The 288358-nt window shown below is 38.7% G+C and overlaps 2 protein-coding genes across 7 annotated transcripts; one reads left to right on the top strand and one right to left on the bottom strand.

Annotated features, from left to right (window-relative positions):
• The first annotated feature begins 56355 nt into the window (after positions 1 to 56355).
• Positions 56356 to 122837, top strand: ZNF236 (zinc finger protein 236). 5 transcript variants are annotated; one of them, XM_081950124.1, is made up of 34 exons: positions 56407 to 56460; positions 57636 to 57822; positions 60054 to 60190; positions 60973 to 61137; positions 62352 to 62530; positions 64026 to 64150; positions 65617 to 65789; positions 67331 to 67477; positions 68412 to 68483; positions 70317 to 70481; positions 71691 to 71916; positions 73401 to 73673; positions 74609 to 74812; positions 75390 to 75534; positions 76110 to 76370; positions 77073 to 77323; positions 78115 to 78216; positions 83483 to 83634; positions 85889 to 85989; positions 86135 to 86286; positions 88583 to 88795; positions 89628 to 89898; positions 91053 to 91156; positions 91612 to 91977; positions 92917 to 93062; positions 93945 to 94191; positions 95177 to 95356; positions 96014 to 96172; positions 98300 to 98478; positions 104240 to 104371; positions 108744 to 108941; positions 116667 to 116796; positions 117689 to 117865; positions 121113 to 122837. In XM_081950124.1, exons 3-34 carry the CDS (start codon positions 60164 to 60166, stop codon positions 121235 to 121237), a joined length of 5547 nt encoding a protein of 1848 aa, XP_081806250.1. In that variant the 5' UTR covers positions 56407 to 56460; positions 57636 to 57822; positions 60054 to 60163; the 3' UTR covers positions 121238 to 122837. The 5 variants fall into 5 exon arrangements, with proteins under 5 accessions (XP_081806251.1, XP_081806250.1, XP_081806253.1 ...); XM_081950125.1 differs by lacking the exon at positions 57636 to 57822 and having other exon boundaries at positions 56356 to 56460; XM_081950126.1 differs by lacking the exon at positions 56407 to 56460 and having other exon boundaries at positions 57466 to 57822; positions 92947 to 93062.
• Positions 122838 to 130870: 8033 nt separating this feature from the next.
• MBP (myelin basic protein) lies at positions 130871 to 282440 on the bottom strand. 2 transcript variants are annotated; one of them, XM_081951704.1, is made up of 9 exons: positions 282264 to 282440; positions 236218 to 236290; positions 217897 to 217990; positions 166429 to 166862; positions 144846 to 144956; positions 140589 to 140624; positions 138982 to 139014; positions 135269 to 135391; positions 130871 to 131855 (listed from the first exon to the last, which is right to left on the bottom strand). In XM_081951704.1, the coding sequence occupies exons 2-9, from the start codon at positions 236263 to 236265 to the stop codon at positions 131799 to 131801; spliced, it is 936 nt and encodes a 311-aa protein (XP_081807830.1). In that variant the 5' UTR covers positions 236266 to 236290; positions 282264 to 282440; the 3' UTR covers positions 130871 to 131798. The 2 variants fall into 2 exon arrangements, with proteins under 2 accessions (XP_081807830.1, XP_081807829.1); XM_081951703.1 differs by lacking the exon at positions 282264 to 282440 and adding an exon at positions 281954 to 282055.
• Between the last annotated feature and the right edge of the window lie 5918 nt (positions 282441 to 288358).

Here is a 288358-nt window from a genome sequence, read left to right as displayed (position 1 = left end):
TGCCTACAGAATGCTGTGAAATCTATCATCCACTTCAAAAAAAAAAAAAAAAGGATTGCCATTTGCTCCTACAATGCCTTAAGTGAAAAAAAGAGACTCCTTATTCATTGGTAACATTCGAGGAAAATTCTTCGGTAGCTTTTACCTTTTGAACATGGGGAACAGTTTGGAGGAAAGCCAAGAACTTTTCCCCTTGGGATTTCCTAAGCATCCACTTGGGATGGCTGGTTTAGGAACAACAACTTTCCCAAAATTGAAGCTGATTCCTTGTTAAGTTTAGTGGACCAGAGGAAAAAAAGCTTGGGTTAAAGGAGTGGATTGCTAGGATTACAAATGCTCAAAAAAGGAGAAAGAAAGCTTGTATAATGGCACTTCTTCCGTGTGGGAGCTATAAGGAAAATAAATGTGAAGAGCAACCTAGCAGATAAACAAATGATTCAAATGACCAAAAGATTTTTAAAAATAGCAAGGAATTACAGTTGTTTTATTATGCCAGGACACGAGGTATTATTGTGAAATAATCAGATGTGCCTGGACTTGTTAACAACAACCCCCCCCCCCCTCTTGAAATGATCTTATTGTGCTCATCTAACTTTCATGCAGGCACATGATTGGCTTAGTGATGAATCTGAGCACTTTGATGACTCAGCATTCTCAATCTTTCTGCAACCTCTGTAATATATAATATGTGGCTGCTCGTGTCATCAGACCTGCCAGTGGTCAACGATAAGCAGAAAATGCTACGGTTGCCGCAAGCTCCACACGGTTTGCAACAGGTGAACAGCTCTTCAAGGGTTAACGGAGAAGCTAGATAGGCTGAAACCCAGGTCACTTCCTCGCAAGTGATTTACAGCTTCAATCAACCATCGTCATGGAGATATAAAGTCTGTCTTCATTACTGATATAGTGCCACTGTGACGGTTGAATGATACTCTCGGATGCTAGAAATTCCTGGCAAGGAAATGGCCTCCAACTGTAAAATGCCAGCATCCTGGAGCCACGGGGTAACCTGACTGTTAGAGCCACCCAGCTCAAACTGATGTTTACAAAAGCAAAAACTGAAACATTGAAAATTGAAATTGCACAACCTGAGTATTGCAACATTAATGCAACTCACTGGGCTACCAGTTCTAGCACCAGGAGGGCAGAGCCCCACTTTTTTTTCTTGGCCCATTACCAGAATAGTTCACTCACCACTTCCTATGTGCAGAAACAGATGAGCCTGCCCTCCTCCCACTCTCAGCTGCTTGCAAATACACCCGAGGATGGTGTTTTCCAGCTCCGATTCAAAGCTGCTGTTTTCCAACCTGAGCCTCTTAAGCCCTTCAGAACAGATGGTCTCTCCAGCATCAGGCTGTTTTAGGAACAGCCCCAGATCGGATTGGCCGTGCAGCCTAGTATGCTTCTTCCCTCTAGCTGCCAGTTGCTGCCCTGGTCGGCCATTTCTTCCTGCCTTCTGGGCTGCTATGCTCTCTGCAGTTTTGAAAACCGTACAGCTCATTATGCTTAACCCAGAAGCTAGTGCGCCATTCAAAGTTTACATCGGCTGATGGGTACCTTCAGTGGTGGGTTCTGGCAGCCGCTGCTGTCGGTTCGCTCAGGGATGCGCCACATGTGCTTGATGCATGCTGTACGTGCATGCACAGTACAACAAAAATCGATCTGCGCATGCGCACAAGCCAAAAACAAGATGGCAGCGCCTACGGCACTGCCGGGAGAACCAGTTCGGGGGCATGGCAGACCTGGGTTGCTGTCGGTTCCAGCGACCCATGCCGCCAAGCTACTACCAGTTCAGCCGAACCGATCTGAACCAGTAGGAGCCCATCACTGAGTACCCTTTTGGTTTCTGCCCAGGCTGAATGAACCATGATCCCCTACCCATAATACTGCAAAGGTTCACTTCATCTTTTTAAAAAATCTTTTATTTATGAAACTTCTATGCCATCCATCTTGTTGAGGTGACCCTAGTCATCTGAGAGTTGGCGTGTAGGAATGTTACAACTAGGTCTCCATATTTATGGGATTTGTGTTTTCACAGTGATGGACAGACAATTTATCATACAGGTAGTCCTCGAAGTTATAATGGCAGTGAAAAAGGTGGTTTATGGCCAGCATCCCCATGGTCATGTGATCAAAATTCAGATGCTTGCCAACTGATTCACATTTATGACAGTTGCTGCATCCCATGGTCATGTGATCATCTTTTGTGACCTTCTGACAAGCAAAGTCAATGGGAAAGCCAGATTCACTTAACAACCATCTTACTAACAGAACAAGTGCAGCGGTTCACTTAGCAACTGTGGCAAGAAAGGTCATAAAATGGGGCAAATTACACTTAACTGTCTCACTTAACAACAGAAATGTTGAGCTCAATTGTACCATCTTCCCCTGAAAATATGACATGTCCTGAAAATAAGGCCATGCCTGATTTTTGGAGTGGGTAAAAATATAAGCCCTCCCCTGAAAATAAGTCCCTTGGACAACCGCCCCCCTGGCCAGCCAGATCGCCACTCACTGACCCTGCGGTATCCCAAAGGCACCACGCCGCACAAGTGTCTGCTTCCCCCGGCTCCCGCAGCTTGGCACCTTCAGTATATGCTGGGTCAGTGAGTGGCGCTCTGCCTGGCTGGAGAGGGGGGCTGCTGGGCGGCTGCTCATGAGCATGGTCACCTCATGGCTGCTGTGTTGCGCTGCTGTGACAGTGCAACACAGCCATTTGCCCCTGAGGCTGTGCCCGCACCCTCCTGTTTCTGCGCCAGGCTCTTTGGGAGTCCTCTCACAAGAGAGCAGCCGACCGCCAACCCCAAAACAATAAGCCTCTCCCCTGATAATATTTTGGGGGTCAAAGAAAATAAGACCCTGTCTAATTTTTGGGAAAACATGGTAGTCATACACTGAGGACTTTCTGTTTTAACCTTCTTTTGTGTAGGGGCCATTGCTGCTGTTTCCTCTCTTTTCTCTCTATCTCATAGCTTCCTCTTGTTTTCTCCAGCACTCCCCAGAGGGTTTGTTGCTCATCCATATAAACCCAGCTAGTGAAGTTGACACCACCTGAAATGGCCACCTGAGAAGACAGCAAGCACTCTCTTTCTCTCTCAGAGGACAGATGAACATATTTATTTTTGGGACCACAGGCTGGATAATCTACTGGTATGTGGGAAAGACCTTGGGAGACAAGGCAAAGAAACATTGCCAAAGTAATGGTCAGATAAGAGACACCATAGCCGTCAACTGGATAGTGGATGGGGCAAGAATCTTGATGTTACAATTCAGGCTTTATTGAACTATCCTCAAGCCAGTTATGAGTTTGAACTACTTGGCAACTAGACTAAAATGTTTTACTATCCTAAGCAATGATTTGAAAATTCAGTTGAGTTTCTTTAGGCCTGTGTTCTGAAAGTAGCCAAAATAGTCCTCAAAGAAAAGGTATACAATTCTGCACTTTTTGGAAGAGGATAGAATTTATGTAATCAGTTCTTCTGGTTGTAAAGAAAAAAAAAACCCTCCTCTACAGAAACTACTTGAGATTATTGAGACATGGTTGGGCCCTGCTAGTCGTAGGAAATAAAACATGTTTTTGTGAACTTATTTGGAAACAGATCCAGATTTGTGCCACTTCCATTCAGTTTGCCTACAAGCAATTTGCTAAAAGGCAAAAGTGCTTGTGATCCGTACTCCAATTTATCTGAGCCATGGTTAGCTAATTGATATGTATTTACTAGTTGTAACCTCAATCTGTTTCTTCCATGCTTATACGATGGTATCCATGTACAAGTGAGCTGCATTCATTATCAACTCTATTAGATATCCACTAAAGGTAAAAATTTCCCCTCATCTCCATTTCCTAGCCAAGGGAGCCAGTCACTTCCATGGTAATGTGACCAGTATGTATGTATGCCGAGGCACACAGAATGCTGGTACCTTCCCATCGAAATGGTACCTATTTGTCTACTCGCATTTGTATGCTTTTGAACTGTTATGTTGGCAGAAGCAGCGACAAGTAATGGGAGCTCACCCCATTGTGCAGCACTCAGGTCTTGAACCCAAGCTGTTAGCTTTCCAGTTGGCATGCTCAGCATCTTTAACTGCTGAGCCATCACATGCCCCATGGATACCCACTAATCCCATGCATATGTACTAGTGGTGGGATTCAATTTTTTTTACTACCAGTTCTGTGGGAGTGGCTTTGTGGGTGTGGTGTGGCTTTGTGGGCTTGGCTTTCTGGACAAGGCAGGGGAAGGATACTTCAAAATCCCCATTCCCTCCCCACCCAACTAACCTGCTTTCTAGCTCCGTTCTCCTGTTCAGGGCAACTAGAGAAGATCAGCTGGGAGGCAGCCAGGGTGGGGCCAGCCTATTTGCCGGTTCTTCAAACTATTCAAATTTCCACTACCGGTTCTAAAGAACCTAATAGAAATGGCTGAATACCACCTTTGATATGTACTGCTTAAAGTACCCTTACAAGAAAACATTCACAGCAAGCTGAATTGACCCTGAGTGACAATAGCAGGAGGAACTGAAGAGGAAGACCAGTGAAGGACAAGTATTATGAACCTTTCAGTTAATAAAGGGAACAAACTATTTTTTCAATAAAATGGGAAATGAAATTAAAACATAATTAATATAGAAGCATGATTTTCATCAGATTCATCAGTGTACATATTATCCCTAGAATCTTTTACTCTAAAGTCTCTTTAAAATGTATGCATATCCCTCATGCAAGACTCTGATCAGCTAAAACATGGTCCCTTCAAATGCAGTAGAACAATGAATGGAAACACAAGAGACATTCTGTTTTGAAGACACAGCAAGACCCTCAAAATGTAAAGCTCATATTTTTATTCATTCCCCGTGCTTCTCATAAATGTTCAGAATTAAGCACTAAACATCCAGGAAAGCCACCCTGATTTATTTTCAAGAAGTAGCTCTTCTTCTATTATGCTGTTCTTCTGATATTGATCATACCAGAATGTCATGTGTACAGTGGAATTCTTGATATTCTTTATTAAAGCCCTTCTATAGTAATCATCTTTAGTCATTCATTTCCAAAATAACTTGAAAAGAACTGCAATCTGTACTGTGATATACATTATTTGAAAGCTACTGTGAAGGATTGATTTCTGAAAAATAGTTGTTCCCTCTGCCCCTGATCCTAATCCAAAGTAGCATCCCTTTTTATTCTTCTGAGCTTCAAAATTCAGATATTATTCAGAAATTTCAATATAGCACAGATCTCTTCACTGTTTTTCTATATGAACCACAGCCCAGTTTATAATTCTGGACATTTAGGTACCCTGACCCACAACTCTGGAATCAGCTGTCGTCCTCCTTTTATCTGATGATCTTTAAAAGAGGTTTAAGAAGTTTTTATTTGAATAGTAGTTGGGTCTATTTCAGGGGTCTCCAAACTTGGCAACTTTAAGACTTGTGGACTTCAACTCCCATTCCTCAGCCAGCCACGTACTGTTTGAAAGGTATTGTTGTTGAGTTCCGAGTTGATTTTATGGATTTGAAATTATTTTGTTGTTGGTTTATCCTCTGTTACATAAAAGTTAAAGCAGTCCCTGCGGATTTTATTCTGCTATAGTTGACTTTAGGGGGTGGTGTTCATCTCCATTTCAAGGCCATTGAGCCTGCGCTGTCTGAAGACATTTTCATGGTCATGTAATCAGCAGGAAGTGCTGTTACCTTCCCACCAAAGTGATACCTATTTATTCACATGCTTTCGAACTGCTAGATTGGCAGGATCTGGGACAACGACAGTTCACCCGTTACGTGACACTCGGGTCTTGAACCTGGGCTGCCGGCTTTCCAGCCAACAAACACAGCATCTTAACCGCTGAGCCACCATACTGCTCCAACTTTGTTGTATACTAGCATAATTTTGTAGGAGCACAAAATAAATAATAGTACCAGTAGTAGTAGCATTAACTTCCCTGAATTGAAATCAGACATATATGACAAATCTTTATCCAATTAGTAGAGTTTGAAGGCATTAAACTATTTTTCAAAATGAATTAAATCACTTACCATGTTGTTATTGTTGTTGTTGTTGTTATTCTTATTATTTGGTTAATCTTTGGTGAGATTCACAGCCTTTGGGGCTAGTTGGTAGCTCAACAGCTCGAGTCCTAACCAAGGACCTAAGAACTGTTAAGGTAACGTCGGAGGATATACACTGTTCCAAGTAGGGTGTTTTTTTGTAGAATCAGAATGTTCAAGTCAGGTAAATTTAGAATTTCCAAATAGCGAGGTAGCCCTTTAGGTATTGCTCCAAGGGCTCCAATTACAATCGGGACAACATACAATTTCTTTTTCCACAGTTGCTCAACTTCAATTTGCAAGTCCCGGTAATTTGTGATTTTTTTCTTGCTTTTTATCTTCAATTCGTGCATCACCAGGTATTGCAATGTCAATGAACCATACTTTTTTCTTTTCAACTATTGTTGTTGTTGTTGTTGTTATTGTTGTTGTTGTTGCTGTTGTTGTTGTTGTTCTTATTATTATTATTATTATTATTATTATTATTATTAAAAGCTTCTTTAAAGAAAAAACTTTATACCCTGTTTTATTGAATGCAAATTATTTACTACTTATATCTGAGGCAAGGGAACAATTGTGATTATCTTGAAAAGCTACTGCCCAGTTTTTCCTGAAAAACAATCAGTGTGGGTTCTATGTTCTGGAAATGCTTTGTTGAAAAGTATTTCTAATACCATAGAGGAATCACCCAGAAGCTACAGAGAAAATGTGTTCAATTTTAATTGAAGTATCTTTTTGAATTCCCTATCAGCCCCCAAGGAACCCAATCTATCTACTGTAATTTTAAGAACAATAATACACTGGGAAAAAATGAACAAATATTTGAAAAAGGCAAGCAGTTTAAAAACACTTGTGAGGCAGATATAACAAAACAAAGAAGTGATGAAAACAATCCAATCTCCCTGAAGAGAGTTTTACAAATTGGGCAACATTATAGGCAAGATATTATCATTAGTATTTCTCTTGGCTGTGGTGTGTATTAAAATACATTATTTGTAAGCTCATCACTATAGGCAGTGATTGGTTCAGGATTTCTACAGCTTCCATGGAATCAGATGAAAAAGAAAAATTTAGCAGAATATCATCAATACTGAAGACTGTAAAATTCTTGAATCAATGGTGAGGATTTTTTTTAAAATATGGCTGGAAAATTACCTCAGAGAAATCAAAATATGATATGTATAGGTTTGGTTGATTGAATTCCTCCTAGGAATCAAGGCCACAGCTTTGGGCACCTCTAGGCAGGGGAGGCTTCAAAAATTTCAGCAACAGGTTCTTTACACAGTTGCTGGGTGGGCATGGCCATGGTGACTGTGGCCTAGTCAGCCTCCTGCACCATGGCAGGGGGTGCTGTTTTCGCCTTCCCCAGGCTCCAGAGGCCCTCCAGAGGCTCCAGGAACTTCCAGGAGGCCAATTCCCCCCACTCCAAGCCGCCGCATCCAAAACAGGCCGTGTTCAGAATCCTGGAAGAGGAGGGAAGGGGAGGGGTGGGCATGGCCAGCCAGATGTGGGACTTGGAGGTTCTCTGAACCGGCCATAACGTTAGCTACGGGTTCTCCCGAACCCAGGTGAGCCCATAGCAGCCCAACCCTGCCTCTGGGGGTTTCAGAGACATATTTTTTGGAGATTCAGATAATCCTTGACTTACAACAGTTTATTTAGTAACCGTTTAAAGTTACCACAGCACTGAAAAAAGTGACATGACCACTTTTCGCACTTAGGACCGTTGCAACATCCCCCATGGTCACGTGATTTGCATTTGGATGCTTGACAATTGACTCACATTTATGACAGTTGTGGTGTCCTGGAGTCATGTGATCCCCTTTGCAACCAAAATCAATGGGGAAGCCAGATTCACTTCACAACCATGTTACTAATCTAAGAACTGTGGTAGTTCACTTAACAAATGTGGAGAGAAAAGTCGTAAAATGAAGCAAACTCACTTAACAAATTTCTCACTTAACAACATACATTTTCGGCTCAACTGTGGTTGTCATTTGAGGACTAGCTGTACCATGGACTGAACCTAGGGTTTCTCTGTGCAAATTATATCTTCCGCCACTGAAGTATATCTCTTTACTTTTATATTGCCCGGATAATGGCTTATATGCTTATGATATTGTTTTGAGATGTACAATAGTATTTAGTAATAGCACTTAGATTATATACTGCTTCATAGTGCTTTACAGCCCTCTCTAAGCAGTTTACAGAGTCAGCATATTGCCCCCAACAATATTACCAACCTCGGAAGGATGGAAGGCTGAGTCAATCTTGAACCTGGTGAGATTCGAACTGCCAAACTGCTGGCAGCCTGTGATCAGCAGAAGTAGCCAGAAGTACTGCACTCTAACCACTGTGCCACCGCAGCTTTATTTCTTTAAACATGTATTTATTATTTTTAAATGTGCTAATATATTCACGACACAAAAATTAATTATCTTGAAACTGTTCTATAAGTATTTTAAATAAACATACATCAAATTTAAGTATGAATGATACAATGTTTGCTACATAAGACACTCATTTTGCAGCTAGGACTGAGTTAACTACTGCTGTCTTCATTAATTTACTGTATATCATTGAACAAACAAGCAAAAACATTGATGTAGAGTAATAAAGATTGAGTAGAGATCAAGCAAAGTCTTTGGGTACTACTAGGCAGAGGCTTCTAGTATTACTAATTAAAAGACACTTCACTGGATCCATAAACTTATTTACCATATTTTTAAGAATGTAAGATGCACTGGAGTATAAGACGCACCAAGATTTTGAAGAGGCAAATTTTAAAAAATTGTTTTGCATTCTGTGAACCTCCCAAAAATGGCTCGTTTTTTGTGACAATGGGCCCATTTCTTGTCAAAAAAGAGCATGCATAGCCTTTAGGAGGCTTATAGAGTGCTCCTTGGCCCGTTTTTCACTCATTTTTGCCCTCCCCGGCCCCCAGGAGCACTCTGGAAGCCTCCTAAAGGCTATGCACAGCCATTTTTGTAAAGGGGGTGGGGTTTGGGGAGTCCAAAAATGCTGTAGTCAGTGTATAAGAGGCACCCAGATTTTCACCCTCTTTTTTGAGGGGAAAAAGGTCCGTCTTATACTCCGAAAAATATGCTATATACATCAAGTGGGATCTTCACCTTGCAGATAAAAATGGCAGAAGTCTTGCAAGATTGGAAAACCTTACAATATTTCAAAGGTAACCTGCGAGGTCATGTAAGATATTGGAGAATGTGTGGCACTCTAGCACAATAGCTTATGCAAATGTTGGAATCAGATTACATAAAAAATGCAGATCAATTTTGATGGGGTTAAATGTGTGTTCTGGAAGTGGGTGATTAAACTAGGAATTAATTGTATTTAGTTACTAGATTTCTAAGGCATCCACTTGCTAAACGACTCTGGCTGGCTTAAACATTTGAGAGCAATAAAAATCAAATATTACATTAGAAACCTATACCAATATACCCAACAATTAGGAGAATCATATTCATTTCTTGCTGGGAATTTACAGAAAAAGTTGGGTATTAAGTTGGATCCTAAAAGCCAGCAGACTCAGAGCTACATAACTCTTTGGAGATCCTGTTCCAAAGAGTAAGACACACCTCCTGGGTTCCAGGAGAAAGCAGTTCTTGAGTAATCAACTGTACCTAGAGCATGATGACTTCATCGGATTTTATAAGATGGGTTGAAACAATTGAGAAAGCTGGTTCTTCAAATGCCCAAGCCACGTGCCATAAATGGAATTAAAAATTAAAGTAATCAAATGATTTAGGATGAAAGCAAACAAATGCTCAAAGGAGGGTTTTACAGATTAATACGGGCTAGTGATGTGTCAAACAGCGCAATGGAAGTGAATGCTACAAATGATGCTTTAAAAAAAAGATGAAAAGGAAATCATAAACAGAGAGAGTTGAAAAATGATGAGACGAGATATGGATGGCGGAGCCGAGTGAAAGTTAAAACATGGATGTAGTTTGCTTATGACTTCTTTTAACGTGTCATAAATGTCAATGAGCTGGAGAGATTGGGAACATCTAGTATAGCGAATGCTGTTGGTGTAACCTAGTTTAGCCTAATTTCCTTTTCTTTTGCTTACTATTTCTTATTCCTGTTTTCTGACTCTGCATTATGCTGCTACCTGCAAAAGGGAATAATGTGACGAGTATGTATATGTGCATTATTTAATATGGCCTGTATGCCACTTCTCTGCCTGCAACATTTTAAAGAGAAAAGTATTCCAAAGGGACATCATGAGATATAATGGCAATGAAAATAGTCAGCTTTAAGTACACTTACTGTTACAGTATTCCTCGGTTTTGGTTTTTCTTAAAAAGGAAAGACTTAACTTTCACGGAAGAACAAATATTAAGAGGAAGCCAGAGGACACAAAGAGGAAAATGTGAGTGTGGAGTCAGCTGCTTTTCCTCCTGTTGTTAAGCCCAATTTCCAGAGCTAATCTTCTTTGCTCTTCCTTTCACGAAACGTTGAACTGCAAGTTCTGCTTTGCCCTCTCTCTACTAGAGGGGAACATTTTCCTGGGGGGTTAGCTATCAGATTACTTGTGCATTTACGTCTCTACCTCCGACTTAAAGATCGTGCATTTGTTCTGCATTGCTAATACATCTGACTACGACTGGGGGTGGAGGCAGGTTGTAAAAGAAAGCGTTGCAGCAGAGCACCGAGTGGTGGGCAGGATAAAATCCAGGGAAACAGGATTAAACAGAGGGTCTGAAGCTGACCGATTTCCTCTCACGGGTCCCTTCCCTCCTACTGCCGCTACTTTCAGTTTAATGTCTGGCATTTCATTGATTCGGTAAACATAATACCCGTTTTTAAATGACGGCTTATTATGAAACGATGGCTATTTTATATTGCATTGATAGGTTGACTCTATTCACTTCCAAAATGACAATCCGGAGAATGGTCCCAGGTTATTTAATTGACGCCATGAAGAGCCAGCATGAAATTCCTTCTCATTCACCCTGCTCGCTTGATCTAATTGTGTGTCTTAAGCAGGGCTATTTCTGGAGAGTGAAAAAGATATCGTTTCATGAAATGTCAATGCACGAAATACTGTATGTCTAGCAAATCTGAAATAGAGCGATCTTTAATTTCAGGGTGTATAAATTTGAATCGTGGTCCTTTTTTCTTTAGGGATTTGAACAAATCATTTAGCCTCTCAGTCTCTTTCCAGGTTTTCAAAACATTCGGCATTCAGTTTGGTGGGAAATGAGGGTTATCTATTTGAAGCAATGTAAAAAACAAAAACTTCATTATAACTTATTGAAGGCATCATAGCATGAGCCCAGGCAAACAAAAAGCTTTATTATGCAGTTTGGTTCTGGGCAAAGGTAAAAAAAAAAAAAAAGCAACTGGGAAGGCAGCGAATTATAAAAAGCTTCTTTAGTCAATTCAATACTTTATTTATACCTTCTCAACTATGCAGGCTGAACAGCTATCGATATTTTGCAAAGCTTGGGTGCTCCAAAGTTGTTAAGAACTTATTTTCCTTGTCATTTACCGTCATATTTTTCTGTGTGCTATGGAAACACTGCAGCTATTTAGAAATATTTTTTAATTTGTGGACAGCGCTTTTTTTGCTTTCAGATATGTAAGTCCTCAATATCCAAAGATCATAGGTGGAAGGAAAGATTAACATTATCTAGAAGATGGCATGAGCTTCATTGAATGCATCATATTTGGAGCCAAAAGTGTGGTCCATAGTTCCTTAAAGAATTGCCACTGTCTGTGTTTTCAAGGACAATGTGGTGTCCATGGCAACAAAATAAATCACAAAAAATATTCCCTTAAAAAATAAAACGACCCAGACAGTACACCATGAAATCATAAATGCAAAACAGATGCTAGGCCATCTTCACTGAAGATTGTAATCTGCAAATGTACAGGAGTTTATGCCCTTGATTTAGTAGTTTAAATTTCAGCAAAGCTGTTTATATTCACTGTCAAAATATTTGTACTGCATATGCTCACAGTCCCTCTGTAGAAATGGCCTAGGTTTTTTTTTTTTCTGCCTCCACTAGAAGGGTAGAACGAGTATCAAATGAAGATGTACACCTCCTGTTAAGAACTGGCACAGGGCAGTTTCTGTCCTTATAAAACATTTGTTAAGGAATCATCCCACGTGGGTGCAGTTTATCCTCCTTATCCTAGATAAGTATCATGAGCAATTACATTGTATGTACACTTCCTAACTTTCTGCAGTCAGAAAACCAGATGCCTAGTCATTCAATAGTTGCTGATTTATGACATTTTAAAAATCTCTCTTAAGGTCTGGTAGCAAAGCACATTTAATCAATGTATTAATCAATATAGTAATGTTAAAATGTCTTTAGCAATCACAGCGTACAGGGTTTCTTGCTGAAAATACCAACTGTTTGGGGAGAATTAATTGAAAATAACAGTCCCAAATGTACTTTCTTATTCATAAATATTTTAAATCAGAGGTGAAAGTGAGGCTGCTGACTCTGTAGATAAATAATTACAAAGATTTCGAATTTGGAAAACTAACAGTCTTCCAAAGAACTTTTGGAACAATGGTGTATATGGTTTAAACAATGCACAATTTTGCAGGTGATTGAATTCTTTACATTATTTGGAATTTGGGTCTTAGCAGAAGCTTTTAAAATTCTTTTACTTTGTTAAAAAAGCACAAACACACAAACCCATTTATAGCTTCCAAAGTCCCTAATCATCGTTAAAAGATTTTTTAAAAAATTATAACACATAAATATATAAAGCAACTTGAAGAAATGATATTTTAAAGAACTGTTACACATTCACATTTGAGAACCTTTTGTGAACATCAAGCCAAATGATTTTCTTCAAACAGCCCTGTTGCTACCAGTGCCACCATCAGCAGAATTTCTATCTCTTCTCCTTTGACATTCAAACACCCCACAACAATTGGCTTTGGAACAGGGACAAATAGAACTTCCATTAGCTGTAAGGGCAGCTACAAAATGCAAAAAGGAAACCAAGAAAAATCAAAGCGCTGCTATCTCCATTCTTTGATTTTTTTGGTAGAAATCGACTTCCCACATATACATATGGACAAAACAAGGAAAGAGTTAAAAAAAAAACCTACCACCTTAAATTCATTACTGCAAGGTTCTCAAAGGATCTGTCCAAATTGATGGATGAACAACAAAATGGCAGATATGCTTCAGGTTTGCTTTTTCAACAGAGGTGTTTACTCCTTTTTAATTTCATCTATTTGTGAAGCTTGATTGGGGTTAAAAAACAAAAAAGCTGAGGTGACATTGCTTTATCTTTTGGAACACCCTGACAGACAGACAGACAGACAGACAGACAGACAGACAGACAGACACACACACACACACACACACACACACACAGAGGGGTCAGGAAATTAAGTAAGCCTGTTTTTCGGGAGCTTATGGATGAATGCTAAAGCAAGCATGGTATGTTTTTGGCTTTTTGTGGATGTTTTTGTTTCAATTGTTCACCTCCCAGAGTCATATGTCAAGGGATGACCATATAAGCTGAATTAAATATCAATCGATCAATTATTCAATTTTCTCCCTTTTTTGTCAAAAAGCCCCCATATTGCTTATTAACAGCAAATGAAAAGGCTTCTATTTTCCTACATTTTCTTGCAAAGAATAATCATATGACTTCTAATACTTCACATAATGCTGCATGAGCAGGTGTGGAGAATGGAAAGTGCTCTATCTCCATGACCAGGGGTCTCCAAACCGGCCACTTTAAGACTTGTGGACTTCAACTTCCAGAATTCCTCAGCCAGCCATGCTGGAAGACATATATGGTGTGTTTTGTGAGCAATTGGTAAATTGATAGGATCTAATATAGATAAACCCAAGCAATGCTATATATCCTGAATACAATGCAACATATCTCATTCTCTGCTGTTGGGGATGGACTGGAATAAATGTTAGAATGTAGTCCGTAAAGCCCACAAAAACAATAAATATAATATTATTTACAGTTACAATGTATACGTGTAACAAACACATACATCCCTCATAATAGTGCAAGAAGTGGGGTGTTCCATGGAAAAAGAACTGGGGGTGCCACATTTATGGAATATTTAGAAAGAAAATAGCGTTGAACAAGCGTGTTAACAAAGATTTAGCAAAGCAGCAGGAAATGAAGCTTGAAATGGATTTTTTAACACTGGGTTATTACAGTATGCTAGCAGGGGAAAAATACATATATAAGAACTACTGCAGTCAGAAATGAAAGAACAAGGAGCAGCTAGCCCGCTAAAGATGTACATTCTGTAATAGTAGGTGAAATATTCTGAGGAACAACTTGCACCCACCTGACTTGCTCGAGTGGAATGATGATATTGAACGTGCCACAAGGCTGAAAATGGGAATGGTAAAAACTTGCACAATGCTGCCTTCTATTCTTAGGCCAACTACTTGCAATCACACACACAAACCATTCATTTAGAAAGAAGTTTTACAGGAACATACAGCTTGTCTCCCCCCCACCCGCCCCCCCGTAGGCTGTTTCCTGGAAGACCTCATGGGGAACAATCATTATGAAATATTATTGTTTTATTTTCGTTTATTCCAGTTTAGAATACTTTTTAGTTCTGGTTTCTTACAATTAGCTAGGTGAAGGCTTTCGTTTAATTCAGTGGTAGTCAACCTGGTCCCTACCGCCCACTAGTGGGCGTTCCAGCTTTCATGGTGGGCGGTAAGAGTTTGCTGTAACTTTGCTTTATAAATTTTATAAAGTAAAGTTACTTCCCTACTTTATAAAACACCATTACTGTGGAACCGGTGGGCGGTTAGAAAATTTTACTACTAACAGAGATACAAAAGTGGGCGGTAGGCATAAAAAGATTGACTACCCGTGGTTTAATTAAATGCTGAGGATTTTTAAAAAGTTCTTGGATAGCATTTATATCCTATACCGGTCAGTTTTGCAAAACTGTTACCAGAAGTAATCTTATAAATCGAGACTATGGTACCAGGGAGCACTATTTAGAATGGATCAGAGCAAGAAAATATTGCTTCGATGGGGTCGAGACTCCAAATGAACAAACTTTATAGGAGTTCCATTTCTTCTTAGCTGGTCATTATAGCCCTAGATCAGAGCATCTAATGAGGAGCTGTCAAAAACATATGTTTTATTGCCATCTGCTATGTTGGTTCCTATGGTGATCCTTATGGGTATGAAGCAGTCAAGCTTGCTTCCATTGATCCAATGCTGTGACCTCCTTGAAGCGCATTCTCTTGGGCGATTGTCTCAGGTGGGCTATCAGCAACTTTTGGGGGATCTTGGGTCTATTAACACTAATAATGGAATCATCCTGTACTTCTGAGGTCTAAATAAGTTCTGAAATAGTGTTTTTGAGAAAATAATGGGACAATAAACATGTGAATTTATATAGCAAGCATTGTTCTGTGCTACCAATTAGACACTCAGAGCCAGCTACTGATTCAAACTCAAGGGATTTTTTGCACTTGAAAATCTTTAGCTGAAGCAACATAAACATGTTGACTTCTACAATCTTTCTATAGAGAAAATACAAAATAATATACCAGTTCAGAAATGATCTAAATGTCATTGGGTTGTAATCCAAAACTAAGCTGAGTCATCTAAGAATTCTGAAATTGTACACAGATCAGTTTGAAGTAGAGCATGAATGACTTACAAATAGAGGTCAAACTGGACATTTCTTTATAAATTTCTTCTTTATAGATTTCTTCCTAGGAGTTTGGCTACTTTGCCGAATCACCTTTTTTTTTTTTGAGTTGAAGGTAACTTCCTTTGCTCTTCTCTTCTTAATTTGCAATGTGTTGCTGATCTTGTGTTGTTGTCTAGATCAGGCCCTCAATTAGCTGACTCAGTTTGCACCTGGATTTCCTCGGGTATGCTGTCTCCTGCTGATTCTTGTGATGTAGGTTGAGCTCAGTGTGATTAAGGTCTTCAGTTTCTGAATCTGAAGACTCAAACTCACCCCTTGAAATTAAAAGCAACAAAGCTAATATAGGGGAATATGCAAACAAAGGGCCACATTTGCTATGAAAAAAGAAAAAGTGAACAGTTGTGTCTGGTCAAAAAGAGTTAAAGGAAAAAGTTTGTTTGTTTGTTTTGCGTGTTTTACTGGATTTATATGCCACCCTTCTCCCAAAGGACTCAGGGCGACGTACAACATTAAAAAACACACATCCTGAAAGTTAAAAAGAAATTAAATACATATCCAAAAAAACAAATCCAATTTATAGGATAATACATTTTAAAAATGAGTTAAAATTAACAGGCCAGGCCGGCTTGCTGGAAAAGCCAACTTTTTAGGGCACGTCGGAAGGACCAGAGGTCAGGGATTATGCGAAGCTCCGGGGGCAGCTCATTCCAGAGGGAAGGCGCTCCCACAGAGAAGGCTCTCCCCCTAAGGGTCACCAGCCGACAGTGTCTGGCCGACGGCACCCTGAGGAGGCCAACTCTGTGGGATCGTACTGGATGGTGGGAGGCTACTGGTGGCAGTAGGTGGTCTCGCAGGTACCCTGGGCCTAAGCCATGAAGCGCTTTAAATGTCATAATTAATACCTTGAATCGCACCCGGAAAACAACCGGCAAAGAGTGCAGGCCGCCTAAAAGGGGTGTAACATGGGAGCACCTAGGTACCCCCATGACAACCCGCACGGCTGTATTCTGGACCAGCTGAAGCCTCCGGGTGCTCTTCAAGGGCAGCCCCATGTAGAGAGCGTTGCAGTAGTCCAGGCGAGAAAGGACGAGGGCATGAGTGACTGCACAGAGCATCCCAATCCAGGAAGGGGCGCAACTGACGTACCAGGCAAACCTGGTAAAAGCCCCCCTGGTCACGGCCATCAGGTGTTCTTCTAAACTAAGCCGCGTATCCAGGAGGACTCCCAGATTGCAAGCCTTCTCTGAGAGGGCTAAAATTTCTCCCCCTATCATCAAAGATGGAACAAGATGTACAAATCGGGATGACGGAAACCACTGCCACTCAGTCTTGGAGAGATTGAGCTTGAGCCTGTTCCTCCCCATCCAGATCCGCACAGCCTCCAGGCACCGGAACATCATGTCGAGGGCATCGTTTGGGTGGTTTGGGGTAGAGATGAAAAGTTGGGTATCATCAGCATATTGACTACTGTAACGCTCTCTACATGGGGCTCCCCTTGAGATGCACCTGAAGGCTGCAGTTGGTTCAGAATGCAGCCGCACGGGCAGTTTCGGGAGTCGCTAGGTACTCCCACGTAACACCTCTCCTGCGTGGGCTGCACTGGCTACCTGTGGCTTTTCGGGTGCGTTTCAAGGTGTTGATTATCATCTTTAAAGCGCTCCATGGCACAGGACCTAGGTATTTGCGGGATTGTATCCTGCCCCATACATCCCTTCGGCCGATCCGCTCACACAGAGAGGGACTTCTCCGGGTGCCGTCCACTAGGCTGTGCCAGTGGGTGACGCCCAGGGGAAGGGCCTTCTCTGTGATGGGCCTGACCCTCTGGAATGACCTTCCTCCTGATATCAGAACAACTACAGATCTCCGCTCCTTCCGTAAGAAGCTTAAAACCCACCTGTTCAATTTAGCCGGCCTGGCCTAATCCCAGCTTACCCACCTCAAGTCTGCATTTTTAAAGTCTATGGGTTGGTTTTAGGCCGAGTTTTAATTTTTATCAATTTGTACAGAGTTTAAGGTTTAATTTGTTTTTAAGAGTATTTATTATGTATATGGTTTTTTAATGTGGTACCTGTACACCGCCCCGAGTCCCTTCGGGGAGAGGGGGCAGTCTAGAAATCAAATAAAATTGAAATTGAAATTGAAATTGATGATACCGTACCCCAAAACCACGGATGATCTCGCCCAGCGGTTTCATATATATGTTGAACAGGAGGGGTGAGAGAACCAACCCCTGGGGCACCCCACAAGTGACGTGCCTGGGAGTCGATCTCTGCCCTCCAGTCAACACAAACTGCGACCGATCCGACAGGTAGGAGGAGAAGCACCGTAAAACGGTGCCCCCCACTCCCAACCCCCCAAGTCATCGCAGTAGGGGGGGAGCAACCGGGATAACACCACGGCGTGGGGAGCGGCAGCTGTAGAGACCCCAGACCGGGTGTCCCGCCGCCACTACCGACCCACACCAGCTGCAGAGACCCCAGGCCGGGCGTCCCACCCCAGCTGCTGACCACACCCACGCCGGCAGCCGCCAACGCTCTCCATTCTCCTTTCACCGCTAACCGCCCCATTTCACTCACGATGTTCCGGCTATAAGGCAGGACATCGCAGCTCAAGGGTATCCCCGAGGTCCCAGGAAGTTCTCATAGCTGGACCTGGAACCAACGATGGAATAGGGTAACCCTGCAAGCCCCAAGAAGGACAATCATCTCCCCGAAGCTCTCCTCAAATGCGACAGGACACCATCTTGGGCATGCATAGTAGAAGAAGTAGAAGTAAGTTTTTGCCTCCAGTTTAAAATATTGTTAATTATTTAGATGAGTGTTTCTCAACTCTGGTCACTTTAAGAAATGTGGACTTCAACCCTCAGATTTCTCAGCTGGCTTGTTGTCAAGGGAGTTCTGGGGGCTGAAGTCCATACCGTAAAGTTGCAAAACACTGATTTAGATACTTCTTGATTTTTTTTCTTTAAAAAATCTTCTTGAAATAGAATTTGTTAGATGTCTTTTTGGAATAAAACTAGATCTACATAATGGATAAATTTATTTACTATGTATGTATGTATGTATGTATGTATGTATATGTATATATATATATATATATATATATATATATGTGTGTGTGTGTGTGTGTGTGTGTGTGTGTGTGTGTGTGTGTGTGTGTTGTATTTGTGCAAATACAACACAAACATAGCAAAGGCAACATTAAAAATAAAAAAATATGGTTTTCTGCCTGGATGGTCTTCTGTAATGAGCCAAAGGACAGAAAGGGGGAGTAGTGAGCTCCCTCCCATATTTGGGCATACCAGGGGTTGTAACACACACACATACATACATACATACATACATACATATATACATACATACATACATATGCACACTCATCTTACATGACACCTGAAGGCTAATTACAAAAACTATATTAAAATGCTTAGATGAAGAAAGCAGAAGACTCCATCTGAAAAAAAAAAGGATGAAAGGCATGTCAAGAGGACACTTTGCATAGTCAAATTGGCAGTACAACATTAATTTTGTTTTGTCCTCTACTGTGATGGGATACATCTTGGGATCTTAATAGAAGTTGTATTCAATTTTATGAAGGGACTATATAAATAATAAGCAAAAGGGGAACTCTAGGAATTTTGGTATTTTGGATTCTAAACCTGTTTGTATATGCACACTCAGAACAAATAACAGGGACTTTAGCAAACTAAAACAGTAAATCAAGAGAGTGTAAAATAGTATTCACTAAATATTGCCATAGGCATGCATACATGACCACATGAGCTTTGATCAGCCAGGTTTTGTTTAAAAATTACGTTTCACTTCAATTTTCTTTTTATATCTGGATTAGTGGTGGGTTGCAGGCAGTAAGCCCCGGTACGGGCATACTGGAGCCTGCCTGGAGCACCGGATACCGTTCCAGTATGGTGCTCCGAAGGGCACACCCACCCGCCCAAGCTTTTCTTTTAAGGCTTCTGCGCTTCCGCACATGTGCATGGCGCGTACAGCACCTGCGCGATGCTCCACGGAGCAGCTGGAGCGTCGCGGAAGCTCGCGGAAGCGCTAAAATGCATGCATGTGCTGCACGCATCCATGTGGATGCCAGAACGCACCACTGATTTGGATGATGAAATTAGCATATGGCTTCACAGTTATTGTTAGTTTTCCAAAAAAGATGCACATAAGCTTCCTATTTAGTGGATATATCCATTTCTCCTTGTTGAGACGATATAAAACATGGCTGAGATGTTTAAGTATCACAAGAATGGAAAATCCATTGGTGTGGAATGGAGAACCCATCAGTGGTATGGGTTTTCATCAGGGTGCCATTAATAAATGAAACATGCTCCCTCAAGTTCTTACATGTTTCATGATATTTACTATCAAGATCTTGGACTTTCATATTGATACAACTGTTCTTTCCAAAAGTAAGTTTTCATTAAGGAAGTGATTGACAATTAGCCTTAAACCACTGAAGCATACCACATATATTTCCTTGTTAGTTAAGCGAGCCTTGCTAATTGTGTCCTTTTCTTAGAGATCTCTTAATCATTTCCTCTCTGTGGGAAAATAGATGAACTTGTGAAAGATAGGCTGGGAAGCTGCCTATAAAGTCAAATTATATATACAAAGAAACTTGAAGCAAATTGCGTTTAGAAAGGATGAATTCAGTCCCTCTTATATCTTTTGGATCTGTTTCAATGGTTGGAAAATAATCATTTCCACTTGCAATGCAAATCTTGTGCTCTTCTAAGAAAAGGACACACAGAGAAGCTATTACAGTTAAGGTAAATGTTTATTGTTGCTCCTACTTGAGTGAAAGATTTTGCAAATGACAGCTGAGAGCTTTAGGATGGATTCATAGTTCTAATGGGACCTTCATTTATCTGAATAAGTTAAGACCTATGTTTATACAAGCCACTATAAAATCCACTTAACCAGGCTCATCAGATTTAACAAGTATGGCTATGGTCCAATGTTGCCATTTCAAAAATCTGTTAGTTTCACATCCATAGGACTTGGCCTGCTATGGCCATTTTGTATATGTATTTAGTAAAATACAAGCCAAATATTTTTCTGTGTAAATTCTAAACCATAGAGTCCATTTCTTCAATCTGTCATATACAACAACTGCTGACAACTGCATTTTGTAAAACTCTGAGCAAAAACTCATCCAAAAATGTCCACTTTTCATCACGCTTATTAGAGCCTGTCTTCTGTTTAGTAGGGCCCACTATCTGAGAGAGAGAGAAAAAAATACATAATGTATTTCTGTCTTAACTTTTAGTCAACCGCATACTGTTTGTTTCTTAATTCAAATGTGTTTCCAATGTTTTGAGGCTCAGTTTTGAAGAAAATCTGATGAATATTGCTGGACATTATCCAAGCTCACATACTACACTAAAACTAAAACTGAGTTTCCTTGAATTTGGCTGAGCGTCTTGTGTGAATCTGGCATTGCAGTTTATAAACCAGAATTTGTGAAGAAATGTTGGGGTAGTGGTAATTGGTGTTCCATCTTTTAGCTAGGAATTTTGCAGTAGCTTTCTTGACTTTTGCATTCAAGAAAAGTTTTTGATTATAACGATGATAGAGAAATGTAAATGGCCTCAGTAAAATCTACAAGTTCACTCTTTGATTCCTTCCAACAATAGCTGAATTGATCATTATAAAATATAAGATACTGGTGCCTATCTGGTCCATGTAATTAAACATTAGTTAAGGGATGTTTTCGAAAGATAGTTACAGAGGAAAAGCAAGGGGGTGCTATAGGTACAGTACAGGGGTAGGTTCTGGCTGGCACTACTGTCTATTCACTCATGTGCATGCTTTGTGCTTAATGCACGCATGTGCAGTGCAATTAAAATTGTTTGGCACATGTGCAGAACTGAAAAACAAGATGGTGGCACCGATGGTGCCGATTCGGGGGATTGGCAGGCCTGGGTCGCTGCTAGTTTCAGCAAGCCAGGCCACCAAGCCACTACTGGTTCGGCCAAACCGGTCCAAACCGGTAGGAATCCACCACTGGTACAGTATATTGTGACAATAAAGCACATTTTTAATATGTGTTCTGAAGGATAAGGAGCACTACAATCCCGGAGGAAATACTTTCATTTTATATGATTTACATGTCTGCCCATCTTGTGAGACACAATTCTCGGTAGCTAACAAAAATAATAAAAAGACAAACATTAAATAGTGCAACAAAGAAAAAACACCCAGCACCCGATTTAGAAATATCCATCCAAATAAAGAATAAAGCAATACAACAAAGAACAAAGAAAATTTTCAGATAAAGACAAGACAGGATCAATCTATAAGGTGGTCCTCAACTTCTGACTGGTAGTTTAATGGGCAATCAAAGTTAGGATGGACTTTTTAAAAGCTACTTACAATTTTTTCTTGAAGATTTAATTGTCGTCCTGCCCTCATGGTCACATGATCACATTTCAGGTGCTTGGCAACCCGTTCTCACTTACGACTGGTTTCTAAGTGCCCCACGATCATGTGGTCACCATTTGCAATCTTCTCTGCTGGCTTCCCCCCAAAAATCAATGGAGAAGCCTGCAGGAAAGATTGGTAGCTGTTGCGCCTGCTGAAGGATTTTCCCTCTCCTCTGTGCCTGGGGTGAGTGGGACTCCTGTGGCAAACTGGAGCTAGAAAGCTCGGTGCATGAAGATCCATGCTTCTTTACTCCAGCCCAGCAATGGATTTCTCTTCCTCACATGGAAGAGAAAGCAATTCCTGCAGAGACTGGAGAAATGAAGTGCCGATCCCAAAAAAACAAACTTCCTTTTTCCAGCTTGCCAGTGGAGTTCCCTTCTGCTCTGTCTGCTTAACGACCTGCATGATGGTTTAACAACTGCAACTGAGATAGCTGGGATTGTGATCATTGAGTGAAGCAGCCATGTGGATATCTTGCCTAATGACTGCTTTATTCGATGACTGAAATTCCAGTCACAATTATGGTAATAAGTTGAGGACCACCCATGAAGAGGGTATGCAACAGATAGCAAACCTGAGGCAGTCTCAGTTGTTCAAGCTAAATTTTAATTATTTCATATCCTCCTTGCATTTTGTTCAGGTAACTCTGAATGCCCCATGGTTAGAAAAAAGGAGTATACATTGAAATAATTAATAAAATATGAATAGGCAGTAAGAGAGGAAAGTTTTCTTTAATGAAAAATGCTAAATTGGGGGGGAAGGTCTACTGCTGTTAATCTGTCAAGAGGACAAATGTACTGTAAAGTTTGGCTAGAATATTTATCGTCAAACTGTCTAAACATAGTCTTAGCTATAGGGATCCTGGAAGTAAAGACAAGTATTGATTATTTTCTGACTAATGATATTCATGCTTAATAAGGCTGTCAATGCTATTCAACATAAACACGTGTTCTGTCATGTAACATTCATAAACCACACTTTTTAATTTAAATTTTTTTTTTTGCTTGAGAGATGAATGTCAAAATCTTTATTTCTGAAAACTGTAAAAGAGGTTTGGCGATCAATAACTTGGTCACTCACCCATCAAGCACAAGCTACCAAAAGCATTATATTTGAATTTCTCATTACTTACATGACAGTCATTACAAGCTTCATTCTCTGTCCATAATATTTCATTTGGGATTGTGTGGTCCATGATTTTTTTAAAAATATGTTCAAATATGAGTCTGTTATTCCTTAGAGACCTAAAAGAATTCATCAAGCTTCGTGAAGGAACTCATCAGGTTCTATTCTAAGCCCATCTCTTTAATGCCATAATATCAATCTGTCAATATCTACTATGCAATTTAAGAGACTTTGTGTATTATTTCCAGAGGTGGTATTCAGCAGGATCTGACCAGTTTATGGGTATACCTTTAGTTTCCAAAAACGTCACTTATTATTTATTATTCTCTCTATATATTTTCCACTGATTTTATTAGTCCTGCTATATTTTTGGTTATACCTCATGTTAGATATTAGCATATATCGCAGCAAGTCTCCTCTCTGGTCCGCCGCTACGGCGGCAAACAGGTATCGTTCTGATTGGTCGAGAGGTGTACCCGATCCCTATAAAAGGGGAACCCTCCGGCCACAGAACAAGCTGGATCACTACTACTACTACTAATAAAGAGCTGATAAGTCACTACGTGTCCGCAGTCTGTTCTCTCGTTGCCCGAATCTAACATTGGCGATGAAGGTGGGATCGAGAGACAGATAGGACGAAGAAAGCTACTTCAGAATCTCAGGATTCGATCCAGCCCAGGAATTCGGCAGAAATTCCGGCAGCCATCTCAGGACACCGCAGCGCGGCAAATTCAAACGAAGAGAAGATGGCGATGCACACTCCCCCCGCTCCATTCGACCCGACGAAAGACGAATGGGAGGCTTTCATGATTCGTTTCGAGTGTTTTCTCGAAGCGAACGAATACACGGGGGTAACCGATGCCCGAAAGAAAAACATCTTCCTCGGCTACTGTGGGCGAGAAGTTTTCAACACGGCCAGAGACCTCTCTGCGCCTACTCCGATACAAGCGGTATCATGGACGGCGCTGCAACAGACTCTACAGACTCATTCCGCGCCAAAACCTTCCCGCCATGTTTGCCCCCAGGAATTCAACACGCGGAACCAGAAGGCGGGAGAATCAATCAACCAATATGTTGCAGCCCTACGTAAAGCAGCAACTCACTGCGAGTTCAGGGATCTGGACGAGCATATCCTGGCAAGATTTGTTTGTGGGTTAAGGGACATTTCGCTACAAAAAAGGCTGTTGGCAAACCCAAATTTAACCCTACAAATAGCGCTAAACGAAGCAAGGGCATCCGAGTCAGCGGAAAAATCATCGGAAACCATACAACGCGGAATCAACGTAAGCCAGCCAGCACCCAGACACACCAGAGTCCACTACGAGGACACCAACCCCGACTACGAGGATCCCGAGTTCGAGGACAGTCACCTGATGTGGAGCAGTCACATGAGGCCTGGGGGGAGACCCGGATTCCGTTTGCCACCCTGCGCAAGCTGCGGAGGGAATCACCCCCGGTCTACCTGTCGGTTCAGGAACGTTGTTTGTTCACACTGCAACAAACTTGGGCACATCGCACGAGTGTGCCGCAGCGAAGTCCCTGCCTCACGGCAGCCGCCTACGTACCGCCAACAGAAGCCCAACCCAGGGGCCTGGCGAAATCAAAAAGGGCGCCCAGAGAGAAATCCACAAGTGTTTACCCAGAGAGACAATTCCCAAAGAGCTGAAAGGGCGTATTCCCAGAGAGATTATACACAAAGAGCTGAGAGAGCGTTCTACCAAGATGCTCAACGAGAGTATTTTCAGGATACAGATGCTGAGATAGAGTTGACCCAGAGAGAGGAATTGCGAACGTATCTCACCACAATAAGTCAGGTCCACACCAAGCGGCCTAAAAAGCTGAAAGTCACAGTCCTCTTGGAGGGCTCTCCTTGCGAGCTGGAAGTTGACACAGGATCGTCCTTGACGATCATTTCATGGGCCTCCATGAAAAAGGCTATCCCTAGCCTCAAAAAGAGCCAACTACGCGCACCAGACATCCTGCTACGAGACTACCAGGGGAACCGAGTCCCCATTGTGGGCCAAGGCACGTTCCAAATTCGTTTCAAGGACATCGTAGCCCAGCTGCCCGTGACCATCGCCAGCGCTCCGTTACAGAACCTTCTAGGACTAGATTGGTTTGAAGCCTTGGGTTTAGAAGTCACCGGGATCAACGCCATGGAGAACAGCAGCGCTGAACAGATTTTTAAGGAGTTCGAGGATGTGTTCAGCCCCGGTCTTGGTAAGTATGTGGGTAAACCAATCTCATTCAATTTAGACCCCAAAGTGGCGCCAATCCGACTTAAACCGAGACGAGTGCCTTTTGCACTCCGCCCAAAAATAGATCAAGAGATCGATAAGTTAGTAGAGCAAGGAATCCTTGAGCCGGTGGATCACGCGCGCTGGGAAACTCCCATTGTGACCCCAGTTAAACCAGACGGGTCAGTCCGCATCTGCGCAGACTATAAATGCACAATTAATGTCGCGCTACAACAAAGCGCATATCCTGTGCCAGTAGTACAACACTTATTGCACTCGTTGGGGCCAGGAAAGATATTTGCTAAATTAGACATGGCACAAGCTTACCAGCAGTTGCCCGTGGATAGTGCCACAGCGGAGGCCCAAACTATAGTGACGCATAGAGGAGCATTCAAATGCAACCGGCTACAATTCGGTGTGAGTATTGCTCCAGGTCTGTTCCAGAGCGTCATGGAACGGCTTTTGCAAGGGATACCGGGAGTCGGCCCCTATTTCGACGACATCTTGGTGTCCGCTGCAAACGAGGAGCAACTATTAAAAAGAGTCAGAACTGTTTTGGCCAGAATCAGAGAAAAGGGCCTCCGCCTCAAAAAGGAGAAATGCCAAATTAACGTGCCTAGCGTAGAATTCCTGGGATATAGAATCGATGGTCAGGGAATACACCCCACTTCAAAGAAAATTAAGGCAATCCAGGACGCCCCCACACCACGAAATCAGACCGAGTTGCAGGCCTTCCTCGGACTACTTAACTTCTACAGCGTTTTTCTGAGACAGAAGGCGACCGTTGCTGAACCATTACATTGACTACTCCAGAGGAACGCAACATGGAGACGGGGACTATCCGAAGCAGCAGCTTTTGCCGCAGTAAAGCGCCTGCTCACCACCGACTCGCTGCTAGTGCAATACAGCCAGACGCTACCGCTGGTATTGACCTGCGACGCATCCCCATTCGGAGTCGGCACAGTCCTTAGCCACAGGATGCCAAACGGGAACGAAGCACCCATCGCTTTCTACTCCAGGACTCTTTCATCGGCCGAGAGGAATTACAGCCAGATGGACAGGGAAGCGTTAGCTGCTGTAGCTGGAGTAAAACGTTTCCATGAATACCTCTACGGCTGCGATTTTGAACTCATTACAGATCATAAGCCGCTGTTGGGACTTTTGGCGGGAAACCGCCCCACCCCAGTCTCCCTTTCTCCTCGCATGACCAGGTGGACTTTTTTCCTGGCCGCGTACTCATACAAGTTAATCCATCGACCGGGCTCCACTCTAGGACATGCAGACGCACTCAGCCGTTGCCCACTTCCGGATCTCTTGCCAGACCCCACTCCCTAGGTACCGGTGTTGTTAATTGACTGTTTGGACTCAGGACCGGTTTCTTCCTGCGACATTGCCAGATTCTCTGCTAGGGACAACATAATAAAGCAAGTTCAAACATGGGTTTGGAGGGGGTGGCCGAAAGGAAACGTGGGCCCAGAATTCAAGCTATTTTGGGGGAAACGAGATGAGCTTTCAGTGTTGCAAGGTTGTTTATTGTGGGGGGATCGAGTTGTTATTCCTTATGCGTTACGTAGAAATGTATTAGAAGCGTTACATGTGGGGCATCCGGGGATCGTTAGAATGAAGGCGTTAGCAAGAAGTTATGTTTGGTGGCCCAACATGGACAAAGAAATAGAGGAATGGGTGGCCACTTGTGATCCATGCCAGGAATCGAGACCAGCACCCCAGGAAGCGCCCGCCACAGAATGGGAGAAGCCTAAAGCACCCTGGTCGCGAATACACATCGATTTCGCAGGGCCAGTCCAAGGTCAGACTTTCTTTATAGTTGTGGATGCATACTCCAAATGGCTAGAAGTAGTCCTAATGACTTCAACCACGGCAGAGGCAGTCATTAGGGTTCTACGGCGACTTTTCGCCACTCATGGCCTGCCCGACCTCCTGGTCTCCGATAAGGGGCCCCAGTTCACGGCCATGCAATTTGAAACGTATTTAGCAGGTCAGGGAATTCGGCATGCCCTCGTCGCGCCATTCCATCCGGCATCAAACGGACAGGCGGAGAGAATGGTGCGATCCGCAAAAGAGGCCCTCGCTAGGATGGGTCCAGGTGATTGGCAAACACGCATTGACCATTATCTCCTAATTCAGCATATCACCCCCAGTGCAACGACGGGTAGGAGCCCCACTGAACTACTCATGGGCCGCCGTCTACGGTCTTACCTGGACCGTCTTCACCCAAATTACTCTGCCACAGCACCCCCAGACTCTACAAGCAAAATTCGGAGTTTTAGCATAGGGGATTCAGTATACGCCCACAACTATGCAGGGGGAACATTGTGGATGCCGGCAAGGGTCATTGGCATCACGGGTCCAAGATCATATCTGCTAGAGCTTGAAGATGGACGAAATTGGAAAAGGCACATCGATCAACTACGAGGTCGCCTGGCACACTCAGACCTGCGGGCTGACGATGAAAACTATCTGCCAGCACAAAGTCAGCCACTCGAGAGCCCCAACACGGAGAACCACGACACCTACGAGCCTAGGGTAGAACAAGAGGTCGAAAGAGAAACCAAACAACGCCAAAGCAACGAAAGCCTGCAGACCCCCGAACGCGAAGCAGAAAAAGCAACCGATCCTGAAACCACTCCAGATCAACCAGAACTGCGACGTTCCACCCGTGTAAGGCAAACACCCACGTATCTTAAGGACTATGTAACTAACCGGAATGCTCCGTCTAAGAGGGGAGGGGTGTTAGATATTAGCATATATCGCAGCAAGTCTCCTCTCTGGTCCGCCGCTACGGCGGGAAACAGGTATCGTTCTGATTGGTCGAGAGGCGTACCCGATCCCTATAAAAGGGGAACCCTCCGGCCACAGAACAAGCTGGATCACTACTACTACTACTAATAAAGAGCTGATAAGTCACTACGTGTCCGCAGTCTGTTCTCTCGTTGCCCGAATCTAACACCTCATCCTATTTTCTGGTTGTTATACTCTCTTCACAAATTGTGTAGACCTATACTCCTGATATTAAGGTACAAATGTTATGTTTCCCTGAATAAAATACAAAGTGAAAGGGGGAAAATGCAATTTTAAAGCATGAGATGGCTGTATGTAAAGTATAGCAGCTGTCTTCTATGTTGTTAAATCATATACATTTTAGCTATAAATATTGGAGAAAAGCATTGCAAAGGCGCTATAATGTGACTGTCTGGTGCTACAGGGCTTAGTCAGATACAGAACAAAGCTTATTTGCTGCTTATTACAGCTTTTGATAATTTTTAGATTTTATATCTACTTTGAGCTACAAAGAAGATACATTTCCCCAAGAATATTATTGCATGACAGATGAGTAAATCAAACTTGGTCTATCAGCAGTCAGTTTATTATGGATTACCGATTGCTTCCTGTTCAGAGAAAGACAATTTAGCAAGCCCAAAATGACAAGCTAGAGCCTTCTGTTTATAAGGTGCTTTCAATTTGCTATAAAGAGGAAATAGAAATCAGAAATCAGTTTAGTGCTGTATAGCCTCAGTTATGGAATTTGTAATCAATTATATACAGAGAGTAACAGAAGATGACTGTCCTTGACATTCTTCAGTATCACTGACTCCAATGAATGGCCTGCACAAAGAAGAGACACAGAAATGAACTCTTCCATTGCATGCACTGCATTAGGATGAAACAAGCACACAAAAAAATAAAGACAGCTACTTACAGAGGGAAGATTACTGCCTTGCCGGTCTTCTGCACACCACCACCTCACCACCTTGCTCCAATAACCTGCACAAAGAAGAGGGCAGGGCGAGTGAGCGACAGGGCCAGGGCAGGCGTTCTGGAACTTACTTCCAGGTCCACCGGTGGAACCTCTTCTAACTGGTTCGGTAGATTTGACGAACCGGTTCTACTGAACTGGTGCAAACTGGTAGGAACCCACCTCTGATATATATATATATTCTGGAGAACTGGTAGCGGAAATTTTGAGCAGTTCGGAGAACCAATAAATACCACCTCTGACTGGCCCTGCCCCCATCTATTCTCTGCCTCCTGAGTTCCAGCAGATCGCCAGGGAATGGGGATTTTGCAGTAACCTTTCCCTGGAGTGGCGTGGAAATGCAGATTTTACAGTATCCTTCCCCTGCCACACCCACCAAACCATGCCCACAGAACCAGTAGTAAAATCTCTTGAATCCCACAACTGATTCTTTCCCAATTCCGACTTTTATACCACATATGTGGAGTCTTGTTTGTGCCAGGGCCTTATTCCACCTTGGAGGATATACTCCAAAACGTCCTCAAACTTGAACAAAAACATTTGAGTTAAGTTACATACAAATAAACTAATGTGAAATAAGATACATTAAGGAGTATAATCTGACAGTAATTTTTGGATACAATTGGTGGGGGGCACTCTAAAAACAGCCCCGAGACCAAAATTGTACATCATTATGTACGTAGAGTCAGGAAGTGGAAATTATTGTTTGAAATCCCCTGATTCAGAAAACATTTCCAAATTATTTTTTTAAGAATACACATTCTGGTGACTATGGAACCTCTAGAGCAGCCTTCCCATCTTTGTACCTTTATATATTTCTAGGAACTGTAGTTTTGAAATCAGGAAGATAACAAGTTTGAAAGTCTGGCTGGTTCAAACATAATGCTAAGTTTGAAATCATAGTCCAAATCATAATGGCTGGGTTTCCATATCCTGTTATATCAAATCCAGACGAAATTTATCACTGCCTAGCTAGCATAATCTATCATTATAGCCAATGTTTCACTATTCCTATTTGTCTTTCTACCAAAGAGAAACTCAAAAAGTATGGAAGCATCAACTACGTTTGTTCTTGGGTCACTCCATGTTTTAAAACCAACATTTCAATGACATCCAGTTTTACACCTTTAAGTTGCTCCCAAATGGAAGCTGCTAATGTTGCCTTTTTCCATTTCAATACAATCTTCTTTTTGTTTTCCAGGGGAAAAAAATAGGAAAGTAAAGAAAATGTATTAATGTATAAATGTATAAAAGGGCATTAATGTATAAAAGGACAGTGACTGAGACAGGGCTGTTCTGCAGGCATCCATTAAAATTTGTTTGTTGATTTGTTGAATCCTTTTAATCTTTTGCATTTGTCTTCACTTAGCCAAACAAGAAAACAAATAGCTGAATCGATTAATAGCTCTAATGATTAAAAACCTGTGATACTCTAGGTTTTTTTTTTTAAATCACACACTTAGTTTTAAAGGATTCCTTATCTTCTTATTAAGGGTGTACACATATTTTTCATAATCCTCCCCAATAAAGTCACATTTTTCCTTTAAGTCCATTCCTGGATTTACTCAAGTTAGTTAGTATTCTCTTGAACACTGGAATAAAATACCCCGTGGATACTTGATAAGATTTTAGAAAATCAGCTAGATCACATAAGATATATCCCAATACAGATGAATTAATTATTATTTCTTTTAATGAATAACCAAGAAGACATTGATCTCTCTAAAAGCCTGTGCAATTTTTAGACAGCATTTTGGAGCTAATACTAATATTAAGAAAAGGTTTTCAGTTTCTTTTCTGATAAGCATGTTAAATAATATTAATTTTGTTTTAATATAAAACCAAATTTTCTTATTCATATTTCCTGTCAAAATTTGTCTAAAATAGTTTGCTTTTAAAGTCATGATACTGGATTTTGTATTAGGTATCCCAATTTGAATGTCAACTTTATGTGAAGAAATATGGATTTATCAAGCAAGAAATACAATAAAAATATTTTTGTTTGATGGAAAGACAATGCTACCTCAGACTTACTATCTTGAATTGATATGTGTTCACTGTCTGTTTATTAAGTCACTACCGGTATCAACTTAGAGACTGATCAATATTACTGTGTGATCATGGTTTAATGATGAATTTTAAAACTGAGGCATTCTTTTTTCTGGTAATTTTCATGTTTTAAAATTTTTATATAACAAATGTCTATTATATACATTTTCAGCAACCCATATACTAATTCGTTTTAATGATGTGTTGAATTAGTTTAGATCAGATTTTAAAAAGAAGGATCTATGAGAAATATAATTTAATGAAACGTCTTCATTTTCTCTTCAAGTGGAACATTGGAACGTGTTATTGCAAACTCTAAAACAGATATCAGTGTGTTGAAAAACTTGTAACTACTGATATATGAAAGATTGGTTTATGTAAACATCCATCCAATAGTGTACCAGTGAGGAAAAAAAGAAGACATTTAACATTTGTATCTTGGGACTGATAAATGTTAAAGGTGGCTAGATGCTTAGAGTTAGCAGGAGCTAGTATTTTGCTCTTAGTACAATTTGTCTAGTATCTATAATAAAATTAGCTTATCAAAATACTGTGCTCCTGAATTTCTGCCTGTTATCTTTCTCAATCAAGTTTGAATAACAGTATGGGTGAGGTTTGACAGATTTTTTTATTTGAAAAAAACCCCTGTAACTATAAAAAAAATGAACATGTGGAATAGATTTTTTTATAAATAAATAATAGCATGATGGGATGAATATTTTATTATGATTTAAATAATTAATTAAAGTATCTCAGATTTTTTTTTCCAGTTGTTATCCAAAGAATTACTAAGAAATAAAAACTCCATTCAAGTTGGATCTGGAATAAGGAGGGTTTAGTAAGAAAGAATATCTATATTGTTACTTTTTTGTATCACTATTTATAATTCACAACAGGAAAAAAATAAATAAAAAATTTACTGTTGCATCTGAAATACCCTGAATACACATAGAAAAGAAAAATACCATTTTTGTGACGGGAGAAAATTATGGCAATATTTCAGATCCCTTATTTAAAAGATATAAAATGTTGGTTAGCACTTTACAACTGATTATGCTCCAAATTTTATCAGATGTTATCTTAGCAGAGGTTCATGCAGAAAGATACTTGAATAATTGATACATGGATGTCCTTTGATATGTGGCTTGTGGAAAAGACCAGCAAAAGAATTAGCATGGCCAGATATTTGGGCAGTTTTGGGAGATAAAAATTAAAATAAAGTCCATTTAGAATTCTGGTATGAGAAACTTGGATGATTTACCACACAAGATACCAATTTGGATAAAGCTGTTCAATCCAACAGTCTAATTCTATCTTCGACATGACACTTGAGTCCATAGTACAAACTGGTTTGTATATGTGTGGGATTTGGCTGACATTAAAAGGTGATGAAGTGACTGTGTGGTGTTTTTTGATCATGTTGTTTTGCTGATTATGATGTTTAGTCAACACTTTAAAAGACTTACTGAGTTGTACCAGGCTCTTTAAAAATGGGTTTTGTACCTTGGCAAACAGGGTAAAACAAGCCAGTGTAATCTTCAAACAATGTAATGGAAATGGAAATTTCATCTGCTCTGTGCAACATCTGTGAAATGGAAGAAAAGGTTGACTTTTGTGAATGTTGTATAAAAATGATGTCATTAGATAAAGCTGTTATTGCAATTATTTGAATTAGACAGTAATGCTCTTTTGTGAAAAAGGCTTTCTCATGTCAGGTTTGGAGAACTATTAAGGACATTATTTTAAGGCTCCCGAGGACCACTTTATAAAGTTGTGGGATTTATAATTTCTAATGATAAAGTTAACATTTTGGGTCAGGCAAAACAGCCTCTTCTATCCCACCTCCCGTTGTATATTTACTATATCCTTTGTTATATCTTGCATGCTTTCCCTACTTTGTAATCTCTCCAGGGTACATACACCCAAATAACAGCACTGTATAATAATAATAATAATAATAATAATAATAATAATAATAATAATAATAATAATAAAAAATAATAAATCGCGCAGACTGACTATAAAATGCGGCACAATTCAGTGGCACAAATGATCCACTGGAATTTGTGCAAAAATTATAATATTAAAATAGCAACAAACTGGTGGGAACATAAGCCTGAAAAAGTCGTCGAGGGTCAGATGGTCAAAATCTTGTGGGATTTTCGCATACAAACGGATAAAATACTGGCGCATAATACACCAGACATCACACTGGTTGAGAAAAATAAGGTTACAATCATAGACATCGCAATACCAGGTGATAGCAGGGTTGAGGAGAAGGAACATGAAAAAGTCGCGAAATACCAGGACTTAAAAATTGAAATCCAACGATTATGGCACAAACCAGCAGTGGTAATTCCAGTGGTAATCGGCACACTGGGTGCTATTCCAAAAGCACTGGAATTACATTTAAAACAGTTAAAACTTGACAAAATCACCATCAGTCAAATGCAAAAAGCTGCACTGCTTGGATCTGCACGTATATTACGAAAATACGTTACGACGTCCTAGGCCCCTGGGTGGGGCCCGACTAGTAATCAATGCCAAATCCGGCGAATCAACTGGCCGCTGTGATACAATCGTATAGTAGTAGTAGTAGTAGTAGTAGTAGTAGTAGTAATAATAATAATAATAATAATAATAATAATAATAATAATAATAATAATAATAATAATAATAATAATAATAATAATAATAATATCTTGAAACTCCTCTGATTATTCTTGCTCTCTTATTTTTTTTTTTTTTAAAAAACCGTTCTGTGTGGCGTGTCTGTCAATTTCCTGGGAGATTGAAATTCTAATTTTAAAAAAGAGGGAAGGAAAAATATGTTCTTATAGCCCTTAAAAAACTGGCATTCTCCCAGATGTTGGGATAGGATAAATCTGGAACCCAATGATTGTGTTTTTCTATATACTGAGGAGTGTTGATTCAGGATGCTAGGAGTTGTTCTTTATTTTTCCTTTCCCCCCCCCTTTTGGTTTTTATTGTTTTTAATTATTGCCATAAGCCACCCAGATTTATAGTTCATAAAACAGATGCCTTTATACATCTCTTAAATACATAAATAATACCCAAGCCATAATGGCCATATAGGCAGAGCCCAGCAAACAGATTGAAAGGATTATGCAGCTGCCTCAATTGGCCAAATGGAACTGGGCAGTTCCCAGTTCCTGACCAGATCTGACCATTACCACACTCTGTCTATAGTATATAGCAAATGTTGTGTTACATGAATAAGAAACATACCACTAACCACCAGAACAATTAAAGTTGACTATAGACTACATCAAGATGATGTAGTTGTCTTTCAAGACATCTTTGAACCACACTAAGGCCAAACATGAAGATAAGGCTAAGCCATTACATATTCACTTCAACCATTCTCAACAGGATTGGGGCTTGTACTGCATAATGTCTCCAAAGGCATTTAATGTGTTGCATTAGCAAAATATGGGAAGATCAAGGTTTAGATTATGTAGCAGCAGGCAAATGTAGTGTAGGAATGGGTGAAAATCTAGTATAGAAATATGTAAGATTTTTGGCAAGTAATAATTTAATATTAGAGCCTCAGTGGCACAGTGGTTAGAATGCAGTACTGTAGGCTACTTCTGCTGACTGCCGGCTACCTGTAATTTGGCAGATGGAATCTCATCAGGTTCAAAGTTGACTCAGCCTTTCATCCTTCCGAGGTGGGTAAAATGGGGACCCTGATTGTTGGGGGCAAGATGCTAACTCTGTAAACTGCTTAGAGAGAGGTGTAAATCACTGTGAAGTGGTATATAAGTCTAAGTGCTATTGCTATTCTTATGTTGATATTGTTACTTTGAGTCAAATAAGGGTCTCTTCACATGTGAGCTATAAGTGATGTCTAATCACTGCTCATTTGTCAGTCTGCATTGAGATTTATATTTCCAGATTTCCCAGTAGGATTTTATCATCAATAGCTACACAAATAGTGTCCTTCTATAGGGAAAAATATTTTAATATAGTGTGTGGTTTAAAAATCTGTTTTTAATACAAAAAATTCATACAGGGAGAAGGATTAATTCGATTCTGAATTGATGTAAACCACAATCTCCTTACCAATTAATTCAAAAATGGATAGCTCAAACATATATTAATAGTAATTCACAATCTGATGGGGGTCTAGAGGGATTCCACTGATTAACTAAATCTACTGTGGAAGAAGACAGATATGATTCAGAAAGTTACTTCTCAATATTAGTAATTAGAAACTGTAATGATAGCCTAGCACTTATTAACTACTATGGTTCAACTAAAGATCACTCAGATGTTTTGCATAGATGTTTTGCTCATCATTTTAGTCTGGCTGTTGATCAGATATTTACAGCTGGGGATTTTAATGAAGTTTTGATTTTTAGTTGATCATAGCACAGTTCTAAGTAAATTGAGCTCTCGTTGATTAAAAGTGGTACAATTTTACTTTTTGGACTTTAATTTGATAGATATATGGCATCTTCTGATTTGATCTATGAGTATTTTTATTCTATTCTTCATAAAATCATTTGTATTGGACATTAAAAATGTTTGTTGGACTGTATTTGATTCTCTTGCAAATTCTAATCAAGATCCAGAAATCTTCTCAATTCTTGTAAGGGAACAAATATATTTCAATATAGTAAGTAAATAAATTGTTATTAAATGATTCATATATTATATAATGAAATGAAAAATTAATGTTTTTTTAAAAATTAAATAGGGACTCCAAGAGGTTCATCTATAGGCAATTTTAAGGAATATAATGAAGATTAGATTATTATTTATGCTTCATTTAAAAGAATAGTGATGTGAAACAATTCACCTCAGGAGGTTGTTGTTGGTGTGAGGAAAATAGGAAGAGGAAAAAACATTAGATATGTTCACTGCTTTGAGTTGTTTTTAAAAATAATAAATATAAACTACATTAAATAAAAATTTCATTGGAATTATATACTGTAATGCTTTTCTTTGGTAAAACATTATTTCACAGTTCTATGAATAGTTGGATTTGGTGGTGAGTTATTTTGTTGGATGCTAAGACCTTTGATATGGTGTAATTTAAATTTTTAGAACCCGTCAGCTAAATATAATTTTCATTCCATGTTTACTTAGTGTTTAAATGATGTGTATATCTAATCTGTCAGTTAACTAGGGAAATGACAAATGGAATTATTTCTTCAATTATTAGTATATCACATTGAACTTGTGAAGGACACACCCTTTCTCCTCTTTATTTAATTTGACTTTGGAACCATTGGCCTGTTTTATTGGATAATTTAAAGACATTTTGTGTGAGTCTGAACTCACACACTGATAAGAAATATTGCAACTATTGTGTAAATATTGCTCAGATACAAGTTGGCTCACATTTCCTGGTGCGAGAGCCTGCTCCTTATATTCACTGAAAGTGTAACGGAGAATTGGATATTAAATGATTTGAATGTCATATGTATATGTCATTTGAAAGCAAAGGTACTTATTACAATTTTTATATTGTGATCATAATCTTTTCTTAATAAAGCTAAATCATCAGAACTCAGAATGTGGCTTTCTTAGTTGTTCATTTTCAATTTTCCTTGCTGCTCTGGAGATCTAATAAAATTGGCTACTAACCCAGGTAGAATGGAACACAAATTATTGTTATATGCCTTACTGATAATTGTCAATGTTATTTATCAACATTTATGGACATAATACGCTTTGTCAGGTTATTCAATTAATTTGAATGTCTAAATATATTATTTGTGGGATCTAAAATGCCTATGGAAGTTTATATTAAAAAAAACTAGTCCTCACATGTTGTTTGGATCCCTTAATATTGTGGAATAAATATTAAGGTATTTCATTGTTTGAAAGATTTGTTTCCAATTTACTACATCAGATTGATAATAATATACATACATGATTAAAAATATCTCTGATTTCATGGAGAAGAATAACAGATGATAGATAGATAGATAGATAGATAGATAGATAGAGTGAGTGAGTGAGTGAGTGAGTGAGTGAGTGAGTCTCTGTGTGCATAACACCTTATATTAATTCCTGTTAAATTAACAGCCCCGAGTCCTGCTTGGAAAGGGAGCGGCTAATAAATCCAAATTTATTATTATTATAAATTTATTAATATTATAAATATTATTATAAATATTTTTTAATAGACCTCGAAAACATTTTTATGGGATGATCAATTTCCTAGGTTTTCTCTGCCTAATTTATATCTTTCACATGAAAACAGAACTTTCAGTTTTCCAGATTTTCAATTACCGTTGGACTTATATTTTGATATAATTATTGGCCCTATTAAATAAATACAAATATACACAGGATTTAGACTTTTTATTATATTTAATCAAAGAATCTGTAGAATACATAAATGCATACATACATATATACATACACAAAACTAGTTCCAAACTAAATTAAATGCAAAACTTTTAAATATCTTAAATATATAATTATTCTTTTTCTCATGATTTTTAACCCAAAGATCCAGTTTTTAGGGTATAATTCTATGTTTCGCAAATTTCTGTCCTTGTGTAAGTCATAAGATTTTTTGGCAAGTAATTTTCTAGAAGTCAGACGCCATCTCCTGGGAATCAAGAAAATTGCAGATTCCGTACACAAGATGCTTCTTCTGAGTTCACTTTTATGAGGGTTTTGCAAATGTGAAACAATGACTTTATCTAAAAATAATATATTTTAATGATTGATTGTTTATTGTGCTTCTTTGTCTTTCCATCTCACACAATGATCAGGACAGCTCACAAAAATGCAAAAGAAAAATAGGTTAACGTAGATAAAGTAAACCCTAAACTTAATTTTAAAATCCCAATTTCTTTCCTTAAAACAGGGGAAATGGGGCACACAGTTCCTATGAGGATGTTTTCCGTTACATGTGAATGAAGTAGGTGAAATCCATGTCTCATACTGAGTCCTAATTAACAAATCTCAAACAGCAGGGGCTTTCCTAACAAGGTTGTGCAAAGGGTGAACTGTTTATGACTATGGAGCTAGAATACATTCCTGTCTCCTCAGATCATTAACACCATCTTAACAGAATACAGTCATGTACCTAAGTATTAATAGGGTAACTAACGTCCTCAGCATTTCATGATTCATGGTTGCTGGAAATTCCCAGAATAAGAAAAAGCCAGCATCACTCCTAGGAAACCTAGTCTAGCTTTCAGTGGCATCAATCATAAACATGGGTCTACTGATATCATCAAATCAGTACTGTTTGGAACAGTGATTATCATCAAATTTGTTCTAGTGGTTAAGATATCAGGCTAGACATCAGGAAATGGTGAGTTCTAACACCATCAGCCCAACTCACCTACAGGATTGTTGTAGGAAAAGTAGGAGGAGAAAGGAGCATTAGATATGTTGACTGCCTTAAGTTATTTATCAAAACAATAATGATGTGATAAAAAATAAAATAAAATAAAATTGAAAAAAACCTCATGACTTTGTGGCAATGGAGTGATGACATCATTGCATATGTTGTCATTCTTTTTTCTGGAAAATACCAGATTGGCTCAGGAACAGAGACTGTTACGATATATATATATACAAGTTTTATGTCAAAGCACCTGGTATGCCCAAATATGGGAGGGAGCATACTGCTTCCCTTTTTGCCTTTCAGCTCCACCCTAGGAGCCTTCCAGCACATACATACATACATACGTACGTACGTACGTACGTGTGTGTGTGTGTGTTTGTTGTATTTGTACTGATAAATAAATAAAGGGAGACTAGTATAGATCTATTTCGAGCTAATTAGCTCTCATCAGCTAGCCATACCCTTACTGGGATTTGAACCTGGGCTGTATTATATCTTAGGCAGAAGTCTTAGCCACTAAGCCACAGGCTCGCCTCCTTATCAGTTGAGCCAGGGAAATAGGTATGTATTTGTGTTACAACCCCTGGTATGCCTAAATATGGGAGGAAGGTCACTACTCCCTCTTTCTGTCCTTCGGCTCATCACAGAAGACCTTCCTCCCATATTGGGTTGTAACACAAATACATACCTATTTCCCTGGCTCAACTGATAAGGAGGCGAGCCTGTGGCTTAGTGGCTAAGACTTCTGCCTAAGATATAATACAGCCCAGGTTCAAATCCCAGTAAGGGTATGGCTAGCTGATGAGAGCTAATTAGCTCGAAATAGATCTATACTAGTCTCCCTTTATTTATTTATCAGTACAAATACAACACAAATATAAAAAAAGGCAACATTAAAAATAAAAATATGGTTTTCTGCCTGCATGGTCTTCTGTGATGAGCCGAAGGACAGAAAGAGGGAGTAGTGACCTTCCTCCCATATTTAGGCATACCAGGGGTTGTAACACAAATACATATACATATACATATACATATACATATACATATACATATACATATACATATACATATACATACATACATACATATATATATATATGCAGGTCTTGGCATATTCTGGTCTTTTCCCGTGTAAGATTGACAGTATCTTGGCAACCTATATTTATAGAAAAATGGCAGCTCCGATCACGCTTTGCTCGCACAAGCATGAAGCCAAAGGCACCAGCCTGAAGATGACGAGTGTGACCTCGTCGAAATGCCACCAAGATACCGTCAATCTTACACAGGAAAAGACCCGAATACGCCAAGACCTGCATACGTATACCCGTGAAAATCTACGAAAACACACACACACACACACACACACACACTATATATACAGTATATATATACACACATACATACATACTGCATGTGTGTGTGTGAGTGTGTGTGTGTGTGTATACTGTAGCAATCCTACACGGGATGTACAGAGTTGGGAGTTCTAGGATCCCAATACTACAGAAAGTATCATGCAGTCAGCCATTTAGGTCATGCACAATACAGATATCATTTTCAATATGTGTAATGCTCAGCGTAATAATCACTGACTGTATGAAGTAGGATGATAAGAATATGAATATGAAAGCCTATTCTTTTTTATTTATGCTCTAACACCATCCTGGAAACACTGGGCTATTTTTCTCTGGACATAATGGAATTAACACAAATTTAGAAGAAAAAGTTCTTTTTGTTTTAGAAACCCCCTGTAATGTAATTTTATACGTTATAGTTAACGATGCTTTTAGTTAGCCTCATAGGTATTCCCAACAACTGAAGTCTTCATCTAAGTGAAGAAAATTTGTGTTGTGACATCACAATGCAAGTCAAAAGGGGAAAGGTTTGCATCCAATGGACATTGTCCCATTTATCACCCTTGCATTTTCCCTCCCATGCCCACGGCTTGCTGCATTTTAAGCATTTAAACGTTGAAAAAGTGGGGGAATGAAGCAACAGTCATAAGTGTGAAAAACAGTCATAAGTCAGTTTTTTCTGTGTTGTTGTATCTTTGAATGGTTACAAAATGAGCTGTTGTAAGTCGAGGACTACCTATATTGATCTATCTTCATTTAACTCCATGGAACACTTTATTAACATGATTTTTTACATTTTAAAAATACTATTTTATCTCTTTCATGTTTAGAGAAATTATTCTTATGAGCCATTTAATATATGAAAGATAATCATTTTCACACTGCATTTCCGAAGGGTAATTCCTTTCCCAGCAAGAATGAAAACTGTCCTTAGAGTATGAATATAAACAAGATTCAAGGTACTAAAATGTGGATATTCTATCAATATTAATGATAGTTTCAAGTATGAGTGTTGCAAGCATCATAATTACTTCACTTTTCTTCAAAATTACATGTAATGAATACATGAATACAATGAAAAATAAAGAAAGAATATACATTGATATATTTGTTTTATATTCATAGTTTTAATATAAAACTATTTTTACGATAACAAATAAGTTACTTGTAATTAAAATCTCCATTGTGTTATTGCATGATGTATGTAGATGTATATGCGCATGCGCAATAGAACATTACGAATCTAATAATGATAGCATTTAGACTTATATATCACTTCACAGGGCTTCACAGCCCTGTCTTAAGTGGCTTGCAGAGTCAGCATATACATACGCATACCCATACATCATATGCATACACACACACACACACACACACACACACACACACCTACTCATACACACAGTTGGCCATCTACTTATAGCAATAGCAATAACATTTAGATTTATATACCACTTCACAGTTCTTTACAGCCCTTTCTTAAGTGGCTTGAAGAGTTAGCATATTTCCCCCAACAATCTGGTCCTCATTTTACTGACCTTGAAAGGATGGAAGGCTGAGTCAACCTTGAATCGGTAAGAATTGAACTGCCAAAATGCTGGTAGTCAGTAGTCAGCAGAACTAGCCTGCAATACTGCATTCTAACCACTGTGCTACTATGGCTCTTAATTGAAGCATATGATATAAATATTACTGTATCAAACAACATACTGCACTAAAACTGAGAAGATGGAACAATAAATGCTTTTACATGGTGATATTTAATGATATGAGCCTGTTCCATAATGTTTTATGGGTATACCTTTAGTTTCCACTTATTATGTATTATTCTCTCTATATATTTTCCACTGATTTTATTAGTCCTGCTATATTTTTGGTTATACCTCATCCTATTTTCTGGTTGTTATACCTCTCTTCACAAACTGTGTAGACCTATACTCCTGATATTAAGGTACAAATGTTATGTTTCCCTGAATAAAATACAAAGTGAAAGGGGGAAAATGCAATTTTAAAGCATCAGATGGCTGTATGTAAAGTATAGCAGCTGTCTTCTATGTTGTTAAATCATATACATTTTAGCTATAAATATTGGAGAAAAGCATTGCAAAGGAGCTATAATGTGATTGTCTGGTGCTACAGGGCTTAGTCAGATACAGAACAAAGCTTATTTGCTGCTTATTACAGCTTTTGATAATTTTTAGATTTTATATCTACTTTGAGCTACAAAGAAGATACATTTCCCCAAGAATATTATTGCATGACAGATGAGTAAATCAAACTTGGTCTATCAGCAGTCAGTTTATTATGGATTACCGATTGCTTCCTGTTCAGAGAAAGACAATTTAGCAAGCCCAAAATGACAAGCTAGAGTCTTCTGTTTATAAGGTGCTTTCAATTTGCTATAAAGAGGAAATAGAAATCAGAAATCAGTTTAGTGCTGTATAGCCTCAGTTATGGAATTTGTAATCAATTATATACAGAGAGTAACAGAAGATGACTGTCCTTGACATTCTTCAGTATCACTGACTCCAATGAATGGCCTGCACAAAGAAGAGACACAGAAATGAACTCTTCCATTGCATGCACTGCATTAGGATGAAACAAGCACACAAAAAAATAAAGACAGCTACTTACAGAGGGAAGATTACTGCCTTGCCGGTCTTCTGCACACCACCACCTCACCACCTTGCTCCAATAACCTGCACAAAGAAGAGGGCAGGGCGAGTGAGCGACAGGGTCGGGGCAGACGTTCTGGAACTTACTTCCAGGTCCACCGGTGGAACCTCTTCTAACTGGTTCGGTAGATTTGACGAACCGGTTCTACCGAACTGGTGCAAACCGGTAGGAACCCACCCCTGATATATATATATATATATATATATATATATATATATATATATATATATATATATATATCTATATCTATATCTATATCTATATCTATATCTATATCTATATCTATATCTATATCTGTATATGTAGGTGGGAGGTTGGTCAGCAACTCCGATCGCATTTTAAGCCCACGCTTGAAGATGGCAGCAACGTTTTGGCAACATCTCACTTGCCATCTTCAAGCTTAAGCCCAAACTTGAAGATGGCAAATGAGATCTTGCCGAAATGTTGCAAAGATAATCTCAATCTTACACGGGAAAAGACCCCAATACAACAAAACCAGCATACCTACACCCGTGAAAATCTACGAATGCACACACACACACACACACACACACACACACACACACACACATATTCGAATCCCAGTAAGGGTATGGCTAGCTGATGAGAGCTAATTAGCTCGAAATAGATCTATACTAGTCTCCCTTTATTTATTTATCAGTACAAATACAACACAAATATTAAAAGGCAACATTAAAAATAAAAAAAAAATATGGTTTTCTGCCTGCATGGTCTTCTGTGATAAGCCGAAGGACAGAAAGAGGGAGTAGTGACCTTCCTCCCATATTTAGGCACACCAGAGGTTGTAACACAAATACATACCTATTTCCCTGGCTCAACTGATAAGGAGGCGAGCCTGTGGCTTAGTGGCTAAGACTCCTGCCTAAGATATATATACAGCCCAGGTTCGAATCCCAGTAAGGGTATGGCTAGCTGATGAGAGCTAATTAGCTTGAAATAGATCTATACTAGTCTCCCTTTATTTATTTATCAGTACAAATACAACACACACACACACACACACACACACACACATATGGATTAAATGTTGGAATGTTGAGGGAGGTTTTAGAACAGAATGTTAGATGCGCATCGAAGAATAGAAGTTTCTCTAATAATAGCCTTGGGCTTTTTATTGTCATTGCACAAGAAAATAAACTATAAAAGCTCCAGAAATAGACATTGTGAAAAGAACCCTTCAGGGAATATATAAACGACACAATAGCACTTAATTAACATGAAGAAAGAAGGTAAACAGCTAGTATCTAAAATGGGATATATGAAAATGGGTAGCTGCATTGTTTATTCAGAGGTACAAAAAGAAATAGGTCAGTTAGTTGGTTTCCATGGTGACTGCTATTGAAATAAGACAAACTGACATCACAGCTGATATATTTGCCTATTGGCTATCTTCTCTGAAAATCTCTTCCATTGGAGATTACGAAAGTATACAAGTCAAAGTTTGTGGAAATGTTCACTAAAAATTGTGTTTATTTATTACTCTGTGTGTATGGGGCATAGGAGATGAGGGGACTGATGGAAAATATTGGTGGGAAATACTGTTATTTTTAGGAAGATTTTTAGCTTATCTCAAAATAATCAATAAATAATCCTCAGCGATAAGATTTTGGGCTTTTTAGCTTATCTCAAAATAATCAATAAATAATCCTCAGCGATAAGATTTTGGGCTTTCCTCTGTTTAGCTGCAAATTAAAGGCAATCACTAATGTTAATACCTATTTTATTTCTTTACAGTAGTTAACTGTAGAATTATTCATTCTGGTTATTAAATACTAGATTTCAGGAAAGAGAAAAAAAGTCTAACTAGTTCAGGTGCGTGGCAGGCCCGCTAAGGAGGCTAGATCTGGAAATCAACTCCACAGGAAGACTAAAACTACTTTTATTTAGATTGGCTGTAATAATAGAATTCTGCCAGTATTCCCCCCCCCCCCTTCTTTTACTTCAAGAAATTACGGAAGTTTCTTCCTGAGCTGCTTCCATTATTCTGGCCTCAAAAATATCCCATTCCCTTTTGTCTAAAGTACAAGTAGTCCTTGGCTTATAACAATTCATTTAGTGACCATTCAAAGTTACATCAGCACGAAAAAAGTGACTTTTGACCGTTTTTCAAACTTATCACCATTGCATCATCCCCATAGTCATGTGATCAAAACTCAGATGTTTGGCAACTGACCCTTCTTTATGACGGTTGCAGTGTCCTGGGTCATGTGATCACCTTTTGCAACCTTCTAAGAAGGAAAGTCAATGGGAAAATCAGATCCACTTAACAACAGTGTTACTAATTTAATAACTGCAGTGCTTCGCTTAACAACTGTGGCAAGATAGGTCATAAAATGGGGCAATATTCACTTAACAAATATCTCGCTTAGCAATAGAAATTGTGGGCTCAATTGTGGTCGTAAGTCGAGGACTATCTGTAATGGTTCCTGCATATGTCCAGCAGGGTCATTTCTCTTACTCTCCACAATAAGTTAGTTAGTGATCCAAATGTTAACTTTTGATGCACTTGTAGTAAACAATAGTTTAGAAAATCAGGAAAAAAAACTTTTCCCCAGTAAATATATGATCTGTATTAAGCACTGAATATGGTAAAAAGCCTACAGTAAACTTAGAATTAGGAATGTATTAGAATGTAAATCTATTAGAGCTATATATTATTTACAAAATTTTCCCCCCAATCAATTTCTCAGAAATAATACATTTTAAAGGTCCAGGAAATTCTCAGCTGTTGAAGGAATTTTTCTTCTTCTCTTTTTGCAAGGTACATATTTTCCTGTTAGATAGATAGATAGATAGATGGATGGATGGATGGATGGATAGATAGATAGATAGATAGATAGATAGATAGATGATAGATAGATAGATAGATAGATAGATAGATAGATAGATAGATGATAGAACGTTTTATAAGTGATTATTTTTATTTTCTATGAAATTTTCCACAGCGGGCAATTTTTTAAATTACTTTTGGCAAATATAAATATTGATTTTTGTATAGAGTGTTATGCTGATTTTCTATATCACTTTCTCATGCTATAATCTTTCTTTGCTGAGAACAATGGATGCCAGCAAATTCCATTTATTGCTCCCATCCATGTTATGGCCAAATTCATTTTGGCAGATCGTGACACGGTAAGGCAAAATAAATCTGTAACAGTTCTTTTGTGTCCTTACTTAAGCTACATCCAATATAGGCCTATAGGATTTGACAACTAGCAATGTTTCTAGGGCTGTTGGGGGTTGAATGGGATTTTTTGATTTTTATGTCATTTAGATATTTGGATTTGTATATTTTATTTTCATGACTTAGTAAATATAGAATAGGGCAGCTTCCACTACTGCAATCTGCTTTACCATCTTAATGGATTTAATTATAGTACATTTCATAGAGAAATAAATAATTAGTTGCTCTAACAAATTAATGTGATCTATTTAACTTAAGACACTAGATTTGCAAAGTAACTATAAATACTAGTTCAACTGACGTTGTATCTATTAAAGGAGCTATTTCAATATCTTGCAAATGTTATACCTAAACTGAAATAGTAGGCATTATGGTTTAATCAAGAACAAGTTTACTACAACAAACAATCTTGTATATGCTGTAATATGTATTACAGCATACAGTATAATTCCAGCTAGGGTGAATTCTAGCCCACATTAGACTGTAATAAATAGTATTCATGAACCACAAAACTCTGTTGTTCTTAAAAGTTATTTAGGAAATATGTGGAATGTAGAAATATTATCAACAGTGACCATAAAGCAGTTCCAGTTATGTTCTATGTTAAACAAAGGAATCCAAGTCCATTTTTCATCCATGTTCAATAGTTGCTTATCACAACAACCCAAGCAGGCCACCAGCTCAGTTTTTAGTACTATAGGATGGACTTCAACACAGATGAAAATAAATTCTGATTTTTACTTTCCATCTACTCAGAATTTGTATGGGTTTTTTTGTAACAACAATTCAGATATACTGAAAGAGAGTAAACTACATCAAAATAAATTTCTGGGCAGATTCTGATATAAAATAGTGACACCAATTTGGAAGCAAATGGGTTATTTTGTGTATTTCACCTGTGTAATAAACATTACAGTTGTTATTATTACAGAGAACCGAGTGGCGCAGTGGCCTAGAGGTGAAGATGCTGGCCTCCCATTCAGCAGGTTGAGTGTTCACTCCTAGACAGTGGCAGATGTTTTTCTATCAGGATGCAATGAGAAAATACCTGCTGCAAACTCTGCAAAGGCATCAGGAAGGACATCCGGCCAGTAAACGCTGAGTTCCATTCAGTCACCCTGACTCCACCCCAAATAAAGGGATTAAAGGGTCATAAAAAGAAAAATAATTATTATAGAGAACCAATTTGATGTTGTGAGTAAAACAAAGATTAATGGCTAGAAACTGGGAAACAGAGTACCCTAATGCCACCAAGCTTGAAATTTTGGGCTTAGAGAACCTAACTACGCCGCCTACGGTCTGACCTAAGTATAGTATACAGAATTATCTGCTACAACATCCTACCTGTCAATGACTACTTCAGCTTCAACCACAATAATATACAAGCAAACAATAGATACAAACTCAAGGAAAACCATCCAAACTCGATTGCAGAAAATATGACTTTAGCAACAGAGTGGTCAATGCCTGGAATGCACTACCTGACTCTGTTGTTACATCCCCAAACCCCCATAATTTTAACCTAAGACTGTCTACTGTTGACCTCACCCCATTCCTAAGAGGTCTGTAAGTCCACCAGTCGTCCCTGTCCTACTGTTTCCATTTATTGTACCCATTTATTGTGTTCACATTTATGTTTATACTTATACCTGTTATTTTTTTTTATATGTTTGACAAACTAAATAAATAAAATAATCAAATAAATAAAATTGAGTTCTAGACCCACCTCAGGTACCAAAACAGTTGCATCACCTTGGGCCACAATCATTTGCTATCAGCCCTGAGATGGAAGCACTGGCAAATGACGTCTGAAAATCTTGCCAAGAGAACAGAATGGAACAGAATAACAGAGTTGGAAGAATCCTTGGAGGTCTTCAACCCACTTCTCAGGCAAAAAACCCTATACCAGTGATGGCGAACCTTTTTTGGCTCGCGTGCCACAAGTGGGGGGAGCGCATGGGGGTCGAGTGCAGGCGTGCTGCACCCATAATGCAATGCGTGACCCCCCCAGTGCGCATGCACGCACAACGCTCGACTCCCCCCATTTTTACAATTTTTTTGCCCTCCCTAGGCTCCAGGGGCTTTATAGGAGCCTGGGGAGAGCGAAATGAGCCTCCCCCGACCCCCCGGAGGCCCTTCGGAGGCTTCAGGGACTGTCCGGAGGCTTCCCTGAAGCCTTCGGAGCGCTTAAAACCACCCTCTGAGCAAACCGGAAGTGACTTCCGGGTTGCTCGGAGGGTGGTTTTAAGCGCTCCGAAGGCATCAGGGAAGCCTCAGACGGTCCCTGAAGCCTTCGGAACGCTTAAAACGACCCTCCGAGCAACCCGGAAGTTTTAAGTGTTCCGAAGGCTTCAGGGACGGTCCCTGAAGCCTCCGGGGGGGCGGGGAGGCTCTTTTCACCCTCCCCAGGCTCCTATAAAGCCTCTGGAGCCTGGGGAAGGTGAAAAATAGCTTTTAAAAAGGTGAACTCAGCTGGCCAGTTCGCCATCACGGCCCTATACCATTTCAGACGAATGGCTGTCCAATCTCTTCTTAAAAACTTCCAATGTTGGAGACTGCAGGGACTAGTCCAGACAGTCATTAACGGTCAACATGCCTTAAAGGTTCCATCTACAGTGTATTCTTTTTCCCAAAGGTTGTGGACATGTACCCTGCCTGAGACTGTGCTCTGCTAGAATGTACACTATATTTCTTCTCCCAACACTTTCCTTTGGAGGAATTCTAATTGCATATTTGTTTTATTCTAAAAGAAAGCCAGTTTGGTCTAGTGGTTAAGGCACCAGACATAAAAAAAACCAGGAGACCGAGAATTCTAGCCCCACCTTAGGCATGAAAGCCAGCTGGGTGACTTTGGGTCAGTCACTCTCTCTCAACCTACAAAGTCAAACGCTGCATGGAACTGCCATTTCCCTATGCTGTAATTCACTTGTACATTCTTGTGGTATCAATGCTAATAAAAAAAGTATTTCTGTTTATAAACCAAGAATGTGCACACAAAGAGCACAGAAATGGCAACATTTAAAAATGATTAACTTCCATAATAGCTGCCGGACTTGCCTTACATTATTATTATTATTTAGGAAAAAAACCTGTTTACTGTGTGGCAGAACAGAAGTTGGCTAAGAATAGCTGTTTCCTCCTTTACTCTCTTGTTTATTATCTACTTTGTGTTTAACTACAGTGAAGAAAGCAGGGAGCTAGATATAAAGATGTTGACACTTATTTTAACATATTTGAAAGTTACAGCTCCAAGCATATTTGTTTTCCTAAAAATCCATGCACAACACTTGGTTGTATTTCCACTGAGATCCTTTTGCTCTACTGAGCTTTGAATATGTTTTCTGTTCCTCAGATACACAATATATTTGTGGTTGATGACATAAGCCCACTCCCATTAAGTGAATTACAGCCTTGTATTCTCTCCAGAGCCATCCCCATTCCTGAATTTCTTTCATTAAACAGACTAAAATAGAAAATTACTAGTTGCCCTATACTCCCTCTCAGTTCGTAGGAAAAGTGATTTCATTGCTTTTGGTGTGGTTTGACTCCTAGCTTTTTTCACATTTCTGTGCTTCAAATGCAAAAAAAAAACAAAAACCCTGACAAATGTATAATAAACATTATCTTGTGACATCATAGGTGTTCTTAAGAAATCCTATTATGCTATAATGAGGGCTATATTAATTTATATTCTCTATCATTTGTCTCATTTACTGTAGGAAAAGAAGTGGCAGAACTTGGGAATGAAGTTAAAAGGCGGATCAACCTAGAATATACATAGCTACGTGGACTAATTACAACACCCCCCGCCCCATGAATTCCATTGATTCTTATCTAACTCCTAGCAGAAACTAACCATTAGTTGAGAATATTCCTGTGCATAGGCATGAGTAGCAATACATCAGTTTAATTGGATTTGTGGATCTGATCTTTCATTCCTGATATTTACAAATCCAATGAAATTTAGCTTTTTCTTTTTTAAAATAAAAAAATGGGGTTTGTTGGCCTAAATGACCATGCAATGCTCTCGCATAGTCGATCAATAGGAATTTAGATCTGAGTCTTATGTACGTAAATATAACTTTGCATATACTTCGAACATGCCTTGCTGGCTGGAGGCTTGCAGATCAAACTCTATCATATAGCAATAGCAATAGCACCTAGACTTATACACCTCTTCACAGTAAATTTACAGCTCTCCCTAAGCAGTTTACAGAGTCAGCATATTGCCCCCAACAATCTGGGTCCTCATTTTACCTACCTCGGAAGGATGGAAGGCTGTCAACCGTAAGCCGGTGAGAATCGAACTGCCAAATTGCAGGCAGCCAGCAGCCAGCAGCCAGCAGAAGTAGCCTGCAGTACTGCATTCTAACCACTGCGCCACCATGGCTCTACACAAGTTAGTTGGAGGTTTGTATGTGTTTGCAAGAAAAAGACAACCTCTAGTCCGTGTTTGGAGAAGGATTCATACTTTTTCAGATTCAGGCTCCTTCAGCATATGGAGATCATATTGACCACATCCCTTCAATGTCACAATACAAGGGGCTCAAAGATGTTTAGCTTCAATCTTTGGTTAGACTACTGAAGAACAATGACAAGATACCTTTTCAACATTTCCTCTAAGCTTTGGAGGGGTGTGTGTGTTAATTTGTCACCGATGGAAATGCCCACTTCATTCAGCTTCCCAGAGATTTTGCCCTGCTATACTTCCTGCAATCAGTACGATGATGCCTTACCACAATTTTATCATCCCCTCCAGCCCACTCTGATCAGTAGCTTTTCTTTTCTTTCCTCTGTAATTGATTGCCATTTTACTACCTTTTTAGACACTGTGAAGTATTGTTCTGAGGGAAGAAAAAGGGAGAGCTCCTGATAACAGCCATTTTGACTGCTCCCCACTGGCTATCTAGAAGTATACAATTTGAATATTTGCAAATTGCCCAAATTCCATTCCAAGATAGATCAGTCAGATGCTATTGGTAGTCTAACCTACATTTAAACACATCTTTTAAAAAGATGTATGGAAAGCAAAAGATTGAAATAGCAGAAAATCAGATTCCAGATCTTTAAAAAACAACAACACCCCAAGCGTAAGACCAGTTTGAGGGTGGAACCAACTACCAGAGAAGCAACTGACTACTTTGAGTGGTTCAAGCATACGTTAGATTGTCATTTTTCTGGAACCCTTGAATTTATATTCCAGCATTGGACAAGGGGTTGTACTCATTCCTGAATGCCCCCTTTTATAATTTAGTGAACTTTTAAAGCTAATTACAGATTGTAGTTTAAGGTATTTGCATTCCAATCCAGGCAAATAAAATGTTATAATGAGTTGCAGCAAATACTTTTAGACAGACTTAATTTTCATATTAGTAATGAAAATTATTTTTCTTCTTTCACAGAATTTTTTTTAGGGGAATACTATATCTCTTCAGTCCAGTGGTAGGTTGCAGGTGGTACACCCCGGTACGGGCATACCGGTGCCTGCTGGGAGCACCGAGTACTATTCCGGTATGGTGCTCTGGAGGGCCCACACACCCACCCGAGCTCCTTACCTGTATTTGAGCTCTTCGGCACTTCTGCCTAAGGTGCATATGGCGCCTGCGCGATGCTCCGCCGAGCAGGTGGAGCGTCATGGAGGTGTCACGGAGGTAAGGACGCATGCATGTGCTGCGCTCGTGTGCTGTGTGTGTGTGTGTGCTGTGCGCATGCATGTGGGAGACGCCGGCCCCCGTTGCACCGTACTGGTTGCAACGTGATCCAGAACCCACCACTGCTTCAGTCCTACAGTTAATAGACAAGGTATTTGAATTTATGCATGACAGAAAGTTCATACTGTTGTTCATACATCTCTGGATGACAGAAACATTCTGAGTTATGAAATATGGATAGTGATGCGGTCCTTGTTGGATTCCATTTTCTTAACACCCAGGTACATAGTATATGGAGCATCTAACATTTGTTACAAAGGCACAAGTGGTAAGAGGAAACTTGTTACTCTAGCTGCAGATCCTGCTGGAGCAGCTTGACTTGTTCATTATCATGCATTAGTTAACTCAAAGTTTAAGCCTTAAATACGGTATTTTTTAAAAGACAACTTGAGATCTTTACTTGATACAAAATGTGCCAAGTTTTCCTCACAGGTTTTTGCACGAATTTCCAACCTAATTTAAAGTGCTTATATTAAACTTTAAAATGCTAAATGATTTGTGACCAGCTTACATCAGAATTGAAGTTCCATGGGGTGGGGGGAAATGGGGCAATAATAGGACTTTCTGTTGTTTATATTCAATCCTTTCAATGCAACCTTTTAACTGAACTATTTGCTATTCCTGTATCCTTCCTTCCTGTGTAAATAGTTTATGGTATAGTTCAGAACCTGGGATTTGATGTGCTGGGTTTACATCTGCTATAATGGATTTTCTATATTAAATATTTTTGTGACTGCTTGGTCATTAAAACTACATTTTGAATATATAAGTAGTAACAAAATGAGTGAGATAAATATATATATAAAAGCTCATGCCATTGCCATTTCAAGGTCATTTTATTTAAAACAGGGAAACAGTATGTGCTTACTAACTTCTCTCTTATACAGTATTTTCATTATTTCTTCACATCTGCCAATATTCTTCCTGCTTTTTGTTATTTGCTGGCAATTTATAGCTTTAGAGCCCATTGCATGTGCTTTTATTTTTGTAATGTTGATATGTTATTTCTATACAGGCTTTCCTTTCAATTCATTTCATCCTAATGGTATACTCATTCTTCTGTTTCTCAACAATTAATGAAATTGTACAAACATCACCACGCAAGAAAAAAATAAGAAAAGAAATGGCTACCTTCACAGATCCAAAGAAAATACCAAGCAGCTGCCAAATAATATAAGTAATAAGAAACTAGCTGGGTGAGGAAAAATATGATGAGATTGCTTTATATGTCACCTTGAGTTTCTGAATAAATAAAAAAGCCCCACAAACTTTTAAATTAAGCCAGGTATTTAATTTATGGTTTTATGTTACACAAACAATGGTATAAATCAAGGTTATCCATGAATGTGTAATGCAAACACAGCTAAAAAAGAATAATGTACATGCTCAGCAAAACCCAAATTAGAACATCTTTTAGGAAATAATTTGCACATTGCTAATACACAGTGAGAATGAAAGTACACATACAGTACACACATTAGTCTATTTGATAAGGAATATTGTACAAAGCACATAAATGGAGGAAGAAGTTCAAAGTCAAAAAAATTAAAGGCATGAGATTATGGAGGAAGAAATAATAATACAGGCAATCCTTGACTTACCACCACAATTGAGCCCAATATTTCCATTGTTAAACAATATAGTTGTTAAGTGAGTTCTGTCCAGTCGGACCTTTCTTGCCATAGTTGTTAAGTGAATCACTGCAGTTGTTAACACAATTGTTAAATGAATCCGGCTTCCCCATTGACTTTGCTTGTCAGAAGGTCACAAAATATGACCCTGGTACAATGCAATTGTCAGAAATACAAGCCAATTGCTAAGTGTCTAAATTGTGATTACATAATCATGGGGATGCTGCAACAGTCATCTGAAAAATAATCATAAATCACTTTTTTCAGTGCCATTGTAACTTCAGTCACTAAACAAATTGTTTTTAAATCAAGGACTACCTGTACTCACTAATCATTCTTATAAGCATTTTCTCACCAGTTAGCATATCTCTATTCATTTTATGTCACTGTTCAAAATAATGATTTTCACTATGATCTCAACAACATCCACACAATTCTTCAAGTCTAATTTTTTCATTGTTGGGAGATTATCTGATACTTCTTTTTTCATACGAAGCTCTTGCTTTTCTTTCCTTACAGTCATTTTACTATTACTCTCTTTTTTCCTTCTATGTCCTTTCTTTCATAATGAAAACAATTGTGATTTGGATATTATTTGTATAAATATCTGATGCTTAAATCATCTATTAAAAAGAGAGAGAGAGGGAGAGAGCTCTCTTCCAAAGCTGCTACACTACAGCCACAAGTGTAATTAATTTTTAGGTCTCCAGTTGGCCCAAATCACTTTTTCTACATTATCTCATCTTGCGCCCTCTTATCCATCCTGGAAACAGTACTGTAGAATAAATTACAAGGAAGTTGATATTAGCTGAACATAAGGGAAAAAAATACCTAGCATTACAAGCTATGCAACAATGGAAAACACTGCATTGGGAAAGGGAAGACTTTCCTTTGTTGGGGTGTTTAAACATTTGGCCATCTGTTGTGGATATTATAATAGTGAATTTATGCTCTGAACAAAGGGCTGGAGTAGCTATTTCCAACATTCTTCCAAGTCTTAATCTAGGGTTCTGTTCCACCTAATAGAATATTTTATACACACTAATTAGAGCAATAATAGAATATTGTAGTTTACCTCAAAACCCCTATGTGGTACTTCTATTATCACCATTTACTGCAAATTAATATGCAATAACACAGGGTATGGTATCCTACTTTTATATACACCCACAATAATCTAGATCAGGGTGTCAAATTCATGGGGTCACATTGTCGTCACATGATGTATCATGACTTTTTTCCCCCTTCGCTAAAATGGGTGTGGATGTGACCAGCATTGATGCATCCGCCCCATGGGCTGTGAGTTTGACACCTCTGATCTAAATTATATCAATATTTTCTGCCATATATTTTACTCCTTTTATTTACAAGTAAACCTACACCTAAACTTCCCTATATATTTTCAACAACCCCAGATCACTCAGCTCAATTAAACCCTTCCCCTTTTACTCAGTTTCAGACAGGCAATGTATCTATTTTTCTTTCATGTAATTTATTAGTTTATGCTCTTTACCAACAACTATAACATTCTATCACAATCTTCCTCCTCTCCTTCAAGCCTTTGATTAATCAAGTTTTTCCACGTTTGGGCTTTGAAAAATAAAATGCAGAGCAGTTTACCAGGCTTAGCCACACTCATGCCACTTTCTCTGCAATACTAAGAGAAATACAGGTAGTCCTCAATTTACGATCACAATTGAGCCCAAAATTTCTGTTGCTAAGTGAAACATTTGTTAAGTGAAGGTTCCCCATTTTACGACCTTTCTTGCCAAAGTTGTTAAATGAATCACTGCAGTTGTTAAATTAGTCAAGCTGTTGTTAAGTGAATCTGGCTTCCCCACTGAATTTGCTCATAAACCTGAGACAATTGCCAAGTGTCTGAATTTTGAACACAAGATCATGGGGATGCTACTACAATCGTAATTGTGAAAACTGCTCGTTTTATTTATGTATTTATTTGTTATTTATTTGATTTGTCAATCATTTACACGATAATAGGTATAAGAAAAAACATGAGTATGAATGAAATGGGTACGAATAAATGGGGACAGTAGGACCGGGATGGAAGGCACGAGGGGGCACTTATACACGCCCCTAATAAGTCACTTCTTTCAGTGTCGTTGTACCTTTGAACTGTCACTAAACAAACTGTTGTAAATCGAGGATTACCTGTACTATAAAGGTCAAAATTGGCACATTTTAGTTGGCACTCTGCACCCATCCTCACTCTATTCTGAAAACTTGAATGCGCACTCTAAAACCTCCTTGAAAGTCAACTTTCTGTTGATTGATCCTACCAACTTGGAAGTACTTGCAGTGTATTGACACATTGCTGTACTAACGGAAAGAAATAAGCGGAGTTGGGTGCCCTTCACTGGAGGTTTTCAAGAAAAGACTGAACAATCATTTGTCCTGGATGATATGAGGACTCCTACCCTGGGGAGACTAGAAGACCTCCAAGGTGCCTTGCAGACCTATGATTACATCCACAACTGAAAGAAACTATGAAAGAATTTTATCCCAAAGAGATAAGGATGTGTCTGTGTGTGTGTGGGGGATCCTCTTCATGCATCTTAGTAAGTCACAACACAACTAACGGCTAAATCTTTACATCCCACACTTTCTACTGAATCTGTTGAAGCAGCTTATTCACTGCCCTGCATAGAGTTGTAGCAGTATCCTTATAAGGCAGAATCTTTTTAGTCTTCGTGTGCAAATTGAAAATAAGAATGATGGAAGATTCGTCAGTTGGGCCACTTGGTGAGAGACACAGCGACCACCCCTAGTCAGTCAAAAACTTCGACTGTCAGGATGGGCGGAACCAGCCTGTCAGGTGAACTTGGAACTACAACTCCCAAAATTCCCCACGGCCGAGGGAGAGGGGCTGCAACAGCCATTCTCTCTCAGGAGAACAGCAGGCACAAGGCGACTCCTTCCTTCCGATTCGTCAGTTTGCGCTTTGACCGCCCCTCCCCCCGCCCCTCCTCCTCAACTCATTACCCTGCCTCTTCCTCCTCGGCTCGCGAGTCGCGCTCGCCTCGTGCCGGGTCACGTGGGCCCTCCGCCCTGAGAAACATCCCCGCCTCCTGCTCCACCTCTCCCTCCCCTTCCTCTTCTCTGGGTCCGTTCCCTCTTCTACCCTCCCAGCTACGCTTCCGGCGGTAGGTACCGTCCGTCCCTCTTCCTCCCTCCGCCGCCAGCTGCGCTTCCGGCGGTAGGTAGAAATGTATTTGACTCCTCTTTTCGGAACTGGCAAGGGGTGGTGGTGGGGGTGTCGTTCCCGTCCGCTTCTTCCTCGACGTGACGGGCGAGGGTGGCGGTTTCTGCCTTTCCTTACTCGAGCGGGGGAAGAGGAGGGAAGGAGGGAGGGAGAGAGGGAAGGCTGCCCGTTTCTTTCTCCTGGTTGACTGCGGCCAGTAACGGGGGCAGTGCAGTTAGGGGGGAGAGAGAGAGAGAGAGAGACCTTTGCAGAGCTGAGTTAGATCGGCGGCCGGATAGAGGGAAGAGTTGTTTTGCTGTGTGGAGGCAAAGAAATAAACAGCCTACTTCGGCTGCGGAGAAAGTGAACAAGGAACAACCTTCCTTACTCCCCCTTTGCCAAGAAGCTTCCTGGTTGGGCCTGGTTTTGGCCCGTTTGTGGAGCAGAAAGAGAAAGGGGGGAGGAGGGGGAGCAAACTCCCACCCCCTAAAATTTATCTCAGGCAGGACACTTCTGCTAGTTGCTAAACCCGGCTTCTTTCCAGCTGACACCTGATCCGTGGTGATTATGGAGCATGGCCCACATTTGATCTGACCATCAGAAGTTAGAATCCACAACCTCCTCCTTGCTTGTAAACTTCAAGATTCTCTGAAACTGTTTAACAATTTGTTTTGAAAACGGATTCATAGTCAATATAAGTAATAGAGTTAAATAAATTACAATGGGATTGTTATAATATTAGATAGGGCATTGGAAATTAAGCCAAGCTGAGATTAAATAATGAATATTTTAACGTTGGCACAAAATATTTGTACCCAGACGACCCCCTGGTTAATGGAAAATAGATTGTTTATATAAAAATAAAATAAAAAAATGCATTAAAAAACCAATTTGTTTTGCTAGATTCTCCCACTTTGTTCTCCCCCATTACACCCCCCTCCGAATAAGTATGGAAGACTTCTTTATTTCCTCAGCATCACCAGTCTGTGTCCTCCCACTGCCCCCCCTCCAATTTTTTTTAAATAGTTTGAAATCAGTTGCTGGGGGAACTGTATTTCTCTCTGCCCTAAACTCAGCCCTAACATCTGTTCCTTGAACTCTTTACAAACAGAACTAAGGTGAGCAATGTAAAATTGGATAGTTGTAATCTGGTCAGAACTTGGGTATGGATTTTATCCTCTCTGCAATAGCTTTCATCTTTTACTCCATTGTGCTGCCCCATTGCTTTTCCATGTTGCAGTTGATCTCTCAAAGAACGGGTCTGTAGATATATAGGAGCCTGGAGCCTCACTGAGACACATAGTGATATCTCTTACTCTGTTTTCTACTTGTTCGTATATTGGTCTGCCTTCCATCTGCCTCCATTTTCAATTGAAGGTATCTGCAAACTGTGTGTAATAAGTGGCCTTTCTCTAGATGTAACAATTTTCATAATACAGACTGGTGTTGATCATCTGAAATAAGTGCATATTGAGTAAATTCTGGATAGCCACTTGCTGGATGCATTATAATAGTGGGATATATTTTCTGCTGGATGCTCATTATATAGAGGATCACATTCAGACATCAGGTATATGACACGTCTAACAGACCCACATTGGAGCTGATGCTGATTCTAGTTCAAATTACAGGAAGAGCCCTAACTGACAATATTAAGATGCTAGAATAGTTCTTACCCTGATTTCTGTATGTATTTCCCAATTTATCATGAAATTATTTCCTTAAATCTAGTTTTCAGAGTTTACTCTTTTATCAGAATTGATAAAAAATGTATACCCAGTGGACATAATTCAGAATGAGTGAATCATGTTGCTATAGGTTTAACAGGGAAAAAGGTTTATTTTTGTACTTAATCAGCTCTGATTAAAATCAAGTGTTGTAAAAGATTGTTTCAAAAAACTTCCTTACAACATCTCATTGTCAATACTGTGACAAGTAGGCAAATTATTGTTCTGTATTAGTACTTAGGTTCAGTTTGAAAAGACTAAAAATCTCTGCCTTGAAAATTTGTAATCTCGCAATTGTATTTTGGAAACTTAATGTATTAAATTAGTTTATAGGTAGTCCTTGACTTAACAACAGTTCATTTAGTGACTGTTCAAAGTTACAACAGCACTGAAAAAAAGTGAGTTATGACTGTTTTTCACACTTACAAACGTTTAGCATCCCCATCGTCACCTGATCAAAGTTCAGATGCTTGGCAACTTGTTTATATTTATGATAGCTGCAGTGTCTCAGATTCCTTTGATCATGTTTTGCAACCTTCTAAAAGGAAAGTCAATGGGAAAATCAAATTCACTTAACATGTTACTAATTTAATAACTTCAGTGTTTCACTTAACAACTGTGATAAGATAGGTCGTAAAATGGAGCAAAATTCTCTCAAATGTTTTGCTTAGTAACAAAAATTTTGGGCTCAATTGTAGTCATAAGTCAAGGACTACCTGTATTATGATTTAGTCCAGAAATTGTGGCTAAACACATTATTGTTTACTTTGCAAATGAACCCACTAAGTATCAATGTAGAAATGAAGGAGCCTATATCTATGCCCATTACACAAGTGTTGGATTTGGAATTCAAAATTTGGGATTATTAATTTTGTGTGAATATTTTTCATCATTTGAATAATTAATATTGATAGTAGAACTATGTCATGTTATCTGTTGACTGAATCTTGATACCATATGTAATATAATTTTAATAAGCCTTTGCCTGATGTAGCATTGGATTTCATTTAAATAACAGATCAGAATGACAAACATTTAGATTGTTTTAAAATTTTAGCTTCTTTTTAGTGCAGTGGTTACATTATAAAATTTGGCAATATGAAAATAGTGGAAAGACATAAATTTATTATATGATCAAATTATACAATTTGATGTGGTTTATATTTGTATATATACCCACAGAGAAAGAAGTGTGGATGGTGTGAGAGAGAAAGATAAGCTCTTTAATACTATATTATGTATTATATCTCAAATCCATAAATTATAATTCTAATGATATATTCAGGCAACGTCCAATCTCATACTCAATGAGTAAATAAAAATGGTCTTTTGAAGCATATTTCATTCAGTATGGTAAAACATTTCAGTGTCATCTGAATTGTTAATTTTCATCTAAAAAAATAAATAAAAATTGGGAGATGTTCTTAATTTTTGTTCTTGGCCTTTAAAATTTTAGATCTTTTCATTGCAACACTTATTGAACTGACTATAAGAAGTTATTGTAATTATTTTATTATTAGTTTCTCTGATTTTTTAAACTTAGCATTTAAAATAGAATACAGTAAAATTTCTTGATCTTTTTAACAGTGTTGGGAGACTGAAGTTCAAGTCTACACTCATGCTGAAAAGCTTACTGATTGACTTTGAGATAGCCTCTACTTCTCAGATCTCAGGGTTCTTATGGTAAAATACAGAGTGAAGGCAGGATAGAAATCTAACAAAAAAATAAAAAATAAAGATGAATCAGTTTAGACCATTTCAGCCATATATATCTTCTTAAAAATATAGGAATAGAACCATCTAAATGGACATGAGTAATTTTTGCTAGGCACAATTAGTTAATGAAAAGTATAATTCCATTAAAATTCTTTGTCTTTGTAGATGGTGTTCTAGCACTGAATGCAGAATAATAATTATCTCTGGCAAATTTCAGACTTCTGTAAGTGTGAATCTTTTGGTCTTTTTCAAAAGACACACTGTTTTGGCGCCACATGAGGGATCATGAGCAAAATGACAAGGTATGTATCTCATTTAATTTGGGGGAAAATAATAAGAAAATTGATGTAGAAAAAAGTGTGCATATTTTGTTCATTTTTTTCATGAATCAAATTTCAAGATTCTTAATTTTGCAAAAGATTTGGTTTATGGAATTTTCTTTTTCCTTTCCCTTATATGTATTTAAGAAAAAAACCCACCTCATTTTATAAGAATATTTTATTCCAATTTTAGCAATGACAAGCTCTTAGCTATTGTACTATCCTTTGAGTGTTTTTCTGAGCTAAAAAACAATGCCACAAATGCCTAAACCTTGTTTAGATTTTTTCCCCCTACCTGTAGACCAAGGGTGTCAAACTCAGGCAGTGTCATGTGACGTATCGGGACTTTTTTCACCTTTGCTAAACTGAGCATGGGTGTGGCTAGCGTGTGATGCATCTGGCCAGGAGTTTGCTAGCCTTACTATAGGCAATTTATAAATATTATAAAACAATATATTAATTATATATTAATAGTAAAATTTATACTGGAAATTAGAAATCCGAGATTTATAGAAAGAAAATATTTTTAAAAGAAATATTTAAAGTTTAGTAGCATTATAAAAATAGTTTGATAATAGGAATTATTTCATGTAGACTTCAGGGTATCTACATACGGATGGTTTATAAAACATGCTTGTATATAAAGTTATATACACACTGTACTGTAAAGGATGACATAATCTCCTAGAGAGTTTGGAATAATTACTTTGTATTCCCTCTTTTATAGGCCTATTCAATTTACTTTTCATTTTTTTTATAAACAGCCTCATCAGTGTGACCAGTGTCCAATGTCATTTAATGTTGAGTTCAATCTTACATTGCACAAATGTACTCACAATGGGGAAGATCCTATGTGTCCTGTTTGCAACAAAAAATTCTCAAGAGTGGCCAGTCTTAAAGCTCATATTATGCTTCATGAAAAGGAAGAGGTAATTATATTTATTTTAAAATATTTGTACAATATGATTGTACATTTGAAGTTAACATGTCTATTTTGACATCGTCCTTAAATTGGTTCTTATTATATAAGAAAAAAAGAGAATATATTTTCCATCTTTAATAAGAACAAATAATGGCAAGATCATATTGACGATCTTATTTCATATTGAAATTTTTATTTCCTAAGCTACATAGCTAAAAGCATATTTATATATATATATAAACTGCAAAATGTCATGAAATTCAAGTGCGAAATCAATGTTTGATTTTTCATTTAGATACCAATTTCATACTTACCTGAACATTTTAAGTTAGTTTGAAAAGCACATTCGGGAATGGACTTCCGGTTTGCTCGTAGTGTGGTTTTTTGACCTCCAGAGCCTTTAGGGAAGCCTCCTAAGGGTTCCTGAATGCTCCGGAGGGCTAAAATCGGCCCTATAAGCAAACCAGAAGTCCGTTCCTGAACTTCCAGTTTGCCCGTAGGGCCGGTTTTTCGTGCTCCGGGGGCTTCAGGGAACCTCCTGAAGCCTCCGGAGGGCAAAAAATGGCCTCAGAAGAAGGCTGAAGTCAGCTGACAGGGCAAGCCTTGCGTGCCCTGACAAATGGCTTTGCGTGCCACCTGTGGCATGCATGCCATAGGTTTACCATCACAGCTTTCTAACCATCTGATAATGAACTCCTGCATTTGCTCAGCCTTTAGTTTGAAATTGATGAAGGGGTAAGAAAATATTTAATAAATCCATTTACACATAGTCCTACAAGCACAATTGGCACTGAAATTTTGGTCATAAGTTGTTGTAGTCATAACTTGAGGTATGTGATTAAACTCAATTTTATGGCCATTGTTATTATAGTTAAGGAAATAATTGTGGTTGTTAAGCAAGCCATATGATTATAAGTGCAAACCTGTTTTTTGCCCAAAATGGTTTTTTTTTTCTTTTGCCACAAAATGGCAACAAAGTATTCCAAAAGGCAATCACGTGACTGCGGGAGTGGTGCAGCACTCATAACTTTGAGGAGAGGTTGTAAATACCTTTTTCAGAGTCTGTGATAAGTTTGAATGGTCATTAAGTGACTAGTTGTAAAATGAGAACTATAAGTCTGCTGGGTTTTCTATTTTTTTTTTAATTGTTGACCTTTCTAAATGTCATAAAATATACTTACACATTTCCGGGAAGTAATCAAGCTGACTTTATCTTTACAGAATCTTATCTGTTCAGAATGCGGAGACGAGTTCACTTTGCAGAGCCAGTTGGCCCTTCATATGGAAGAACATCGCCAAGAGCTGTCTGGAAGCAAAACCCACATCTGTAAAACCTGTAAGAAAGAGGTTGAAACTGCTTCCCAACTAAAGGAACATATGAAAACTCACTACAAAATAAGGTGAAAATCATCGATTCTTTACATATGTTCACAAGTAGGTTAAATGATAATAAAGTGCTCTGGTTGACTTACCATACTGTGTCATTCTCAGATGCAGGACTGCATGATTTTTAATAGTTCTAGAAAAAAAAGATTTCATATCTTGTGATTTTTAATATCCTGGGGCAGGGGAAACAGATTATATCTTATAATGGCAGGGAATGGAATTGAGAGCTTCTTATCCCCAGATTTCTGAGTACATATTTTGTCCTCCCGATAATCAAAACAGAAAATGGAGGATATGTAAAGAATGCAGCAATTCATTTTATGTAAAGAATGCAGCAATGTGTCCTTTGTTATGGAAAGGTTTTCCTCAATCAGTAAAAACCTTTCCTTAACAAATGATAAAGAATTTGGAAGTGAAATAACCTCCTAGCATTTACTATTGGAGTGAGGAGCTGACAGGAATACATTTTTCAGTTTAAAAAATGAATTTATGTAACTGCGAAAGTTTCCTGTAAAGGTCAATTGCAATTTAGATACCTTACTTATACTCTTAGGCTTGATTCATGCATTCACTGGGACATGCAATCCAGCAGTGTCCATGTGGAGCCCAGATGCTCAGTGGTTTATTATGTGTGGTCTCCACTACCTATATTTCCTCCCTTTTTTGTGTGTGAGAAATTGGCTGAGAACTACTCTGATGTAGCAAATTCCCTACTCTTTATCTCAGATACTGTAGACCAGGGGTGTCAAACTCCCCGCCTGTAGGCTGGATGTGTCACGTGCTGGCCATGCCTATGTCCGGTTTAGCAAAGGGGAAAAAAGTCTTGATACGTCATGTGATGCTGCCGTGACGACATGAGTTTGACACCCCTGCTGTAGACAGCATTTCTTCTTTCTGTGAAGGACTGGCAGTGTCTCTCAATGCATGTATTTCAACAAGGATGGCAGCTTGGTTTGGAGACATTTTAATGTATTAGTCATGTAAACTTTGATTAATCAACTAATTGATTGGTTAATTATGCATTTGGGATTTTTATTTGCTAATGCACACGCGTCAGATGCATAACCTTAGTAAAAGGTGCTCCATATAAGAATTCCTATTTTAATATGGCGTTTGTTATCTATGCTTTCTTTTAATTTAATTAGAATATATTTTTGATCAAATAGAAATGTAATTGCAGTCCTAAATAGTCCAAGCTGTCTGGACATTGATAGAAAAAAATATGATAAGAATTAAGATGATCACTATTTTGGCATTAATAGTGTGGCATTTGTTTCTCTTTGTTATCGGTGTCATATATAATGCTTATTAGAAAAAAAATTGGTGCATAATCGTGATTATATGTTAATAACAAGATACCTATTTTACTGCATATCTGAACAAACTACTTTATTGTAATTCTGTCTATCTTAATAGTGGAAACAATAAGAAAACTAGTTTACCTTAAGATCTGTTGATGATTGTATGGTTAAAATAATGTTTGATGTTTCATTGTTTTTATGTTCATAGGGTATCAAATACCAGGTCATATAATAGAAATATTGACCGAAGTGGGTTTACATATTCATGTCCACATTGTGGAAAGACTTTCCAGAAACCAAGCCAGTTAACACGACATGTTCGAATACACACAGGTAAGATGAGCAAATGCATCAAGCATATATTTGAATTTATTGGTCGCCCTATGAAATCCATTTTTGTTTTTGTTTTTCTTTCTGTGTATGTGTAGGTAATTTGATTTTTTAAAATTCATGTAATGCCTTGCTAATTCTTCATAAAAAAGAAAGCTTAAAAATGATCTGGCACAAATTTTATTTAAAAAACATAAATATCCACATCTTACCACTGAGTAATCCTTAGAACAGATGAGGATTATATGAGTGTGGTACATTGACAATGCATGCCAATATTCATTTCCCCCTTCACTGAAGGTAAATCTTGATGTAATGAGCCTCATCTGTTTGTGAAAATCTTCTGTGGTCAAGATTATCCTATATGGAGAGCTCACATGAATATAAACGAGATTTCCACTGCAGATGTTAATTTTCATTATTGAGAGAATGGGGCAATTGGAATTTTGTCTACAGCAATATTTGGTTTTGCCTGCTTCAGACAAGAAATCTGGAGGAAATCAGCATTTCAATTTTCAAAATTGTAAATATATTGTACACTATGACAACTACCGTGTTTCCCAAAAAATAAGACAGGGACTTATTTTCTTTTGACCCCGAAATAAGCACTTGGCCTTATTTTCAGGGAGGTCTTATTATTTTTGAGGTGCAGGAGGCGGTGAGCATGGTCACCTCATGGCTGCTGCTGTGTTGCAATATTTTCGGGGATGACTTATTTTGGGGGGAGGGATTATTTTAGCACATGTGCTCAAAAACCCGATTGAGTTTATTATCTGGGGAGGTCTTATTTTGGGGAAAACAGGGTAGAACATAAATTGTGCAATCATTGTTAGGGTTTGTGGCGAATTTACTTTTCAAATTTATCATTAAAGATATTCTAAAACATTTCACTCCTACAAATCTTTGGCAATCGATTTTTTCCCCTTTCCTCCTAATATTTTATTGAAATTTGGTAACAGTTCAGTAAGACTTTTTAGATGAATATTAATGAAAGGGTAAGAAAAAAATGAAAAATGTTTCATTGCAAAAAAATCCTTGGAAAAAAATATCAGAAAATAATTTAATTAGCTTCTCAGATTGCTGAGTTTTTCCATGTATGTCCTTCCTAAACAGCTCTGTGCAAATCATATCTATCTGTTTGCATAGGGATTGCATTCAAAGGATTTTGGGGAATAAAACTCCACGCACCAGAAGGATGAATGGGTGCCTGATCCGTGTCTCTAACCCATATGTTCCCATTAAAGAAAAAAAAATGTCAGGCAGATTGTTGACATAAATCTGGATAATTTTGCATCTATCAATAGTCACTATAATGGCATAGGATAAAAATAACCTGTTGAGTCTGTAGCTTAAATCATTGTATATTCTTTTAACTACGCAGGCTTTTTAGAGATTTCATTTTTCCATTTCTCTAATGCTGCCTTTATTGATGAGAAAGTAATTCTTTGTTTGATGTGTGCATTGTTTAGGTGAAAGGCCATTTAAGTGTAGTGAATGTGGAAAGGCTTTTAATCAGAAAGGTGCATTGCAAACCCATATGATCAAACACACTGGTGAAAAACCGCATCCTTGTGCCTTTTGCCCTGCAGCCTTTTCTCAGAAAGGCAACCTTCAATCACACGTTCAAAGAGTACACTCAGAGGTAAATCACACCATCGATTTCAGTGATGTGGAAATGTATTACTTTTTTGTTTTAATTTTTTTCTTAACATTCTGGGTTTCCAGGATTTTTCAAGCAACTGCAATATGGTTTGCTACTAATTTGAATTTACACTGCGTTCTCTTATTTTCCGTGCATAAAAGGATGCTCCTGGGGAAAACAAATAAATAGGCCATAGTTAAATTAAGGTGAAAATAGGAAGACATGTTCTTCGTTACAATAAAACTTTCCTTGTTTGGGGTCGATTGCTGTCCATTAAATCCAAAATCCAAATGCTCTTGTTTGTACAATCTTTATATCATTACATAATTGATGTTTTATAGGTTTTATGTCAATTTGTATAATTTGCACTATGCAATATGTACTTGGACATTATTTTGAAAATGAAATCTGAACACAAGCGTTATATCCAAATTCTACTTAATGAGAGTCTATCAAGTCAAGGTGGCACTGTATAAATAGTCTTTGTTTAGCGATTGCCTTGTTCTGTGACCATTTGCAGTTACGATAGTACCGGAATTGTACCTGGTGCTCCCGGCAGGCACCGGTACGCCTGTACCAGGGCGTACCGGTCGTAACCCACCACTGCTGTGGACCCCAATCGTAGTCGCCAAATGAGGGTTACCTGTACATTATTTTTACTCCTGGAATTTCCCTGTATATTTCTTGCAATGTATCTTCCTTGGGGGCTCCTTCATATGGTCAGGTAAATGAAGAGTTTGCTTGATGGCAAGCCTACCGCATCCTTTTCCATTTATGGTAGTATATAACATGTATCCACAAGAGCAATAAAGTGCCTGGGAAATTTTTGGACCTTGAATGTTTCCATTCTCATGATAAGTCTTTTTTGTTGCTGGATGATGACTGCCATATCTCAAATGGGAATGGGACAACTTGCCACAGCCAACTCACTGTGGCCAACTTGCCATGGCCAACTTATCGCAGCCCTCTTACCACGGGCAACTTGGCGCAGGACAACTCGCCATGGCTAACTCACCAGGAGACAACTCGTTGTGGGACAATTTCACAATTCTATTTAATTATTTAAAATAAATAAAAATTATTTTAATTTTTGCCATTCACATTTCATTCTGTCACCCCTTTTCCATCCTTTCTTTAATGATTCTATTCCACCATTTATTTGATATTAGTATAACTCTTGTCCAGCAGTGAGTTGTGCTGTGGCAAGATGGCCGTGGCCAGTTGGCCATGGGAGGTTAGCCGTGGCGAATTGTCATAGACCTTCTCAGATAAATGTGAAGTAGATACTGCAATACTGAACTTAGCCACTTTTTCCATGCAGCATGCTTTTTCAAAGCCCCCTGTCTGTGATCATAGCCTGTTTGACAATCCTGGCAACTCAAGAATGAAAGAGATGTTCTATTACATAGGATTGATTTTATTTAAATTATCTTCAGAATAAAACCAATTACAATAAAATAGTGTATATTAAGTACACATGTAATACTTTTTGTACGTAAGTTTATATGTACTAATATATCTTCTTTCTTTTCTTTCTAAAGGTAAAGAATGGCCCTATGTATAATTGTACAGAATGTAGTTGTATTTTCAAAAGTTTAGGCAGCTTAAATACTCATATCAGCAAGATGCATGTGAGCTCCACACAAAACACAACAAACTCTACTACAGAAACAGCTCATATTACAACGGTAACTTTATATTCTAGTATCTTTGCCCACTTGCATTATATTGTGTGCTTTAATTTTGCTTAGATGATATGATACACTATATACTATTACATCAATGTAAATGTACAGATATAATAAATGTAATAAATAAATGTACAGAAATTTTATTATTACTTTACTTAAAAAAAACCCTTTCCACTGATCATTGAAGTGACGTATGCAAAGTGACCCTTCAAAGTGCTGGGAGGAGGGGGAGTCAGAAAATATTTCTGTGAACTTTTGTAGAATTTTAATGCAGTTTCAAAATGGTCTTCTAAATGTAACAAAAATGAGCATGCTAGGAAAATAGTTATCCTTCATGCCTACAATAGACTATTTTCACAATCTGGAAATTATTTGCTTGTCTTGGTATCACTCATAAATGTTTTTACACAGCAGAGTGGTTTAGAGCATTTTCTCTTACTTAAAACCATCTTCATGACCCAGGAAATATTTGCAAAATATATAAGATGTTCTAACTTTTTCTTCAAGGGATGTTTTTGATCTCAACTGAAAGCCTTACTCCACTTTTCTAGCAGTCTGATAATATTTTCATGTGTCGCTAGTGATTTTGATCATAACATAGAAAAAATCAAACGTAAATTTTCTTGGCATTCTTTGACCAGAAATACAGACACATGAAAAAATCATTTGAATTTTCAAAAAAAAAAAAGGCACTTATTAGTCATATCTTAAAGAAAAGCATGTTAATGTTTTTTTCATCCTTTAATAAATAAATATTCAATAATTTCAGTCAATAAATTCTCTAGAATTATATATTTTATATAAGGACATTAACAGGTTTATCCTAACATAGTCCTAAATGAAACTAATTCTGCAATTTATTACTCTACCATGTTTTGTTTTGAAAAGTAGATTTATTTATACATATATATATATATATTTCTTAAAATAGGATTCGGTAGCTCAGCCATTGACGTTAACAACAGTTAATTTACTGCAGACTGTGGACAATAAATGGAAAAATGTAAGTATTCAGCTTCTAACCTTAATGAGGTATTATTTCTGTTGTAAAATCTCATAAGGGACTCATTGCAGAACTTTTTATATATTTCATGTATTCCACATAATTGTCTCAGAGAGATACAGTTATCCTTGAGAGATTTTAAAGGACTTTAAGATATTATTTGTGAATTTGCTGTTACCAAATAAGGATAATCTTGTGCCACTTTCAGGAATACTGAGTGATCTACCAACTCTCATAACTGGAGTATATATTGAGCATTTTTGCGTTGCAATTTAGCAGCAAAGAGGAGATGGCTATTCCTGACATTATTGGATGCCTATTTAAAACAAAAGTCATATGTAACCCAATGGAAGACATACACTGCCAAAATCATGCCCCAAAAAGTATGTGGACTTCAGATGTAATAGCCAATATGAATACCAAAAATTCCAGAAAGGCCAGAAACAGATTATCCAGCAGACACCATTGGACTCAGCAAAGGAATAAAATGATCCTGGAAATAACCTAAAATTAGACATGAAATCAGTAGTATTTGTAGCCTACAAGAAGATTAAATGTATTATATATGAGATTTTTTTTACTGTTTGCTTTTCTGCTTTTACTTTTTCACAAAATGCCCTACGCAGTTAAAACAGCTAAAATGTGAAGCTGAATAAATTACAGGGTAGTTGTTAAACTAACACATTGGGGAACTTCTAATCAGCACACTTAGAATATATTTCTAAAGTAATAGGAAGGTGCTTGCAAATAATTAGCTGTTGGGGAATATTAACAAATCAGCAACAATGCACTCAGAGGTACTTCAGCAAAAGAACACTTATGGCAGTATTCTGTAGAACCAGAAATTTCTGAGTTATTTATAAAACCAGAAAGTATGCCGAGTACAGGAAATCTTAAAAATTAAGAATCTGCTGTTCCAAGGGAATTAAGCTCGTTCACTTATTAGTCAATTTGTATGCTCACAATTTCATTCCAGCTGATAGTACTTAACAGTTAGAACAGGTATTTTTAATACAGTACCAGAACAATAAGGACTAATTGTTCTATTGGCAGAGAATTATGCTTGTGATTGCTTGCTATTTATTTATAGATTTTACCAGGTTTCTATACCACTCAGCTCAAAAGATTCAGTGGCTTACACTCCTCATTACATTAAGGAGAATGTATAATAAGAGTTTAAAGGACTACAAAAAGAAAAACCCAAGAAAACAATAAACTTCATCTCTATAACTTTTTAAAATTTGGGATATGCATGTAGGTCATCACTGATTTTATTATCTTTTTAGACATGGATGACATTTTTTTATTGCTAGTAATTGTTCAGCTTCAACAGTATCCCCACAAACATTTATAATGGAGTTAGCCCAAAGTTACAAGGCATTAGAATTGTTACATTTTATAGAATATTTTCTCACATCAGAGCACTCATGCTATTATCAAGCCTCCTTCCATCATTTTAAAATTATTAGATTATATAGTTTATAAAACAGTACACATGCCTTTCTTGATTTTGTTATGCAATAAACCAGTTAATGAATTGGCCTTTTTTGGGGTAATTAATTCAGGCCTATATGCTTTTAAAAAAATAAAAAGTGTCTGAAAATTTTTGTGGTTGTGAAACACATTTGAATTCAACATTGCAGAAGCAGTGCCTCAGTAAGGTAAAATTAATTTTTTGTCCAACTTTGAAATAATGGTCCTTGCTTTTCGTTGGATTATTAAACAGTATGGTTCAATTTCATTTAAAAATACCAGTTTAATTCCAAATGTTCTTTGTAATACCTAACGTGTTTGCAAATCACATTTGTATGCTCACAAATGACTTATCCACAGGCAGAAAATCCAATAACTCCAACTGCAGGACATCAAGGTCAGCAATCAGTAACTGATGTCATTCAACAACTCCTTGAATTGTCAGAGCCAGTGGAAAATAATCCTTCCCAGCCATCTAGTCAGCAACTCAGTATGGCTGTGGGAATCAACAGAGATATTTTGCAGGTAGGATAATCTGTTTGGAATCCTCACCTTGTCTTTTAGCATATTACAGTCTCCTTACTTGGAAGAAAGGAATAATCAAACCACCCCAGACTAATTTCTCTCTTGTGTGGATTCAGGAAATGCTATGTCTATGGAGATTCTCAATCGTCCAGGTCATGGTTGTTCCGAAGGTGCTGTTCCAAAGGCAACTGGACTTCCTTGGGTTTTTTTCTGGTTCTGAAGAAGCTTCTTGGATGAGAAGTGAAATAATGTCAAGGAAAAAAACCCAAGAAAGTTGAGTTGCTCTTTGGAAAACCATCTTTGGGACTTTGGCAGAGGTGCTTGAAATTCAGACTGCTCCTGGTGGCTGAAAACAGGACTATGTTTTGATTGTGATTTGTTTAGGAAGAAAACGTGCTGAATGCCCATGAGAGCATTACCCTCACTCAAATATTGCTACTTGAGTGCTGTCTTCTTACAAGAATGCCATTGGCAGTTGTTGGTACTTCTTCCCGCTGTGGGTTCACGGTTTTCAAAATACCTGTGAAACTCCGGTGTTAATAGGACAATAAAACATAGGAAGAAATGTATCTTAGAAGTGATAGCAATAGCACTTAGACATAGATACTGCTTCACAATACTTTACAGTCCTCTCTAAGCGGTTTACAGAGTCAGCATATTACCCCCAACAATCTGGGTTCTCATTCTACCTACCTCGGAAGGATGGAAGCTGAGTCAACCTTGAGCTTGGTGAGATTCAAACTGCCAAATTGTAGGTAGCTGGCAGTCAGTAGAAGTAGCCTGCAGTACTGCATTCCAACCACTGCACCTCCTTGGCTCATCATCTTAGAAATGATGATATGTGACAAAATGCTGTTTAAAATGAGCAGCGGAACATGAATGAGGTATTCATTATTCTACGTTGTTGAAGAAGGAAACCTTTCGGCAAATTTCTAGTTGTTTCTGGGTTGAAAGTATTAGAAGTTGTGCTTTCCCTTTTTGGCCAATTGGGTTGTTACTTTTGTTCGAAGCTTTACATTTTTACTGTGCTTTTCTTACTCTAGGGAATAGAGCAAACAGAAAGCTGTGAAGTGTTCAAATTGAGCTAGAATCGGAAAGGGTGAAATGAATCAGACATCTCTGAAAAACAAACCAGTTTAAAATAATCTTGTCTATTTGAAAGTTCCACGTGAATCTTGCTCTCAGTTTAATTCATTATGTTTGTCTTAGCAAGCCTTGGAAAATAGTGGGCTATCCTCAATACCAGTTTCAGCAAACACAGACTGCGGTGAAACGAAGACTCCTCCAAGTCCAGAAGAAACTGCAGATTCTCAGAATCTCTCTGGCCATCAAGTCAACTCCAACAATACGGAACAAGTTAAAGAGCGAGACAACCCAGAGAAAGTAGACAAAAAAGAGAAAAGGGTTCTGAAGAAAAAATCCCCATTTTTACCTGGTAAGGGTGAAAGGTTAATTCTGTCCCCTACAGTATACATAAGCAATATTTATTAGTATTTATGTTACCATCAATGTGTGAAAAGCTGGCATTGTATAGAATGCCTAGGAAATCTATATAGAATGCATGGCATTTTTAGGCACAGTATGGAATGACTGTGTTATTTTAATATATGTATAATACCTAGGCATTATGCAAAATGACAAGAACTATTTAGGCAAAGTATGAAAAAAGAGTCATGAAAAGGGTTAGGGTCAGAGTTGGGTTAGGGTTATTGATCTACTTGTTGCAACAAGGAAGGCTAGAATGGCATTTTAGCGGGAGTATTTCATACTTTGCCGGTTTGCCTTTTGGCATTGCATGAAAAGCATAGGAAATGATGAAATATTAAACATTTCATACTTTGACGTCCCATTTGTTGGCATTCTATAAATTTCCTAGTGTTCTATAAAATGCCAAATTTCACACATGAATGGCAACATACACTGTATAACCATTATTTAGCAATATATAGCGTAGCATTATCACTGCTGGTTGCCTTTCTGTATAATACTACAAGCTGAATATATCCTTTCTGTTCACTATTTGACAGGTTTCTCAAGTAAAAAAAAGTCTCCATAGACATTGCATTGTGTAAATATTTTCTATTTAGAGCTAGCATATCTAGCAAATTGTAGGATCCAGGCATACTGTACTGTACTGTACTGTAAAGGGTCATTCCTATCTAGCTGACCTCTAAACAGGTAGGAAAAGATGAAAAAAATAAGGAGAAAGCCCTCCGTTCTGCCCCAGGTTCTATTCCAGACCAGTGGTGGGTTCCTACCGGTTTGGACTGGTTTGGCTGAACCGGTAGTGGTTTGGTGGCCTGGGTTGCTGGAACTGGCAGCGACCCATGCCTGCCACGCCCCCGAACCGGTTTTCCGGGTGGCACCGGAGGTGCCGCCATCTTGTTTTTCAGTTCTGCACATGCGCACATCAAGCATGCTCATCCACGCAGCATGCCCATGAGTGAACTGGCAGTAGTGCCTGCCGGAATCCACCCCTGTTCCAGACTTATGCATGCTGAGAGAAAGGGCAGTCTCCACTAGATACAAAGAGAGCCCTTAAAATCTGCATAATCATTTGGAGAATGTTGTCAAAAGGTGTCTCTCCAGAATGCATTGTGAAAGTCTAGAGAGATCTGGAAAAGTATAATTCAGGAAGAAATGCAGACATACCTTTACAGGAACTGCTGTCAGATCTCAAGTCAACTTACAGAACCCTTTACTTTTATTAATTCATAGTGTAGCTATAACAGACTGTTTCAGGGAAGCATTATTTCTCTAATAGTGAGCAATTCAGTCTACCAATTAATGTCACAGTTGCTAGATGACATTTGCCAAAATGTAACCTTCAGTGCATTTCAAATTCCAGTCTTTTTTTTTTTCCTTTCACAATTAGCATGTCAACCTTTTCAAATTGTTTACTCTAAAATTATATTTCAGGTTCCATACGTGAGGAGAATGGAATACGATGGCATATTTGCCCATACTGCTCTAAGGAATTTAAAAAACCCAGTGATCTCGTACGGCATATACGCATTCACACTCATGAAAAGCCATTCAAATGTCCACAGTGTTTCCGGGCCTTTGCTGTGAAGAGTACTCTCACGGCGCATATAAAAACGCACACGGGAATTAAGGCTTTTAAGTGTCAGTACTGTATGAAGTGCTTTTCTACCTCAGGAAGTTTGAAAGTACATATTCGCTTGCATACAGGTAAAGTCTTGCAACTGGACTTCTGATGTTTTGAAGCCCTGCTTATGTTTAATCTTAGCAAAAAAACAATATGAAAATGTTCTATGTCATAACCCTACTTGCTTGTCAGCTGTGTTCAGATCAAACATAGCACAGCAGAACCAACAGTGTCAGGTTTTCATTGTAAAATATAACTGTTGCTTACGTATGTTAAATTTAATATACATCAACCCAGAAAGAAAGGACCAATATAACTATAAATTGTGTACTGTTGACTTTCTCTGGGATCATATTACTGTGTTTGTGCAGACAAGTGGTGGAGACTTTGGATCTAATTTGGCTACTGTGGAGCCTTAAGCAACACCTTATTTAAAGTGTCTATGGAGATTCTCAATCGTCGTGATTGTCCCAAAGGTGTTTTTCCAAAAGAAACCTGGACTTTTTGGAAGAACGTCTGGTTGCCTTTTGGAAAAACACCTTTGGAGCCTTATCCGAAGCCTTATCCTTACCTCATACAGGCAGGCATCTTAGTTAAGGTGCTGGGTAAACTCTATTTTTAGCCTTTGATGAAGGCCTGGGCCAGTCAGGATTTTTGGGGTACTTTCTATGCTCAGAGGAAAGATTTTGAGCAGTTATCTTGCACATCTTTAACTTACATATACAGCTGTACTTTGTTTTCTCTGCATGTTGCACATTGGGGCAAGGAGTGGATAAGTGAAGCTTGTATTTTTGTGGAAAGCATTTGTTCTCTGTCGTAATTCTACAAGGCCATCTATGTTCACGTGCTGGGGAAAGCAGGCTTTGTCTTGGTAATATTATAAGTTTAATTATAAATAGTCGAATTTTTTTACGGCAAAGCTTTTGAATGAGTTAAGCATATTTGATTATTTACCTTATCATCTTTTTATCTATTTTTAGAAGTTGGAATAAAGACGTAATCTCTTTGTCTTTTGTAGGTATTAGACCCTTTGCTTGTCCACACTGTGACAAAAAGTTTCGAACTTCAGGTCACAGAAAGACACACATTGCTTCCCACTTTAAACATACTGAACTGAGAAAGATGCGGCATCAGCGGAAACCTGCAAAAATTCGAATAGGCAAGAGCAATGTGCCAGTACCTGATATTCCTTTACAAGAACCAATCCTCATCACAGATTTAGGTAAAGTGTATAACATAATTTTGCTGGAAGAAATCATGCATTATCTTTTAAAAGGGTTCTTAAAATTGATACATAGGAATATTTCTAATGGCCCAATTTGTAAATATTTTATTCACATAAATTAAAGGCTAGTGCTATGCTGCACCTTTGGAGACAAAATAACGCTGCGGAGTGGGTGTGCTTACAAATGTAAAACCAGCCTTCAATTTCTTAAATATGTCTGGTTCCTAGACCTGCATGGAAGAGGTAGAGGATAGCCATGTGCTCCTAGAAAAGGCATGGCTGATTTAAGAAGTTGTTGCATTCATAAGCACAGGTGTTTGAAAGTTCCATTATGTCTCTGAATCTGATACATTGAATAATGTTACTGCTAAAGTATTTAATTTTGAAAATGATCATTGGCCTAGCCCTAGTACAATGTATTGCTCTCCTGAGAATTTTATATACATTAAGGGGGGGAGGAGTAATTATGAAAAAAACATAATTTTGATTTCTGTTTAGGAACCAGAATATAGTCAACATTGGAAGGATTTTTTTTTTGCTTTAAAACAGCATTAATCTGCCATTCTCTCTGCAGGTCTTATTCAGCCAATCCCAAGGAATAGCCAATTTTTCCAAAATTATTTCAATAATAATTTTGTGAATGAAGCAGACCGGCCATACAAATGTTATTACTGTCACAGAGCTTATAAGAAGTCTTGTCATCTTAAACAACATATCCGGTAAATTAAACTGAAAAAATTATGTTTTGGAATGGACTTTATAATTACCAGACTTGAATGTTGTTAGACCTCTGGAAGAGATCTAAAACAGGCAGTGCATGCAAGGAGATCTAGGCAAATTTCTGAACTAGAGGAGTTTAAGAATGGAAAATATTTTAAAACAGAAAACTTCTTATCTCACTATAGAAAATGTGTTATCCCTGCCAAAGATGACGTTGCAAATTCTGCTGCACCTGTGAAATTCATTCTATTCAAAAACATGTCAGTGCAAAGAAGGGGAGTTCTCAATTAACTGAACTTCATTGAAATACAAAAAAATAGTCAAGGCAAAAGATAAACCATGGATGAGCACTTAAAATTTGCTGAGCATAATTAGTGATAAGTCCCGATTTGGGGTTAAGAGGAGAAGAAAATAAAAGGAAAAGGGAATAGAGTAGGAATTTGAATAAGAGATTGTTGCAGGTGCCATTTCTCATAATTTATTTGTCTCCTTTTCTCTTTTAATTGCTATTTATTTAGTATTTATTTCCCTTATCTATTCCTCTGACTTTGATTTTCTTTGATGTGTTTCAAAGATCACACACGGGTGAAAAACCATTCAAATGTTCTCAGTGTGGAAGAGGCTTTGTATCAGCAGGAGTGCTAAAAGCACATATTCGAACACACACTGGATTAAAAGCATTCAAGTGTCTTATATGCAATGGAGCGTTCACCACTGGCGGGAGCCTGCGGAGGCACATGGGCATCCATAATGACCTTCGACCCTATATGTGCCCATATTGTCAAAAAACATTCAAAACCTCATTAAACTGCAAAAAACATATGAAAACGCACAGGTTTGTATATCTTGAAATTCAATCCTGAACTATAATTAATTCCAGTTGTTATAAGGTGCTCTTTTGAAATTCTATGGGGCCTGCCAGTGAATTCAAGTTGTTGAAAGAACTTTTAGGGCATTTTTTTTTCCAGAGACTGGGAACCTAGTTTGAATTACAAACAACTATTTTAATGAGTAGATCAGTTTAAAAGTGAAAATAACAGGATGAGAAAAAGCAAAAAGTCTAATTATCACTTGATTTTTAAATATATTTATTGTGGGTATAATATTGCTAAATATATTTCTTTCTGCTAATTTGGTAACTTCTTATTAACTAATACCTTGTTATTTCTCTTAGCTTCATTAGTACTTTCAAGTTTATAGTATAGCAGAAGTACAAATGTGGGCAGATTGGGGAAATTCAGGAAGTGTCTCAATTTAGATATATTGAATGATTTGCTTATATTACATCAAGTTTGTTTCAGTTCAACCACATAAATAGATTTTCTCCATGATCTGTCCCTAACCTAATCCTTCAGGCCTTTCAATTATTTACCTCTTGCTGCTTTGACTGAGTCCATCCACCTTACTTTGGTTTTCCTTTTGTTCCACCTTTTCCAACATTAAGGAAGAGCCGCCTTTAGAGACATAACTTTGCATAATGCATCCCAAGTTCTAATGTGTTGACATTGCAAAAATGTTTTTTTTCCTTTTCTTCTAGGTATGAGCTCGCCCAGCAGCTTCAGCAACATCAGCAAGCTGCTTCCATTGATGACACAGCTGTAGATCAGCAGAATATACATGTTTCTACTCAAATGCAAGTGGAAATTGAAAGTGAAGAGCTGCAGCAAACTGAAGCTGTTGCAACAGATCAAGAAGCTATTTTAGATTTAGAACAGCAGCAGGTTGTTGACACTGAAGAAGCTGGACTCAGGCCTCAGTTGACTGATCAGTCATTAGGTCAAGAGGAAGGTAAACTACTGAGTATACTGATTACAGGATTAAAATCTATAGGGTTGTATCATTGGTGATAACAATGGGCTAAGGCATGGGTGTCAAACTCACGACATCACGTTGCTGTCATGTGACATTTTGTGATATTTTTCCCCTTCATGGAGCTGGGATGGGTGTGGCCTGTGTGTGATGCATCCGGCCCGTGGACTGCCAGTTTGACACCCCTGAGCTAAGATGTTAATTAAGTATTGTAGTGCCTGGATCAAGGTTTTTCCTAAGAAAAGAGGATAAGTGTATATTAAATGTCCAAATTCCAGATTTCGAATTTCTTTTCTTAGCAGCACTTTTACAGCATTTCAAAGATACTTTGGAGATAAATGAAATGTAAATAATAGTAAAGTGGCAAAGTCACTTAATATCAAAGTAGAAAATAATTAGACTTTTATAATTTCCTGTTTACTCAACATCTTTTTTCAGTTAAAGTAACCCTCAATTTAATGTATTTTATTTGTGAACTTTGGAAGCGAACAGACAGAATTTGTCCTATGTAGAGATAGATTTAGAGCGATGTAAAAATACTCATAACGTTTGTCTATACAGTGTATATCTCTATGAAATATTGTCTTCCAATCTATCCATGTATGTCACTATTTTATGCATGGGTAAAATCACTTGGAAATTTAACAGATATTTTGCTTTTCTCCATTAATCTGTTAAATCAAGGATTTTTTTTTTGTTAAACAGCTTCCGCAGCAACTACTGAACTACTTAATGTCATTTCCTTTTCAAATATATATATTTAATTTCAGATAGATTTGTAACATCCCAGCATGCACTGCAAGAAAATATAAACCAGTTTGAGCAGCAAACTATCGTACAGCAATCATTTGATCAGCAAGGATTATCACAAGGTTGGTAAAGATACAGCCATTTTAACGGTGTCAGACAGTATTTTTGTTGCACTTGCAAGCTTCATGAGCAATTTATTTCAATTCCAAAATGTCATATATAGAAGGCAGTAAGAATTTACATAGTTGCATTGATAGAGGCTAAAGTCCAGTTATTTATTTATTTTTAATTGCTAATCGGTGAACCTTAATGTTTATTTTCCCTGTTCCATCCAAAGGTGGTAATACTTTGTAGATGAAAATTCTCCTCAGACAGAGGTAGGATCATAATAGAAGCTTCCAACAAGAGAAAGGATGGCAATTTCCTACATCCCCCACCCCCAAGTAGTGTTCTAAAGGTGTTTAGTTTTTATGTACACTGGTTGTGCTGGGGTCTTGAGCTAGATTGATCTTCAGCAGTAATAAATTTGCATAAAATACAAAACTGCATCCATCCTTTTGCATTTAGAATTAGAATGCCTACTGAATCATTGGTGCAGTTTTTGCTTTAAAAAAATAATTATATTTGACCAAGGACCTTAAAATGAAAATACCTAAAAAATGCTAGAGAAGGAATAATTAAAGTGTATATTGTACACAATTCCTATTCAACTTGGAATACCCTCTACAGATTTTCCATACTTTGGAGTTTCCTTGAAGTTCCTGGAGCCCTTCAGAAATTTTGAATTTCAGGTAGGTGTGTATGGACACATGCGTTTAAAATGGTGGACCCTATCCCTTTGTCTGGATATGTGTTCCATTCTTTCCCATTTTCCTTTCTACTAGTCAGAGAGGAAAATTCAGTTCAGGTCATTGTTTCTTTACTTCTTTGTTCTGATAGACAACATTGTTTTTAGGTATCACTCGTTGATCCATAGGAAAAACATTACCTGATCTGTTATTAGATGACAGTTCAAGTTCAAACAGTTTCTCCTGCTGTTTCCACAGTTCTTTACATGTCATAGTTGGTCTTCCTGATGGATAGCTTTAAGATCCATAAGGAATAACACTCAGAAATAGCACATATGTGATGTGAGGAACTGTTCCTGGAAGAAAAAAGGAGCAGAATCATTAAAATGACTTCTGTTATAACTATGATTGTTACATTATAGCCTTTTGGTAGATTGTTTTTGCACTCTTCAGAGTATAGAATATATGATATTTTCTCACTGCAAGAGCCTTTGAGTACAGTTAATCAAATCTAAATGTGATACAATTCCATTAAAATAAAGGAAAAGTTTATAGAAATCTTAACAGCTTAAAGGTTTGACCCATATCTCATCTGTATGATGCATATATATAAACTAGCATCTCAGTTTCAATTTCTTTAAATATTATAAAGGCTCTTTCGTTAATATTTTCCATAACATAGTTTTGTTTGAAGAATTATTGTATTTTCTGTTTTATAAACAGGAGATTCGTTAGTTCTGGGACCTTTTTTTGTATGAATACAAGTGCTGAAATAGACATGTTATTTTAAAATAAAATCAGTGGCAGAGCACACAGGATTTGAATACTTTTGTCTCTTCCATGAATACTAAGAATTAAAATGCCGATCTTTTTTTCTCTTAAACAATTGATTTTTAGATGTGAACAAACTCAACTTCTCACTGTTTCCACTATTGTTCTCTGCATAGAACAATAATTAAATGACTCACACTAACTGTTGACCCTATTATTAATCATACTGTGATTAATAAATTTGGTCTATTGAACCATGGCTTAATAAACCAGGATATAAATATAAATTTCATGTGCTCAATTTTATTTTATTTTCTTTGCCATTTGATTCAGATAGGACAGTAATCCAGATTGTGGTTTGTCAGTTAATTCAATTTAGCAAACCCAACCATTATAGCTTAGTATCAACTTGAACACTATGACTTTTTCAATAATTTAAAAATTCTGATTTAATGTCATATGCAAGCATTAGTTGAACAGATAGCTCAGCCGACCTCCTGGGTAAGTTGACCTGCCACAGTTAATTTTACAGCATGGGCTTTCCATCAAATATTTACTCTCATTCACTTTCTAGGCAAAGGAAAATTTTAAACACAGTGTTAGATATCAGTGCCCAGACATTGACCCAAAAAAAAAAGTGCTATTTACATTGGCTGGCTAAAAACAAAACCAATTTCCAAATTGAGAAATAATGAGTTTCATGCAATTCCTAACAAAGTCTATCCTACAGCAAGAGTTGAGTTGCTGAATTCCATGGCTAAATATGGGTGCTTGTTTATCACTTGTTTCATCATGAAAGGATATCTATATGTGGTACCCCAGCCATCAAAGATACTACTCGGGCTTCGTTCAACTATCAGCTCTATACCCTCTTTAGGCTTAGATATTTTAAATCCCTATTTGAAACAATATCCCCTTGAGGCCTGGATCGTAGCTTGTTCTATTTGATTGTAATATATAAATTCTGAGCAGAACAGCTAACACTAGGCAGTTCAGCTAAAAATCCATTATATTGAACAGATTTGTTCTTTTATGTAAAGGCGAAGTATTTTATGTAAAGGCGAAGTATTTATCCAAAATTTCATTTTTTATTTAATATGTATGTATTTTATTATTTTCTCCTACCTATTTTATTTTTGAAATAGACCTTGTATTTCTCCTTTTTTTATTTTGTCTGACATGGTTATAATACTACTTTGGTAATAATACCACTTTGGTAGTACTACTAACAATTAACAGTTTGGGAGCCACTCATTGTGATTCTTAATCTAAATTGGCCATTCATTATTTCTAAATGTAGTTATTTTTAAATCTGCTTTAAAGATGGATTTCATATCCTGATATAAGAATTTATTAACCACAGTTTTCCCAGTTTGAACCAATGGAAGGCTTCCTGATTGGTTTTTCAATATATCTGAAGAGCAGAAAGGGATTAAAAAGTGGTTCATATAAACCTCATGCATATCCTGGTTTATGCAGCCAAGATTTCATTATTCAAATTTGCCTATTGTGAAGAATAAAAAGCCCTCAGATTCAGCTGCTATATAATAACACTTAGCAAAAAAATTTCCAATCTGCTTTAAAGACTTCCAGGTCAATGGTAGCCATGGATTTTGTAACAAGTAAATATGGAAGGTTTTTGCATCTTCCATTCACGGCATTTTCAACAGTTCTTTCTTTTTAATGGAACTCTGTTCTTTCTAAGAAAAGGAAGCAGTAGCAGAGAAACAGTGATTTCAAAGAGAGAGTGCTTTTCAGTGTGTAGTGTCACACTTGTAAATTGCATCATTTAAAAGGAGGAAACAATGCTCAAGGTCAGTGATGGTGAACCTTTTCGGCACCGAGTGCCAAAACCCAAATGCGCTTATATGCACAGGAAACTCAAAGACCAGCTAGCCGGAGTGTGCATGAGTGTTTTTTGGCTGTTTTTCAGACCGTTTTCAGGCCATTTTGGGGGCTGGTCTCAGGCTGTTTTCGGCCTGAAAAACAGCCCAAAAATGGCCTGGAAAACAGTCTATTTTTGGGGCCGTTTTTAGCCTATTTTCAGGCCATTTTCAGCTGTCCACAAAGACCAGCTGGCCGGCGTGCCACAATCCAGAAGAGCACCTGGTGATGGCACGCATGCCCACAGAGAGGGCTCTGCGTGCCAGCTCTGGCACACGTGCCATAGGTTCGCCATCACGGCTCTAGGTTGAAGATTCAGTTTGAGGAGAATTGTTGTCTGATTATTTTTTCCTTGGATTAGTGCACACACTTATGTCCATATTTATTCCTGCTTTATTTGGTGGGTAATAAGGAAGATAAAGGGTAACGGGTCAACCTCTTAGACACATGCATGTGTACATAAATTCAAAATTTGAATGGCTCTGAGTTAAAGGAAACTTCAATTTATGTTCTGTGGAGATTACTGTAAAAAAGAAGGAAAATGAAAGGTAAGTGGCCTTAACTTTGGCTATTTAGTAAATTTTTCCACATTTGTTCTTTTCTTCTAGGTTTGGCAAATATAGTTTCTATTTTTCCATAGCCCTTATTATAATAATGAGCTATTATTACATTGTTATTCATCTGATATTGCCGATTTTATGGATCCCTGTTTTTCTATAGCAAATACGTAGGGTTGATTAAATGACATTAAGTTAGCATGACCACACGTGTCCCCTATGTCACACTATCTCTAGCGATAATCCGTAGCTATTCCAAAAACATTCCAGTGATCTCTTGATTTCCATCCACAGAGCAACTTCCCCAAGGTTAGACATTTTTACCCAGTCCAAGTATATTCCTCATTGTTTTTCACCACTAGGTAGCCACTAATAGATGGCTACATTTATAGTATAGTATAGTCTTTGTTGTCATTGAACAAAATAAATACAACAAAATTGGTTTTTACATAACATTTACATAAAATTGATTTTCACCTGCTACATGTTAATTTCTGATTCGATCCTAATATGTATTGGGTTATATCAAATCATACATTTGACAGTGACCTTTTTAATATCATTGTCACTCCATATTTTCATGTAGTCTCATGGTTTGGATAATATAAGTATAATGTGGTTTAAAGATCCCTATCCCTTTCTATCTATGTTCTTTCTAAAGGTTCGAATTTAGAAATATTGATATCCTACTTCATAATTCCAGGTTTCTCTTATTTCATGCATCTCACATTCTATATTCCAGTTATATGTGTCCTTCTGAGTAAGGAATTCCTCTTTCAAGATATTTACTATGAAAGCCAGTTTGGTGTACCAATTGAGGCATCAAGCAGGAGACTGTGAGCTCTAGTCTTGCTTTTGGCACAAAGCCAGCTGAGTGACATTGGGTTAATCACTTTCTCTCAGCCCTAGAAAGGAGACAACGGCAAAAATCACTTCTAAAAAAGAAAGTTGCCGAAGAAACTGCAGAGAATTGTCCAGTCACTCTCTGAGAATTGAACATGATTGAATGGAAGGGGGGGAAAATAAGGAGTTTGTCTTTCAGGATTGATGCTATACGTAACCAATCTTCTTGCAGTTTTGATTTGCATCTCTATATTTAAAGAGAAGGCCAGTCTGTATTGGGGAAAATGTGTCATCATCTACCACACGAGCATATTGGAACAAGGTTTATATACTTTTCTTGTCAGCGGTAAATATTTTGTCATTTGTCAGAGATCTGGAAAGGGATTTTCCTTGCAATCCTGTTTGCTGATTTCAAGATGCCATTTTATATGAATCATGCTAAAGAGCTCAGTTAGTAAAACCTGAGTTGTGAAGGATATTTTTTTGAGGTGTGTTTGTGTTACAAAAAAATAGGGGGTTGTTTTGTTCATTTGTATTTGTACCAGGTTTTACAGTTAATGATGGCTACAGTCAACCAAGTCAGTTTCCAGCAGTACAACAGCTTCAGGATTCAAGCACTCTTGAATCTCAGGCTCTTTCAACAAGCTACCATCAACCAAGTCTGCTTCAGGTTCCTGCCCCCGAGACTATCAATGTAGTAAGTATTAATTAAAAGATTGAAGAAATTATTTATGCTGTTTCTGATTTGGGGCTCTGGATGAGATTTTCGATGAGATTTAGATCTGGTTTTTATGTGACTTCAAGGCTAATCATGGACTCCAATAGTTCTGATGGATGATCAGCATCAGGAACTGAAATAATTGTATGTCTCTCTCTTGTCAGTCTCTTGAACCCTGGTATTTAAAAACAAAGCCATAGTATGTCTACTTGGGAAAGGCCTCAGGGGCATCTTTTTGCCAAGTCTTAGAAATCCAGTTAGATCCTTGGATCCAATTTCAGAAGATTGTGCTGAATGTAATAGCTGATTTAGATGGATTGGCTTGGTAATGGAGAACTAATAGAAACTTAATGTGAATAAGATTGCAGTCAAAAGACTGATATAAGTTAGGAATTATTTGGGAGGATTTATTGTGCTTTTGAAGAATTAGATTTCTTATGTCAAAAACTGCCTTTTCATGATTAGAATAGAATAGGTATTATTGTCACTATCAATGTACACTGATCAGCATACATTAAAATGTAATTTCATTGCATACAGCTTTCAAAGGGTCACTACCTCCAATATACACTACATGAACATGGCAAAATAAATAAATAAATACAAAATTATGCATATACCCACATATATTATGTGACACAGAGAAACAGGACAGTCTAGTTTGGATGTATACATGTACATAGCAAGAAAAATGAATCTTGCGAGTTTGCCAGACAGATGGCATAGGGAAGAAAGCTGTTACAGAATCTGGTAGTCCTGCTAGAAATACTTCGAAGCCTCCTCCCAGATGGGAGCAACAGAAACAGACCGTAAAGTGGTTGTGTGGGGTCTCTAACAATGCTATGAGCTCTAAGCACATAACGCTTATAAACAGTATCCTCAATAACGGGAAGCGAGCTTTCTATAATTTTCTCAGCTATCCTTACCACTCTCTATATGGACTTTTTATCTGAGGCACTGATGCTACAAAACCAAACAGTGATGCATCATATTTCAACAGTGTCTATTATTTTATATAACTAAATGTACTAGTTGTATTCATTACTAGTTTTGTATCAAATCTCTGCTAAATTCATCTCATTTGGATGACTGCCTATATTATACTGCAGTGAAATTCTTCATCAGAGCCAGTTACAATTAAGGTTATGATTCCTTATTATTTATTGGTTACAAATCTGTGCCTAGGCCCAGTTATGACCATAGGTGAAAACCTGTACACAGGATATTTGAAAAAAACACTTCTGCCATAAAGAATGCTAAGAGCAAGTCTTTTCAGTTGCTTCTGACAAATGCTGGAAATCCACATTTGGAACAGATGTTAGAATTCTCTTTCTGTTATATCTTCATACTCTTTTTCAGATAAACCTTTACTTTTAGATTGACTTACCGGTTAAAGTAAAAGTGACCGTATAAGATGCACCTTTTTCCATGGAAATGTTGGTGCGTCTTATACACCGAATACAGCCATTTTTGGCTTCCTGAAGCTCCGTCCCCGCATCCCATTTTTTGTGAAAAATGGGTGAAAATCGGGCCGTTTTCCACCAAAATAGGGGTGTTTTTGCCTTCCCCCACCCCACAAAAGCACTCTGCAGGTTTCAGCACGGCTGGAGGAAGGGAAAAATGCCCCCGTTTTGGTGAAAAATGGGGGTGTTTTTGCCTTACCCCAGCCCTGCTGAAGCCTGCAGAGTGCCCCTGGGGGCGGGGGAAGACAAAAACTTTTTTTCTTACTTACTTACTCTTTGAAATCTTGGTGCGCCTTATACACCGGTGCGTCTTATAGCCCGAAAAATACGGTAATTGTTGGATGCCTTTTTTATGGATCTCTTTTATATGCTTTTATGTTTTGATCATATGTTCTGTATTGTATAGTTAGCTATCTTGAAAATGCATTTTGATAGAAAAGCAACCTATATGTGATTATTTTTTTCTCTCCAAAATTAACATTTATTTATTTATTAGAGAAATAATTTGTGCTGAGAATAGGATTATGCCATTTTGGAATCCCTTGGGTTTAAATCTTGTACCCTTATGGCATGGGTATCAAACTCGCCATGTTGCGTTGCCGTCACATCACGTATTGTGACATTTTTCCCCTTCACTGGGGTGGGCTTAGCCTGCGGGTGACACTTCCGGCCCACAGTCTGCCAGTTTGATACCCCTGCCTTATGGCCTAAATCGGAGGTTATTATCCATTATATATTTAAAAGATTTATTTCAATGTATTGATAACCAGGCTACCCGGTTAGTTCAAGATCAGTCATCAGACCTTGAGATGCCTGGCCAGCGTTCACAGTTTCTGGAAGATAATGATGATCAAAGCAAAAGATCTTACAGGTATGTCATGTTTCAAATGGTAGTTATATATAATATGTAAGTGTTTCTAGCATTCAGTCAGAAACTGTAATTAAAGTTTTCACATATTCCTAGGATTCATCAATGCCTTTGTTTCATTTTATTCAACAAACTTTCATTTTAATAGGTGTGAGTATTGCAATAAGGGCTTCAAGAAATCTAGCCACTTGAAGCAGCACGTACGTTCACACACTGGGGAGAAGCCTTATAAATGCCAACTGTGCGGCCGGGGATTTGTCTCTTCCGGAGTTCTTAAATCTCATGAGAAAACACATACAGGTGATGAAATTTTGATAATATTTGGTTCCCTTGCAAATCCTTTTAGCTTGCTTAAAATGGACAGTACAATGGGATCAAGCTTGGAGATATAGATAGTCCTCAACTTAGGACAATAATTGAGCCTAAAATTTCTGTTGCTAAGAGAGACAGTTGTTTAAAGTGAGTTTTGCCCCATTTTATGACCTTTCTTGCCATAGTTGTTAAGTGAATCACTGCAGCTGCTAAGTTAGTAACATGATTGTTAAGTGAATCTGGCTTCCCCATTGACTTTGCTTTTCAGAAGGATACAAGCGGTGATCACATGACACCAGGACACTGTGACAGTCATAAACATGAGTCAGTTACTAAGCATCTGAATTTTAATCACATAACCATGGAGATGCTGTAACGGTTGTAAGTGTGGAAAATGGTCATAGGTCACTTTTTTTCACTGTCATAAATTTGAATAGTCACTAAACAAACTGTTGCAAGTCGAGGATTATCTATATTTAATTCATCTTTCATTCGCCATTTCAATAATAATCTATTGAAAGCTGCTGTGCAATCCAAATAAAAGATATACGTAGCTGATTGTGACCATTTCCAGAAAGTGGAATGTATATCGCTTTTACCATTTAATTAACGGAATAGTTACAGTTCCAAAATGTTGTATAAATTCACAAAAAGCAGTATCAGCATAGTGACCTGTTGAAAACACTGAAGTAATAATGAGAGAATACATTTAAAATCCTCACTCAGCCTGAAGCTCATTTGGTGACAGAATGAGTCAGTCTTTATTACCCTAATTTTGTAGGATTGTTTTGAATACTTTTGTAGAGGAATAACCTTATATTGCAGCTGAATGTAAATTATGTAAGTAAATAATAAATACCATATTTTTCAGAGTATAAGACGCGGCGGAGTATAAGACCCAGGTTTTGAAGAGGCATTTTTTTTAAAAAGTAGGTAGGTAGATAGAGGATAGAGAGGGAGAGAAAGAGAGAGAAATACAGTACGTAAGTAGGGAGAGAGAAAGAGTAGTTAGGTAGGTAGATAGATAAAGGGGGAGATAGATAGATGATAGATAGATAGATAGATAGATAGATAGATAGATAGATAGATGATGATAGATAGATAGATAGATAGATAGATAGATAGATAGATAGATAGATAGATAGATAGATAGATGATAGATAGAAATACAGTAGGTAAGTAGGTAGGGAGAGAGAGTTTAGGTAGGTAGGTAGGTAGAGGAATAGAGAGTAATAGAGAGAGATAGAGAAATACAGTAGATAGGTAGGGAGAGAGAGAGAGTAGGTAGGTTGGCAGGTAGGGGGATAAAGAGAAAAATAGAGAGAGAGAGAAATACAGTAGATAGGTAGGGGGAGAGAGGGGGTAGGTAGGTAGGTATATAAGTAGATAGAGGGAAAGAGATAGAAATACAGTAGGTAGGTAGGGAGTAGAGTAGGTAGGTAGATAAAGGGATAGAGAGGGAGAGAGAAATAGAGAGAGAGAGAGATACAGTAGATAGGTAGGGAGAGAGAGAGAGTAGGTAGGTAGGTAGGTAGGTTAGGTAGGTAGGTAGGTAGGTAGGTAGGTGTTTCCAGATGTATTTATCCATGTGCTGGAGAAGGAAATCGCTGACAATCTGTAGCACCTAAAACTCATCAACCACTCTAATTAAACAGCTTTCCGAAAGGAAAAAAAAAAGGTTTTGCACTCAGCAAACTTCCCCAAAACGGCCCATTTTTCGTGAAAATGGGCCTGTTTTTTTTCAAATAAAAGGCATGAATAGCCGGGGGGGGGGGGCTTGCAGCATGCTCCTGGGGAGGTGGAGGGGCCAAAAAAGAGCAAAAAACAGTCCATTTTTTGCAAAAATTGGCCTTTTTTGGCAAAGAAATGCATGCATAGCCTTATGGAGGCTTATAAAGTGCTGCTGGGGAGGGGTGGGTGGGTGGCAAAAACGGCCCATTTTTTGCTCATTCCTGCCCTCCCCAGCCCCCAGGAGCTGTCTGAAAGCCTCCATAAGGCTATGCACAGCCGTTTTGGTGAAGGGGCGATTTTGGTGAAGGGGTGGGGCTTCAAGAGGCCAAAAAATGCTGTATTCGTTGTATAAGACGCACCCAGATTTTCAGCCTCTTTTTGCAGGAAAAAAAGGTGCGTCTTATAGTCCAAAAATACAGTACATCTGTGGAACAAACTGAAAGTCAGAATATGTTTTCACATTTGCCTTTGTTTTGTATCATTTTTGATGTGTAGACAAATTATATAACTACCACTTACTATCTCTATTTACTTTCCTCTCTTTCCTGCCCAGGAGTTAAAGCATTCAGTTGCAGTATTTGTAATACTTCCTTCACCACCAATGGAAGCCTTACTAGACATATGACAACTCATATGAGTATGAAGCCCTACAAGTGCCCATTTTGTGATGAAAGTTTCAGAACCACAGTTCACTGCAAAAAACACATGAAAAAGCATCAAACAGTGTCTTCAACAGCAGCAACAAGTGGAGAGGTAGCAGGAGGGGGTAAGCAACAGTCTCTGTGTGCCAGAAAAGCATATTACAGTTAGCCTCCACTTACGACTGGTTGTTTAACTAACATTCAAAGTTATGACAGCCTTGGAAAGAGTGGTCTACAGCTCATAAAGCACTTCTGGCCGTTGTAAAATATTGGATCTCCTCCTCCCTGTCACATGACTGTATTTTCAATACTTGGCAGTTTGTTCACCTTTATAACCAGTTATCAAGCTCCCTGTGATCATGTGATCCTAATTTGCAATTTTCTCTCCTGGCTTCCCCAGAAAGTCAGTGGGGAAGCCAGCAGAGACGATTGCAAGGGGGTGGGGGGGGGAGAGCGGAACTGAAATCCTTTGTGCACAAAGGGGAAGGAAAGCCCTTGGTGGGCTATCAGGAGGTTTTCAGTTGGCAGATCTTTTGTTCTGTCTCTTTTAACAACCTGGAAGATCACTTAACAATCACAATTGGGAGTGTCAGGATTGCAGTCATTGAGCAAAGCAGTGGTGGGCATCTCACTTAGCAACCACTTTGCTCAGAAACTTTGCTCAATTGTTGTAAATTGAGAATTAGCTGTAAATGTCCTTTAACATAAAAATTATAGGATTTTTTTTTTGCCAGGAATTGTATACATTTTGTAATCTGAAAGAGAACATGCACCACAGTATTGTAGTATTGATGTAGAACATATACCTTGTAGACACATCTCTGATGCCCTTTAACCTTGGAGCATCTGCACTTTTGTATAATTGCTATGAGTAACTGGCGTTTGCATTAACATCCAAGAAGTTTGTTTGATATTACTAGGTCTTTAAAAGTGTTGCTTCCCTGTTTAATTATGCAGAAGAGGAAGACGCAGCATCTGAAAAGGCAAGCTCTCGAAAATCTAGACCGGGTGTTATCACATTCACAGAGGAGGAAACAGCTGAACTTGCAAAAATTAGACCTCAGGAAAGTGCCACTGTCTCTGAAAAAGTTCTCGTCCAGTCTGCAGCAGAAAAGGACAGGATTAGTGAAATCAAAGACAAACAAGCGGAAATGGAGGCTGAACCAAAATATGCCAATTGTTGTACTTACTGCCCAAAAAGCTTTAAAAAACCTAGTGACTTAGTTAGGTAAGTGAAAATGTAGAATTTTTTTAAGTTTTGATATATGAATTATATTACTTAGCAGTTTACTTTATTTCATCCTTAATTTAAAGGAAGAAGCAGGCAACCTTCCAGTCATCATCTGCGTATAAGCATGAGCAAATGGGTACCACCTGCCACACCAACTAGTTTGTACTATCTCTGAATAACTCTTTACAAGACAGTTTAACTTCTCAATGTTGGCAGGGACTCGTCTATCAGTGCAGTACCAACTGCATGCTCAATATTTTGATGACATTATTTTCATTTAGAAGCTGGTCATACTGAAACCGAGTTTTGAAAGCATTTTGCAGTAAAGTGTAGATATACCTCTATTATCTCGGGTTCTTTGGATTTAAGCAGTGATAGTAAAAAGCCATAAGTTTTATTACTTTTGAAGAGTTTATATTCAATGATATGATTAAATGCACACAGATAGTTGACATTATAATGGTTTTCTCATAAAAGTTGCGATGATCTGTAGCGAAACACTAGTTTTGACTACTTCAATGACAACTGGTCTATGGACTTCTTGGCTAAATACTATTTTTATCATCCTCTTCTATTCAGATTATAATTTTTCCTCAAATAATTCTTTACTTTAAAAAGCTATGTTAACCACTGGGAGGCAGTATGTGATTTGCTTCATGCATATTGAGACTCATCAGGTGTACGTCTGATGAGTCCTAATAAGGGTAAAACTAGACATATATTACATCCAGGTGGTCAGTAAAACTGATAATATCATACAGGATTATAAGCATTTTATAAAAACACAGAAATTTCTCAGCCCGATAGAGGAAGTGAAAGTCATTTAATGCTGTATAGGATAACATGATGTGACATAACAACTGACTCAGAATTAAAGACAAGTGGATTGTATATAGCAATTTCTTCTCCCTTGTGAATTTAGTTATACTATGTATCTCCTAATCTGTATTCAGAATCAAATTTGGAAAGTACATTATATTGTAGGCGAATTAAAGAAAAAAAATGGTTTTTACTGTGTGCTTAAGCTACATTGAATGTAAAGTAATTCTATAGGAATATGATGCCTAACTCAAGATGAAGCCTAACTGAAACTTAGCTATTTTAATAAACATAAAATACCTTATAATGATTAGAATAAATATCTTTGGCAGGCATGTACGTATCCATACAGGAGAAAAACCTTACAAATGTGATGAATGTGGAAAAAGTTTTACTGTAAAGTCGACTTTGGACTGTCATGTAAAAACACACACAGGTATGTAAGATCATGAGCACTTCCAACTTAATTAGATAATAATATTAGATAATAATGAGTGAACATCAGATATATTATACTTCGTATATTAGGCTGTTAATCTGGGAAAGATACTTGACTTTCTAATGAATTAACAATTTAGCTTTTAATACTTAAGTATACAGTTTGGTTTCCCTCCTCACATTCACTTCTTCCTCCACTTATTTGTTTGGAAAGTGGTTAAGCCAATATAGCAGACTTTGTCTAGTTATGACCTAAAAAGTTTGCTTTTTTCCAAAGCTCATAAATTTAGGAGTAGATTATGATTTAGGAGGAAGTTTTCTTTAAACTTTTTTTTATCAAATACTATAAAACATTAATACAGGTTGTTTAATGTCCAAACAAAATCTAGCATAAATTTATATATGATCAGAAATAATGTATATTTCGCTGTACACTATTTCATTATTCTCCAGGTCAAAAACTTTTCAGCTGCCATGTATGTAGCAATTCATTTTCTACAAAAGGGAGTTTGAAAGTTCATATGCGTCTACATACCGGAGCAAAGCCTTTTAAGTGTCCTCATTGTGAATTAAGGTTTCGGACTTCTGGACGCAGGAAGACTCATATACAGTGCCATTTTAAATCCGAGGCCAAGAAAGCCAGGAAAGCTGGCTCTCGTGCTTCAGCCAAAGGTCTACAGCCAGTCAATCTTCTGAATTCAACCACAAATGATTCTAACGTTTTCATCATGAATAACTCTGTGCTGACAGGCCAGTTTGACCAAAATTTGCTCCAGCAAAGTATCGTTGGTCAGGCTATCCTTCCTGCTTCTATGTCAGGTAAACATGGAAGTGTTTCATTCTATTTTCCGGGGTGTACGTGTGTGTGTGTGTGTGTGTGTGTCAGTTTGAGAAAGGTGAAATCAAACTCTTCTGCGTCTCCTGTTAATGTTGATGGAAAGACTTTCACGACAGATCACATCTGCTTGGGCTCTCTGAACAGAGGCTTCCACAGATGTTTTAATTGAGTCTCTCCATCTTTGTGTAGTTTATAATTTATGATTTATAGGTGTGTTTCAAAGTCATTCATAGAGGACATTTGTGGGTTTTTTTTGCAGGGAAACGCTTGGGTTATATTAGAAAAATAATGCAATTTTATTCTTATGATTATAGGATTCCTATCTTTCCTTACATTAAGATATGATTATTGATATCTTGGAAATAAAATATAATAACTACTAAATTGAAGAGAATGATAAAATACTTTAAAAATCCAATCAGTTGCTTCATAAAATTAGCAGCAAATCACAGTGCTAAAATATCAGTAGCAAAATTATTGAAAACCATAAATTCTGGTAGATGTATTATATACAAATAGTTTGGTAGAAATAGTTTTAGCCATTTAGTATGTATGCATTTAGTTTGTGTCATTCCCACTCTATGTACATTCATTTACTTAAATTCATTTGTATATATCTGATTTCATTGCTATCAATCAATCAGGATTAATCAGTTTGGCCCTTTTTAAAATACACAGTACCAATGTTTTGGTTTTATTGGTATTACCACTATGCGCTGTTGCATATTTATTTAAAAGGAAGATTTCATTATTCAGTAAGGGGCATTCCTCAGTAAGCGTCTTTAGGTTTTCAGTTTTAATTATTGTAGTATAGCTTGCTTAATTCACTGATGTAGAATAAGGATTAATTCATGTTTAATCTTAATATTTGTATATAAAAACTGAAATATATATAAAAATATGGCTGTTTTCTTTGGTAGCTGGAGGTGATTTAACTCTATCCTTGACAGATGGTAGTTTGGCCACCCTTGAAGGAATACAGTTGCAACTTGCTGCCAACTTGGTTGGACAAAATGTTCAAATTTCTGGAATAGATCCTAGTAGCATTAACAACATTACTTTACAGGTGGGTTTATTCTATATTATTCTTCATAAGCTGTTAAATAAGTTATGCATAGACAAATGGTCATAATCCCTTGCTTTTAGTCTCCAGATCTTTCATATAATGGTTCAATAGTGTTTAAGGGCTGTTTTTCTCTCCTTCCTACAAGTAATTTTCTTTGCATAATTTTCTTTATTCTATTGCCCACTTATTTAGAATATGGATTCCTAATTCTACCTAATTACTCAAAAGTTTTGAATGCTAGGAGAATGTTATAGGCATCCATCTAAAAGGGGATTTAGAAAGCTGAATTGATAAATGTGAAAAATCAATCATATTTATCATGTCATTTTGCTGAGAATGTTTCTTGTTATCTTTCTGACCTAGTATCTCTCCTGTTTTATATTTGAAAGTTTTTATCAGGTGATGAGGCACTGTGAAAAGAAAGCCCTTGACCTGCAGCTGTCCAACATTTTGATTTTCTAAGGAAGTTAATCATGTAGAGTTTAGAAGCTTTCTTATAAATAACCCTTGACACTTTGACCCAACTTTAAAATAATAATTCTAAAAGGTCTTCAGATGGAATAAGAAGTCTGCTGAGTGCATATCTTTAGATATTTTAATGCTAAAAAGGAAAATGAAGTGGCTCAGATTCAAAAAATACAACTTCTGGCAGAATTTGTATTTTATTTAATACCTGCCAATTGTTGGCTGATGTTTGAAATAAACCAATATAACATTGCCATAAAACATTAAAACTATCCAGCTTTTGTAAGATTGAACAAATTATTATGAACAAGTTATATAGATGTGCCAACTTTTGTTGCTTAGGTATTATAGTTTTACTATCCTCGGATTTGGAAAATAAAAATGGAATATATTCCTATCGGACTTGTTTCTTTTCAGATTGATCCCAGTCTTTTGCAACAGACTCTTCAACAGGGTAATGTACTGACCCAGCAGCTAACAGGAGATCCCAGTTTGGCGTCTCAGAACTCCTCCCTACAGGCAGTAGAAAGTACAGTATCAGCAGCAAATGTGGTAATACAGCCTTTGTCCAGCTTGTCCTTACAGCCCAATGTTACTTCTTCAGCAAATATGACAATGGGGCCTATGGCTGAGCAAGAATCCGTATTGGCTACAACTACTTCAGGTAAATACAGTAGAAAAGCAGATTCATCTGAAAGCTCTTTGATTAAAATTATCTAAATTCCTCTTATTTTCCTATCTTATAGTCACACCACTATATATTTCTATTAATAAAAATTTCTAAAATAGATCAAGATAGGGCTATCTTATGCTCACAGCCAGAAATTCAACTCACTTCGCTCAGGGATATCACCCTGAAATCACTTGTGATCCTCCTGAGAAAAAGCTGGCCTATCTCTTGAGTTCTGAACTGAGGGATATTTTTCTATCTTTTATTTGCTTAAATAGTTTAAAATATGATTGCTTAGTTCATTTGAAAAACCAAAGATTTGATTCTGCATGAAGGATGGCTCTACAAACGGTCATCTGGAAGAAAATTCTCCAGATTAATCCCAAAAGTCACAAACAACCACCTTACTCCTTCAGATCTAACCCAGAGAGAGCACCTGCTTTTCTACTATTGTGATTTCAATTTTTGGATTATCTATACGGAACCATTATTATGTGATATGTATCAAAGCCAGCTCGAACTGGCTTTGATACATATCACATGCTAGAACTGCCAAGGAAAAGCTTGCAGTCATGAAAAGCATCCCATTTCACTGTGGTGGGGAAGGTATGTTGTTTTGCATTGTGTCTTCAGAATGATAGTTTGTACAGATTCTCATCACACCGAAGTAAACATTTGAATATCTGAACATCCTTGTCATCTAAATTCCTGTTCACCTTAACCTAAATTTCAGGGCACTTTGTGCTTTTTTGCTTGCTAGCTTTAATTCAGGCATTCAAGGCAATACACTTGTTTTTCCTCACAGCAATCTTCTTGAGATAGGTTGAGCTAAAAATCTATATGGAACTATTATTATGTGATATGTATCAAAGCCAGCTCCCTTGCGTTTTTCAGTTATGCGTCCAACACCGTTATAACATTAAATATGAATAATATAAAGCCCGAGTACTTTTATTTAGTTTATTTTACTCATGTTCAGGTTCACAGGATCTCTCTCAAGTTATGACTTCACAGGGAATGGTATCCACTGCCAATGGTCAACATGAGATTACACTGACAATAAATAGTTCTGGTCTGAGTCATGTTTTAACTCATGCTTCTAGTTCAACCACTACAAATTCATCCGGAACCCCTCAAGAGATCACCCTTACTATATCTGGCAAGTATCATTGTGAAATTATTCTGATCCTTCTCCATTGAAACTTTTTAATGAAACATACTCATTTGCAGTTTTACCTTAGGTGCAAGATTTGGGGTATTTTTGATGGGGGTTATATTTGGTGGGGTAAAAAATTTAATGTTATAGTAAGTTTTGTACAAATGTTCCTGATCTTTAACTGATTAGTACCGATTGAGTATACATTATAGAATGTTTTTCACTGCAGCTTCTGCTTCACATATTTCTTCCATATATTTGGCAATATTCAGTTTATATTGTGAAATAACTCATAATTATATACTTTGAACTTGACAAGATTTACCATACTTATTTCTCAATTTGCTATACAAGTGACAATAATTTCTATGCTTCATTTCATTAGAGGTATGCTCTCTGTATATACCGATCCTGTCAGTGTGCATTAAAATACTGTAGGATGCAGTGTTCCCTTTAAAGGTAGAGCTTAGCCATACTGGAACTTTCATTCTGAAGTTTTTATATAAACTGTTCTGTTTCAGAAATGAAAAATGGTTCATTATAAAGAATATTAAAATATATAAAGTTTCATGATGGCACTAATTGCTGAGGGCTTTGTAACTGTAAAAGGAAAGGGGAACTTAGATCTGAAGTGGCTAAACAATTCCATTTTCCATTTAGGCCAAGACCTTATTCAACACATTTCCTCTGGCAACAATGAACTGAATGGAAACCTACGATTGGCAACACCTAATATCACTAATCAATCACCTGCTACTACACTAACTATAAATAATGATCAGTTATTGTCACAGAACCCAACACTGAATAGTTCTTCAGGTAAATTTTCATTTATTTTCCTCAAATTTGCTAGTTTGCACAGTTACTTAGCACTATTTTACAGTGATCTCGATGGAATTTACATTTGAAAACATGTTATAAATTATTAGTTTGAACCACATGCAGGGTGGATTTGATTTAAATCAAGTCAATTTAAATCATGATTTAAATCACTGGTAAAAAGACTTGATTTAAATCAACTCGATTTAAATCAGAATTTTTAAAGAGCAACTGTCATTTCTGCTACTTCTCTGCTGTTGACTTACTGACAGTCCCAATGTTGCAGAATATATAGCCTCATGCTACTTAACTAATCTCCATTTCATGCTGAAGAAACTAAATTATTTATGTATCTTAAATAGAAAACTATATTTAGATATATTTTTACTCCAAAAGCATTTTATTAAAATAAATTTGATAAAAATAAAAAATCTGATTTAAATTAAAAAATCTGATTTAATTTTTTAAAAAAATCTGATTTAAATTTTTTAAAATCTGATGTAAATTTAAAAAATCAGTTTTTCTTTAAAAAAACAACATTGATTTTTATCCACATTGACCGCATGGTTATCTTTAGTAGAAAGTATGTGAGATAGCCACGGTTGAAGAAATAGGGTCATGGAGAGAATATGATTTACCTTGTTAAGGTGCAAAGATGGCACAATTTACCTTCCCATGGGGCTTAATTTCAGTCCAAAAATATGCAACCGCAGAAGTCATTTCCAATGCTAGAACTGCCAAGGAAAAGCTTGCAGTCATGAAAAGCATCCCATTTCACTGTGGTGGGGAAGGTATGTTGTTTTGCGTTGTGTCTTCAGAATGATAGTTTGCACAGATTCTCATCACACCGAAGTAAACATTTGAATATTTGAACATCCTTGTCATCTAAATTCCTGTTCACCTTAACCTAAATTTCAGGGCACTTTGTGCTTGTTTGCTTGCTAGCTTTAATTCAGGCATTCAAGGCAATACCCTTGTTTTTCCTCACAGCAATCTTCTTGAGATAGTTTGAGCTAAAATATGGTCCCTTTTTGAGGTAGACCAGTTTAGGAGGCAAATATCCAAGAAACTAGGTTGTGGTACAGGTAGTCCTCGGCTTACGATCACAGTTGAGGCCAGAGTTTATGTTGCTAAGCAAAACATTTAAGTGAGTTTTGCCCCATTGTACGATCTTTCTTGCCACAGTTGTTTAAGTGAATCATTGCAGTTGTTAAGTTAGTAACGTTGTTAAGTGAATCTGGCTTCCCCATTGGCTTTGCTTGTCAGAAGGTCACAAAGGCTAATCACATGACCTCCAGACACTGCAATCGTCATAAATATGAATCAGTTGCCAAGCATCCGAATTTTGATTATGTGACCTTGGGGATGCTGCAATGGTTGTAAGTGTGAAAACTATCGTGTCACTTTTTTCAGTGCCGTTGTAACTTTGAACAGTCACTAAATGAATTGTTGTAAGTCAAGAACTACCTGTATAAGCTATAATAACTGAATCTTGGAAACCTGACAGTTTATTTTTCCCTCTCTCTTATACCCAAGATAATCATGGTGAACCAGACTTGATATTTCCTCACTTTCTTCTGTCTTTTCAGACAAAATTGATATTTTGGTAATGGTTGCGATATATTTTCTTCACTGTCATTTTCAAACCCTCTACTGAGGGAATGAAACATGGTCTTCCACGAAACATGCTGACTTTCTCATTACAAATTACACTAGTACAACCTTTCTAATTCTGACATTCTAAATCGAACACATGTTAAGCATATTAGATCAGGAGAAGTAGTGCCAAGATATTACACAATCTAGAAGTTAATGTTATTTAAGCTCTTGTTAAAATCTCTGTGATCCTGGCCTATTCTGTTGAATTTGTTCGTTGCATGCAGAATCATAAGGGCAAGTAGACGTTAATGAGTGTTTATTTTAATGGTTAGGAATGCACTTTTCTCCCCAAGAGGTGAGTAGCACAGAACTATTTGGGAGTAAGGTATTTACAGTTGTAGCTGGAATTTAAATTTTGTATGGGTTACAAAATGGCTAAATAATGAAGACTCTTGGAATGTTGTACAGTACATCCCCAATGATGAATTGTGATTCTGATTTTGAATTCTTGTGGTATACTTTTTGTAGAACTTAACACTTCAAGCGGAAACCTTCCAACGACACCACCCTTGTCTCAGCCAGCTCAGAACCTAGTAATGTCATCCCCAGGTGTGGGAGGAGATGGTAGTGTCACGTTGACCCTGGCTGATACTCAGAGTATGTTATCTGCTGGTCTTGATGCAGTGACACTTAATATCACTTCACAGGTTTGTGTCATTTCTCTGATCTGCTCTACCCTGTTCTTAACATTTGCTAAATTCATTAAACTTGGAAAAAAATATTAAGATAATCGTAGGTTAATCCTGCTTGTATAGCAATGAATATTGAACATATTTTTAAAATTGTGCTGTATACCGCACTCTTTGTATGGTTTCAACTTTATGATATATCTGGTGCTGCATATTTCAGGGTCACTACGTAATTGAATTTTTGCTTATATTTCCTACAGGTAAGATGACATATTCAGGCTTTGCATCCAAACTTCTGTTGCTTGGATGCAAAGCCCCCCCCCCTTTTTTTTTTTTTTGCTATTCCCTTTGCTTCCTAAAACTTTCTCCAGATAATATGGAATTCTAAAGATGACATGAGAACTGCAGGGGGAAGCACAGATTAACAAATATAGCTCCCTTCTTTTCTCCTTAGGAAGAATTGAATCAGTGGGACTAGAAATTCTTTTGTAACTTGTTTGCAGAACAATAGTTCAAATCCAGCTGACCGTTAGCTCTCATCAATTACAAAGGACTTTTGTTTTCTCTTAATTTTCCCATTAATTTATCTACGTGTAACCATCCATAGATTAAATATAAACCATCCCTTGCAGTAAGAAGAAAATACAGAAGAAAGTTACATCTGTGGGAGATATTTTAAATGTAGAAGTTTCTTAAGGACGGATATAGAGTTATACTCTATATCCTTCCTTAACAAGCTTCTACATTTAAATATGAATATGGATAATACAAATTGGTGCTTTTTTTGGTCGTATGGTTTTAAAACAAAGTGTAGTATATAGGGATGATGGGCAGTAAACAAGTCTAATAATTATTATAAGAAGAATCTAAAGTGCTCTGGGACTTTAGAATTAAAACTTGACAGGTACCTGCCATGTAAAACCCCAGACTGAGCAATTATTTAAAAAAAGACAAAAAAATCTGCATAGTGGACATGGCAGTACCTGGAAACAGCAGAATAGAAGAGAAAGAACCAGAGAAGGTAACAATATACAAAGACCTGCAAATAGAAATAAAAGAAAGCAAAGGTAGTACCAATACTAATAGGAACTTTGGGTACAGTCCCAAAACAACTGGTGCATCACTTGAACATCGCTGGCATTGACAAAATCACCATCAGTTAGTTGCAAAAGGCAGCTTTACTCTGAACGGCTTACATCTGGGACAATGCCTTTAACACATTTACATTTACCTATCCCAAGCCTTTAGGGTCCTGATAAATTGATAAAAAATGCCCAATCCAGTCTGAACATCTGGCTGACTGTGCGACGAGCATACTTTTTAAGTGACAGACAGATCAGAGAAAGAAATGAAGTGAGTAATACAGAAACATGCACCAAGGATATACATCTCACCCCAAATCAATTAACTGCAAAAATCACAGTTAATCCCTCAAGGATTAAGGGGTTAATCATAGAGTAAGCCTTGGGGTTTTCATACAATGGCCTTGTGAACTATTACTTTACTTTTATTTAGATTTTTATACCGCCCCCTCTCCCCAAAGGGATTCGGGGCGGTGTACAGTCAAATAAAAACACATCAATAAATAAATACAAACACAAAGAGGAGGCAATAAGAAACTGTACATATCTGAAGTAAAGTAGTTAAAAGCAATATTTAAATACCCTAAAAATACCCGATTAAAATATCTGCCAGGAGGTAGAATAAAACTATAAATGGGCCAGGCCGGCTAAACGGAACAGGTGAGTCTTCAGTTTTTGTCGAAAGGAGCGGAAGTCGGTGGTGGTTCTGATATCGGGGGGGAGGTCATTCCAGAGGGTTGGGCCCATCACAGAGAAGGCTCTACTCCTAGGCGCCGCCCGTTGGCATTGCTTAGTGGACGGCACCCGGAGGAGTCCTTCCCTGTGAGAGCGAATCGGTCGCAGGGAAGTGTGTGGTAGGATGCGATCCCGCAAGTACCTAGGTCCTGAGCCATGGAGCGCTTTAAAGATAGTAATCAACACCTTGAAACGCACTCGAAAGACCACAGGTAGCCAGTGCAGCTCGCGCAGGAGCGGTGTTACATGGGAGTACCTAGTACTCCCCATAATAGCCCGCGCGGCTGCGTTCTGGACTAGCTGCAGTCTTCGAGCACGTCCCAAGGGAAGCCCCATGTAGAGGGCATTGCAGTAGTCCAGCCGAGACGTCACCAGTGCATGAGTGACCGTGCGTAGGGCATCCCGGTCCAGTAGGGGGCGCAATTGGCGCACCAGGGGAACCTGGTGGAACGCCCCCCTTGCCACGGCTGCCACATGGTCATCCATTGACAGCCGGGCATCTAGGAGGACGCCCAAATTGCGTGCCCGTTCCACGGGGGCAATTGCTCGCCCCCTATGTTCAGTGATGGAATCAACTGACTGAACCGGGGTGCCGGTAGCCACAGCCACTCAGTCTTGGAGGGGTTGAGCTTGAGTCTGTTGTCCCCCATCCAGACCCCGACGGCTTCCAAACACCGGGTCATCACCTCGACAGCCTCGTTGGGGTGGTCTGGGGTGGAAATGTACAGCTGCGTATCATCAGCGTACAGATGATACTCCACCCCAAAACCACGGATGATCTCCCCCAGCGGCTTCACATATGCATTGAACAGAAGGGGCGAGAGGACCGACCCCTGAGGCACCCCACAAGTGAGTGACCTCAGGGTCGACCTCTGCCCCCCTGCCAACACACATTGCGTCCGGTCAGAGAGGTAGGAGCCGAACCACCGCAGAACGGTGCCTCCAACTCCCATCCCCCCCAGCCGGCGCAATAGGATACCATGGTCGATGGTATCAAAAGCCGCCGAGAGATCTAATAGGACCAGGATAGAGGAACAACCCCTATCTCTGGCCCTCCAGAGATCATCGACCAACGCGACCAAGGCCGTCTCTGTGCTGTGTCCGGGCCGGAAGCCGGACTGGCGTGGGTCTAGATATTCGGATTCCTCAAGGTGGCGTGGAAACTGCTGTGCCACCACATTCTCTACAACCTTCGCCAAAAAGGGAAGGTTGGAGACTGGATGATAATTAGCTAGCTCCATCGGGTCAAGGAAAGGCCTCTTGAGTAAGGGCCTCACCACCGCCTCTTTCAAGGCGGCAGGCAAGGACCCCTCGCTCAAAGAGGCGTTCACCAAGCCCAGTAGCCAGCCTCGTGTCACTTCCCAGGATGCCAGTACCAACCAGGAGGGACACGGGTCCATTAAACATGTGGTCGGTCGCAGCCATCCACGCAACCTATCCAAATTCTCGGGGGCAACAGAATCAAACTCCTCCCAGAATGGTCTCACAAGACTCACTGTTGGCGGCTCCTCTGGTCCACTGAAGGGGGCCCATCCGCTCCGGATCTGAGCGATTTTGTCCTGCAGATATTCCCCAAACTCCTCTGCTCTGCCCTGTAGAGGGGCTTCCCGCGTCCTCTGTGATAAGAGAGAGCGGGTCACCTGAAACAGGGCGGCAGGGCGGTTATCGGCGGACGCAATAAGAGTGGCGTAATGTCTGCGTTTGGCCACTCTTAATGCCACAAGGTAAGTCCGTGAATAGGCTCTTACCTGTGTTCGGTCAGATTCGGAGCGTGAGGACCTCCACCTGCCCTCTAGGCGTCTCCTATGGCGCTTCATCACCCTCACGTCCTCGGTAAACCAAGGAGCCCGGGTAGGTCGTCGCCGTAGGAGAGGCCGCAAAGGCGCAACTCGGTCCAGGGCCCCAGTGGCCGCCCTATTCCAGGCGGCCACTAGGTTCTCGGAGCGAGAGCGGGTCAGGGCTACAGGGAATGGCCCAAGCTCCGTCTGGAACCTATCCGGTTCCATCAGGGGCCTGGGGCGGTACCAACTTGGACAGTTTGGTTCCGCCTCCTCGCGGTGGGGGGTAGCGCCAGGGAAGTCCAGCCGGAGACATGAGTGATCTGACCATGACAGGGGGGTAATGGTTACATCCCCTCTTCCCAGATCACTCGTCCACTGTTCAGATACGAAAACAAGGTCCAGAATGTGGCCACCTTCGTGTGTGGGGTCCTGAATTAACTGGGTCAGGTCCATGGCTGTCATGGAAGCCATGAACTCCCGAGCTACCTCGGATGCTTCCCCCGTCGACGGCAAGTTGAAATCCCCCATAACCACAAGCTTGGGGGTCTCAACTGCCGTCTCTGAGATCAGCTCAAGGAGCTCAGGCAGGGCTGCTGACGCATAGCGAGGAGCCAAGTATACAATCAGCAAGCCCCACTGCCTCCCTGGGCCCCATTTCACACCAAGGGACTCGCATCCGGGTATCTGAGGTACAGTGAACTCCCTCGGCTCTAGACATTCCCGTATAACTACCGCCACCCCACCACCCTTACCCAGGGCCCGAGGCTGATGGAATGCACGGAAACCCGGTAGGCACATTTCCACGAGGGGTAAACCACCCTCGTGGCCCAACCAGGTCTCCGTTATCCCTGCAAGGTCCAGCTCCCCCTCTGAGATCAGCTCATTAATGAGGGGGGCCTTGTTGGTCACGGACCTTGCATTGCAGAGCATCAGCCTCAGGCCCTGGCTCTGTAGTTCCTGACCACCTAGATTGCGGGGGTTGGTACAAACGACCGGGTGTAACCAACAACCACGGTCTCCCAACTGACATTGTGGTCTTCTCCTGTCCTCGCATCCCCTCCTCCCCGCGACCGATGTAATAAGACAACCCTCTATTGGAAAGTTCTTTCCCCTACCCCCCTCCACCACACTCACTTCCCTCCTAGACTCACCTGTTTGCCTGGCACTGGCCCCCCTCCTGGACAGATTCCCCCCCACCCTAAAACCCTCCCTTGAACCCCCTAAAAAGGATAAAAAACATTTATTTAAAAACCCCCTAAGCTTCCGTTTCTTCCACCTCTCGGGGTCTATAAACCCGTCATCAAGGCGGGCCCTTACAAGCGACAAGGGCCATGCCTGCGAGAGGGGGGACTCCTGCAGGCGGAGCAGGTCTAGCCTCGAATAAATAATCTTAAAAGATCTTAAAAACACGATGGGGTCAAGGTGCTGTGGATGATGAGTGGTCAGTCAAAAAAAAAAGGGGGGGGGAAAGAGTAATCAAACGTCCAAGTGGTGGTCTGGGTGGTGGAGAGATGGTCCAAAGGGTGGTAGCAGCCTAGATGATCCTAGGTGGGTGGGAGTTCATAGAGAGAGTTTGTAGATAGTAATCTAGAGTTCTATGAATATTTTTTCCCCAATCGTTTATCAGAATGTGTTATATAATGCTGCATCTTCATTGCTTTCCTCTTAGTACCCAAATCGAAGTATGTAACACTGAAATAAATGTTTGTTAGTCTTTTACATAGCCTTCTCAACTTTAGTTTTCTCCCCTATGTTTAGTTTTTTTTAACAATTAACGAGTGACAAATCCTCTTGAATTTTGTTAGTACTGCATGCTAAACAATTGATGGTGTCGTAAGTGTGATTTGTTGGACAGATTTCAGATTTTACTCAAAACTTTCATTAATGTGATCACAGGATATGTAGTCCATAGACTATCAGTAAATTAATTTCACATTACATATTACTGCTTTTAGGGTAACTCTTAACATTAGACAAATTAAATATTTTGGGGTTATTAATAAAATAATAGCTTAAACTTTTTATTTAGCCTAAGATCTCAGATTATGTAACATATAAGCTTACCTACTTTTAGTTACCTATGCGTGAAAAGTTTAAATAATAAATATGTTAATTGGCTCAGATTTTGATGATGTGACTTAGTTGCACATTTTTCTAAACATTTGGAAATTTCTTTGCCAGGGTCAGCAGTTCCCTGCTTTACTCACAGATTCTACCCTTTCTGGCCAGACCAATTCAAGCTCACAGCAGGTCATCCTGGTCAGCCACGCTCCACATTCGGTACCTGCAAACCATGATGAATTAACTTATCAGGTAAGTGGTCTTCATTAACCTTCCTTGAATGATAATGCAGTCGTTTTGTGTCCTGTATCTGAGGTTGTCATTTATCTTACTCATTTATTTCATTAGGGATAGCATCTATGAAAACTTTAATTTGACAGAAGTTTGCTCTTCCAAGGAGAATTTGAGATGGCACTATATTAAATGTAGTATTTGTCATTTTTATAAATGAGACCTGAATGCAGTCCTTTATATCGAGAGCCTGTTATTCATAGGAATTACTCCAGATAGTGTCTATTGCAATGTTCTCTAGCAAGGTACTCTCCCAATATATTAGATATTGCCAATTGCCATAATCCCCCTGTCAGTGTGGCCTCTAATTAATGGATTCTGAAACTTGGAAGTCCAAGATATCTTAAGTAATTTGTTTGAAGAAACTCGTATATGGAACTATTGCCTTAGGCTGATGATATTTTTGTTCACAGCTGTCCTAGTGAATTTGATATAGCATATTTTTGCACAGATATACTTTATTGGTGTCAGATGCAACTTTTTTTTAAAAAATTTGAAAGTCAAAATTTGATTCTCTCATGTGATTGTTTTATTCTTAATATTTATTTTATCTTCTTCTACGCTCTGGTTGCATCTCATCAGCACCTCATCATTGTTTAGTTCTTCTGATTTTCTCTTACATCACTTATCTGAAACCTACTATTATTATTATTATTCTGCTTTTTTGGATTTTTTAAGGATAGTTTTTCAAATTAATTATGATCATTAGTGTTAATGATTGTTGGCTGTGAATTAGATAGATTTAACAGCATCCTATAAGATTCCCTGATTGAGCAATGGTGATGATAACCATTTCCATGTTGTTTGTGTCCAGCTTCTGAAGAATCTTTGAGCAAGGAGGCTCCGTTTAGTTGTTGGATTGATAGATCCTACATACATTTTGCTTTTTTTCATTAAGTGAATTTAAATGTGATATCTATAAAGCAAGAGAATGTACAACCTCTCTGTTTTTTTCCGTTCTGGCATATGCATTGCTACCCTTGACAGATGCCCTATTAGTGTGCTAACATTGCATTTGAAATAATTTAAAGTATCCCTTTATAATGGGCTGTCTGATGAGTGCAGAATTCTTTAGGAAGGCCTGCTTGCCCACCTAGTTAACCTAAAATCCTGGCAAGCAAGATTTAGCAATGTGTACAAGACGCAAAGTAATACATGATTTGAGATATAACTACTTTTGATATTTTGAACATAATACACCAGTACTTTCTTTGGATGATTTTTGCATTGAGGCTTTAAAGGAGAGAATAAAGTGTTAAAAGTCAGTTCATATTTTTGCAATTTAATATTTATGACTTTGCTGTACTAAAATTTCCCATATCTCTGTTGATTGCCTTCACATCCTTTTAAGGAGAATATTATATTCAAATATGTAATTTATTATTGCTATTTGACATCGTTTTCCAGATGTACTGTGCAGGAAAAATGGCTTAAATATGACTAACTCTGCAGTAAAGAGTGGTACTATCAATTCATGTAACTTTTCAGCAAGTTCTGCTTTTTTTTTCTTTCAATATCAGTATCAGCCCCTTTGCCACTATAGCTGATTTCTTTCAGCTAATATGCTTTAATGTAGAATTTGGGTATCTCTATGCTCTACATATTTGTTGATTGTTTCTTACTATTCATGACATCTGTTTCTGAAGATCACATGTAAGGAGATACTCTTGAACTATCTATTCTCTTTCCTGAAAACACCATTCTTAATTTTTCTCTCCTTCCTTCATTCTTATTCTCAACTAATCCTATTTGGTTTGTGATTAATTTCTCTGACCACTCTAGTTTTTATGTCTTTCATGTCTTTCCTTGCATGTCTTTCTGTAAACCTAAGTTGCAGATAGTTGCCTCACCTGTCTGCTTTCCCTCTTCATTTTCATTGTCCACCACAAAGCTTCCTCTTTGCTGCCTTCCATAGAATTGCTTTTTACTGCTTCAACAGTAACTAATTATGACAAAGAATGGAAAGTCTTACCTGATGATTTTTTTTTGTTCATGGGTAATGTCTCTTTCAATCTTAACTCAAGCAACTGATGTCTAGATGTGTTTTTTTATGTGCTACTTGAAGAATACCACAGTAAACATTTATGTAGTATTAAGACATACAGACAGGCACATACACCGAGAGAGAGAAAGAGAGAGTACATGTATGTTATCATTCTATATGTAAACTATGTCAAAGGCTAAGGAAATGCTACTCTAGTAAACATCTGTTGCTGATAGGGCTTAAGCCTAGAGCTTTCAGCCACAGTGCTTGAATTGCCTCTGGTTTTGCTCACAGAGTGGGAGTACTCAGAAAGATGGATTGATGGAGACATAAATCTTAGGAAAATTAATCAGGTAAGAACATTTCTGCATTCAAAGGTTTACTTACATCTGGAAAGCATTTGTCTTTTTAACTTTTAGTCTTTTTAATCAATTGTGGACAGGGTGATAGGCTGATTCCTGACTAGTAGCAGGTGGGTATTGTTTGTTTTCTCAAATGACTAGTAGGGCAGGTTCAGTTTTAAATTATTTGAGTAGGTAGACTCTCCTAGCTTTCAGATCCCCAATGCCTTCAGAACATGTAGGCAAACTGATACTAAGCTATGGCTTTGTATCATGTATTTTCATAGTAATCTCATCAAATTTACCTCTAGCATGTTTTCCCTTCCTTTTCCTTGCCCTCACCCCAGCCATTTAACAGAATGGCACATGAAGTTGTCAATTATAGGAAATCTTATTTTGAGGAATTAGAAAAGACTACAGGTTTCAATGTTCATGATACTTACCCAAATTGTGGTCATAATCACTACAGTGCTGACTATGGGATTTACTTGGTAACTTGGGTCATGGCTAAGTCATCTGCAGCAACTCAAACTATCCAAGTCCATATAACAGATAACAGAATTCTGCATATAGAAACACATTGCCCAGAAATAATAGCTTAATGTAAGCAGAATTGTTCCTGTGTGCCTCTTTATAGTTGTAAGCACAACTATGATTTTAACTTTGGGTCTATGTATTCTTTTTGATCCATCCAACAAGTTGGCTGAGGTAGAAATCTTGCATCCTTGGTTTATTATTGTACCACAAGTCAGCAAGCACAGTTTGAAACAAAACCAAGTCTGTGGGATTTAAATAGACATTATCATAAGACTTATTGCGTATTAGGAATAGACGTTTCTAAGCTCCTGTAATGATATGTGGGAAAGATTTTGGGAGATGGATGAAAAGAGGCCACCTAGGGAATGGTCAGATAAGAGAGGGCATAGTCCACAGCTAGATAGTGAGTGGAGCAAAAGACTCAGAAGGAATCGTCCCTAGTTTCTTGGGCTGTAAAGGAGATGGCAGGAGATTTTACTTTCAGACTTAGAAGATTTGATTAATATAGCTTTACCATAAAGTAGAATTAGCTTATCCAGCTGTGTTTCCTGTCTGGTCTATCCCGTAAGGCTGACATCTCCTTTCCTCAAAAGGAAAAGAGGAAATTAAATGACATATACATGAATGTTGGACTATGAGGAGCCCTGGTGGCACAGTGGTTAAAGTGCAGTATTGCAGGCTAATTCTGCCCACAGCCTGGAATTTGATCCTGACGAGGCTCACGGTTGACTCAGCCTTCCATCCTTCCAAAGTCAATAAAATGACAATCCAGATTGTTGGGGGGCATTATGCAAATAATTCCGACATTGAAAACTGCTGAGAGCAGGGGTCCCCAACCCCTGGACCCAGGTCTGTTCAAAACCGGACTGTCCGAGTGTGGGCAAAGCTCCACTCGCGTGAGTGGAGGCCACTTGTGCTCGCGCACAAAGCTCCACTCCATATAATATAATAATATAATTTTATAATAATAATAATATCAGAAGTGTAGGCTTGATTGGGAAACTAGAAAAAGCACCCTAGAAAAAAGTTTATACAGATGAAGAGGCAGTGGCCTGTTATGGTTGACAAACTGATCCCACCTTCCTAGTCCATGTGAGAGGGGTAATATGACAGCAAAATAATCTCTTGTTACATATTGAAACAAATTCATGGGGAAATTGGTATCCCTAAGTTGGGTTGAAGTAATATTGAACACCCTCTTATTCTTTTACCAGATCACCTGTGGGTGTGATGTGTGGTCTGTATCCACATATGTATACACGCATCTTGCAGGAAGTTGCTAACAAGATTATTAATCACTTATTACATGGAAGAGTTGGGGTAATATGTGTGTCAAAGCTGTATAATAAAACTATGCTCTTCAGATGTAATTGTGTCCCATCTGAAAAGGCAATTCAATATTTTCACAAACGTTTTGAGGGTTGTATTTGCCATAATTATTTGTCTTATGTATTTTGTGTCCCTGTTACAGGTGAGTGAGGTTTCCCCACCTCTGTCAAAAAGTATTCAAGTTGAAAAAGAGGCCCGCGTGCACCATTGTTTTGAGTGTAGTCAAACATTTTCGTCAGTCACCGTGCTAATGCAGCACAGTAAGGAAGTTCATGGAAAAGAAAGGATCCACATCTGTCATATTTGCAATAAAGCTTTCAAACGAGCCACACATCTGAAGGTACGAGATGAAATTAAACTGTTTTAATAAAAATTTTAAAAGCCAAGTGGGTGGACTTTGGGACAATCACTGTCTCAGCCCACAATACCAGGCTTTGGTGAAGAGCTGGTTGGTCAATTCCTGTTGCAACCAATAGACGAATGCTGGATTGATCCAGGAGAGGAGGTGGAGAAGCGGACCCTGCACTTGCAGGAAGATGCTAGGAAGAAAAGGGGAGGGGGGAGAGAATAGGAACCTATGATCAATCTTGCCTTGCCTCTAAGGTTTAACCATTGAGCCTGGTTATTAGTTGGACAGGAGATTTCCAGGTTACATCAGGATATTTGGATAAATTAAGGGCTTGAAGTCCTAAAGGTGCTTTTGGGAGCACATTTGGGACAACCATGACCTGGATGACAAGAATCTCTACAGACTTTAAGGCAGGGGTGTCCAAACTTGGGAACTTTAAGACTTGTGGACTTCAACTCCCAGAATTCCCCAGCCAGCTGGCTGGAGAATTCTGGGAGTTGAAGTCCACAAGTCCTAAAGTTCCCAAGTTTGGACACCCCTGCTTTAAGGACTTGAAAACATCCCTCAGAAGAAGGAAAGAATAAAGGGCGACCTTATTTGCTGTCAAGAAAACAACATGGGCTTGTCAAAGGGATTTGTAGAGAACTTGGAGACTTTACTATTACCAAATCCTTGGTAGAACTGTGCAAAACCTTTTAAGGAGAGGTTTTGCAACATTTTCTGCCCAGCATAGCAAAATAATTCAACAATATCAGGGAGCAGCTTCCAAAGTAGCCATATGACTTTGCAACACCCCTGCATCTGTTTTAACAATTTAAAAATAAGTTCTTTGCATATCACCCCACCACCCCATTTCAAAAGTTTTGCACAACCCTTATATTCAATTGAATTTTGCACTGCCTTCAGGATTCCAGGTTGTTTGATTTTATTGCTGGAATACCCATGCTTCCATTTTTTGTGTTTATTCAAAGGCAGGGCTGTATTCTTTCATTCTTTCAGCTCTGTTCTTCCATGGTAACTATGAATAGAAAGAAAGCACTTTTTCTAGCAAATGAGCAAACTTCTTTCCAGGTACACATTTTTTACAGAAACAGACCGTTGTCTTACCTGAACGGTCGTTCTCTGGGCGCTGCGGGACAGTCCAAGCATGGGTTAACACAGTCTAACTGCCCTAGGACTGAGTGAGTTTTTTATTGTTGACCACGCCTCCCTTTGCCTCTGCAATTCAGTTTTAAAAACGAAGACCTTGAACGTAGACCTGTTGACTGTAGATCCTCAATGTCATAGTCTTCATCACAAACCCTGGGTGGGGTTGGACTGTCCCGCAGCGCCCAGAGAACGACCGTTCAGGTAAGACAACGGTCTTTCTCCTGTGCGCTGCTTGGACAGTCCAAGCATGGGACATACCTAAGCTATTGTGTCCCAGGGCGGGTAGATTCTAAAGAGTCTGAAGCCTCAACAACCTTCTGTAAAACCCTTCGTCCCAAAGAGGCTTCTGCCGAGGCAAAGGTGTCTATTTTATAGTTTTTGATAAATGCTGTAGGAGAAGCCCACGTAGCCGCTCTGCAGATATCATGGATGGAGGCCTGGGTCGCCCAAGCCGCTGAAGCTGCGGCGCTCCTTGTTGAGTGCGCTGTCACGCTGCGAGGAGTTGCCTTGCCTTGGTGTTCATAAGCAAGTTTGATGCAGGCCCTCAACCAGCGTCCGATCGTGTGTGAAGACACTTTACGACCGAGCGACCCAGGCAAGAAAGATACAAAGAACGATTCGGAATGGCGAAATTCCTTGGTCCTTTTAATGTAGATGTGCACTGCCCTTCGCACATCCAATTTATGCCAAAGCTTTTCTGTTGGATGAACTGCTTTAGGGCAGAAGTTGGGTAGGATCACTTCTTGTGATCTGTGGAAGTGTGTATTCATCTTAGGTATGAAAGTGGGATCAATTCTCAGAATGACTCTGTCAGTATGTACTATGCAAAGGTCCTCCCGCACAGATAGTGCAGCTAGTTCGGATATTCTGCGTGCGGACGTTATGGCAATAAGAAAAACCGTCTTGAGAGACAAATGACGGAGACTAGTCTTACGTAATGGTTCAAAGGGGGGCCTGGTGAGGGCCTTCAATACTAAGGGCAAACTCCAGGTGGGATAACGATGAACCACCTGGGGACAGATGTTCACCGCACCCTTCAGAAAACTTTTGACTTGAGGATGTTGGCTCAAGGACCGACGTGAATGACAGGATAGGATGGTGGACAGCGCCGCCACCTGTCGTTTGAGCGTGTTAGGCGCTAGTCCCCTGTCCAGCCCTTCCTGTAGAAAGTCAAGAAGGTTAGGAATTGAGGCCGAAGTGTCCTGGACACCATTCCTGCCGCACCAGGTCGAAAATGCGTTCCATGTGGCCTCATATATCCTATTGGTGGAAGGCCGTCTGGAGGCCTGGATAGTTTGGATGACCTTGTCAGAGAAGTCTTGTTTCCTCAGGAGATCCCCCTCAAGTGCCAGACGGCTAGTTGTAGCCACTGGGGGTCCGGATGACTGATGTGGCCCTGGCTGAGGGAGATTTGCTCCTGAGGTATTCTCCACGGGTTCCGAATGGAGAGACTGACAAGGTCGGCGTACCAGGACCTCCTGGGCCAGTGGGGTGCCACAAGAAGTAGTTCTGCCTTTTCTGATAACAGTTTTGACACTACGTGTGGAATGAGAGGCAACGGCGGAAAAGCATACAGAAGGCCTGGGGGCCAACGGCTCCTCAGGGCGTCCGTTCCCTCTGCCAGAGGAGTGTAATAACGGGAGAAGAATCGGGGTAGATGTGTGTTGTTGTGTGTGGCAAAGAGGTCTACTTGCGGTTCGCCGAATTTCTCCACGATCTGACTGAAGATGTCTGGATGCAGTCTCCATTCGGAGTGATCGATCGTCTGCCGACTCAGCCAGTCCGCTTCCCGATTGCTTGTTCCCGCTATGTGGTCCGATCTGATGGACGCCAGATGCCTCTCCGCCCATCTGCCCAGTGCCTCTGCCTCTCGCATGAGGCTTCTGGAGTGTATGCCGCCTTGCCTGTTGATGTGAGCCTTTGTAGCAACATTGTCTGTTAGTAACAGTACATGATGGCCCACAACATGAGGAGCAAATTGACGAAGTGCGAGGCGGGCCGCTCTCAGTTCCAGCCAGTTTATGCTGTGGCCCGCCTCCCTCAGTGTCCACGTGCCCTGAGCAAGTTGGCCCTGACAATGTGCTCCCCAGCCCAACAGGCTCGCATCGGTTGTCACTACTAGTCTTTCGGGCTCCTTGAAGGGAGACCCTTTTCGCACTGCTGCTGTTCTCCACCAGGCAAGGGAGCGGATCACCTTGGGTGGCAAGATTACCTTTTGCAGTGAGTTGCTGGTTTTGGCCCTCTGCATTGGCAGGAGGAACCACTGCAGTTCCCTGGCATGGAGTCTGGCCCAGGGAACCACTTGTATGCATGAAATCATGATTCCCAGAAGTTGGGATAGATGCAAGATCGGCACTGACCTGTTCCTTTTGCACAGCAAGAGTTTGTTTTGGAGACTTTTCATCCTGTCTCGCGACAGGAATACCTGACAGGTCTTGGAGTCTATGACGGCGCCGAGATGTTGGATGCGGGTCGTCGGCACCAGATGGCTTTTCTCCCTGTTCACCGAGAAGCCGTGTCTCTCCAGTGTCTGGATGGTTGTCTGAAGGTCTCTCCGCGCCTGAGCGTGGCTGGACGAGTGGATAATGATGTCGTCTAGATAGCATTCTAGACGAATTGGCCGGTTCCTGAGGTGGGCTGCCAGTACTGCCAGTATCTTTGTGAAGGTCCTGGGGCAGACGAGAGGCCGAAGGGCAGGGCCCTGTACTGATAATGCCTCCCGTCGTAGTGGAACCTCAGGAACCTTCTGTGTGCCAAATGAATTGGGACATGCAGGTAGGCCTCCCTCAAATCTATTGACGTGAGTAGATCCCCCTGCCTTGTGCATTCTAGGATGGATTGGAGGGACTGCATCTTGAACCTTCTGTATGCTAAGTGTTGATTTAGACACTTCAGATCCAAGATGGCCCTCCATCCCCCCGAGTTCTTTGGGACCAGAAAGAGGATGGAATAGAATCCCTGCCTCTCCTGATCCTTTGGAACGGGTTCTATGGCCTTTATTGTGAGCAGATGGTCGATTTCCATCTGCATGAGAATTCTTTTCTGGGGGTTTTGGGGAATTGGGCAACGGACGAACTTCTGTTGTGGAAATGATGGGAACTCTAGTACTAGGCCCTTCCTGATTGTATTCAGGACCCAGGAGTCCGAGGTGATCTCCTCCCACCTGTCGGCGTACATCTGGAGCCGACCCCCTATGGGAGGTGTCCCTTGGTGGTCATTTCCCTCTACGAAACTGGCGGGAGTTGGAGCCGCCACGAAATGGCTTCCGAAAGGGCTGCGACTGGTGTTGCCTGCCCCTGGTACTGTAGGAGTTCCTATCCTGACCCCTATCCCCCGTCTGAGTGTAGCTTCTCTGGTAGGTGCCTGAAGTGGAGGCTTGGTTATTTTCCTGGGATCTAAAGGTCTGTTTCCTGAAGGAACTAGGTCCCTTGCGATCATGTTTCTTAAGGGTGGCTGGTAGTATCTTTTGCTTGTCCTTGGTCTCAATGGTAAATTTATCTAGAGCCTCCCCAAACAGCTGCCCCCCTTTGAAGGGAGCGGAAGCGAGCTTCCACTTTGCCTTCATGTCCGCCTGCCAGTGGCGTAGCCATAGGAGGCGCCTGGAGGTAACATTGGACGCCAAGGCCCTGGACGCAAATTTTGCTGCGTTCAGGGAGGCATCCGCAGAGTACTCTACTGCCGTGATGATTTTATTAATGTCGTGTTTCCAGCGAGATCCCCCAGAAGGAGGTCTGGATCTCAGCTGGCGGAGCCAGAGAAGAGAAGATCTGATAAAAAAGGAGGCCGAGGTGGATGCTCTGATGGCCCAGGCAGTCGCCTGGTGAGTCTTATGACATGCCTTTTCAGAGCGCTTGTCCTCGGCTTTGAGACCTTCTAGCAGGTCAGCTGGTAGATTTTGGGATGAAGTCAGGGAGATAACCGGGGCATCTACCTCAGGTAACTTTAACGCCTCTTCCATTTTAGATTCTACAGCGTAAAGTGCTTTGTCACCTCCGCTGGGGTTAGTGAGGGTACCTGGCTGAATCCATTGCCTCTGGACCACGTCCAGAAATAGATCTGGCACAGGAATTTCATCTACAGTGGGAGCTGGCTCGTTAAATAGTCCCTCTTTATGGTCCTTAGAGGACAAAGAGGAAGTTGCAGTACCCTTGGGAACGGCACCCAATTCAGTGGCTGCCTTGGCTTTGTGTAAGATGGACTTAAATAATGAGGGTTTAAATAACCCCGTGAAGGCTGGCTTATCAGGAGGAAGGCCTTCATCTTCAGAGAGCTCAAAGTCATCAATCTCACCTTCTTCCCATCCTGATTCCTCAGTAGCCACTGAGGTGCCAGGAGATGGGGGATTAGTCTCCCTAGTCTGAGACGCTGAGGGCTTAGGTTTGGCTCCACTGGAAGTGGGAGCCTCCTTTTGCTTTAGGCCCTCAGCAATGCCTTGGGAAATAGCCTGAGAGATTATTTCTCTCATTTCTGCAGAGATATGGGATCCTCTGTCCTCCCTGGGACGGACTGGGGTAGGGGCAGGGCGTTTCCTGCCCCTCCTGTTATTATAACTGTCCTCCTCAGTGGTCAAGGTTTGGCATGGGCCCAATTCCTCTCTGATGGAGGAGCTGGGAGAATCGGGATATCCCCAGGAGGCATCTGGGGAGGAGTCCCTATAAATTTCCCCAGAAGAAGGGGAGTGATCTGTCCCCTGGGGGGGAAACAGGCCTTTCCTCCCTGTCTTGCCTTGGGGATCGGTCTGGAGAAGGCTCCACTTGGTTTGGAGACCTATCAGGTCTAGGAAGCTGAGGGGCCCTGCTTTTTCGACTGCTTTCTTTGCCCTTTTCCCCACAGCCCTGGGGATCTGGGGATGCCCTTTTTGCACCGTTCCTGCCCCCTTTTCCTCCACTGGGAGCCAAATCTAATTTGCTCCTCTTTGAGGAGGGCCCAGCCTGCATTTCCCCTGACCCTTTGTCTGCCATGGTTGAAGCGGCACAACAGGGTAAGATGGTTGGGATGGAGGTGGCAAAGGGCTCAAGGCGTGGCCAGCCGGCCTGATGATGCCTGTCGAGATACTGAGAGTTAGAAGGGAAGCCCAAGGGACAATACCCTCTAACCTGCCGGTGCCGCCTTAGGAGTAAGTGGAGACTTGTAGATAGTTGAGATGGGCCTAGCTGGAAACCCAGACGCGGCCCACGTGTCGATGTTAATCGTCGCTGAGGTGAAAACACGTCCTGCTCTGTGTCTGCTCTCCTCGGAGTGCTGTTTTTGTTAAGAAAATGGCCGCCGTGCACACGCAGCTCCCGGCTCTGAAAATGTATGGGTTGCGGCAAAAAGCGCGCGAAACCCTTAAAACGGCCAGTGCTGATCCAGGCAAGCGGCGAAAAGCGCGCGAAAGCCTTAAAATGGCCGGCAGTAGTTCAGGGAAGCGGCGAAAAGCGCGCGAACCCCATAAGGTGGCCACCGCAGCCACTGGACAAGGGGAAATCCCTTTGCTACTCTGGAGAGCCTCAGCGCTCCTCCCAGGCAGCCTAGAAACGTGAAGGGGGAAAGCTGATCGATGCGGATGCCTCCCGCCCTCAGCTCGAGCGCCGGCAGCCGCCGGACAGCTCACAGACCCCCGCGCTCCTTACTAATATTCTCCTGACGGTCACTTCGGCTGTTGATTTATTTTCCTATTCTCCTGGCGTGTCAACAGTTATAGAATATACTTAATTAATTTTGGGAAATCCAGTGTAACTGTCATAAGACTGAGGAGTTCCCCTGCTACAGTCCAAACGGGCGGACTGAGTTTTTAAAACTGAATTGCAGAGGCAAAGGGAGGCGTGGTCAACAATAAAAAACTCACTCAGTCCTAGGGCAGTTAGACTGTGTTAACCCATGCTTGGACTGTCCAAGCAGCGCACAGGAGAAAATTTTGTTTCTCCTTAGCAGGATAGGCAATGTAATTCCGTGGCACTTTAGTGACTGTCCCTAAGGAAACCTGAGCTTACTTCTTCCACTTCTGTCTTTCAGTATTTCATTAAAACCTGAAAAAAGAATTTATGAAGACAAAGTGTTCGAAAGTATTAGTCCAGTTGCTTGTGTTTTCTTGCTTTGCTGCTTTATTTAATGTTGCCATCATAAATACCATTATATTTTATTATGTCACCTTGAACATTGTTTCAAGTAGGAAGCAGTAGGAATTCCACTTGTTATCCAGACGACTAAATCTTAGTTTGAAGAGAAAAAGAAATATTTCATTCTGAATCATAGTTTGCTTCTTGTTCTGCCTTCAGGTGCTTTAGAGAGTAGGTTGACCCCTTCTTTGTGGCAGCCCCTTAGATACTGGAACTGTCATTATGTCATCCCTAGTCCTTCCTTTCATTAAACTAGACGTGCGTAGCAATAGTGTCTGTCTTTGAAGTGTTGCATTTCACATTCCATTGCACATTTCTTGTCCTTTTGCTCTGAGTTATGTAACACCCCTGGGCCAGATCTGCAAAATGAATATAGGGTTGTAGAAATTGGAACTAAATTAATGAGCCTACAAATATATTTCTATTTAAAAAAATGTGCCAAATGAAATGTATTTTGTCTTTGATTAAGGAGCATATGCAGACGCATCAGGCTGGACCATCACCGAGTTCCCAAAAGCCAAGAGTATTTAAATGTGATACCTGTGAAAAAGCCTTTGCTAAACCAAGTCAATTGGAAAGACATAGTCGCATCCATACAGGTAACTAAATAGTACTGAGTGATACCCATTGCAGTATTTGAGGTTAGATTCTAATCATTTTGCTAATTATGTGTGAATCACCAAGGGCAAAGAAGCCTCATTTGTTTTTAACCACCATGCATTTTTGAGGCTATTAATATTGAGAAAGCTCACCCTTATTACAATTCATGGATTGTAGACATGGCATATTAGACAAAGTGTCTAAGGTATCTACTTGGGCTACTGTCCTCTTCATGCAAGACAGTTCTCATCTGTAGGTGCTGCACTTCAGGACAGAAGGATCCAGAGGAGTGGAACCAATTCTGAACAGCTGCAGAGCCTCTCTTATTAATTGGATTTCCTTCATATTCTGTGTATCCTGCTTTGATAGCCTCCCATTCTCATTGCATGTATGGATATTTGTCTGTCTGAAATTAGCTGCAGCATGCTCAGATCAATTATTTGAAAACAATGGAGGGAATGCCAGGTTACCTGGGGAATATGTGTGGTGGAAGAGTCTACGACCACTTTGTGATCTTTGGGGAGGATCAAGTTTCTAGGCAAACATTCAAGTAGAATTGTTGCATCTCCAAAATGTGTTAATAGAGGTGACCCTTAAGGAATGTAATAAATTGACTTTTGTTTGGATAATATGATGGTTATTTTGCACGAAGACAGGCTAAGAAAACCAGCTTCCCATTTTATTCTCCCATAGCAATTCCCAGCATTCTGCCTTATGGCTGCTGAACATTTGTGACTATAACCCTATCAGCCCATGTGTTTTGCAATGGGCTAGACGATTGCTTAGCTCGGTTGAAATGAGAAAGATACTTTTCGGGTCACATTAGAAGAAATGGGAAATTTGCCATTGGGTCAATTCATCTGTTCTTGTTTCTTTGCTTCTTTACCAAAGGTGAGCGGCCCTTTCAGTGTACCTTGTGTGAGAAAGCTTTTAACCAGAAGAGTGCACTGCAAGTTCATATGAAAAAACATACAGGGGAAAGGCCGTACAAATGCAATTACTGTACAATGGGCTTCACCCAGAAAAGCAACATGAAGCTTCATATGAAACGGGCTCATGGCTATTCCGGTAATGTGATATTTGCTATAAGAAAGTTTGGCATACCTTTTTATTTTATAGCATCATACTGAAGAGACTCAACATTTCTAAGTTTCTTGGATTGTACCAAGCACTATAAGAATTGGGCTTTTTGCTCTGGCTCTTAATCTTTAAGATAATAGTAGGGGTATTAATGTAATTCAGTTGCTTATTGAACAGAAATGTTTTCAGTTGTGCTGTACAGTTATATTCCAGTCCAATTTTATAGGTGGCATAGTTGTTGAGAAGTATGGAGAAATCTTAACCTCACAGGGTGGGGTTTTTTTGAGGGAAAACTGGAAGGAGGTACCACCATGTATTCTACTTTCAGCTTCTGAATATGCATCTAATGAATACATAAATTAATTATTTCAGTTCTGTATTTGACTTTGAAGAAGCCTTTTGGAACTTGCTTAAGTTTTCCCATTTATTGTGACTGAAAAATAAAATGTATGGCAAACGTGTGAGCCATGAAAATGAAAATAGGATGTGATACACCTGCATAGCCAAGTTTCCCAGCCGCCTTGTCACCTCTTCAGACTTCTGCGTTGTTATGCAAATAAATATTTAGGTGCTAATTTCTGCTAGCTTTGCAGAAAACAGGCAGATAAATGTAGACATTTTGTTTATTTTAATAAGTGCGGTCTGGTAAATCTGAGTTGGATTGGACAATGCTAAAGACAGTTGTTAGGCATAGTCTGAAGACCAGAAGAGGATGAAGAGCATTGAGGGAAAATAACTAACTAGCCCATAAGGCAGAATATGGTTCCAGGAGATAATAGAAGATGAGAAGATCAAAGCCATCCAGATAAAAGCCACATGCAGAACATCTGAGAGAGACTGGGAGAAATGGGAATGGATACCAGATTATGGCAACCTCATGGAGATAAGTGGAACAAATCCAAACCAAGTCGATACACCAAGGCAGGAAGGTACATCATTAAACTCAAGATTTTATTCTAAAGAATAGAGAATATACAACAATTTAAAACCCATATTGTATGTGTAATTCTATTTTCAAGCCTACCTATATCTCCATTCAAGAGTTAAGCAAGGGTTTATAGAAACTGATGACAAAATTTCTCCCTATCACTCTCAGATGTTCTGCAAATGGCCATGGAAGGCTTTGATCTTCTCATTTTCTATTATCTCGTGGGAACCTATTCGCCTTCTGGATTAGTTAGTTATTATCGCTCAATGCTTTTTATCCTTGTTTGCTCTTCAGGCTATATATATATATATATATATAACAACTGTCTTTAGCATTGCAATCACCACCTAATCCAACTCAGATTTACCAGACCACATTGTATTTATTAAAATAAACAATATGATTTCAACAGCAGTTTAAAATGGAATTGACAAATAATGGCTTTCTGATCAATTCTTGTATTGGCTATTAGAGGTGAATATGTGAGGCAATCTATTTGCTTTGCTTATGTATGGTAGATTCTGGAGCAAGTAAAGGCTTGCTTGGCCGTTTATACAGGGACCTCTAGGAAGGTCAACATTTAATTATCAGAAAAGCATCACCGAGTCAATACAATGAAGTCACAAACTCCCAACCTGAATGCATCATCTTTATATAAGGTTTATATAAATATGATCCATGCATATTCATCTTCAAAGGGGAACAAGTCTGCTTTTCCTGTTTTACAAGTCCTATTATTGGTGTCCTTGGTTAACAACCGTTTATTGAAATTATGATGGCACTAAATGAGTGGTATTTACAACTGATTCTCCAAGTTGATCCAGCACCCCTGCTGTCAGGTGATCAGAATCTTGGTGCTTGGAAATTGGTTCATACTTTTAATAGGTATGGCATCCTGTGGTCATATGGTTACTATTTGGAACCTTCCTTGTAAGTTTACAAGCAAAGCCAGCTGGGAAGGTTGCTAGTTGCTCCCACCAATTTTCTCCTGAACATCTATACCCTTCCGATTGCAGGGATTTCATGTTAGCACCCTTCCCCTGCCATCCTGCCCATCCACATCTGAGCCTCGCCACAGCATCTCCTCCCTAACTTGCATGTACTTATGTCTCATCTCAGCACTCCCTCCCCAACCCACACAGACTCGCGCTTCGCCACTGCACCCTCTCCCCATTGGGGAATACTCACTGGAATACCCCACCCACCTTCCATAGAACTCGCCCTACTGCCTGCCTGCTTGTGAGCCATAGGGGACTTGAGATTTCTCACTGGCTCTCCATTGACTGTGGGAAGTCTGCAGGAAGTTGCAAGATACAATCATCATAGGTCGTTGCTAATACGCATGATACTCACTTAACATCTATAAGCATTTATGGGATTGCCAATGCTAAATGATATGATCGTGTGATATTGCACTTCATTAACAATGGGAATTCCAACCCCAATTTCAGTCAATAAATGAGCACTATCTATAATGAACAAGAAGGCTGTTTTCTTTTCTAGAGAGTATGTTGACATGAAATAAAACACTGTACATTTAATTGATGTCACCATAATGTAAAAACCCAGTGGATATATTGTAGAAACTTGATTATATTGTAAGAAGACCTATGATTTGCAATAAATCTGACTTACTAGAAGAAAAGCAGTCATTCTTTTCTGGTGTACCTCTAAGAGACATAACAAACAAAAAATACATTTGGTTCTTTTTCTTTATATTTGCAAAATTTCTTTTGATTTTTCTTCATCATGCAATTTTGATGGCTATGTCCTGAATAAATACAGCTGTGGAAACTGCATTAAATGATTAGGTTGGAAAGTAGAATTTAAGGATGACAACTTCTGCATGCTACTTTCTTAATCACAAAGAGTATTTATGCATATAGAGCTCCATTACTTTTGAGAACTGACACATAAATTTTAATAGACATAAATTAAATATTGATTTTTTTTGAACAAGCTACTCTGTTAAAAGAATTGGACAAAGCACAGACTACAACTGCATGTAGGGCTCTGTGTCCAAATGATAGCAATAAAGAAAAGTGATGAGTAGCCCTTTTAAAGATGAATATTCTTTAAATTAAAGTTGTGATAGGTATTTACTCAAAACAAGCCTCAGTAAGTTCCCCTACTCCCAAGCTCTTATTTCCTCTTTTTTCGGACTCTCCCGAAAGAGAGAGTGTAGTGTAGTCAATAAAACTACTGCTGTGTAGTCAATAAAATAATCTTTTGGATTTAATTTTCCGCTGTTTGCCTGAAGACTTTATGCTGTATATCTTACTCCTCTTTATCTTTTTATTATGATAGGTGCAATGCAAGAATCAACCAGTCATCAAGGACAGGAAGGCGAAGACATTAATCGTGCCCTGAATTTGGAAGAAGTTGTTCAAGAATCTTCAAACGAATGGCAGAGTATAACCAATATTTTTTGATGACTATAAGATGAAAGCTCCAAATGCTTTCAGGACTAGAATTTTTTTTTTCTTTTCTTTTTCTAAAAATAGTCATCTGTGGATTTTTACCATTAAAGCGTATTGCAAATAATAAGGATGATATAGCTTTTTAAATATTACGAAACACCGAATGAATGACCTGTCTTTTATAAGCATATAGAATATTTGAGGAACATCAGACAAACTTTGCTGCATTATCTACAATCAGTGATCTCAGGTAGATGGAACTTGTTTATCTTTTCATTCCGCCACAAGTGTATTCTCTAAAACAGAAATACACCCAGACCTTGAAATCAGTGAAGAGTGAATCTGAAAGAGGCTTTCTTGGATGTTCTGTCAATCATGAGGAATGTCTTGAGTATTTAAAACAAAATTGTATGGGTGCCGTAGATCAGGGGTCTCCAACCTTGGCAACGTTAAGCCTGGAGGACTTCAACTCTCAGAATTCCCCAGCCAGCAAAGTTGGCTGGGGAATTCTGGGAGTTGAAGTTCACCAGGCTTAAAGTTGCCAAGGTTGGAGACCCCTGCCATAGATGATGCCTGCTCCAGTGCAGAGAGTACATGATCTAAGGCTGTTTTAGACCATTAATTGGTGTTGGCAGATACATCAGGATGATAGCTCGTATTCATTTCGTTTGATGAGTGCTATTATTTCTCAGCTTTAAACTCAGCAATAATTCAAAGGAACACACTTAACAACTGCGATTCCCTGAAGTAAATGACAAACACGTATACTTTCATGTGGATCTTTCAGCAGAGAAACTTTTGCTGAATAACCATAAAAATATAAGCCATATATTCAAGATGGTAAGACTTTCAAGACTATATGTATTCCCTGAAGAAGATCAAATTAGCTGCAGGTTAAGTTACCACACAGTCATTCTGCAAGATAGCTGCAGATTGGAAGTCCTTATTACTATTGTCATCAATTTATCTTGGCAGTTATGAAATTTTTAAAGACTACCTAGGCTTTTTCAGTATTACTCTGAAAGGTCCCATTCATTCAAAAGAGGTATAATTATATAAAAAACACCCACATTGGAAATAAAGCATGTGTTCTGTTTTAGACATTCCAAAGACAGAAGGATCTTGCTTAATTTTACGTTGAGATTTTAAAATTTCTTTATATGTTATATATATGTATGTGTGTATATATACAGATATTTAAGCCTCTGTGTGGCTGATGAGTATATTTTGTAAATAATAATTCCAGTTTCAAGAAGTGTTTATAAAGTTTTCAACTTTAGATAAACATTTCAAAACCAGTATTGATTCATTTTAATGTAATGTAGACATGTTATATCTTTATGAAAATATTATTGCTTTTAATTTGTTTCTCAGTTCCAGAAAAAAAAAACTATCTGTACATATAATTTATATTTTGTGTATTATAAGACTAGTACTTTCTATTTCCAAAAAAAAGGAAAAATCACTGCTTTTGATAGGACATCTCATAATTCTTTTGTTAACTCTGGACATATGTATATAAGTATATATAGCTGGTGACTTGAAAATAACACTTTTGTTATGTGGAAATATTTAAGTCAAACATGTTGAATAATATTAATTTTTTTCCAAACTTGGTTTTCTGTCTGGTACATTATTCCTTTTCTGGGGTATTAAGTATGTCTTCTTTTTTTTTTTAATTGTCCAAATTTTATTGATTTTAGAAATTTTACAGGGAAAAAGGGTTAAAAGGTTATAAAACATTTTGACAGCTACATTGTACGGGGGGGAGAAGCCCCCCCAGGTCTCACAACTTTTACAAACAAAAATAGAAAAATATCAACATTTACATAGGTATTAGCAGTTTTGAGTTTAACACAAAATCATCAGTATGTTTCAATCATTTTGTTTTGTATCACTTCCATAAAGGTACATTGTAACAACAATTGCAATAATGTTTCAAATCACTTTTGTGATCTGAGTTTTCTGGTTGTCGCATCCTCCCCCCCCCCCATCCACTGGCCGAGCCTCAGCCCCTCCCTCCTTTGTTTCTTGTGTAACATCCCCCATTTCACCTAAGAGAGCACTGTGTTTTTTAGTGAAAGCCTCTGCTTCCACAACTGTGTTGATTCTAATTCTACTGCCCTCCCAGAAAATCAACATGCCTTCTGGTAACAGCCACCTAAACCAGACCCCTTTATTGTATAATTTTTTTGCTAAGAAGGAATATTTCCTTCTCTTATCTCTTACTTTTTTTGGGATCTGTTTAAGAATGGTTATTTCTTTAACCTTATATTTTAATGGTCCTCCCCTTTGAGCTCCTAGAACCTCATCTCTTGTGGTTTTTCTAAGAAATTTAACATGAACTTCCCTTGGAACATTGTGTGTTCTTGCATAGGCTGAATTAATCCTATAGATCAGGTCAATATCCCACCAAAGCTGTTGTTTATTTCTATTAATATATTCTGCTAGTATTGTGGTCATAATCTCCTTAAGATCTTCATTCTCAACTTCTGACAAGTTTTGGAACCTAAGGAAAAAAGACATCCTTTCAAATTCCATTTTTATCATATGATTTTCAAATTCTACATTCCCCCTTTGGATTGTCTTCACCTCGTCTCTCATCCCAACCGCACCCTCCTCCAGTACACCTATCCTCTGTTCATTCCGTATGGTTTGTTGTTTTGTCTCTCTGAGCTGTTCATTTAAGTCCTGCAGTTGTTTTTTCATTTCGTCCTGTCCCTTTAAGATAGATTGAAGCATCTGATGAATAGACAAATCGTTTGCACTCTCCTCAGGGGCTTTAGGTTGTAAAAAAGTTCCCAGTTGTGTCTGCTGAGCAATCGGGCTGCACGTAGAAGATGTCAGGGCCGATGAGGCCTTACCAGGCGGTAACTTCTTTGGACCCATCATGAAGCTCGGAGATAGTTATTGTTCTATACAAAGAAATGGTGTCTGTGGGAAAGCACAGCCGGTAGAGATCACCAGGCAAGCAAGTCCAAAGGAGAATAAATCGTCTGACACAAAACTAGAGCAGATAGGTGGGTCAAAATATTCCAAATCCAGGGGAAAAACATATTTGAAGAGGCTCCTGGAGGTCTCTGGGGTGGAAATTAGTTCAAAGCCATAAAGTTTTCTAAGGGAGGAGTCTCATTCATAAAGATAAAGAAGAAAGAGGAAGTTGGCCATATTGGCTCAGCCAGTACAGGTGGTCAGGAAACAACAAGATCAAAGTTCCCATGCATAGTTTAGAGAAGAATCAGTTCAAACATCCTTTCTCTCGCAGTTGTGGTCAAAAAAGAGAAATTTTTCCCCATTATTTAAGGGAAGTGAAAGTAGATTTTAAACTTTCTCTCTCTCCCATAAAAGGAAGAGATTTTCCAAGTTCCGCTTTTCCAAGGGGGGTGGAAATTCCCCCCCCTCCAATCTTAACTCCTCCAAAGGTTGAAACAGAGTCCCCCCCCCCAAAAAAAACTGCAGAACAGTCAATAGAGTAAAGACAGTAAAAGACCTGGGGAGATCCCTCACCTCACTGCACTTCAGCTGTTTCGTTCAAATTGATCATTTCCTTCCAGGTTGCGTTCGGCGAAGCATGCGGTGGCATTCCGCGCGCTCCCTACGCTTTCCGGCTCCTGGGGCAAAGCTGGAGACCCCACCCGCGGCCGCCGCCGTTCCAGGAGGTCCCAGCAAGCTGCCCCTACGGCAGGGTGCTCCCCCCAAGGCACCCTGTGCTCCCCCTAGACTTCAGGGGAGCCCACCGAAACAGTGAGAAGGCGGACGCACGCATCCGTCACCTTCGGCTGCCGGAAGTCGTCTCCAAGTATGTATTCTTATTGATGGGAATAATTATTATGCCTGAATAGATGCAAAACAATTATTGACCATGACTCTGTAGGTATTTTATATTATTCTGCTATCTTATTTCTTCGCTTTGAATATTTTTTTCATTTCAAGTTTTTTTTATTAGCGTTACTGAAAGTATTTTGCTTGTTTGCAAATAATTTTTGTGCTCATTGATATCCTTATGTGATTAGAAGAACACAACATCTTTAAGAAAAGAAGAAACAGTATTATACTGTGTAAAGTGAAACGACAACGTTTGTGCTTAGATCTGTTCCATATCAGCAGAGACATACAAATTAAATTCACATATTACCATATTTATTTTTTAAGTACAAACTTACGAAGTTAGTTATTTGCTAACTTTGCTATTCACCATCAATAATAATTATATATTAAATGCATATGCCACCAACTCCAAGTGTCTCAGGGCATATATTATAGATGGCAAACCAGGGACGAAATCTACCCTGTCTAGATCATGATAACTTGACTGAAAGACACTTACACAGTTGGGCTATCATTGTGGAAAATGAAGCTCAAAATTATACTTCGCCTAAAACTGTTGAGATTGTTATTTTGAACAGGAAGTAGTTTGAATCACCATTTTGTGCTGAATTACTAAATCAAAATCTTAATGAGAAATCTACCTCGCTCTTGACAAGAAGGCAAGAATGTATTCATTCAGGCAAACAATACCAAGAGTGACAAATAATTCAAAAGATCAGCTGTTGTCACAATTATGAATGCCTTATTGTAACTTGCTTTTCTTTGTTTTGCAAACCAAGAGTAACCAGCTGAAAACATTTAGTGATTAAGAACATAAACAGTATCCTGCTGGATTGAGCCCTCTGATCAATTTGTTGAGAAATCTGTTCTCACAATGGCCAACCAACCTACACAAGGAAGCCACAAGTCTCCCAGGAGATGGCCTTTAGAAGCTGTCACACTGCCATCAAAGCTAATGGCCCTTGATCCGCAAGTCTTCCATGAATTGTCCAACTCTTTTCTTGAAGCCAGCCCTGCTGGTAGCCAGGCCCAGTTCTTATTCAAGCAGATTCTAAAGTTTAATTATGCATAGGAAAGGCCATGTTGCACTATGACAGGGGTCTCCAAAGTTGGCAACTTCAAGATTTGTGAACTTCAACTCCCAGACTTCACGTTTGGAGACCCCTGCTCTATAAGGCTATTTCAAGGGGAGGTAGTGTCTGTTTATGTCATTCTTTCAAGTCTTCATGCAAGTACATGTCTTTTTAAAGTATTGCCCTATAAATCATACAGTATATTCTTTTTCTTATAAGCCGCCTTGAGTTGAGTTGTTTGGTTTGGACAGCCATATATACCCTTTAAATAGTCAGATGGAATTAGATACTGGAACTCTGGAAAGTGACAGAAAGTTGTAAAAGAAGCTACTGCATAGAGCTCTGGTATTTTTGTATCTAATTTTAAATGTATCTACCTCAGAATTATATGAATTTCACAGGAGAATATTTTACAATTTGAGAGAGGGTCCAGTGTCATGCTAGATTATATTTTCTCTCAAACACGATCAATAACTCATTAAATAAATATTAGATTTAGAGAATGTAAAAGTGAGCTTCTCTGAGAAACACTTTCAGGTAGTTGAAAAAGAGTATTCGTTTTCTCTTTATCCCACTATAGTTTAGGTCAATGAGGGAAGCGTTTCTAAACTTGCATACAGATATTGGTCTGTGATTTGATCACATATATATTATCCCCATGCTAGCCTAACTTTTCATATTCTTTTGTTAGCCTGATTAATTTGCAGCTAATTTATGTTTTAGGAAAAAGAAAGGAAAATATTATTTGCCTCAGGGAATGATTTAAGATGAATACCATGCATTTATGAACCTAGGAAACCAAGTCTCTCGGGAAATTTGATAGTATTCTACAAAAACTCTAAATACATCTAATCAGCCAGAGGCTTTGTTGCATTAAGATATTTGAATGTAAAATAATTGCTCTTCTCCATTATGTTCTATGCAGATTTCTTGTAAAGATAGGTTAGACTGAGCTCATTGTCAGTCAAAGTAACTTTTTCCATCTATAAATGTTTTGGGAATTGTTGAGGAAAATATCTGACATTTTCCCACAGTATAACGCTGCAGAATCTTGCAATATCTTTTTCATTTTCCCAATAATTAAAATTGCTAAAAGAAAAAAAAAACCCTTGTAAGTTAACATTTAGGACAACAGAATATGGATTTTCCCCCCATTTTTGAAATTTGCTATACCATATTGGACAGTTCCACATTATACCTCTGGTTAGAAATAATGTGTATGTTGAAGTCATACTTACTGGACATTAAATCAAATGTTTTTTATTTAATATTGAGCAGAATTTTTGAACGTTAATTATAGAATGATCAATTATAGAGCTATTTCCTTAGCTCCCAGAATTTGAAACACACTTGAAACTTAGTGTTATCAAATTTGCTTTTTAAATATTGCTAATTTTAATACAAGGGGAAGAAATTATTGCTGCTAGCACATATATTTTCATTATGTCCACCTCTTCCATGAATCTAATTGTTTTATCTTAAGACATCATATTATATATGATTGCAATTTCTAGCGGTACCTGCTTTGTTTAAATCGTATCTGAAGATGGAGGTTACTATGGATAAAAGCAATTTTGCTTGTATCGTGCAAGTTCCTTGTTTTGCTTTGCATTTTCATTTCAACAGCCCTGAAAGACAAGTACATTTATCTTTCTAATGTTCTGTCTCTGAAATGCTTCTTTCATTCTGTTCTATGCGAACCACATTTTCTCTGTGCTTCAAGCATCCCAGGCCAGAAATACAATGGATCACCTAATGGCTTTTCAAGTTATAATCCTGTGCTCAAAAATAAGATGGCATCATAATTCGACCAGATTTGGAGCATAAAGCAAGAATTGTCAAGAATCCCAAAAAGATTCTGTAAAAACACAAAATATTGTGTAGAGTGGCACTTGATCTCTACAGTCTTTGCCCACGCTTAGGATTAATTCTGTGCATTCTTCCTTTAGACAATAAAGTTATGTTTTTTTTTTCTGGGTCCACAAACAATGGGTTGGAGAATAGAGGCAAGGATACTTCACTGTTTGGGTGGAACTCAATTCAGTGTTCTTTGAACCCAACCAATCTACTTTCATCATCTTTTAGCAACATTTGCTTAAGTTTAGATTCATTTTCTGTCTAGAAGGTTATACCACATGTCATCTTTGTGGTATATTGGCTGGTTGGCTGAAATCATTCCCTAAATACTAGCTAGTTGGGAATATATTCTGATTTGCTTGCTCAATACTTTTGCTCACAAACTTTAGACACCATTTTATATTTCTGACTATGAAAACCCATCATGGTTCCATATTTGAATACCTTTTAAATTAACGTTGCATGGTGGACCAGTCCCTAGACTAATGTATGATTTAGTTAAAATTCATATAAAGAAAACATAATCCTACCAATATGGAAAAATTAATGGGTTGCAGAAAACAAAATGTTTCATGTACAAAATCGGACCCACAGAGAGAGAGGTAAAAAGTGGAAGCAAAGATGAATAATGCATTTACTTGAAAAGTACAGACTTTGTTTCAGTGTTTTCTTGCTCGTAGCAATACTGTGGAATTATTTGCATAGGATAGAAGACATGTTATTGAATTTATTCATTGAATAATTCATTCACTATGGTAACTCTTTCCTGTTTAAGAGTGATGATATTCAAATGAAGTTGCTGTTGCCACCATATAGTGTACTCATCCGAGTTGGTCTGTGTGGATTCAAAGTAATTGCTCCCTAAACAGGATCCATTGTATTGCAAATGTAGTGCATTTAGGTAGTGTATTAAGGATGTGCTTGGGTGGAATAATAGATAGTCTTTTATTTCTTCCTAAAAATGTGTCCCGTAGGGAAAAAAAAAAACAATTTGTCCTTATGGCATTTAATTTCTGTAAAGATTTTTTAAAACAACAACAATAATCAATGATGTGAGAATTGCCATCTGAAGTATTACACCCTCGTGTATTGCTTAAGAATAATCTTTCATTAAGCAGTGAAAGATTACTTAGGACTTAGAAACTGCGTGCTGCTTCTTGAAATTAACAATGGGAAGATAAACATTGATGAGTTTTTTTTCTTATAGCAGTTCTGTAATGAGCATTTTTTCCCCATCCATCAACATCCAACTTTTAAAAAAGAATAAATTCATTGTTTCTCCCAAGGGCACTTAGTTGCAAGGGGCACATTTGTGTGTGTGTGTGGGGGGGGGGTTAGCAGTGATAAGCGATGAGCTTAAGATTCAGTTCAAGGTGTCTCCGATGCAAGAAATGTCTGCAAATCTTCAATGTAACCCGACCATTCCCAAGAAGATCAGAGACGGTGTTAGGTTCACAAACCCTCATATTTAGCACCAGTTCTGAATATTGACTTTCAACCATTTGTTTAGTGACTGTAAAGAGTTACAATGGCACTGAAACAAATAACTTACATTGGTTTTTCACACTTTTGTAACTCTTGCAGCATCCCTATGGCTACAAGGTCAAAATTCAGATGCTTGACAACTGACTCATATTTATGATGGTTGCAAGCTCCTGGGATCATGTGATCTCCTTTCGTGACTTTCTGACGATGTCAGTGGGGAAGCCAGAGTCACTTAATAATTGCGATACTAACTCAACAACCGCAGTGATTCACTTAATAACTCTGGCAAGAAAAGTCATAAAATGGGACAAACCTGATTTAACAACTGTTTTGTTTAGCAGCAAATTTTTGGGCCCAGTGGTGGTTGTAAGTCAAGAACTAACTGTACAATGTACAATGTGCCTCCTTTATACATTCAACGAAATGAAACATCTGCTCTGACAAAGACAGATGAGAAGAAAACTGTGTTTAAACGTGCCCCTGTTGCTTAATTCACCAAGTACTGTATTTTAAAAGGGATATAATCTGCATCCAGACTTAGTTGTGAACTTGACATACTTTAGTTAGCTGCTTTGTAAGTTTGCATGAAATATCTTTAAAAAATTTCTCCAAATGTCATATTAAAAGTTGAGTATTTTATTTTTTTTCAGGAGTTGAACTCATACACTTTAAAACAATACACTTAAATGAAACTCACTATTACGTTGTGGATACACAACGGGACGAGGCTACACATAGAAAAATACACATAGCCAGTAACATTTTGAAAGAAGATGTAATAGAGGGGCGTATGTATTTGTGTGTTGGTGCATGCTCATGTTTGTTTATTGGTTTTTGGTATTTGGTTTTGTTTAGCTTCTGTATTTTTCTACTCTCTCATCTTTCATTGCTGCATATTAAGACTGTTATGTAAAATCTATGGTAGATTAAGGAGAACTATCAGCCATAGTAACTCTCTGCATCTCTGGCATTAAGTGTCAAGAAATTCTAATATTATGTTGTTGTTTTTTTAGCATAGCTTAAGGTAGATGCTGGCTTGGGCCTAAATGTATTCTATAACATATAAGCTCAAACAAAACTTTGTAAGAGTAAAAGAAGGCCTCAAGTAACAAAACAGGTTTTATATATTTAAAATAGTGCAATTCAGAAGAGCATTTTTCTTCATGTAGAGGGGCAAACCCATTCCCACATGCATATATCTTCATATATGACCTGTTAATATTTTTACCTCTAGTTGTTAGTGCTAATTTCCATTACCTGCAGTGACACAGTCTATCTTATTTTGGTTCACTGCTTGTTTAACTCTGCTGCAGTAACAAGACAACTACAACTACTAACTATGTGTGCAGTTACAATCTGGAACTTCATCACCAAAGGGCTTTAGACTTTAGACTTTTTTAAAAAAAAAAACTATTCGCCGCAAAAAAGTTTACTTTGCAGCGAGCCCACTCTTCACATATCTAAGTCTATGGTTTTTTTTGTTCTTTGGGATTATTCCTTATTGCTATCATTGTTATACTACTCTAATTCAAGTTTGATATCTTCATGTCTCTCTCCCAACCACTCTTATTTCCCAATATGTTGGCAGTGACAAGCAATTGGTTATGCACAAGAAGTTGCTAAGACGTTGTGTAATCCTTCTCCATAACCATTGCTTGGACCCATTGAAACATTCACAGCTGCCTTCTCCCACATCACAACATACCTTGCACTCCCAATGTAATATACCTTTCCATGACTGCCTAATCCAGTTAGGAAAAGAAAAACAAAAGGTGTGAAAGAAAAGGGATACAAAATAAGAGCAAATAAAAATAATAAATCAAAGCCAAATCAAAACATTGGATAAACAGCCCTTACAACATTCTGCACGTGTTTTTTTTATTATTGTTTGTTTACAGCAAAGATCTCAAAAGATTAGTTAATGACCGCATTAATTTAGGGTTATATTTTATGTGATTAAAGGTTAGTGAAAAAGAAATCGGAAAGGGAATTAATGTTGCGTGTTCCTGAAAAATTAAAGCTTTATATTTCTTGGGGAGCACCTTGAAGAAGAAGAAGGAATAAGATGGGGGATTTTGTTATTTTTTCCTAAATAATGCTGACCGAAAGCTACCTTGCAAGTTTGGGAAGCTTTTGTTGTTGATTTTTCAACTCTTGGTCAGCATTTGCCAATATAGTTTTGCATATTCCTACTGCATGCATAACTCAACTGACATTAACAAATAGATTGTTTTTTTTTTATCTAAGGAATTCGGCAATTTGTTATTAATCCTTGGAGTAGCTATGTTATGAAGCAGAGAATGTAGCCTTTTAGTGACATCTTAAGTGTTTCAGCGCCTAGCAACGGGGGAGCCAGACCTGGACCCAGGTCGGGAACCGGAGCCTCCCTTTGGAAAGAAGAAAGAAGAAAAAGCAGTATTAAAATCAACATATGCAACTGAAATATACTACAATATACATATTTTGTATATCCTATTCCATTCGGCCTGTCATTCAAAATAGCTCTCCAGCGCTCAAAGCAAGGTTCAAAACTGGTTAAACCTCCCTCAAGACTGGCACAATAGAATTAGGATTCAGTTCAATAAGGGGGCATCTTTATTGTACTTCAGAAACGGCAGCTGTCACAAATCGTGGACAGCCACTGAGAAGGATGAAGCAGAGTTTACATGGCTTCGATTTCAAATTCAACACACGCTTTCTCTCTTTCCCTCCCATGTAATGGAGTTCTTAGCCTTCCATTTTCCAAGCTCATTTGATAGCGGCCATTGTATGTTTGCAATTCTTTGCATTCCCGTTCTGCGTATTGGCTGCCTCTAATAGAACAATAGGGATGATGTATTGGATAAAGAATGGATAGAGAATAACAATTAAATTTTGATTCACAATTTGACAATTCTGATTACTGAAATAAGGTAGTAGGTAAACAAAGCATTTTGTAGCATCTTCAATTAGGTTCATATGGATACTCTCTGTCATACCTAGAAAAACACTTTTCTTTTGAAAAAGGAGAAATAGTATTAACTCATGTTTGCCTAGAATTTCAAGTTTTTAAGAAATGTTCACAACAGTGAATCAATAGTAATGTACTTTGCAAGAATAGCTCATATTCTCTGTATTTGTAATCCTGTTGTACGTTTTGCCTGTTCGCCGCAAAAAGAGAAAGAGAAATAAACCTGCAAATCTCATATTTTAACATATTTCCAGCACCAAATAATTTTGTGATTTAGCTTCCAACCCAAGTTAGATATTGCAGAAGCAAAACTTTTGTACTTCCTCACTTCCTCAAAATATAGGAAAAATCAAAGTGGTTCTCATAAACCCAGAATATTCCATGAAATCAGTTTCTACTTCATGTTTTGAGTACTTTCACCCTCTCTACTACCGGTAGTCCTTGACTCACAACAGTTCGTTTAGTGAAAGTTGCAACCACATTGAAAAAAGTGATGTATGACCATTTTTTATACTTAGGACCCTTGTAGCATTCCCATGGTCATGTGATCAAAATTCAGATGCTTGGCAACGGACTTATATTTATAATGGTTGCAAGGTCCGAGGTTAGGGTTTGCGACTTTCTGATAAACAATGGGGAAGCCAGATTCACTTAGCAACTGTGCTACTAACTCAACAACTGCAGTGACTCACTTAACAAATGAGTCAAGAAAGGTTGTAAAATGGGGCAAAACTCCCTTAACAAATGTCTCATTTAGCAAGAGACATTTTGGGCTCAATTGTGGCCGTAAGGTCAAGGACTACCTGTAGTTGAGTGTCTTGCAAAAAAACCTTTTCAGGATAAACATTGCCACCTGTCCCTTATTCGTTTTGCAGCCTTCTTAGGAGAGCTGCAAAAGGAAGGCAGGAAACAGAAACAGAGAAGATTTATTTTAGCAGCTATCAGATTGACTTAAAGGATTGGGTATTAAGGAACCTCCCCCCCCCATTTTAAAATACATGCTTCTGCCTATCTCCTGTTGCCGGGTGCATTCCTTAGATTTCTAAAATTTATGCTTCCATAATTACTTGTTGATTCAGAAGGCACCGTACTACCTTATTTCAATAATTCACTGTTCATTTTTAATCTCAAATTACTCAGCCACAACATTATTGCTTAGTTTCATAAATGACAGAGCACTGTAATTATACTTAATGGCTTATTAATTATGTTCCATGAATCATTGATTTCTATGTTATTGTAGTCCTATTAAATCCATTACTTGTCATGGATGCTCTCCTTAAATTTGTTTGCTCTCCTAAAATATATATCTGGTGGAATATAATAACAGGGACCATTTCATGCTAAGTTACTGTCGAAAATAAACCTGTATTTTTGCGGGTGCTTAGGAAGAAGTTGGAGGGAACTTTTTTTTGGTAATAAGAAGGCTGAGCAAAATAAAATAATAAAATTGTCTATAATAGATAAAAATTATTAGGAGAAAATACTTGTCTACTTCAAACATAAATGAAACTGTCTAGGGCTAAAAGCCCAGGCTATTCTGAACTAACTTTTACCAGCTCTAAAGAGAACAGTCAACAGTGGAAGTTGTGAGATTCTCAAGGAAAACAGCAAAACTTGGCTTACAAAATTAGTAACATTTATATATTTGTGTGGAGATGTGTGCAGCTGCTTTGAAACTGTTAAAACTGGGGAAAGGGGAAATATTTAAAACTGAAGAAAATGAGAAAATAATAATACAATCTTTTTAAAAGGGAATGGAATATTTTTCCAAATGTACTTTAAAGGGAACAATATTTATTTTAGCGGAACTTCATGCTCCAACATCATCATTTTGAAGATCTAATTCACCCAGTTCTAATATCAAGTAGCTGTTCCTTTTTTCTCTCAGAAAAAAATCAAAAAATCCATAACCTGCAATTTGGACAGATGTTTCCAAAATATCCAATTTGTATAAGTACTAATGCATAACGCCGCCAAAAGCATTGCTGATTTTAAAAAGATTTTAAAGTTGCTAAAAAGTTGTTGTTATGAACGTTTAATTTTGTATAGTACAGCAAATCGTTATTTACTCATTCTTTTTGAAGTAGATTTGGCTGAGAGAGAGTGATAGGCCCATAGTCACCCATCCAGCATTCATGCCTAAGAAGCTGGTATAGAGTTATGGTTCAGGTATTGGACCGATATGAAGAGGATGCATATCAATGCATATTAACATCGAGTTGGGTGCAAACCAGTGGTGGGATTCAAAAAAATTTACTACGTTTTGTGGGCGTGGCTTGGTGGCTGTGGCAGGGGAAGGATACTGTAAAATCTCCATTCCCTCTCCACTCCAGGGGAAGGTTACTGCAAAATTCCCATTTCCTCCAGATCAGCTGGGACTCGGGAGGCAGAGAATAGATGGGGGCGAAGCCAGTCAGAGGTCGTATTTACCGGTTCTCTGAACTACTCAAAATGTCTGCTACCAGTTCTCCAGAACTGGCCAGAACCTGCTGAATACCACCTCTGGGGCAAACTTCAGTAGTAATTCATGGATCTGACATTACTTTTCCCTATGTGATGGGATTCCACTGGATTTTGTTACATGTACTATTTATGTTGCTCTCTGCTTGGGTGATTCTTTACATTTAGACTGATACTACTAGTAGTATTTACCTTAGTTTAGATTTTTTAAATGTTGTAATCAAACATCCAAACTGTTTTCCCTTTCCAATCTTTCAGACAATCGCTTAAGACTATTTCCTGGACTGCTTGAATCAATGCAATATATATTAGCAATAGATAAGGAACATTTTCTTATCCCTGCATAATGTTGGTTACTTTTACTATTTTTAGAAGTATTATCTTTACCAGTCTAAACAATTTAGACAGTGTGCCTTGGCCATCATAGCGGTATCCTTTGTGCCCCTTGTGAGCATATTTATGCTCATAGAATTTGCCACTTCCATATCCAGGTCTGTGAGTTTCGCCACCCTGCAAAAGAGAAAAGCAAAATTACAAATATCCGTAGATCGCCATTAAAATTCAGAACCACCCTTCAGGAAACTGAGTACTAAATGATCAAAGGCTGAATTGTATCAAAGAATATGGCTGCAGGCCTAATGTCATTTATCCTATGGAAGCCACTGACTTCTGTGTGAAAGTTTATAGCTCTGTGTCATAGATAGCAAGCAGAATGGGATTTCTTTTGCAAATAACTAGTGATGAAAGAATATATTTGAACAATTATTGAGAAAAAAGATACTCGGGGAACATTTCTGGCAGAGATAGTGGAAGGTGAATTCAATTCCATTAAAATTGACATTCTATACATAAAACCTATCTTAGCCTAGATTCCCATTGTTTGGAAATTGCCTGAGGTGATAATGATCCATAATTACTTATATTACAGTTACTCATTTTTGTATTCATTCTACCAAACAGTAACAAATGAGAGCAGTTAACAGCAGACTATCAGAAGGAGATGCTGGTAGAATAAATGCATCCATTTTTAAAGAGTGAAATCCCTAGAAAATATTATATTGAATATTATCCAGAAAAACAGAAAAAAAATGGGACATTTGAGCAAATACTTACAGATCATTGACATCCGCTTTTGAAAAGCATTATTAAAAATGAACGAAAGAATTGTTCAACATAATTGTGTAATTGTATGAAGAGAACAAGTAATTCAAAGAATTTCCAAATAGTAATCTGCTTTGTAACTAGTTCTTCAAACGAAAACCTCATTCCCAGCATTGGTAATATGCAGCCTTAATGACAAACTTATGAAAATTGCCTCAGCCAACACATTACAGTTATGTCTTTATTTTTTAAGTGTTTCCTATCAAAGTAATGACCTGGCTCAACCTTCCAAGCAGCAACCACATCCGGCAAGTTTTCTATGGTTTCCAACTGTTATTATGAAAAAAAAATCAGTAGGATTACTGTGTAGATAATTAAGGCATTTCACCAGGGATGTAAAAAGCAGTTGGTATTCACTTCTAAGAGTTTGCAAAAGGGTCAGTTCATAATAGGCATTGCCAACACTCTGTGATCGTGTTCAAATGCAACCTTATTGTAAATTACTGGTGTATGAGAGTCCCTTCTGTTTATATTTTTCTAGCACTTCTACAAAATTCAAGGTGTTTCAGCTATAGTCTCGTAAATTTGCAATAGTTTTCATGAGTACCTTGTGTGCATTTTTACCCAAAGGCAAAGTATAGAATATTCTACTTGGGTGTAAATTAATGGAACAATATAGTTATCTTCCAATATCATTTTATAGCTGAGCTTCCTGATGGAGATCACAATAGCACATAAACTTATATATCACTCCATACTGCTGTACAGCACTTTCTGAGCAGTTTGCTCCCAACAATCTGGATCCTCATTTTATTGAGACTGTTCTAGGTATCTGTTGGGTGAAGTAGTTTGAATCTGCTCTCAGCTGGACTCTGGCTATGCAGTCCTTTGGACTTGTCTGAGGCCCAATTTACTATGACTTCCTAGAGAAAAGATGTGAGGGATCTAAATGGGGAAGAACAGCTTTGGCTTAACCCAAGCAAACTTGAGGGGCTGTGAGTTTTGGGATCAATCAGGTCTGGAGTTGGGACAATATAACCCCCTCGCTCACCGGCCACAATTCCAAGTGTCTAACTCTGACAAGCTTTCATAAAGTCTTAAAGTCCTGGGGTTTTTCCCTAGAGCATTAACCAATGATATTGGTTAAGCTTGTCTAGGAACCATTTTGGGATGTTTGCAAATTGGTCTCAATTGTGGCGTAGTGTTGTATTGTTGCATTGTTGTGGCTTTCTATTATTAATCATTCTGTTTATAATTTGGCTAGTCTTACGTCAGCTGTCTAAAGTTGCTCTTTGTGAGTTGGGAGTTAGATATATGAATAGATAGATGATGGATGGAAGATGATTGTAGATATAGATATATACCGAAGGTATACATTTAGATAAATTCATTGTCACATCGCCTTAATGTGAACACTCTCAAGAAAAGCCACTTTAAGATGAAGATTAAAAATTGTGGATTATGAGCAAGAGGGAGAAATAACCTTTGACTCTGAAGCTCCTCTGCCTGGTTGTCACTAGCAGTATATTTTTATAAGCTTACTACTCTTTCTCTCAGCAAGAATTTACCATATTTTTGGACTATAAGACGCACCGGTGTATAACACGTACCAAGATTTCGAAGAGGTAAGTAAGAAAAAAACGTTTTTGTCCTCCCTGTCCCCAGTGGCACTCTGCAGACTTCAACAGGGCTGGGGGAAGGCAAAAATGTCTCCATTTTTGCAAAAACAGGCCCATTTTTTTTTGCAAAAATGGGGGCATTGTTGCCTTCCCTCAGCCCCGCTGAACCCTGCAGAGTGCCACTGGGGTCTGGGGGAAGGCAAAAACGCCTCTATTTTTGCAAAATATGACCCATGTTTTGGCCGTTTTTCACAAAAATGGGATGTGGGGGTGGGGCTCTGGGAGGCCAAAAATGGCTGTATTTGGTGTATAAGACGCACCAACATTTCCACGTTCTTTTAGGGGGGGAAAGCTGTGTCTTATACCCCGAAAAATACGGTAATCTGTTTTCACAGACATGTAATGAACAGGGTGACTACTTTAAGTGACCTTTTTAATTTCCAGAGATACCCCAATCCATGAAAAGGGTCCAAATGATAGCTCTACCTCCTTTCAAGTCTGGCTAGCATTCTGGTCTTCTCTAGCTCCAGGGTAAAGACATGGAGCCAAGTACATAAAAAGATTTGCCCAAAGAAGAAAAATAAATAAATTGTATTATTTGTTCTCTACATCAGGAGTCCCCTACCCCCAATCCTGTATGGGTCCATGGCCCATTGGGACCTGGGCTGTACAACTGATGGGCAAGCGTATGAAATTTTATTTGTGCATGTGTGGGATTAGGTTGTGTGCGTGTAACCATCCCCTGCCTCTGCTGCCATTACTGCTAATCCATGCAACCAGAAAGGTTGGAGATCACAGCTCTACATCATTTTCATAAACACAATCCGGCTTTTCCTACAGTTTCATACTGTTATATATTTTACATCTTCATTTTTTTTTCTAGTTTAAAAAAATGATTGAAGAATGCGTAAATTCTCAGTATATGACAATGTTGTAAATATAGGGCAAATCCAATAGAGTACTGTGTTCTTGAATCCATAAAGAACTGGAGCTTTGTACCGTTCATAGTAGAAACCCACACTTTCATTCCCCTGCCCCTCCTCCGTCCCACGGACATACAGAACATTTAGGGGACCTTAAAAGAATGCAATTTGCCATGCAGTGAAGGTGCTCTGTGCTCAGGCCCAAGGAATCTTAATTTAAGCTTGACTCATTTCAGGATAAAAGCAAGCAATAAAACCATGGATATAAAGAAACTGCTTTGGAACCAGGAATGGATCAGTAAGAGCCGAAGCAAACAAGCCAAAGAATAAATAAATAGAATAAACAAATATATGCTGGAATTCTGCATCAGCTACAGAAAAGCAAGACAGCAAACAGATGCCCTTTGGGAATGGGGAAAACAAAATAATTGCGTAGGGAAGCATGTTTATCACCTACCCAGCTAAATCTGCTGAAGGATAATCCTCTCCCCTGCACATGTAAGAAACAAACAAAGTGACACGATAACCACCATGGACTATAAAGACACCAAGCATGCCAACAGCTGGTAGAAAAGGATTATCACAGTCGGTTGTGTGGATTAAAATAGCTGAAGTCCAAGATGTTTGGATTGCAGTTGTGATGTGGGATTGTAGAAGAGTTTACCACATTACACCTTTCAGATGTGCATCATAAAACCCATTGTCCAATGTGTACATGCATTTTACCAAAGAGAGAACACCAGCCTTTACCGGTTGTCTGTCTATTGCAGCATTGTTCACAATAAAGCATTTCAAGTGGTTTTTTTGAGGACAATGAACTATGGTCCAATGTTCTGCATAATGAATACTTTTCATCCACCCACAGTCTCGGTCTCTGATATTTCATTAGGTCAGAATTTGAAAGAAGGTAGTTTGGCTTTCTGTATTCAGGAGCTGAAGCTGTAGAGAAATTTGAGGGGGGAAATGGAGCGAGTAAACTGTGGGGGCTGTTGTGGGGAAAACAGGAGAAGGAAGAAATAATTGGTATGTTTGCAACCTCGAGTTGTACATGAAAAAAGGGCAGGATAAAAATCTAAAAAGATCCTGGGCTTGTAAAGATTAAATTGGATATTGAAATACAGCCGGGCCTTGGCTTATTATCCCAAGCCCAAAATTTCCATTATTAATCAAGGCAGTTGTTAAGTGAATTTTGCCACAGTTTATGATCTTTCTTGCCATACTTGTTAAGTTGTTAACTTAGCAACATGGTTGTTAAGGGAATCTGGCTTCCCCATTGGTTTCGGTTGTCGGAAAGTCACGAAAGGGAATCACATGACTTCGGGACACTGCAACCGTCATAAGTACATGCCAGTTGCTAAGCTTCTGAATTTTGATCACGTTACCATGACTAGGCTGCAATGGTCGTGAGTGTGAAAAACAGTCATACGTCACTTTTTCAGTGGCGTAACTTGGAATGGTCACTAAACAAATGGTTATAATCAAGGACTACTTGTAACAAGCCACAGAATGAAAAGAATCATTTCATCCCGTCCTCCGGAGGGAGCCAGCACAGCCTCAGTGCTTAAGACTGTTTTAATTTCCATTTATCTGGACTCCTTTGCTTGGTCATCAGACCTTGGTGGCCCTAGCTGCTGTTTCTTAACGGAAGTCAGCTTGTACTAAGGCCTCTCTTGTTTATAATTTAATAATCAGTGGAAGGGGCAGCTTGGTATGTATCACTGAGATCTAGCTGTGGCCAACCCAGGTTTGGGTGTGGCATCAATCACGACCCCAGGACATTTTATAATCCATGTGAATCTTGTGGTTTTCAGTGGTTCTGCCTTGATAATGAAGTTGGGCATGAAGGATCAGGTAGGATTGCTACAGCAGCACAGACTGTGGTCAGGTGTAGGCAATAGTTTTTTAAAGCAATCCAATACCTGCTGTAAATGCATCATTTAGACTACATTGGACTGGAAGGTTATTGAAGTATTTTTTTTTTCAATAAGGAAACCTTTTCTTTCTTTTCTTTATCACAGGTTTTGTAGGTTAATATAATCTTAAATATTCACAGCAAGCACTTACTTTTGCCTGAAGAGGAGGAGTTGTTCTGGGTGACACCTGAAAATCAATTTTAAAAAATAATAATTTGCAAATATATACTGTATATTTGGAATCTCTCTCTCTCTCTCTCTCTCTCTCTCTCTCTCTCTCTCTCTCTCTCTCTCTCTCTCTCTCTCTCTCTCTCTCTCTCTCTGTGTGTGTGTAATTCCATGGTTTTTTTTAGCATTTTCTTGTGCATCTCCTTTCTCAGTTTGAAAGTTACAAATGACCAATAGATGGCAGCAAAGGCAAACATTTCCTTCTCATTACTGCTATCTAGTGGGTATCTAATTTTCTGCATCCATACCTGGTACCCACCTGCTTTTCCATTTTCTTCCCAACATAATCAGCTAATTAATACATTGAGATGTTCAGATATGACTGAAACTGGTGACAGAATGTTGCACCATTTTTTCCCATCTAAAGTTTTCATATTTCTGCAAGTATTGGGACTTGTTTAAATTTTAAATTAAATTCTTTTCTTCATGGGACAGGTTCTTGAAATCTGAATTGGTTGTTACTATAAGCCCCTTTCTCAACTTTAGCAGATTGAAGATTTTGGACTTCCACTCCCAGAATTTCCCACTCCGCCATGCTGGCTGCGGAATTCTGGGAGTTAAAGTTCATGTACCTTCAACCTGCTACGGTTGTGAAACACTGTTGTATGCAAATAGTATCAGCATTCAGGAAGAGGCTTATCATTACAAATTAAGAAGCCTTCCTAGATAGCAGGGATTCACTGGTAGGCCATGTTGATAAGACATCACTCAGTTCAGCTAAGCATATCATTGTGGCTTGCTCTTTATCCATAAGTAATCCCGCCACAAACAGCTGCAGGGAATAATGCTGGCTTGTCCTACTTCTTGTTTAATATAACTTTGTCCTCCTATTTAACATGCTCAGTCTACATAGTGTTTATCGGCGAGTTTTCCATCTTTAAAAATTTGGAGGCCTCTCTGCAAACATTTCTTAAGCTTGTTGTTATCTCATTGTCTATTGGGTGGGTATAGGGAGAGACATGCATACAAATATACCGGTATCTACCAGTATGAGAGGTGGGTTTCTACCGATTCGGACTGGTTTGGCCAAGTAGTTGTAACTCGGCCAGCCATGCCCCCAAACCGGCTCTCTCGGCAGCACCATAGGTGTCGCCATCTTGTTTTTTGCTTCTGCGCATGCGCAGAAGCATTTTTTACTGCTGCACATGTGCACATAGCGTGCATCAAGCGCACATATGCCCCTGAGTGAACCGGCAGTAGCAGCAGCTGGAACCCACCCCGACCAGTATGTGCTATTGGCTAGTTATAATACAGACTAAAGCTTCATGATTGATAAAGATTGGTGATCAATATCACTATTAGATGTGTTTTAACTGATACATAATTAGTAGTTCCTTGCTTTTAAACTTTCAATCAAAGCTGTTTGAATGGGATTGCATGGCCCTAGCATTTTTCTAGGAAACCACTAAAATCTGCTCAAACTCATTACAGGAACATCAAACATTAGAAAGGTTATCCGTGGCACAGCGCTGTTCTCTTCAGAACACTTTTGAAGTCCCAAAGCGAATTCTGCAACCAATTCTGTTAAGTAGGTGATTCTTCTCAGACAGATCTTGTCATTAAAACCAGCTTTATAATGCCAAGTGAGAAATTGGATGTAAGACTTAGCTACCAAGTAGTAATTCATGTTCTTCATGTTCTTCATCTCAGAAGTAGCCAATAAACCTGGGCTTTTGAATCATGATGTGGCATACTTAGCTTTGAAGCATGCTACTAGAGAGAAAAGACATCTATTGCTTTCACCACTCATCCTGTATTCATTGTAAATTTACTTCACCTCTAAGATATCAGATGGGATTGCACAAGGTCAGATTAGTTCATCTTTAGGAGTTTGAATGTCTGTCTGCACTTTTTCGAATGTCTGTCTGCACTTTTTCAGAAGTTCGAGTTGGGAATTTATTCTGAGTAATAGCAGCAGCTGTTCAGGCACACTTCTGTCTGTATGGCTGGAGGGCTGGTTTGTACAGATGAATATTAGAGATTTACAAATCTCTATACAATTAAAAGAAACAGAAATAGTCTATTAAACACTGTGTGTGTGTGTGTGTGTGTGTGTGTTGGGGAGGGTATGTGGGGTGTGTGTGGGGTGTAGTGTCTAATAGACTACTTCTGATTATATATATAGTATTTGTGCTGATAAATAAATAAAGGGAGACTAGTATAGATCTATTTCAAGCTATTTAGCTCTCATAGCTAGCCATATCCTTACTGGGATTCGAACCTGGGCTGTATTACATATTAGGCAGATATATTAGCCATTAAGCCACAGGCTCTCCTCCTTATCAGCTGAGCCAGGGAAATAGGTATGTATGCCCAAATATGGGATATATTTGGAATATATATATATATGCTGGTTTTGTTGTATTCGGGTCTTTTCCCGTGTAAGGTTGAGATTGTCTTTGCAACGTTTCGGCAGGATCACACCTGCCATCTTCAAGCTGTGGGCTTAAAATGTGATTGGAGCTGCCGTCTTTCTGTAAGTCTTGGTGGGAGGGGATGGGGTGCTGGCTTTGTTTCAGTAAGTGGAATGATTGGTTGTGTGGTTGCATCATGATTGGTAGATTGGTGCTGATTGGTGCAGGTTGTGTGTGCATTGTTGTTTTGTATTTTAACGGCTTGGGTGGTGGGTGGTGTTCGTTTGTTGGCTAGGGCTGGTTTCCAGATGTTTGGTAGGCGGGAGGTATCATCACGTTTGTTCATGCTGTGGGGGTGTTTCTCTATTTCGATGGCTTCCATGATTATTCTCTTGTGGAGGTGTTCTGTTTTGGAGATTAACCTGGCTCCTTCAAAGTTGATTTCGTGTCCTGTAGCTTTAAGGTGCTGGAAAAGGGAAGAAGTTTTTTCTTTTTTTCTTACTGCATTTTTGTGTTCTGTGATGCGTGCATTTATTCTCCTGTTTGTTTGTCCTATGTATATTGCTGGGCAGCTTGAAGATGGCAGGTGTGATCCTGCCGAAACGTTGCAAAGACAATCTCAACCTTACACGGGAAAAGACCCGAATACAACAAAACCAGCATACCTACACCCGTGAAAATCTACGAAAACATTTATATATATATATATATATATATATATATATATATATATATATATATATATATATATATATATATATATATATATATATATATATATATATATATATATATATATATATATATATATATATATATATATATATATATATATATTCTCTCCCTCTCTCCCTCTCCCTCTCTCTCTCTCTCCCCCTGTCTCTCTCTCTCTCTTTCACACACACACACAAATGTTACATAAATTCAAGGCAATGTGACCAGTGAATGATGATCTCAGCACTTAAGAGTAGTTTCTTAGCTTTTTCTCTGGGATTGTGTTTTAGTCGTAGTTTATTATTCCAGTTTAGTGGTCAGAATTCCCTCCTCAGATCTAGCAATAATAGCCAAGAGATGATCCCATAACTGTAGAGGTAGCCTAGGTATTATTTTCAAATCAATTTGATATAGAGGAAAAATAAATTACAAATATAATAGATAGTTGAAATCTTTTGTTTAAGCCTGGGCAATTTATAATCTAATCCTACAAATGATGATTAAGTACCAGAAAGTTTGCCTAAGATTGCTGGCTCATTGATTATCTGAAAGAACTCCCACGTGTATACATAGGTTAAATCCACAGATAGGCACATGAGTGCACATAAATGTGTGTTTACACATCTCTACCCAAAATGGTTATTTATTTCACTGTAGTAGATGGTTTCCTATATTCTTTTGAATTTGTAGGACGTATCCTCCTATTGAATAGAACAGAGCAGGGTTTATGGATAAATAGCAATAGCACTTAGACTTATATATTGCTTCATCATGCTTCACAGCACTCTCTAAGCATTTACAGAGTGAGCATATTACCCTCAACAACATGGGTCCACATTTTACTGACCTCAGAAGGATGGAAGATTGAGTCAACCTTGAGTCGGTCAGGATCGAACTCCTGGCAGTGGGAATGCAGAGTTAGCCTGCAATACCACATTCTAACCACTGCGCCACCACATCTCTTGGAAATAAAAGATTTCCATACCCATTGAGAGCTGTGTATTAGAACAATCCCTTTGCAACTCCTCCCTACCAAAACTACATGGAGCCTGGCAGTTCATGTTTCCTCAAGACATAAAAGTAGAAATGACATAGAAGAAAGTAAAACTTACAATGTTCCTGAAGAAGTGAACTACTGGGTTTTCATCCACATAGCGTCCATGGTAAGATCTTGGATGAGGCAGAGAACTTACGTGGCTAACTCTGGAGGCATGGTGATAGTCCTGAAACACAGGGTAGGTCATACCTGTAGATCAGCATGTATTCTGAAAGTAATTAATGTTCCCCTCTTGAAATCAAATCAAGAAAACAACATGGATGTCTCCATTTAATTGTCACAGAGTTGCATTTGATTTGATAAAAACATAACATTTTTTTAAAAAAACTGAAAGTTGGAGCTATATTTCCAATGACTATTACATTTATAGCAAGGGACGTGCTGTCTGGAGAATTCTGGGAGTTGAAGTTCACAAATCTTAAAGTTGCCAAGGTTGGACATCCCTGATTTAGATGCTATTGCTAAGATGCTTTAATTGATTTATCTCTTAAAGGTCATTTCTTTTCAAAACTAACTCTTTATGCTTTAATTCCATGGACAGGAAAGAACTCATTTGGAAAAGAATAACTCTTCCAGTTTCCAAGCAAATACTTTTTTTTAACTTCTTCAAAAATCTCTCTTGGGGTTCAAGCAACGTGAGATTGTTTGTTATGCATATCAAGTATAGTCTATTGTTATTAATTTGCAATCCAGTTTCCTCCATGTATCTACCTATTGTTCAATCACAAGGATGTGAAGGATGTGGAATACAGAACTCCTTCCAACTCCTTTAGCCAAATGGCTGTGGGAGGTCTCTATAGTTTCTTTTCTGTAAATAAATATTTCAGTTATTTATTTATTAAATTTGTTTGCTACCCAATTGCGACCCCTTTTGGACCGGGAGGCCTTGCACACAGTCACTCACGCGCTGGTGACGTCTCGCCTGGACTACTGTAATGCTCTCTACATGGGGCTCCCCTTGAGGTGCACCCGGAGGCTGCAGTTGGTCCAGAATGCAGCCGCGCGGGTAATTATGGGGAGATCGAGGTTCTCCCATATAACACCGCTCCTGCGCGAGCTGCACTGGCTTCCTGTGGCCTACCGGGTGCGCTTCAAGGTGTTAGTTACCATCTTCAAAGCGCTCCATGGCATAGGGCCTAGTTACCTGTGGGATCGTGTCCTGCCCCATACATCCCTGCGGCCCATTCGCTCACACAGAGAGGGTCTCCTCCGGGTGCCGTCCTCTAGAGATTGTCAGAGGGCGGTGCCCAGGAGTAGGGCCTTCTCTGTGGCGGGCCCTACCCTTTGGAACGACCTCCCCCCAGACATTAGAACAACAACCGATCTCCGCTCCTTCCGCAGTAAACTGAAGACCCACCTCTTTCGGCTAGCCGGCCTGGCATAACTCGACAACTTATCCACCCCTAGGTCATTTTTAATTGTTAATTTTAGTTTTTAAACTATTAATGTTATTGAGGTTTTAACCTTTTTCAGTATTGTAATTATTTATTTATTTTTTACCTCCTCTGTATGACACTGTGTTGACTTAATTTAATTTAATTTAATTTAATTTAATGCTTCTAGACCGCCCCCTCTCCCGAAAGGGACTCGGGGCGGTGTACAGTTCATACAAAATATATCAGATACAATAAAATTAAGTATGTACAGTTGACAGTTGACATGGAGGAGGTTAAAATGCCATTAAAAGAACTGTACAAAGCAAATTAAAATAAGTTCAAACCCCTAAAAACAAAACAAGACTGTTGCTTGTGTACGTCGCCCCGAGTCCCTGTGGGGAGAGGGAGCGACTAATAAGTTTAAATAAATAAATAAATAAATAAATCTCACCTTGTGAGACTCTGGGAGGCTAACAATGTTAATAGGTAAATAATGCTTATGTTGCATTAATGTGTATCTAACTTTATCTAGGGTTTAATCAACTTATTCAAGTAGAGTACAAATTTGTGCCTCTATGAGTATCTATGTTTCTGCTCTCCCCTCATGTTGCATCTGCATGCTTGTGTATATGTGTACACCAGGAACTTGCACCAGTTTCACTCTAAGCCAGGGATGTGCAACTTTAAGACCTGTGGAGATTGGGCAACTGGGAGTTGTAGTCCAAGTCTAGTTGCCAAGGTTGGACATGCCTGCTCTAAGCCACGTAAAACAGGATGGAGCAAGGCAGAGGGAATTTGAGCTTCTACCCAACCTATTTTCCCATCAGGATATATTAGGAGAATTTTTTTTCTGGATTGCTTTTCTTCACAGCCCAAGATTGGATCTAGGCCAGTTTAAAGCTTGACGTTTCTTTTGCTAGCTTCTGCTGCCACACCAAATTTGTTTTCATTCTGTTGTTTCCAGAGAATTATCCTGCTGAGAGACAGGCAAGAGTCATGAGCCTCTTAACCCAATTAACCTTTCCAACCCTCTGTTGAGTAGAAAAGAATAAAAAAAGAGAGGTCAGATGAGGCTAGCCAAATGGATTATTTTCCCTGGCCCTCTAAATTCCAGGGTAGATACAGAAAGCCATTTAGGAGTTGGTCACCTCTTTAAACTCAATACAGAAAGTATGAAAACATATGAAGAATAAGTCACCACTAGCACTTAATTCTGGTCATGATTGAACATTTAAAATGTGACTGGATGCTGTATTTTATGCTGTATTTTGTGAGAACTGATCTCCACAAAAAATCTCCACTGAAATTTTTAGAAGCAATGCTGGATTAACACGATCCAGAAGAAAAGCAAAGAAATGAGCACATCTTTTATTAAACCAAGCATTACTCTAAACCCAATTGTCTTTACATCTTTAGGCATCGGTGTTTAAAACATGTATGGCAAAAATGAAGTAAAGTATGACATTATAAGAAAAAAAACTGTCGTTAAACAAGTCATAATGAATGTTCTTTCTATTTCTATTCACATATACATATGCATACTCATACATCTTACACACACACACACACACACACACACACACACACACACACAAATACTCATACATTCAGTTGGCCCTCTGCTTATAGCAATAGCAATAACATTAGGCTTATATACCACTTCACAGTTCTTTACAGCCCACTCTAAGCGATTTACAGAGTCAGCATATTGCCCCCAACAATTTGGGCCCACATTTTACTGACCTCGGAAGGATGGAAGGCTAAGTCAACCTTGAGCCTGGTGAGACTTGAACTGCCAAATTGCAGGCAGCCGGCAGTCAGCAGAAGTAGCCTGCAGTACTGCATTCTAACCACTGTGCCACTGCAGCTTATGCGGTGAGATTCTAACAAGGGACACAGCCAATTCTTGTCCTTACTGTGATTTTCTTTTGGGAGTGCTGAGTTAAGGTTGACAACAGAAACCTCCCAGGGGCAAGTCTCTCCAATTCTCAGCCTTAATACCACCTAAAGATTGGAAATGTTGCTTTTGGCTATTTTGACATAATGTCAGCTGCTAGGAACATGGAGCATGCAGCCCTAAGCCACAGGCAACCTGTAATTGACTTCATGTATCATAAGGTGACCAACTTTTTTACAATGAAAAGGAGGATAAAACACGTTCTATTGTCCAAAATGCTAAGGTGACCAACTTTTTTACAATGAAAAGGAGGACAAATAAATTGGAAAAAATATATCGTAAATAAAAGAAATATTTTATCCATTGCAACAATAATACACTAAAATATGATATATGCATAATAAAAACATTTGCAACATTTTATATTGTAATTATGCTTACATGCCTGTTAATTATTATTTAAATGAGTACTTTTCCATTGAATTAATATTTTTTGTCAATGTATCATCTTCTAACAATATACTGGAAATATCTGAACAAGAAATATCCTTCATATTGAATTTTACGGCAAGTGCTGCAGCTAGAGTATCAACATTCAATCTCGATTTCTCACTTGTCAAAAAATCATTGGCAATTGAAAAAAACTCTTTCAACTGCTGCATTAGTTCCAGGGCAGCACAACGTAAATTGAACAAGTATAAATAAATGTTCACATGGAATATGTTCATTTTTGAAATGGCTGAAAATATCCACCCATCTTTTATCAATTTCAACATGTTGATTTTCCCACTGTATTAATTTTTCAGAATTTAAATATACATTCAGTCTTCTAATTTCTTCAAAGAGACAATTGTCTAGTTTAATGTCTAGCATTTCTTTAGATAAAAATTCAACACAAGATTCAATATCTGTTCAATATACTTGCGATGAAGTAAAAAAAAACACCATTAAAAACTGTTTAATAAAATACGTCACATAACGCGCAACAGATTTGCCTTCAAATATCAAAAAGGAGGACATGTAGGAGGACACTTTTCGAGGGAGGACAGAACTTACAAAAGAAGGACTGTCCTCCCTAAAGGAGGACGGTTGGTCACCTTATGTATCACACCATGAACTAGATAGGTCAAAAGGACAAATGGAATCTCCACAGAATGATGTAGAAAGAAATGAATTTGTTCAGTGTTGCAAGTAGTACATTCTCTCTTCCTCCATAATATTGCATCTAGTTTTGCAAATCTTCAAAACTAATATGTCATCTTGGCTACATAAAGATCAGCACTTGGAGAAGTGTGATTGTAGCTATCCATATAATTATTCATTTGAAGCACTACTTGATGTCTTGGATGGAGAATGGAGGGTAAGACACTGTGCTCTCTTGAAATCACTTTCCATTTTTAAGAATGATTAGTTGCCCAATCTGGAGGGATTTAAAATATGTGCTGTACAGTTTTTCCTTCTACCTGCCACCCTATGAAGAATTTTGTGTAACTTAAAAATTCCCATTGTTGTATATCGGTGGAACTCCTGATTCTGCTCCCTGCCTTTAGCCTGTAACCTAGAAGACTATAGACAAAAGTATGACCTAATGTGCAGTAAATAATATATGAAAGAGTGTGCATTTTAGAATATAAATTTCATAAAAATATGCACATACTTACCTTCAGTTCCAGGAAGACCTACATTAAAATTTGAATATAGTGTCTGAATGAGTCATCTTTGCTTTTGCCACTAATGCTGGCTTGTCATTATAGATCTCAGATGCTCCGAAAGAAAGTTCACAAAGTACTTCAAAATTACACAGCTATATTTTTGGTTTTTTTTAAAAAAAATTCTGTTTATTGAAATACATAGCTTACTCTTTATCAAAGCTTCTATAGTTTTCTATTTTTAAAAAACAATATATCTCTGTCAACATGTAATCAGGGGTGAAATCCACTTACCTTTGCTACCAGTTCGGTAGCAATGTGAGCAAGTGCCTCCGTGCATGCACAGGACCTTCCGCGCATGCGCAGAGCGCAACTGCAAAGGTAAGCAAACAGCGAGGGGGAAATCCTGCTTTCTACCTAATATAAATCATGTGTCACAGCTGGTTGTTGGAAAAACTGGTTCGCCCGAACCAGTAGCATTTTTTTTTTACTACTGGTTCGAGTGAACGGTAGCATTTTTATTGCCGGTTGGGGCAAACTGGTCCGAATTGATAGCATTCCACCTCTGCAGGTGATGCAAATTTCAGCGCTGATTTGATCCAGTCACTCCTGTAAGGAAAGATTGGTCCCAAAGAGAATAATGGAATAACAGAATTGGAAGGGACCTTGGTGGTCTTCTAGTCGAACCTCCTGTTCAAGGAGGAGACCTTATACCATTTTTGACATATAGAGTCTGCTAACTTCCCACTGTTTCATGTCAACTGTTTATCAGATGGTCCATTGTCTCTTCTGATGTCCATTGTTAAGATGAAATTCTACAGAGGGTCTGTGAAAATGAGGCTCTTTAGATCAATCCTTGTGGGAGTCCATTACAATTTATATCCAAGGGTGGATGGTGAGAAAATTTTTAAAAAAGAAGGAACAAATGGGGTAGATAAATATACTGGCTCCATTCACGATAGCACCATCTTTGATTGTGTGTGCCACTGCAGATTTTTCTTGATGTGGGAAGAAAAGAGACAGCTTCCTTTAAAGAAATATATTTTTTTTGGCTCTGGCTGGATGGTCATAATTTCTTAATACATCCTGAATCATGTGTTGCCACAGTACAGATTTGAGCTAACAGGCCAGGATAAAGGATATGTTAGAGACCCATCTTGTTCAAAGATGCCTATTAGATAAATGTTTGGAGACAAAGTAAGAAGCCCGTGAAACATTAGCCTGAGGCAGAGACGCAGATTTGAATATTCTGTAAGAGATCAAAACCATACAAGCAAAAATACAATCTGGCTCTCTTGATTACATCTATTGAGCGTTAAATATTAGAATTAAACAAAGCGGGTTTTTTTTTACTGGGCTTTGACTGCGTAACTGGAGACTACAACTTTCAGTGCTGGATTTTAGTTAAAAGCTATTCTTCTTCACCCTGCACCAATTATTCCACAGATGGCTTTCTGTGAGCAGATTGGAGATTTAATGGTTTTGTTATTCTTCCACCACCCTCAAATTTCTGAAAATGTTTCCTCTCAAGTAACCATCACAAGTTGGAATAGTTTTTATCAACTCAGCAAATGCAATTCAACCATATCCACATGGTAAACTAAACCAAGTCAGTGGAAAGAAAATGCTGAATTATGGAAGAAACGTCCTTTTAAAACCAAGTGAATGACTGGCTTTTTTTTGAGTGATCACTCAGATGCTGTGAAAATGAATTCTTTATGAAGGAAGGAAGGGAGGGAGTCAGGGAGGGAGGAAAGGAGGGAGGGAAAGGAGGAAGGGAGGGAGGGAGGGAAGGAAGGAGAGAGGAAGGAAAGGAGGGAAGGGAGGGAGGGAAGGAAGGAAGAGAGGGAGGGAGGAAGGAAGGGAGAGAGGAAGGAGAAAGGAAGGAAAGGAGGGAGGGAAGAGAGGAAGGGAGGGAGGGAAGGAAGAGAGAGAGGGAGAAAGAAAAAGAGAGGAAGGAAGGAAGGAAAGGAGGGAGGGAAGGGAGGGAAAGAGAAAGGAAGGAAGGAAGACATAGATTGGAAATGCAGTAAATGTAAAACTAAAACTTTTCGAAATCCTGCCATTCCTGCTTTATCCAGTGAAGGAAGACTTGTTGACAGACTTGTCCAGCGAAGGAAGACTTGTTGACAGACAGCGAAGGAAGACTTGTTGACAGACTACTTAACAATGCTTAGTGGTTCTCTACTACCTAACACTACCTCACTACCTAACAATGCTTAGTGGTTCTCAGGGTGTTCTCTGGAGAAAGACTTTCCATTTTTAATTCATTTTAAACATCCGATCTCCTTTTCCAATAGCCAGTTTTCAACCACAGGCAAGAAAAGAGATATATCCTGGTCATGAATGAAAATGAAACTCAAGAGGACTCCTACAAACATCCAGCCTGCAACTGCTGCAGTGGGATTTTCTCTCTCTCAATGTATGCTGTAGAAATTCTGGGATGTCTCTCATCCTGAAGGCACCAGGTTGGGGGAAGACTTCAGTAATTGGAAGCTCCAAGCTGAACGGTGGCCATCTTACCGTCTATTTGTTTGGTTTGAACAGATTTGGTTTTACAAATAAGATTGGCACACTTCGGTCTCAGGTGCCTTCATAAAAAAAAAAAAATCCAGACTGCCTTCAATTGCCTGGGGAACCAGTTCTGCTGAAACACAGGAGATGGGGGCCATCTCCATCTCTTGTAACTAAGCAACAAGAATTACCAAGGCAACCAGACACTTTCAGGTAGATAAAAGCTAGTAGATAAGAGCTGAGTGGTGGGGTGACTCCAGATTGAAAGCTCTTTAAACCTGCCAGTCATCTAACTAAAGTACTGGGGGGAATGGAGAAGAAAGTTGGGGCTGTAAAGCTTTGTTGTTGTTGTTGTTTTCAACTGCCTGGCTTCCCCTTTTTCTCTTAAAGAAGATGGGCTACAAAGAGAGGGCTCTTCTTATCCTTGAAATTGATTCTGACATCTGAAAGCTGTGTGTTCTCCAATATCTTTGTAGCCGTATCAAAAGCATAGTTGTTACCTTTTTTGGTTTCTTTTAGGATCACAAGCCGCTCAGTTCTCGTTATCTGAAATCTTAGGGTTTTTAAAAAATATTTGAATTGAAATAGAGGTGTTTAACGGTTTTTATGTATCAGTTTTATGATGTATGCCCCAGAGTCGCTATATGAGAGAGTTGTGTAGACGTGACAAATGCATTGAAAAATAAAATTAAATTGCTCATTTCTTTCTTGACTCGTGCCAAACAAAGCCTTATTCTGAGTTTTTGCTATTGAAGAACTATCAGTGATGCATTTGCAAGAACAAATGAAGCATGAACATTGTGGACCTTGGTTACTTGTTGAGAAGACAGTATTTCAACTGGTGCAGCTATATAAGTTGCAGCTATGTAACTAATTTCTCTCCAATACCGATGGCACTAATATAACTGCCATGGGTCCTTTACTTAGTCAATTAAAACTACAAGGGAATCCGGCACTGCTTCCCTGCCAAATCTTTACTAAAACAACAGGACTTTGTAAATAATTAGTGCTAGATAAAAGGCATTGTGAGGGGGAAAAAAGACATTTTTAAAAGTAAGAATTTAAGACACAAATAATGGACATTTCCTGTCATTGAGAAAGGACGACTGATAGGTTGCATAAACTACAGTCCAATTTCAATCCTATGTTTTGGAGATATTTCAAGCTGGCAGGGAAAAAAACCAGCATTTATAACCCCAAATTCTGAAAACTCTTGGTTGGAAAAGGCTATATTTAGGCCCTTTCTTATATTCTTTAAATCACTGTCATTCTAGTACCTACATCTGGGAAATATAATATCTGTATTGCATCTGAACAGAAACAGGTAACTCTAAGGGGAAAGATAGCATGGGGAAAAAAACACTGCTGGGATAGTTTCTTTGAAAATCTGCTTTGTTCCATTAGCAGAAGATCCCAGAAGTGCCAAAGCAAATTGCATTATTAGTAAGGCTCTTTATCTGGGCAGTACATTATATACCCAAAGTATATTGAGAAATTCATCTCACTCAGGAAGAACTCTGCCATGACAATTGTAATTTCATTATTACAATTTCGGCTAGAGTTTTTGAAATGGGCAATCTGAGCCTATTTAGGTCTTCTGCAAGTAAAAAGTATGATTTTCACCACAGGTATGATGGTTTTGTAAATAATTACAGAGTTGCAGCCTGGCCTTATTTCTTTTCATATGCAATGTTTGCCTGCTGTGCTGTTCTCTAGCAAATGCCACTGATAGTTGCATATGCCTAGCAGTCTACCGTATTTCAGTGAAATTTAACATTTTGTCTTTTTCTAAAAATGTATTTAATGGTGAATCAACATGCAGATACACAGATTCATAGACATACATGCCCTACATCGGCAACACAAATGATAGTGATTATACAATGAAGAAAGAAAACCTCAAAAGGTAATTAAAACAATTATTAAAATAAACTGGCTATGACAAAAGCAAGAAAAAAGGTTGCAGATAAAAAAAAGATCCATATAATTACAATACATAAACAGAAAATAACATTTACCTTTGTATTAGATTCCACAATGAAAATTGGGCTTGTTGCAACGTGTAGCAAAGATTTTTGGTGCACATTTTGAAAATCGAGCAAATAATTGCAGTACAAGGTTAGAATACAGTAAATGTATTCGTCTTTAAGTTTTGAAGAAGATATTGTTGTTGTTTTTCGTTATATCTAGCATACATTTTTTAAAATTACACATTGAATAAGAAATAGAACTGAGAGAAAAAAAACCAGATAAAATTTGTATTATTTAAAACAAAATGACCCTATTTTTGAGGGTGGGGGCACTATGCATTCAAACCAGGGCTTCTTGCACGTACAAATGTGATAAAATTCAAAAAACTGTAATACTCTTGATAAAAGTGAATATTAAACTAGAGTACATTTAATCCTCCAAGCGTACTGTGAAATAGGATAGGTTGGTAGATAAGTCCTGTTTGAGCACAGACAGTTTCAGACTGTCCACAATTTATGCCTGGTAATAATTCTTGAAGTTCCACTTTTTTATTTTGAAAAGTATAGTCCTTCTGTTATGTTATGGGTTTACAAGTAATGTGATTTTTAAAGAACTATTGAAGTTCTGAAACTCAGTGAAAGAAAATTAGTTATATGAAAGAATGCTAAAATATTCTGTAATGAAAAACTATTATTTCAGAAGATTTTCTGATAATATTTATTTCAATATTTAGTCAAACTAGAAAATTATAAACATATAATTTATTAGTAAGGTTACTAAATTAGGATGAAGAACCATGACAAACCACTAGCTGGCAGCAACGATGTAATTCATCTTGAACCTTTCTTTCCATTTAGTGATTAGTCAATGTTTTGCAGACCATATTTAAAGCTCTTGTATTATGTAATTGGACTGTGCATACTTTGAGATGACTTAGAAGAGAAGCTTCAGAATATGTGGAAGCATAAGTACAGCACATTTTTTTAAAGCAGCTGCATCTTTTCTCAGTGGTCCCCTTAAAGAAACCATATTTCTCCAGTGGCTGTGGCTGTGTGATTTAAAATGTCTCTTTTGAATCAATTGGAAGCATCCACCAACAATATTGTGTTATCTGTGTTATTCTAGAGAATTATTACTTCCCTTTGCATTGGACATTATCTAGAACAATATTTGTCTTTGTCTGATTGAAATTACTCTTTCCAGAATTAAGTTCTAATTTAATATAGCCAACATTTATTTAATTGATCTTTCAGAAGAAAACTAGCAATTATACAAATTATATAAAATATGAGTGCCAACAAAAAGAGCCAAATAAAGTTATGCTAGCTGAAATGTTCCTAGGAAGGTCAGATTGGATCATTATGTGTTACATACATGTGTTAGGTGTACCCAAACTGGAATATTGGAAACCACTCTGTTTGTTGGAGATTCTTTGAAATCTACTTCTGTTCCAGAATGCAATTTTAAGATTGTAGGTGGGTACTTTCAGGCAGGATCATATCATATCTTTCTACAAGGCCTGCAATTGCTACCCATTTCTTCCTGGGCATGATTCAAAGTATTTGTTCAAGTTTCCTCAGGAGTACCAGTCAGTCTTGATGGAGAGATCCTTCTGGATGTGTTTATGTAGTTGAGGTCAGTGGTGAGATTCAATTTTTTTTATTACCAGTTCTGTGGATGTGGCTTGGTGAGCATGGCTTGGTGGGCATGGCAGGGAAAGCATACTGTAAAATCTCCATTCCCTCCCCACTCCAGGAGAAGATTACTGCAAAATCCCCATTCCCTCTCGATCAGCTGGGACACGGGGGACAGAGAATAGATGGGGGTGGGGCCAGTCAGAGGTGATATTTACTGGTTCTCCGAACTACTCAAAATTTCCACTACCAGTTCTCCAGAACTGGTCAGAACCTGCTGAATACCACCTCAGGTTGAGGTAAAAGGCCTTCCCAGTGGCTGAAACTAAACTTGTTTGTTCATACTTGGGAATGATATTCTTCTATGTAGTATTTTAGCCTCGGGCAAAGATATCCTTTTATTAGCAAACAATTTCTCCTCTGGTAACATTAAATGTTAGTACAAGCCATCTTATCCCTCTGCTAGATTTACAATTCTTATTAAAGAATGTTGTAAGTGTGCTTGTTTTGACTTTCAAATATTTTAAATTTGGTGGTAGTTTAACTTCTGTAAGTTACCCTAAGTAATTTGATAATTTGTATGCATTGAAAACATAAAATATAAAAGCATCATAAGTGGACCCTGCCATAGTGTGGGAATAACACTTTGAAGACGAAAACATAAAAAAATAGTGTTTTTTTAAATGCATTGACAGTAGAGCCCTCTTGAATATAATGTATTTGTCTGCTGTTGGAAAGACGATGAAGAAAGAGCAAATTTGCCTCATGGGTCAGAAGTTCCAAATCCTAGGAGTAGCTACTGAGAAGGCCCTGAATTTTCATCAAGACTGCCTCCCAGTCTGATCAGCTTGAGAGAAACGCTTCTTCCAAAGTCCCTGTATGGAACAGTTCAGTTTTTTCAGATACACTACATATGTAGTTACGATTTTCATAACTAGTCCCTGAACATCGGCCTGCAAACAGAACTGTTAAATATTACATGATCATTACAATGGATCCTGTTCAGACATTCAATTGCAAATTTCTACATCGGATGAAGTTTTCAACTACTTTTCCAGGTTACCTTCAACTCAGTGGAATCCTCGACTTACAACCACAATCAAACTCAAAATTTCTGCTGCTAAGCATTTGTTGACTGAGTTTAGCCCCGTTTTACGATCTTTCTTGTGGCAGTTGTTAGGTGAATCCTTGCAGTCGTTAACTCAGCAATACGGTTGTTAAGTGAATCTGCCCCCCCACTTCCTTGGCTTATCAGAAGTGATCACATAACACACACACACACACACACACACACACGCCCCGGCACTGCAATGTCGGAAATACATGCCAGTTGGCAAGTGTCCAAATTTTGATCATGTGACCATGCGGAAGCCACAACAGTCATTAAATGTGAAAAATGGTCACTTTTTCCAGTGATGCTGTGACTTTGAATGGTCACTAAACGAATAGCTGTAAGTTGAGGAGTATACTTGCATATGCTACCTTCACCCATGGACATCATTAAGGAAGATGGTATTTCCTGCTTCTCTTTCTAATTGCACATTAAAGGGGAGAGATTTAAACTGGCTATGGGCCATCCTGATGAACAATTTTCAGCTATAGCCAATGCACACTCACTCACTGGCATCATGCATTGCTTCTTGTCCTGCCTTCTGGTGCTTTTACATATGACTGTGGGTCCCTGTTGGATGCATTATCAGAAGCAATGTTTAGTTCACATGGTGTAAAACTGAATAGGACTTAAATGAATAGGCTGCATTGATCAGTGCTAATTGCAACAGTTCTTACCAGAGTTAGGTTGTATGAATATATAACTGAGATAGGTAAGAGGATGACTTTCTTCTGAGGTATGCTGGGGATATTTTGTTTGCTTTGCATTATTATTTTTTCTTCCTAAAAGGGTAAACACTGTTTAGTATTGAGTAGAAACATGCATTTATGCATTTATTTATATGCTACCTCAATAAGAGAACTTCTCTGGGCAGCTCCCATTAAAAAAATACAATGTAAAAACAACCACATTATAAAAATGAAAATGCAACACAACAAATATTAAAAAAATAGATGGCGCCAATAGTTCAGTTCAGCTCTAAAAAGGAATCTCGCTCTTTAGAAATATATGGAAAAGTGGCAAAGAGTGAACCAGACAATTTGCCCCAAAGAGGCTTCTCTACCATTGACACTGCAGTCCAATCCATCCGTCAGTCAGTCAGTCAATCAATCAGCCAATCAATCAGTCAGTCAATCAATCAATCAATTAATCATCCAATCAATCAATTAATCAGTCAGTCAACCAAGTAGTAAAGCAATCTTCCCTTGCATCACTCTCTGAACTTTCCTAAAGTGTGGGGGTAGGAGAGGTTTCTCCCTGCTAGATCTAATGGGTTGGGTCAAAATTGGCTAGAAAAGGCAGCCCTGAAGAGATCAAAGTGCCAAGCCATGGATTAAAGAAGTTGCCTAACTTAAATCAGAAATCCATTGGCAACTAAAGCATGGGGTTCTGTGCTCTCAAATTTTGGTAAGTATTTCCTCACTTTTACAACAGAAAGCTTCATTCAACTAAAAAGTTGAATTTGGGTCTTTTAGAACATTCAGAGTCTGTGACTAGAGAACTGGAGACAGAACCGTGTGGACAAAAATATGCTGCAGTCCCATAAGTTTGTTTGGAATTATTATCCAAAACATTAAAAATACACAACATAAACAATTGGGCACATAAAAGTAACTTTTTGGGATGAGCAGGGAATCCTCGCCCTGCTTTTTTGTATGGTATTGTGCAAAATTTTGATAACAAAATATACATTTTAATCCTGAGCTTATATTATTATTGCAGATTACCAGATTTATTAAGAACCACTGGTCAATATGTAAAAGCTGTATCTATAGTATTCTTCTGCATATGGGCAGCTATTAGTCAAATTCATGGTATATATTTGAAATTGTGCTTAATAGTTGAAATTCCTTCTTTCTCCTTTACTGTTGATTGGACATCTTGATTTTTGGCTTCAGAAAGCAAAAAAGATTGGAATTTGTCATGCAATTTGTCTAAATGACAATCTCCAACCAGTGGAGGTTGCTTTCAAAAATACAATAGTGGTTACTATCTTGAGTGGTTTTAATTTGAGGAAGGCTAAAGCTAATCGCTTTGGCTGTATAGCCACATCAGTAGTAATATGCTTTGCTCTACCAGTTGCTGAGCAACCGTAACAGGGAAGCCTGACTACATTCCTATCCTATGCACTGTACTCATGTCCTATTCATGCCCTACTCCTCCAAATTTCATATTGGTGTCTGGAAAACATTTCAAATATTGTTCAGAGGCCTATGTCAACATTAGCAGATTCCAAATGAGTTGTTGACAAGCAAAGAGAATCTTGGTTCATAACTTCAGTTGATGTGACTTTCTCTTAAAAAGTTTTTTGTTTTGAATCATGCCCTGAAGTATTAAGAGTTTTTCATTTGTGTATATTCAATACTTCCCTATTATGAATTCTATCATCTTATGCTGCAGGACATTTGAATCCCCAGATTCAACTCAAAAAGAGAATCTTAATGAAAGATAGTGTTGTTTACAGAAATATTTTTTCTTATACCTTAGTTTTCTTTAGAGAATTTCATGCTTGCTATTTAATTAAAAAAAAAAAGGATTAATTCCCAAGCTTGCTTGGAGAGCTAGAGAGTTGGCTGTCAGAAGTAAAGCATTTCATGTGGGAGGGAAATTATATATATATTTTGATATCAAAACATTGGTCAAACTTCAGCTAATGTGATTGCAGAATCTGATTTTGTTTTTGCCCAAGTATACATTTTATCAGATTTAATCTTTAGAGGTTGCATGTTGAGAGTGGGGTAGTTACCAATTAAAAGCAGAAAATGTTACCCCCCCCCATTTTTCATTTCTTCTAATCACTAACCCCAATAAAGAGCAGTTTGAACCTGTCAGAGTCTGAACTGATCTAAATATTCGATCAAGACCACAGGAAATCCAGTCAAAAGGTCCACGTCCTAGGATTCTCAGTCTGCTGCAGAAATCAGATCTGCAAATCTAAAGATCTCATTTCACCAACTCTGAACATTTTAGAAGAGCAAATGATGGTTTTCAGCATGGTTTGGACGGTAGTAAGTGTAGTTAAGAGCACAATTTATGGCTATAGTGGGAGAAAAGAGTGGTTTCCATAGAGAACACTATAAAAAAATCCAGTAAGAGGCAAGCACATTTTGTAGCAATCTCTGAAGGCTGAATTATTACATATCAGCAATGTGTACATTCTGAGGGTTATTTATTCATTTATTTAATTGAGCCAAACTGTAGATCCCTTTAACACGATCCATTTTATTTGAAGCTTGTTACAGTTATCTATTTTACATTTTCGTATTCTTCTCACCTCAAATCAGCTACCTTTTAAAACCCACATCGTTCTTGATCCCGATCAACAGAATACAGTATGAAAATATGTGACAATGAACATAAGATGTTAATGTATTAACATAACGTATTAACTACTTAGTACACCATTTTGCAGTGAGAAAGGTGCTTAAGAAGTCCTTTGCCAATGCTTACGAAGATCAAATATTGAAACAAAATCATGTTGATAATCACAGACTGTGGAAAGCTAGTACCGTTGATTATATATTTTACAATGCTACAATTTATATCTCAGTCGCACAAAATCTACAAGATTTTTATAGACACAACAAAGTTTTGAAATAAGAAAAAGTCACAGTACATCATTTCTTTCAGAAAGTATAATATACATATTGAAAGACTTAAGAGTGAAAACGAAAAGGTCCTATTGATGTGGCTAATTTCTCCAAATACATTGCACTGAAAGTACAGTCTATTATAGCTATTACCATTAAACTGAAACAAGTCTTTGCTTCATTTCATTTTACTTTCCACTTTGAGTGGTCTGTGATTAAATAAGAAGTCCCTGGTGAACCACAACTTCTGACATCATTGGAATTGTTGAACCAATAAATTACAATTATAAGATTCATAACAATGAAGCAAATTGAACAATAATATGCGACGTTAGCTTCTTCTGAATACCCCAGATAGAAACACAAGGACTCTCTGGTTTACTCAAGGCTTGTTGCAAAGAGAGAAGTAAAGGATGGAAGGTGTTTACAAAAGAACAATGAATATTTTAGGTTAATAAATCAAGAGATGATTGTCTGAATGTGACTTATATCATTCAATTCATATTAACGATGATCTAACATATGTTCTGAGGGGAAAAAAACCCAAGCTTTTTATTCCTGAAATATTCCTGTCCAGTTTCTTATTGACCAAATGTAAATTATCCGAAGCTTAACTGTAAAATATTTCCATCGATTTTAGATGCACCTATTTTTGAGAATTTAATTATATAAAATATTTAGACGCTACATTAAATACAAAAATGTGTCTGTTAGGTCATGAAGCCTAAAAAATTCGAGTATGTTTTCACCAGTGCATAGCTCCTGAGTAGCAATTTAGTTGTTAAACTGAAACAGTTTAGATGCTGACATGTCATTGGAATCTGGATTGCCAAAGCCATTCTGGAGTGCAGTGTAAATGGTTGTATTCTGGGTTTACAAAAGGAATTGGGGTCACTTAAAATCCACCTCTTCCAGTTAACTGCTACAAAATAAAATACAAAATCAAACTGAGTCTCTCAGTTTCTACCTTGGTGTTTTAACCACTACACCAAATTGGCTCTCAGTAAGTTATTTAGAAGTTGACCTATTTATTGACCTATTCATAATCAGGTCAATGAAAGATCTCCAAGTTTCATGCCACAAAAGGGTGCATTTGCATTCTGTGTAACTAACTCATAGGACCATCCTGTAACTGTTATGGGCTTAAAATGACAAACTAATTTTAAATGGTTAATAAAATAATAATCTGAGTAAGAAGGTATCAGAAGGTAATACTTTGATATAAAGAAATAATTTTATGTTCTATCATGAAAACAGAGTCATTTTTTCAAATGCACAAGGATCTAATCCAGCTTTCGAAAATCGTCCATTGAACTGACTCTTTGATATGATAATGTATGATTCACTTCAGTGAATCCTGGTGAATGCTTGCTTAAACACCATATTTGCCACTACGTGCATCATCTCCCCCCCCCCCCCCCGGGTTATTCTATAAAATGTTATTATTTGGAATTAAGAAGTTTTGAAACTAAACAGGCTTATAATATAACAATAAAAAATATCTCGGTGCTGGACTATAGAAACATGAATAATGGAGGAATGTATTGTAAATGACTGAGTTTGTAGAAATGGCTAAATTGTTTAATTAAGGAGACAACTGCATTACTTTTATAAAAGACTGGAAACCCTTTATAATGGTTTTGCTGAAAATGAATAAAAATGAACTGCTGATTTCAGGATGTATTGATTAAAAAAAAGTTAGTTTATGGGAAGAAAGGAGCTATGCAATATGGGAGGGTGGAAGTGATAATTGCTATGCTTGCAACAGCTGCAAAGAAAAATCAGAAATGGCTTCTTTAGACATTTTCCATTTTTGTTATTGTTCACTTTTTCTTTTATCCTTTTATAATCTGTTCCTCATTCTATTTATTTTACATTTCTGTAGTTTTTAAAATCTGCGTGAGACCTTCTTTTAATAAAACTTATTTGTAAAAATACCCCTCTGTGTCAGCTGGATATTCATTTTAAATTGTCAAAACCATTTGACTGGAGGTTGCCATCTGAGGTACAAATAGCCATCTTAGACAAATTACTCTTCCTTAATGGTGAAAAACATCTTTGGGGAAGCGCCTATCCTTTGCCATTCCATAAAATTCAGTTCATAGGGTTTCTTTGGAAATGTGGTTGTTAATGTTGCAGTTACTTGATTTTTACTTAAACATGTCATAGAGGTGATTTGGGGTCAACTTATATGACAACCAGACCAACAATTTCAACCCTCAGATTTGTTCTCCATTAACTTCAACTATTAAGTCTTCAAGAAGATGTTGGATAGCCATTTGTCTGAAATGGTATTGGGTTTCCTCCCTAGGCAGGGGGTTGGACTAGAAGACCTCCAAGGTCCCTTCCAACTCTGCTATTGTATATCTTGTATATCTTGTATATCTGTAATTTCTCACTATGCATATATTTAAGATGATATATAGGTTATTTGTGTCCTGCCACAAAGGTGCCTATAGTTATATATTCAGTTTCATGCCTTTTATTATTTTCCTATTCCTTCCTTTCACGTTTCTTAAACAACAAGAGAATCTGCATCCTGCAACGATGAAGAGGAGGTAGAAACAAAGTAAGTATTCTTCAGGCTTTCCTCCATCCTACTCTCTTTAAACAAAGCATATTATTATTCAAACATTGTGTTTTTTCATCCCTGGATATTAATAAGAAAATGTCTCCCTGTGAAGAATTTATAATGCTCTTTCACTGAATGTCAGCAGCTTCTCTGGACAAAAGGGTTACTGTGTTTGCTGCATTCCAACATTCACTGATGTGGGCAGATCAGTTATATAAACTAGGATTGCATTGCTTGGGGAAGGGATTTAATCATCATCCTAACTTACATTGAACTCTGGGAATCCTTTCCAACTGACTTTAGATAACTTTTCTGGTGGCTCAAGAAGCTCTTCCGTCTTATAACTTTACAAATCCAAAATACTTTTCACTTAAATAGGATCTGAAGTTTTTACAGAGGTATATGGTCATAATTTTAATTTGTTTGTTCCATTTGAAGAGAGGTCCTTGAGTACATTGTATGTGGGAATGACCTTGAGTGTCAGGTGGAAGAACGATAAGATAAGAGGCATCTGAGCCCACAAAAGGAAGAGATGCATGATAAACACTTCAGAAGGTTCTTCCTTCTTAGCTTCTTGCACTGTAAAAGTGAGGGGAGATACTGACAGGCAAGAATTCTCTTAATGTAACTTTACATTAAAGATGGAGTGTGTACTCATGAGTGTTTTTCTTGTCTGAATTACTTCTCAGGATTGACGGAGCGTTTGCTCCCTCGTGATTCTCATTGCCAAGGAATTTTCTTCTTTGAATACAATACAAGGGCAGCATGATTTCACTTTCAAGATGCTTTCAAAATTTACAGTGCTTGACTGTGTTAACTATTTATATACAATATTTAGACATTTAATAGGAGGGATAAAGTGTATTTCTGGCTATTCTGACATAGTTATGGACAAATCCTTTTCTGCCACTCACAAAAGTCAAGAAAGTCTAGGATGATAATAATTCTATGTTTTCCTAAAAGCATAAACATGCACACGTAGTATTAACACAAGTTTATAGCACTTACTGAATTAAGTTCCAGCATTGAATTTTTCCCGGAATGGATTTCTAGGATAATTTTTCATTACCAGCATTATTATTTCAGAGAATAAATAACACTGTTGCACAATGGCATAGCCATTTGTTAATGATTTTGTCTCAAATACCGACAGTCCAGCATTTAAAAGCAGATGTTCTGTTCCAGCTAGACAATATTTGGAACTGTTTATAGCTTTTTAGTTTCTGTCCTTGAGGCACTGAGTTTTAGGTTATGACAATTGAAATGCATCAGTGAAGGCAATGGAAACTAACAACTGTGAGCTATGAATCAACCATGCAAAACAATCATATATCATACAAAACTGTTTTTGTCTATATACAAATCCACTGTACAAGGTAAACAGCAGTTATTGCTCAATACAGAGCCATCTACAGCTTGAAGCAGATTTAATTCCCTACCACTAGGGGCTTGAAATGAAAACTTTGTGAAGGATGGTGTCTCAAAATCGTGACTGACTGATTATCATAATGTTCTTTTCATTGATCATAAATAGGTAATTTTACAAGCATGCCATATCAGTCAGTTTTGCCACTTCAAAACGTTTCTGTATATACAACAGGGGCCATTGATCAGCCTCGGCAGCACTCTAATAATACACAGAGTTTCAAACTTCCCCTGAAAAAGAATCTTAGGAGAGATTTTTTAACTACACTTGATTGTTCTTGCAGTAACTTTCTTGCTCTCCTCTTTCAAGGCTGTTCAATATATAATGTGAGTCCCCTTTACAAGAGCTAGACTGTGAAGCAATTCAATATCCTATTAAAAAAGAGAGTTGTAGCACCCAAACTTCTAGTTCTGGCTGCCAAGTACCATGATATAAAGAATTACTCGTAGAAATAGTCACCTGTATCTATAATAGTGTGCCAAGTTTCTTACTCTCCAATCCCAGCTGACGTATTTAGTGCTGAGATGCACTAAAATATCTTAAGGCTTCTGTATTTCCCCCAAATAAGATTTGAAACAGAACAGCAAAGCAACAAACAATAAAACCACTATTGAATTTAACTTATGGACAGTAGATATAAATCTACATTGTGGAACTCAGTCGTTGAGCACATAAAGAGATACAGTGGCAGAGAAAAGATATTTTTTGCCTAAAGATATAGAATGGAATAAAATACATCAACATGGCTTTTCTTACAGCAATATAAGAAACTGCCTTGCTGCTCTTAAGACTGCTGAGCTATTAGCAAACTCAACATTGTCCACACTAACTGGTATTGCTTGTTTGGGCTATAGGTTAAGGAATGCCTTCCAGTTTGGTCAGGACATGCTATTGGTTGGACTTTTCCCATGCAAATGATTTGCTCTACACTTTGCTGGCCCTCTAGCACCGTTACCTACACCGCAAAGAATCTATCCAACCAGAAAGCAATTTAAGAAGTAATTAGAAGAGCCAAAAAATGAAATGATTTAGACAAAATATTACAGTGATATATAACATTAAAAGATGAAACAACAGGCAAGCATCTCAGCACCTTCGTTTTGCTTTCTCTTTATCCCATTCCTATTGTTTACATAGGGGCATGATATTTTCTACTAACATCCCCACTCAAAAGTAAAAAGAGTTATTTCTCATGTTCCACCACAAAATTGATGTTCGTCAAAAGTGCAGTTAAATATACTTAATACAGGCATGGTCTAATTTTACCACACTTTTCATTTTGTTTGAGGGAAAAGAGAATATTAGGCTTTGACTGGATTTCACATTTGCTCTGCATTGCAATAGTCTTCTAATGCTGCCTAGTGCCATGGAATTGACCACAGGAACAAAAACAGATATTAAACTAATACACTTTAATTAACCAAAATCACTGCATAGAAAGATATCATAGAAGTATTGCATCAAATTATAAACATTCTAAGATTCTTCTCCAGGCTTTCAGAAACTCTGCAAGCAGTGTGATAGGAGGGGGGGAAAATCAACAGAAGACTACACCTTTCTCAATATACACAAGGTGAGTTTTACAACAAGTAAACAACAAAGATCCTGACTTCTGAAAAATCCTAACAATCAAAACTGAGGCATCCAGTTAGAAGATTAAGGACAAGACAATGTTCCTAGTCATCTCAAGTGTATTATATTTTTTGTAGGGATATTTTCTCGTGCACTATTTTAAACTTCGGACTAATAACCAACATTGCATTAGAACTTGATACACAACATCCTTTTTGGCTAAGCCAATTCTTGCTCTTTGGAGATTATTCAGTTCTTGTGATTTTTCTCCCACCCTCCTTTTAGATTTCTTGCTGCTAATCTGTTCTCCTTTCCTCTGAGCTCACCTTGCCCCGCCTCGGATAATGCTTGTCACCGCCAAAGAATCTGCCCAATGAATCAAGTAGACTTGGTTCCCTGTATCTTCGTGGAGATCCATGTCTAGCATGGTCTATGGTACTTGCAGTTGCAAGTTTGGAACCATGCCGGAAAGAGGATCGTTTTTGTGAAGCCATCAAATCCGAGTTCTCAGAAGCTGCTGCTGCTGCACTGTCCTCCTGAATGGTCTGTAGCTCATCTGATTCAGAGGGCCGATCTTTGAAGGTGTTGTCTTCTCTGCCTGGGGCATCTCGGGAAAAGAGGCGGACCAAATGGGGGCGACCAGTTGTGTCAGCTGGGTTGGCTTCCTTCCAGGCATTCTTTGGATCCGCTGTGCCCTTGGAGTCTGTCACCGCTCTGCTCTTAGTGGAGGTCCCATTGTTCTGGTTCACATCTGCCTCTCCTGCAAACAACAAGGATGAGATATGAATACGGGCCTGTGAAAAACAGAATGTTAGAACAATGGTGCTTTCTTCCCCTTGCCTTCAGTTAGCTGCTTCACACAAAAACCATAGATTATATGCAACTGCAACAGATCTGCCTTTTACTGAACTTAAGACAAACATATACAATTAATATTTTATATATATATGTATATGTATATGTATATATTTATCAGCACAAATGCAACACACACACACACACATACTATTAAAAATTATAAATTGCAATGTACCACACAAGTTCATTGTATGTATGTTGTGCACTGACAATAAAGGAAATTATTAATTATTAAATATTATTATTAATAAAATTATTTGTATTAAGATGATGTGTATCTATTTATTCACTTGAAGTCAGTCGTTAGAAAGACAACGTTCCTTAAGCGATTGTTATGGTAATCTATTACCAGAAATTGCTAAATGATTCCCAATTCAAAACTTAAGATGAATCATATTTAAATGTACCATATATTTCTTTATTAAATTGCAAGACTTTATCCTTTTACAAAACCCCACAAAGCTTCCTGTCTGTTACCTGAATGCTGATTTTCCTGATGTGATTGATTTCCACCAATATTAACATAGGGTGCAAAGTAATACGTGACGTTTCTTTAGATGAGGATAAGGCAGATGTGGTTTCTTTCGTTGCTTTTACCTGTGTCCCATTTTTTCCCCTGATGTGCTTTTCAGGTTGTTATGAAGAAGCAATGGAGCCTGACTGATGAACATTTGTGAGAACCCTCATCATTGCAGAAAGCATTTCAAGTTATTAATACCCGGCCTATGGCAATAAATTATATTAACATTCTAAATGTACAATGTAACATTTCCTTGTGATTTCACAATGTGTTCCTCATTTGCAACTGATAGACTGCTGCCCATTTGCAGTAGTGACAACATCCAATCAAGATAGCAGTGGCCTTTTAAAAATGCTGATTGTCACTCATATTTTAAGGTGCAATGCTTCACTCAATAACAGCTGCCAATTTTAATTGCATGAAATATGGCATTAAAATTAGTTTTGCTTCATCACGACAGCCCCAATTAAGGCTTTGGAACCAAAAGCCATGTTTTCATTAATAATATTTTTGCCACCTTCCTTAACTTCAGCCACTTTTTTGCTGACTCTAAATGTATAAAATTAGAATGGATATGTTAATATGTTGCAATTGAGCATACATCTTGTTAGACAGAAACTTTGAGGCTAAAATAAAAATCATATTAAGATTTGATGGAAAAAAAATTACTTGTTAACACTAAGCAAATTCTATACCATAATGCACATTCATTATACAAGAAAAAGAAAAAGAACAATGAAGGTATTGTGTCTAATTAAATGCATTAACAAAACACCAGAGCATCTGCATGCTAATATTTTTACTACAGTTGTGCTTTTGTAAAGGAATGCATTTAATTCTGGACAACAATGGAGGACATTTGTGCCACAAAAGACGCTTCTCTCAATCCCAGCAAGAATATCTTACACGATTCTTTAGTAAAGAAGTTTTACACTGACAGTTTTTATTCTCCTATTCCTTGTGATAGGGTCATAATTGGTATGGTATAGCATAATGTGAAGGCATGTACAACTTGTAGACTTTGACAGTGAAGATGCTAACCACACAAAAGTACTCCTTGGCACCGTGCCTATAGGTGCCTCTCTTGAAGCTTGGAGTTAGTCTCACCAATTTCTTTTTAAAGATTGTTTTTTTATAAGAAGTAATAATTAAGTGGGAAGCCAGCTTGCTGGCAAAGTACTAACCCCCAACATAGTATCTTCTGAAACATTCTAATGAAATAAGGATGGTAGGCTCAAACCATGTCTAATGCTTTGTTTGAAAATATAACCAAATAAACCAAATAAAATATGAAGTAAGCTGGATGGTCAAGGTATCCTAGAGAAGGGGCCTCCAATCCGTGGGTCGTGGAGTGGCACAGCTCTGCGGCATGCCAGAAACTTGGCCACATAAATAAGCAAAGCCCCATCCATGGGATACAGGCAGGACCCGAAATCACACCTCCTCTGATCCCTGGAAAAACCTCTCCCCTCCCCCCGGAACTGGTCCCTGCTGCCCAAAAGGTTGGGGACTGCTGTTCTAGAGGATACATGAGTCTTTTTTGTATGGCAATGTCCACAACATGGTCTCTGAATTCCAAATATGCCCATCAGTTTACTAGATTTACATTCACTTGAGTAATACAACTTAGTTTTTCTATGGCTCGGGTTCCTATCAAAATTTGTCAGCTCCGAATATTCAGGGTAAGAGAAGATGTATCAGTGAAGTTGCTGATAAGTTAACCAACAATCCCTATCAGTTCCCATGAAAAATGGATTTGAAGAAATACACATAATATAGTAGCATTAGAACAGCTCTGCTGCATCAGGCCAAGGCCTACTTTAGTCTAACATTTAGATGACTTACCTTGTCAGTGGTTGACCCTGTTCTTGGTAACATCCTGCCTTCAGATTTAAGAAAAAATTCCAACCCTCTGAGTGTCAAACGATCTTCAAAACATACTTATTCCCCATAGCTCTGAAGCTGCCTTAGTTAGATTGTAAATGGTTTTTGATTGTATTTCTATTGATTGGTAGTATAAACTGCTGTCAACTCTTTCAGAAAAGCCAGGCAGGGAACAGGCAGCACAAGGACTACCTGAAGTCTACTTTACTTTTATAGTGTATATTAAAAGGCTCTTGAATGCCTGCCTGAGTTTGATCTTTCTTCATCTTCTTATAATAAATGGAATCAAGCTAGAGTTTCTTCTTTCTCAGGACTGAATTGTTATTTACTGTACTTAACAGTTCTTATGTTTCCCCTAGTCAAGATCATCTCTGTAAAATGGAGGGTTATGAATAATTGTACAAATAGGCAAATACATGTTATTTTCAGAGTGACCAATCAGATGTTTCTTAAGTGCTCTCCAGCAAGAACAGACACATAGCTCTCTTCCCTTGTGTTTCCCCTATAAGTTGTATTGGGTGGCATGTTCCAGATGTTTTACATAAAACTTATAAAATGAGTTTTAAATTTTCCTCCTGGTGGTGGCTCAGTGGCTAAGATGCTGAGCTTGTTGATCAGAAGGTTGGCAGTTTAGCAGTTTGAATCCCTGGTGCCGCGTAATAGAGTGAGCTCCTGTTACTTGTCCCAGCTTCTGCCAACCTAGCAGTTCGAAAGCATGAGAAAATGCAAGTAGAAAAATAGGAACCACCTTTGGTTGGAAGGTAACAGTGTTCTGTGAACCTACAGCGTTTAGTCATGCCAGCCATATGACCACGGAGACGTTTTTGGACAGTGCTCGCTCTTTGTCTTTGAAACGGAGATGAGCACTGCCCCCTAGAGTCAAGAATGACTAGCACATATGTGCGAGGGGAACCTTTACCTTTAGGAGCAATGATTATATCCAAGATCCATCTATGAATACAGAGACTATACATTTCTGATGTCAACACAAGAACACATTCCCCTGAATTGCTTTAAGTGTTGGTACCTGCAGCCTCCCTTGCATTTATTTGTGGTGATATTTCAAGTTTCATTACAAGCAAAAACATGGGACATGAAAAAGCATTCAGGAAAAATAAATTACCATCTGTCAAGTGTGGCTTAAAGATTGGAAGAAAACTTCTGGCTCTTCGCAGATTTTCACACAGTGGGGGGAAAATGAACTCCTGCTGAGATGAGATTGAAAAAACAGCCCTAAAGCAAGATTCTGTAGTGTACACCTAATGTTCAGCACATCTTTGTTTTCTAACTACTTTTGGCTTGGAAGTTGGTTATTTAGAATATGGTGTAGGGAGAGAAGGAGCAGAAAACAAAAGTCTGTGGTAATAGGTGGTGGGATTTGCTATGGCAGTAATTTGGAATGTATGAAAAGCATGTGGCAGCCATCCATATCACCCCACAGAGACCTTAAACAAATACACACATACAAACTCTGAATCAAAGCCTTTTCAACAAGGAAGTTCTATTAAAACACCCACAGATTTCAAGTAAATGTAATCTTTTGTGTTTCTGGAACGTGTAGTTTTTTAAAATTTAATTCTAGCATTTCATAGCAGAGTTCATAAACAGTGCAATAATAATATGTATTTTCTGGGATCCTTTACCTGTAGGTGTTTGTCTCCTACTTTTCAGAAGAAAGCATACAACTTTCTTTTTCTATATGATATGCTGCAGTCAAGGAATGCTGCTTCATTTTGATATTGATATTAAATAACCTAAATTGACAATCTTACATATGGCAGAAACCTTCTGACTGGCAACCCAATTTGTGACAGTAAGCTACACATTACGCATTAAGGGGTTATTTCCCAAACCTCCCATTTTTATTCCACTAAATGTCGTAGGGCTTCTTCATGAGACCTTGAAACTTTTTTGGAAGTAAACTTACCAGGAAACTTTTAAGCATTCTTCCGACAAGAATAGGAAGATATATTTTTTAAACATGATTTAGATATTATGAAGTTGATCAGTTGGAGTGTATAATGAAAAGCATTTACATAAATAAAGAAAAGAGTCCTGTCAATTATGTTATTTTCTTTCTAAGACTGGTTTTAAGATGGGGATGCAACTTACTAATTTTGTATATGTTAACTGCAATTCCTATTTCAATATAAAATTTACCTTTTAAGATGCTAAAACTTTGTTTTTATGGGTGGTTGTTTCAAAAGTGTGCCTGGAGAATTGCTAGACGCTCTTTTCCTTTTGAAAAATGTAATTTATTTTAAAAAGTTCTATTAAGCTCTCCAAATATGATTATTTGCTGCTGTTAGTTTTTATAATTGCTGTATTAATATTTTTTAAAGTTTACTGTAATAGTTTTTTATTATGTATAATTAGGAATTGCTGGGTTGTTTCTAATCCTCATGAAAAATAAAATAAGAATGATAAAAATAGTAATAATAGCAGTAGTAATAAGGACTGCAATATATTATTGCATTAAATTTTAATATTTATGATAAGTCTTTAAAATAAATAACAATTTTTAAAATGTGGACCAGAAACATCCACAGTGTATTAAAAGTGGTGCAAAGATGTAAGTTATGGAAGGTAGTTTAATAAATTTCTTTAGTCATTAAAATTTTTCTAAGTTTAGAAATAAATTATTTAAAAAATAGATATCTCATTTTTGCACATTTATAAAAGAAATATCCAAGGGAGAAAACTGAGAATTTCTGCGGTTCCAGTTGAGTATATCATAACATGGACTAAAATGTGAAAGGAAACTTCAAAGATTTTTGAAAATTGAAAATCATATTGTTCTGCAGAAAATCTATTTCTGTCATCCGAGAGATATAGGTAGTCCTCAACTTACAGCCACAATTGAGACCTGAATTTCTACCGCTAAATGAAGCAGTAGTAAAACAGGACATTACATGACCTCATTGCTTAGTGACCGCAAACCAAGAACAGGGATCATTAAGCGGTGGGAGTCCTAGGTAAGAAGTGCAGGGGCTGAGGGATGCTCAGGGATGCCCAAAGTAAGACACGCATGAGTTGGGGGGAGATATATGCTGTAATGCAACTCAAAGCTGTAGCTGCCTATGGAAGTCTCAGCTGCCCCAATCCAGTAGTGTGACGCAAAACTGGGAAGCTTCAGTTGCCTTACCTGGTCCAACAGTCTCCTCCTATATCTCCCCATGCCTGATTTATGCCATTTTGGGCACCCTGTACAGGGGCAGTCATTAGCAGAAGTGCTGGGGCTGGAGCTAAAGTAGAGACCCAGGGCCTTCAGCAGTCTTAGTCAGCTGCCACTGCTCCCAGGCACTTACTTTAGACCCAGGGCCACTGCTGTCACTGATAAATGCCACCTCGAGCCCCCCATTGTGACCAGCCATTGCAGCACCATTGTGAAAGGACCCAGTTTCCCCCTGCCACTATGTGCTTCACAGGTTGTGCCACGCCCCACTGACCTTCGCTGTTTTTTTCTCCTGCTGCTGACAGGCATGCCTGGACTATGTGAGGCAAAGGCTGACTGCACCAGACTGTCTTTCTGAGGTCATCTCGGGCCATTTGCCAAGCCTCTTGTGCCGTTCCTTCTCCAAATTGCATGCCTCATTCTCGTGAATCCTTTGGAAACCTTCGGGTTCTCTCCAAGACTCGTGAGAAAGGGGTGCACGATTTGGAGAAGAAATGAAAACCGCGATTTGGAGAAGGAAGTCTTCCAAAACTGGGGGTGAAGTCAGGGCCTCAGGATGGGGCTGAGGCTACTGAATGGCCTGGGCCTTTGTAGCCGGTGGGCTGCCATGTGACCAAATTTTCATCACGTGACTGCAAGGGGCACTGCAACAGCCATGATTTCAGGTTTGGGTTGTAAATCCAGTTTTTAAGCACCTTTCCACTGTCAAACGGTTGCTGAACAAATGACCATAAGTCAAAGAGTATCTATAGTCTCGCACACTCACTCACACACACATCATATAAACAGAACATTAGGAGTTTCTCTGACTGCTCTGTTTGGAAGTTCATGACAAATGAAATAAAAGCTAATATTAACATTTTTTTGTCATTAAATTGTTACATAGTTTCACTCATTTTCCCTCTCTTCTTGAAATATGTTAAGATCCCACAAAGGATACTTTCCTCAGGTTCAAAAGTACAGATAGTTCTCAACGTAGGACCACAATTGAGCCCAAAATTTCTGTTGCTAAGCAAGTGAGTTTTGCCCGATTTTCATATTATAGCATCAGAGGTTGCATTCAGCAGTATCCAGAGCTGACCAGTTCTGGAGATCCAGTAGCGGAAATTTTGAGTAGTTCAGAGAACTGGTAAATACCACCTCTGACTGGCCCTGCCCTCATCTATTCTCTGCCTCCCGAGTCCCAGCTGATCGGAAGTAAATGGGGATTTTGCAGTAACCTTCCCCTGGAGTCAGGAGGGAATGGAGATTTTACAGTATCCTTCTCCTGCCATGTCCACCAAGCCATGCCCACAGAACCGGTAGTAAAAAAAAATGAATCCCACCGTGGTGGTGAATTTGGTAGTATGATTGACTTTTTTATATTGACATACTACACCCCAAATTTGGCTTTGAAACATAAGCTATAGTTTAATTCCTGGTCGGAATCTGATCTTGGAGGGAAGCACTGAATCCAGGAACACAAAAGAAATATAGAATAATAAGGATGGAAAATGAAAATACAAAGCTCATTCTGGGTTTAAGTTATGCCACTCAAAATTAATATCAGAATAAACTTAGTGAATTATATTAGGTTTAGGTTTAGGTTTATTAAATTTATAGACCGCCCCCTCTCCCCGTAGGGACTCGGGGCGGTGTACAGACCGTTCGTGTATAAAACAACAAAACATAACATAAAACACCAGACAAAACAACGCAAACATACCGTCTGTATATACAACCCAAACTAATTAAATAATTAAAAACAATTCTAAAACCAATTTAAAACCCCAAAATTTAAAATTTAAAAAGCCATCCAGGAAGGTCAGTAGTGGGTGTTACCTGTAAGTACAATTACAATTACAATTAGGCCAGGCCGGCTAGTCGAAACAGGTGGGTCTTGAGTTTCTTGCGGAAGGAGCGGAGGTCCAAGGTGGTTCTAATATCGGGGGGGGAGGTCGTTCCAGAGGGTTGGGCCCATCACAGAGAAGGCCCTATTCCTAGGCACCACCCGCCCGCACTGCTTAGCAGAAGGTACCCGGAGGAGTCCCTCTCTGTGAGAGCGGATTGGTCGCAGGGATGTGTGGGGTAGAATGCGATCCCGCAGGTAACTAGGTCCCGAGCCATATTATATGTCCCCTTTAGCTAAAGGTGGTTACAATGTGCAAAGTTAGAAATTTAACATCTAATAATGTTTTACATTTGTTAACAATCACCTTCCAGGTTTTCTTCTAAATTGACCAAATGTTGCAGTTATGAGGGGAATGGTCTCTATGATCAGTAGATTTACTGTAATGATGCTTTAAAATAACAGGCGAAAGGCACCTCACTTAAATCCTTATACAATGGACAATGTAAGAAATAATGAACAATGTCTTGTACGCAACGCAAACATATGCCCAAAGGCATTCTTCCAAAAGAATGTTAGAATACTGTCTTGTTAAAGGAAAGAAAAGGCATAGATTGAAATCCGAACTTGGTAAAAGCTTGCTGAATTTTCAAAAACTGGAAATAGCTGGCTTCACAATACTCCATCTTTACTGAAAGATTTTTTTTAAAAAAATTGGTAAACGAGAACCTCAAACTATAGACCCTTTTTACCTGCGTCAAAACCCAATTCTTCAGGGGATGTTAAAAACCATCTGGCAGTGAAGAAAGACAGCTGTAAATTGACGAACTTGGAATCTCTTCCTTGAAAATTTATGCTGAGCAGTTTCTAAACTTTAATAACAAAACAAACAATTGCCTAACCTATTGTGATAAAAAAAATAAAGAAAAATGTATGTGGATAATGAGCTCACAAAATCAAAAGCTACAAGATAGATTTTCTTGCAAGATTTATTTCAAAATTTCACTGTAGATACGGTACTTGAAACTACAAAAAAATAGTCATCTAATCGAGCAAGCATTCAAATTTGGAGGCTTTCTTTAACTATAGGAAGTCCTCAGCCTACGACCACAATTGAGCCCAAAATTTCTATTGCTAAGTTAGAAATGTGTTAAGTGAGTTTTGTCCTACTTTACAACACATTTGTTAAGGGAATCATTGCGGTCGTTAAATTAGTTAACACAGTTGTTAAGTGAATCTGGTTTCCCCAATTGACTTTGCTTGTTAGAGGGTTCACATGACCCCAGGACACTGCAACTGTCATAAATGTGAATCAGTTGTTTTACAATCCAAATGTAAATTACATGACCATGAGGTCATAAGTGTGAAAAATAGTCATAACTCACTTTTTTTCAGTGATGTTGTAACTTTGAATGGTCACAAAGTGACTGTTGTTATGTCAAGGACTATCTGTATTTTCATTATTCTGATTTTGGAATAAGAAATCTTTACATAAAGTACTAAACTGGTTGATACTCCCAAGAGTCCTCTCCTGTGTTTCAATATTTCTACCAGGTCATCATACACAATAAACTAATAGTTTGCTCTGCCAGGTATTTGAAGAAAAAAAACAAATGCAACGTTCCCTTAAGAACTGTTGTGTTGACCTACATCATAGAACAGGGTGGACTGACTCATTTCCTTGTCAAATCCTTTTTAAGACTTTAAAAATCACCTAGAAACCTCAACTCCCCACTACGGTGAATAGGATAATTGCTCTACGAAAATGTATATGTCACATTCTTTATTATAGATAAAGGCTGATTATCTTTGTCACTGTATCTAGAGCACATACAGATATTTCTCACACTACTGGGAAACATGTTTCCCACCCATATTGAATTTGGAGGAAGCGGAATTGCATATTGCTGAATGTTCTCTGATGAAATCTAGAATTGTTCTTGAGTCATCTGCCATTAATAAACACCTTCCAGTCATAATCATTCTTTCACCCTGCACTGTAACAAAAATCACAGAAAAAGATGTCCTACCATTGTCTCTGCCTACTTACTGTGTCTCAAGTCTCAGATATAAAACAAATGAGGTCGGTAAAATGAGGATCCAGATTGTTGAGAGCAATATGCTCACTCTGTAAACCGCTTAGGGCAATAAAGCAATGTGAAGCGGTATATAAGTCTAAGTGCTATTGCTAAATGGCAATAAAGTTTAATTTTACAAAGATGACATTATGTTACTAACTCCATGGCAGCGGTGGATTTCAAATTTTTTTACTAGCGGTTCTGAGGGCATGGCTTGGTGGGCGTGGCATGACTTTGTGGACATGGCTTGGTGGGCGTTTAATTTTGTATAGTACAGCAAATCGTTATTTACTCATTCTTTTTGAAGTAGATTTGGCTGAGAGAGAGTGATAGGCCCATAGTCACCCATCCAGCGTTCATGCCTAAGAAGCTGGTATAGAGTTATGGTTCAGGTATTGGACCGATATGAAGAGGATCCAAGTTTGAGGCTACTCCCATTTTCTCTGCATTTGAAACAAAATTATTAAATTATAAATTTCTAAAGCTCTTTATTTCACTCAATGCATATTAACATCGAGTTGGGTGCAAACCAGTGGTGGGATTCAAAATTTTTTACTACCATTTTTATGGGCGTGGCTTGGTGGGTGTGGCAGGGGAAGGATACTGTAAAATCTCCATTCCCTCCCAATCAGCTGGGACTCGGGAGGCAGAGAATAGATGGAGGGGGGAGTCAAGGGTGTTATTTACTGGTTCTCCGAACTACTCAACATTTCTGCTACCGATTCTCCAGAATGGTCAGAACCTGCTGAATGCAACCTCTGTTCCATGGGTAGTGATGGGTAGCTAACCATTACGTGGGTAGAGCTTTCCAAATCAGCTTTCTGCCAATGCTATTCAGTTCATTTGATGTCACAGTTGTAGCGTCACCTGCAGTGAACCAGTTAAGTGAAACTCTTTGTAGGCAGCAAAGTGGGCTTCCTCATCTGCTGGAACCTCTTTCCTCATCCCCTAATTGCTTCTCAGTACACGATAATTTTTGTGAATGAATCCGTGACCCATAATGATGACGATGTTATGTCAAGCCATCGTTGGTGATACAGTTACAACAGCCAGCCATTCCTTTGCATACCTTTGAGAGGAGTGTACGTAATGCCAAATGCAGCATAAAAGTCAAATTGTAGTTAGATCATGGTCTATTCCTGCAGAGTTTGCACTGGGAAAGCCTATTCATTGGGAGGAGATACAACAAAGCTGGAGATTCTGTTATTTCCCCTTTTTAATAGAAAAATGTCTCCTATTGTCATTAGCTGGTGATGCCCTCATAACGAGTCATAAACTGAGTCTACGCTTCAAGATTTTACACCTGAGTGGAGTAGCTCAGTGCTATGATACAAAAGGCAATAAGCTACAGATCCAACCAAAATTGTGATCTCATTTCAACTTCTCTTCTGACATGTTTTTGAGACTAAAGACTTATAAGACATCACTGATCCATCTTATAAGACATTACTGATCCAACTTGATTTTTGCTTATTTTGCTGGATGAAAGTCTGTTACATAGAAATGGGAAAGGATAACTTCCCTGCATGGTTCCTAGTGCAGGATTTGGGCTTATCACAGCATGCTGCTTAAGAGTCCTCACAAGCATGCTTCAAAAGACTCTGTTATGGAGTTAGCAGCTCTGCCCCCTGCTCTTCTCCCAAGTCTTTTTATGGTGCTGAAATTTTTATGGTGCTGAAATAAGAGCCATGTCGACTCTTGATGATTCTATGGGCCGGGTATCCATGTCTTCCGATCTTGCACTACTTTTTTTGAGTTGTTCTATACTTTGGTTGGTGTCAGTTTTGATGTCCAGCCATCATGTTCTTTGGTGGTCTGGATTCCTTTTACCGCTATTTCTTCATGTGTTTCTCCAGTTATCTCACCCACATAACATGGCCAAAATAAGTGAGACGTAGTTTCGTGATTTTGCCTTCCAGTGGCATGGCTGGTGTTATGACCTCCAGTGCTTGCTTGTTAGTTACCTTTGCTGTCCAAGGACTAGGACATACAGAGAGGCCATTTTGTTGTGCCTACAATTCCTAAAATTCTCCTTTACTGATTTTTTTGCTTGACTTTAGAGATCATATTATATAGTTCTGCAAGCGGATATTCTCAAGAGAAAAAGGACCTTGTTAAATAAGCAGGGATGGATTACAAAAGGGAAGGAAATAATCAATAAAATCACCAGGGCTGAGAAAATTACAAGTCTATCGGAACAGACAAAACCGGTAAATAAAAATAAAGCCAACACTAAAGCAAAACAGCAAGGGAGATTAAAAAAAAACACACTGGAAAAAAATCATAGATAAATAAATGGAATTGGGTAGCATACTCCACACTAAATCTGCCTTACTGAGCTGGAACTAAAAAAAAAACAGTTTTAAAAGGAATAGAACTGTGAGGGTTTAAAACTAGCCTAGCACATAACAAAATGTCACATTTTAATTTAATGTTTCTGAGGATTACTGAGACATATCATCAAAAGCAATATAAATTCAGTACACCATGCAGTATGAATAAACAGAGAGCACTTTGGCTTCTATTATTCCCCCCAAATATGTACTTAGAACTTTCTCAGACTTTTTATGTATAATTTATGGAACCCTACATAAAAGGAACACAGAGGCTTTTTTTTTTTTCACATACTGCACACAGCTGAAGAATTATTCTCCCCAGAGGTTTATCAATGCTTAGCCTGAATAGCTTCTAGAAAAGCTGCAGAACTTTTCATTTCTGGCTTGTCACTCAACAGAGTTACACAGGTGTAGGATAATTATAATTTAATAGGGTAGTTTGATGACATTGTGTTTAACAACAACAGCATGGAGAATGCCAACGCAGATTTATCATTTTAAAATGCAGATATTTGGATATTCTATTATCCCTTCATTTAACTCTTTAAAATTTTATTTTTTAATTACTAAAAAGAAATGCATTTGAAAAACCTTTAAAAGGATTGAAAGCTAGTTATCAAAATATACCCATTTATTTCATGTATACTTGGCCTTTCTACTTTAACAAATACTCAAAATGGTCATACATGTCATCTTAAGAGCTCTTTTCTTTCGTTTTTATAAAGAGAGAGAGAGAGAGAAAAAAGAGAAGTAACATTTACAAAATGTCAGTGAGCTCTGTTTCAGCTGTTTTTGTATCATTCAACTCTCAGCAACCTTTTTTTTTGTAATAATTTTTTATTGTTTTTGTCTTTTTATCACATATTACAATCTTTATATCAACAGTTTGTACAATGTTACATCGTCGTATCTGTGTATGTTTTCCTCTCTTTACCATATATTACAATCTTTATGTCATCTTATCTATACATTTTTATGATATTTAACATATTTACCTATTTTTATATACAGTTCTATGTTTGTTTATGTATATTGTTTTTGGCTTAATTGTTTTTCTTATTATCCAACCATTCATACCACTTATTCCAAATTTCGTAGTATTCCGATTCTTCTTTGTCCTTTAATTTTTGAGTTAGTTTGTCCATCTCTGCGCACTCCAAGGTTTTTTTTATCACTAATTCGCCTGGCGGTGTATTATTTTGCTTCCAGCATTGAGCAAAGGCAATTCTAGCTATAGTTAATATATGTGTTAGTAGATATTTAATTTTTTTTGTATAGTTCCCTTTAATTATTCCTAGTAACCTTTTTATTCAAAGGCAATATTTATCAAAAAGGAAAATGATAGTGAATGTAAAATGACACCTCTTCCCCAGTCTGGAATAATAGAGAGAAAAGAAGAGTTAAAAAAAAAACTACATATAAATATAAATTAAAATCCTTTGCTATGTTAAGCTTTTCTACACAATCATTGCCCATTCTCATTTTAGAAGAAACCAAGAGGAGGAGGAAGAGGACAAGGAAGGAATTTTTTGGGATGAGTGGAGGATTAAGGAGAAAAAAAAGACAATTGCATTGGAAACAGAATGAGAAGGAATAAAACAGAATGGAAGAAAAACAAGGAGAATGGGTAACTGAACAGCAACAGAAAAAAATGTTATTTAAATGCTACCTAAAGCTTCCTTGTATGCAGAGGTGGTATTCTACTGGTTCGGACCGGTTCACCCGAACCGTAGCGGAAATCATGGATGGCCCCGCCTATTCGCCCAGGCTCTACAGCATCCCATTTAGCGCATTCGCAGAAGGCTGTGTTCATGATCGATGGTGGTGCATGCAAGCGAAGGGCGCATACATGCTCACATCTGTGAACCGGTAGGGAAGGTAAGTGAATGCCACCCCTGCTTGTATGGTCTTGTAATACCTTAATTCGGGGTAGAGTCAGGGTGACTGGATGGAGATAAGTGTTTACTGGTTGGAAACCCTTCCTGACCCCATGTGGAGTTTATTAACTAAAGATACTACCTAAAGGGATTAAAAATCACCCGGCAAGTGAGGTGGATTTCTGCCGGTATGCCCTATATTGGGAAAACAGATAGTGGTGGTGGCGGGAGGCTCCACCCACTCTCCTGGACGTTTTGCGCATGCGCAGAAGCGTCGCACAAGTGCACACGTGAACCAGTAGTAAAATAAATTGAAACCTACTACTGAGCCCAGCCCTTTCAAGTGATACCTGCAAGATGTACAGCAATTTGCATGTTTTGCCCGTTCACTTGCTTTGAACATATATTCCGTTAATTGTAGGGGGGAAAAAAATAAGATGAGCCTCTGCTTTCAGATTAGCAAGTAATTATTGCAGGGTTGGGGGGTGGAGGTAAATATATTTTGCTATTGTCAAATGTCACAAGTAGCTTGCTTTTGGATATGCCCTGCATATCTATCACAGAAACCACACCTAGATATAACTCAAGCCATCTGCTTGGTACTTTGGGGCTACGGGCCAAGTTTATTTACTCAGCATGTGCCTATGTATTGCTTGGGAAGATTGCTAATGATGTTGAAATAGCCCCATCAAGGAAATTTGTTTGGCATTTCTTATAATCCAATTGAAAAAGAAAAGAAAAAATACACATTGGCAAATTTCCCTGGAAGCCAATTTCGGGAAGCCAGCATTCAGAGGAAATGTTGCCATTTGACAAGGACATAGAAAAATCTGTCTTAAATAAAGAGGGGGGGGAGATAATTTATAACCGCATATTTGTACTCATGTTATGGTAAATGTCTCTCTTTTATGATTTCAAGCCCGAATAAATACTTGAGCCTGTCAAAGGGAATAAAACCGGCTGAGATAAAATTGCCCTTGGCAGACCTTTTGTAGAATTCCTATTATATCTTCCAGCATGTCCCCAAATACTCCTTTGGCTGCAGTACAAGTAGCCCAGAGCCACAGAGCACAGCTCCTTCTGAGTACTATTGACTATTGTATGGGGGGAAAGGGCAAGCTGATTTGCACTGGGCCTTCGCTGGCTTTTCAAAACGCCTTTGTTTGTCAACTGCATAATCAACCACGGCCATAAAATCTGGAGACACACGCGGTTAATAACCCCTCCCCCCGCAAATCATTACATTCAATTAAAATAAACATTAAAAAGATAACTGTCGATCCCTTCATCAAGGAACGTTTTAGAAATACTCTTGTCTCAAACATGAAATTGTAAAATCAGCTTTAGCTGTGAGATTGCAGTGCTTCCGATTAAGTTCTGAAAAGAGGCTTCAAGGCAGGCGGGCGGGCAGGAACACATCTGCAACTCTTTAAAGCAGCTGCAATCCTCAAAATAAAATAAAAAAGATGTCCCCGCTACAAGAGTCAGGATATTTCTCCCATGTGCTCCCAAGCATCTGTTGGCAAATCTGAAGGACTGTGCAGTTCTGTTGGAAAATAGCACTAAAAGTCACTTGAAAAAAGCACGAAAAGTCACTGGGTACAAGAGCCATTTCAGAATACGTGAATTTCAGAGCTGCTTACTAAACTGCAGCTGAGCGATGTTCTCTCCTGATTTCTCTTTCTTTCCCTGAAAACCCTTTTCTGATTACAATGTACATCTTTTTCCCTTTCAGGATCTATTCCTTGGGGTCTCTATTTGCTTACTGAAGATGGCTCATCCTTTTAAGCTATAAAATGTACTTAGTCCCATCTAGGGGTGGGATTCAATTTTTTTTACTACCATGGGCGTGGCTTGGTGGACATGGCTTGGTGGGCGTGGCAGGGGAAAGATACTGTAAAATCTCCATTCCCTCCCCACTCCATGGGAAGGTTACTGCAAAATCCCCATTTCCTCCCGATAAGATGGGACTCTAGAGGCAGAGAATAGATGGGGGCGGGGCCAGTCAGTGGCGGTATTTACTGGTTCTACAAACTACTCAAAATTTCCGCTACCGGTTCTACAGAACTGGTGGAACCAGCTGATTACCACCTCTGGTCCCCTCTAAAAGGAGGTCAAGGAATTAGGGATAGGTTCAGAGGTGGGCTGCTGCTGGTTTGCGTGAACCAGCAGTTCCAACCAGCGGCTGGGCCCACCCACCTACCCTGGCGCTATCCCGTCCTATATAATTGCCATGTGTTTGAAGCCGCACACTCATATTTTCGGTTCTGGGCGAGTTAGTTGTTACATGGATAGGTCTGAAGCTTGGGAATATGATGATTCCAGGTATACAAAGGGCTTTGTGGAGGATGAGCTATCTAGCAGTAGTCTACACTTTCATTGGTACAATGCCCTTTCTTTCTGTTCTTCCTTTCTGAATCACTATTTTTTCCTTCTCTAAGCTGCTCTGGCAGCACTTTGCCAAATTAAGCATCAGACCAACACATCTGATGACAATCAGAGATCCTGCCACTAAGTGATACTGGGTGTAATCCTTTGCCTGAGAGTAAGCCTAATTATGCAGTGATATTTATATTTAGGTTGAAAAAAATGAATCTTATTTAGAGGACATCGGTCTTAACTTCTATCAAAATTACTTATCATAGTTTCACCTAAGCCCCTTAGTATATTACAATATGATTTGGAGATAGTGGATTTGCAGGCACCTTAAGGAATTCCTAAAATTTGTAGAAATGTATTTCAAAAATAAGTTTGATAAAGTACACAAATATCCAATGACTGACTGTAATTTATATTTAAATTATAATTAAACTGAAATACTTTGCTGATTAGATAAGCCAAGTCTATAACATTGCCATGGCTATTTTTCCCCGCTGAGTATATAAACTGTATATCTTAGTCCTCATGAATCTGCATTTTGAGTTGTTTTAATATTTAGCAAGACATTTTATACAATTAGTAACACCTCTGCAGCCCTTATGCAGGCTTTTCTATACTCTAGAATGGGGCTGTTAAACTCCCAGCCCACGGGTATCATACACTGGCCATGCCCACACCCAGTTTGACAAAGGGGGGGGGGGAAAGTCCCAATACATCATGTGATGCCACCGTGATGACATGGGATTTACACACCTGGTCTAGAAGCACAATATTTTCATGGTATTGTAATGGAAAGAAGTAACATAATATGTCAGCTCCAGAAATTGCTATTGTATTGTCTCTGAAACGATCTCCCACTGAGCCAATTCCCCATGGTGGTTCACATTACAACTGCACACCTTTACAACTCTTAGACTCAGATTTTTTTAATTTTCCAAGATTCATTTGGAAGCTTTCTTCTCACCCACAAATAGTATTCCAATGGGTCTATGACAACTTGCCACCATGGCCAACTCACTGTGGGACAAGAGTTACGCTAATATCAAAGAAACGCTGGAACAGAATCGTTTAAAAAAAAAGGATGCAAAAGGATGGAAAGAATGAAATATAAATGACAAAAATTAAAACATTTTGTATTTATTTTAAGCAATTAAATTGCATTTTTAAATTGTCCTGGGGTGAGTCCTATGGACTCCAGAGGATGGTAGAGGAGGAGGAACATTGTCCATGGGGTTGCAATGGGTCGGACATGACTTCGCAAGTAGCAACAACAATGGCGAGGTGGCCACAGTGAGTTGACTAAGCATGAGGCCACTGCCACAAGTCCACCTTCCCCTTTTTGCAATTTCCAAAGGCCATCAGCATGCTTTAACTTTTTTGTTGTAATCTTGCCTGTTTTATTCTAAATAGTTTTTACAGCAATACATACTTGCTGAATTGCACTATTTTAAATCAGACTCCTGAACAACATTTTGACAGAATAACTTTATTGGCTACTCATTTGGTCTAGTTATCTAGCTAGCTAGTTTGATATAATGATTAAGGTGCTAGACTAGAAACTGGGGGACTGTGAGTTCTAGTTCTCTCTCGGGCATGAAATCCAGTGGGGGCTTTGGGTCAGATATTCTCCCTTAGCCTAAACTACCTTACACGGTTATTTTTAATGAGAAAATAAGAATCAGGAACATTATGTATGTCCCTTTACGCTATATAGATTAAAGACAAGATAGAAATCGTACAAATCTTATCCATCTGTACTTTCCTACCAAATTATTTTCTTTTTTCGCACTTGAATCCTAAATGTGACTCCATATTTCATGAAGAACAATGGTGGCTAATGACACACACACACACACACACACACACACACACACACACACACAGAGTAACAGCAGCAGTGATCGATGGGAACTTAACACAATATCAGCTTTTCAGACTGAATGTTCTGCAGAGAAAAGCTGCATGCACAGTACGAAGCTTTGTACCAGCTCGTGGGTGTTACTGCTATTTAAAACCCATTTTGCAACAAAAAAAAGGCAGTTAGCTTTTTAAATATGTATAGTATTCTTCAGTATAACATTGTGTAGAAAAGGCAAGCAGACAAAGATGTGGGTTTTCCAAGAACAAAATTATAGGAATGGTAAGAAAGATGCCGCTTAGGATGCTTCAGCACTTGAGGGGAGAGAAACAAAAACAAATAACCTTGTGAATGCCATTAACTTTAATGCCTCTTTTTGCCATTTATTTGAAACAACTGTGACTCAATGTAACAGAATAATATTAAGCAGAGAAATGATTCCACTGAGAAGGAAAGAATAATATAGTCAGGTGCTTACAACAATTTGTTAAACAACAATAAACTCTTTTCCCTACCTATCAATGTGTTAAATTAATATTGCTCACTTTCTGTGACAGTAACCACATGATTTTACCACTTAGTCGTGGAAACTGGGGTCTTCAGTTGTTAATGGACGTTTTAGTTCCATTAGTGGCAGCCTGAAAATTGCAAAGAAAAAAGTATCTGCTATGAACTCCACATGGTGTCAGGAAGGGCATCTGGCCAGTAAATGCTCTGCTCCATCCAGGCATCCTGACTCTACCCTGAATTAATGGCAAAGGACAGTAGGAAAAAGTTTCCAAAATTTCTGAAATACCAAATCAACTATTTGTATGAGACGGCTTATCATTGAGAAACTGAACAGGGTAGTCCCTTCAAAGCCACCCAGAAATTTGTATATGCAGGATAGTATTTCATATAATTTTATTTATATAATGCCTTCTTATATACATGAGATACATTTCCCTAAATTGATGAATTAATTTTGAGATGATTAGTGGCTTTTAACATTTTTTAAAGGAAAACAAACATGACTTGTTCTTTTAGAACATGACGGTCAGACCTGCTGTCAATACCAATTCTTTGGCTGACTAAGCTACAAGAAAGGATTAATGAGGGTGCCTACTGCTATTTTATATTTATTTATTTCACTGACGTTTTGTACAGCAGATCAAGGATACACACATAGTGCTTTCTTCTTCTATTTATCCCCTAATAGCAGCGCTAAAAGTTAGATTGGGCTGAAGAATAGAAATTGGCTCAAAGTAATCCAGAGTACTTCTAAGGCTGAAGGTAGATTAGAAACGTGGTCTCTTCACTTATAGTCCTTGGCCACCACACCACATTGGCTCTCACAATAAGCAAAATTATCCGCTACAATATCCTACCTGTCAATGACTACTTCAGCTTCAACCACAATAATACAGGAGCAAGCAATATATACAAACTCAAGGTAAACTTCTCCAAACTCAATTGCAGAAAATACGACTTCAGCAACAGAGTGGTCAACACTTGGAATGCACTACCTGACTCTGTTGTTACATCCCCAAACCCCCATAATTTTAACCTAAGACTGTCTACTGTTGACGTCACCCCATTCCTAAGAGGTCTGTAAGGGGCATGCCTAAGCGCACCGGTTGGCCTACCATCCCTGTCCTACTGCCTCCATTTATTCATAACTATTTACTGTGTTCATACTTACTTATACCAGTTATCTTTTTATCTTTTACATGTTTGACAAACTAACTAACTAAAAATAAATAAATAATATTCCATTGCATGCAGTTTGTTAACCAGAACTGAAGGCTTACTATCCTACCTGAGAATGGCAGTCATTGAAACTGGAATTTGAAACAAAGTCAGGTGACCTTGCCTTATGGCCAGCTTGAACCACCCAACATGTCTTAAGAATCAGAACAGACAACCCACCTGCTGCCAGGTAGCTGCAATTGCACAACCCACTATTATTTTGAACCACTGTTTCAAATGTACTCTTTTCTATTATGGTCCACCTTAATCCCTTCCAAACTGTAGGTCTATTGCCCTTCATTCCAGTGTATGACATCTCCAGAGCCTGGCACATCTCTTGCATTCTAGCAGCTTGTCAGTGCTTTGAATGACCATTTCATCCTGGCTGCTATTATTAGCTTCATTCCCCCCTTCCAGTTGATCCCACCATGCTTATAAATAATCACCATTAATCCCACTTCAATGGTGGGATTCAAAAAAATTTTCTACCGGTTCTGTGGGCATGGCTTGGTGGATGTGGTATGTCTTGGTGGGCGTGGCTTGGTGGACAAGGCAAGGCAAGGATATTGTAAAATGTCCATTCCCTCCTCACTCCAGGGGAAGGTTACTGCAAAATCCCCATTCCCTCCCGATCAGCTGGGACTCGGGAGTCAGAGAATAGATGGGGGCCAGTCAGAGGGGGTATTTACCAGTTCTCTGAACTACTCAAAATTTCCATTATCAGTTCTCCAGAGGTGGTCAGAACCTGCTGAATACCACCTCTGGCCCACTTCTCTTTTCCTCCCCTTCTGCCATATCCACTTTCATCTATCTCAGTGGGCACCTTTTTGGTTTCCAAACAGGCTGGGTGAAACACGCTCTCCTGTGTGTGCTGCAATGATCCCATTTCTTTTTGTTTTGTTTCAATGCTTAAATTGCAGCACAGGCATGTTGGAACAAAGCTAAAAGGTTTCAGTGCATGCTACTTTGCTTCAACGAAGCAGAACCATCATTCCTTTTGCCATAATGTTTCTATGGAGCCACGGTGGAATGAAGGAACAATGTTGTTCCTTTTTACTATTGAAGCAAGCATGATACAACGAGGAGGGAAAATATTCTCTATATTAGTGTCAACGTCTTTGGGAAAGCACAAGGAAAAAAGGATTACTGGAAAAAAAAACCATTCTTTAAAATGAGGATGGGTACTAGGAGACACACTGGGGTGAGCCATTAAAGCTTGTCTACTGGGTAGAGCAAGAATCAGAGGAACAACCAATCCCAATATGAGGTAGCTTTAATCTGAGATAGATTAAATATCCCAGTATAATATCCCAATATAGGTACTTATCCCAATATGACAGGGCTGTGGTTGACCATGGGGGACCAGGCAGATATGGCTGACTGGGTGAGTGTTGCCAGTTGGGTGGGTGTGGCCATCTTAAGGCCACTCCCCAAACTCCTGGCATGTTTCCTCTTCTCATTGGGTAGACCGAGCCAAAGCATGCTGGCCCGATGTTTCCTCTTCGCATTGGGTGGACCAGGCTGAAGTGACACAGGCCAGCCCCTTACATTTTCCAGAACAGCCCCATGGGCTGGATCTAACCACATCACAGGCTGCATCTGGCCCATGGGCCTTGAGTTTGATACCCCTGAATTGTGAGGTAGCGTTAATCTTTCATTTAAGCCCCAGTGGAACCACCTAACTTTTTGTATTCCAGGATTTGAGAGGCTGCCACAAAGAAGAGGGAATCAATTTATTTCCTAAAGCACCAGAGGGCAAGAACAAGAAATAATGGATGGAAACTAATCAAGGAGAGAAGCAACCTATCACTAAGGAGAAATTTCCTGACAGTTAGAACAATTAACCAATGGAACAGCTTGGTTTCAGAAGTTGTAGGTGCTTCATCACTGGAGGTTTTTAAGAAACAACTGGACAGTCACTTGTCTGAAATGGTATAGGATCTCCTGCTTGAGCAGGGGGCTGGACTAGAAGACCTCCAAGGTCCCTTCCATCTGATTCAGATTCTGGATTGAGCACCAATCTAGTCCCACTTCTGGTCCACTGCAATCTGGATTAAATTTTTTAGTCAACCTCAGAAACAGCTGGAACACTGTCAGAAGCAAGCAGTTTGAATTTACCATGCGGAATTGCTCAAGGGTTGACTTAAATTTACTTTCTATATATCAAGATGGAGAACCTGAAGGGGGACTAACATATGACTGGAATAGAAAATAATATGGGCTTTGGAGCTTGGTGGATGATGCAGGTGTAGCTCTGCTCTTTAAATTCCACTGGATCCTTTCCAGATGACTGGATTACAACTGCCTATAATTCCTGCCACGATAAATCCTTGAGTTGGAAAGACTGTTTTAACTTTATGTTTTTGCAACACCTTATAGCAGGAAGCTAAGGCTCAATTATCACTGAGGACAACAACAACAAATAAACATGTGAAAATCTATTTGCATTATTCCTTTCTTTGGTATCAAGTGATTGTTCTAATAACAGTATATTGTGAAGTTATCTCTTCTGTTCCTCAGAGCTTAATTAAGAGGTTTGAAGGAAAAATTAGAGGATGCTTGGAATATGTGAAAATATACTTTTTATTGCCCTCATGGTAACCCTAAATCCATTATTGTCAATCTATCTATTATCTATCTATCTATCTATCTATCTATCTATCTATCTATCTATCATCTATCTATCTATCTATCTATCTATCTATCTATCTATCTATCTATCATCTATCTATCTATCTATCATCTATCTATCTATCTATCTATCTATCTATCTATCTATCTATCTATCTATCTATCATCACCTACCTACCTACCTACCTCTATCTATATCTATCATCCATCCATCCATCCATCCATCCATCCATCCATCCATCCAATCATTTATTTAGGTGATTTGTATAGCTACCCATCTTAGCAAACCACTCTGGATGGTTCACAATTCAAAAATATATATTACAATTCCAAAAGTGCTCTTCAAAAGGCAACTGGACTTTATTTTCCTTGAAGATGTTTCTCATCCAAGAAGCTTCTTGTCCAGCCTCAGAACTGAAGAAGCTTCTTGGATGAGAAGCGAAATATCTTCAAGGAAAAAACAAAGTCCAGTTGCCTTTTGAAAAAGCACCTTTGGGACCACCATGACATGGATGACTGAGATCCATATATCCATAGACATATATTACAATTAAAATCTTAAAACAATAAAAACAATAAAACCATTAAAACAATAAAAAACCAGTAAAACTTCTAATCCGAGTACATATAAAACATCTGGCCTGTTAATAATATAGCCAGGATGCGGGGCCTCTTGGTGTATGTAGCACCCCAGGCTCAGGGGCTTAGCCAAGTCTTTACAGAAGCGAACAGGGTTGGGGCCATTCTAATGTTCTGAAGGGAAGATGTTCCACAGATTAGGGGCTGCTGCAGAAAAAGTTCCCCTTTATTAGAACTTCAAATATCAGTATGCAGAGAGCCTTAATCCACTTGGGTTTAGTCTTTGGCAACATCATTTAGCGTTTAGCAAACAATCAATTAAGAAGTCTTTAAGTTCAACTGACCTACAGCAGAGTTCAGTACTAGCCTAACAGATTGCTCCCACTTTTTCTCTGTTCTAGACAAAATTGAAATACAGCTTGATCTCAAAGGCCAAGGATGGGCAATTTGTAACAATGAAACTTAGCCTCTGGCATAGGTTTGAATAGCCACAGCCAATAACTAATCTTGGACTTATGGCAAGGGTGATCTATTTCATCCTGAACTGCTTGCTGGGCAATGTGTTGGGGGAAAAGGTTAAATGGAAGAGAGGGAGGATCTTTAGTGTCGACCCTATTTATCATGAGCTTCAGCCCTGACCCCTGGAGTTATAAGGCTGCCAATCTATTATCTCTGAGCAAATATAGACTTTTCCACCACAAGCAATGTTTAAACATTGAGCATAGTATAGAAAGTCATCTTATTGTAGTGGTTAAGATGTGGCCTAGAAACTAGGAGCGTGAGTTCTAATCCCATTTTAGGTATGAAAGTTGGCTGGGTGATTTTGTGCCAGTCATTTTCTCTCTCAGCCCAACCCACTTTACAGAGTTGTTGTAGAAAAACTAGGAGGAAGAAGGAATATTAGGTATGTTCATCACCTCGAGCTGCTTATAAAGTAATAAAAGCAAGAAAAAAATTGAATCTATAAATGCATGTTATGCAGTTTTAACTTTTGACCGGAAGCTGCCCAGAGTTGGTTAAATGATGGGTGGCTATATAAATGTTTAAATAAAAATGATGGAAATCTCAATTTTTTTGTTCCCAGAGCCTTTGTGTTCTTCAATCTCTAATCCTGCCATTTGCCCAAGGGGTAGTGATTTTGCAGTTCTTACTATCACCATTTATCTTTAGGGGGCACCTTACCTGATATGAGTTTACATATGGAGAGAAATGGGCCTTCAACACCATGCTGCCTTACTGACAACTACAAAGATAAAAACAAAATAATGAAATAATTGCTATTGGGCCATCACTGGGCCACATAGTATATCAGATTTTTCCCCTTTAGGAGACAAACTAATCTCGCAGTGAATAAATACAAGTAAATATGATTAATAGGAATAAGTGATGTAACAAACTATTTTGGAACTCATTGGTAGCCTCATTCTTTAATGAACAAGGACACACATTCAATTTTGCAGCTACTAAGATTGTTGGATGAGCAGGCACAAAAACAGCCAGGGAAATGATTGAAGCCTAGGAAACAGGCCCTTCATCAATCAACAGGAGTGCTGATTTACCACCGCCCTATCAAGTACTTAGAAGGTAGGGGCTGGGCAACACAAGGAAACAACAGCTAACAACTTAAAAGCCAGCCATCTATACACACCCAATCAACATCTAAAAAAAACCCCACATACAACAGGCACTATGAATACCACACACAGAACAACCTTCATTCTGCTGGAGAGAAAATCTCTGAAGATGAGTCCAAAAGCTCGGAAGACAAAACCTCTGGTCCTGGTGACTGACCCAGATTGGACCCTGCAAACTCTTTTTAGTTTCAAATGTTGAAATGGAATAAACAATATTGACAAAGATAGATTGCAGAACCATTCCAATCAGGGGATCCAGCAACTCTAATTTATATAATAAGAAAAAGATGCTACAGAACACGTGTAAGTAAATGCAGGATAAGAATTCAATGAGGGTACATGCTGATCTGCTACCAATAAAAGAAATTTTGCTTTAAAGACATAAATAACACAGACTTTCTGAAGAACTGATTCAAATTGACAGCAAAACAACATGTCCTTCCATTGTGTGATGAATAAAAATGACTGAATCCACAGAAAATGAAGATTAAACTCAACAGAGTTTCTAGTTAGACCATTCATCTATTTCTACTCAAGTAACATACTCGTCCATCAAATGTTCTTTTTGATTCAATTTAACTGGGCTTCATTTTGTTTTCTGGAAGTTTCAAACTTTAATCTAGACCTGGAGAATTATCTCATCATTCTTCTTTTTTTCCATCTCAGAACACATTTTCATGCTTAACTCCTTTCCCACAAAGGACTGCCTCTAGTTTCTAAAAGAAGAAAGCCTCTGGGGTAAATAAGTATTTTCTTGTGTGCTAAAACCAATGTTTTTCTCACAGAAAAGAAAATGATTCAAAACCAGTCATGTTTAAGAGGTTGGTAGAAGGTGGTAAGTGTTAATATGGTGAACCAGGCATTTTAACATGCCCATAATCACATGCACGCTAATTAGCAGACTGTCATTTTAATGGAAACACACTAACTTTTGTGGAAATATTTGTGTGAAAGGTTTTCATGAGCCACTGTATATTTAAGTAACCAAAGCAATTTTCTTCATCAGAAATATCAACTACTTTGACCTGCAATTCTGTAAACACAGAATTATAATAGTTTGACATTATAATAGAAATGAGTACCTTATTATCCAGAAGATTTATCATTACCAGAATCCTCAAGAGCGTATTACCTAAAACGCTAAATGTGCACCTCTCTCTTATTTATTTATGAACTTGATATATTTATGGCTCTCAGATTTAAAATCAAGACAGCGACATTATCAATAAATAATTAACAGTGAAAGCACCTGTACAAAAAACAATGCATGTTAAGCACAAGCTAATAAGTCCCTTAATTCTGCAAGGAATGCTGATTAGCAACAGAGAAAACTCAATGTTTTGTGTTCACTAGAGTTGTGGAACCCCAAGCAAATCTTCTCAGATAAACACGGAGGCTCCTACAGAAAAAGATTTCTCTCAAGTGACTTGGATCTAAACGGTGTGCAGCTTTCATGATAATAATCAGAACTTTGCATTTCTCTCTCCAACCCCCAAAAAACATTGGCAGCCAATGCAGTGTGTTCAACATAAATCTCTCCTCATTCGGAATGACCAAGTAGGTGGCTGAGTTTTGTATTAATCAAAGTCTCTAGGCTACATAAAAAGACAATTCCATGTGAAGTGCATACTATAGTCCAGGGGTGTCAAACTCAAGGCCTGGGGGGCTGGATCCTGCCTGTAGGGTGCTTAGATCTGGCCTTCGGACTGCCCTGGAAACAGCTAAGGATCACCTTACGGTGCCTCTGGTAGCAGAGGGTTGCAGGAAGCAGTCACAGCTGAAAACGGAGCTTGAGAGCTCATTTTCGCTGGCAGAGCACTTGAGCCACCACAGGCACCACCAACACAAGTTCTAGCAAGGGCCACCCACCCTGGCCACAGCCCCTCAGCCCCCAAGATCAAACACAACCCAGATGCAGCCCCAATGAAATTGAGTTTGGCACATTATCTATCATGTGGCTGCTATGAATTCTTAAGCCACAGCAGACAGAATGTGAATATTCAAATCTCACAATACATAAGCCTAAGAGCCTTTAATGCCAATTCCAAGACCATTTGAGACTGACTCTTTTGTGATTCTCACATTGCTCATGTTGATTCTGCTGTCAGGCCTGCAGCGGTTCCTTTAAGAATCTTTGGCCTGCCACACTCTCTCTTCTAGCTTCATCTTTAGTATGCATATTCATAAAGTGAGGGGATAGCAATGGGTAGAATGTGTTGTTTTCAAAATAAAAAATTCCTTTCTAGAAGCTCAAGGTTATTCTTTGTCTCCGCACCTTGGCAACTGACTGGAACCAGCGGGGTGGAGATGACAGTGTGGAAGAAGAAGATTGGAGCATATGATGGATTAGTGGGTGTGGGGACAAGATCATGAACTTTCAACTGGGTGGGAATCTTAGGTAACTTCCAGAATTGGGATTTCCACAGTATGATGCCAACATGTCTGTCTTGTTAAATTGGAACTTTAAGGATAGTTTTGCCTTGGACTCTGATTTAATTCTGCATGATATTTGGAACATTGACATCTGCTGCTTCAGAAATTCCTACAGCGCTAATTTTCTATGGCCCTGGAATATATTTATAAAAGGAAGGCATACATCTTAGAAATAAATGAGTATTACAAATAAATAATCATCTTGTACAGCATACACATGCTGTGTACTTGAAGTCTGCAAGTTACTGAATTATGTATCTGTGCTACATAATTTCTCATGATAAAAGGTCTATTGGCAGAAGATGATAAAATCTAATATAAGTTCTATTTTCAAAAAAACCCAACACTTTCCACCCAAGACAGCATTCCAGTCAAAGGGGGGGGGGGAAGTGCTAGGAACCTGAACCTACGGAAAGGTGAATGTGAAATTACAGCAATACAACTTGCTAGTATTAGCAAAGTTATATTAACCCCCGACTGTCTTTGCTGTTGCAACATATAATTTGAATTTAGTTTTCAATAGCTGCTACCACTGAATTGCCAGTTGAAAACACTACACTGGGTTACGATTATATCTTACAGCATGTAATGTAATTGACAAAAAAGGTTGATAATATTTATCATAAATTATAGAAGCTGAATTCCTTTCTCCTAAATTGCTATAGGTTTAAAGTAGTTGGATTAACAATACTTATATTCTGCATATGTTTTCAAATGCAGTTTGAATTACGTTGAGCAAAATCTTTTCATACATACAAAGGTAGACTTTGAGGTGGACCTAAATAGGATTAAGGGGAGGCTTTCCCCAATTGTACACTTGATTGCTGATTGATTAGGACTGACCTAACACTGCAGTTCAGGAATCTACAGCTTCCTTTGGTTTGGGGCTGGATTGACAGGAGGGGTGGGTTCTGCTGGCATTACTGCCAGTTCAGTTCGTGTGTGGTCTGCGCATGTGCACAACATTAGAAAAGGCATTATTTTTTTGCAATGAAGATTGTTCTGTGCATGCGCAGGACCGAAAATCAAGATGGCACCGCTAACAGTACAACTGGTTCGAGGGTGTGGCAGGCCTACTTGGCTGACTGGGCTGAACCGGTATGAACCCACCTCTGCTTGACAGGAGGATTACGGCAAAGAATAAATGGGTGGGTTCAGAACCTGTTTTAGGAGGGAGATTTTTGTATATTAAGTGTGAAATAGATTCTTTAATGCCACACAGTCCTAACTTTATTTAGTTTGACTCTAAAACGTCTCCCAATTTCCCCAAATAATATCAAAACATGTGAAAAATGTGCAAGTTGATCTCTTCTTAGATGGTGTTGGAATTAATTTCCTTATTTTAAGCCTTCTTGTATAGACAATCAACATCTTCTTTTTATAGTGGTGATTATGTTAATCTTAAAATATCACCTAGAAGTTTTCTGAACCAAATCACATGTTAGAGGATCTTAGACAATTTCTAATTAGTTTGCTAAATGCTGAATCAGATGCTAAGTAAAATGAGCAACGAGATGGGAAACTTCTAATTATGAGGCAGCAGATTCAGATTTAATCCAATCAAATAATAACATAACTTTCAGATTATGCCACTTGAATTTTATAATGCGCCTCAACAATAACAACAAAAGGAAACAATTTGTATTCTGCAGAATATGTGCTCACCTATTTCACCAGAAGAATAAATGGATTGCATAATACACAAATATTGTCAAAGCTGGAATAGGTAGGAAATCTTAATATAAATTTGTTCCTGAGGCATTCATCTAAATTGCACCAGTGAACAGGATACCAATGGTAAAACGTTAGGTCAAAGCTGTAACTTAAAAGAACTCACCTTATTTTACAGCTATCAAATCTAGTACAATAAAACAGCAATGTGAAATAACTATACACAATTCAGTTATATGCAGTAGAGATTTAGGATGCCAATATGCACTGTTATATAGACCAGGGGTCTTCAAACTTGGCAACTTTAAGCCTGAAGAACTTCAACGCCCAGAATACTCCAGCCATCTTTGCTGGCTGCAGAATTCTGGAAGTTGAAGTCCACCTGGCTTAAAGTTGCCCAGGTTGGAAACCCCTGATATAGACCATAAGAGCTATTTGTAGTAAATATTCTAGGCAACAGTTTGTGGGTTTGGTTAATAATCAAGAATTCACCAGTCTTTTAAAGTAATAAATTAGGTGGCCTGAATTAAATACAAGAGCCAACCATGTTTGTTAATCACACCTAGTTTACCTAGTTTAGATAATGAAACATCTGCAAGAAAACAAGCAAGCTCAGAGACCACCAAGGACCCCTCAAGAACAAACTGTCTGTCTCATTTATTCCACCTTATAGTTTTTATGGAAACTTTCTGGAAAGTTCTGCTACCTAAACATGCTATTATTGAACTGTGTGTATTGTGGTGGAAAAATAGAAGAAATGTAATTTAGCAGTTCCCAATTTTATTAGTTCTTGAGAGGAAAGTGCTTAAGATGAAAATACCTTTTTAAGAAACCTATTTTCATTTATGAAGCAACCTCCATTGCTGGTATTCCTGTTAATTCCTTGTTGAAGAAGTACTAAAAGTGCTATGTGATTCTTTGATTTCTATTAGAAGTCCAGTACAATTATGAACAAGGTTTTCCTTGATGTTATTCACAATAGGGGAAATATTGAGACCTACGTAATGAATAGAGCTTTTATTTCATTCCTTTAACTAATTCCAACAAGGGCTATGGGTTAAAAATGTGGAACGAGCAGTGCTGCAGCAAATGAGATGCTTGTAACTCAACCTCCTTAACAGTTTGCCATTTAGCATTGTTGACTGATCTTGAAGTTATATTAAGAGTAACATAATCTGCCTGGAATATGTAAAAACAACAATCCCATTTAATTTTCTACTGAGCTAATAATAAAGTACACTATATTATGTAAACATTTCAAAAACATTTTAGACTTTGTATTTCCTGACTTTCAAGCAATACTTTTTCTTCTCTTCAGAGGTAGCATTTGATGACACACACACACACACACACACACACACACACACACACACACACACACACACACACACACACATATATATATATATATATATATATATATATATTTGTGTTACAAGCCCCTGGTATGCCTAAATATGGGAGGAAGGTCACTACTCCCTCTTTCTGTCCTTCGCCTTCATCACAGAAGACCATGCAGGCAGAAAACCATATTCTTATTTTTAATGTTGCCTTTTATATTTGTGTTGTATTTGTACTGATAAATAAATAAAGGGAGAGTAGTATAGATCTATTTCGAGCTAATTAGCTCTCATCAGCTAGCCATACCCTTACTGGGATTTGAGATATATATAAGGGTATGGCTAGCTGATGAGAGCTAATTAGCTCGAAATAGATCTATACTAGTCTCCCTTTATTTATTTATCAGTACAAATACAACATATATATATATATATATATATATATATATATATATATATATATATATATATATATATATATATATATATATATATATATATATATATATATATATATATATATATATATATATATATATATATATATATATATATATATATATATATATATATATATATATATATATATATATATATATATATATATATATATATATATATATATATATATATATATATATATATATATTCCTTCATTTTTCTCTTATTTCAATGTCCCAAAGGTTGCTTAAATCAGTGTTTATCATCCTTGGCAACTTTAAAATGGGTGGATTTCAGCCATAGTAACCGGGGAAGTCTGGAGTTGAAGTCCACCCATCTTAAAGTTCCTAAGATTGGAAACTATTGGTTTAAGACTACAAGAAAGGCAAATAAAATTGTCTGTTTTATCTTGCTATATCTGGATACGTTTTATAGCTTATTCTCAACTCAGTTATGGTACTATAAATGAATTAAGCATGAAAACATGTTTGGAAGTTAATGAAAGAAAGATATCATTCATTTAAATGCTGGCAAAGATTTAACAATTCTCATCATTTTCATTTAACAGCAATTGCTTTTCAAAAAAAAATCACACAAACATATGTGTGTGTGTACATACACACGCTACATATATATATATATATATATACATACACATACATACACATACATACATATATTTCCCATGTAAGATTGAGATTGTCTTGGCAACATTTCGGCGAGGTCTCACTCGCCAAGCCAAAAACACCAGCCTGAGGATGGGGAGTGAGACCTTGCCGAAATGTTGCCAAGACAATCTCAATCTTACACGGGAAAAGACCCGCATACAACAAGACCAGCATACCTACACCCGTGAAAATCTACGAAAACAGTATGTATGTGTGTGTGTGTGTGTGTGTGTGTGTTCACACACAGACACATACATATACATGTACATAGTTTAAGAACAATGCAAAGAAATCAGAATGGATTCACAATCAGGTGACAAGCAAATATATTCTATGAATATTTTATTGGTCATTGGTTGCAGGAATTGGATATGTCTACTTTAATGAAAAGAAGGACTAGGGGTGACATAGTAGCAGTTTTCCGATATCTCAGGGGTTGCCACAAAAAAGAGGGGGTCAACCTATTTTCAAAAAAAACCTGAAGGCTGGACAAGAAGCAATGGACAGAAACTAATCAATGAGAGAACCAACCTAGAACTAGGAAGCGATTCCCTGATATTTAGAACAATTAATCAGTAGAATGATTTGCCTCCAGAAGTTGTGGGTGCTCCCAGACTGGAGGTTTTTAAGAAGAGATTGGACAACCTTTTGTCTGAAATGGTATAGGTTTCAGCTTGATCAGAAGGTTGCACGAGAAGATATCCAAGGTCCCTTCCAACTCTGTTATTCTGTTATATTTAGCATTGAGAAAATACCATTAAAGGGGGATACAAATATTTGAAAGATTGTCATATCAAAGATCTGGATTTCAGTAACAAGAAGGGATTGACAGGGCTCTGCCACCTTAACCTAACCATGTGAGAATCACCAATAAAATATTTGAAATGTTACATACAATTTAATATTAAAATGTAATGTTAGAAGTATCTGCAACCAAGATTAGTCCAATGTATTATTACGGGATAATATATAACACTAGCTGAATATTCATGCTCCACTACAAAACTATGTGATCAGGCTTGATAAATTGACACTTGAAAATTAATGACCAGTTACGATCGGCCTCTCCCCTCCCCTTCTCTCCTTCAGGCTTGCCCCATAGAATCTGCTCCTCTCCTATCCCCCTTTTCTCACTAAGGGTGGCCCCATTGATCCTCTCCTCTCCCCTTCTTTCCTTCAGGCTGGCCCCATAGAGGTCTCTCCTTTCCTCTCCTCTTCTCTCCCACAGGCCCCATTGATCCTCTCCTCTCCTCTCCCTTAGGCTTGCCCCATAGAGGCCTCTCCTATCTTATCCCGTTCTCTCCCTCAATCTAACTCCTTAGCATCAGAGCGTTTTTCAGGTGGGGAGGGGCAGTAGAATGTCTAAACTCCCAGCCTGCAGGCCAGATGAGTCATGCACTGGCCACACCCATGCCCAAGTGGTAGTTGGAACAGAGTTCTTTTCAGGTGGGGAGGGGGAGTAGAATGTCTTAACTCGTTAGCATCAAAGCGTTTTAATAATATTATAAGAAATACTAATGATCTGATGGTCATTTTGAAAAATCCTTTCTTATCAAGCACCTAGAAGCCAAGAGGAACATATGTGCCAAATTTCAAGTTTGTAGGCTTTACGGTTCTGAAGATTTCGTGATGATGCGTGAATGGTATTTTGCTTTTATATATATAGATTCCAAGTTGGTATCCATTTAACCAAATGCATGAATTATCATTATTTGCACCTGATACAAGTTCTGAACTAATCCTAGCTGCCCCTCCCTTAAAATCTATGGGGTCAAAATATATTATTTTATGGATTTGATAAAATGGACTATTCTCAAGGAAAGCTTTTCCTTAAAGCAGCATTTTTACCTTTGAAGAAACCTTGAACTAATTTTCAAGTCTCAAGGAACCCCTGTGTAAAAATAATAAAACATTCAAAAAACCCACAATGCAATTCACTTTTAAACTATTCGGTCAATACTTTATATTTACCAACAAAGCAGTAGGCTGGAAGCAGAAGGAAGAAGGTAAAAATTTGAAGTCTGAATTTTTCCCCCCAACCACAATGTCAGGGACCCACAATCTCTTATGACACTCCTAGTACACTTTCATGGAACCCCAGTTGAGATAGGCTGCCTTAAAATAATGGTATTGCAAGGCTAAAATACGCTCTTAGCTTCAAAGCTATACTTCTGCATGCACGTATTTATGGTTTAAATATATTGGGTTGTTGAGTAACATATCGAGTAGAACTTCTCTATTTTGGACTCCATTGTATTTCCAGCCCAAATTATGAACCTTCAAAAAGAAGATTCATTCTGTTGGCAAATGCTCCGTATAAGATAACTATTGATGTTATCATTTCTGACAACCTATTAATAATCATGCATTATCTTGATATATGAGTAGGAACAAAGTTAATATTAAATGTATCACAGACATGGTAACCTTCCCTATCAAGAATGACTCATTTTTATCTAGAGGCAGACAAGACTATGAATTTTAAATTGCAGGCTAAACTTGGTACAGTTGCTGTTTAACTGTATTTATCATTTAATTCTCTTTTGCATTGTAATTCATCCTCAGGTTTTGACAGAATTTACCTACAATATTATTCCTCTAGGTTTGGCTCTAGCAGTGCCACTTAAAATATTCACTCTCACGCTAGCAGTCTTCTATATATTGTAAAGCATCACAAAGTTGTTAGAATTGAAACAGCTAGGCCTACTCATGTGAAACAGGTATGCGTATTTCTCCCTCCGAACAGTGGTGTGTAGGATAGTTGGTGTTAAATACCCAATGATAAGTATTCAGTGAATAGTATACACACAAACCTATGGTCTTGGTTAACAGAAATGACTGTTAATATAAACTGCAGATTATGCAATTCCCTTGGGTTAATAGCAGTCAAAAACTATAAGGAGTTTTATGTATTTAGAGCTTTATCTTTGGAAGACTTTCCAAACTATGAAAAGTAGCGACATCAATACTTGTATTAAAGCACAAATCATAAACAGTGATTTACAATGGGTATGATCCTGTCTCCAATAGAGGTCCTTCAGTTGGAGAAATGTTGCCCTTTGGTATTTACTCTCCTTAAGAAATCTGTGCAGTTCAGAGGAGACTGAAATTCATTTATTCCTTTACATTTGCCTGCAACCATTCCAGCAAGAGCCTACTCAAGAAAATAATAAATATATTGATCCTCTGCCATTCCTTGTTGCTGTACTGCTGTACTGCTATGTGTCGGAAAGCAACAGCCAGCTGATCCTGTGTCATCTAAGATAGCTTTGTAGGACTCAAGACATGATTCATATGATCACTGTGTGTTATACAACTCTGTTGTCACATGTTTAAGACCGATCAAAACAATTCAGCGAATACTTCACGTCTCATATCCTTCAGGGATTAAGTAAATTAAAAATGCATTTCATTTTATAAAATTGATTCTGTCAACAACCACTAAGTCTTCTTGATGATTTACAGCAGCAGCAGCAGCAGCAACAACAATAATAACATTTATTATGTGGATGTGGTATCTATCCTAGTCCATAATCGGATATGTATTTTTTTCCCTTTGCTATTCAGCCCAGCATGCCATATCCCAATAAGAGCAAACTATATCCATCTGTAGTTGGGCTTATAAGCCTGGCCTGATTCTTTTTGTACATATGAATGCAAGTTTGATTAACGCTACAGTCTGCCTTCAATTCCATGTTTGCAATAAACTGTTTCTTATGCAAATATAGTCACACTACACCGACTTAGCACGATTAGAGTAATGGTGCATGGCTGCATTTAAATCATTTGATTAAGCTATTATTGGATCTTTCTGTCTTGCTGATAGCTCATGTTCTTCTGGAAGGCTTGCCAAGCAGGCATCACACATGGGAAAAAACAAAAAGTTGTTGTTGCAGCTGAATGGAAACACTGCCACCTACATCACTAACATGACACACAGAGTTAGCATTTCAGGGACACTCTGCTAGTACACGGGCAGCATGGGGGATGCTGCCCAGGAAAAGGGCATTGAGAGTTCATTCTGCACAGTGTGGGAGCCACTGCTCCTTCCATTCTCCTCTGGGAACTTCATAAAGTCAAGCAGGAGAAACCCATGAGGGAAGAACATTATTATCTTCTCTGTTGTTTTGGAAGTACATGGAATGCTTCTCTACCGGAGACAAATTCTTTGTGTGTCTAATCACCCTTGGCCAATTAAACCTCTTCTCTTCTCTTCTCTTCTCTTCTCTTCTCTTCTCTTCTCTCTCCTTTCCTCTCCCCTGCCTTCTCTTTCACTCCACCTATTCTACTCTACTCTACTCTAATCTACCCTATCCTACTCACCCTACTCTACTCAGCACGGGCTTTCCCGGATCCTGTAGAAGACATGGCATGGAAAGGAACGTGGATGTTCTCCTTCCAGAATTTCCCCATCTTTCTCTGTGCTAAACAAGGCTCTCGTGCTTCTAAAGGCAATGCCAGAAACTAACAAAAAGCACTTCAATCGTGCTAAAAACTGAATTATACATAAGTCTTGTGGTTTATACAATGACGAGCAACAGGTAATAAATCAAATTAACAAGATAGCAAGTTAATATTGTTTTATCTACATCCCACAGACGTACAGAAGGCATACTGGAAGGCTAAGGATTTTTATTTATCTGATGTTTTTTAGCAGATAAAAAGGCCGCTGCTCCACAGAACAGCGTATTCGATGTACAAAGAATCCAGGTTCAGTAGGTACAAACTTAATCAACACAGTGGTATAATCTTCATGCACTGGGATTGAGCAAAATGATTTTGATACCTTGCCAAGGATGCAGATACTTTGATGAAGCCTATTTGAGAATCTCTCTGAATCATCCTATCGGTAATAGACAACAAACTGTACGGAACAGTGTGTATCAAGGTGTTACATTTCTCAGGATTTTAATTAAAGTACACTTTGTTTGCAACTAGTTCTGTGTGTTCACATACTACATATTTCTCAGGATCCTGTGAGAATTAGGTCAACATGTTGAGACCAGTTCAAAGAACACACTAAATCTTCAATTTACAAAGGGCAGATAACTGAAACCATGAAGACTTTCTGCTAATGTCTTAGGAACTTGGGGTAGCTTTTACAGAGTTAAAGGAGTAGCATTTCATTGTAAATTTGATTTTGCCTGGTAAACCAATCCAAGCAATTATTTAAGTGGTGGGATAAAGAAACTTCTGAACAAAATAAAAGAGGAGAATGGACAGGTCCCTGAATACATCTGATATAAGGCATTTTCTTAGGTTTCTGCAGGAAGAAGATCCACCAGGTAAGAGCTTTGTAAAAATAAGGCACAATAAAATGCTTTCTTTTTCTGCCTTAACTAATGTGTACTTGGAACACAGAAAATAATATTTCACCCTGGAAATTTTTTTGAAAACAAGCCAAGTAAACAGTCAATTCATATAAAAGCAGATGCAATTATATAGTGGATGGCTTGAATCTTCTTACAATAAATAGGTATAAACAAAGTCGCTTGCACAATATTTTCTTACTAAAATGACAAATCAGTTTAACTAGATTTTTTAAAAAAGTTCACAAATTACTACTTTTGCTTGGGTGGTTTGGCTTCAACATCAAAACAGGCTGAAACAAACAAAACAATTTAATGTTATTGGGACAAAATAAATGCTTAAGTGATATTTCTAGGATAGCAATTTGTACACTTTCAGATTAGTTTTAGTCATTAAGTGAAAATGAAGATAAGGTTGTGAGTACTAATCTCCCTCAGGAGGAATGGAAAACTGCAACACCGAGCAATTGGAAACATATGAAGCAAACAGCTTATTCATTTTCTGCTTTAAAAAAAATGAATCTAGGGTTGTGTACCAAAACTATACGAATTAATATAGAAGTAACAGTCATTGAAATCAATGGAAACCTGCTTGCTTGTATGTATGCATGCAATTACAACCTATTCGGTCTTGCTAGCTATTATAATGCTAAGCCTTATAGCATATGCTACTATGCAGTTGTGTAACTTTTCTACTTAACTAGGATAAGCCAAAACACAATGGCATCTGCTGCTGATGACAGTGCTAACCCTAAGAGTTTATAAATATCGGAAGCAGCAACATTCATGGTGGAAGACAGAGTATCAGAGGGACAAAACAGCTTTGCAACGCAAGCTGTGGCCTCTTCCATTGTCATTGTCATGTCATACACAAGACCCAAAGGACAAAGCTAGAAGTATGACACTCAATTCAATGCCATTCCATATGCAATAGGAATCTGGGAGGACACTGCTGATCTAAAAACTGAATTTGTGACCAACTTTTTCACTGGTTTTTAAAAAACTTGTTGTATCTGAAAAAAACCCCAATCTTTAAATTGATATTTCCCATCTCACAGATATTTTTCATTCTTTCCAGCCTAATAGAATATTGAAATTACTCAAATGGTGTCTGATAGCCAACAGGTTAATAACCCCGAGAATAGAACAGAACAATCTCAGATCTCATATCATGAAAAAATCCCCACAAAATGAATGTGAAAATGGCCTGGATTCAGCTTGAGAGACAACTATTCCCAAAAAAAAAAAAAAATCCCTCCCCATTAGACCTCCCTATTGCTGATCATTTCATTCTAAGCTCCCTCCCTCTTCTCCGTTGGACATGTGACCAAGAGTGATGAAGATGAAACTCATCCTACACTTGCTGGTGTTGACTTTCAGACAATCACCTACATGGGCAAGTGTAAACTCACACACAAGTTATTTCATCACACAGAAGAAAATAAAGGTGACTTCTATGGCCAGTTCTGGTCAAGAACTTGGGAAAAAGAAATTAAATTCTTCTCCTCTGCAGGCTTGTGTTAATCTAATGGAAAGTTGGAAACAATTTCTGTACAGATGTTTGGATCGAGTTCTCCATCAGAATTAACTGGTTAGAGCCTAAAAAAGTGCTAGTTCTAAGAATAACATAAATCCAGAAAAAATGAAATAACTCTCTTTGGGAAGGGCAGTGTCTCGGAATGCTGCTGATTTTTCTAGTCTCAATCCACCTCTCTCTTGATGAAATGTCCCAGAAGGACAAGTTTCAGAAGTTGTGATCTGTATGCCATCCTTCCCTTTTTCCTTTGCACAGAAGAAGCTCTTTAAGGATACACATTTTTTTCCAAGCTAAGAACAGTAACTGGGGTTAGAATTCAGTGTCAAAAAATGCATTCCCAACAAGTGGAAAAAGCAATTTTATTTAAGTGGAATTTTAATATTTAATTTAGTAAAATTAATGTGATTACTTCCCGTTTACTTTAATTCCAACAATTTAATAATTCTAATCTGGAAAGCCACAATACTAAAAAAAAAAAAAAAAACAACCACTGAACTGCCTAAAGGAGAAGTGTATTACTTTGAAATAATAAATAATTAAATTGTTATCGGCTAATTTTATCAAGACAACCAAGATGTATGGAGATATCCAGAAATTGGAATCCTCCTTTAAGAGCATGAAGATTTCAATAAATCTTTTCAAAGGCAGAACATGGCAGTTACAACTGATAATGAAAAATACATTTCTTAAGTTGCTCTCATTGTTAATTGATTTGGAAGCTGGAGTTGATATATGTTTTATAGCTGGGATCGTTTCATATTTGTTGTTGCTTTAGATTTATAAAGGCTCCCAGAGCTGTCTGGAATAGGACAACTCAGCAAGCAGACAAGTTTGCCTAATTATATTATAAAATGTAACATTAAGCTAATACTTGAAACAAGCTATCCGTAGAAAATGTTTGGAAGAGGCTGCTTTGATCCAAGAAAAAAAAAAAAGCCAAATGAAAATGCCATCATTTGATTGTATCCCTAAACTAAACCAGTTTGGGAAGAGAGCAATATTTGAGCTTTCTTTACTATAGCGGGTCTTTACATACCCTGTCGAGTTGCACATTCAGGGGAAAAAAACCTGATAAATCAAGCATTTCATTGAAGTTATAACAAAGACAAGAGCAGCATCAAGAAGGGACTGGAGTAAGAAACTTATCTGAATGCCTCTGAAATAAAGAAGAGTATTATCAGGGATTCAGAGGGATTTGCAAGAGACTGCCGTCTTGTCACCACCAGGGTATTTCTACACAAGTGCCAGTGTATGAAGCTGTAAATACTAGTCCCTTTCAATTCTCTTTTCTATCATTTCATTAAACCAAGCAAATAAAAAAGAAAGACCCCAACAACAACCTGGAACTAATTTTTACCATGTTGATTATGAGCCGTCAAGTCATTTTCTACTCCTAGCGACTACAAGCAGTACATAGATTTTTCCACCCCCATGATGATCTATCTTCAACTTGGTCTTTTGGGTCTTCCAAATATCCACTTATCACCAATACAATACAATAATACAATACAATAGCAGAGTTGGAAGGGACCTTGGAGGTCTTCAGGGGTCCAACTCCCTGCCTAGGCAGGAAACCCTATACCATTTCAGACAAATAGCTGTCCAACATCTTCTTAAAGACTTCCAGTGTTGGGGCATTCACAACTTCTGGAGGCAAGCTGTTCCACTGATTAATTGTTCTAACTGTCAGGAAGTTTCTCCTCAGTTCTAAGTTGCTTCTCTCCTTGATTAGTTTCCACCCATTGCTTCTTGTTCTGTCCTCAGGTGCCTTGGAGAATAGCTTGACTCCCTCTTCTTTGTGGCAACCCCTGAGATATTGGAACACTGCTATCATGTCTCCCCTAGTCCTTCTTTCTCTTAAGCTAAACATACCCAGTTCCTGCAACCGTTCTTCATATGTTTTAGTCTCCAGTCCCCTAATCATCTTTGTTGCTCTTCTCTGCACTCTTTCTAGAGTCTCCACATCTTTTTTACATCGTGGCGACCAGAACTGAATGCAGTATTCCAAGTGTGGCCTACCAAGGCATTATAAAGTGGTATTAACACTTCACGTGATCTTGATTCTATCCCTCTGTTCACTGTAACTGAATCCTTGCTGCTGGTTGTCCTCATTTCAATTTTTACAATTTGCCTTCTAAACAAAATCCTCAAGGAGATGCAATGCAATGGGTTGTTAATAAGCTACATATTATTTTAAAATAGCCTTCTCCCTAAATGTAGTTCTACTGTAATGATAGGATTTCTGCTTGGCCAATCATTGGCTTCACCTCCCCTCAATTTCAAAGAAATTCTGGAAGTTGAAGTCCACATATCTTCCAAGTTGCCAAGGTTGACCTAGAAATTCAGAGAAAATCTTTTGTGGTTTTTGAACTATTTTTTTGAGAAAATGCCCCCTTGTCTTAAAAAGGAACAATAGTAAGGTATGTAGACTGCATCTGGGTTCGAAATACTGTGCCAAGGGATTTTGATCCTTCTCTGAAAACCATTCTCTAAAAACCAGCAGTGTGCTGCAGCAGTCAAAAAAGCCAATGCAGTCCTAGGCCACATTAACAGAGGGACAGAATCCAGATTACATGAAGTTTTAGTACTATTTTATAACACCTCAGGAAGACCACACTCAGAATATTACATCCAGTTTTTTGTCACAATATTAAAAAGAGATGCTGAGACTCTAGAAAGAGTGCAGAAAAGAGCAACAAAGATGATTAAGGAACTGGAGGCTAAAACATATATAGAATGGTTACAGCAATTGGTTATGTCTAGTCAAATAAAAAGAAGGACTAGGGGTGACATAAAGGCAGTGTTCCAATATCTAAAGGATTGCCATAAAAAAGAGGGAGTCAACCTATTCTCCAAACTTCCTAAAGGCAGAACAAGAAGCAAAAAATGGAAACTAATCAAGGAGAGAGAACAACATAGAAATAAGAAGACATTTCCTGACAGTTAGAACAATGAATTAGTGGTAGAGCTTGCCTTCATAAATTGTGAGTGCTTCCTCACTGAAGGATTTTAAGAAGAGATTGGACAACCACTTGTCTGAAATGGTATGTTTGAGCAGGAGGCTGGACTAGATGACCTCCAAGATCCCTTCAAACTGTTATTCTATTATACTATAAAAAGCTATACCGACTAGAATGGTCTTCTTGTTTTGCATTGTCAATAATCTGCTAAAATTCTTCTTCTTCCTGTTGTGGTCAACCGGTGGCCTGCGAAGGTGGGTGCTTATCAGCCTTACCCTGAAAGACTATGGCAGACTTCTGTCAGACTCTTCACAAACTGTTTGTGAATCATTACAGGCTGTGAATGAACATAATTCACATCTGTTTAAATTTAAAAAAGGGTTTTGGGACTAAGTGTGTGATTTTTACTTTATCAGGAAGCCTAGATCAGAACACTTCCTTTGGAGGGGGGGGGGAATAAGGAGCTCTGCTTTACCACTATCTTTCTATAAAGTTGCCATTTTGCCATTTCCTGGTTGGTTATATGCATGTTCAAGATGTGGATATGAATCAGACATCACAATGCAAACCCCTAGTCCATCCCCAAATAATTTCTGTGATATCCCTCCCTGCAACATGAATAGAACTGATTTCACTTGAATTATGATTGAACAAGAGAGAAAAGTACCCCCCTACTTTTCATAATGAAACATTGACCAATACACCACAAGAGATCTTAAAATTTTATGGCACTACTATTGCCGCTGTGGTTCGCACAAGCAAAGATCTGGAACATATTTTGGCCACACTCCCAATGTCTATATAAGACTGATCATGTCGAAAGATAATTAATGACTCATCTGTAAGTTGTTTGTGACCCCTGGGGATCTTTAACTGTAACTTTGGGGATCCTGCTATTTCAAATTATTATTGTTAAACTTCAAGCATCTTGGCTGATAGGAAAGTGATTTAAACCACAGGATGCTTTGTCTCTCCTGTTTATACAGCAGGAGGAGATAGGATCTATTATGCTATGATGAGGATTTATTTTTTGGGGAAAAAACACAAGATTCAGAATGAATGAATGACCTAAATTTAATTTTAAACATCATAATAAAATGAATGGATAATAATCACATATACCAATGGTGAGGAGGAAACTGAGATTCAATCTCACCAATAATACCATTGAACACAAAGTTCTTGTTTATCTATCAGATAGATTCTATCTGGATTTAATGGACAGACATGCTTCTCTTTTTAGACGGTGATATTCTTCAAAATGTGCTAAGACAACTGCATTTGGGAGCTGTTCAACATGCTGAGCGAAACCCTGGATATTCAATATGCTGAGTCTTTGTCCTGAATGTACAGTTGCACAAAAGTATAACACAGTGAAGATGTTCCCTACTTATGAAGAATACAAGCTAGGTGACATTCTTTGTTCTCATTAACAGATTATTCCTGGAGCCTGAGCGAAATGTCTGTCATTCATTTCTTCCAATGTACTGCAGTGACCTTCTCAGCTGAAATCCTCACAATTAGGTATCAACTGTAAAAGCCCCCAAGTGTCTTTAATTAATTATTTAAGATCTCTGTGACAGCAGATAGGATCCAAACTGCGTGAGAATGTCTTCTTCTTTATTTAGTGCTCATATCAGTTACAGGAATGGGCTTAATTCCATCTGTTTTGGGTCCAATGAAAGATTTTTGTTTTTTTTAATGTGCCTATATATAGCTGTGTATTGTTGGCTGGGATGGAACGGGAATCATCACACTGAAAACCATGCATAACAAATCCCGAATCAAAATATCTTCCTAGTTTTAGTAAGTAAGTAAATCTTTAATACGGTCAAAGACCAGCAATACACATTCGTTTTTACAATATGTTAAAAAGTACTGACATTAAGATATAATTAAAAAGTATTGACATTAAAAGTGGAAAATAACATACATGTTCTCAGATTGTTCGGGTCACTCCCTGGTTTACCTGGGTACAACGCTGTTAAGTATAGGAGTAAATACAATGGTCCAAAGATTGTTAGAGATATGTCCAGATAATTGATACAAGATGACAACTATACTTCTGTAGCCAATTTTTTTTCTTATGAACATTGCAGCAGCACAGAACTTTGCCACTGCATACGTGGCAACCTTGTTAGTGTCCTGGAGGAGAAAGCCTAGATAAAAATTGTCTGCCCTCCCTGGCAATCTCTCTAATAAGGGGAGAATATGTGCAGACCTACAAGCTCTGTATAGCTCGCAGTGTAATAGAACATGTGAATTATCTTCCACTTCTCCTTTACCACATATACAAACCCGTCCTGCTATAGGTGTTCTCTTATACCTGCCCTAAATAGCTTGAAATAGATCTATACTAGTCTCCCTTTATTTATTTATCAGCACAAATGCAACACAAATGTAACAAAGGCAACATAAAAAATGGCTTTCTGCCTGGATGGCTCCTAGGGTGAGCCGAAAGACAGAAAAGGGAAGCAGTATGCTCCCTCCCATATTTGATGATATATCTTAAGATCTGTATAATGCCCTTGAATTTTAAGTTTTAATATGTGGGAGAAGTCCTTCTATGAGCAAAGCTCTATTTTCTTCAATATGAAGCAGAAATATCTCCAATTTATGGAAGAAAACATTAAGTATGGAGCTATGAGAAGAATTAAGGATCCCCATATATTTTTTGTACATACACACCAGTGGTGGGATTCATTTTTTTTTTACTAGTGGTTCGGTGGGCATGGCATGGCTTGGTGGGCATGGCTTGGTGGGCGTGGCGGGGGAAGGATACTGCAAAATTCCCATTTCCTCTCAATCAGCTGGGACTCAGGAGGCAGAGAATAGATGGGGGCAGGAACAGTCAGGGTTGGCATTTACCGGTTCTCAGAACTACTCAAAATTTCCGCTACCAGTTCTCCAGAACTGGTTAGAACCTGCTGAAAACCCTTCTGATACACACACACACACACACACACACACACACACACACACACCATAAATTTACAAATATTTATTTAAATTGGATTAGTTGATTAATAAACTGATCAATACCTGGTCACTCATATACTGTGAATTTTGTAACATTTTTTTTTCTTTCCACTTTGCATGTTTTGTAAAAAAAATATTACTAGTACTAATAATAGGAGTAAAATGAATAAGCACTGTACAGCTACAGCTAAATCATTAAATACACAATTATTTCAATGAATTCAATGGGACTTTCTCCCAAGTAAATATATTCAGCTCTACTGTATTCTGCATAACAATCATTATACATTTAGACAATGTGTGCGATAGTACCATTAAAATCTTTAAAATGAATAAATACAGAGAGGGATTGTCCTGTGATCATGACACAATCTGGCAACAGCCCCTCTCTGCTCTCCAACCAGAATGAGCTTCGTGTGAGTCTGTCACCACTTGGCATTAATGTTGTGGCTTGTTTTCAAGGAACTATTATGTTTCTAATTGACAATAGAAGCTACCCAGCAAGTAGATTGCCATGAACTGCAATAACCTTACTGCTAGCATCCTCTGCACAGCAAGTCCACCAAGCTTGCCAATTAGGTTACCCAGGTAAACTGTTCTTGTTCTCACTCCCTTTCATTTGTGCTCGGTTGCTTCATCTTGTTTGACTGGTGCCCGAAACTGCACTCAATGCATAATGCACATGATATACTTCAAAACTCAGCATGCACTAAATACTACATGAAGAACTTTAATTACTTTTTCGCCATTGGTGTTGTAGTGCTTACTTTTTAAATTCTAAATCTATATAGATTTACAAAAAGTCTCCTTTTGGGAAAAATCAGTGTCCTCTAAAAAAACAACATAGGATATAAAACTAGGAACATCTGAATATGTTAGGTAGGTTGAATGTATAGCACTGAAGTAGAGCATTGAGATCTCATTGGTTGAGTTTGCTGATGAACATTGGAGGGTTGAGGATGGGGGCAATGCAACTGTCTTAGTTCTTCTGGATCTTTCAATAGCTTTCAGAATCAGTATCTTTCTGGACCAGCTTCAGAGGCTAAGAGTGGGAAGCACAGTTTTGGATTGTTCTTCTCCTTTCTCCATGGCAGGTTCCAGTTGGTGGTGGTGGTGGGTGAGAAGCAATCAAGTTCTAGGACCTTTCATTGTGGAATGCTTCAGTGTGGGGTCTCTCCCCTTTCCTCTTTAACACCTACATGAAACTTCTGGGTTATGTCATTTGATAGCACATTATACAGGATCCTCAGTTCACCAAAGATACTCAGTTATACATCTCTACCCCTGGTCAAGTAAGTGATGTTGATGTGATGCTTCCAAGTACCTGGAGGCTATAAAGTTCTGGATGGGTATGAACTGATTTTGGCTCAACCCTGGCAAGATGGAGTGCTTTCATGGTCTTGGACCCTTAGGGTCTGGTGCTTGTCATCTTTGACTTTAGATAGAGTTGCATGCTGCTGGACAATGGTGGTATGCAATTTGGAGATACTTCTGAACTCACAGCTTCTGATTGATGAGCAATGGCAGGGGGAGATTTCCACATTGTCCGACTGTGCCATTTTGTAGACCAAGATCCTCCCTTTCTATGATCCTATAATCCCTTAATTTGGAGTAGAGTCAGGGTGACTGGGTGGAGCTCAGCATTTACTGGCTGGATGCCCTTCCCTGTCACATGGCGTTCGCAGCAGATATTTTTGTTCTTTGCACACCCGGAAAGAAATAGCTGCCACTAGTATTGAACTCTTAACCATCTGTGTGGGAGGTGAGCATCTTCATCACTAGGATCAGTTACCATATAAATCTTTTAAATAAATAAATAATATGTGTAGCATGCAGATAGTTGTTATCTATTCTATTCATTTTCCTGTATTCATCTGCCTGCATAGCTTGCTAATGTTAACCTACATTTTGTTTGCAATGATGGTTTGATAGCATGCTTGGCTTTGATTTTTGATCTGCTTGACTGCTTGAATACCTACACAGCTGATAAGTCTGAGATGCAAATAGATTTTTAATTGGTGGTTGGTTTTTATCATTATGATAATGTCCTATTCTTTAAGCAACTGTTGTTGGAATGTACATATGTGGTATGGATTTTGACCATAGCTCCCAGCTCTTATTGGAATTATTTTTTTCTCTCTTCTCTTCTCTTCTCTTCTCTTCTCTTCTCTTCTCTACTCTACTCTACTCTTCTCTCTCTCTCTCTCTCTCTCTCTCTCTCTCTCTCTCTCTCTCTCTCTCTCACACACACACACACACACACACACTTTATTTCTTAGCAAAAAATCAATAGGTGAAAATTTTACATCCAATGCTTAATTCATTCTTTTAATAAGCGATGCTATACTTGTCTCACCAAAACAGAGGCCCTGGTGGTAGACTTAATTCACCTCTCCCAATTTTTGTCGGCACTAATTTAGAATTCTTCTATCACAATATAGATTTTATAATTAAATTGGCTTCCGATCCTGGCTTGCTTGGAAGCAACTGACCCCCAACTTCTAATTCAGAACAATTATAATGAAGAGTTATGCTTAAATGCATAGCTTTTCACTATAATTTGCATAATGATTATGCATTGTAATTTGCTCATCTGTCTGAACGCTGAGAGAGGAACAAAGGAGCATCAGCAAAACTCCTGCAAGCAGACTGTTCACATCTATTGTCCATTTTTGGTAGAGCTTGCCAAAATGTCCTTTTCATTTGAGAAATGTTGCAACAGCAGGAGGTAAAGCATGGAATCTTTGCCTTAATCTGTGAGGTTTCATTCATTCAACATTTCCTAAGATTCATTAATGCCCATGTATATACTATTTGGGGAAAACAGAATAGGCCAGAGGAAGAAGGATGCCCTTATATTTAAAGTTTTCCCAATGATTAAAGATAATCCTTCTTATAAAATAGTCAGGAAGCATTTGCATGACATTAGAAATATTACTTAATTATCTGAAATGAAAGCAAAGCAAAAAAAAAAGTCTTTGATCTGTCTTTGAGTTTGTAATAATGATTATGGAAAATTAGCATGAAGAGATTTCTTTTTAACCATCAAATGTTGGTAGTAGCCAGAACATAGTTAAAAATTCAGTAAACCTGTTTAAACGTTACTATGGTTGCTGCCCATACATAATCTTGCAAAATATCTAATGAACAATGTATGTGAAAGGGCAAAAGTGGAAAATATTATTTTCTCTTACTTGTTGCTTATCAGGGATAATCAGATAGGTGAATGTTTAAGTTTTTCTTAAACTTATCTTTTCCTCATATTTTCAGACATCAGTCTTAAGAAATGGTTTTGTTATTCACCTCACAATAGAATAACTGCCTAATAGATACTTTAGATATCTCATCAGAACTAGCTGGTGTCTTCTTTTTGAATTTCAGTCCTTAAATCTTATTCCATTATTGCTGTTGAAAAGAAATAAAGATATTGCAAGATGCAAAATGTCCTTAAATACTGAGTGATTTCCTACGTAATAAGATTTTCTGCACTTTCTTAATATATTTAGTTCTTCTGCTACCCTACTGTAGTCCAATACAGAAAAAAATGTCTGTGCCATATAATTTTATCCAATCTGATTTCTCCAAAATCAGAACACATCTGGAAAATACCATTTATGTTCCTCTCTCAAGTCATTCTTCTAATATGTGTATAAAATAACTTTCAAACACAATCATTTCCATGAAGTGGAGGGGGGGGTGTTTACCCCATGAAGTTAGATTATTAGTATGTTAGGGAGCTTTTGAAGTAGAAAGAAAGTAGAAAGAAAAGATTGATTTCTTTAATTGTTTGATTTCAGTCATTAACAGGAAGCAGCCTTGTTAGTGCCAGCAGGAAAAAAAATCAATTTTCAGAATCTAATCTAGAGGGGGGAAATATTTTTTTTGTATCAGACAGGAAGGCTCTCATCAAGCTAAAATCAAGCACTCAAACTGACATTTGAATCAACACTTCAACTTTAACTCACAGAGCTTATGATTTTAATAAATATATAAAGCTATTTTCACACTCCTAGCAAAAGACGATATAATATTTCAGGATGATAAGATAAATTTGGGGTCCCCAGAGATCAACTCATATCAACTTGGCTCCTTGTATCAAAAATTATTATCCAGTATTTAGACTATTCCTTTGCCAAGAATTCAGTATGAACCATTGAACCTGCTGATGTTTCTGCTGCCTATATAACTTCAACAGGTGAGGATAAGACAAACAGCAAAATAACAGCAAAAATATTCTTTTTTCTTTTCAAATAAGTCATGAGTTTTTTCACCTTCAAATACACTCAATTACTTTAAAAAAACTCAGTGATATAGTATAATGGATGAAATGGCTAGCTCAGCAAAACCTTGGGAAAGGGGAGAATTTTGCATCTTGTAGCCCATAAAAGAAAGGCAGGATAAAAACATACGCAAAGTAGGAACTGAGAAAACGATTATCACATAATAAAAGCAGCTACCTTCAAACATAGCTAGCCTAACATCCCAGTTCTTGAGTGGTTAATTCTATTAGGGATTCTATAAAAAAAATCAAGAGTTTAACTCTCTTAACAAATTTGGAAGTTGAAAGAGGTGCTATTGGCTTTCTGATCTTTTGCCGCCATAGACCAGGGGTGTCCAAACTTGGCAACTTTAAGACTTGTGGACTTCAACTCCCAGAATTCCCCAGCCAGACTAACCCAGCTCTCCTACTATTACATTTGCCCTCAGGGTTATCAGTCTTTCATAACAAAAATATCCCAGGCCAGATGAGATTACTTTAGTAGAAAATCTTTCCTGCAGATAAAAGCTGATAACACAGATAGGTTATCACATTACTGCAAATGTTAAATGTTATCGTGCAAATAGATGTTAAACTGCTAAAACTTTACAACTATTTTGATTTGCCTAGATACCCAGCAAGATAGGTATCTACCACAAAATGATTTTGTGGTGGAGTGGTATATATTCCTTTCAGAATAAATTGCATCAATTTTAGCGTGGGAATTATTTTAAACAAGCAAGTGACTTGACACATACAAGTGACCTTGAGAAAATGTAAACAGAAGTCTCCCCCTTCTGACTAGTTCCTGACTTACTCTTCATAAATGCAGCTCAGTGGCTTTCTTAAAAAATCCTTTATTTACATAGATAGCATCTAATGGTCTCTCTAATTTTCAAATAACCAAATGGTGGAATATTTTAGCTTTCTTTATTTCATTTACCCACTTAGCCCAGTTATTTTACTTCCAAATTAATAGCCAACACTCAAGGAAAATACTTGGACTGGGCTCTTTTCAGAAACCCAAATAAAAAGCTGGAAGGCCTGATTAAACAAAATTTAGCAGGTTTTCCCCGCCTCAGAATAGCCTCTCCCGTTTAATCCCATTTCTACAAGGCAGGGACGACCTTCATAATTCCCGCAAGAGTTGTTAGGGTTTAACCATTAATTTCTGATTTCCTGACTGGATCCAGAACATTAGAGATACAGCATTTTAATTGATTGGAGAAAGCTGCAATTCTTTTCTTCAAAAGAGGCTGACTTTTAATTATTTTCCATACTCTATAACATTGAATATATGTGATGAGAATAAGAAGAAGAGAATAAATGGGAGTAGGAATTAGACTTCAGGAACATCTAAGCAGGAGGCCCAAAAGTTCTGCCTTGAGCCATTTTCTCTACAGTGAATCTGTGATGAAACCCAAGATCCTATTCAAGGAGGTGCGACATAAATAATTTAACTAAGTTACACTTGTGGTCTCCCCTTATTTTCCTTACATATGCTTTATTTTCAACTTTCCAAATAAACTTATTATTTTATCTGGCATTTTGGCTTTGTTGGCTTTATAAATGTCCTGTGAAAATTTCCCCCTTGTGTACTTTTAGGCCTTAGACCAGTGATGGTAAACCTTTACGACACCGAGTGCCCAAACCAGAATGTGCCAGAGCACCGGAAACATGAAGACCAGCTGGTTGGTGTGCATGTACACGCCAGCCAGCTGGTCTTTGGGTTTCCGGCATGTGCATGCGCATGCGCACCAGCCAGCTGGTCTTTGCATGTGCTGGAGCACCGGAAATCTGTGGCTGGTGCATGCATGCCTGTTTTGGCTGGTTTGGGGGCTGTTTTTTGGGCTGCTTTCATGCCGTTTTCCGGGCCATTTTCAGGCCAATTTTCAGGCCGTATTCCAGTGCTCCAGCGGCCAGTGTGTGTGTGTAGCTGGCAATGGCGGGTGTGCCCACAGAGAGGGATCTGAGGGCTCTGTTTGCCACCTCTGGCATGCGTGCCATAAGTTTGCCTTAGACTATGGAGATTGGAGCAGCTGGAGATTGTGAGGTATACTTTCTATGTGCCCTGCCAGATTTGACATCTTATTCTATTAACTCTTTTCTAGTGGTTTGGTTTTATCCTTGTTATTGTTTTTATTCTGTTCATTGTATTATGAGCTCTCCTGGGTTATCCTGGATTTGGGCAGTGCCACATCAAATAAAATAAATGATAAATACATCACAATTCCCTAGCTACTCTTGTGTTTCATGATTGGCACTTGTTTTGTTATAGTAGAAAAACGTAATGTTTAAACTCTGTTTTCTTACAGCTGAAGGGAGAAGTCATTGGCAGAAAGAACAAGAACTCCCCAAACAGGCTAGGTGGTTCAGAAGAACTGTTCTTGTTGTTATTTTACAGAAAACCCTAGCAAGAAAAGAGTTTGCAGGTGAGTTTAAAATTATCTTCCTTCTTAGTTTTTCCCCTCAGAATTTACTACTGTATTTTGGATTCACTCCATTTTGAAGATAGAAAAAAATTGTGGGACAGTCGACCATCGGCTTAACTTGGTTTAAAATAAAATAAAGGGGAAAAAATCCATGCCAAATCAGAAGTAAGAAGAGAAAATCTTGCCCATAGTCATAAAGCAATCCTACATTATTAAAAAAAAAACCTTGCCACCTTATAACCTTCAAAATATTACTCATTCCTAGCTTGTTTTCTTTGCAAGATGTGGGCTTGCCATGTTTTGTAAATCTCTAAAAAGAGACTTTAACTTGCAACAGGATCTCTTGTTTATTATACAAATTATTTTTTAGGTGTGAAAAATAACGTCAAGAGGAGACTTACCAAAAACTTCATTGTCTTCTGAAGTCTCCTGGGTTAATGGGATTGCTTTGGAACTACCCTTATGTTCAGCCTCCTCAACAGTTGCGTTGGTATTCTGAAAAGATATATTGTAAGGATGTTAAAAAGCTATCCATAAAAAACAATTAATTATTTAGCAAATACAAATTGTGCACACTTTTTCAGATGAGGGCTCCATTCGGCCTTTTTTGACATCTTTGGACCACATCCCCAAAACTGGAGGGGCCAGGAAAATACATCAAATTATAATTCAGTTAATGCTTATTTAGCTAACTGGGTTGTACAGCTGCACCAGTGGTGAGTTTCCATTTTTTTACTACCAGTTTGCTTGTGTCTGAGCTCGCGATGCTTCTGCGCATGCACAGAAGCGTCCAGGCAGATGGGAGGAGTTTCCCGCCGCCACTACTACTGGTTCGCCTGATCCGGGCCAAACCGGGAACAGCCCACCTTTGAGCTGCACCATAAATTGAAGTCTGTCTTTCTCCCATGATATGTACTAAACCCACATTTAATCATAGTTATCTACCCCGTGATCAGGTTGGGAGTTTGCATAGCGATATTGGAATCTCCGCCCTTGTTAGTCAGGCTGCTCCCGCTTTCAAAATCAGGTATCAAGCTAAATTACCTGACAGCCTTTGTGGTTACAAAGTGAATCTGGTCTCAAAGATTGTTTGAGAATGTTTGTGCTGTGGTTAGATGAGGGAGGAGGGAGAAGTTGGTTGTGATCAGATGAAGACGGTAACCCTGAAAAGAAGAATATTGTGGCTTTGCCCCTTGAGTTACGCAATGTTTATTGTCCGAGGAGGGTATCAAGGTTCAGGTTTAATCCTTGATCCCAAATAAGTTTGAGATGAAAATTTTTGCATTACCTCTCTTTAAGGGGAGTAATAAGCATAATCTTCCTTAGACATTCAGCTTCTATTTGGACAGAGAATGAGGCACAAATACTGGTCTTATTCTTTCCTCTTCCTGATTTTCATGATTCAGCTGAAGAAGGCTACTTGAACTTCAATATACACTTCCATGGGATCTGGGACACAGTTAAAGATTGATGCTATCCAATTATTACAAATAAATGTAGGGAAGTGGTGGATTTTTATTTTATTTTTTTGCTTTTAAGGTGATGAGCAAAGCCATATCTATTCACATGCTCTTGAATATTTCTTTATCCCATTGTGAATGGGAGCTGGCCCCCACTAAGGGACAGCATGACCCAGCAACTAGCATGTAGGTCTTGTAAAAAATGATATCCTAATTCAATCTCAAGCTGTTTTGGGATATTGTATTCTATCACTGATAAACCAATTTGAATGCACCCCCACCAGGCAAGTTCAGTTGCTATCAGAAAACTGGATGAAGCAGATTTCAAGACCAACTTCACCTTTGTATAGTTTTAAACTGATTCACCTCATTTTGTCCTATTTCAATTTTTTTATCTTTTTAAAAAATATAATGTGCAATTCTTAAACAACGCCATTAAAAAGCATGCACTCAAAGAATATTATTTGACAATTGATTGTGTTTTAAAGATCTCCCCCCCCCAATCAACTCTTACATTTAAAAATTTAGAACCATGTCAGTGGCAAAATAACTAGTAAGAGTTATTCAGATTTGACCCCAGGCAATGTACATTTATAAGTGAGGACTGTTGAGGGGTTATTTATCTTAAAAGCATTTAAAATAAACAGATGTTTTCTTTGCCGTTTTAAAAGAGATGGATTGAACTAGGTGGTATTGGCTAGTACATTATATTCTGAGAGAAAGGTGATGGCATAAGGCAACAAACCTCAAGAAGACATAAGGTATGGGTTCACATATCACTTAAAAACAAAGTTACACACTATTGCTTAGCTGTTGATAACCTCTTGGTTTTGAATGCTTTGTGCATTGTATCTCTGTAAGCCACAGAAATCCTGATCTAAATTCCATGCTGACTGCCATCCATTATTGAATAACCATTGAAAAAATAGAATGGAGTTGAAAATAATTCTGTTGCCTATATAATACTGATATATCTTTACCTGCATTGTATCACTTAACTGATAAAAAGTCAAAATAGCCCAAGTTCCATACTAATCACACATCAAACTACCTGAAAACGTACAACATTCTAAACACTTTCAAGCATCCAAATGTTAACAGGTACGCAGTTAAAATTCAAGGAGCAATAACGGTGTGTGTGCGTGTGTGTGTGTGCGCGCACGTGATTTGAGACTGGTGATTCACCAACATATGCACCAAGTTACAAACATTAACAAATTATGCCAGCTATGGAAAGGATGCTACGTTTCATCAAGGTTGTTGAGAAGAAAAGAAAAACAACCTCCAAGTTTTGGAAATGCAACATAGAAGCTATTAAAGTTAAAACTCTTTCATTAGTGATATTTTCTGATTTTCTGATGTCTGGAAAACAAAAAAAAGATATTAATATTTAACATTTAAAGTAGCAATCTGCTGGCTTTCTAAAGATGAAGTGGAACTATTCAATTGCCTACGTTACTTGTAAGATTGTGCCACTGACAGGCAATTTTGATGTGCTTCATTTTGCATTTCAATCTAGTCCCTGATTTGCAATAAATTGGGATGCTAATTATAGGCATATATGATGGACTGGAGTTGGGCAGACACTTTGAATGTTTTCAGCTATGGAGAATGGATTGAACAGAACTTTAACCCAGATGTTTAATTTTCTTTATTGGTGCCCTAAGAAGTAGAGAATGGATTGAACAGAACTTTAACCCAGATGTTTAATTTTCTTTATTGGTGCCCTAAGAAGTACTACTTGCTACTGCTTGTCACTAATGAAAGAGCAAGAAAATAATATTCATTTCATACTCACTCAGTGGGCTGGAGAGGCTCGTGACAAGCTTTTGGCGCACTTTAATGAGAAAAATCATGACGATGAGATTTCCACTAAAATTTAATTAACATGGTTTTTATTCTAATCCAAATTAAATTGGAAATTGATTCCCATAAATTGCAGATAGTCCAACAGTTAGTTTAGGAACATTTCCAAATTGGATTATGTCTTAGCTGTGTGCAATAGTCGGTTCAACATGCCACCTTGAATTAAATAAGAAAGCCAAACTATAGATATAACCTATAAAAGAAGAGTCAATCAAAGTGCTAATGTCCATCTAACCAAATGTGGAATAGAACTTTGCAGGCCAGAGGATAGAAAAATTACATACCCACACTAAAGAAAGGCGAGGGCACTTTTGAACTAATTCCCACTCCAGCAAAGTTTAGCTTAAGATTTCACAAATGCAGTTTACCCCCAACGCAAAATAAGTTCTCCCTACAATTATCTTACCATCAGTACTGTCATTATATTTCAATTTACCCTCTGAAAGAAGAGCAAAATCCAGTGCTTATGAGTGAGACTTTCTGCTTTTTATCTCCTTCAGTTCTCTATAGATCTACATTTACACGCCATTCAAAAGAGACAATTAAAAAACTAGGAAGAAAAGAAGGCTAGAACACAGCACCAACATGCCAATAAGCAGGCTCCAGGCAAACAATCAGGGATAATACAATACTTTAATCAAGAATGAACCACCAGGAAGGAAAGCACACCCCTGCCTAAACTTGCAGTGTAAGCTGAGATACATAAACGCTCACACTGATGATGTTTATTAGTTGGGTGATGGAATGTCTGCAAGCAAGCAAGCAACCCCAGAGGGCCACAAAAATTCCACAATCCTCTATGTGCTTCAAAATGTGATCTGGGTGGAGATGAGGGCAGATGTAGGAGAAAGGATAATCACTCTTTCATCAGCTGCTTCCACAAGTGCACCATGGGATCCACCCTAAGTTTTTATGCAGGAGAAAATCCTAACGTCTTAAAAATTGCCATTTTTTTTTTGGACAGAAACAATTTATAGCAGTGTTCCAATATCTCAGGGGTTGCCACAAAGAAGAGGGAGTCAAACTATTCTCCAAGGCACCTGAGGGTAGAACAAGAAGCAATGGGTGGAAACTAATCAAGGAGAGAAGCAACTTAGAACTGAGGAGAAATTTCCTGACAGTGAGAACAATTAATCAGTGGAACAGCTTGCCTCCAGAAGTTGTGAATGCCCCAACACTGGAAGTCTTTAAGAAGATGTTGGATAGAAACGGTATAGGGTTTCCTGCCTAGGCAGGGGGTTGGACTAGAAGACCTCCAAGGTCCCTTCCAACTCTACTATTGTATTGTATTGTATTATTAAAGATAAATAAATAAACAAACAAACAAACAAATAAATAAATAAATAAAACAGAGTATCTCGTTAATCTGTTTTGTAAACCAAATCTCAGATTGGGTCAGATATTGTCTGGAAATAAAGGTTGTCGTCCTGGCTTAAATTTCTTTCCTTGAAACCAGACGTAAGAGACATTGGTGTTTGGTGAATCAAAACTGTCTCAGAAATGACTCAGAAACTCCTACCTCTGTATGTATGTGGAAGGGTGGAATACATATTTAATAATAATAATACTATAAGAAAGAATTATTTTGCTATGGAAAGCCTTTGGCAGGAACCAGTCTTATCTCTTATGCTTCTCAGAAGTTCAAGTGTCCCTTTTGCTTATTCAGAATTTGCAATTTTTTTCAGCATAAAAATGAAAGGCAATGCTTCCAAATGATCCAATGTCAAAATGAGTGGAATTACTTTTTAAATCAGGGGTCCTCAAACTTTTTAAACAGGGGTCCAATTCACGGTCGCTCAGACTATTGGGGGGGGGCAGACTGGCTGGGTGGGCATGGCTAGGTGGTCATGTGACTAGAGGGTGTGGCCAATTTAACAGTCCATTGAACAATGTACCCAAATTAAACTTTAATTTGTTTTGCTCCTGGGGGGTGTTTTATTTGATTTTGTTTGCATGTTGCTCTTTTGGTTTACTTTTCTTTTTCCTACATCATTTTTTCAGTTATTTAAGAGTCTAGTAGTCCACTTCAGGAAACTCACTTTTGCAGCAATTCTTCTCGGCCCCAAGGAGCTTACAATCAACAGGTCTCTCTCTCTCTCTCTCTCTCTCTCTCTCTCTCTCTCTCTCTCTCTCTCTCTCTCTCTCTCCTCCCTCCCTCCCTCCCTCCCTCCCTCCCTCCCTCTCCCTCTCTCCCTCCCCTTCTCCCTCTCTCTCTCTCTCCCTCTCCCTCTCCCTCTCCCTCTCCCTCCCTCTCTTTGTCTATCTATCTTCGGGAGGTGGTGGAGGTGAAAAATGGGTTCATTGTTTGGCCTCCTGGGGCATCTATGCACCCCATTCTTCACCTCCCCTGCCTCCAGAAGCATTCTGAAGGTAAAAACCAGGCAAAAACAGCCCAGGTTTTGGCCAAAATCAGGCTGTTTTCACCCATTTTTTGGCCTCCAGGGGTTGAAGGATGGGTGGGGCGAAGTGGGCAGGGCAGCCTCATGGTCCTGTGCAGGCTGGATTAATGGCTGTGGTGGGCCGCAAGTGGCCCCCAGGCCGTAGTTTGAGAACCCATGTTTTAAACATTGATGAAGATGAAATAGATGAATTTTCACTTAATTGTTTTATGCAGTCTTTTTTCAAAAGAGCAACTTATCTGGACTCTTGAGGAGTAGCTGAATTCTTGTATGAAAATCACCTGTGGAACTATGGCTGGAATGTGGTAGCAAAAATAAATGATATAATTTGAGCATTATTTGTTTAAATGAATCCTATTGACTCATGTATGACTGGTATAAATTGTTCTGTAATGTCGCTGTTTTTTAATGTGATATTAATTATAATTAATAAATAACCTGGAAATTCTTGCAACAGATATCTGACCTTTAAAGCGCAAGGAGAAAATTTTTTTAAAGGAAAAGGGTTAAGCAACCTTTCACATTATATATGTTTTTGAAGTTTGTTTCAATCAAAACTAAAGGCCTGGAGACAGCATATGAATCTTAAAACACTCTTAATTCATCATGTAAGGAGAGAAAATAAATTTTGTAGGATAATATGGTTTACTCATCCAGTGGCCCTGTACACTACCTAATTAAATTCAGTTCAGTGTATTAAATTTGTTACGGCTGTTTACTCCACTCGACTCTGGGCAGCTTTAATAATAAACAAAACAAAAGCAAAAACCAATTAAAAGCATATAAAGAAGCAGTAAGGTTTAAAATAGCCAGAAAAATAAATAGTATAAAAATGACAAATGACTCTCGAAAGCAAATCTAAACCTTAAAAAAGTGAAGGACTGTTTATCAGAAATAAAGACTAATCATGACTATCTCATTTAAAAAAAAACATGCTTAGAAAAGAAATTGAATCAGACTGTAAAACATGAAGAAAAAGGAGAATCTTGCAAGGGAAACAGACCTACAGATGAAGATACAAGCAAAATATAACAGCTATTTTCCTCCTGCTGCATCTCAATTTCTCACATATACAACCTACAAAATAAGTGTCCCAGAATGAGACTGTTCTATCCCTGACAGAGTTAGTTACTACAACACAATAGTAGCTCCCCTGGTGCTCTCTTTATATGATTATCTGGCATTGGTATAGCTCTGATATAGACTGTAGTGAGGAAAAACTAGTATTATAAAGTTGTATGTGTGATGGGTGGTTTCTCTGACTTTGGAGAATCAGAGTTTCTAAGGGTTTTTTAATGGGTTTGTCCCCATTTTCCAAACACCAGAAGTAGCTTAAACTGTTGTGGAAGAAATCTCTCACATTAAACATCAGAGGTATCATGAAAAATAAAAGGTACACGTTAATTAATTAACTGCATATATTGAATGAAGTATCTTTCTATCATCACAGTCAATAGCCCATTAATTAGACTGAGGCAACTAATAAAGACGATTGGAAGCGAAGGTAGGTTTTTTTTTTCCTACAATCACTCTCAAGCCATAAGTCAAGAATATTTGAAATGCTGCAAGATTTCAGCATTTGCCCTGAGTCAGAAATTGACTGGGGAGGTCACAAACCATGATCGTGTGAATGCTTCAACTGGTCACAAATGCAAGCCAGATGTCAAATACCCGAATTGCAATCCCACAGTCATGGGATTGATGTGATGATCACAACTTGGTCAATAGGTCATAAATCACTTTTTCCAAGGTCATTGTAGCTTTGAACTATGATTAAATGAACATTCATAAGTTGTATAAGTTCTTAAAGCTGTTTATTAAAACCCACAGTAGTTTAATGATATACATACTCATCCCGAAAAGATGTTTATTCTATAAATGGATCAATATCAGGATCTGTTATTATACTAAGAACAGTAGGGAGGTGAGTAGAATAGTAAGGCTCATGTCAAGGGTGGGTTCTGGCTAGCTTTACTGCTGGTTCGCTTCTGTGCGCACTTTGTGTGCATGCGCTGGATGCGCAGAATTCAAAAACAAGATGGCAGCGACCAGGGAACCGGTTCAGGGGCATAGCAGACCTGGGTCACTGGCGGTTCCAGCGACCCAGGCCATCATACCACTACCAGTTCAGCCAAACTGATAGGAAACTGGTAGGAACTTCTGGCTCATGTACATGTCACTGTTATGACTTATCTAATTCTAAAAAGCAGATTTTATTTGCTAGAGTGAAAAGGACTTAGCCACTGGCATACTGTACACAGGATTGCAGCGTCTACATGAAGATTTACATTTTGAAAGAAGGGAACAGCAGATTTACTGAATGTAATATGTAACAGATGGCAGAAGACTGAGCTAGATTAATACTAGATAAAGCTTTCTGTTTCCTGAGAGTTTCTCAGAAGTAAGGCACACGGCATATCCTACCTCCTTGACTTCCCCTTTGATAAGAACCTTGCAGATGCAGCAAACATTGGATATTAGTACTTTTGAAAAAATTCACAAGAATTTGGGCTATGAATTTGCATGGACTGTCTTTCTGCTCTCCAGCCACATGTTGTCTTATGAGTTTTAATCTTTCCCTTTCTACCCTGTTTCCCAGAAAATAAGACAAGGTCTTATATTAATTTTTGCTCCAAAAGACGGATTATGGCTTATTTTCTAGTTGTCTTATTTTGGGGGAAATATGGTACTAAATGCATCCATCTGGCTGATGATCTTAACTGGGGCTTTATTTTTGGGGTAGGGATTATATTTCAAGCATCCTGAAAAATCATACTAGGGCTTATTTTCTGGTTGGGTCTTATTTTCAGGAAAACACTGTAGTCATTCATGATATTCTAAGCTGTTATTAACTGACATAGTAACTTTACAGAACATTACCTATCATCTGAAAAGATTTTTTTTAAAGATGCTTTCCTTTTTCTGTCTGATTAAACAGCGAACAAGCTAATGGCATCGCTGCTTTTCTAACCTGCGCAGACATTGAGCGTTTCATTATTATCATTATTGTTTTTTGTCTTCCTTTCAGTGATAGGCATTGCCATATCATAATGGAAGAATATTTTGCAAGGTTTAAAGAAACATCAGCGCCACTGTATGAACAGCTTATGTAAGAAGCAAAATTTGTATTTAGCAGAGACGTAGATATTTTCTTTCTCAAATAACTTCCTTAGAATCACTTTACCCTAAATAATTTGTCAACAGATCCCTCAATTAATTTTTAGGTGATCAGACAAATTGGAAAAGAAAGAAGAGATAATTCCATATTTATGATGTACCACCCATAGACATTTGAGTGAATGTGTATTTATATGCATGTGCAATATTGCTTAATAATCAGATAATTTAAAAGTAGTAAGAGTCACAATGACTAAAATATGATATTTGCTATGTATAGTTGTGCAATGATAACAATAGATTTGCAAAATATTGGTAAACCTCAACTATGTAGCAGAGTAGAAAGCCATTACATTCCACCTATGGCAGATCAATTATAAGTTCCCATGAGCATGCTGAAATCACAAGGAAATGATTCACTCAAATACCATACCAAGGAGTGCCTTCCACTCCCAGGTGACACCTGATTCATCTCCCAAATAAACATTCCTGTTCTGCTAGAAATCATTTTGGAAAAGGAAAATGTAAGGTATGTCCACACTACTTAAAAATGTTTTTCTAACACTTCAAATGCAACATGTGACTGCTCAAAAAGCAACCAGAGAAATCACCGTAGGGGATAACCTGGTTTCTTTTTGTTTTTTGGCACATGGAATTTTCCAAGACTACATCACTGGAATTTAGAGGTTACCCCCCCCCCCCCAACATCAAAATCATTAATATACATTTAAAAAGTAATTAAACAAAGTAAGCCTCCATTAGATCTAATGCATCTGTTTTACAAAATCTCCCATAAATTTCCTCTCTCCAAAAAAATGTGATATTTTAATTATCATGAATCCCTTAATGTCTCTGGAAATTAAACAAACTAACAAATAGAGAATTGACAGCAAAATGCTGTGGGAAGTAATAAGCATGCAGAAAATGGCTTTTAAAGTGTACTTAATTGAAATGTCTGAGTAGTATGGCATGGGAGTCTATTTTTACAGCTCGATCTGTATTTATTTTTTTGAAAATGAAGGAAAATCATATCTGCTTCCCTTTGGCAAAAATCTCGAGTATTAACTCGAACTACTTATTTTTCTCCACCATTATATGAGAAGACATCTTGAGCAATCTTGAGGACATCGATTCAAAAGGTCCTCTCACTTCATTCAGCGAGGGTAACTCCTGTATGAGTGTTCATTTTTGCTCTGAACAAATACTGGCAGTTCTTGTTACGGTCTGATTACTTCTTCAGTTTCTCTGTTCGTAGGGATTTCATACACCGCAGCCTTAAATGGCTTGATTTTTGTGCATGAACCAGTGGGATAGGAAGACAGTTTAAGAATCCTTTCTTCTACTTTGGCCATAGTAATGGATTAGATTTTCCTCCTTCCTTACTTCTCCTCCACCCCAGGGAAAAAAAGCGGCAGTCATTGAGGACATGTGTTTGTCATGAAATATATTTTTCTATGAGCCCCTTGCCACTGATTTCCCCCATGTACTCGATATCTTCCAATCTCATGTATCCCTCGGTCAAACAAGGAAGGTAGGAAGTTAAGCAGATTGGCTATCCTGGGACAGGAAACTTTCCTAAATCCTGTCATTTCTGCTTCACCCAGAAATTTTAAAATATTCCAAAACACATTTTCAACATCGGTGTCACTGGATTTGAGTCAATGCTAAAATGTTTGGGTGGAAAATATCAAATACTGTCCCTGGCTTTGAGTGTGGCATCTTCAGCCTCTCATATTGTAGGTAGTTCTCGACCTGTGACCACAATTGCAACTGGAACTTCCATTGCTAAGTGATGCCGTCGTTAAATAAACGGTGCCTGATTTATTAACCTTTTTGCCGCAGATGTTAAACAAATCACAAACTCCTTAAGTGAACGTGGCTTCCCCCATTGACTTTGCTTGTCGAAAGCCTCCTAAGAAGGTCACAATCGGTGATCACGTGATCAATCCAAGATGCTGAAACCACTGTAAATAAAAGTTAGTTACAACGTCCGAATTTTGATCATATGACTGCGGGGAATCTGTGACGGTTGTGAGTACAAGGAGAAGGTCATAAATAACTTTTTATAGCACCAACTTAGAATGCAGTGGTTGTTAAATGAATGGTTCAATGGTAATAGCTTTATTGGTAATATTTTTTTCTCTGCCTGCTCTTAACTGCCAATGTCTTTGGAACAGGGAAAGAAAGTGCTAGGAAGATCAGTGGAAGAACAGGATAAAATGAGTGTAGAGGAGTTGGATAGAGACAGATAAAGTATTCTGGCATTCCTTTATTCGACTCAAAAGATGCTGCCAAACTAAAGAGTTTTGTTCCACCAAAATCCTGGTTTTCCATTTCCCATTTCATGTACTTATCTAATCTGTTTAGTACACAAGAAGAAGATAGTGCCAAAGCATTTCAGGTTGCCAGACTATTTTTGATCATGAAAATGTAGGCGGTCTATAAGGTTGACTTTAGAGCTGCAAAAAGACAACCACCACCAATAGAAAAATGCTAATGAAAAGACTTTGAATATATACTGAGTTGCATAAATTAAGCATTAGAGATGGCAGAATTAACTTTTTCTTGGTTTAGAATGTGAATTTTCTATATTTTTAGAATCTATTGTACGTCTGCCTTGAACCCATCTCACAGGACCCTTGTTTTGTGTGTGGGAATAATAGAATGGATTCCTATTGCATGTTGCCTTAAGCTTTTGAATACAAAGTGGGGTATACATAAGAAATGAACAAATACGCTTATAATCTGAATCAGAAAATGGCTGATCTTATATGTTGTTTAAGAAAATTCTAGCTAATATAGCTGCAGGATTATATAATTAAAACTAGCTTAATTACAATTAAATTAAGTGCATGTACAAAATTCAAGAGTTTTTCACTTTAATTATAAGGTAAATCAGTAAGACATTAGCAGCTTGCTCGCTCCTTCCTTCCTTCCTTCCTTCCTTCCTTCCTTCCTTCCTTCCTTCCTTCCTTCCTTCCTTCCTTCCTTCCTTCCTTCCTTTTCTTTCGGATGCCTTCTCAGATAATTAGACTAACAATGGATTCTAACTGAGGTCAAGCTTTGCACTGTGCTTCTTAACCACTTAAGTTGTTCAGTGTAATGCAGGGGTGTCCAAACTTGGCAACTTTAAGACTTGTGGACTTCAACTCCCAGAATTCCCCAGCCTCTGCTGGCTGGGGAATTCTGGGAGTTGAAGTCCACAAGTCTTAAAGTTGCCAAGTTTGGACACCCCTGGTGTAATGGATGTTTCATTGTTATTTCGTGAGATGTGCCTTGATTTAAAAAAAATGCTTTAGACAATTTTCAGTACTGTACAAGTTCTAAGCTTTGAATCAAGGCTGTATGAGGTCAAGCCATTTTATCCTGCGGAAAAAAAACAGACCGGCACAAGCATTATTCAGTTTGTTTACTTGACTGCATTTCTCCATGAGACAAATGTTCTCTTACTCACTTTATTCTTAAAACAAGCATGCTAGTTCCTTATTCTGAAGAAAATTCAGTCAACCTCTCTTACCTTCCTTTTCTTTAATCCCACCATCAGTGCCAATTCATAAACCCTCCAATTCTCCCTCTGTCCACACTACTAAATCAGGATTTCTCTGTAAAGCAGGCTATCTTTAAGATCTCCTATAATTAAATTCACTCTTCTCTCATGTACATGGAAAAAGTGCTGTTGGAATCACAGGTGTCTTGTTCTTCTCACATTAGCATGAATCTGCAGTACATAATTTCTCAAGGTGTGAGTGGTAACCCCTAAGAGGGTCACGAAACAGCGCATCAGATTTGCCAGAGTATGTCTTTCTTCTGTGGGCTGCTAGGGGTTCACAGGGGTTTGGGAGAACTTCTAGCTAAGATTCTGTACAGTTTGTAAAACCTCCAAATCCCTCTCCTGGCTGGTCCCACCCACCCTTCCCGTCCCAGGAGTCCCCACGCGGCCTGTTTTGGATGCATGTAAGTGCAGTGCATGCGCGGAGGTTTAGGGAGGGCAAAACAATGGGCCTACCAGAAGTTCAGGGCCTCCGGAGCCTGGGGAGGCTATTTTTGCCCTCCGAGACGCTCAAGGAAAGCCTCTGGAGCCCCGGGAGGACAAAAACACCCCCTGCCGTGGTGCAGGGAGCTGACTAGGCCATGCACACCATGGCCACACCCACCCAGCAACAGGGCAGAGAATCTCTGAGTACACTGTAAGCAAAGCAATTGATTGGTTCCAGAACCTTCTACGAAGGAGGTATAACCATGCTAGAGGGCAGGCGGCTTTTATGCACTACTCTTAACAACTGACAAACCCTTGGTCTGTAGAGAGAATTACCATGGAGTGGAAGGAAGGATGGCGATAGAATAAAAGAATGTGGAATAGGTTTTACAAGTACCAAAACACAAGCCAGAACCAAAAAGGAGATGGACTTTGAAGGGGACATCAAAAAGAATTTACTATTTGCCAGTGTTTTTCGAGTTGCTGTATTTAAAGAACAAATTGAGAAAAGCCAATTCAAGGTAAAGAAACACACTTCTGTTTTTTCTCCCTTCCTGACTTTATTGATTGAGACTAGCTGTTTTGTGAAACACAATGAAACCAGAATTCTGACTTTAGGCAAAAATAATTGAGTTCATGCTTTTCATGAAAAGCATAATTTTAAATGTTGTTTTTGTTGCTTATTTCCATAAATGGATTTACTTTATAAACTTGCTTCATTTGATATATGGATGAAAACTTCATTATTAAAAGGAAATGATATTTCCATTGCTTGCCTAACCCTAAACAAAATATTGATTTTATTTAGGGAAAGGGAACTGTTTGCATAAACCTAGCTTGTTTTCCACTCACATTTTATACTGTCAGGCAAAATTCTTAAGATTTAGTTGAAGTAGAACCATTGAGGTGTACTCCTTGGATGTGGTGATTTAGCCAACTATGAATCCATCCAACAGTAATTTAGTTTAGCCCAGTTTCATCTTTTTATTAAGAATAATGTTATAAGAGACTCTGTTGAAGACTTGGCTGAGGAATAGCCATATGTGTTGGTGGTATTCCCCTGATTTTCTCATAATACTTTATCAAGTAAAGATTCTAAACCCTGTATCTCTTCTGAGAAACCTCTAATATAGCCCAGACAAGAATTGAATAAAGAATTATAGGAGAGCTGTAATTTATTGCTGAGATGTCCTGAAGCCTAACAAGCTATATCACACAAATATTATTGTTTTGCAATTACTCTTTTTCATATAATTCCTTGTAAAATATCAAAAGCAAGAAAATTATATTGTAGTGAGATAGTCTCCTTGGATCAGAAGGCCTGCTAAATAACATCGCAAGTAAAGTCAATGTTAAAAATAATCTTTAAAAAACAAATCGTTATTTTTTTCTATTTTATGATCAATTTTACATTTTGTAATTAATCAATTTGTTAATTTTAATTTCTTTTGTCAAACATGAATAAGATAACAGATGTAAGTATAAACATGATTATGAATATAGGAAATGAATATGAAGAAGTGGGGACAGTAGGACAGGGACCGTAGGCACGTTGGTGTGCTTATGCATGCCTCTTACAGACCTCTTAGGAATGGGATGAGGTCAACAGTAGACAGTTTAAGGTTAAAGTTATGGGGGTTTGGGGATGAAACCACAGAGTCAGGTAGTGCATTCCAGGCATTGCCCATTCTGTTGCTGAAGTTGTATTTTCTGCAATTGAGTTTGAAGTGGTTTAAGTTACCCGTATTTATCAGCGTATAACACGCACTTCCCCCCCGAAAAATAGGGGGCAAATGATGTATGCGTGTTATACGCCGATATGATGTTAAGAAGCCATGTTTTTACAGTTTAATACAGCCCTTTAACAGCCCTCCCTGCTCTATGTAAATGCAGCCCGCCCACGGCAAGCAGAAGACCTTTCAAATTTCTCTCCCACCACCTCCGTTTCACGCTTTTCCTTTCCCTTTTCCTCCTTCAAGCTCCGTGCTCGCTGGAGGAAAAGGGGAGTGAGGGGGGGGATTTCCGAGTTCCAAAAGCAGAAGACCTTTCAAATTTCTCTCCCACCACCTCCGTTTCGCGCTTTTCCTTTCCCTTTTCCTCCTTCAAGCTCCGTGCTCGCTGGAGGAAAAGGGGAGTGAGGGGGGGGATTTCCGAGTTCCAAAAGCAGAAGACCTTTCAAATTTCTCTCCCACCACCTCCGTTTCGCGCTTTTCCTTTCCCTTTTCCTCCTTCAAGCTCCGTGCTCGCTGGAGGAAAAGGGGAGTGGGGGGGGGATTTCCGAGTTCCAAAAGCAGAAGACCTTTCAAATTTCTCTCCCACCACCTCCTTTTCGCGCGCGCACACACAGGAAAAGCAGACACGCTGGAGGGAAAGAGGAAAGAAGGCAAGCAGGCAGGAAGGAGGCAGAAGGAAGGAGGGAAGGATGGAACTGGAAGGGAGGCAGGGAAGGAGGGAAGGAGAAAGGAAGGATAGGAGGATAGGGAAAGAGGAAAGAAGGCAGGCAGGCAGAAGGGAGGGAGGTGCAAGGAAGGAAGGAAGCATAGATAAGCAGGAGGGAAAGAAGGCAGGCAGGCAGGAGGAAAGAGGAAGGAGGGAACTGGAAGGGAGGCAGGCAGGAGGAAAGAGGAAGGAGGGAACTGGAAGGGAGGCAGGAAGGAAGGAAAGGAGGAAGGGAGGGTGGAAGGAAGGATAGACAAGTAAGAGGGAAAGGGGAAAGAAAGCATCTGAATGTACTAAACACGAGTCTTCAGGGAAAAGATGCTTCAAAGTTCTTTATTTGAAATTTAATTTTTTTTCCTGAAATTTCCCTCTTAAAATGAAGGTGCGTGTTATACGCCTGTGCGTGTTATACGCCTGTGCGTGTTATACGCCGATAAATACGGTAAGTTTGTATCTTTATGAGCACGTGTATTGTTGTGGTTGAAGCTGAAGTAGTCATTGACAGGTAGGACATTGTAGCAGAAAATTTTGTGTACTATGCTCAGGTCAGATCAAAGGCGGCATAGTTCTAAGCCTGGTGGTATAACGTATTCTGTTGTGAGCAGAGGAGTGGGGGACTCTTCTCATGAAATATCTCTGGACTCTCTCAATTGTATTAATGTCTGATATGCAGTGCAGGTTCCAGACAGATGAGCTGTATTCGAGAATTGGTCTAGCAAAGGTTTTGTATGCCCTAGTTTACAATACAATATTACCGGAGAAGCTTTGCAAGATTAGGTTAACAATTCTTAATGCCTTTTTGGCAATGCTAATATAGTGAGTATTGTACGAACCATAGTTTAAGTCAACTTAAGTCAGTTGAAATTTATTTCTTTTTGAAGAGCTTATTCTATTTTTTTATGTTAGGTATGATGATAATGTGTGTGTGTGTGGGGGGGGGGGGGGACAGAGTACTGAGAGCCTGCTGAATACAAAAAACAACACTTACTCAACCTTCCTAATTCTTCCCCGCCAGTTTTGTCACCTGAAACCACAAAGAAGCTGCTATTTCCTGTCATTACATTTTTCACTCCAATTATTAATCACTGACTGATTATCAAGAGTACGAAGTGCTTCAAAAATATTTCTTTACTTTTTTAGAAACAAAGAAGTGATTGAAGAAGACTTTGTAAAGACTTTAGGAAGACACTTAACAACCACAGTCTAGATTAATGACATTTTGATAGGACTTCAAATCATACTTCAGTAATGAAACTTGGAAGGAATATTCACCTCATTCAAAATGTTTATATTACTACACAATTTAAAGTTCTAAAGTTAAAATCACACCACGGCTACTTATAATCTGTCCAGATGGGAGGCAGAACTTGTGTGTGTTTATAGCAGAGACATATCTACAGAAGTTAGTATTGGATGAGGATGTACATTAGTCTAGAACAGGAGTGTCAAACTCAATTTCATTGAGGGACACATCAGGGTTGTGTTTGATTTCAGGGGGCCGGGGTGGGCGTGGCTGGCTGGGTGGGCGTGGCCAGCTCAACATCACTCATTTCAGGGGCACCTGTGGTGGTCTGAGCACTCTGCCACTAAAAACGGGCTCCCGGGCTCTGTTTTCAGCTGCCATGGCCTCCTGCAACCCACTGCCAGTGAAAATGGAGCTCAGGAGGGCCGCATGCATCCCTCCAGAGCTCCATTTTCACTGGCAGAAGCACTGCAGGCTGGTCCTTCCCTGTTTCCAAGGCAGCCCTGTGGGCCAGATCTTAAGTACCCTGCAGGCTGAATCCAGCTCCCGGGCCTTGAGTTTGACACTCCTTGCCTAGAAAGTCTGATAATGTCCTCCAGAAGGCAATTGCAAACCATTTCTACATTATGCCAAAAAAAAAAAAAAGCATGGATGCATCTATGTAAGTCACCAGCACTTGAATTCAGCTCCAAAAATAACTTGATTACATCAGCAACAGTAGAACTGTTGGATAGTGGAGTTGAAGACAACTGATAGAAAAATAACTCAAAATTTCTGGAAGTAGTTTTGGGGTGGTCATAAGTCCTTATTCCTCATCTCTTCCTTTAGTTTCATTTTAAACTGGGTTTAAGTGGGCAGGTTTTTTAGAAGCCCTTGGGCATTTGTTTGAATCTTGTTTGATGCATCCATTAAATCCATACATTCACACTACTAATTTATGATTAAATAGATTGGATCTGCTGTTGGTTAGATTGTGATTCAGATAGAATCGTATGAGCTCCAGCTCCTGGAGCTAATCTTTTTTATGGTTTTTGAAATGCAAGTATTTTGGACAGAAAAGATTTTTTTCTTTTCCCATATACATGTATTGGCTTAATGGTTCACCTCATCCTGGTAGCATTTCATGAGATTTCTAGGATTTCATAAACTCTGCAATCTACAGGAAGATCTGCTGAAGTTGACCCTGCTTTCATCCTTGGTCCTTCATTTTGATTTCTATAGTCATAGGCAACTGTTCCTAACTATAATGATGCCAAAATGACTAAACGTGTTGTGTTGACACAACAAAAGTGCCGTCCTTTATATTTTCACTGCAACATTGCATACAAGTACTTAAAGAGCAGCGCTTGTGTCATAAAGCACGTTTTAACACTTGCTTCCTGCAGATTGCTTTGTCTGTGATTCACACGTAAGGGTGCACAGGCACCTGTGCAGAGCCTTTGAAAGGCCACAGCATCGTAATACTTTAGTCACCTCCCAAGTGGTGCAATGTAATCTACCTGGAGCCACCACTGAAAACTACCAGATGATGCAGCTAGTATAGAATGCAGCAGCACAGGAAGTTATGGGAACCTCAGTACACGCATGTCATGCCTCTGCTCTGTGAACTGTACTGACTCCCAGCATGCTTTCAGGTGGAATTCAAGGCAATGGTTATCACTTATTAAATCCTCTATTTCATGGAGTCAGGTTATTTGCAGGGACCGCTTCTCCATAAATGTTTGTGCCTATCCCATTAAGTCTTCCAGTAGGATCACACTTGGGGGGGGGGGGGCTTCATATGGAACCCCAGAAGCACATCTTTGATGTTGCAGTGCCTGCCCCCTGGAACACCATAATCCTCAAGACTGGCCTTGACCCTTTCAATACATCTATAAAATCAGGCAAACTTGGACTATGTGTGTTATTGTTTTTGTCTTTTTTTTTTACTTTTGTAGACATTATGCTTTTTACTTTTCTTCACGTAAGGTGAAATTTATAATTCTATATATATTTGTTTGCAGATGGTTTAATACTAAAAAATAGGGGGCAGGGGGGGAAAATTGTAGTAACCTGAAATCCAAGAAGATCTTTGAGTTTCTAGCTATTATTTGATTTGGGAAAATACAACCTTTACAGTGTCGTAATGATAAAGCTTCACCTACAAATCATGTTGCAACGTGCAATGAAAGATCTGTATTTCCAAAGACTGACCTACTTGCAAGGATAATGCTTTTCCTTACCTTTGCCTTCTCAGTAATTTGATCCTGTTTTCGAACTTGATTCCCCATGATGATTTCTACGTTCCTTCCAGAGCTACAATAAAAGAATATTTTTTAAAAAGTTGGTTAGGAGCATCACAATGAGTTACAAGTGTGAATTAGACAAGTATATTGCCCTAAAGTTTTAAACCCCCCCCCTCTAAGTCTATATATACTATTTTGGAAAATGTAGTTTTATGTTTTTATAGTTCATACTGTGCTCCAGGCTCAAACTCAAGTATACACGAGGAGGCTTGGAAAAAAACTACTGCAAGTTAAAATGCTTTCCCCTCCTCTCCCTCCACCCAGTCTTGCAACCAATTCTGAGATCAATGCCCTCCTTTGGATATAAGGGAGAATACTGTGATGCTGCCTTATTAAATTAAATTTAGGTATAGTGACCAAAGCAAATTGTAATGCTTAAGAGATTAGTCCCAGGTTCTTTGCAAAGCATGCTTCCGATGCAAAACCTCTCCAAAATGTAGATCACTGATAAATCTAACAATTGATATGTCTGACACCGATCATTATGGCACTAACTTAAACTGATCCAATAACAGCCAACAATATCTCTTCATACCTTGGTGTGAACAACCTGGTTTTGAAGAGTACAGGAGATAAATTTCATCCATGTAGAAGTACAATAACGTATTTATCCATTGAAAACCTACAGAAGATTGAGAGGTGTTTCATGTTTGACAACTGTTTCATGTTCCTCTTTTTAATCCAATAATGTAAAGCTCTTTACGCACAAGGACACATATTTTAAAATGATGCATTGTCGTGACAAAAAATATTACAACTGCATGGAAGGTGAATCAAAACCTGAACAAAACTAAGAAAATGTTTTGCAGAAAAGCTTTCCATTTTTAAAAAGTTTATTTTCAGAGTGTTTTTAAACTTTTAAATCTAGATTGTGGTGAAAGGTGTCAAGAAATCATGAAGGCTTTTTTTTTTTTTTTACACAGTAACTATGGTAAATATAAGAATAATTGACCTATGAGAATTTCACTTGACATTTATTTTCCTCAAAAAAAAGAAAAGAAAAAGAAAAGAAAATGCTTGTCATAAAATTGAATGAGACTGGAAGAAATCATACAGGTGCAGTTTCTGGCCAGTGCATGTATGCGCACACACGCACATGCAAATACACACACACACACACACACAGGAAGAGAGAGACAATACTGTTTCATGTAAGGGTTTGTCCTATTGCAAGCAGTCCTTGAATTATAATAGTTTTTAAAGTATTTATGACTATTTTTCACACTTATGACAGTTGTAGCATTCCCATGGTGGCGTGATCAAAATTCAGACTCTTGGCAACTGACTTATATTTATGATGGTTGCAGCATCCTGTCATCATGTGATCACTTTTTGCTATATTTGGATAAGCAAAGTCAATGAGGAAGCCAAATTCATTTAACAATTGTGTTACTAACTGAACAACTGCAGTGATTCACTTAACAAATGTGGCAAGGAAGTTCGTAAAATGGGGCAAACTCACTTAACAAACATTTCACTTAGCAATTGAAATGTTGGGCTCAATTGTGGTTGTAAGGTGAGGACTCCCTGTATTTCTAGATAGTGCATACTTTCTGAACATTCTCAGCTATTTCTTCATCAACTTGCTCAAAGATACTGAGCAATGATACAGTTATTAAATGAATGTAAAACCATGGTGAGAGTGGTTTTGAATCCATTAATAACTGTGCATTTTATCAAATTTCTAATTATCAGGTAGCGTTATCAAGTGCCCTACATTTTTTTCCCTCAAAATCTGGCATATGAATGATCCAGCTGACCAGTTAATAAATAGTAAGCAAAGTCTGTCAATTGGCAGACAAAAAAACATTAAGCAGTTAATTTTCTGGCTTTGTAGTATTCAAGAGAGCTATTAAAATATCAATAAATGAGAGCGGTTGGCAATATATGAAGTACGATGGCCAACTTTGCTCATATTTAATTATTGCCAGAAAACTTTTGAAAGGTTGTGTTTTCCACAGTGAATTCCAATAGTTACATCAGATTCTTTCTAGAGATTCATATTTTTACCATGAATATCTAGTATTTTTGATAATAGGACTGAGGAAGGTAAAGGAAAAAAATGGATGGCACTCAAAAAGATTGGACAGAGCAAAAAAGAGCAAAAACAAATGAAAGTTGAGCCCAACAATTTCTTTATTTAATCATTGGATTTCATGGTTGCCTGACTAAAAAAATACTTGGCTTTTTGGGTGGCTTACTGTTGTTTTTTTAAAATGAATTATAAGCACTGTTTCCAAAAACTCAGTGAAAAAAAATTGCCATCCTGAAAAGAGAAAACTGGCAAGGCATGCTATGAAATACTGCTGGCTTTTTATAAAAACAAATACCATCCGCACAGCCTGAACAAAGAAACAAGAAAAACTCCCATCCCAGATGTTATATAGTAGTCCTCACTTAATGGTCATTCATTCAACAATCATTTGAAGTTATGACAGTGCTGAAAACGTGCATCTTAGAACAGTCCTTATAATTGCAGTGGCCACAGTATCCTCATGGCCGCGATAGAGGGCCATGGTGACTCAATCACAATCTCAACATCTCAACATCGCTTGGTCATGTGATCACAATTTCCAACCTTCACTGAGGGCTTCCCACAAGCAAAGTCAAGAACACAAACGGTGACTATCTGACATTAGAGCCGTGGTGGTGCAGTGGTTAGAATGCGGTACAGCAGGCTAATTCTGCTGGCTGCCGGCTGCCTGCAGTTTGACTGTTCAATTTGCACCAGGCTCAAGGTTGACTCAGCTTTCCATCATTCTAAGGCTGGCAAAATGAGGACCCAGATTGTTGGGGGGCAATAGGCTGACTCTGTAAATCGCTTAGAGAGGGCTGTAAAAGGACCATGAAGTGGAATATAAGTCTAAGTGCTATTGCTATCATGCTGTCCATTTCTATCTATAAACAATATAACACCAGGGCAATACAAGCAAATTCCATTCTATTTCAGTCATGGAAGTAGTATGAAAGATGTGATATTTGAAATTGGACATTTTTAAACCTACTTTTATTTTGCACATTTTCCTAATACTAATGAGGACGTATTTAGAGAAGATAGGAAAGTATGGAGAAAACAGAGGAATATCAAGGGTGAGTTTCATTACCAAAGTATTTGCTGAACAATGTCTAAAGCATAAATTTGCATTGTGTGCCCATTAAAAAGTCTATAGCTTCTTACCCTAAAATAGAAACACTTTAGATAAATCATGTGTGTGTGTGTGTGTGTGTGTGTGTGCGTGTGTGCGTGTGTGTGTGTGTGTATATATGTATGTATACAAAGTACACTGATTAAAAATAAACTTCCACACAGCTAATGAGCAAGAATGCAAGAGAGCGAGAGAGACAGAGACAGAGACAGAGACAGAGACAGAGAGAGAGAGAGAGAGAGAGAGAGAGAGAGAGAGAGAGAATTGCTCAAAGTATTAAGATCTTCATCCAAGAAACCCCAGCTATTTATCAGATGAATTCAAAACACAGAATTTTGCAGAAATAATTCTGCACTGATGCCAACACCACCACAAGCTGCTCCATTGTTAACATGAAAATCAAAGATTAATAAAGGAATCCTTAGGGTAAGGATTCCAATAGTCAAACACATCACTTTTAAATGCTGTTTTATTCAAATGAAGCTTTTAATAGCATCATAAACATTAGCCTGTCTAAAACCACAGGAAGAATTTTAATTTTTAATGAGGATTTATTAATAACAAATTCCATTATTTTATTTTTGGTAGAAAAAAATAGCTTCACATTAATTCAGATAATATGCCAAAGAGTTAAAAACAGATGAATTGTTCTGCAGTGGAAAATGCAGGCAACCGATTTAAAGATTCAGACAAGTTATGTGATCTGTTCAAGGTCTAGCATAGAGGGAAGATGTCCCAATGCTCCGATCATATGTGGTTCTGCTTTCCTTTCACTAGGTCAACTTTGTCTATCCCTCTTCTCATTCCCTTCCTAGATTTTTTTCTTTACTCAAAGATGGATCTATTAGAACAGAGATAAGTTAATTTTATCTCCTCCTCTGTGCCCGGATAATCAGTCTGGTGGTATGAACCCGAAAATGGAAAATCAGCTCAATCCCATGAGCCCACACACAAAATTAACTTAAAGATAAAATTTCACTTGAGTCACGTTTGCTAGATGATGATTTTATGGACATGTCTCCACATTGTTTCCTTGTCAGTGTCAGACCTGAAAGCCATCTTTTACCTCATATGTGCCAATATGACATCTCTAATACCATAGAAGTAGCACCATAGAAGTAGGTTTTTTTATTACCTTCTTTTATTTATTATTTTTATTACATTCTACATTTGTTTAAACTTGCCAGTCTAGTCTACAGAATTCAGGTTTCTTGAGGTTTTCCAATCCAAGTACAAACATGGTCTAAGCTTGTTTACTCCAGATTGCCTCTTCCTGTGGCCAAAACCATGAAAAAAACAATCCAAATAAAATCATACCTCAACCAAACAATGTCATATCCACCCATGGCTATAATTTTCTGAGCTCCTTGCACCTCAAAGCTTTTAAACGCAGTTCTTAGCCATTTAAAATATCTCAGTCTTTCTCCATGCATTTCCTTTCTTGCAAATGTGGATTCAAGGTTCAGTGGTTCCAACTATTGATTGAACAAGCATTTTCAGTTCAATACTAACTATAATTTATTAGGATGTTTGAAAATGACATCATGTACTTAGTTTGCATCCAGTGTAAAGTTAGCTAGGGCTGGAGTCCAAATTGAACATTGTCCAATTTATAATAGCTTTATGAATTTATATTAATGAGCCACTACAAAAGCAAGATCAATTTTGGTTCCAAACATATACTAAGCATAAGGGCCTTATAGAGAAGAGTTAATAAAGCTGAACCATGTTTTAGAATTGTGTCCAAGTTAAGATTTGGGAAGCTTTCTCTGCTTATATCAAATACATTCAGTTTTCTCACTACACAGTGAGCCTACGAAATGTAATCATTTTCCTGGAACTTGGAGAAAGGGTTACATTCCATCTTTTTTACTAGTTATAGTACAATACAGGTAGTCCTCAACATACAACAGTTCATTTAGTGACCATTCAAAGTTACAACGGCATTGAAAAATGTTGCTTATGACTGTTTTTCATAGTTGTGACTTTTGTAACATCCGATGATCAAGTGATCAAAATTCAGGTACTGGCAACCTGTTCATATTTATGACCTTTGCTGCATCCCAGGGTCATGTGATCACCTTTTACAACCTTCTGACCAGCAAAGTCAAGGGGGAAGCCAGATTCACTTAACAACCAGGTTGCTAACTTATCAACTGGAGTGACTCACTTAACAACTGTGGCAAGAAAGGGCATAAAATTGTTCTGACCTAGGCTTTCCAAGAGCATGAAGCAAACTCCTTGTTCCAATAAAACCCCTTTTATTAATTTACTGCGAATTCTGCCCATTCATATCCAGCAAAGTCTTTCATGGGAGGATTTACAGTCACAGACCTTATCTGGCTTGGACAGCTGCCAGGCCGATATTTGCAAAACTTTGCAAGGAGTCTTGGAGAGTCACGAACCAATTAAGTGAACTAATTGTATCCTGCAAACTCCACTCCCCTTTTGCTCCTCTTTTATTTCCTCTGGGAAGGGCCATTCATCGTCCACCTGTAGCCTTACTCCCAAGTTGCCCCTGCAACTCTGTGCATGTGCACACTGGGAACAGGTTCCAGCTGTTCGTCTGCCTCACTGATGTCTGCCTCTGAAGGCGGCTGATCACTGGCATACGGCTCTGGCCCCCTCTCAGCCTCTGACACAGAGCCCTCATCAGAGCCTTCCCCAGACTCCAGGACTGGTCCATGTTCCTCCCCAACCTCCTCACTGTCTGAATCTGCTGCCAGTTCTGCTGGCGGGGAAAAACAAAAATGGGGCAAAACTCATTTAACAAATGTCTCACTTAACAACATAAATTTTGGGCTCAATTGTGGCTGTAAGTCGAGGACCTGTTTTAACCTTTTATCATTTCTACTCTGTTAGTTGTTGAAGAAGCTCCGGATAGATACCATCTTAGTGCTATTAACAATTGCACTGAGAGAATAGGACACTCATGCCATCATGCTCTGTGTGCACCTACTGTATCTTTATCCTTGCGTTCTTCGTGCACTGGGAGAGGCATGTCTACAGAGATGCTTGCACCATATTTCGATGCTTCTGCAACAATGCAGATGTACCTCCTGATGTATACAAATAGGGAGGACGGACAAGAAAGTTCAAGAAAGATAGTAGCACCAGCTCTGCAGGCCCGCCATGCAAAGAAGAGCTCCTGTACCATTAATGGAGAATTGTATTATTAGAACTCACAACAGGCATAACCCAGGGTTTACCTGCAGAATAACCTTCGGGTAACCTGCAGGATTGAAGGTTCTTTTTTTTTCCTTCAGAGAAAGGCAATACTTTCAATCATCATTTAATGAAACAAAGATGCTTGTCTCTACACTCCCGCTCAAAGTTTATCCCCAATTAACATATACAAAGAATGAATTCTTGTAATATGTTTGGATAATGTGATTCATTTGCCCTTCTGCACATGTATTTGCATCCCCTCCCCTTTAATTAAAGAAGGGTTGGTTGTTGGTTGCTTACAATCAGTCACATACAGGAGAGATAAGAAAAATATTTTTATAGTAGAATTGCCACCTGGTCTGCTTGAAACCAGTTTAACCGCCCTGTTTGCTTCCTTTATCTGCTCTTGTCACTGAACCACAATACTGCAGTTACCACATTTTACAGTTCTATCCGCAATCATGCAAATCAGCAGATGCCAAACACACATTTCGGGTAAGCTGGCATGAAATACGAAAGCAAGTCTGAAATACCATCATTTCCCCCAAATGAATTTAACCCAATCTGTTGTCAAGACTAATTGCATTTTGCAGCAAAAACAAAACAGAGTACATTTGAAGGACAATTCGCAGCGCAGCGCAGGATTATTTTTACCTCTCTATCCCAACAATTTCACTGCGTTTCTTGACTGGCAAATGAAATGACTTGTTCTTTTTTGAAATGGCAAGTTTATCTATTCATCAAAAAAATGACTCAGTGTGTTTTCCCCCCCTGTGGTATAGATTTTAAACACATTTTGGAATGTTAGAAAATCATTAACTACTCTTTCTCCCCAAGGTGGATTTAGAAATCTGCTTGACATATCTGATGTATATGGAAGCTTTCCCTTTTTTTCCTCTTTTTTGTTTGCTTTTGTAGCTATTACTTCATGTATTTGTTTCCTTATTTTTATTTTGTCATTTCTTAAATCTCTGTCTGTAAAACTTATTAAAATAAGTATTTGAATAAAATAAAATAGAGCTATAACAACAACAAAGCATGTGAACCAATTTCATGGAATGGGTTTTGATCTTTTGATGACCCTTTCAGGTATGCAAATCCTGGTGCAAGTTAGCAGGTAATAAATTGTCTATCCATCCATAATATACTCTATTAAAGGATAATATATATCATTTGTTGCTTATATTACCGTGTTTCCCTGAAAATAAGACTTCCCAAGATAGTAAACCCAATCGGGCTTTTGAGCGCATGCAGTAAAATAAGCCATCCCCTGAAAATATTACAAAACAGCAGCCATGCCATGAGGTGATTACGCTCGCCATCTCCTGCACCTCAAAAATAATAAGACCTCCCTGAAAATAAGGCCGAGTGCTTATTTCAGGGGTCAAAAGAAAATAAGACCCTGTCTTATTTTCAGGGAAACACGGTAATATATAGAACAAATCTACTTCATTAGTACATTAAACTACACTGAAAGATATTGATGCAAATCAGTAGTTTTCAATCTGGAAATAAAACAAATTGCTAAATACAATTCTATTGTTTAAGTTTTCACAAACGCAGTCATCCGTGTTTCAGCAATGTTTGAAGACTATAAAATATCCAATAAAGTTTGGAACTATACAAAGTATACAAAGCCATGCTTTCATTGTGATAAGGCCCATCATGGCTTTCATTGTATTTGGCATCAAACAATGTAGCCACTGGCATCAAACACATTGCACTTGTTGCAGGCTGTTTTTTTCAAGTTTGACTTTTTTAGTCAAAAAGTTAGACTCAAACTAACCACACGAGTTCCTGTTTTCTGTCTTGGATGAGAACATTTAATTGCTTGCTATCTATGCAAAGGCACACCTCCTGTGGCACTTCCCTTTTCTCAGTGTGATTCAGACAAACCAGTTTGTTCTACATGCCTTACTCCAAAGGCACGTGGTACAAGATTTTGAAGTTTTTCAACTATGTTTTGACAAAACTCTTTAAAACACAAAACGCAGACCATCCCTTGATTTTTCATTTAGCTTCATAAGCTTTTGACGTGTTTGAAAACAGAAGGAAGAACTCATATTGCTAACTTTCATTAAGTAGAAATTGAAAAGTTTGGTTTCATGCAGTTGTGGGGTTTTTGTTTTGTTTAGCCTGTTAAAAAGAATAAGATAAACAATGAAGTAACCAATACAGATCACTGACTTGAAAGCACTGTTGCTTCTGTTGCTCTAAATAAAGGCTTCTGCAACTTAAGGTTCCCCCAACCATCATCATCACTGGGATAATTTGGGGAATTCATCTTCCAGAATTTTCTACTCCATTTGGATAAAGACTGACGAGTTCTGAGAAATCACCACACTGGCTTGGGAAGTTCTAATAGAAAACCTACTAGAACATCCATTAATTTGGCTTAACCTTCACAAAGTCAATTGAAATAAATCAGCCATGCATTAGTAGGGTTAAGACACAAGGTAAGAGAGAGAAGGAATATTTAAAGGGCTCAGTGGGAAATGATTGATGGGGCTTGGGACACATCTGTACAAGGTCAGGTGCAGCCTCTAAAATATTCTATGTCCATTATTATTAGTAGGAAGCCATGATTCAAAACAAGAAAAACAACTCTGTAGTAAATGTTAAGAAAGAGCTTTCATGAAAGTGTTTTTTAAAACAATATTTGGACAGAGAAACAGACTGCCTATGAATGATAAGTACTTTGTTGCAACGAACGTTGACCATATATCCATCAGGGGCGAAATCCACTTACCTTTGCTACCAGTTTGGTAGCAATGTGAGCACACGCATGCTCAGAGGGTCACAAACGGATGTGATGACATCCGGTTGGGTGGGCGGGGCCTGCTATGAACACGCCTACAAAGGTAAGCAAACAGCGAGGGGGAGAAAATCCGCTGTGCCAAGCAATTTAGATTAACTAGAAAGAAGGAAATCCTGCTTTCTAGCTAATATAAATCACACATCACAGCTGATCATTGGAAAAACATTTTTTACTGCATGTTTAGGCAAACCAGTAGCATTTTTACTACCGGTTTGGGTGAATCAGTCTGAACTGGTAGCATTTCATCTCTGATATCCATACAATATGCTCTAATTGTGCTCTATTTCTATAAGAGACTGGAATAAATGAACCTTTTCAAGGCATCGATATCCTTGATTATTACTTTCAAAGCCTTTCCCACAGAATAGCCTCCACCCTGAAACAGAAGGGCTCTTCTCTCAGGCATTGGGTAAGATGGGAGGTGAGCCCGGTATATATGCATATAAAAGAAAGCTCAGGATCATATTGGTTGAAAACATGCGAAAGAGGCCTTCATCCTGCAGTGGATACACAACAGCTAAAATGATGTTTTGAGAGAGTATTGTTTCAGCACTGATGGTGTGTAAGAGTCTCAAATGTTTTTTAAATTATTACTAGCTGTTAACCTGGCATTGTCCAGATATTTCTTTATCCAAATCCTATATTAGACATTCACAAATATCTGGACCAAATGTAATTTCTAATGTTGGATTTTCCCCCTTACGAGAGGGAGCCCCTTCGTGGACTACTGTGAAGTCATTACCATGGCAACTCCACTATGCTGTACAGTAGAAGTCATTTAAGGCACAACAGGCTGTATCTTAACAGAAAACACACCCTGAGGGATGTTAGAGGTATCTGACCCCCACAGTATTTGTTTCCAGAGAGTAAGTCATCTGTGTACCAAGTTTGGTTGAAATTGCTCGAGGCATTCCAGAATTATTTATTTATTATTTATTTATTTATTTATTTATTTATTTATTTATTTATTTATTTATTTATTTATTATTTATTATTTATTTATTTATTTATTTATTTATTTATTTATTTATTATTTATTTGAACTTATTAGTTACCCCCTCTCCCCACAGGGACTCGGGGCGATGTACACAAGCAACAGTCAGCACAGTGTCATACAGAGGAGGTAAAAAATAAATAAATAAATTACAATACTCAAAAAGGTTAAAACCCCAATAACATTAAAAGTTTAAAAACTAAAATTAACAATTAAAAATGACCAAGGGGTGGAAAAGTTGTCGAGTTATGCCAGGCCAGCTAGCCGAAACAGGTGGGTCTTCAGTTTACTGCGGAAGGAGCGGAGATCGGTTGTTGTCCTAATGTCTGGGGGGAGGTCGTTCCAAAGGGTAGGGCCCGCCACAGAGAAGGACCTACTCCTGGGCACTGCCCTCTGACAATCTCTAGAGGACGGCACCCGGAGGAGACCCTCTCTGTGTGAGCGAATGGGCCGCAGGGATGTATGGGGCAGGACATGATCCCGCAGGTAACTAGGCCCTATGCCATGGAGCGCTTTGAAGATGGTAACTAACACCTTGAAGCGCAATTATGCTGGAGCGTGCGCGCGCATACACACACACACACACACACACATCATATACATGATTAAATTATGTTTGTTAGGTGCCAATAGTTGTTTCATATAATGTAGGCATCCATATAAATGTTTCACATAAATAAATAAATTGCTAGATGATAATGCTACCATCTAAACTTCCTTATTGTAAGGTTTATTTATTTATTCACAACTTGGTAATAAATGACAGAGTTGTTCTTTCATCCAACCCGTTTCCTAGAAAAAGATACGGCAGACACAGTTCAGTTAGATAATAATCTTTTACTGCTGACAAGAATGAAACCGTATGAAACAGTTGCCTGCTGCCAGTTGGAAGGATATACATGTTTCTTACACCCATGGTGGCTTATATATTCTGAATATATATTCTGCTCTCCCCATGAATTAATGCACTGTTTGTGCAGTTCTTGGAGATCTTGAAGTTGAATGGTTATTGAGAATGTATAGAATTGCCCCTTCTGGTCTGAGAACCACTGGCTTTTTTGTTAATTCTCAAGACAAATGAACAAAAACGTTATTTATAATGCCCACACACCCACATATAATCCATAAAACAAATAGCCATTAAAATTTTCCAAGAGAAATGAAATCAACATTCACTATATGGTAAAAATGACTCGCAACATTAAATGTGATATCCTGCCATCTAATCTTGCTCATAACTTTTCAAAAATAAAAGCTAACTTCAATACTCTACATTTCAAGATATGTTAACAAGGGCTTCTGTCAATCAGTCTGCTTTATGAAATAAGCTTTGACATCTTTAAAACATCTACATATAAAGATGCAGTGAGCCAGATCAGGGGAGAAGAGAATTTTATAACTGGGGACTTTAGTCCTAATTTACAAGGAAATCGAAAAGTGAAATCTGTAAAGAGAACTGAAAAATAAATAAAGTCTTGTTAATTGTATTTATAAATCAGATCAGAACAAGGTGGTAGCTTGGATAGACAGGGGAAATGACCAACTGCATGAAACATTAGTCTCAATAATTTAAATTGGGCAATGCAAAACCTGCAATGTGAATAAAATCAGTAAAACGAACAATGGTTCTGAGCAATGTGTATTGCAAAACAATGATATAACATTCAACTCGGGTAAATTGGAGTTGAACCTAAGGCAGGGTGGTTTCTATCAGTGTTGCAATGGCTAATTATTCAGTGGTTTAAGGCATTTAGTTCAATACACATTTGTATGAATACTAAATTTGAAGCAGGAATGGATAATTGCCATTTCTGCAATGGAATGCAGCCATGTAATAAAAATGTTCTGTTTGCAGTAAACCCTTGGTTTACTAGAGTCAGGGGATAGATTATTAAAGCAGAATGTACATTAAATTTGAATGGGATTTTACACATGCCTATCCTGTGTAGGCCACAAAAGAGAATGGGATTTTACACGTGCTTTTTCTACATATTTTATGCATGTCATATATATGTAAAATTTTATTCATGCTTAAATGACAACTACTAGGATTTTATATGTGTGCATTTAGATTTTATAATTTCCATACAAGACCTCTTTAATCAACAGTTTTAGTAACCAACCTACTAATATATCTCTATCAGTATTAAATATTTATTTATTTATTTATTTATTTATTTATTTATTTATTTATTTATTTATTTATTATTTATTTATTTATTTATTTATTTATTTATTTATTTATTTATTTATTTATTTATTTATTTATTTATTTATTTATTTATTTATTTATTTATTTATTTATTTATTTATTTATTTATTTATTTATTTATTTATTTATTTATTTATTAATTAAATATATATACCACCCATTTCACCCAGATATTTTTCACATATTAGCTGATATCTTAATACCTGTGACTGGCACAGAAAGTTTTTATATGTTTTTTTTTTGACATTGTTACAAGCTGATATCTGTTACTTTTACTTTTATAGACACTGTTTTAGATATACATAAAGAATTACGAGTCTGGTTATGAGTCCTAGGTTTTTTCTTTAAATTACATTTCAATGCACAATTTAAAAAAGCAACTTGTGGTAGAGGCTGGTGCCTGAGAAATACAGAACTGAGAAATATGATTGATATTGAGATTTTGATTCAAATCTTTTCTTTTACAATTTTGTGCTCCCCCCATTATATTTTGCATCTAGTTCATAATTTTTAAAAAAAGTATGAGGAAAGAAAAAAGAGATTTTTACTCAAATCCAAAAACAGTCCTGTTCACCTGGACCTAAATTCGAAGTAATTGAAATTTTATTCCTTTCACAAATTATCATGCCAGAAGTGTCTGCTTGAGCGGGATTAAATTTTAACAGAATTAATTGGTCTCTCTCTCCCTCTCCCTCTCCCTCTCCCTCCCTCCCCTAATAAAATTCAGAGAAATAAATGCAGGCATCTAGATGATAGCATACTTTAAAAAATAAATTATTTTTAGGAATGAAACATAATCAAAATCCACAGGTATGAAGTTTCAAGCAAGGCAAGCCTTTAGAATTTTAGGAAGTTAAGAGGAATAAAAAATGTTGCTCATCGGTATTCAATAGGTAATATCTATAAAATTAAGAAACATTCCAATGGTACATTTTGTCTGGATGTCTATCAAAGGTCAGAAGAACAATCTTTTGAGCTTCTGAGCTGAGAAAGGATTCTCCAATTTCCTTAATTGATAGTAGAGTGAAAAAAAGGTTAATTTATTATTGGGAGCTAGAAGTTGAATAACACTTATTATATTGTGAAGGGAAATTCCCCAAATTAGTTGAAACCAGGATGTGAGCAATTATGATGTTGGCAAAATAATGAGGGGTGGTTTTGGTTAGCTATAAAGGCAAGGGAGGAATTCCAAATGTGGTGAGATTAAAAAATAATCATGTTCAGATAAAGAATACAACCAACATTTTGAGTGAGCAATGAATGTGAAAGACAAGATAAGAATTAAGTCTCAGTACACAGAGAGACAATTCCAGGCTGCAAAGACAATTTAATTGTATTGAGCCTTGAGCAGGGGATTAAGATCAATAGGACAAATCAGGCTCCTGCAATCTAGGTGTCTTCCAGATTTATGGACTTCAATTCTCACTTCTCAGCAAAGGTCATGAGTAACTCCAGGAGAAGGAATCTACAGGTTTTTATTTCACTCATCTACACATAAATCCATACATTTTGGATGGTTGTACCAACTGCAATTTGTTTGTGGAGAAATAAATAATACCAGAGAAGACTCCCAAAACTAACCGACCCTATCCAAGAAAGCAATCACAACAACTCTATAAAACAGACTTTCCTTTGTTTCTTTATTGCCCATACTGCCTAATAAGATGAAATCCAATGTAGATAGAAGTAAATTTTTACATTTAGACAAGAAAAACCAAATGCACAAATATAGAACAGGTGGTACCTAACTCAACAGGTAGTAACTGGACAATCACTTGAATATGAGCCAGCAATGTGCTGCAACTGCCAAGTTAAAGCATTAATAGGATAGAATCAAGATCACATGAAATGTTAGTACCACTTAATAATGCCTTGGTAAGACCACATTTGGAATATTGCATCCAGTTTTGGTCGCCACGATATTAAAAAGACTCTAGACAGAGTGCAGAGAAGAGCAACAAAACTGATTAGGGGGATGGAGGCTAAAACATATGAAGAACAGTTGCAGGAATTGTATATTTAATCTAGTAAAAAGAATGATTAGGGGTGACATGATAGCAGTGTTCCAATATCTAAAGGGCTGCCAGAAAGAAGAGAGGGTCAATCTATTCTCCAAAGGCACCTGAATGCAGGACAAGAAGCAATGATGAAACTAATGAAAGAGGGAAGCAACCTAGAATTAAGGAGAATTTTCCTGAGAGTAATTAACCTCTGGAACTGCTTGCCTTCAGAAATTGTGGGTGCTCTAACACTAGAGGCTTGCAAGAAGAGACAGGGCAAACATTGGTCCAGAATGGTATACGGGCTCCTGCTTGAGTAGAGGATTGGACTAGAAGACCCCCTTCCAACTCTGTTAGTCTGTTATTCTATCATTGTCTGGGCAATCCATGAAGTATAATCTGTATATGAATTGTGAGGGTCAAATAAAAGTCCATGTACTCGGTGTCAAGAAGGGACAATATTTCTTATACAGAAATGGCGAGTAACTAAGTAGGCTGCAATTAGAGGAAAGAGCTCTGGACTTATTATATAGTTTCTAAGTTAACAGCAGGGGCTTCTTAGAATAATTGCAGTTATCCTAGAAAATGTACTTTAGTTTTATGTTTTTCTTTCTTTAACAGTGTTATTTCAACCCATAAATGTCTAGGATTTGGAAATACTGCAAGTGGGACATGTTGCAGCAACTCTGGAAGACTATAGTTAAATAATGGAGACAGATGTAGCAATACAAAAAGGGCTGTTGGGATGAATTATCAGAAGTCGAAAAACCGCATAAAAGTAACATTTAAAAGCTAGTTAAAAATACAACATATGTAACATGTATTTTCTCAAAATGTTTGACATCACCTTATGAATGTTTAATTTAAAGTGGCAACCAGTCAATGAGTAAAATAAATGATGCAGTAATCAAGCTGGGAAAATGTTATTATCACAATCATCATCATATTTTTAATGAGGACATTGTACATAATATGCCCAACGCTGTTGTACCGTAGGACACGTGTCAAACTGATTTGCATTTGTGCACGTACTAAGCACAACACATGATTCTCTGCAGTCTCCAACTAGAATTTAGAAGCTATCTACAGACTACATGTCCTATTTTTTTTAAGTACACCATGCAGAGACTGATATTCAGACAAAGCTCTTGGGGATCATGCCGTATATGCCAGCTGGCACATTTCACGCACATTGTTTTCCATCTGGATTCAGCTTCTCGTGCTGACCATGTTCTACATTCTGTAATTTACACTGGCTGGTTCAATAGTCAGCAGAAAACACTGCCCACTTACCAAATCTGGTGAGTACAATTTGCTGCTGTCTGCTCTCAAAGACATGTATTACTTGTGTGAGAGAGAAACTGGATTCGATTCTGTAAACATGTTTGGTATCAAAGAAGGAAAACATTATATGTTTCTCTCAGATTTGTATCGTAAGTGCACTGTCTCTCAAAATCATCTGCTTTACTTCACATACTGCTCTGAACTTTCTTGAAAAGAGAAACATGCATGTAAACCAGACCAGTGAAGCCTATAACTTTCCAGATGTTCTAAACAGAACTGAGAACATTCCTCATTACTATAGCACTTAGCAATTGCACTTAGACTTATATACTGCTTCATAGTGCTTTTACAACCCTCTCTAAGTGGTTGACAGAGTCAGCATATTGCCTCCAACAATCAGGATCCTCATTTTACCCATCTCGGAAGGATGGAAGTTTGAGCCAACCTTGAGCTGGTGAGATTTGAACTGCTGAACTGCAGGTAGCAGTCATCTGAAGTAGCCCGCAGTACTGCACTCTAACCATTGTACCACTTTGGCTCTCTAGCCATTACTAGCCATACTGGCTGAGTTGCTGATAACTATAGTTTAGCAGCATTGGTAGGGTTTCGGGTTTTGCACACAAATGTTCTTCTTACCACAATATTAAGTCATAGAAACAAAAGACAATCACGTCTTCTTGGTCAATTAATCCAAGAATAGAACCATGGATTTCAGCAAATTAATTTTTGCCCTGCTCCCCATTTTAAGATTGCACCACTCAAATAAGAATGGGGGAATTACTTTTTATCCAGGACAGCAAATACTGACATGTTTTTTTTAATCTCATTCTGTAGGAAGTATTTTAGATAGGAAGAACTTAATTATCAAGGAATTTAGCCAGGTCACTACATTAACACTTTCTGATACTATCAAAGGTCCTTCTCAGTTAAAATTCAAGCTTGTTTCTAATCTTAATGTCCAATATTATTAGCTAGTTTTTTGGTCTGTGCTTTCAACACTATTTTATATATGATGTACAGTGAGTTGGGTGTAAGAGAGAGAAAATGAGGCTGAAGGAGAATGAGTGTGTAGGTACAATTGTTTTCCAGAGTTGAAGTTGGAACGGTATTACATTTGCATATAATACATTTGTTCATGAAATGCTAATTTCATGTGAGGAGATTATTTGAGCATTATCTACTCACACAATTAGCATTTCATAAACAAATGTAATACTGTTCCAACTTCAACTCTGAAAAAGAACTATACCTATGCACCCATTCTCCTTCTGCCTCACTTTCTCTGTCTTACAGCCAACATACTATACACCCAACTCTGTCATAACATCTCACAAGAAAAAAAATTGACAGCCATGAAAGAGTTGGCATACAAGTCTCTCCTTAAAATTTGTACAATTATAATCTTCATGAACCATATTCATGATTTTTCACAAGCCAACTCACCATGAAAACCCCACATAAAACATCTATGACATAACTCATGAGAAGTCAAGCACAGAATATACAGCCTAAAATGACATACTTGTGATGCCATGATAGTGATATTTAGACTAAGTAAATCCAGTTCCATTTAGCATCAAACCATGCCCTAGAATGAACTAAAATTATGAAATCTGCTCTGGGGAAATGAGGGCTGATGCATAAAGAATTCATACATTTAAAAAAATCATAGGTTCGGGATTGAACTGTAATTACATCCATATCAATGATTGATCAAACAGGACATTTATACCTAAAAGAATGAGGCAAGGTTAACTAAGGTATCATTAAATTTTCTATAAATAAAAATATCTTAAACTTAGTCATTGCAATTCATATCCATCCTTTTCAATGAGATAAGCAACTTTTCTTCTTATATGGGTTGCATTCCATTATGGTTGATTTAGTGAAGTCTCCATGGAATTGATGGGAGGATATAAAGCAAGCTATTGGAGTAGAGGCAAAAACCAAGAAGTAGGTTGGGTTACATTATAATTCCATCCCATTTGATATTCTTCCCATCCCCACAATTATGATCTCTTTATGAAGCCCACTTGCCTAGAAATGGACAGATCAACATCTGAAGGCTTTGCTTGTGGACGACTTCTCAAATCAGCTTCACATGAAATTAAATTTAACAGATACAAATTGCACATTCATGATTTATGATATGGATAAAATTCTTTTGAATGGTTTAGTAATTTTGGAAAATAAGTTTTCCATTGCACATTGTATGGATTGTGTGGCTGTGCAACCTCTCATACACAAAACACATGCTTTTCCATTACAAAAAGTTGTTTATTTTTTATTTATTTTTGCAACTGTCAATCAGCAAATTTAAAAAGTAGTTTTGTCTTCTCTTATAATTCCATCCATACCTTTGAGAGTCCAATGCTTATGAATCTACTCAATGTTTTGAAAAAAATACCAAAACCCAACAATATTATGAATTTTAATAAAGGAAAAGGCTTTCAGATGTAACCGAATCTTCAAGTTTTTTATTTATATATCATTTCCATCAGTGAGGTCAAGTCAATTTACCTGGATGGCAAGGATCTTAATTTAATCCCCATAAGAATCTTATGTGATAGACTGGGCTGAGAGAGAATTTAAGGAGCCATGTGTTCACATCAAGCATGGATTACAGCAAGATCTTCTCCTTCACGGAAATCTACTGATTTTATCATATTTTGCAAACCACCAAGATTGTAAATAATAATAATAATAATAATAATAATAATAATAATAATAATAATAATAATAATAATAATAATAATAATAATAATAATAATAATACACGTGGTGATATTGATAGACTATACCTACCCCGGAAATCAGGTGACAGAGGATTATTACAAGTGAAGCAAATAGTTGAAGAAGAAAAACATGCACTGGCTGATTATTTAAAAGAAAGTCAAGAACATCTATTAATCGAAGTAAAGAACAAAAATCTATTGAAGGCCCAACAGACGAAACAAGAATACAAAAAAGATGTGATAAAATTAAGAATGGAGAGTTGGCAGAACAAAGCATTGCATGGCCAATTTCTGGAAAAAATAAAAGATAAAGTGGACAGTGAAAAAACTTGGTTATGGTTAACAGCAGGTACATTAAAGAAAGAAACAGAGTCACTAATCCTGGCTGCGCAAGAACAAGCTATCCGCACAAATGCCATTAAGACCAAAATCGAAAAATCCTCTGATGATGCCAAATGTAGACTTTGCAAAGAAGCTGATGAAACTGTTGACCACATACTCAGCTGCTGTAAAAAAATCGCGCAGACTGACTATAAAATGCGGCACAATTCAGTGGCACAAATGATCCACTGGAACATTAAAACAGCAACAAACTGGTGGGAACATAAGCCTGAAAAAGTCATCGAGGGTCAGATGGTCAAGATATTGTGGGATTTTCGCATACAAACGGATAAAATACTGGCGTATAATACACCAGACATCACACTGGTTGAGAAAAATAAGGTTGCAATCATAGACATCGCAATACCAGGTGATAGCAGGGTCGCCAAGAAGGAATATGAAAAAATCGCAAAATACCAGGACTTAAAAATTGAAATTCATTATAGCACAAACCAGCAGTGGTAATTCCAGTGGTAATCGGCACACTGGGTGCTATTCCAAAAGCACTGGAATTACATTTAAAACAGTTAAAAATTGACAAAATCACCATCAGTCAAATGCAAAAGGCCGCACTGCTTGGATCCGCACACATATTATGAAAATACGTTACGACGTCCTAGGCCCCTGGGTGGGGCCCGACTAGTAATCAATGCCAAATCCGGCGAAACAATTGGCCGCTGTGATACAATTCTGTTGATGTAATAATAATAATAATAGTAATAATTGAATTGTTAGATCCACTAGCATTAATTTGAGAGAAAGGCAGAGCCAGTCATAATGTTTAAATCCTTTATAAACTCCAGCCATTTCCATTTATGGTCATACTTCCATTCCTAACATAAAAAGCTAATAGTTGATACATTTTTAGTTGGCTAAGACAGACTTTCCCAAACTGGTCCCAAGTCTCCAGCTATAATGAACTACCAATCATGACTAGCTAGTATGCCCACTGGAGATAATCTGTAGGTAGCAGTCTGAAGTGAAAGGTTTTCTCCAGGGTAGAATATGTCTTAATTTCACTTATTTGAATATACCTTTTAAAATTAGGATCAGTTTTGCTATCAGCTAAAGCTAATGACCAGTTTATTATGTACACTTTTGTGAAGAAATACATGTTATCAATTGAGTTACTCGACAAATATATAGCATGCTAAATAACTTTTCAATCAGACATTTTGGAAGCTGGATTCCCCCCTCCCTCCCCAAAATTACTGTCTCCTCAAGAGAATTGATACACAGGAAGAAAAAACATCACTGACATATTACTTTACTGTACTTCTACTAATATCTGTGACATTAATTTTCTCTTCAGTGAATTTTTCCGGTTACAGAACCATTGCAAATTCCTTGTGAATTTCAAGATTAAATTAACCTTTACAAAAAGTTATTTCTTTTTCATAGCTACCCAAAGTTTTCAATGCTTATTCATATTAATAAAGTACAATGCTGGAATTCTAATTAAACAGACAGATATTGATCTTAAATCAGTCTAAATCATCATTCAGTTGCTGAGTTCTGGCATTTTCCCATTGTTTTCTTATGGCTCAAGAAGAAACACACAACAACGTTCTTGAAATCTAGATTCAACCCTGAATAAACAGAACTATCAACATCAGTTGCAGTTAAGCACAATTAGTTCCATTTGAACTTAAAGTAGCATTAAATCTGAACTTTATATATCAAGCAATTAGTTTATTACAGTCTTAGACCGGAGAGCAGAACAAATAAAAATGCTCAATAAATGTACAACTACAAATTCTAGAATAAAATAATAAATAACAACGAAAATCTATAATAAAATCCAGTCTGTCAATTATACATGGTCTAACTATACTACAATTACAATCCATAAACTGTGTGGCGCGTTGAACTTTATATATAAGCAAGCAATCATAGATAAACAGCTTTGAGAAGGGTTAAATAAGTAATTCAGCTCTGACCAGATCAGTATCTAATGTATTAATTTACATGACATTTTACTTCTATAGCCACTATTTGGGCCAAGTGTATTTTTAGATTTTTTTTTTAAAAAAAACCTGCCTTATTTTATTATTATTATTTTATAAGTAATTCAAGGGGGCAAACATACCTGATATTCCTTCCTCCTCCTTTTCCCCCAGAACAGCCCTGAGAGTTAAGTTGTCCTTCATGCTCACAGTCTCCTGATTTCTAGCCTGGTGTCTTAATCACTAGACCAAACAAGGTGACTCAGCACAATCATGCTTGCACCATCATATTTTTTTTGTCACGTTTGTGGCAGTGGTGACTTTACTGTCTTCTTTAAATCAACGAAGGATAAATCGTGCTATGATTAACATTTCCTTAACCAAGACTCCCGAAACTAGAATTATGGCTTCCGCTAACAAGCATTCCATGTGGGCTGGACAGGGGAAAGAGTGTGGCTGAGTAGAAAAACATCAAGATAAGAGAGCTAAAATTTTCATAATAAATCTTTCCGACTTTAATTTCACCGAGAGCTATTGTTTTCCTGTGGAATACTAAGTCCCGGAGCATCATCCGATAATATTATTCAAATAAAGCTGGTTACAAAGAAAATCTCAAAAGATTAGTAGCTAAAGAGATAACAGCTATAGAGATCCAAGTCCAACTGACCAGTTTCATGTATAATTACAAACTATAACCAATTAATACTTAGAATTTATAGAACCTCACACATATAGCTCCACATAAAACAAAGATACAAATGAGAAATAAGTGCTAAAGGAGATGTTCTCTAAAAGCTAGAATTCTCCAGAGGGGAAATGAAGACTTTACTTTCTGTGCTATTTATATTCATATGGTTTTGGAACATCTGATTTCATTACTAGCTAATTAAAATTTTATAATTCTGTAGCACTTACCATCATGTACATTTTTTATAGATGGGTTGGTTCTAATCAAATCACAAAATAAATCACAATATTATTTGGCCAACTGCAGGACAAACATCTGACTTTGAAAAGGCATACAATTTTTCAAACTTCCTAAGGCAATCTCTCTACCTAGTTCATTAAAAAAACTAGAGAAAAAAGATGAATAGTCACATTTCTTCCTAAGAGACGTGGGGAAATATGCAACCTTTATATGACACTGGCTAGGAATGAAGAATAACAGAACTAAAAAGTCAGCATTTGGAAAGATCTGGCTGAGTGGTGTCTTTCATATAGGTCAAAGTTAGATTTTTCTTTCAAACTATTTCCAATTCCATATCCAATAAGATTTGATGGCGTCCTCTTATAATATCAGATGTATTCAGCATGAAAATGTATGGATTATGATATATCTTCAAAATGTACATTCAAAGTCACTATATTTCTTTCCATGGAGCCAACCATTTTTTTTTAAATTGACCAAATTCCTGACTATGTGGTGACCAGCAGTTCTATCATACTTTTGAGGCTTGTAAATTTATTTCTCAAATATCAGGATGAAGAAAAGAGAGAATATTGAGACAACCAATGACCTTAAAGTACCATTAGATCATTTGTATTATCTAAACAATTCAATTCTGATTGTCAACTTCTGAAAATAATTTGGTATAATCAGTTATTCTTGTGCTTGTTGTTGATAGCTCCAGGAATCCAAAAAAGCTTTTTATTTTATCCATATTACATAAAGTAGAGTCAACATTCTGCTGAAATAATTTTGTTCTTTTGTATGACCTGAGATGCTTATATATGTATAATAAACATGTCCTAGATTAGAAGATGAAACAAATGACTTCCTAATTCTGTTTTCCTCCAAATAACTTCTGGACCATGCGTTCTTTAATTTTTGTTCAACTTCCTATCCAATCAAATCTTAACCGTCAAGAAGAGTTGTATTATTTTTTGAAATTTTAAAATTATTAGTAGAATAATGCTCAACACACATCTATTTAAGAAATAAACCTTACAAGTCAGGTCAAAAACCAACTTAAATCTTTCTGTCTCTTTTTAGAATTCATTAAACCATACCCTTTATTTATCTGGTATGAACACATAGATGAAAAGATGTATCATTTATGTGTTCACACCAGATAAATAAATCTTTTTTAGCAAATACTTTATATATTTCAGATGCAAAGTACTCTAGTATCATCATATAGTCAATGCCCACAACTTAAAAGTTTTCCATAGAAAAAGGATTATTACCCTAATCTAAACCATATGGCTCTTCTCTGATCAATTGTATATAAAGGTAGCCCATGACCTACAACAATTTACTTAGTGACCATCTGAAGTTACAACAGGACTGAAAAAAGTGTCTTAGAAGTGGTCTTCACATTTAAAATAGTTGCAGAAGCCCCTCGGTCATGAGATCAAAATTTGGGAGCTTGGCAACCAGCATATATTTACGATGGTTGCAATATCCTGGGGTCATTTGCTTCTGGCAGTCAAAATCAAGAGGAGAAGTCAAATTTCCTTAAAAACTACATGATTTCCTTAATAGCACAGTGATTCGCTGATCAGAAACATTTAACAATTCTGTTGCCTAGCAATGGAAATTCAAATCCCAGTTGTGGTTGTAAGCTGAGGACTATCTGTACTGAGAAGTGTTCTACTTCAGTTGCTCCCTCCTTGTGTTCAGTTCTTTCTCTGATCAGGCCTTCTAGTCCTGCAACCCTATTCTGCTAGTTTGGTGCTGAAAAATGCATTTTCTGCTTACAATATTACCTTCTAGCAGGTGGCCTTAATAAAAAACTTTCTCAAACACTGACAGCTGCCGTGATCTCTTTCCCCTCATATCTCAAGCAAGGCCACACCCAATGCAAGTCAAGAAGCGATTACATTAATAAAACTTGCTAAAACATTCCTTTAAGCAATTCTGCTACAAGCTGCTACCCATGCTCTTCAAACATTCTGTTCACATGAATAATTAAGTGATCACATTTTGGAGAGCAGACAGGCACATCATACAGCTTTGCATGAAAGTTTTATTTTGACATGCTACAGCGTTTACTACAAATGGAATAAACAGTCCTGTATTTTTTTTAAAAAAGGCACAATATCTCAATGCCACTCCATTTTTCAATACATTTCAGTGCCAATTCTGAGAGTTCCATATGCAGTGTATGAAGTCTTAGAGTCTATTATAGAATGGAAATATGAGTTTAATAGAATAACAGAGTTGGAAGCGATCTTGGAGGTTTTCTAGTCCAACCCCTCCTCAAGCAGGAAACACTATACCATTTCAGACAAATGGTTGTCCATTCTGTTCTTAAAAATATCCAGTGTTGGAGCACCCACAACTTCTGGAAGCAACTTGTTCCACTGATTAATTGCTCTAACTGTCAGGAAAGTTCTCCTTAGTTCTAGGCTGGTTCTCTCCTTGATTAGTTTCTATCCATTGCTTCTTGTCCTGCCTTCAGATGCTTTGGAGAGTAGATTGACTCCCCTCGTCCTTTTTGGCCCCCCTCAAATATTGGAACAATGCTAACATGTCACACCTAGCCCTTCTTTTCATTAAACTAGACATACACAATTCTTGCAACTGTTCTTCATATGTTTTAACCTCCAATCCCCTAATCATCTTTGTTACTCATCTTGGCACTCTTTCTAGAGTTTCAACATCTTTGTATATTGTGGAGACCAAACTGGATGCAATATTCCAAGTTTGGTCTTACCAAGGCATTATAAAGTGGTATTAACATTTCACGTGATCTTGATTCTATCCCTCTGTTAATGCAGCTTAAGACCCTGTTAGCTTTTTTGGCAGCTGCAACACATTGCTGGCTCATACTAAATGATTGTTCACTAGGACTCCAAGATCCTTCTCAGATGCTATTGAGCCTCTGCAAATGGTGTACATTTGTTTCCTGTAGAAAATAAATATAAAGCATAAAAAGAAACCATCTTATTATCATCAAATCTGCTTGCCAAATAGCCTCAGTACACTATATTTCTCTTCCATTCCTCAGAATTTCCTGGAAATTCCTACTTTGCCTTAATCAACATTAGTAACAAAATAATAACATTCTCTTATCTTTCCTGTTCAATCCTTTCTTCATTTCAGATATTTTATGACACATCTATCTCTTTTTCAGATTCACATTCTTTTATTTATTGCTATTCAGCGGAACATCATAGTTTCATTGTTATTCTTCACTTTTAATATTTTTAATAGGGAGTTTGATTGGACTGAAATCTACCAAATAGGAAGATAATAAATAGGTAAAAGATTACCGTATGTTTCTTGGAAGTAATTGGAAGGCTTCTGGATACAAAGAAATATATTGTGTACCCAAATTAAAAGGTGAATATTATTCCAAAAGCCCAATATAGTCAAAGAGAAAGGCATATCATGTTCATGAACTGGATATCATGGAAAAAAATGGGCAAAATTAGCCTGCCTAAGCCTCTAAAGGTTTACGCATAGGCTACCAACTACGGTAACTTCTGATTATTAGGGATGGCAATTGTCATAATCCCTAGCCACTGCTTTCTGAAGGTTATAGAGTTATAATCCCAAAACCAGGCAGGCATCCTATACTACATCCCATACTTGATGAAGAAGTATGAAAAACAAACCACATTACATTTATCTTTCACCTTAAAGTAATAAAGAGCAAGCAATACTATGCTCTTCCCTTGTCTTCCAGTTGCAATTAAAGGATGGTGCTCAGGATGAGAATGGAAGGTTTTAGGATTGTGGAAGGAGAGGATGCTCCTTTGTGCTTTGTCTCTTGCAGAAACCTTCACACCTACAGCAATACAAGAAAGATATCAGACGAGGGAAGAGATGTTGGTGGAATAGAGCCAGATGGAGATTGTTAGCATACTTGCTTGGTATTCCAAAAGAGTCCTGAGGCTGAAGCTGAACCAAACATGAAGCCAACACAATAATGAACAGAGTATCTGTGACCGTTGGTTAATCTTATTTGCAACGGTTTGGTCAGCTCATTACATAATATTTCATACAGCACGGCTGCAGATCACATTGGAAAAAAACATAAAAATGATAGCTTTTGAGGTTGTAAATGCAAAAGGAAGCAGCAAGGGAAATGGAAATAATTGGCCCAATTTGGGGGAGGGGGAAAAAAAGAGCATTAAACTTAAAAGCACACAGAATCTGACTTCAATGATAATTTAAAAAGGCAGCAATCACACGAACCTCACTGAAGGATTAATCACTCGGTCTGTCTAATAGGCGGCTGTTTCCGCTTGCTTGATGACAACAATAATTTATTGATGGCACAAAAGTGTGATTGAAAATGGCCAACAAAGCAATTTCAAATAAGTCAACATGTTTTCAGTCAAGTTCTTTAGCTGTCCAAACAATTGTTTGAAGGACAACACATTCCAGACAGCAAACATATTTCAAGTATAGAAAGGGTTACATGCACATTAGTGTGGGTATCGGGCAAAGAAAGAAAGAAAGTGTAAAATAGAACATTTTTTTCTCTGTTTACTACTCTATTTACAGAGTAAATTGGTACATGTAGACTGATGTCCTACAATCGTTTATTGGAAATAAGTCCACTCTACTGAGTGGTCTTCATTTTAGTAAATATACCATTTGAGTACACCCTTGTCCAGAGGTCTGTCCCTTTGATACAATTATATTTATTGATCTTGATTGATGAGCTTGTCTGTAGAACATAGATTTAGTAATTGAAGTTCAAATAATACATAAAACTAAACAAAATCTTCAGAAGCTTATCTAATTCATGAATGAATTTTAGAAACAGTCTCTGTCACAAGTCACCATGGGTCCACATTTTTACTTGCAAGGTAATTAAAAAGTTTAGTCTGTAAAATGTCTAAGTGAAAATGATCAAATATTTAAAACCCAGTCTGCCCATTTATGAACTATGTTACATTAAACAAGTATTTCTATTCACCGAAAGCTATCTGTGTCTCACTAGCTAACATGGAGACTGAAATATCATTTATTAGAAATCATAACTAATAACCAAGCACAGAGAAATACCATGATTGACAGCTTAAGAAATGCTTTATTCAATTAGTCGGAAGCAACTGCAATAAAATCATGTCAGGGAGGAATAAACAACATGCAACAAACAACCTGGTTTTTCAACTTCCTAAAACGTAAATACCAGCCTTAAAACCACCAAGGTTATTATCTGACATTGTATGATCAGATTCCACTTGCCAGCTATTTAATAAAGCAAAATATAAGGCAACAATAGAGGCATCGGAGTGTGTGGGTGTGTGAAACAACTCCAGATGGTGGCCCTTTGATAAAAGTCCTTCTTAAAATTCATTGTGTGTGTAATTACTTTTTTAAAAGGATGGGGACTTTCATTGCAGAACTGTTACCTTGTCCTTTTTTTAAAAACACCCAGCAGGTACCATTGTTGCTGCCTTCCATGTTGTTTTAACAAATAGTTAGCACAGCAGGAATTTATAGCGAAAAGATTGCAAATTAGAGACAAGTCCCTCCATTCACTATTGACATTGGGACCAGAATGGTGGCCAAAGCCATGGTCATGAAGTGAAACCTGAAGCTGACCTGGCTGAAGCCATCTTGGAGTTTCAGTGCTACCATACTGGGGTGAGGCATAGGGAGACAGCTGGGGTTGTGTAGTCAAAATAAAATTCTTTTGCCTGGGAACCAAGGATGTTTTCCCATCTGGCTGGAGGAAGGAGGAGTGATGTCACCAGACCAGCAGACGCTGGTTGGGCCATGTGACTAATTGTTTGGAGTTGGGGGGAAAACTTTTACTTTTAATTAGGTGAAAACCAAGGGGCCCCTCAGAGTTGGTTTTCACCAGATCAGGGATGTGCTGTCAGGGGAGGCAGGGGAGGCAGAGCCTCACCGCTCTCATCATGAAAATTTAAAAAAAAAAGGGAAAAGGGAAAAGGCGCTGAGGAGCCTTCTGCACACGTGATCGGGAATGGGAGCGCTCCGTGGTCCCCTTCATGTTGACTCAAGAGTCAGGAAGGAGGGGAATGGGACCATGTGTGCAGGAGGCTCCTCTAGCCTCAGCCTCCCTCCTGCGCACGTCCCATTCCACGCCTTCCTAAGTCAACATGAAGGGGATCGTGGAGTGTGAGCTGCGGTCCCGCGGAGCGCGCTCCGTGGTCCCCTTCATGTTGACTGAGGAGTCAGGAAGGAGGGGAATGGGACCACGTGTGCAGGAGGCTCCTCTAGCCTCAGCCTCCCTCCTGCGCACGTCCCATTCCCCTCCTTCTTGAGTCAACATGAAGGGGACCGCGGCTCACGCTGATGATGTCACCAGCCTCACCAGCCATAAAGCTCACCGCACGTCACTGCACCAGATATGTGCCAATTTGATAATTCCAATAAAGCTATTATTTGAGGAATCAACCTGCCTCGGAGTTTTGCTTATGATGGATCGATTACTTGGAACTCTGACACATAATCTGATTCCCAGTCCCCAGTTGTTAGTTATTTGAAGCTATACAAAGCTGTACTCCATACACATCTTTACCTTGCCGGTATATAAGAAGTGATATTAAGAGACCAATTGGCAGGGAATCAAACTTTTTATAATTATATCAGAGAGGACTTCAGCAGCTTTTTATCCTGATAATTGTAGTCCACCCTCTCAATCATGTAACTGTGGTTCTAGGGTGATGTTCTTGTGCATTCTGAAAGATGTTGTAATTTTCTTGTCTGCAGCTGATTGACAGCTGGAAACAGCTTAAGATAGCCTGTGCATCTGGGGCCTTTTGGTTATGCTGAAATTGCAACTCCCAGCATTTCCAGGCCACACTACCCATTGTAGATCTCAAATACGATGGGTTGGGAAGGCTATATTACCCTGCCAAACGACAATCACATTGACAGGCTCTCTTTTTCCTTCTATCATTCTCATCTGTAATTCTTGCAAGTTCTTAACAGAAGGCACAGCCTCACCACTTTTGCCTGCAGTTGCACAGAGACATTTGATTATGCCTTTCTTTTGAAAAATACAGCAAACCTTGCAAAGAAGAGTGGAAGTTTGGGAGGTAATCTTTAACTATAATTTGTAGCTCAGTATATTTTCTGAGAAGAGATTGTACTTGCTGATATAACACTGATTCATATAATCATGAATATACAATAATACAATAGCAGAGTTGGAAGGGACCTTGGAGGTCTTCTTGTCCAACCCTCTGCCTAGGCAGGAAACCCTATACCATTTCAGACAGATGGCTATCCAACATCTTCTTAAAGACTTCCAGTGTTGGGGCTTTCATAACTTCTGGAGGCAAGCCGTTCCACTGATTAATTGTTCTAAACTGTCAGGGAATTTCTCCTCAGCTCTAAGTTGCTTCTTTCCTTGATTAGTTTCCACACACTGCTTCTTGTTCTACCCTCAGGTGCTTTGGAAAATAGTTTGACTCCCTCTTCTTTGTGGCAACCCCTGAGATATCGAAACACTGCTATTATGTCTCCCCTAGTCCTTCCTTTCATTAAACTAGACATACCCAGTTCCTGCAACCATTCTTCATATGTGTCAGCCTCTGTTTTGGTTACTTGCTTATGGCTGCTTTGCTACGCTTGCTTACTATCGGCTGAGAAGAGAATGGCAAGGGTCACAACCAGCCAAAAACCAGAAGATGACTGGCAGGCAGCAGAAAGAGAGGATCTCATGATGATCCATGCTTTACACCTTCTTCAGGAGGCTTGGGAACGACGGCGTGCCCATGTAAGTCTCACTGAAAGGGAGAGTGGACTAGCCGAGCAGGCAGAGGGGGAAGCAGAAGATCTGGTTAGCGCTGAAACGTCCCTGGGAACAGCTCCTGGAGCTGGGCAAGAGGGAGGGCCCCCAGCCCCAGCAGCATCAGTCTGAGCTCCCCCAAGGAGGGGGGAACCCCCGAAGGCACCAAATGCCTCAGATTCCTCCACTTGGAATGAACTACAGAGGAGATCCCAAAGAACTGGGGGGGAGGGGTTACTGCAAGTTTGGAATTACATGCAAGAGTATAGGGAAGTTTTCTCATCGGAAGTTGCCAAAGTAAGAAGTGTTACTATGGCTTTGGGAGGCAAAGCGGCTGCCTGGATGTTAGCCTTGTGCAATAATGATTCCCCCCTACTGAGGGATTACAAGGAGTTTATGACTGCCCTGAGGAAACGTTTTGATGACTCCCTCCTAAATCAAAAGGTGAAAAGCAGGATGAAAACCTTAACCCAGGAGGGGGAGGCCTGAGATTGAGTACACACAGGAGTTTCATGAGCTGCTTGTGCAGATGCTAACCCCGGCTGGTTGGAGGAACCTGGCTGGCAGCTAGGGAGATGTGGTGAAACTGGTGTGGAAGGTGCTGATGTCCTTCGTCCAGGCCAGGAGTAGAAGGAACCCTCCTCTTCCATGGGAGAAAGTGAAAATGATTCAGATGATGACCACTCGGTGAGTCCCCGATCGGGCCCCCATGACCATCCCAGTAGAATTAAAAGTGCCATCAACTGGAGCCCAGGGGAAGATGCTGGCCCTTTTAGACTCTGGATGCACCCGATGTGTAATCAGCCCGGAGGTGGTGGAGAAAATGGGTTTAAGACTGAGGACTTTTGAAAGTGCCCATTGCCTTTTGCCAGTTGGATGGGTCAATTGCTGGTGGTGCCCCTGCCCATTTTGTAACTGAACCAATAGAAATGTGGATGGAGGATCACCTACAAACCTTGAGTTTCATCGTGGCACCTGGAATGGATCGGCTCCTCATATTGGGATTACTGTGGCTACGGAAATGGAACACTTACGTGAACTCAAGGAAAGGGTGGTTGCACATTCGTTCCGCAAAACTCCCTGAGGGGAAGGGGAGGATGTCCCACATAGCCCATGCTGAAATGAACCTAGCTGCAACGGTGCAGGAAAAGATTAAAAGATAAGAGAAAATCCCCAAAGAATATTGGGATCTCAAGGAGGTTTTCAGTGAAAAGGCCTCCGACAAACTACCCCACACCACAGCACTGATTGCAGCATTCAAATCATCCCAGGGGAGAAACTCCCTAAGCCCCAGATATATTCGGTGACCCCACATGAAATGGAGGAATTACGAAAGTTCATTGACAAAAACTTAAAAAGGGGTTTCATACAACCAGCTAGGCCACAAGTGGCCGCACCTGTATTGTTCAGAGAAAAGAAAGATGGCTCCTTTCGTTTATGTGTGAACTACAAAAACCTTAATGGAATTTTTGTGGAAAATGTATACCCCCTGCCACTCATGAAGGATATGTTAGACCATTTGGGGAAGGGGAAGATTTTTACCAAGTTGGACCTAAGAGAGGCCTACTACAGAGTCAGAATCAAAGAAGGGGATGAGTGGAAAACTGCTTTCAACTGCCCTTTGGGATGCTTCCAGTTCAGGGTACACCCGTTTGGTCTGCAGGGGGTGCCAGCAGTTTTCATGCAATTAATAAATGAAGTTTTGCATGAGCACCTGTACAAGGGTGTGTTAGTCTATCTCAACGATATTCTTATCTACACGGAAACACATGACTTTGGTCCGCTCAGTCCTCAAGAAACTCCGAGCCGCTGAACTTTATGCAAAATTGTCTAAATGTGAATTTCATCAGGAGAAGATTGATTACTTGGGATACCGTATCTCCCACAAAGGCATCGAGATGGACCTGGCAAAAGTCCAGGCTGTTACTGATTGGGCGCCTCCTCGCACCCGTAAGCAATTGCAAAGTTTTCTGGGATTTGCACATTTTTATCATCAATTTATTCCCTCATTCGCTAACATCGCTCTGCCCATTACAAATCTTCTAAAATCTAAAGGAGAATCAAAACCTAGGCCAGGGAAGCCTTTGAACTGGACTATGGAGTGCCAAGCTGCTTTCGAGAAATTAAAGCAACTCTGCAGCAGAGCCACTTTTGAAACACCCTGTTATGGATGCACCATTCGTGGTACAGGCTGATGCCAGTGACATGGTGGTGGGGGCAGTATTACTTTAAACAAATGCTGATGGTAAATTGCAACTGTGTGCTTATACCTCACGTAAGCTTACAGAGACAGAAAGGAGATGGGAGAAAGAAGCTTTTGCTGTTAGATGGGCTTTGATGACATGGCGACATTTCCTGGAGGGGGCAAAACACCTTTTGAAGTATGGACTGATCATAAAAATTTAGAAGCGTTGAAGACCCCGTGAAAACTGTCACCTAAACAAGTATATTGGGCACAACACTTCAACCGGTTCAATTTTACCCTGAAATATATCCCGGGGGGGAGAACTTTATGGCTGATGCTTTGTCCAGGCTTCCCCAGTACAACAGCTCTAAACTGAGCATGGTTCATCCGGTCATCCCAGCTAGAAATATTGCTGCCCCAATGATTACTAGAGCCAAGGCCCAGTAGACTTGGATGTAACTACGGACCTAATGAACAAACTCAAAGACGGCCTTGAATCCGATGACTGGTTCAAGGAACATTTTGATGAATGCACCATGAAAGATGGATTGGTGTGGGTAGGCACTAAACTGTATGTTCCTGCTGACCTGAAACCTGTTGTACTTCAACGGGCCCACGATTTGAGAATGGTGGGCCATTTTGGATTTGTAAAGACTTTGCATCTGATTAAGAGGCAATTTTGGTGGCCTTCATTGAAAAAAGTCATTGAGTCCTACCTGTGCAGCCACAAAAAGACAACAGGGAAGCCCTAGGGTCTCCTCCAAAGTGTTGTCTATCCTGGGGTCCCATGGAAAGAGATATCAATGGACTTTGCTGTTGTTACCAGAAAGTCTGGGGAATACCGTTATTTGGGTTACCACCAATCTGTTTTCCAAACAGGTTCATTTTGTGCCGTGTTCCAAGATCCATCAGTGAAGTCGTTGGCTAAATTGTTTATTTCACATGTATATAGGTTGCATGGAATGCCTGGATGCATTATTTTGGACAGGGGGGTCCAATTCACCTCCCTCTTTTGGAAGGAGTTCCTGAAATTGATTGGCTCCGCCCAGGAACTAAGCTCCACCCACCATCCTCAGACTAATGGGGCTTGTGAATGGACTAACTCAGTTTTGGAGCAGTACCTCTGACGTTTCATCAATTATCAACAGGATAATTGAGCTGAACTGTTACCACATGCAGAGGTGGCGTACAATAATTCGGTACAGTTGGGCACGTGTGCCATAGGTTCGCCATCACGATGATAGACAAAGCAAGCTTCTGAAAGAATATTCCGTGTTAAGCAATTATGGCCAGGGATAGGGCTACAAGCCACTTTGTGTGCCAGATGTATAGTATGAATGCTCATTTTTTTTATTAATGATCTCATCCCCATTCTTCCAAGTACTATTCGAATGCTTTTAATGATGATTGTTAAGTCAGCTCTTTAAAATGGGATAATGGGAGTTCTGATAGCCTATTGTTTACCATTTTGAAGTGATTTTAAAATGGCCATTTTGAAAGTTGAACAACAGAATTCATTGTCAAGGATAGCTTGCAAAGAGAGTAGAATTAGTCCATTATTTTTAAAGAATCCCAATATTTCTCCACAGCTATCTGCCAGATATTATATAAGCAGAGGTGGTATTCAGCAGGTTCTGACCAGTTCTGGAGAACTGGTAGCGGAAATTTTGAGTAGTTCGGAGACTGGCCCCACCCCCATCTATTTTTTGCCTCCAGCGTCCCAGCTTATTGGGAGGAAATGGGAATTTTGCAGTAACCTTCCCCTGAAGTGTGGAGGGATCTTTTTACAGTATCCTTTCCTTGCCATGCCCACCAAGCCACACCCAGGATGCCATGCAATGCCCACCAAGTCACGCCTACAGAACCAGTAGTAAAACAATTTGAATCCCACCACTGGTTGTAAGCCAGTAATATTAATATTTCTCTGCCTCAAAAGATGTGCACGGAAAGTGTTTACAACAGTTTTCTAGCTTATTTCAGATGACTACTTTAGGACACTTTTATCATTATTAGCTAGGTCTTACGGTATTTTAAAATGGGAAGCAATAAAGATAAGTCAGCTTTCAGATATTCCAGCAAGGTAATTAAATTAGAAGCCTTCACAACTTTAGCTTCTGTGCTTTTTTGAGCAGAAAAACAAGCATGTAGCTTGGCCTACGGACTTTGGTCAGAGCCGAGGCTGTGCCGAAAGCTATCTTTTGATTTCTCAATTAATTCCCTTTGAAAACTACACTTCAGCAAGAGGACCTTGAATTCCTTCAATTAAAAAAAAATTACATCCCAAAGGCAACATGATTCTTTCAGCTGAGGCAAAGAAGGAACACAATTTGCTTTGATGAAGGAATTCAGGTTGCCTCCAAACATGAACCTTGTGTGTCATTCATCAAAGTTTGAAGAGACTTCTGAATGGGTGTTGTGCTTCAGGGCAAACTGCTTTGGACTCTGGTAGGGGCCATACTGGAGATGGCAGAAGGATGTGCTCTCCAAAATGGCTCATCAAAACTTGAAGTGATCCGTACTGTAGTACAGGAGTCTCCAAAACATGACAACTTTAAAACTTATGAACTTCAAACTCCCAACATTCTCCAGCCAGTCATGGGGAGTTGCCCAAATCTTAAAATTGCCAGAGAAGAGCAACAAAGATGATTAGGGGACTGGAGAATAAAACATATGAATGGTTGCAGAAACTGGGTATGTTTAGTTTAATAGAAAGAAGGACTAGGGGAGACATGATAGCAGTGTTCCAATATCTCAAGGGTTGCCACAAAGAAGAGGGAGTCAAACTATTTTCCAAGGCACTTGAGAGTAGAACAAGAAGCAATGGGTGGAAACTAATCAAGGAGAGAAGCAACTTAGAACTGAAGAGAAACTTCCTGACAGTTAGAACAATCAATCAGTGGAATAGCTTGCCTCCAGAGGTTGTAAATGCCCCAACACTGGAAGTCTTTAAGAAGATGTTGGATAGCCATTTGTCTGAAATGGTATAGGGTTTCCTGCCTAGGCAGGGGGTTGGACTAGAAGACCTCCAACTTTGCTATTGTATTGTATTGTAAGTTTGGAGACCCCTGCTGTAGGAAATGAGCAGCATATCCTCCGTTGCACTTCTCAAACGAGGAGGGGAATGACACAGGTTGTCTTAATGCATGGGCCTGATGGACACTTGACCGTGAGCCCCACAAGCATAGGGGCCCCATATTAATCTGTGTATGTTAACCCTTCAATGCACCTTGTATCATATAAATACAGCAACTGTATGGCTTACTGAGTATTATTGTGTTTTTCAAGCCTCGTGTATTGTTCCCAGTTGCAATGTATGGCTGTGAAAGTTGGACCATAAGAAAGACTGAGTGCCAAAGAATAGAGGCCTTTGAACTCTGGTGCTGGGGAAGACTCCTGCGAGTCCCTTGGACTGCAAGGCGATCAAAACGGTCAGTCTTAGAGGAGATCAACCCTGACTGCTCTTTAGAAGGCCAGATCCTGAAGATGAAACTCAAATACTTTGGCCACCTAATGAGAAGGAAGGGCTCACTGGAGAAGAGCCTTATGCTGGGAAAGATTGAGGGCAAAAGAAGAAGGGGACGACAGATAATGAGGTGGCTGGATGGAGTCACTGAAGCAGTAGGCTTAAATGGACTCCAGAGGATGGTAGAGGACAGGAAGGCCTGGAGGAACATTGTCCAAGGGTTCACAATGGGTCGGATATGACTTTGCAACTAACAACAACAACATTGTTCAAATGTTGTTCAAAAAGGTATAGGGTTTCCTGCCTAGGCAGGGGGTTGGACTAGAAGACCTCCAAGGTCCCTTCCAACTCTACTATTGTATTGTATTGTATTGTAAATGTTTATCATGTTAATTAGTTGTTGCTGCACAGCATGTTTTTAATGTTTCAACACCAATTTTGTTGGAAGTACCAAAAAAATAAATATATATTTACATTTTTATTCCTGTGAGTAGTTGTCATAGGGGCCCCAGTATACTACTTTGCCCGGGGCCCATAATGCTGTTAAGATGGCCCTTTAGTATCCCCGTTAGTAAGTGTCAAAAAAAATCTGTGAACAAAGTGAAGCAACACAATTGTTTACTTTTAGAAGCAATATTGTGATGTTGGTTTGAAAATCAGCCCTAGAAGTTACTCTGGTCAAGCTATCATTGAAAAGAAGCCCGGCTCCAAAGATTTATACAACAGCCCAAGTGAAAATTACTTCAGTTGTTGTATCCCACATTCAAGGTACTTTTGAATATGTTTATATTTTCTGTTTTTGAGCTCACTGCAGCTTTGAAAGTGGAAGAGAGCACAGATGTCACTTCTATCTTCATCATTTTGTAGCAACTGTCTTGATCTAAAACATCTTGTATCAATTCCCTGGAATTTTATTATTTTTCCTTGGAATTCAATGAAATGCAGGAAGTTCAAGAGGTTGCAGATTCCAGGGCAAATAACTGTATAATGAAACAAAACATTGTCATATAAGGACACAAAGGTGGAACATGAAATGAAATTCAATGGTGAAAAGAGTAAGGTTCTACATTTAGGCAAGAAATGCACAGGTACAGTATAGGTGGTATCTTGCTCAACAGTAGTAACTGTGAAAGGGATCTTGGAGTCCTAGTGGACAACCATTTAAATATGAGCCAGCAGTGTGCAGCAGCTGCCAAAAAAGCCAACACAGTTCTAGGCTGCATCAACAGAGGGGTAGAATCAAGATCACGGAAAGTGTTAATACTACTTTATAATGCCTTGGTAAGGCCACACTTGGAATACTGCATTCAGTTTTGGTCACCACGATGTAGAAATGATGTGGAGACTCTAGAAAGAGTGCAGAGAAGAGCAACAAAGATGATTAGGGGACTGGAGACTAAAACATATGAATAACGGTTGCAGGAACTGGGTATCTCTAGTTTAATAGAAAGAAGGACTAGGGGAGACATGATAGCAGTGTTCCGATATCTATGGGGTTGCCACAAAGAAGAGGGAGTCAAACTATTTTCCAAGGCACTTGAGGGTAGAACAAGAAGCAATGGGTGGAAACTAATCAAGGAGAGAAGCAACTTAGAACTGAGGAGAAACTTCGGACTTCCGGTTCCGGCAGCTACGGCGACGGGCAAGTCCTTTGCCCGCTCCCGCTCTCCCGGTGGGCTTCCCCCGCTTCTGGGGGGGCACAGGACGCCCCGGAGAGGCGTCCTGCCAAGGGAGCGGCTCGCGGAGGGCCCTGGCATCGGCGGCGGCTGGTGGGGGCTTCTCCGCTTTGCTCCAGGCACCGGGGAGCAGTCTCGGAGGGCGCGCCTGCGTCTCGCTCCATGCCGATCGGACAACGCAAAATTGAAGGAAGCAGCGGTGGTATGGTGAGGTGCTTCCTTTCTTCATTCCCTTTCTTTTGAACTGATGGATCTTTCAGCAACTTTTAAAGTTTAACTTTCGGATTCTCGTTGGAGGTGCGGCTAGAGGGAGGGGGATTTCCCCCCCCCCTTGGACAAGCGGCTTGAGAAAATTTTGCTCTCGCCCCCAGGGGAAGGAGGAGGGGGGAGAGCCAACTAATGATGCCTCACCCCTGTAAAAGTGACTTTCATTGGATTTAGTCCCAGAAATTATGGATGACCTGAGAATTTTTCTGAACTTTTAAAACTTTGTTATGCCTCTGAGCCCAAAGCTGGCAGGGCAAGATGGCACACTTCCGTTGTCTTTATGAACTATGAAACCTGACTCCACCTTTAAAACTCAGGCTTCCGGTCTTTGTCTCCGTGTTACCCAGAAGAGTCTCCTGTGGATTGCTATTTTCTGAACCCTCTGGAGAGAAAATCCTTCTCTATTGCTAGACTGATTAAAGAAACTCCCACCTGCTTGGATCTTCTGCCTCCTGGACTCATCTGCCTGCTCTACTTCTCCAGCTGTCCAGTCTCTACACTGACTGATCTCTCTGTTTTACAAACTATGTCTCCAAAAAGACCACCACCTGGAAAACCTGGCTTTGCTACCTCTGCACCGACATCTGCAACATCCAGTCCTGCCACACAGTCAAAGATTACAGAATTGATGCAACCTAAGAGTACAGAGATGGATTTGCAACAAATGCTTCAGCAACTCATACAGGGCCAGGAAGAAATTAAGAAACAATTAAAGGAAATGAAGGAAGAAATTAAGCAGAATCAAGTCCAAATTTATAAGAACTCACAGAGACTGGACCTTGTGGAGGGTGGGGTGGCGGAGGCGAGGGGGGGGTAGAGGCTCTGCAGAAGGGTAACAAAGAACTTGATATCCAGCAAATGAAAACAGAGTTTGAGAGAATGTCCTTTTATCTTAGATTTCAAAATGTTATAGAAGCAGATGGGGAAAATATAAGGGACATTATGACTAATATTTTAGCTGAATACATACACAAAGATAAACAACAGAGGGAATGGGAGATAGACCTGGTCTATAGAGTGAATTCAGCATATGCAAGAACACACAATGTACCCAAGGAGGTCCATATTAAATTCCTTAGGAAAAGCACAAGAGACGTAATTCTGGGTGTACAAAGGGGGCAAGCATTGACATATCACGACAGGGAGATAACCATCTTGAAGCAGATCCCAAAAAAAATTAGGGAGAAAAGGAAAAATTATTCGCAATTGGCGAATAAATTATACCAGAAAGGGGTGTGGTTTAGATGGTTGATGCCTGAAGGGATGCTGATATTCTGGGAGGAGACAAGAATTAGAATCAATACACCCATAGAGGCTCAGGCCTTTATGGAAAAAAATAAAGCGAACCTAGAAAAAACAGAAGACTCTTCAATGGTCACACAGGACATGGGAGGGGCCGGAGCTCTGCCAGCGGGGGGAGAAGGGGCAACACCAAGAAAGCTCAGATCACAAAAATGAATAAGAAAATCACATTGTTATAACAGACCGAAAGTAATAATGAAATTATATCTAGACTATATATTATAATATATAAGCTGATTGAAATTTTTTTTTATTAGAATTAATATGCTGATTTTATATGATCATGTATTAATGTTTTATACTTAGATGTATTTTATGATTTTGGAGGGAGGGGGCGTCTGCCACACTTGCAACTGCCAAAATTTGTATACCATTCCACCTACCCTTTTCCTTAAAAATGTTTTAAAAAACCAATAAAATTTTCTGAAAAAAAAAAAAAAGAACTGAGGAGAAACTTCCTGACAGTTAGAACAATTAATCAGTGGAACAGCTTGCCTCCAGAAGTTGTGAATGCCCCAACACTGGAAGTCTTTAAGAAGATGTTGGACAGCTATTTGTCTGAAATGGTATAGGGTTTCCTGCCTAGGCAGGGGGTTGGACTAGAAGACCTCCAAGGTCCCTTCCAACTCTGCTATTGTATTGTATTGCATTGTATTGAACAATTTCTCACTGAATGCTCGTCTGATTGGCATTTTCTTTTCTTGGGAGAAAACAAAAGAAAAACAATTGCTTATCTATCAAATTAAAATAGACTGTAAATACAGAAGTCACTTTTTCACATAATTGGTTATTCAATTATTATAGCTATTTCTACATCATCACCTGTCAATATGAGGCTTTGAAAAAAATAAAGATTTATAATCCAAAAGTGGCAGCATAATACGATAGGAAGATAATTGTTTCAGTCATAAATTCTTTGGTTTAGTTATTATTTGGTGATCTGAACATTTTTCTTAGTCTAGTGTATTTGGAACAGCAATTCACTTTCATTTCTCTGATGGATGGTAGTTCAGATATTTAAAAAATGAATTATCCGACTGAATGTAGTAGTAATAAAGTAATGAATTAGAAAAGTATGTTTGGGCCAGCTGTATAATTATACAAGTGATCTTCTCTACAATGAAATCCTCAATAAGTCTACTTAGAAATAAGTGTCAGTGAGATCAGCCAGAGATTTAATCCTAGCTAAATAGTTATTAAACCACTATATTCATCTGACATATATCATAGCATGTGATACTTTCAATGTGATTTCTATGATTGACCTTAATCAGCTCTGCAATTGCTTTCTCTCTCCAGTGTATAACCAATTTTTCCATTAATCAAGACAGCAGATGTTTTAAATGTGCAAAATTACAAGAGAAAACAAAACATAAACCCAAGAGAATATAGTCCTACAATATATAAACATGTGAGATTGCTATCAATTATTTTATATTATAGTTTATTTTTTGGAAAAAAAAATCTACCACAGCATGCCCACAGAATGAGGTTAATTTTTTTTAATGCCTACTCCATGCTTAAGGTAAACTTTATAGTAAGGCCACAAATTTTGGTCTATAGAAATCCAGATAACCATAAGTTGGCCACAAAGACTTCGTTTCTCCCTGGATCTCTTGGAATCTATTTATATTTGCCTTTATTTCGGCAGCTCAGATCTGGTAACCTTAATGATTTTTATAAAAATCCTAATTGACACACATCTATATAAATCAGACTCCTGGGGGGAAAAAAAGAGTTTAAACAATTAAATCACTAAACCACAGAAACTATTTTTTAACTGTGGCATAAATTGCGTTCTTTGTTCTCCCTCTAATTGTTAATGTTTAATTGTTAATAATTAATATTGTCAGGGAAGATATCAAAGTAGTAGATAGTTTCTACATTTTGGGATGAAAGCACAGTGGTCCAAAGTCCTGTTGCTCAGTGGTCCAAAGTCCTCTTTTCTGATGAGAGCAACCCTTTGCATCTCATTTGGAAACCAAGGACCCAGAGTATGGAGGAAGAATGGAGAGGCACACACGGCAAGATGCTTGATGTCCAGTGTGAAGTTTCCACAGTCTGTATTGATTTGGGGAGCCATGTCATCTGCTGGTGTTGGTCACTGTGCTTCATTAAGTCCAGGGTCAACGCAACCATCTACCAGGAGATTGTGGAGCACTTCATACTTCCTTCCGCAGATGAGCTTTATGGTGATGCTGACTTCATTTTCCAGCAGGACTTGCCCACACTGGCAAAAGCACCAAAACCTGGTTCAATGACCATGGGATTACTGTGCTCGATTGGCCAGCAAACTCATCTGACCTGAACCCCATAGAGAATCTATGGGGCATTGCCAAGAGAAAGATGAGAGACATGAGACCGAACAATGCAGAAGAGCTTAAGGCCGCTATTGAAGCATCCTTGTCTTCCATAACACCTCAGCAGTACCACAGGCTGATAGCTTCCATGCCACACCACATTGAGGCAGTAATTGCTGCAAAAGGGGCCCAAACCAAGTACTGAGTACACATGCTTATACTTTTCAGAGGCCCGATATTGTTCTATGTACAATCGTTTTATTGATTGCATGTAATATTCTAATTTTCTGAGATGGTGGATTTGGGGTTTTCATGAGCTGTAAGCCATAATCATAATTATGACAAATCACGGCTTGAACTATCTTGCTTTGCGTGTAATGAGTCTTATCTCATATATTAGTTTCACCTTTTAAGTTGTATTACTGAAATAAATGAACTTTTGCATGATATTCTAATTTTTTTGAGTTTCACCTGTACTTTCCTACTTCCTGTACTTAGGACACGTTCCTGCTCCTGTTATCTTAATGGCTTCTGGGTAGTTTTTTCCAAGCCGTTTCCATGCCTCCCTACATAAGTGTGATCAATTTATATTGTTGTAATTATTTCAACATGTCTGAACAGGACACTGGAATAAATGTAAGTTTAGCTCAGTGTATTCTGTTTGCTGTGGAATTACTAGTTATGTTCCCTAGAACACAAGTAAATTGTTCCCCCCCCCCCAATCCATTGGAAACTACTGCTCACATTCAAGACAATTTGAACAGAAATTCAGTTCAAGATAGGAGACCAAAGGAAGGAACAGCTTGCACAAGAATGTAAGAGCTGGAATCTTAGATAGCCTTCCCCACCTAAACACTTTCCAGCTGCCAAGACCCAGAATTCCCTAGTTAGCGTGATTATTGCTGTGAAATCTGGGAACTGCTATTCACGCATACGAACAATGTCTTAAGTTCCCAAAAGCTGCTCTTATGTGAGTTATAGTATCCTACTTATAAGGATTTGATGTAGTGGTTAAGGCATTGGCTAGAAACCACGATACCATGAATTTTTGTCCTGCTTTAAGCACAAAACATGCTGGGTGACCTTGAGCCAGTCATTTTTTTTCAGCCCTAGGAAGGAGGTAAAGGCAAACCACTTCTGAAAAACCTAGTCAAGAAAACTGTAAGAATTTGTCCCAGCAATTGATTGAATGAATGAAAGAAAAAAGCATAAGACACGAATAAGAGCTGTGCAATGCTAAAATATCTTGACCAGCTCAAATGGATCATAAATGAAGATTTTTTCCCCACTATTCTTAAAAGCATTCCACTTCTATCTTTTCATGTGTCTGGTTGACTTCATATAAAAAGTGTATTCCAGTCCACACAATGTATTAAGTGCTGGAACAGAAAATGTGCAGCACCAAATTCTTTTGTGGATATTATCCATTTCTCAAGTTGAAAACTAGACATTCATATCTTTATATACGGAATACAAAAAGTAATGTAAACCTTAAAGTAGTCTGAATGCTGTTTTGAAAAGCAAGGACCACTCCCCTTTGAAAACAATGCAAATCACAGTCCCACTCTAATGTCATTACTCCACTTGCTGCCACTTTCCCCCTTCCCAAAACACCCCAATAATTTTGACTCTCATGTCAGAAGGAAAGGTTGGCCCCTTGCATTATGTCCATAAGCCATGAGTTAAGAGTTGTGTTTTGTGCAAGTTGCTGTTAAAGGTAAAGGTAAATAGGTTCCCCTCAAATGTATGTGCTAGTCATTCCTGACTCTAGGGTACGGTGCTCATCTCCATTTCAAAGCCGAAGAGCCAGCGTTGTCCAAAGACATCTCTGTGGTCATGTGGCCGGCATGACTAAATGCTGAAGGTGCACAGAATGCTGTTACCTTCCCAACAAAGGTGATCCCTATTTTCTACTTGCATTTTTACATGTTTTCAAACACTTTCGAACACTATGTACACTGAGAGTATATGCACCAAAGACAAATTCCTTAAGTGTCCAATCACACTTGACCAATAAAGAATTCTATTTGATTCTTCTAACTGCTACGTTGGCAGAAGCTGGGACAAGTAATGGGAGCTCACTCCATTACACGGCACTAGGGATTCGAACCACCGAACTGCCGACTTTTCTGAGCGACAAGCTCAGCATCTTAGCCACTGAGCCACTGTGTCCTTATTATTATTATTTAATAATTATTTCCCAATTATTAACTGCAAGTGACATAATGGGGTGTTTGAACCCAATCAGGATCTACAGAAGCTGAAAAACATGATCATATTTGATTATTCAGTTAATTTTATTTCTTACACCATCAATTGCTCTACTTTGGCAGACTGCCAACCTTCACTGATCTCAAAAATCTAAACAGAATCAAAGCTAGTTAATATGTGAGTAGAAAATCCTATAGGTGACACTGTGACAGCAGCATTCTGGGAAGAAGTCACAAGACATTTCCATTTATTGCCAAAAGATCTAAATCAACATTCCTGGATCACCAAGTATCCAGGAATTTACCTGAAGACATTTTAGGCCACTAATTATTATGATGGTTTGCAGTAATAAAACCAAAGTTCAAATTAGAGAATACTACATCAATTTTTTTTTAAAAAAATATCATTGCCTAAGTAAGAGCTTGTTTTTAAAAAAGATGTGGTTTGTGATCTTTTCAAAATCCAACAAAATGGCAAATCCCTTCAAGAAACCTCTGACAACTGCAGAAATGGCCAGATCCCAATCTCTGGCAAGACAAATAAGTAGCAACTGTATGCAAGCCTACACAGAAAGCCATGCACAACTTTAAAAACCATAATCAGTGTAGGAAGTTAAAACCCACCCCCTTCTAGAAGAATGAAATATCCTAGGAAATATTGAAAAGGCAGAATATTATATTTCCCTGGATAAGAAATGGAGAAACATATTTTTAGGCAGGAAATACGCTCACTCTTAATAGCTCCCACCTTTGTCAATAAGCCATTAAAATAAAGCCTGAGCTAGTCTACTCTACATAAAAAAGGTAGAATTAGCCTTCTACAGAAACTCACCAAAGGGCACCTGGGAAGATGCAATGGTCAACCAAATGTGGACTCAAGACAGCCTGCAGAGTTGCCCCTGCATGGCCCCATGGGAGTCTGACAACCAATCAGAATACATTTCTTACACAGGAACAGGAAACAGAGAGGTGGGGCGGAACAGAGAGTATAAAAAACTCAGGAACTCTCAGCAAGCCTCTTCTTTCTCTTTTTCTTCTTCACCCAACATCTGAAAGCATGTGACCCCCCCTTTTCTGTTCAGTAGCTTAAGCCATGTGGTCCTGTCCACCATTAAACCATCTTTCCAAGCAGCCTCCATGTTTCCAGTGTCTTTTCCCCCACTTGGAACTGAACCCAGAAGGACATTTCTTCCAGCACCAGCACTTTGTAATTTGTTGGCAAAGAGATTTATACCTGCAATACAGGTGTATTTTGGAAAAGCCAACTTACTGCTAAGTTTGTACCAGCAGAAATTTCCTAAATAGTCATAAAGGTCAGTCAGTGCATTGCAGGACCTGCAAGTTAATTCACTACGGGTTTATGGTTCTTTTCTTCCAGGACTATGCATCGCTGCCACATTGGCTAAAAATGATAGCAGGAACTCCTGGGTGCTGCCTTATTCAGAGGAAAGGAATTAGAGAAAGTTACTGAGTTATTACTAAGTTGTTTTCTTTTGAGAACAGGAAGATGTAACTACAAAGCAAAGCAAAAAAAAGATCTTGTAGCAATGGTGGTGGAGAGAGGAACGGAAAAGACTTAATTCCTCTTTTCTGGTTCAATTGCATGACACCTGTCAAAACAATTTTTTTTCCTGTTTGATGAAATTTGGCTGAGGATTATTTCCAGCTTTTATTTTCACGAAATCGTGAAATGCCAACTTTGCAAGCAGACACACATTCTTCTAATGATGCCATTTGAGTAAGAAGAAATCTCACCAGGCTGGGCACAGTGTTTATTTTCATTCATTCATTCATTCGCTCATTCATTCAATTGACTCAGTTATAAGACTCTCCATTTCTTGACTGCAATTAGCAGCAAAAAAAAAAAAAGCATCAGGGCCACTTGCACCCTGTCTAGCTTCTGAATTCTCTTCTCTGCTATAGAATCACTTCTTCTTCAAAACAAATATTTATTTACAATTACATTATTACAGCCCTTCCTATCAGAGGAGAATGGGAGCTCTAGTTCAACTTGGGCCATAGGAAAAACCTTGCTCAGCTCCATCTACCACATCAATTTCATTCCACTTCATTGTACACATGTTGTGCATTGACAATAAAGGTTTGATTTGATCACGAACATACTTGGAAGGCCTTTCCAGCTATAGTTCTTTACTAACAATTTCAAGTCAAGAGATCATACTGCTAGTAGGCACAAAGCACTCTCCTAAATGGCCATCCTAAACAATGGTTCTTGAATTAGCCCATTTTTGGGATCTGTGCAATACACTCAGCCCTAAGCTAATGCAAACAGCTGGAATTTTGCAAAATGTTATGCTAGCTACAGACAAAATTTGATGGCAGCACCAACCAAGTTTAGGGTATGCAAATGCAGCATTGAGCCATTCGCTGACCTGGTTTGGTGTTGCAAGTGAATGCAACCATTAATGTTTGGTATCACTGTACTCCAACCATGGATGGCCAAGTTATCTGACACTAGTTGTAGAGTGAGATGAAAAGGGAGGGGATGCCACAGTACCATGCCCCAAATATACACAGAACAACAAAGTACCAAATCTTCCATGCACCTTTAGGCCAAGAGGGGAAGAGACAATAAACTTGCCTTCTTCTCTGCCTATGATTGTTTCGGTAACGGGCTACACAACGTGGGAAGCCTTCCTCCCCGTTTCCGCAAGCCAGATCACAATATTGAGCTATGCGATTTCACGCGTGGGAGATTGATTAATCCGAGACTCATCCCCGTTAATGCCAACGCTGCGCCAGATGTTCAGCAGCCTGTCACAACCGACCGTATCCCCCCCTTCCCCCAGCTTCCTTGCCTCCCTCCTTCCCTCCGCCTCCTTCTCTAAATCCTCGAGCAACTCCCACCGAGGAGACAACAACCCTGGGACAAAACCCGAGAAAGGTTGTCGGAACGCACCCAAGATGTTCTCGCGTGCTGGCGGGCTTGGTTCCCCCTCCTCTCCCCGCACGCCTTTTCTTTTCGCCTGCTCCGGGGGGGGGAGGGGGGATCGTCAGCATCCACCAGCCAAAGCAGAGAAGGAGAAGAGCGGGGGTGGAGACCGAGGGGGACTCCCCTCCACGCAATTCAGCCACACAATGAAGGAAATCTCGAAGGAGGGAAGGAGGGAGGAAGGAAAGAAGGAGAGAGAGAGAGAGAGAGAGAGAAAAGGCGGCCTTTGGGAAGTGGAAGGTCAAGCTAGCTTGGCGGGTCAGGTTTTGGAGCCTACCGGAAGACACGAGGCTGAGGGGCGATCTCCCGCCGATCGGCTCCCCGCAACTTGCTTGCCCGACGTTGCCGATCAATAAACGTTGTCAGTCAGAGGAAGCCACTTCTTCCTTTTCCTTCACGCCTCTCGAAGCGTGACCTGCTTTGCCTCGTCAGTCCAGAAAGAGAAGGAGAGGGAGAAGGAGGGACAGCGAGAGAGAGGAGAAGAAGAAGAGGGAGAGGGGGGGCGGGAGAGAGAGAGGGGAGAAGGAAAGAGAAAGCGAGAGAGGGAGAGAGGGAGAAGGCGAGGGGGAGAGGAGAAGGAGAGAAAGAGAGCGAGAGAGAAAGAGAGAGAAGGAGAAAAGAGAGAGAGAGAGAGAGAGATTTCTTCTCCCTGGCCGTGCAGGTGAGAGGAGCTTTGTGATCTAAAGGCTCCTGCGGGAGCGCGTGCTTGCAGCAGCTGGCCCGTCACAATGACAGATGTCCTCGCTTGCCGCCACTAGCCCGCGCTTAGAGACGGGCTCGGAGGCTGCTCCTTCCAGAACCGGGAGCTGCTCTCGGCCACGCTTCCCCCCCCCCCCCGCTCCTTCCCTCCCGAAGCACCTTCGCGCGGACCCGGCTGCGCGGAGCTCTCGGAGCACCGAGGGGTGGGTGGGGCTCCTGCAGACGATTTCCAGCGCAAACCAGGAAGAGCCGAGCGAAATGCGTGAATGTAAACAGCGGAGGGGAGGGGAGCAGACTTTCTCTTGATGGGGTCAGGGAGAAATCCCAGGGTGCGAAGTCGGCAGCGACCCCTAAAAGAAATGGGGAGGGGAGTGGGATATTGCGGGTTAAGACTTTGGGGCAAGTGTGGGGCCCATTCAGCCCGAGGGGCAAGGAGGGATCCTCAACAGAGCGAGGCAGGCTTCCTGGATTAAGTGGATCCCTGCTCGCGATGACGTGAAAAGGGCTCCCTCCTCTTGTAAAAGTACAGCGTTCAGGATTGCGTCACCGCCTCCCCATAAAAGGCGGGAGACCAGAAAGACCAAATAGACGTTTCTTTTATACTAAAGCGCCAGTCCTGTGACGTCTCCTCCAGTAAGCTCAGCACAGGTAGACAATGAAGCGTGGGCCCATCTGTGCCTCTGAAGACTGGGCTATCTTGGCCAGTCAAAATGTGTTTCAATTTTATGAGCTCTAATTCACCTGCTGTGCTATATATCTACAGGAGTTTGGAGCAGATACTATGCTTCTTGCTGATGCCTTTCAGAGGTGGTATTCAGCCACTTCTGACAGGTCCTGGAGAATAGGTAGCGGACATTTTGACAGTGAGGAGGGAATGGGGATTTTGCAGTATCCTTCCCCCCGCCATGCCCACAGAACTGGTAGTAAACATTTTTGAATCCCACCACTGTAAGATGTAGTTTGATCCTGGGGGACACATTCACATAGTTACCGCCCTCAATGCACAGATACTCCTGCAATTTGTTGGAAATGACATGGCTGCATGTCCCCACCTACGCCTTGAAATCAATCTGTGACTGAGACACTCTGGCACCAATTCAATGATGAACTGTCTATCTTCTCCCGGAGTGATTCCAATATGCGGTCATCATATGGTGTGCTGATGTGCATTGAGCCATATCCAAGGATTACACACACTATATAACAATGCTGAGGGCCACTGCCCAATTTGCTCATTTTGCAATTGGCTGCCTGAGGATTGGATTGAGGAATCATTTTCTCAACACGCCACTTTCTTTCTCCCCTCCCCTCCCCTCTCCCTCCTCTCCACTCTTCTCCCTTCTTTGCTTCCCAGCTTGCTTCCTTCCTTCCTTCCTTCCTTCCTTCCTTCCTTCCTTCCTTCCTTCCTTCCTTCCTTCCTTCCTTTTTATGGTTAACTAGTCACACCATACAAAACCACATATTTCTCCTTTATTTCTTCAGTCCTTTTTGGGAGAGGGGGCGGTCTAGAAATACGAAATAAAGTAAAGTAAAGTCCTGGCTACCGATACTTCACTACTGTTCTGTAATTTCCGCATTTGTTGTGTGCAAGTTACATTGATGTCAATCTCCTGTGGTTCCATCAACTGGATGATTGCACAGTCCTCAGGCCTACTGCATCTGGTGGCCAATTGACAAGCTGAGTGGCCAGAGGTGATTCTTTGGGAATATCTTTGGTGCTCATAGTTTGTTCCATTGTTTTGATCTGCAGACATGCCACTATATGGGCAACCTATACAGAGGAGTAATAGTTAAGGAAATCTAGCCATTGCTATGGCTAATAAGAAAAGAATATGGAGAGAACAGGATTATGGAGATGTTACTAAGCAGCCATTTCAATGAGAAACTTTCAAGAACAGGAGCACTGTGGTCATTGTTTGTTTTTCCTGATATGCACTTATTCCCTTCAATTTCCCATGCCAGAAGTTGAACTAATTTTCTCTGCTGCCTCACCTTCCAATCCATTTGCCTGTCATTTGCTGTTGCAGTTATGCTCTATGTTACACAGTCATCCTGTCCTTGTTCCAGAATCAGGCTTCATCACAAGAACTGTGGTTCCATGAGATCACATAGAGCAAGGGTGTCAAACTCAAGGGCCACGGGCTGGATCCAGCCCACAATGTGGGTGAATCTGGCCCATGGGAAGTGCAATTTCCTGTCCAGGAAAATGCAAGGGGCCGGAATGCACTGCTTCAGCTTGGTCTACCCAATGCAAAGAGGAAACATCGGGCCAGTGGGGCTTCGGCCTGGTCCACCCAGTGCGAAGGGGAAACATGCCAGCAGTTTGGGGAGTGGTGTCAAGCTGGCCATGCCCACCTAGTCGGCCACACCCACCCAGTAGGCCATGCCTCCCCCCCCCCAAGGTCAACCACAGTCCTGATGCGGCCCTCAATAAAAATGAGTTTGACACCCCTGACATAGAGGAAGGAGAAACCTTTACTCCTTCTCTTAACTCTGGTGCAAAGCCAAAGTTCAATAAGAACTCCAATTTAGATATCTCAGTCATTTTGAATGCATAGCAGCAGAGCTGCAAGCCAGGAGATTTACCAAGCTTTGCAATGCAACAAAAATGAAGGCACTCTAACTGGAGTACAGGAAAAGGGTGGGTTACAAATGAAACAAAATGTTTAAAAGCTATGACATTTATGTAGTTACTTTTCAAGGACATCTACATTATATTAAAGTAACCAAAATATATTTACAATCCCCAAGGCAAGTCAAGATATTTGAGCACCCCTAATGTTTGGAAATTGAAAGTTGAAAAATATGACATGCCCTAATGCAAGGTACGGCACAATCATGTAAAACGCCTATTTTATCATAAGCTGTATCACATCTGTCATGGCAATACTAACATGGCTCTAAAAGGGTGGTTTGCAGCATCCAGCAACTCCCAGTTTCCCATCACTCATTCTGCCATCCAGGGCCAAGAAACTTGCAACATTTGTACTGCTGTACAAGGATTTCGAAACCATAATAATTGAAGACCTCCTCCTCCTTGGGCCATTCAAAGGTATGCAGCATTGATCAGGGTGGAGGTGGGAGGAGAAACCACATGAAAGTTTGGATGCATAACTTCAGTAGATGGCTCATCTACTGACAAAACTTGCAGGACCTGTTCTACTCCCCAGACACCGGCGGCCATATCAGTGCTTCCATGAAAATCATATTTCTATAGCTATTGGCCAGCTCAGAATTTCCCATTGTCTGGAGGTAGAGCAGACTAAGTATTCAATGCCATGTAGGTCAGTATAGTTTTATTGCAAAACAATAGTATTATCATATGCAGTCTAGGATCCCTTCTCATGAGATGAGCAGTAGAACAATTTGGTAAATAAATAAATAGTTGCAGAATCTTGCAGGTGTGCTCCCTCTCTCTTTCCTGTTATTTTCATGAGAACGGGGAAGGGAGGGGGAGGGAAAGATCTTGTGTGACATGTTTACTTAAATTACATTCCTGCCCTAGACTCAGTTCTCTTTTATCTAACTGTTGCTATGGTAGGTGTTAGATATTAACATATATCGGGATAAGTCTTCCCTCTGGTCCGCTCCTACAGCGGGAAACAGGTATTCCTCTGATTGGTCGAGGGGCGTGCCCACTCCCTATAAAAGGGGAACCCTCCGACCTCAGAGCAAGCTGGATCACTATTATTACTAATAAAGAGCTGTTAAGTCACTTCGTGTCCGCAGTCTGTCTCTCGTTGCCCAGATCTAACATTGGCGACGAGGATGGGATTGAGAGACAGATAGGACGAAGAACGCTACCTCCAGAATCTCCGGATTTGATCCAGCCCAGGAATTCGGCAGCAATTCCGACAGCCATCTCAGATCACCGCAGCGCGGCAAATTCAAACTGAGAAGATGGCGATGCATGCTCCCCCCGCTCCTTTCGACCCAGAGAACGACGAATGGGAAGCTTTCATGATTCGTTTCGAGTGTTTCCTCGAAGCAAACGAATACACGGGGATCACCGATGCGAGGAAGAAAAACATCTTCCTCGGCTACTGCGGAAAGGAAGTCTTCAATACGGCCAGAGACCTCACTGCGCCTACTCCAATACAAGCAGTATCGTGGACGACGTTGCAACAAACTCTGCAAACTCATTACGCGCCAAAACCTTCCCGCCATGTCTGCCGAAAGGAATTCAACATGAGGACCCAGAAGGCGGGAGAATCCGTCAATCAATATGTTGCAGCCCTACGAAAAGCAGCAGCTCACTGCGAATACAGGGATTTGGAAGAGCACATCTTAGAGCGGCTCATCTGTGGGATAAGAGACATTTCGTTGCAAAAGAAGCTGTTGGCAAACCCGGGTTTAACCCTACAGACAGCGTTAAACGAAGCAAGAGCGTCAGAATCAGCGGAGAAATCATCGGTGACCATACAACGAGGGGCCAGCGTAAACCAGCCAGCACCGAGGCAAACCAGAGTGCACTACGAGGACGCAAGCCCTGACTACGAAAATCCCGAGTTCGAGGACAGTCACCTGATGCAGAGCAGTCACTTGAGGCCTGGGGGGAGACCCGGATCCCGTTTGCCGCCCTGCGCAAGTTGCGGAGGGAATCACCCCAGGTCTACTTGTAGGTTCAGGAACGTTGTTTGTTCGCATTGCAACAAACTTGGGCACATCGCACGAGTGTGCCGGAGCGGAGTCCCTGCCTCACGGCAGCCACCCATGTACCGCCAACAGAAGCCCAACCCAGGGGCTTGGCGAAATCAAAAAGGGCGCCCAGAGAGAAATCCACAAGTGTTTACCCAGAGAGAAAATTTCCAAAGAGCTGAACGAGCGTATTCCCAGAGAGATTACCCACAAGGAAGTGAGCGAGCGTATCCCCAGAGAGAATACACACAAAGAGCTGAAAGAGCGTTCTATCAAGACGCTCAACGAGAGTATTTTCAGGATGTTGACGATGAGATAGAGTTGACCCAGAGAGAGGAGTTGCGAACGTATCTCACCACAATACATCAGGTCCGCCCTAAGCGGCCCAAAAGGCTGAGAGTCACAGTCCTCTTGGAGGGCTCACCCTGCGAGCTAGAAGTCGACACAGGATCGACCCTGACGATCATTTCATGGGCATCCATGAAACAGGCTATCCCTAGCCTCAGAAAGAGCCAACTACACGCTCCAGACGTCCTGCTACGAGACTACCAGGGGAACCAAGTCCCCATCGTGGGCCAAGGCACATTCCACATCCGTTTCAAGGACATCGAAGCCCAGCTGCCCGTGACCATCGCCAGCGCGCCATTGCAGAACCTTCTGGGGCTCGATTGGTTTGAAGCCCTGGGGTTAGAAGTCACCGGGATCAACGCCGTAAGAAACAGCAGCGCTGAACAGATTTTTAAGGAGTTCGAGGATGTGTTCAGCCCCGGTCTTGGTAAGTATGTGGGTAAACCAATATCATTCAATTTAGACCCCAAAGTGGCGCCAATCCGACTTAAACCAAGATGAGTGCCTTTTGCACTCCGCCCAAAAATAGATAAAGAAATAGATAAATTAGTGGAGCAAGGAATCCTTGAGCCGGTAGATCACGCGCGCTGGGAAACGCCCATCGTGACCCCAGTCAAACCAGACGGATCAGTCCGCATCTGCGCGGACTATAAATGCACAATTAATGTCGCGCTACAACAGAGCGCA

Source organism: Natrix helvetica (assembly GCF_964273705.1).
Source record: "Natrix helvetica genome assembly, chromosome: 4".
Classification (NCBI taxonomy): domain Eukaryota; kingdom Metazoa; phylum Chordata; class Lepidosauria; order Squamata; family Natricidae; genus Natrix; species Natrix helvetica.
The sequence above is the reverse complement of the archived record's forward strand: the minus strand, read 5'-3'. Positions and strand labels throughout refer to the sequence as shown.

What these genes read in the sequence shown, in the direction of transcription:
- ZNF236 (XM_081950125.1), top strand. Translation starts at nt 60,164, where the DNA reads ATGAGGGATCATGAGCAAAATGACAAG. An exon ending in TTCAAAGAGTACACTCAGAG is followed by an intron (nt 65,790 to 67,330) that starts GTAAATCACACC and finishes TTCTTTCTAAAG; the next exon opens with GTAAAGAATGGCCCTATGTA. An exon ending in TCATGAGAAAACACATACAG is followed by an intron (nt 86,287 to 88,582) that starts GTGATGAAATTT and finishes TTTCCTGCCCAG; the next exon opens with GAGTTAAAGCATTCAGTTGC.
- MBP (XM_081951703.1), bottom strand. Translation starts at nt 282,054, where the DNA reads ATGCTGACGATCCCCCCTCCCCCCCCCGGAGCAGGCGAAAAGAAAAGG. An exon ending in AGCACGCGAGAACATCTTGG is followed by an intron (nt 236,291 to 281,953) that starts GTGCGTTCCGAC and finishes CTTTTATTGTAG; the next exon opens with CTCTGGAAGGAACGTAGAAA. An exon ending in CCTTCAGCAGATTTAGCTGG is followed by an intron (nt 135,392 to 138,981) that starts GTAGGTGATAAA and finishes TCTCTTTTGCAG; the next exon opens with GGTGGCGAAACTCACAGACC.